Source organism: Pteropus medius, unplaced genomic scaffold (assembly GCF_902729225.1).
Source record: "Pteropus medius unplaced genomic scaffold, Ma_sr-lr_union100, whole genome shotgun sequence".
In the NCBI taxonomy this organism is placed as follows: Eukaryota; Metazoa; Chordata; class Mammalia; order Chiroptera; family Pteropodidae; genus Pteropus; species Pteropus medius.
Window position 1 is genome coordinate 21,393,500 of NW_024346667.1, and position 288,358 is coordinate 21,681,857.

Below are 288,358 nucleotides of genomic sequence, written 5' to 3' on the forward strand. Positions count from 1 at the left end.
CTTTTTGTCCTGTGCTTCAGTCCTACATTTCCAACTATTAGCTAATTGGAATTTTAAGCTGATTATGCCCCCGAATTATCTTCCATATTCCTCAGTATTCCGTCTTCTTTTAAGGGCACCGTAAGTCCATCCATCACACAGCTTGGAAAATTATGGGAACTCTTTGATTCCTCTCCTGTAACGTCTGTGTCTAGCAATTTGATAAATTTGCTTCAGAGCCCTTTTAAAAGGCTGGAAATGTAAGTAATGCTTCCACAGGTAATCCTTCATGTGACTGGGAGTGTAAATTCATCCTATTCCTCTAGAACAGCTATAACCTTGGGAGGAAATTAAAATGCCAGCCAATCTTCACCAACCATTTTTACAATATACATATGGAACTATAGTTGGCAATCAGGTGAAACTCTGGAAGCCAATAACATATTCTGTAGTGTACAAAAAACTGGCGATTTAAATGTTTAATCTAAACTTTAAACCATTTTAAATGCATCCCAAGAAGTTGGCTCAAAAATAGCACACACACAAAAATACCAACAAACTAATAAGCAAATAAAACTGAAGGGCACTCACAGAAAAAAACAGAAAATGTTTTGGAAAAAAATAATTACAACATTGATTCTGCCTTCTCCAGGGGCAAAGGATTATTATGTGGATCTGTTCATACCTATAATTTATTTGAATGAAAAACTGTTTGAATAGGAATCAAATTATTCACATTTCAGATCACTAAAATTTTCCTTTTAAATATTCTACACCATTTCTCCATCTCATAGTCACATTTTCATTAGCCCTTAGCCAAAATAGTCACACTACCCTTTTAACTATCAATGTGAGCATTTGGGATATTCTTGAGATTAGTTTTTTTTTTAATTTATTTTTCAATTATAGTTGACATACATTATATTAGTTTCAGGTGTACACCATAGTGATTAGACATTTACATACCTTCTGAAGTGATCAAACCAGTAAGTCTAGTACCCATTTGGTACCAGTTATTACAATATTATGGACTATTTTCTCTATACTGTACTTTACATCCCCTAACTATTTTTACAATTAGCAATTTGTACTTCTTAATCCCTTTTACCATTTTTATCCACCTCCCCAACCCCCTCACATCTAGTAACCATCGGATTGTTCTCTGTATTTATGAGTTTGTTTTTGATGTGTTTGTTTTAACTTGTTTTTTTGATTCCACATATAAGTGAAATCATATGGCATTTTTCTTTCTCTGTCTAATTTATATCATGTAGCATAATACCCTCTAGGTCTATCTATGTTCTTGCAAATGGCAAGACTTCGCTTTATGATTAAGTAAAATTCCATTGCATATATGTACCACATTTTCTTTATCCATTCGTCTGTCATTGGACACTTAGGTTGCTCCCATATCTTGGCTATTGTAAATAAAGCTGCAATGAACACAGTGGTACATATGTCTTTTCAAATTATTGTTTTGGATTTCATCTGTTAAATATCAAAAGTAGAATTGCTGGGTCATATGGTAGTTCAATTTGTAATTATTTGAGAAACCACCATACCATTTCCATACTGGCTGCACCAATTTGCAATCCCACCACGGGTTTCCTTTTCACTACATCCTTGCCAACACTTATTGTTTATTGATTCATTAATGATAGCTATTCTGTCATGTGTGAGGCAATACTTCACTGTGGTTTTAATTTGCATTTCTCTGACAATTAGTGATGTTGAGCATCTTTCATATGTCTATTGGCCATCTATACATCCTCTTTGGAGAAATGTCTATTCATACTTCATTTGATCTTAGCCAAAAGGCTAAAAAGTGATTGGACTAATGTCTATTTTTGCCCTCCGCCTATTTTTTAATCAAATCAGGTTTTTAAAATTTTTTTAACATTGAACTTATGAGTTCTTTACATATGACCTTTTTTATATAGAAATGATAGGCAGAAATGAGTTTATACTTTTACTTAGTATTAATTTATGAAATTTATAAAGTCAAGAGTGAAGTTCTTCTGGAAGTTTTAAATTCAGCTTGTAAATATTATTATATTTTACAGACTTTTAATCTTCAATCGATTAAATGCTCTAAGTTATTTCACCTTGTATTTCTAAAATTAATATATTCCATTTTCTTACAAATATTACAATTATCTGATATAATAAACATAACCTTTCCACACACTAAAAAGTATCATAAATCTAATAAATTTATAAATATGGTAATTCTTAAGTTCTCTTAAATGTTTTTAATTTTAGTTGTAAATTTATCTTTAACTTGAATCCACAAATATAAATTATTAATTGCATATTTTAAAACTAGATAAAAGACACCCAAATATACATACAATACTTATAATATTCAAAATACAAATTATTGCCAAAAAAACAAAAAATATGAATATTAGAGTGTTGCTTTATTATGTCTCTATTACTAATTCCAAATCTCTCCTGAGTTAAAAGAATCTAACAAAGGGAAAAAATATGTTTTTAATAGTTGGTGTTGCCTCCCCCGATGTTGGGGTAATCCGCTCATCGTTCATAAATTGTACCAGCCTGAAAGATAAGCTTTCAGACACCCTAGCTATTCTGTTGGACAGACCTATACTGATTCTGGAACAAACTCATTAACTATTCTTGTAGCTTTTTCCTTATAAAAAAAAAAAAGTTACTCTCTAATGGTCAATTTGGTCAAAAATTATATTGAAAACAGGAAATTAAGGACTCTGCAGTGTTCTCTGAGAAAGTTGGGCGGACTTTGAAGAGTTTTAAGCACAGAAGCAAGAAGCAGCAGTTCACCCTAGCTGCTACCATCCAAAAAATAAATGGAAACGGGCCAGGTGGGTATGTGAGAAGGAAGGACCTGGAGTATCCCATGAAATGCTCACATCTAGTCAGTGGGCAGTAAGGAAATATCAAAGGCAAAATATTTGTACAGGAGAGCCATTACTGTATCCAAATTTGTTAAAAGTGTTTTTGGACCAACATTTATTGAAAAGTATTGTAGTTTACTTAATTAACATTTTAGAAGTCCTGACATACATTAGTCAGAAAATAAAAATGTCATTTCTTCATAATCTCATTTGTATGACATTCTGAATGTATATATTTAATTAAACTAAGTAGAAATTTTTAAGTGTCTTTCTTTCAAAATTTTTGTGAAAGTAAATAAAAGTTTGCTTTGAAAGTATTTAAAATTTTTAAAAGGAAAAAATTCAAAAACAATTTTGTTAAGATAAATTTCAAAGAATTTGTGGATAATCAGAATAAGATTTTACATAGTTTCAGACATTTTTAAAATGTAACTTCATAATTTATAGAGATCTTATGCTTACCACATTTTCTACTTTAATAAAGGCTATAAATAATAATAGTTGGTAAATGCGGATTATTTTTAAATTGTTATCAGGTAGGTTCCTTTTCAAAAAGGATATAATTAAGGAAAAATAGATAAACACAACATACTCTTAACTCTCATAGGTTTTGAAATGCTTGCTCCAAGTGTCCATGAAAACCCCACATTTTAGGTTTTTTTAATTGGTTAATGCAGTTGAAAACACTAAGTAGTCATGATTTGTTTGGGCCAGATAAACAACCATGCACTCTATCAGCTCTGGAATTAGGAAATTTTCTTAACTTATTACATTAGATGAATTCAGTCATTTGTGCAATAACTCATTGTAGAAGTAAATAACAAACAATTATTGCTTTTTTTGCCATCTAAATATGTCATAGTTCTTCAAATCACAACATAAAATCTCAAAGATTTTATTATATTTAACTAATTTAGTCAATTATTCAAAATTTCTTAGCTGCTTTCAGGAAGCATACATTTGAAACCTAATCAGAAAATAAGAGGAAAAGCATCAATTTTGCTTAAAGGAAACTACTGATGCTTAATGGAAATTTAAAAAAATTAAAAACAGACAAAAAACAATAATTCCTCTTGAGATGACCTTGGGACAATTCACAAAAGAGAAGAGAACTTGTTGCAAAGCTAATGTGAATAGAACTAAAAAGAATTTTTCACCTGAGAAAAATACAAGCAAAAAGATCTATAGATTCACAGTACTTAAAAGTAGACATCATTCTATACAAGGTAATAGCATCATATGATAGTTTAAAATGTGAGAGCACTTCATGGTTCAAGACTCATACAGAAATGTAGCAACTGGAATGAGACAAACATCTTTTCCCCTGTGGTAGGGTCTCAGAAGCTCCCATGTGTACACAATGCTAGTTGGGAGCTACTAAAGAAATGCTTCAACATGTCCTTTTATTACTTTATTTTTAAAAAGTCTTCGTTAAGCCTATCAGAAGTAACCTCCCCAGTAAAACACATAACATTAATTTCAGTAATTTTATTTTAAATCTTTTTTAAGTAAGAATGATTAGAATTATATTAGTAATACCTATGGGAATAAAAACTCCCACTGCTGGTTGTTTCTAACTTCAAAACAAGTATAGTCAATGAAACATATCGAACATGACTGTGGCACGTAGTTTGTTTTAAAATAGGCGCATAGATCAAAATAAATGATAAGTGACTATGGCAGCTCTTGAAATACTAGCAAAAATGGCCATATAGTCATAATATATTTTTATATGGCACTTTAAATTTCTCATATATTATTTACATATACTTATGAAATTGTAAAATGTGAAATTAACATACATTGTCAAACTTTAAATCAATTATAGCCAAATTTGTCTTCCAGAGAAAATTCTAAACACAGTTACTATATAAATGCTATACAGCTGTCTTCTACAATATTCTCAAGTGCCTTAATGGAACTCTGTTGGAACCAGACAACAGTAGGGAACAAATGGAAATAAATGATTATATAGGCTACTGGTCAATTTCTTGGATCACTGTTTAAAACTGAGATGGAGTCAGAAGTTACGTGGCTGAAGTCATTTGTTAAGGCCTAAGTATTACTTATCTAATTGAAAATAACTAAGAGTTGTCCAACAAAAAAGAAGACCGCTAATTAATAGAGTTGTTAAGTGTTTGGAAAGTAGGAAAGCCCAATTCAGATGGGTTCCATCAATCACCCAGGCATGTGGAACATTAACATCTTAACTCCCATTAAAATATCAGTCTAAAAGGCCTGAGAATGTGAAAAATTTTAAAAATATACCACTGCTAGTGTTTCAGATAGTACCTTTTGAAATATATGCATATATCTCAGTATCAGTATATATACGTACATATTCATTACATGTTCATTACACAACGTTTAAATCAAATGTAGATACAAGGACAAGAGGAGATATAATTTGAAAATTTGAAAGTGTATATAGATAAAATTTCCACTAGAAAGGGTGCATTAATACCAGAATGGACACAGTAAATTATATATACCAAACCTACATGCATGCATACACACACACACGCACGCGCACATGCACAGAGCTGAAATGTCACTCCCAGAAGGGAGGCACCCATGGTGATGACCGATCTACTTGGACATAATTTCAAGAGAATGTGGTACACAGAGTAACCAAGCTCCAAGCCGACAGCAGCTTAAACCCTGCATCATGTTTATGAACACCTGCAACTTATATCACAGGCACTTTCATCTGAAACATTCTGCTTAATCTGTAAAATTATATAGTATGGTCCCATGTTTTGTCACACCGTGACGACACCTTTGATCTGGGTCCTTGGGGAGGGTTTTATTCATGTGGTCAGCAGCAACAGCTGTAAATTCAATGCTAATACTATCAAGGCATTGAATTTCCCTTGATTTTCCAGCTTAAATCGGGGTTTATCTGCTCTACATTTCCCATTTATTACACTTCGAAGTTTCTGAAGTTTCAAGGTAATCTACCAAAAGTAATTACTTAAAAACTGTGACCATCAGGTTCCATTAGAATAATAACAAAAACAGTTTTCCTGCTTCTCTTTGGTAAGGGGAATTGGCTGAGGCTGATAAATCCCAACCTTTATATTTTTGACCTTTTTGTCCTTGCCCCAGGAGCTACAATTCATAGTTGTTTATTATCCGTAATTATTAAAGCAAGAAGTAGAGAAAATAGTGAATTTGGCCCCAAGGACAGTATGTCCATACTCACTCGATAGAATAAAAAGATAAAGAGACAGGATAGTAAAATAGAAAATAAACAAATGTATCCATAGACTAGTATAAGGAGATATCCCACAAGACTCGTGTCTTATGGTTCCTTCTTACACTTCCTAATTAATTTCCCTTTTACACTCTAATTGTCCCTCCTCCACCATTTTCTATCATCAACATCAAACCTGATCAAATTCATCTTTTGCATTCCTACTGCCACACCTTCTGCTCAGGCTCTTAAGTCCTTGAAACCAGATTATATTAGTGTCATCTAACCAAATTACCTGCCTTCATTCTTTCCTTCCTCCAGGCCATGTCATGTTGTGAAGGATTCTTGTGCCATTCTACTCTTCAAAGAAGCTTTGACTTGTATTTATTTCTAATAGTCTTGTAAGCACACCACACTTCTTTCACTCTTCCATCTAGTCAGACACCATAAGCTTTTGGATAGCTTTTGCAATTCAAAGTGCAGTTCATAAACCAGCAGCAGCTGTGGCAGCATTACCCTGCACCTTCTTAGACAAGAAGAACCTGAAGGCCCCAACCCAGACCAGCTGAAGCAGGATCTCCATTTTTAACAAGATCCACCTATGCACATGAAAGTTTGAGAAGCACTTTGTTATGGGAAATATATCTAATTTCCTTACTGACCTTGGGCCAGTGCTCAACTGGCTTCTTTACTGTTTTGTAGTCATCTGACCTGATTGTCTGCATTCTGTAAATCAGTTCTCCTAAATCATCTACTGATGATCTTCGCCAAATTTACTTTCACTTGGATCTTTGGCCAGAAACCACCGATTTCGCATCTCACATGCAGTAGATAGAGAGTGAGAACCATTTACGTGAGGCACTTGATAACATATATGTTATTGTTTTGTTTTGTTTTCTTTTTAAACATAAAGTAAATGAAACTTGTTTAAGACAGAGAGTGTGAGAACATTGTGGATAGTGTTTGGAAAAACAAATAATCTTCAGTGGAATAGAGAAAAAGATAGATAGGTCATTGCCAATAGTATTATTAATCTCCCAAGGCAACATGGAGCCCAGTCCTCCATGTGACTCTATTATCATTATTTCTGCATTTACTTCCGCGCCCCACCCCCCGGCCCCCGGAAAGAAATGCCTAGAGGAAGGGGCTCGATTCAACTGTCATTGATCCAATGGTGTCGGGAGCCTTTCCTGATGTGTTACCTAAAGTGACATGCCAACAGAGTCCCATATTCCCGAGAGTAGATTTAGGCCCAAACTAATTGTGACCTTCAAGAGGCACTAAAATCAGGCCCCATCCTCTCTATTCTCTGACATAAATACCATCATATTCCCACTCCTATGCCCCTTGGTTATAACCGAAATTCCTTTTCTAAGCTTTTTATTTAAATCCTTCATATTGTTTAAGGACCAAAACCAGGAACTCTCTATAATCAACAATCAGAGAAAAATATTTTATTTTTAATTCCAGAATATCAGTTTTGTGTGATTTGGAAAATTTATCACATTATCCCTTGAACAGTAGGTAAATCCATTCCTATACCATAGGCTTTGTTTTTTGTTTGTTTGCTTGTTTGCATGGGAGTATGAGGTTTTGTTTGTGTGTCTGTTTGTTCATTTGTTTGTTTTTGCTTAGAGACCAGGTCTCATACCAATTTTGAATCCATCAGAGAAGATAGCACTGAGCCTTGACTTTAATCATTGCTTAAAAACTATTCAGTATATGAGTCAACCTGATCTCTGCAACATTCTAAACTCGAACCAAATCATTGTGTTCGAAAGACACTGCTCTCCCATTCCAGGAACACTGTTCATTAAATTTCTGAAAATCTACTGTAGGTACTGTATATTCCCTGTAGAGAAGATATACTCATGAATTTTCTTTTAATAAAAATTCCGACTTCAAATTTTAAGATCATAAACTTTGCATTAAATTTGTGAGGTGAGCAATATTCTACTAACTTTTAGTTTTGAATTTTAGTAATTTAACGAGTTCTACAAAACAATTTTATATTCTACTCCAACTAAATTATATGGCCAGAGTAAGTTTTTCAGCATCAGTGGACAGTCAAAATGTAAGTTAATGGCTCAGTGAAAATGTGCACCCAGTAGAGAAGTGTATTCTTCCTCTTCTCTCTCACCAAAGACGCTGGCTCCTAATGCAGTCTCATATGTCGTCAAGTTATGTCAAGTGTGCATTTCAAATTTAGGGCTTATTTTCATATGACAGTGTTAGACATTGTAATTGGCAGAGTGTCCTTTGTGGTAAGAATTATATCGACGGTTTCTATAGACTTTTCTTAAGTTTTCTATAAAAAGAAATCTTACCAAAATAATAATAATAAAAAACAGAAATCAACTGCATTAGCAAAATCTTAAAAGGGGGCATTCAATGTGTTATTTGTTTCTACAGTATCACACACACACAAAAAAGTGCACGTGTATTTGAAAGTTATACACATTGAGGTACACAGAAAGATTTCAGGTCCTATTATGAGAAAAATAAAATGAAATAAATATATGCTCATTTCATGAAAATCATATAAGGTAGAAAATGTAAAACATAAATTATAAAGCAAACATCCTTTATTTCTATGGCTACAGATAATTAATATTGAAGCTTAAGTAAGGTGGAAAATGACTGTATTCTATTTTCCCTCACAATCCTAAATCTGTTTAATGTTTACTCTTTCACTGACATAATTATCCTTTAATACTATGAAATTAATTTTTCCTATTTCAAAAACTTCTACGCATGACAAATTTTCTGAATGATAGTATATTTAGAAAGACAATGTCCTTATTAACTTGTTGAAGTTATCAAATTTTCATTTGTCAACAGGCTAGTAAAAATTATCATTACTCTTCTAAGAAAAAAGAAAAATCCCATTATAGACAACCCCAAGAAAGTATCTTAAAGGAAGTACTTAAATACAATATTGAAAACCAAAGTGGAATCTTCTAGGTAATCTCATCTATTATAAAATGAGTTATTTCTGAATAGAACATTATAGATGTCAGATTTTTGTAGAAGCAAAAGTGAAGGTAGATTTTGTTTTCAGTGCATTCTATTCTTAGGCAATACTCAGATCTAAGAAAAGAACACCAAGGCAAAGGTAGAAATATCCCTTAGCCCAAAGAATGCTCCATATTCTTCAATAAATTAGGAATAAATGACAAATTTAAATCTTCATGTTTTTAATAAAAATTTCTATTAAGTTTTTGTTTTTTTTTCCAAACAACCCATTATGTAAAGTTTAGAGAATAGAAAACAAAATATACTTACCACTTCAATTTCTTCTGTTCTAGGAAGGTGATGAGTTTCCAGATATGAGAGATTCAGATACTTTAATAAACTGAAAAGTTGAGCCTCCAAAGGTAAAACAGTTGATTTTCACCTCCCCAACCCCATAACTGCCAGCAAGCTTAGTTATTTATTTTTATAGCTTTTTTAAATTGCTATTGGGAAAGGTGTGTCCTTTGCCCTTTTTAAACTGTGTAGTTTAGACATGGAATTCAGTAAGGAGCCCCCAGGATCATCCTTTACTCATCAATAAGAAAATTATGAAACAGAGAAGTGAAATGATTTTGTTTAGATTATCCAGTTCAGTAGTAGAGAATGACAACTAAACTTTTATATTTGTTCTAAAAATTCCTAAGGGAAAAAAATTCTTGAAATCAAAATGCCAGTATGAATATGAGGATATATTTCTTGAGCAACTGATTAAAACTTAACCTACGTTGTAAGAGAAACCTATTTGTGAATGTGCTGCTTCACAAAATTAGGTGTTGGTGATATTTTCACTATTGTAATAAAATTCACATAGACATAATCTGGGAAACCCCAAACATTATAGCAAATTATTCATAGGGATATTTCATTTTGACAAAAAAATGAACAATATTCTCTGAGATGTCAGAGCCTTGGGTTTCTCACCAAAGTAAAATATTAACAGCTAGTTTGTGTCATTTACCTCTCCTTTTATTTCAATTGGGCTCAAATTTAGTGTAACTTAGAATCATTCTGAATTTTAGGGAAAAATTCATATGTCCAAGCCTTATGTCAATCCTATTGAATCAGAATCTCTACAACATGAATAATTTTTTAGGCTCTCCAAGTGATTCTGAAACTGTCCATGGTTTAAGAACCAGAGCAATAGTACAAACTATTAATTGAGATGGAACACCTCGCGCGTGTGTGTGTGCGCGCGCGCACGCATGCACAAAGGGCATGGGGAAGAATTATGTTTAGGATTTAATTTTTTAATTTCTTTCCAGAAAATAAGCAAAACTTCCTTTCAATTTTTTTCAGTAACACTTTGATATATAGTGGCTTGAAATTTGGATGTCAAACATCTTGGTGTTTTAAGACATAGAAAATGTTGGTCAATGTAAAAGAATGCCTTTTATTTCAATTTGTGTATGGTGTACTCAGAGTTTAAAACTAAGTCTTCCCTTTCACGATCAAATTTACTAAAAAAAAAAGAAAAAGAAAAAAGAAAAAAGAACAGTAAGATATGAAGTCAATTTAGTCAGACAAAACAGGAACTGTAGATGTTATGTGAGTAGCAAAGAGGATGTGGGCCTCACACACTAGTTCAGAATCTCCATGCAAAAGCACGTCTATAGCACATAATTATCATTACAGCACTGTATTACTTTGTGACACATATGATATTACCAGAAAGAATTTACTAAAATTCTGAGTCAGAAATTTAAGCCACAGTTATGTACTTGATAATAATATTTTGTTTTCGTGTGGAGGGCTGTTAAAAGAATGTATGGATTATGCGATACATTTTAGAGAAGTTGCATTAACATGAATTTGTGTCAAAAAAAAGTTTTACATTTTGGTTGAATAAGAACAAATATATCTAAAGGAGGAAGAAAATTCAAGCTTTAATTTTATATAAATTGAGTCGACGACAGCATATGATGCCAATTTCTAAGAACAGAGGAATTTAGAAAATGGAGAAAGCAGTTTTTAAAATTGCTAATATAAAATCTATATTTTAAATCACATTAATTCACTCTAGCGTAATACACAGATTATACCTTGTTCAAACATCCACAAACTTGTTAAAGAATAGGTGGAGAGAATTTTCTTTCCACTGTTCAAAATATGTGGTTCTTAATTTAATACTAAAAGCATTCCCCAAGTTATTATGGTTTATAAATGACCTGAATGTTATCTCCATCTGTCTTAGATTGGCTTTGGTGGAAACAGACTGTGAGATGAAGAGTGGCACGCAGAAATTTTACTAGGGAAAACTCTGTGAAACACCTATAAAAGTGAGGAAGGCAGTATTGGCACAGGGAAAAACTGAGTACTCAACCGTTTTAACTGAAAACTCTGATAATTCTACCAGGAGCTGTGGAGCTTTAATGGTCCTTCCAAGTTGACCCAAATTGAGACAAGGGGGGCCGGCTTTGTACGCCTACATCAGCCAGTTAGCCAGACATTGGTATGCACACCCACCCCGCCCCAGCGGTAGTGTAACTTGAAGTGAGGCAGTTCCTTTGGACTGAGAGAAGTTCTAGGGGGGAAGAAAAACCAAACTCAGTTCTGAGAAACCTGCAGCTGATATACGAATAGTACATTAGCCCTAAAGATAGGCCAATTACACCTCCATAAAGCTGGGGAAAGGTCTGGGCATAGCACTGTATTGTATTCCCTACAATCCACCCATGGACCCCCAGAGATCTACATGCTTCTTAGAGTAAGTGAGACTAAGTCTGGCCCGCCTCGAAAGAGTTTCCAGAGGCACTCAGAAGGAAAGGGTCAGTAGAACAAATTATAGCCCTGATACTGCAGTTAATTGAAGTTTATAACTGTTCCTCACCAGCCCTTTATTCCACCACACATTCTGAATCTCCCTCTTGCTGGGCTGGCAATGCAGGTTGTCTTGCCTGGAGGGATGACATGGATCCTCATTCCTAATGAATCTTAGTCACTTCTCAGGCCATGGTGGCTCTATTATCCATTTACCATCAAAGTGGATGTGAAATAGCAAAAGATACCTCAGTTGATCTCCTGACACCAAACATTCTCACATGCCCCATGGTATTACGATGACTTCATTTACACCTGATAGTCAAGTTCAATTATAATGTCAGTAAGATAATTCATTTCCTTGGAGAAGTTGCATCTGATGCCAAGAGACCAGCAGACAAGGAAAACATGTTTTGTTTCGCGTTCAGTGAGACTCTTACCATGTCTCCTGGTAGAAGTGTTCGTTCTCCTTTTGGGAACCAGGATCTCTATACCCACAGAGACTCAGGAATATGAGAGCCACAAATAGGGTCACTAAGAGTAGTGACACCATTCATACTTCTACTTTTGTTTTCCATATCTATGTATTCTACTTCTGTATCATCTCAGACCTGGTGACGGATGCATCTTCCACAGACGATTTCTATGTCAGCCAGTAGCTGACAGGTAGTGCAGTGTATAATAGGTTCATGTACCCATTGTTATACTTCCTTTGCTCTAAATTAGGTTTTTTGGTATAATACAATGTTATTTGGGATGTTCTGTGGGTGGATCAAAGAATTTACAAGCTCTCTAATACTGGCATTGGCTGAGGTCTTATGTGCAAAAAAGGAAAACTCGTACTCTGAATAGGAGCCAATCCCAATCCAGATGCTTACTGATCCCTCAAGATGAAGTGATCAATATAGTCAGTTTGCACAAGGTGGTTGGTTTGTCTCAGATTGTTCTTTATAGAGAGATACTGTATTGGTCTCTATTGCTGTCAAGTTTAATATGCAGCAGCAGCAATAGCTAGATCAGACTTGGTGTGTGGGTCCATGCTATGGAGCCCATTCATAGGCTCCATCTTTACCTCCATGACTACTCTCAGTTATGCCAGCACTGGGGTAGCCAACAACAGACGCTAACTGAGGTCTATGGGCCAAGTCATTCTGTCTGCTTGCTTAATGATTTTTCAGTGGTGGATGTTTTCAGGTGGATTTTTACATCTGATACCAGTACAAGTACCAGAACAAGAACTTCTTACTGCATGTGCATCCCTATAGATCCATTCTCAAGTCTCTTCCCCAGACATCCTCAGCCAGAATCTTTCCATCTTTCCCCTCTCAAACCTCTGTTTGATCAAGAACAACAACCATGAGTCCATGTATAGTCTTATTTCGTTTAATTTTTTGTTCACACAAAGCAGATGACTAAGTGTACCACCACGAACTCTGCCCCATGAGAGAATTTCCCCTCACCACTTTTTTTCAGAGCCAAACTGAATGCGATTGTAGGGAGCAACAGTTCATTTTCAGCTGTCAACTAATATAATGAGCAAAGACATTAATGAACCACGCTACCCTTTTCCTCCTCTGTCAGATGGTCTTAAGGGACCTTAGGCCCCACATGAGGCTAAAAGTCAGAGATGGTAGATGAGATAGCAAGGCGCTTTGCACCACCTGCTTGCATAGCTTACTTACATCTGGTTGGTCCTACTTATGCCTGGGACTTGTGAATCACTTCCATCTTTGCTGGATTACTGCTGGGCTTGCCTGATTGTATGACTTGGTGGGCCAGCAGGATCTTGTTCAAGATTGGCATCTCTGACCACATGAGGCTGGTCACTTGATGTTCCATGGACAGGTGTCAATAAAGGACCCATAAAATTCCAGTTGTTGCTTTCTGAATGATATTTAGTTTGTTGCTGCTGCTGCCTGGGTCTGCTGCGGGGCTCTTTCCTGCTTGGGGCCCCACTCAAAGCTGGCAGCCTTTCACATAAGCAGTATATGCCCCACACTAACAGGAGAATCATGGTGGCACTTCGGGTCCTTGACTAATGTTGTTAATTTAGAACCTTTGTCTAATAATTCTCTAAGGCTCTGGTTATTTCCCTCTTCCCAATGCACACTTACATGAGTTAATGTTTATAATTCGCTCTGGGAAAGGACTAGGGTGTCACTACTGAATACACTTGCTGCAATGGTGCAGGGTCTTTTTTCATAGGCTTCTCCTTCAGGTAATGGGTTCTAGGTGAGAATTGGCTCAGGTACAGGAACTGGGTAAAGAATCATGAACTTTTTATTGGGGCACTTGTCTTTAGTCTCCTGCTTATCTCTCCTTGATTTCTTTTTGATTGCATAAATTAAACAGTACCCTCATCAACTACCCTCCACCCATACCTCTAGGAATACCATCTCTATACCTCTCTGAAGGTTGAGCCTCTTTGCCTGCCACTCCAATCTTGCCACTAATTGTGATAATTGCACGTATCTTGCACCACCACCTGCCCTTTATTATTTTGGAAACCTATTATCAGCACTGCTGGAAGGGAGCCCCGTTCTGTGATAGAACATTCTACTATCAGCCCTGGCCTAGATAAGGACAGACATTACTAAACTTCTCAATGATGCTGATGTCACTGTGGCATATTTATTTGTTTTTAAAAAAAGTTATCCAAGAAAGACTGATCCCATTGAGATTTTTAGTTTAAAGCAGAAAAATACCATTTGGAGAAAAAATATATATATATTGCTCAACAACTGAGAGTGCACAGCCACACTGTCTTCCAGTCTTAATTATTTGAAATGCATTTTTGTTTTCCATTGCTGAAAGAGCTACAGAGTTTTATAGAGAATCGTTTTCTTCCACTGAACTTAAAAAAGTTCTCAGATGCACTGGGGGAATTAGTAAAAATCTGACAGAATCTGCATTAAAGTAAGAAATGATAGTTTATGGAAAGAGATAAGATATTCCTGAAATAAATACACATATGCAAAAGAATAGTAATGATATTAAGCACCACAGATTGTGGATAAAATAAAATGCGGCATTTTTCTTGGTCAATGCTATTGGGGCATCATGGAAATTAGAAACTAATGAGGTTATTTTGGTCTTTTTTTTTTTTTTTTAACCATGAAAACTACTATGAGATAATCCCAAGTGAGCTATAATCCCTAGTGTTTTCCCAAATTTCAAGTGTACACCACCAGCACTACAGTGGCTTGCATGATGAAGGCCACAGAGCTCTGAAGTTTCATCATGGAATGTAGCGGCCTGAAATTAATCAGGTAGGAACAAGCTATGTAGCTTCTACTACTGGGTTGCTTTACATTAATTCAACAATTTGTCTGGTGGAAATATGGGTAGAAAAATCATTAGAAGCATCTTTGATACACATTTTTTATTTGAATCATGTTTGCTTATTTTTCACTTAGAGGTTTTATGAAAATTACTAATATTAGAACTGAGTAAATAATCTAATGAACTTCATCTTACATATGAAAAAAATTGAGGCCCCAGAGTCTGCCTTAAATCATATGTATCTCTTGCAAAAGGTTCATTATTCCCAGTGAAATATGCAGTTTCAAGTTTTCTTTCTCGAAAAGATGTAAAATTGACATTTTGGCAAGCAAGAAGGTAAATGACTTCATTACATTAAATCATGTTTTTAATGAATCCTCAGACTCCTTAAGAAACCATATCACAATTTTTTGAAATTTTCAGAATTTCATTCAATGTCAGCCTACGTAAGAAGTACTTACTCCTAAGTGCAGAGTAAGAAAAATAGTGTCCTATTCCCTAGAAACTATATTTTTGCTAATGGTTCACTGACAAAACCATAAAATCAAATAATAAAGGACAAAATTTTAGAATCCATACCACTAAGCATACAGCCTTGATTTCATTTTAGTCTTCTATTCCCTTATAACTGTAATAACTTTAAACACTTAAAGAAGAAAAAGTAAAACAATTCCTTCTGGTTTTAGAAAAATTAATGTGTGATATTTCCCTATGTTCTGGAGTTTTCTTTTAAAATATATTTTGTGTCAATTAACCTTAAATTTTACTTCTCTAGAATATTTAAAAGCCTTGAATTAGCTTTTAAAGTTTGTCAATAATAAGAGCGTGAGATCACTAAACTAATTTCATGTACTCTCGACTTCAGTTTGGAATTATTCTGTAAGTTACATGACAAAAATTCAAAATACTTTTGTAAGTATTCTAAACCTGTATCAAATTAAATGACAAAAAATAGTCTTCATTTGTCATCTTCACAGGACTTAACTCCAGATTGATTTTATTTTATAGCTTGACCTAATTTAGATTCAAATTTTGACCAATGTTCTTTGATAAATCAGTAACTACAGAATTCAAGGACAAGAAACATAAGCTACTCATTGCCCTTCTTTCAGCCAGCAGTGTAAGGAGACCACGTTTGCCTATTCTCTTAAAAGTATCGTTCACAATGTCTGTTTTAGCTGGCCTCTCTATTAAAGTGGTTTCTGAAACCAGAGGCCTTAGGTGGTGACATGTTGATAAACAGAAACAATTATCCAAGTACTGATAACTCACTTTTTTTAATGTAAAAGTAAATATTCACTAAATGCCAACAAATTCATGCTGAAATCTAAATACTAAGGGCAAAAGCCATTTCTTTAAAACAAAGAAAAACTCTAAAACTGGTAGATCAGAAAATGGATTCATGACTTCAAAGCATTAGCAGCAATATGATTCATTAGAAGGACCAATCTGTGATAATGGAAACTGGAGAACATGATGAAAGACAGAAAACACAATACCATCTATGACATCAATTAAACTGAACACAAAGGAGACGTGAGTTCATGACAGAAAGCATTCCACAACTTTCTTTCTCAATGCTTATTTTTTTCTTTAATAATAATTTTTTTAAAGGTGATCTTCTGGGAATCATTATTTATAATTGCTCTTGTACTGTTTTCAAAGACTCCTTTCCCATAAAAAAGCTGAAAAAATAAACAATATAGATAAGTGAGTGGAGAGATTGGAGTGAGAGCTGGTAGATCGTGACAACATTCAAGAATTACTCCTAGGAGGAGCTCAGGCTTCTCCAAATGTGATGCTTCAGACTCTAGAGGAATCCGAAGAGCTTAGGGTCACACCTACTGTCAACAACTGCTAGTCCGAGTCACCAAAATGAAGATAAGGAAAGAAGATTGAGCATGACATTCAGTAAGATAAAAGCTACATGGAATAACCACAGCGAACATCTTGCAGGACTTACAATGGCACACACACTTTTATGTATGTTAAAAAATGTTAACACATTTGATTTTCCCAACAACTCTTAGAGATGAGGAAACTGCATCGCGGAGAAGTTAAATAACGTATCCTAAGTCACACAAATAGTATGAAGCAGAGTCAGGATTTAAACTCTGGGAGCCTGGCCCCAGCCCTGCACTCTCAACTACTGTGGCATCTTTAAAAAGTTAGCAATACGTTCTCGGAAAACATAGAGTTCTATAAACAAATGAACAAATAAATAAATAATCAATAAATCAGTCAAAGGTGTGTGTGTATGTACATTTGTGTGTGCATAAACATATGGATACATACATATATATAATAAATACATGTCCACTAGGATATTCTCCATTATATTTCACAGTTATTAACTCCTAGATGGACATATACACTGTTTGTGGAGAACATATATGACCAGTTCAAATTTTTCGTAGTTTTGCACTCTAGTTTGCAAGAATATTAAATTTAGTTTCTAAATTTAATTTAATATCTTCTCTAAATCCTTATTCTCTCTATTGCATAAAACTTTATTTAATCATCCCTCAGATAAACTCAGTGAAATGAGAAATGACTCCATAACTCCAGTCTAGAAATCCGTTAACTCTGCACTTGAATCTGGTGGGCGTTACATTTCGTGTTACCTGTGTGGAACTAACATTCCTTCTGTCTGGTCTCTGAACATGTCCCAGTACCCGCGGGAGGTCTGTGGTAGCAGGGCTTGTTCATGACGGCCAGGACCCTTTCAACTCTCTCACTCCTCTCTAGTTATGAGAAACTGTTGAGTTGCTTTTCTAGGATCCCAAGGGACCCCAGAGTCTCACAAAGCTCTTGCAGGTCCTCTCTGCCTCAGACCAGCCAGGCTGTCATTTCACCTCACAGCTAGATCACAGCTGGGAACAGCTTTGGTAGGGACTTCTTTGTGACACTTGTATCTCCTCAAGTTATAGCCCTAGGAGTGAGATTTGGGTCTTCTCTGTTTTTGGGGTCCCCCCAACAGCTACCTGCAAGATATTGCTCCTCTCCTTTATCAACCTCGCAGAGCTGACCAGTGTACGATCATTTTTTCTGAGACCGCACCAATATCTAGTCCTGGAGTGCTTAGCTTTCCTCTTGTTCCCCTTTCTTCTCCAAGACAATACAATTTTATCTCCTTTTGGGAGGAAATCTACCTTTTATATTATCATGAATTCTGCCTAAATTTATGGTTTATGGACAAACTATATGCTCCATTGTCTTCCGGCTCTTGAGGTTCAAAAGGTTCGTTTTTCTCTCAAATGACAGTCTCCTTCTGACATATCAAGCATACAGATGTCATATTATAAAGTTTTATACTTGAAATTTATGTAATGTTAATAACCAGTGTTACCCTCAATAAATTTAATTTAAAAAAAATACTGTTTTGGCAAATTTAATTCTGATGCTAAACTGCCTGGGTTCGAATTCCATCTCTGTCCTTCACTAGCTATAATATCTTAAACCAGTTATTTATATGCTCTGGTACTTAGTTTCCTCATCTTAAATAATAATAATATATCATGTGAGCAGCTTTGCAGAATCGATAATAGTTTTCGAATACTGGAAATATATATCTTCAATTTTTTGTGCTATTCACTTTCTAAAAACCACAAACATGTCATACTCTCAAATTTAATCCACATTATTGGCATTTTCTTCATTACTTTCTCAAGTCCAGAGACAAACAACAACGTGATAAGTCAAACTCTGATTTTTAGCATTTGCTGACTTCCAAGGTATAAATACTTCCACCGAGTCTAATTTTAAACTACCAAGTTACATGTCAGTGAAAATAGAGGTGGGGAGAGATTTGTAGTTGTGCAGCTTTATATTATAGACATAAGTAGCACAAGAACATAGAAAATAGTAAAATGTGCTAAAATAATTAGAAAGCAATATGTTCTGAGTGGTGTCTGCTTTTGTTTTTTTCTATAATGTATTTAATTGCAAGTTTATGTAATTCGATTTTTTTTTAAACAGCTGTCTTAACAGCTGTCTCATAAAATTCCTGAAAATTTACCACTCTGTTCCATAGCAGCTCCAGCACACTGCTGGATGTTATGTTTATAGATTATCTAAATGCTTGAATCTTTACCCTATTTATAGATGAGGAAAGAGAGGATCAGAAAAGTTAAGTAACTTGTCCAAGGTCATTCAAGTAGTAAGTGGTGGAGCTAAAATTTAATCCAGATCTGTCTGACTTCCAAGGATTTTTGGTGGTTTGAAAATTCATGGGGTTGTCTCCAAAGAGTTATTTTTTCCCTAGAATACTGGCCGCTGGAGGGTCATCCCAAAGATGTGCTCTTCTTACATCATGCTATGACCCAGTTTGTTACGATGTCTGTAATTCAAAGCACATCAGAAAAGAGTGATATAAATATGGGGCAGTTGGCTGTTCTAAGCAAGAACCCATGCTCCAGGGGTGTTCTGCCAGCATTGTGTCAGAAAGAGTACACTTCAGAGACAGCTACTACAAGTGTGTTGTTATTAATATCTCAAGTAATATTACATACACGTTTTGCTAAATAAAATAATAAATGTCAGAAAAGGGTTTGCATGGGGGGAATTAGCAGTGTGTTAGCATATGAATGTAAGAAGCCTGATCTCATAGCAGGGATTATGTGGATTAGCTAAATGCATGTACAGATATTTCCCACCCATGGGTGAACTGAGGATAAGAATACTCTGGCGTTTGGGGCTTGCTCTTTAATGGGAGTTTCATGAGGAAACCAATCGTGCAAGAGCCCAGAAGTCCATGAAGGCACCAGTGAACAAGCCTGCATGACTCAGGAGAGGCAGTGCCATTTTTGTGGAAGGAGGAGAACATGTCGTGGGAGATGAGGCCAGTAGAATGTTGGAGCATAATTCTCTCAGGCCATGCCAAGTCTAAATTCCGGCTTGCAACAAACCAGTTAATTCAGTTCTCTTCAATTTGTGAAAATATTTACTCGCTTTCTTGATGAACAGGGAATCCCTAAGCCTGTCTCTAAAACAATTATTTTTCCCTAGGATTCTGGCCATCTTTTTTTCCCTAATTCATCTGGTTATCATTTTGCCTCCCAAAGAATGTCCCTGTCAGAGCTCTGCTATCAACCATTTTAAGCAGCTGCTTTTTTCATCTACTCCACTGAGTTTTCAGATGTCAAAACAAAGTGACCTTTCCCTACATTTTAAACTTGGCATATCTTAAAGGACTCCTTTGTCTGGCACCCATTTTCACCAACATTCAGATACCAATCCCTTCCTTCTGCCCCCAAAACAGGTTACCACAGGGCAGCTTTAACCTTTCCCCTCCATTCAGACTTTTAAAAACTTTACATTTATCCCCAAATTTACTCCTAAATGCTCGAAGTCCCTTTTCTGAGACGTTGCTGAAGAAAAAAGTGGGTAGACTGTGACTGACTTTAAATGCTAAGGAGTTTGGGCTTGATCCTGTGGGACAACAAAAGGCTCTGCAGGGGGGTCATATGACCAAAGCTGCATTTTAGAGAGATAATAATGATGGCAACATGATGAACAGGCTGGAGAGATAAGAGAATTAGACACATAGTCAGGGTCAAGGGGCTATTTCAACATTCCAGAATTAAAACGATAAGGGCCTCAACCAGTATAATAACAGTAAATATGTGGGGAGAGAAAGGGCAACTATTTGAGATTCATTTTGAAGTAGACAGTCAAGGGCTCTATGAATGATCAGAAATAGAATGCAGCAGCAAAACTTGGTAAGTGGTGAAGCTAGAAGGTAAAAAGTATGAGCTGGCTTCCATAATACTGAGCGAAGAATGTGAGTGGTACGTGTATATGAAAATGGTTGGCAATATATTGACAATATAGGTAGTTAAAAACAGAAACTGAATATGTGAGAAGAAATTAATTATTTTCTCAGTGAAGTAGTACTATCATCTTTAGCTGAGAGTAAATTATTGGTGTTTTCAGGAAAACTCCTAAAGGTCATCTAATCCATCTTTAATATATGTTAAACTAAATGAAACATTTATAACTTCCAAAGGTGAGCCAGAGTATTAAGGAAAAAATCAGCCTGATTCTATCAGGTTTATTTATAGAGCAGGGAATTCAGTAATAATAATATTTTGGATCAAGAGATCTTTGTATCTAGTTAATGTTTTAGATACCAAAACTTTGAACAAAGTAAGCTTTATAATCATAGCTTTAATTGTCCTTAATGTAATTGTCCCTGATCGAAATTCCTTAACTGTGCTTCATCACACACAGAAGAAACCTAAACTCCTTAGCATTTCCTATAAGGCCTTTTATGATCCAGCCCCTCTCTACCAGTCTGATTTTTTTTGTCATAAATTCCTTTGAAGGGCTGCTAAATAAGCATGCACACATCTTCCCTCCAAAGAATTTGCTCATTAAGTTGGCTATTTTTGCTTTTTCCCACTCAATGATTTAGTTAGACCCAGGTATGTTGAGTGGAAAAGAATTTGAAGGAATGAGGAAGAGAAGAAAGGTGCATTTTGAAAAATGAGAGTCAGAAGGATAAATTTTATTGCCAATTCACAGAAACAGCAAGAAGTAAATGTCAGATCTAAAAAGAGAAAAAGAAAATTTGAGACTCTAATATCTAAAGACAAACCACCACTGCCTTCTTTCTTACTTGAAGTGGCACTATTTTCAGGACATCTCACCCCTCCTTGTTGAGGGGATGAATGATTAAAAATAGAATGTCGACAATCTTCTGAGATAAGTTTTAGTTTGGTTAATAATTTTGAAATATGTTAATTATAGTTTTGTGAAATCCTTGAGAATTTACATATTGTTAATTGGGACAGGTAAAACGTCAATGACCATGAAAAATGATCGATAAAGTAGCTTTCTAACCAACCATTTAGAATGTTGATGTTCCCGTGTGGTGCAAGTCAACAGTCCATGTGGAAGCATTAGTCGAACTTCCTACTCATAGACACCAATTTTTTCCTGGATACGTGTTTCAGCTTAAACCTGTTGTATTTGCAGAACCGCAGAAGCAGTCATAACTGGGGAGTCTAGCTATGGAAGCGAACCAAGCATGAGCTCATTCATCAAGTACACCATCATTACACGTTTTCGGGTAGTGACTGTGTTAAATCTTTTCTGTTTTCACTTGTCTTAATTGCAAAACACTACCCTAAGATTCAGAGGAGTGAGTTAATTTGTTTTTATGAAACATAATAATTCACAGAATTTTTCATATCCTAAGTTTAATTTCCACAAAAGAAACTAACCATAAAGATATGCAAATTCAATTTTTAAATTCTGATTCAATCTTTGGCAGAATTTTCACTATTTTCAGATTTGAGATCTTGAGATTATTTGAGATTTTTCAGTAATTGTCCTAAGAATTCACACTATAAGTATCACATCAGTAAGTAAACTCTTATAGGTTATTTGGATCCAAGAAGGGCCCACTTTTCACTTAATTTGATTTATTTTTTAAATCCAGAGTAACATTTTGAAATCCCAAAGTAAAAAATATATTTTATTCAGTATTTGTCATCTTAGCAGAAGTACATACACGATTATAATATAATCAGAGAATTAATGCTGTAAAAACCCTAAGTTCAAAAAAACCCTAATTACTCATTTTGGCAAATATTTCTTTCTCACAAATAATCTCTGGTGTTGTTTGTATTAATTCAAAACCAAGAAAGTACCAAGCAAATTAATAAATCATTCTCTGATTTAATCTTCCCTTTTAAAGTCTTCCAGAGAATTCTATTACAGTAACATAGGTGTATAGACAGGTCTAGGCTTCTGAGAGCCTGCACCTCAGAAATGCAAACCAGGGGTGACAAAGGGAGTCACAGATGCTCTGCACAGGAGCCCATGTTTAAATGAAATGCAACTCCACACACACTATGTGACTTTAAGAGAATTTAGAAATTATTTAATAAACATATTATTAAATATGCCTTTAACTAGGTGAGACTAACTAGAATTTTTTTTCAAAAATTCTATTATAAATGTGGTACAGAACAGTACTGATTTACACAAACACATAAAGTGTTCATTTATGTGATGTTATTTGAGGAGCAAAACAGCTCTTTTTTCCTCCTTTAGGCTTGAAGACTCTTATTAAAATGCAAATATTCTCTGGGTGGATTAACTTTCTCAGAAGAGCCTGAGGGCAAAGGAAAACAAGTTGGCTGAAGTCACTGAATTATCTATATTCTATTTCAAGCAGAAAATTTAATGAGCTCATCTTCAAAGTGAAATGTCTGAAATAATAATATTATTTATTAGACTGCAGTGTGCCAGATATTTTGCTAATACTTTGCATAATTTATCTTATTTATTCTTTACAATAATACAACTAGATAGGTAGTATTAATATCTACAGACTAGGGACACTCTGAAATTTAGAAAGGTATTTTGTCTGATGTCACAGAACTCGTAGGAAAGCAAATGAATTAAACTCCTAAATCTGTGACTCTGACCCTTACGCAAACTGCCTCTCATACATCTCCATACTGATATTTTCTTTGCTTTCTCCTATGTCAGAGGAAAAGAAGTTACTTTTTACCTTTCCAGTGACCATCTATGCTCTCCATCTTATCCATTCTACCTACACTAGGATATTGATCCTTTATCTCTTGATTTTCTTCTCCTCTCCACAATGTTTATTCATTATCTTCAATTAATCATATCAAACAATTTTTTTCTCTCTGCTTTATTTTACCCACTCCTCTTGACCAACATATATATTCACTGACCTCCACTAATTCTTACAACCATCTTCTTATTTCTCTACCTGTTCTCTTTGACAATTTTTGAGTAAGTGTTCTAAAAAGACAATCTCCATTTTATCATCAAACAATTTAAACAATTTACAAATTGGTTTCCGACAGTGGGGCTTATTGGTTATCAACACATGAGTCTTAAAGTCATTGATTATTCCTCACCCCTAGCCATTCCTTTACTATTTCCTCCTTTTCCACATGAATCATCCAGTCAGAAACTTGGCCATTTCTGTTTTATAATCAGCTTTTCCTTTTATTTCTACTGTGATCATTAGACTTGGGTTCAAAACCGATTTTGCCATCTTAAACTTTGAAGTGTGTCTACCACTAGTCTTTTACTTTCCCAATATGTAGAATAATACTTCTGCAGAATGTAACCTATTACAATAAAACCTTGATCACATATCTGCCTTTTTTCTGAACTTGTCAAGAATTCTTGTAGTCTCGGGATAATATAGGAAATCCTCTACCCAATTTCCAAAGCTATCAAAGTATGAAATCTTACTTCAAGTCACTTCTTCCCTCCTTCCACCTTCTTTCTTGATTTCCATTATCCGGTAGTATCTTTCACTCCTCTTGGTCTCATGTTCGGACCCATGAGTGCTTCACACTTGATCACTTCTTTGGCATTGCTCACACTGCTTCTGCTGCTTTCCAGTCCCTCTGTCACCCTCACCTCCCACTGAATTAAGCCTGCAGTAGATTTGCTAACGTTTGGCTATTACAATTCATTTGGCATTTAAAAAATTTCCTTTGTCATCATTGTCGTGGGTGTACATCATGTCTATAGAACCAGATTTATCATTTTATAGAGCAGTATAGGAAGTTTGGGTCATTTTATTTGTCTCAGCCCTTACCCACACAGTGTATAGTACAATGCTTTGCCTGTCATAGCCATCATTACATATTTGTTGAATAAATGGTAGGTAATATTTAGTTAGAATTTTATGCCAGTTCACTAAAGAATTGGCAATCATATTTTAATGAAGCTTATAAAAAGTAAAATAAATTTCTTATTAAAATATTTTTTAGAATACAAATTGTTGGATTCACTCCTACCTTCATCACCCCCCTACCAAATATAGTGAATTTCTTTCTTTTTCTATGTGCATACTTTATCAGATCTTCTGGGAGCTTAGTTTCTGTTAAACAGATTACTGTAACATTAATAAAAGGAAACAGATTCAAGTTGCTAGAAATTTAAAAGTCTAACTTACCTCAAAGACAACTCTACTCTGCTAGTAAAAATAAAATAAAATGTAAAAGTACAAAGTTGTTCCATGAAAGCGTCACGAATACTAAAATGGTCTGAAAATGAAGCATGAAGCCAGTTTCTCCAAAAACATTTAATACTATTACAAGTCTTTCCATTTGTTTCCTAAATAATCCTCCACCCTGTGACTCTGGTTGTCCAAGTGTTAGCATCACACTCATCATATCAGCGCCAGCTTACTCTTGGCATGGTTAGAGCTTAGTTTTTGAAAGACCACACTTTACATGCTCCATTTGTAAGGTTAATTTAGTCAGAATTAGGATACTAAATAAGCACAATAAATAGTAACAGAGGAGGAGGAGGAGGAGGAGGAGGAGGTAATAGTCTGTGCATTCAAAGAATTGCAATAGATCCATGAGCGTCACTTCTCAAAATGATTTAAACTGTACTGAAGGGTAGAATTCTGAATAGAGCACTAGATAAAAAATTAGGAGTCATTTTCTAGATCTTCAGTTCACTGTGAGATGGAATGAAGTTATATTCTTTGTAAATCACTTTTAGGAGAGTGCTGGGAGAACTTAAACAGTCAAACGTTGCCATAAATAGAGATGTGTCAAATGAGACCATCAATTTTTTTTCACTCAAATACATTAAAATTAAATATTACAGAGCAGTGGGATCATTGGTTTATTTGACTGAATGATATATATAATTACACGTATTATAACAAATATATTAGATATTATTCAGAATGTAAAAGTAAGTGGCATAAAATAAGAAAAAATGTTAAAATAATTATGATTAAATGGTTAAGGTAAATTATTATTGTTTTTATTTAAAAACTTTTTCTGAACGTCTGCTTCTGGAAAGATGGAATACATATAATTTCTCTATTCTTTCCAGTAAGTACAGGTAATAATTCTGGGTATTATACATAAAACAAATATAAGAATACTATGAAGGGTGGAGAGAAGAAGGCCATCTAGATAGGGACTTGGAATCTGAAGAATGACATAGTAGTGAGTGGACTGGTTTCCTTTGTTATTGTTGTTTGTTTATTTATTTGTTTGTTTTTGCCCATTTTGCCTACATTGAATACACGAAGTACTGGAGAAGCAGATAAAATGGAAATGACAATAGAATGAGATTGAAAAAAAAAAAAAAAAAAAAATGCTGTTCTTTCACCAAAGGAATGAGAATGAAGGGTCTTAGACATACAGAGAACTTATTTAGAATACAGCCACTCTGCTCTAGCCAATCACCCCAGAAAATATTGTGTCCCATCCCCATCCCTGCCAGCAAAGTCCAAGAAGAGACCTTAGACGTCCACCCTCGCCAGACTATAGTGAAACACTCTTCCCTCCTCGGGTGGTGTCAGACAAGACTGAGTGGGGAGCCTGGGTTTCCACCCTACTTCACAGTAATGACACACGCCTCCTCATCCTCACCAGAGCGGTGTCCAGGAGGCCTCGCAGAGAGTCAGGACCTTCACCAAAGCTCAGCAGTGATGGACCACCCTCCACAATGTCAAGGGAGACTGTGTAAAGAGCAGTCCTGAGGCGCCCTGTCCCTCCTAGCCAGGTGTTATAAATGGAAACTTGAATCCTTACCTCCTTCCAAAAGTAACAAGGAGCCCCTGCTTTCCCAGCTGTCAATGGAGGCAAAGTGAAGAACCTAGACTTTCACTCCCACCAGGCAGTAATGAAGCAGTATTCTATTACCTTGCCAAGAGGGGTCAAGAGAGACCTACTAAAACACATGATTTAAATAAGATCCAGAGTCTTAGAGCATAATACCAAAAATGTCCATGTTTCAATAAAAAATCACTTATCCTCCTAAGAACGGAGGAGATTCCAAGTTGAATGAGAAAAGACCATCACTAGACACCAATATTAAAAAGACACAGATGTGAGAATTATCTGACAAGGATTTTAAACAGCCATCAAAAAAAAAAAAGAAGTACTTCTATAAGCAATTATCAACATGGTTGAAACAAATATAAAGAAAAGAAAGTTTTAGAAAAGAAATAGAAGATGTAAAGAAGAACCAATCAAACTGAAATTTTAGAATTGAAAAATACAAAAACTGAAATAAAACCTTCAACGGAACAATAGAAATTACCTAATCTAAGCATCAGAGATCAAGTAGACAGAAATTTAAAAACGAACAGAGACATGTAGTACTATTACAAAAAGTTTAAAATTTATATCCCAAAAACAGAGGAGAAAGAAGGTAGGGCTAAAAAATATTTAATTGAATAATGGCTGAAATCTTTCTAAATTTGACAACATAAACTTACATATTCAAGAAGCTGAGCAGACACTAAACAAAATAAATTCAAAGAAATTTATGCCAAGACACAGCGTAGTCAACTTCTAAAAGCTAAAGACAAAGAAAAAATTTTAAATGTAGTAAGAGAGAAATGATACATTAATTATAGGGTAAAAGCAAATTGAATGACAGTAGATTTCTCATGTGAAAGCATGGAAACCAATAAGAAGTAGTACAGCATTTTTCAATTGCTGAAAGAACTGTTTGTATGCAATTCTATAGCCAGTGAAAATATCCTTCAAAAATCAAGACATTCTCAGGGGAAGGAAAAATAAGAACTAAAACTAAATCTCTTATCACCAGATCTACACTGAAAGAATATCTGGGGAAAGTTCTTTATTCCGAAATGAAATAATAAGAGAAATCTTGGAATAGCAAGAAGAAAGAACAACAAAAAAAGTAAAAATACAAGTAAATACCATAGATTTTTATTCTCTTGAATTTTCTAAATTATATTTGATGGATAAAGCAAAAATTGTAACCCTATCTAATGTGGTTTCCAATGTATGTAGAAAAAATGCTAAAGGCAAATATAAATGATGAATGTAAAGAGATATAAAGACAAGTACATTTCTATACTTCTCTGGAACTGGTAAATTGTTGATATCAATAGACTATGATAAGTTATGTATATATAATAACACTGAGGGAAAAAAAGAGCAACCATTAAAAAAGCTATACAAAGAAATGTATTAAAAAAACACAGACGTCAAAATGTCAAAATTATAGAGATGGAGAAGAAATTAGTTGTTGCCATGGGTTAGGGAGACGATGAAGGCGAGGTGGTGGGGTTACTATAAAAGGATAGCATGAGGGAGGTCTTGAAGTAATGGAATAGTTCTCTGTCTTGACTGCAATAGTAGTTACCTGAACGTCCACTTGTAACAAAATGACTTCAAACTATATATGTATATATATATATATATATAAAAAATATATATAGTATGTATGTATGTATGTATGTATATTATATATGTACACACACACACACACACACACACACACACACACACACCACACCACACACACACACACACACGGCATTACACACACACACACACGCCAGAGGGGAAAAAAAGATAAAAAGAAGGGAAAAGATCTATGGCCATGCTACCCTGAACAAGCCCGATCCCATCTGATCTTGGAAGCTAAGCAGGGTTGAGCCTGGTTAGTACTTGGATGGGAGACCACCTAAGAAGACTGGGTGCTATAGGCGAAAAAAATTAAAAAAATAAGAGATCGTAAGCTGACAAGGTCTTTGCAATCTGTGAGGTCAACCAAGGGCTGCCTTGCCTTACAAAATTTTTTTTTAAAAAAGGTAAATAATTGATATTGACTCATAATTGAATTTGATACATTTTCATTTTCATTTTTCCACTTTAAAAAATTTTTATGTCTAGTTTTATAAAACAAATATTAAAAGAATGTTGGTAGAAAACAAAAAATAACAAGAAATGTGATATGTTGAAAATATTAATCTGCAGTTAATCCACTAAAACATAAAAAATTTCAAGTTATGTAATATGTTTAAGGTAGCAATTATCAGGATACTATTTATCTGAGAAAAATGTGGACAAAATTAATAGAACAAAGCATCTGTTTACAGAAAGGAATACTTCAAAAGGGAATACTATTGCCCTTGACTTTTACATGCAACAATTGCTCTAATATAAATTTAATTAAAATAAGTATCATAGTTAATAATTCAAATACGCTTAAAAAAAATTTGGTAACACCACAGCACGTTAACTGCAGAGGAAAAGATGACAATAAGAGCAAGCAGAGAAGACAAGAACATGAATCTTTGGCCCTTGCAGAGGGCCAGGGAACAACCTAATGTCCTTTTTGATTCCTTTTTACTTAAGGTAGTCAGAAAGGGTTCTGTGATTTGCAAGTAAGAATCTCGGCTGACAGTGCCACTGTGAGATCTCAGAATAGATGGAGGGCTGGCCTCTCAACGTGCATGCAGACCACCTTGGATATGAATGTGAAAGTGTTTCATGTGCTTGTTTCTCTTCTTTTCCTCTTGAGCTGAGAGAATGAAGAAGTACATTGGATGTATACCTTCCCAGACATCAGTCAAGGGAATCCTTTTGTGTTTACAATCATTTAAACCGCAGCTACCACATTTAAGACAGGACCCAACCTTTGGCATGATGATTGAGTGTTGTTTTTATAGCCATGATTTGTTAATGCTAGTGCCATAGAGCAAAATATTTATACAATGAGTCTTGTTCATGGCTTTTGTACTAGAAGGAATGCTGCACTTACCTCCTTAAGTGCCATCTTAAAATGATGGTAAAGGGAATTAAAATGTACTTTAAACAAACATTTTTCTTTACATTCTCATAAGGCCAGGCATATGCATTAGTGTGTTTTAAAGGGGCAAGCACCAAAGGAACTATTTGAAATTAAAGATCCTTTTCATCTTGGATCAGTAAAGCATGCTATGACTTATGTGGATTTAACTCAAGTGTGCTATCACTGTATGATTGGTTTATAAGCTAACTTTGCACATCATTTCTGACTATTACCTTCATCCTCAAATTTGGCCAACTTCAGTTAAGGCTCACTCTGTTATATGCATATAATGACTCCTAAAGCATTTTACAAAAATACTTATTCTAAACTATTTTTTTCTGAATTTCCATCAGACCAGCACTAATTTTATTGGCCATAGTTTCTTTCTCTTCATTCAAAAAGATCTCTCTTAGACGTCTTTTAAGAGATCAGTCCTGTTCCCATGTCCTTCTCAGTATTCTAGCTTTCCACATGTGTGAGACACTTTAGTGGCCAAGAGCAAAGCTTTACATGTGGCAAGTCTTAGCATTTAGAAGCAAAATGGAAGCTGGAGAATGGGTGCAAAAAACTAGAGAAAGGAATCTGAGGTGTTCTGGGTGGGACATCAAGAGTGGAACTATTTTTCTATTGAAACAAAATACTAGATGGTATTCTCAGAATTGGAAAAACCACCATGTTGATTAAAAAAAACAAAACAAAACAAAACAACAACAACAACAAAAACACATGTCCACAATTCTTGCTATTCCTTCCTTCAAGAAGTGGAGCTTAATTTCTCTCTTGTGAGTATGAGCAGGAATTTGTGTCTCTATTCTAACAAATATATTAAGGTAAAGGTGATGGTTTGTGACTTGGGGACTAAGTCAGAAAAGGTAAAAAATAGCTTCTCTCTCTCTCTCTCTCTCTCTCTCTCTCTCTCTCTCTCTCTCTCTCCCGGCCAATAGCCCTAGGAATCAGCTTAGAAGTGACTCTTCTTAGCCCACTCAAGCCTTCAGATGATGCAGCTCCAGCCTGTATCCTGACTAAAATCTTAAGAAAGACCCTAAGCCAGAACCATCCAGCTAAGCCATTCCTGAATGCCTGACCTCCAGAAACGTTTTGGTATAAATAATGTCCATTGCTTTAAGTTACTAAGTTTTGAAGATAATTTGTTATATATAAATAGATGATCATTATACCCCCTCAGTCTCCTGTTGGTTATCCTGGCTTTCTTTTAGGTAGCAAGGCAATTGCTAGGTCTTTTATTTTCAAATAGAATGCAAGCAGAGGTAGAAGAATAAGCTGAATTCTCAAAAAATGCAAATAACTTTAACTCTCCTAGTAGCTTATAGTCAAGAACCAAATCTTCCTCAACCTAAAAAAACTTGAATTAGGTAATATCAGAATTAAGTACTTTCCAGGAAGAGGATAGAAAGTACAAGGCAACAGAGTTACCTCACAGGCATATGAAAATGAGAAGGAACAAGTAAGCTATAGATTGATAACTATTGGCCGGTATGGTGAAAAGAGAGCTGGACTAGAAGTTCAAATGTCTATGTTAGGTAGAGTCTTAATTTGCCACTCAATGACAATAGTTTATTAACTTTCTTCCTCATAATTTAATTGCCTCGTCTACAAAATGAGAGTAAGACAATGAGTTGACTGGGTGGGTTATGAGGATTAGATGGGTCAAGGTTCTGATGGGAGGCTGAGGGCATTTGGCAAATGTGCGGTGGCAGTTTTTGTTGTCCGAATGATTAGGAGAGGACTGCTGACATTTAGTGAATTAAGGATTCAAGTCGTGTGCAGGCTGCCATGATCCTGTGGGATGCAGAACTGCTCAAATTCCATGCAATTTCTAATATCCTGCCACTCATTCAAGGAGAGGGAAAGCTAACATATTTATCTCATCTTAGACTATTTAACATTTTACATACAACTGTGAAGTTTTTTAAAACTCATTTGTGAAATACTACATTTTTCAGGAAAACAACTATCATAAAAATAAAATATATATAGTTTATTTTTTAGGAATGTTATCAAGAGTTTTTTTAGCATTTTGGAAATTATGCCCTTGAGATAATAATTAGATATGAGCATAGCCGGTAAAACATATTTTGTCTACATTTGTAGCCGACACAATCAGTGATTCTAACCATAGTGCAAATATTGGGCTGCTTCATTACATTTTATAGTGGGGTGGAATCTGAATATTTACCTGTTGTTACATATATTAATTTATTAGATGTATTTTTTTATTTTTGCTTTATATGTTATGACTTTGCATTGATTTAAAAAATATTATTTCTATAGATTTATTTCTGCTTTATTTCAAGAGTACAAAGAGAATATTATAAATTAAATTAGAAAAAAAGGTACTGGCTCTATTATAATTGAGAAATACTGATTCCAGGGAAAAAAAAAGATTTTAAAACAAGAAAGAGCTCTGTCAAAACTATTATAAGTTCACAATCCCTTATCTTCAGTTCTTAAATACAAAAAAAATCTGATACCAAGAAGCTTTTTAAAAATCATTTGGCCACAAAACTTGACTTAAAGTTAGCTCTATGGGTAGAAACACATAATCTGAGCTAACATGAGGTTATTTATAGACTATATGTGTGTGTATATATATATTCATTCATTTTTGCAACAAAATTTTAAAGTGCTTGAGTATGTAGTTCTTTCTCAGATGCTAATGGAGATGTTATGCATTATCCAGCATATGTTTTACCATTTGCCTTCCCAAAATCTAAAACATTCTGAATTCCAAAACAATATGTTCCTAGTATTTCAGAAAAGAGATCGTAGACTTGCACCATTGTAAGTTGCTAAGATGCTGCTATTGGAGCCTCAGACTTATGTAGGTTTACTAAGAAGATGTGATTATAAACTTAATCCTAATTTTATGATTTTTTCAAAGAATATTTGGAATATCTAATATATTGAACATAGCTACTCAATAGTTTACAGGAATGGAATATATTCAAAAGATATAATAATAGATCAAGCCAAATCTTTGGATATGTTAAGACCATAAATTAAAAAGGGACACTTTTCATACTTTAATGACTAAATCTCAAAGTATGATTTGAGGATTTTTTTTTTCAATATTTACCAACTGTCTATTATATGCCAGTTCCTGGGGACCAGGCTTTGGGAATAAGCCCTAGAAATTCATCTCAAGAAACTCTTAATCTAATAAGGAATGCATGATGAAAACAAATGAGTGCCAAAGAATGTGCAAAAGGAAAAAAAAAATGGGGTCATGTAGATCATGTGTTGTTGTATCATTGAAGAATGAAAGATCAGGTAAGTTAAAACACATGATTCTCATGTAGAAAAATTTAGACTGCTTTTTTTCTATTTGAATCCTTATTTTTGGAAAAAAGCCTTTTTCACATTTTCTTCTATGTATCCTAGTTAAAGAAATTCTCTGTTCCAGAAACCATCTATGATTTCAATACTAGAAAAGTAATAAGATGTAATGTTAAAAGCAGTGATTTTTCAAATGTTCCCTGGGAAGCCAACCATTGTATGCCTGGTAATATTACCAATTCCTATATTTTGTAGCCTCTCACATTTCTCCCTCCACCTCTTTGAGCCCACAGCCAGACACCCTCTCCCTACTCAATTATCTTGAAACAACTCCCTCAAGTTCTTGGGGGTTCCTCTACCCTCTATCTTCTTCCCTCTCAACAAATATGTGTATACCCATAACTCATGAGCCACCAGACCTCATTTCTTCCTTCAAATCACTGCATTGGCTTGTCCTCCTCTGACATGACCAAACAACTCTACAGATACTTAGAACACAACTGATTATGAACCAAGGCCTCTAAAAACCCTATAATGAAAGTTCAGTTATGTTGAACTTACACCATTCTATCGAATGCTATAGATATGGGTAACGAGCCTATACTGGTAGCTCACCATTTGTGATCAGAAGAAATCCCTTCTAAGAATGCAGAGAATAGAGACACCAGGACTCTAAAACGCAATGAGAATATTCTGTAGGTCACAGTGAAGAGAGCAAGCAATTAGGCAATTAGTCATAAGACCCTAGAATTCTAAAGATAATACACTAAAGAAGTATAAAGTTAAATATCAGGATAAAATACTAATTTGAATCCAATTAATAATAAAAATAATAAATTGCTCATGTTTACTATGTGCATACAGTGTTCTAGGCACTAGACTATGTCTTTCTTGTGGATTTTCTCATTTAATCCTTAAAACAATTGAAAAGGAAGGTATCGTTATACTTCTCCTTTTTTTTTTTTTAAGTTGAGGACTCTGAAACTTAGTTTAAGAAAGTTTCCCAAGTAACATAGCTGATAATTGATGTCCCTGGGATTTAAATTATTTTATTTTTTACTCTAGAGCCCTTAACTTAATAAACCATAAACCATTATGCTTTATTGCCTTTCACAATGCCTCTAAATATTGTCACCAGAAATGTCTTCTCAGGGTACAGAAATTACAAGAAACATATTCTAAGAAGTATAAAAATGGGATATAGTAGTATAGACACATGCTAGAAGTCAATTTTATGCAGATCATTAGCCATCAGACAGAAGTAAGCAAGACAATGAGCTTAATTCATTCATGAGAGTCCATTAAAAAGGTAGCTAAATATATAATATACAGATTTCAGAGTTGAACTATTTAACAGAGGCTCTTTCTGGCTGCCAAACTTTTGTCAAGGGAAATGAAAAAATCCCACTTCTCATTTAGGTACAAAGAAGAGAAAGAAATTTTCTTAGAAATACAATATCTGTAATTTTACTCTCTATAGTAATGTGCAATAATGAACTGCTATAGTGGGGAAAAAAATCAGTTTTTCCCAATTACTGAGAAACAGGAATACATACATACATACATACATACATACATACATAAAAAATGGGTCTAAAACTTTTTAGAATAATTTTGGTAGGTCTTTGAATTAGAGTATGCTTACAGACTTCAATATAGGGCATAAACATGTTCAGAAAGAGTGTTCGGTATACTGGGAGACAACAACATAAAAAATACCAAATAGATAAATCTTGGGTACAAAGTATATCTTAAACACTTGATCTAATCTATGTTTGTACCAAGGCAAAATTTAGTTACTTAAGATAAAACCAAGTTCTGGAAAATTTTGTCAAGGAAACATTAAATGTGAATGTTTTAGAGCACTAAAGTTATTTACTTTGGATATTTAAATTTTTAATATTAAATTTAATATTAAATTTTTCCATTAACCATTTTTTGAGGTGTAATTGATATACAAAAACTGCACATATTTAATATATACACTTTGATGGGATTGAACATACACAAACCCTAGTGACACTGTCACTACAATTAAAGTAATAAATATATCTATCGGCTCAAGATGTCTCCTTGCCTCTCCTCTTTTTTAAAATGTAAATATTTCAGAGCATTTAATTTATTCACATTGGATATTTAAATTTTTAAATTCTTATAATATTTGCAGTTTATGTTAATATTTTATTTATTCAATTATTTATTCAACCAGTCAGCTACATATATTCCTTGAGTGTTCAGGTGTCTAATACAGTCCCCAAATGTAGTTACCACTTTTGGAAAACAATATTCTATATTAAATCTCTTCTTTCTATACTTCACACTATGCACATTTTGATATGGCGCTCATGTATATACATGCTGTGTGTATGTGTGAGTGTGTACATGTGTCATGTATGCATGCTCATGTATGTGTGTCTAGTCAGTTTCTATGAATGGCATTGCAGTAAATCCACAAAGTTAGAAAGCAGGTTTTATTCCTCACTGCTGCCTGTGCAAGATACTGAGATTTCTTTGGCATTAAAAACCCAACGACTTATGAATCCAAAATTGCCGAGATGTAAGAGAGAATTTTTCACAGCCAGTGTCTGTTTCTCATTGTAGCTTAAACCATGATCTTCCTCATTCCCTTTGAAGTTTTCCAATTCTTCTCTGTTAAGCTATGATAGCCCGTTTAAATGTTGAGTGTTTAGTATTACTGGCTAGGTTAGGTCTATTCATTGCTACAAAAGCCACACGGACACAGAATTCCTCACATGACATTAAATAAGAAGAAAACATCTTCAATAAACTTTAGGGAAAATATAGGTAGTCTATTCTTGTATAAGTGGTAAGTAAGTACAAGTAGAGTTGCCCCACTTTAACCATGGCTTTACTTGTCACAGTTTCAGTTACCCGCGGTCAATCATGGTCTGAAAATACTAAATGGGAAATTCCAGAAATAAACAATTCATAAGTTTTAAATTGCACACAATTCTGAGTGGCGTGATAAATCTTGCACTGTTCTGTTCCATCCTGCTTGGGACATGAATCATCCCTTCGTCCAGCATATCCACGCTGTATATGCTTTCATTTCCTTAGTCACTTAGTAGGCATCTCAGTTATCAGATTGACTGTAGGGATATCACAGTGCTTGTGTTCGTCTCCCTTATTTTACTTAATAATGCCACCTTCACATAACTTATTGCAGTATATTATTATTATCATTCTATTTTACTATTAGTTATTGTTGTTAATCTCTTACTGTACCTAATTTATAAATTAAACTTCATCATGTGTATGTATAGGAAAAAACATTGTATAATAGGTTTTAGTACTATCCACAGTTCAGGCATTCACTGGAGGTCTTGGAATTTATGTCCTCCAGATAAGGGGGGACTCCTGTACATGACATAAGTGATCTATATCACTAGATAATTTAACCTGCTTTTATTAAAATAATAATGAAAATGATCAAGTTAAACAATCTGAAAAATAAATCTGAAGCTTAATGGGCTCTGTACTTGAACTAAAACATTATTAAGAGACAAAAAAAGATAATCATTTATCTGGGCTAACATTCTGCATACAAGAAACATGTGGATTATGAAATTATCAGAAATTTATTTTAAAAAGTTAACTTCCTAAATAGATGGAATCTTTGTACAATAAAGACCCTTGAAGAGATCAAATTACTTTATTCTATTGCCTCCTTGACTTGTCCTGATATTGTGCACAAGTCAAGCTGTAGAAAAAGGGTTTCTGTCTATGAAGAACATAGCCTGGACTAAGAAAACACTAAGTGAAACAAGAAATTCTGTCTCCTTAAAAAAAACAAAAAACAAGAAAAACCACTACTTGCATTGTTTGTATCATATTATTACCACTAAATAACACTAACACACATGTTTTGCTATAATTTATTCATAATAGATTTAAAATATTAGCCAACCACCATCACATTTGTCATAGGAATCAATTTTCAATTGATTCAAAGATGTTCACTTCATAATAAAATTTTATAAATAAAGTTTTAACAGAAAATATAACTAAATTATATATCTATGTATTGGAATATGATGAAACCATTCAATTAAATTACAAAATTTTAATGACATAGGGAAAATGTTCATCATACAACATTAATAGCAAAAAGTAAGGAGAAAGTATTAACATTATGAGACTGAATTTATTAGAGGTATTGGAAATAATTATGTCATGAAAAATATTTTATTAATTAAAATTTAATCAAAACTTCTCTGAAATTTGCATTCCCTGATAGACTTCTTACTGTTGTCACATGTGCTTCATATGTGGAAAAATGAAATTCCACATGTAAATTTTGTGTTTGAATGGTTTGAAGGATGTGTGTGTACTTTTCGAGATAAGTATGAAACCAAATTCTACATTGAAAACATCAGTCATGTTTTTGTCCTATTTTATCCTATTCTAAATCTGGACTGTGTTGCTTGAGCCATATGGCGTTTCTCTGAGCACGGAGGGTTACTTTCTTAGGCTTTTGGTGGGCTGATAGGAAAGGGTTTCAGCACTTGAACATGTGAAAATCAGGTGGTCGCAATGTTGGAGGTGAGTCCAAAACTGACAAGAGGTTAATGTGCTTAAGCTTTTGTTGCACTCTGTCATTTCTTCCATAACTTGACCAAAGAAGTTTCTGTTTTCTTTCTCAGTAATTATCACTGACATACATCTGGCAGCTCAACCCATGAGAATCTAACTGTAGTTCTGTAAGTCAAATTCACCTTGCATTGAAGAATTCTTGTTCTTTAAAATGTAAATGTAGTAAGGCTGCTAGCCTGATTCCCAGGGGCTCTGGTTTGTAGGGACTGCTTTCATTGGAACTAAAAATACAAGCTAACAACTACAGTTCTGATAAAAAAGATGATTCTGAGTAAAACATCCCACTTCCCACTGTGTGGCCTTTTCCAACAAAGCAATCAATTGTAAACTTTAACCACAAATTCAGGCTTGTTCCTATACCACTCTTCAGAAATTTAGAATTTTAGAAATCGTTACCACATTGTTTGCTTTCTAGTCCCCTCTATAGTGTCACGAATTCACAACCTTTTTTTTGGATCAAGTTCTCTGACAGTTTTAGGAAAGTGGCAATATGTGTGTCTACATACAAAATCATAAAGTTCACAGACAATTTCAAATGCATCCATAGACCTCAGTCTAAGAGTTCTTGTTCTAAATACTAAAATACATAAGCAGATTTCTGTAGTAGGATTTTAGAATAGGATTACATTATAATTGAAAGCTATGCTGATTTTTAGAGAAAATTCTCTAATTGAATCCTGTTTTCCCATTGATTTACTTTGTAATTTCAGAGATGTATATCTAATTAACTTGTTTTTATGGAAAGATATAATAAAATGATACTTGGACATAAACATCACTGAAACAGTAACTTTCCAATATCACATTATCAATAAAAAATAAACCCTGACATTAAAAAGCCTGTTGAGATGCGGGATGGGAAATTTGTTTCAGTGAAGAAATTCTCCATAAATTAAAAAAAGAAAATGAGTTTGTTCATTCTTCACCTTTACCATTCCTAGCAAATCTACTTCACAATATATCTGGATATATATGCCTTTTACAAGCATTGGAAGGGATCTTTAGCACATGATTTGGCATTACTATTGAATACCTTTCAATGTGAGACAGGAGGAGATTAAATAGAATACTTTGAAAAGTATAGGTATCACTTAGAAAAAAACTTCAGTGGAGCAAGTGCCCCGGGAACACGGATAAGAGTATCTTTATGATTGAAATTTCTATTCATTAATACATAGAATATGACCAATAAACCAAATGAGGATTGAAATGGTGAAGGAGTGAGAAACAATTTTATAACCATGCAAAAATAAGTACAATGATACTGATGAGAGAAGTATGGAAATACAATGTATATCTTGTTTAAATAACCAAAACAGGAGAATGTTAATATAAAGAAAAGAGCAAAAGGAACATTCTGCTGGATGATGCTATAGATGACTGTGCTGTTCAAGGGATTTGAGAATGTTTTCCTTATGTAGATTCTAATCAGGGACTGAGGCAAAACATAACATTTGAGGAGGATCCGAATTTAACAAACATTTACTGAGTGCCTATGCTATGGTAGATGTCAAGTAAGACCAGTGTCTCCTGTTTGGTCACATCTGCTAAGGGGAGAATAAGTCTAATATAATAGTTGCAGGTGCCTATAAGAAGCAAATCATTACCAGTTGCTTACCAGCCACTTTGCTTAACACTTTACCTATGAAGTCCATTCTCAGGAGTTGTCCTCTGATCTGTGTTACACTTGAGCAAAGTGGGGAATAGAAATTATTAATAAATGGCCAAAGATCTGTAGCTAGTGCCGGAACTGAGAGGTGACTCCAAAGTCCTGAAAACACCACAACTATTGTATAAGGCCATGCACGAAGCATACATTTAATAGAAGCATTAAAAATCTATGAAGGCATTAGAGGAGAAGTGACATTTAAGTTAGGTCTGAAAGAATAAATAGGTTTTTGCAATAAAAGAGGAAAAGCCTTTAAGTCAGAATAAATGGTACCTATGAAGGAACTGAGTGAGGCAAAGCATGATGGAAGAAGCAACTGAGAGAATAGGTTCAGCAGAGTGTCAAGACCCGCACGCAATAATCAAGCATGACATGTGAAGTTTGGTATGAGCACTGGTAAGTTTTACTTGCAGAAGGCAACACACAGGAGGAATGTGTAAGTTGTCTTCCAGTATTTGAAGGAGATAACTTACACAGATCAGAACCCGGACTTATGAATGGAAGTTATAGAAAGGCGGATTTGTTTTTTGGACTGTTCAACAGAATCCTGACCCATTAAGTAGTGTCTTTTGAATATTTACAAAGTTTTAAATGTAAGTGCTGAGAGAATCTCAGAGATCATCTGCTTTAAACTACTCTACTGTAACAGATGAAGGAAAGAGGTAGAAGTTTATATGCAGAAATCACATTATACTGTAAAACTGGTCGTTGCACTGAAGACTTGATGACTACCATTTTTAATTCCAATTATCCTTTACATTCATAAACTGGAAAAGTTATATACAAATCTTAATTCTAAGGGTCAATTTTATAGTCAACTTGTTAAACAAACAGAAAGGAAATTTAGTGTTTTTTGTTTTGTTTTGCTTTCCCAATGGGGGTGTGTGAGACATCAGGAATTTGCATCTATAATATCAGGACACCATCCAATTTCTTAACCATGGGTTACACATGATTAAATAGATGTAAATCATATCATTGACTAATTGAAACCTTGAGAAGTCTTAGAAAAGTAATTTAAATATTGGTTTTTACATGTATTTATTCAAAATTCATTGAGCATTTACTAGATGTGAGAAATTAGGCTAGCTATTGATGAATTTACTTCTGTGGGATGACTGTCAGACTGAGGGCTACCTGAGAAACTTGGGGAAGAGAGAGACTCTGTTAAAAAGTTCAAGCCACTCTTACTCAGAGTATTTAAGCATCTTTGAACCTAAAGCTGTAACTGCAAGGTGACAAGTTGACACATTAGTGACTTTATACATCCCACATTATACCTGATTGAAATAACTAGTCTGGGAATGGAGGGTAGAGGGTTTCATGACCTATTTTTATTCCAAAAATTGGCTGGGCACCCATGGTCTAGGTCTTCCAAAATAGATATTGGGAAACAGCCTTGATACAGTCCAAATTGCCAAATGAAGCTTGCTTTATAGAAAGAAGAACACAGGCTTTGCTTATTCGCAGGCTAATCATAAAAGCAGATGCATGTGAATGCAAATTAGTTTGCTTTCTCCCGTGAATAGAAACCGAATATGAACCTCGTGATTTTCTTCAAATGTTTTTACATGTCTGTGTGTGATGTCAAGCAATTATTCAGTCATGTCACATTCCCACTTCCTGACTTAATCTCCAGCTGCAGAAATTAAGATGAAAAACTTTCCACAAAAGTAATCATTACAAAGTATTTAAGTATCTTTGGAAAAAAGACAGTTTAAAAACAAATCACTATGATTTATTACCATGCCAGTTAAAACTGCAACAAGACTTAAGTCTTGTTAACAATTTGTAGCCTTTATTCCACAATGATGACACATGACACCATATATTGTCAAAATAGATAAAAGCCTCATGTAATACAATAAGATTTTGACTTAGCAAATCATTCACGTTAAAATAAATTAAAATAAATGATGGTAATCAAAATTCGTTGGTTGAATTAATGTGTCTTCCAGAAGACTTCTAAAGATATTCAATATAGAATTAATCAATTTAAGCCTTTTCATTTTATACTTTTTGCTTAAGGTCAGTTTCTTCTTACAGTGATAAAATACAATAGCCCCTCAACCTCCAGGATTGTGATGAGCTAAGCTGGAAGAAGTAAACTCAGCTACCTCCCTTATGCTTCTGTTCAAATTTTGGCAAATCATGTTTTCAGATCACAACTTTGGGAGGCGGGGGCGAAGGGAAAGCAATTCATGTAATTCGTACTTTCTTCGGGGCGGCGGGGGGAATATATATATATATATATTAGCTGCTGCTCTGAATACTCATTTGAAATTAAGACTGCCAGTCTGGAAATTTGGAAGGTTATCATTACCACAGGTACTATCTTAAAAAATATTTGACATCTGTATGAGGAGATACTGATTTTATTCCTTGTTCAAGTTAAATATGGAACAATAGGAATATATCTTATATTCCATATTTTGGAGAGAATTGCTTCTCAAAATGTGTGTTGCTTATTATTATTAAATATATAGACATTTAGTTATTTCAGAAACTAGGTTATTTCATAAAAATATATTTTGTATATATCTCTCTGAGGATGTCACTGGAGCTGGTTGTCTATCAGTAAGTTCAGCAGGAACTTCTTTGGATAATTATATTAAACTGATAACTTATTTCTAGATTCTTTTGGGTCAACAAGAAACTCAAATAGTGTTGAGTGGGCTGTCATGAATTTGACTTATTAGTGGAGGTGCCATTTAAGGGAGTAATACTAAGCTCTTTAAACAGTTAAATTTTCTACTTCTTAGTAAAATATTTACTTATAAATGAGAGACCATCACGAAACTTATAATAATTTTATTTTTTCCAAAACAGGAGATAAAATAAAACACTCGTTCAGAGCTGTTTTAAATTTAGCTTAGAAAATTATTGTACTTCCTACCTGAGCTCTGTGAAAGACCCTATCTCACAGCAAATGAAGCAGGGAAGGAGCTAAGCTTCCTCTCGAATGGACAGAATATCCACAACCCACCTAGTACTGAACAGCATTAATAACTTTTGAAATTAAATCTGGAACAAGATTTAAATGCAGAATAGAAAAGCTTTCATAGGATCATATGATATTTAGTTTGTATGTATAAAAATGGAAATAGCAATTTCAGTAGCAAAACAATAAAGATTTAAGCAAAATTTAAATTATTGTTAGAATGATAATAATGATATTAAAACATTTTCTACTATCAAGGTAATAGCAGATCACAAAAACAATTCCAATGTAAAGTTCATTTGCCAATAATGTCTAATGAAAGGGACATATTTTATGCTATGAACTTCAGAGGATGAGAGGTTAGGAATGAAAGAGGAGCTTAGAGTGAGGCTTAGGATAATTCCCATTCCCGCTTCTCTTTCCAGATATAGTACTGAAATAAAATTCTAAGCATCCTCACTAATGTGGCTAACTTTGAAGAGAAGCAGTCAGAAGAGGTGTCATTATCTTTCCTCTGCTGTGAGTAGAAGGGCAAGAGAAAATGGTTTCTGGGGAAGATTCCGATGAAACACAGAAATTGAAAATTTGGGACCAATGTCTTCAGATTAAAGTATAGCCTCAAGGTCTTGACACTGAGTTTTGAGTCAGATCTAAAATCTATTGTATCTATCCTATTTTCCCCCTCCATGAAGAATGGTATGATAAATGCTTCTACCAGAGTGAATCCTAGCAAAAGATATTTTGCAAGAGAGCTGAGCAGAATTCTTTCATCAAAGGTTCCACATTCCTCCGAGGGCTCCCAGCCTCCTTCCTCAAAATAAACAAAATTAAACAGAACATAATATCTAATCCTCACACTATAGTTCTGTTTGGCAAATAGGTTTTAGAAAAGTAAAAAGAGAATTAAGAATTCACCTTTACCACATCAAAGTAAACAGTAACCTTGATACAAACTCTGCATTATGGAAATGATCAGAACAAAAAATTAAAGGCACAGAAATTATGCAAATAATCTTATGTTAAATAAAGATGAAGTGGGGAGAAAAGAACAGAGAAGAGGAAGAGGGGGAGAAGGAAAGGAGAGGGTGAGAGAGACAACAAAGTTTGGAGAGAAAAATAACCTAAGGAACAGAAGAAAATTAACCAAGTACTTCATGTTCAAAAAGAGTTTATTAAAATATAAACATAAAAATTTTTTTATTAAATGTTTTTAATGTTTTTGTATTAGCTAAGTGTTTATTAAAACACAAAATAAGTGATGAAATTAACAAAAATGAGGATGGTTGTTGAAGAGGTAGGCTAAATTATCAGAGAGCTTATTTCATCTTCTTTTTACAAGTAAATCAATAGATACTGACTGAAATAAAAGCAAGTGCTTAGCAAATGATTCCAAACTTTTAATGTTTTCAATAACATTTTTTGCAACTTTAGTGGGATTGTTTAGAAAGGTTATATCTTGTGTGGACGAAGCATTTTCCAAAGTACATTTTTTTCCGTTGCATTTCAATTTTTTGTCCTTAAGTTTCAAATGAGATGAAAAGTTTCACTAAAGAATAGCATGTATGATCTGACCTCATTTTAATTGAAATAATACATGTTAGTCAACCATTGCTAAATAATGTTATATAACAAACACCCACAATATCACAGCAGGTTACAAGTATCATTCATTTCTCACCCAAGCATCTGTGGTTTTCCTAGATTCAGTAGAACCTGACTCCATGGTAACAGTTGGGTTCAAATCTGTACCATGTATCTTCTGGGACCAGTGAGTACTCTGGAACATATCCTCATGGTGATGGCAGCAAAGAGAGCAAAACCCATTTGTGCAAGCACATTTGAGGCCTTAGCTCATTTTTCAATTGAGTTATTTTGTTGTTGTTGTTGAGTTGTAAGAGGTCTTTGTATGTTCTATATACAAGACCCTAATCAGATATGTGAATAGCAAATATTTTCTTTCATTATGTGGGTTATTTTCTCATTTTCTTATGGTGCCCTTGAAGCACAAAATTGTTTAATTCTGATGATGTCCAGTTTATCTATTTTTTCTTTTGTCGCCTGTGCTTTTAGTGTGTCTTATCTGAGAAACAGTTCCCTAAACTAAGTTCATCAGGATTTTCTCCTACATGTCTTTTTAAGAATTCATAGTTTTATCTTTTACATTTACATCTTGATTCATTTTGAGTTAATTTTTGTATATGGTGTGAGGAAAGGGTCCAAATTTATTCTTTTGCATGTGGATATCCAGTTGTCCTAGTATAATTTGTTGAACACTTTCGCCACTGAATTTTCTTGGTTCTCTTGTCAAAATCAGTTGAACATAAATGTAAGGGTTTATTTCTGGACTTTTAATTTTATTCCATTTCTCTGTATGTCTAATCTTATTAACTTCACCACACTATTTCCATAGCTTTGTAGTAAATGTTGACACTGGAAATTGTGAGTCTTCCAACTTCATAGTTCTTTTTCAAGATTTTTTTGGCTCTTTTGAGTCCCTTGCATTTCCATATGAATTTTAAAATCAGCTTTTAAATGTCTGCAAAAAAAAGCCAGCTGGAATGGCATGTATATATTTTTAAGGGATAAAAGTTATTAATCTTAAAAGACATGCTTCTTACAAAAATACTAAATTTCTTCCTTAAATTTTATACTGATTTATACTGAATAAGATTTGCTGTAATGGCTGAGCAGTTATGAAAGAAACTGGATTTGGCATCCGTGGCTGTGTAAATGCTGAGGAAGAGCACAAAAAGATATAATGAATAACTTAATAGACATGAGAGGAAATGATTAAATAGGTAAGGGCAAGAATAGTGCCTCAAAAAGAGCACATAACATGTGCGGTCACAGGGATGTGCGGGAATAGTGTGTTGATGTTTTCAGGAAACTGTGAGTATTCACTAGCACACTATGTTATGTCTGATGATGCAAAATGAATCAAGAGGTAAATGATGAAGAGATTATGAGTCATTACTGATATGTCTATATGTTCACATTTAAAGACTTTTAAATTTTGCCTCAAACATTTTAATTATCCTGATGTATTATTCTTATTTTGGATACTTATTTAATAATAAAGTCATCACACTTTAATAATAAGTATCCAAAATATGGATAATACACAAGTGGATTAGTAAATCTCTTTAACTTTAAAAATAACTGATACATGAGATAGGGTTGGTAGGGAAATCATTAACTGGAAAACCAAACATTCAGTTTCAAAACATTAGTAAAGAAAAAAATAATTGTATCACATCATAAGGAATAGATATTTTTGTCACATTGGCAGATGCCCAACATAACCAGTAGAGTGAACTGATTAGAACTAAGAAGTACCCAGCTCTCATCGACTAACACCTTCATTTTATAGATTAGGTAGCTGGAGTTCAGAGATATTTTGGAATTCCAGGGTTCCAGATGTCATATTCAGTGCTGTGTACATACACACACACACACACACACACACATTTATTAACTCATTAACTTCATTAGACTCGGAGTCTAATGAGAAATCAAAATGAAGGCCAATAATTATAATACAGTATGACCTATGACCATGTTTATAATTGAAATGTATTTCTGGGAGCATAGGAGAAATGGTACCTAAGACTTCTAGTGGGACAAGGAAGAAAAGCTTCAGTGAGGAGTGAGTGGCATTTGAGCTGAGATTTGAGAGAAAGTTACGGAGTAGGCAAGTGTAGGAACAGTGCTCCAAAGAGAACACAGCATGTGACAGCACAGAAATGTAAGGGAATATTGGTATTTTCGGGAAACCACAAGTATCACCAGAGCTGTATATTAGAATTGATGGTGCAAAATGAGCAGAAACAAGATTATAATCTTTGCATGGACTTTGAGTGCCATGCAAAGAATTAAAATTTAATCTCGTGGCATTCCATTGTAAAATTTCCACCCAACTGATAGAATTGGATTTGTTTGAAAAACCATTCTGTTAGTATTGTGGAGGATCAGAGCGTAGTGAGAATAGAGGCAGGAAGACTGGAAAAAGATTATTGCAGTATAATAGGAGTGAGACATGAGGGTCGAAATCAGGGCAGCTAGAGCTACAGAAATTGAGAGGTAGGCACAGGTCAAGTGAAATTGAAAAAGGCAAAGTCAGTGGGACTTGCTGGTTAAATACACATGAAGCATGAAATTTCCTTCAATTAAGGTATAAAGCAAGTGATCATATTTTCAATTTTCCTACTCCTTCTTATGAATGTAAAGGATAGTGATATATATAAGCTTTAAATGAATTTATAATAACTAACTAAAATAGATTAGAATATCACAATTCTTTTGGAGATAAGGGAATTAGATATTAAGTGTATTACATTAAGTGATAATTAGACTTGTATTTTCTACCTTTCCTTAAACCCAATCACAGGTATAAGTAAATGTACCTGGAGTGATGCTTTCGTATGCTTTGTTATTACTTTGTTATTTGAACATTTTCAAAGTGCACACTATGAAATTAGATGAGGAAGGGAATGAGATGTAGAAATGAAAACCTATCTTATGCCAATTAAGCTTGCTGTTCTATTTTAATAAAATCATTAGGCAAAACAGCCCATCTCTCAAGGAGAAAGGCACACATCACAGGTACAAAACAGTTTGTGGTCAATACATTCTATATTTTTCTGAATTCTGAGAAATTATAGCATCATGTGCCATTAATAAGTTTATTTATTTATTTATTTATTTATTTAGTAAAATGCAAGAGAGCTATAAGTGAGTTAGTATTATGCAGTTAGACCTCATAGCCTTCCCACTCCCTGACTGGCATCAGTGTGTAGGACTGCTGCCTTTATACAGGAATTTCTTTTGGCTTTCAACATTTTATAAGTAAACAAAAAAATAAATATAAAAAAATAAAAGGGGAAGAAGGTGTTCCAGTCAATGGTTGGAAATGCTGATTTAAACAGTTACACAGGTCACTTACTGTAAGATTTAATTGTCTTTATTATGCAAATGAGAGTTGCAAATTGCTAAGATGAAGATACATTGGGAACAGAGTTCAGCTGTACCTAGTAGGCCTTATATGGCTGGGACAAAACTATGAGAGGTAAGCCAATGACACAGAACATGGATGTTCATTTTATTTTTTTGTCATGTGATCTGACACAGGGTAGAACTGCCAGGTGGAAAAGTATGGGAAAAGGGTATAGCTTAGAAGAGGTGTCTAAAGACAGTGTGGCTCTGGGCCCTAGATGTCCCAGGCAAGTTGAAAGTCGGAGATAAGATACCAGCTCTGAATAGAAATCTGCATCTGAAATTGAGGATCCACACGTTGACATTATGTATAATACATTAATCTATATGCCAAACCAATTTATGCTCACTCCATTTAGTACTTGCCACTGAAAATGAAGACATGAGTGGAAAGTTACTGGATTTTTTTTCCCCCAGTTTTATACTACCATATGACGTATCATTAAGCATTTTATAACCCACATTACAACTTTCAAGTCATTTGCAATTTAATTTACCAGAAATCAGTATCAAGATCAGTGAAAAAAAAAAATTATTGAGAGGCAGGTAAGCTTCAACAGAAATTTTCACTTTTCTACCTATCTTTAAACTGACATCCGCTTTTGTATAATGAAGATTTATAATAACACGGAACTTTATCGGTTTCATTTTCTTGGCGCTCAAGAGACAAATCTTGCACAGACACTCACTTTCTCCCCAAAATAGCCACATTCTTTTATTTGGTGATTCAATACATTTTAAATTCAAATAGTCACCACATAACCTAGGCACAATATTAAGCATTTTACAAGCACAGTATTTTACTGGTTTTCTTTTCAATTGCCAAAGAGTACAATACGTGAATTGGTTAAAGGATATACTTCTGTACATAAAAATATCCATGTATTTATACAAGTGTGTGGAACAGAGTTTAAAGATAATAAAACCAGAACATCGCAATAAATAGGATGTGTTCCTACAGGACAGCAGAGCACACTTTGTCAGGAAGCTATCAAGTCTCTTTTTTCAAGGTGCTTCATGTTCTTCTGAGCTAGGCTCACATTTCCCAAAATAAGGATCAGGGGTTAGTAATGACTGGATCTGAATGCCTATTTTCACGTCACTTTTTATTTGCATCTCCAACAACAGGAGTAAAGAATATGATAATTTATTTCTTTTCAAAAAGTCTTTGCAACTTACCAAATCTATTGATTTCCCACGTCAGTATTTTAAAACGCAGATTAATCTAAGCTCTAGCACCATACAAGAATGAAATACATGTGTTTTTGTCAGAGCAACAATATTTTATATCATCTTTGTTCCTCTGGCTATAACAATTCTGTTTAGAAAAATTTACCAAGCTAAAAATAGTTGATCTAGGTTGTCATAAAAAAGAATATTAAATACCTTTGGTAAAAATAGATATATTTAACAAGATTAGAAAAGCAAACAGTTATAATGTCAAAAGGAGAATATAAAAATGTACACAATGAAACAAATAAATCAACTTATAGATAAAGTGAAGATAAGGCCACTCTTCTTTTCAGGTTTGTCTCTTCCAAACCATGAATGTAGTTCTCTTCTTCTAAATGGTAGAAATTTTAATAAGAAATATGGAAAATCCAGTCTTTCCTATCAGTGTGACACAAGTTTGATTTAGCAACATAGTTCCTTTTCAAAAACCAAGTTTGTAGAACATAGAACACTCTGGTTTACATATGCGAATATAAGGAAAAAATTCCAGATTTCTGTGATTTTAGGCCCAGAACATGGAGCTTGAGAGTTAAGTAAGGCAATAGAATCAGGTGCTCGCTCGCGCAGTTGTTTTCCTGAACTGAATTAACCTAAGTCATATCAAGACAGCTGAAATATAGAACACAGCTAGCTGAGTAAGTACATGGTAACTCTGTAACTAGCAAGTGATCTACAACATTTAATATTTTTTCCATGATCGGAGACCTTTCTCCTGTCATTTGGGCCTCCTCTCGAGAGAGCTGCTGCACAACTCCTAATTCCGGTTGGTGTCTCCTCTTTTAGAACACGCTGTAAATCCTGGAGGATGAAAGGTCCCTGAAGCAAACAACTGAGATTATGGATGGAGATAACGCGGAAGTGCTATCACAGAGCCAGCCGCTGAGCTCCGCTGTCTGGGAGAAGGCCGCGCTGGGCGATGTGGTTATCCTCCCGCGTTCCCTCTGCACACACAGTCACACTCCTCGTGGTGCTCGAGGGCCACATCAGTGAGAGATTTGTGCAACCCCCTCACACCAACCTTTGGTCTCAACTGAAGGACCTGGATGGGAACAATGTAAACCACCTTTAAAAACAACCGATGTCTATAACGTATGATTTCATAGACAAGTAGAATTTCTGATAACAAATTTGGGGCTCAACAAAGATTTATAATTTTTTTTTTTTCTAGTGAAGGCATTAGGAATACATCACCCCCACCCCTTAAAAAATCGTAAATGATCATCATTTCATGAAGGAAAGGATATTTTAATAACAATTTGGAAGGATGCTGCCTCAATAAAGAACAGACTTTAAATTGAAAGACTCACTATGCACTCTTTCTTTTACTCATCTAACGATTCTAGAGAGAATTCCACCTTGATTAAGTATTTTGGAACTGCTACTGCACTATTCATTTTGTTTGTTAGTTTCTTTCACTTGTTCACTTATTCACACATTTAACAAATATTTATACTTGAAGCAGTACACGCAAGTACTGAGATACTGTGAAAAGAAACATGATCACTCTGCAGCTGAGTTTGCTCAATTATGCCACTCATTAATTTTCTTGGCTACACTTCAAGTCCTCTATAAACTTGATGAGATGGATTAGATGTACTTCATAGACATCAGCCTCCGTCACAGCTAACTTTCTGCAGCTGGATCCTACTGTGCAGTATACGGCGGTTTGGCAATAAAAACAATAATGCCTCTATTTAATGAAGTTATTTGCAGTTTGGATTGCTGAGGTTTTTAATAAAATATAGAGTAAAATAGATCCTGATACTAAACACACTTCCTTTTTAACACTGTACAAAAGGATATAGCTATGTATTCTATAAAAGATTATCTGTTTACTGGATTAGAACTACCTATTCACTGTGTATTATATTTAATTACTTATAATAGAAATAATAAAGTTTTAGAAATTGTCTGTTTGGATTATAAACAAAGACTAGAGCATATAAAACATGAATCTGCCTAGTTTCTCTGCTCTCTGGGTATGACACAGATCACATCACAAAGCAACTTCTAAAAGTTCCTGAAAATTTTCATTAATCCAAAAAGGCACAAGTCTTATGACTGTTCTACTTGAAGATTTAAAAAAAAAAAAAAAAATAGAGCATGTATACCTCATTTGGAGAATGTGGTCATATCAAAGGTTAATTAGCTAAATTTTTTAAATGCTTATGGGTGCCAATCAATACAGTAACGTTTTTACATACTTTAATTCGCAAGAATTCTATGAAGTAATTTACAATTACTATTATATTTCATAATTCTATAATAAAAATTATTTTAAAATATATTATTTTAACGTGAAACAATTCAATGACTATTGAATATTATTTTTATGAGTCAGTACTGACTGAAAGTTTTAGCACAACTAAAGGTGACCTCAAATTAACTACTAAGATACTGGTGCTATATTTTTATATCACACTCTCGTTACAAATTGTTTCTGGAATGAGCATAAACGTACAGATAAATTGTAATACTGACATAGCCAATGTCTTAAATTCGCATCTCCACTTGTATACATTTTCCCAGTTGGCAGGGAAAAAAAAAAAAATACTGGAAAAGGTAGAGGTTAGAGAAGCCACCGTATGCAGTCCTAATAGTTGGTCATGCCAGACTACGATCCTACAATCCTTCATTCCTGTAGCAGTGCTTATGTCAAGATGCATAAACCAAATAAAAGCCCTCTTCTCATCCCCAGTCCTTGTCCACTGATGTTCATGGCAATTTACAAATAGCAGAAGAATCTCTTATGCTCTTGTGATGTTAAAGTCTCAGAAAAGAACTTCTATTGTGTGGTGGTGAAGGCATAATTACTGTTTTCCTTCTTAATTGTTTGAAAGTTTTAATTCTAGAAAAGAAATATAGATTTGGAAAATAACCAGCAGGTCCTGGATAATATTAAAGATGATAAATTGGCTTTCAGGACATAGTTTATGACACCAGAAAATAAATGAGGCAAAAATATATCTCACAAAATTTTGAGGGAGAGGTTTAAACTAAAATTACATACAAATCCATTAAAAAATAATCCAGGGAAAAGCTAAAACCAGACATTGTGGAAATAATAGATAAAGTACAGAAAGAATCATCAGGGAATAGATGCACATGGACCATTGGCCAAAGTGTGAAAAGTGCCCTTAAAATTTTGGGTGCCACAGAACCTTGGAGGATGAGACTCATTACTGCAATAAGTCAACTGAATGGTATTTTTTTCCTCTCAAAAAAAAAAACTGATCTATGTAAGAAAAATAAGACTATACTTTGTTATGAAAAAATGAAATTAAATATATGAAGACATAAACAAGGTGAAAATCATTAGGCTGATTAAGAATAAAAATATGATTCTGTTGTCAGCGTATTCTGTAGATCTTTTCGTCAGATAGAGAATACCCTTTCTACCTCTGGGCAGAATTCATTAAATCTTTATCAATCGTTTGCCATAATTGAAGAATAATGCTAGGCACAGCGGGGAAAATAAAGATAAGTGAGAGCATAGCTAGTAAGACCTTGTTCTAACTGTTTTATAAATATCATTCCTTGAATCCTCACTTTGGAAGCTCATTTTACAGGTGAAGAAATGGAGGCACGGGGGACCAAGTAATTTGCTTGTAGTCCCATAGCTAACAAATGTCAGATTCAAACACAGCATGTCTGGCTTTGGAGTTTGTTCTGAAGCACTGCACTCTCATGTGATCTTTGTTCTTCCTTAGTTCTTAATTTGGTAGAAATAAATAAAAATAAATGATAATTATGAAATAGTAAAAGTTCTCCAATAGAAACATCTGTAAGGTCCTACACATGCAGGACTAGTTATGCTGAGATCGGCAAAAAACTAAAAAGTGCTTCAGGAAGAGGTAATATCTAAGTTTATACATATGTAAAGTTCCTGTCTTGCTTCTCTGAAAACTCCTATTTGAGAGATAGCAAAATTTGTAAAGAAAGATGTTTATTTTTTGGCTAAGTGGCTTCTAATAAATAATATCTGGTGATTGTTACGAAAGCAGTAAGAATCTTAATAATATGATAATATTATATGAAAACATTATAACAACAATATCATTCTTATATTTTATGAGACTTTTCATTTTCTAAACTTATTTTTGATACAACAGTTGAACTAAACGCAGTAAAAATGCTAGAGGAAACCAAAAGAGAAAATAATTCAGTTATATTTGTAGTAACACAATGAATGGATAATTAGCTTACTATTTAGGAAGGCTGGTATAATAGAGATAGATGAAGGAGAGAAAAATTAGAACTAAGCTCTGTCTTTGCTTTTGCCTTCTCTGTGAGATGAAATAATCTTCAAACTGAAAATGAGCAAATTACTCATCAAAAAGAATCAAAACCCAAGATAGGCTTCATTTTAAATGAACTAAGTGTCTGCACCTCCAGATTAAAGGTATTCAATGACTTAATGCTTTATGTACTATTTCAAGTCATGTTTAAAAATAATTTAATTGATTTAAGAGTAGTACTAGACTAAGAACTTATTTTCAATTGATAGGACTGAGAAAAATTCAGTCCTCAGAAATTATGAATTATGCAAAAAAAACTTACTTTTTTTTTCATAACCTAATTTGATCACTAGCAAAAAAGATAATCACAGAAAAACTAATGATTCCCACATAGATTGCTTCTTGATTTATGAATGCTACATGATGCTCTTGGAAAGAAGCTAAGATAGAATTGGGGATATTCCAGCACTAACAAAAATGTGTAGTGTATAAGTTCTAAGGTTCCCAAGGCTCAGAAAAACAATAATTACTGACATGTAATATGCTATTTTCCTTAATTCCATAGAATAAAGGAAAAAAAAAGGGTGCAGAATCCATAAAGAGGTTTAAAATGCTATTTGGGGTGACATAAATAATAGGAATATTGGTATAATTATGAATATGTCTTCTTGAGATTTGTGTGCCCACATTGCCCCAAATGGAAAAATAAATATCAAAGATCTCTTTTCTCTAGAATATACAATAATTTATTTCCAAGTTTGTCTTTAAAATATTTTCTCTTCAGATTTTGAAAAGTTGAAAAGTTTCACCCTTTTTTTTACCCTACAAAGAAACACATTTTCTTTTTTTATGTGAGAGATAAATTCACTGACCACCCATGATGTACTATCAGAGTAGATAAGGTTTCAAAATCCTTAATGTCTGGAGTTTTTAGTTAAAGATCCTAATTTAAAAGACGAAAACATGAACTATTTGTAAACTTTTTTTTTTCATGAATGCTACATCTCTTTTCCAAACAAAAATGCATTTCAGATATACTGTTTTGTTATTTTTTAAGACCCAAAACACCCAAAGGAACCCCAAAAGAAATGATATACCTACCTCATGATATTTTTTAGTAACTTTGCTTGGGACACATTGACATTCATTGCAATTGTGGAGACAACAGGCACAGTTTCCACCACAGCGTTTAACCAGGAGACAACCTGGCCAGAAAATGGTGTCGGTTCTCTTTAGTTCTTCCCTTACGGACACCGAGAAGTTACGAGGTGTGCAGCTGTATAATCTTACCTCCTCTTTTAGAAGGTTCAGATCCACTACTATAAGGCATAAAAGAAAGCAAAGAGAAATAGATGTTCATGCTTTGAGCCTGAATGTATTTTATTAAATTCTTTTCATAAAGAAATCTATTTCATGAACAATAACCCTAACAATATCTCTTCTTATTTTAATCAGGGTTTGGGGCTATGCAGAGCGCAAGTTGGACTTTATTTTACAGTAAACAAAGCTCTATTATGACTTAGTGACCAATAGAGATGCCATTGTGCAATATTAAGAACAGAGCCAACAAACAGTTGAGAGCTATAAATAGGAAACTTTATAGAGGAAAAAGAGGGCTACACCTTTTAACCTTAGTAACAAAGTCAACAAGGAGAGCATTGGAGGGAAGAATAGAATGTAAAATGCTGAATTCTTTGATTAAAAAATAAATGTATTTTTTTAAAGGATTACGAGCTCATGCAATTAATGTAATAAGAAGAACTTACAGAAACTTGTCGACAGAACTTACTACAATCTTTCTGGCAATAAGAATCATAAAATGTAAAAAGGAAATGAAGAAAATTGATTTTTGAAGACAGCTGAGTGGACCATGAGGTGAAAAAACATGATACATTTTAAAAGAGCAGAAGTCGTTGGAAAGCACAGCTTCTGGTGCATTAAGTAATTTCTGGCCTTTGAAATTTGGTTTAACTCAGATTTCTATTCTTCCTCTAAAGGAAGGAAGAAATGTCTAACTTATAACCATTGTCTCTGTTCTTTTAACAACTTGGTTAACTAAGTTGTGCTTTATTCTTTAAAAGAATACCTACTTGTGAAGACCAAACAAAATATCCTTTCATCAGATAGTTGCAGTAAATTCTCAAAGAACCATTGTTTTTAACTACAAAATGATATCGTCTCAGTTAAATTATATCCAAATAACATGTAATGTTTAATATGAATTTATATATAACATATAAATAGTAGTTTATTATTATCAGGATAAATTCTCTAACACAATTTTAATTTCTGCTTTATAGCTTTGCCTTTTCCCCCCTAGAAATATTTAAATAAAAACAATTCCAATAAAATTGAGGAGTTTTGGATAATTCCAAAAAATCACAGATTTTTCTATCAAAAATAAAGCTTTTATTAAAATTTAGGAAAAGTTTCTAAAATATAATAGCACTAATTAAATAACTTTTCACTAATATTGGAAACATAAACAAGAATTGAAAGAAAATAAAAAATATTTTCTGGTTAAAGATTGTTTCAAATAATAATCATCACTATGTAATCCAGTTTTAAAAATTAAGGGCCATATTTTAAATAATTTTAAAATGACAAGGTAATTAAGAATAAAATATATTTTTTTTGTGGCTACATTATATTGTATATGTGATCGAATTTTTCCAAAATGTCAAAGAGAGCTAATGCATTTTAAAGAAATATATTATAAATTATGCATATGCAGTCATAAATTCTAAGCACATGTAAACTATATGGTTGACTAAAACCTTGGTCAAGTTTAGAAAAACACCAAAAAAATGCTAATTCTATATGTTCATTTCAACTTCTTTTTCAGCTAAAAAATTATTTTTCCAACTCGATAGAAAATCACTATTTTGAGTAAAGATTTTCTTTTCATCTGAAAACTGATCCTGTGAAAGTAAAGCTTTAAAATATTTAAGGAGAAATAAGTTCTTTTTTTTTTTTTGAGTACTCTAAAAGACCAATTTATCTCTAATAAAATTAATGAGATAAATAGGTTAAATAATGTCACATATTTTACCTGATTTCATTTTGCTGGACTAATAGGATATGTATGTGCTGCTCTTTCATTGTTAAAGCTATATATATGAGCTTATTTGAGTCTTTTTCCAGAAGATACTATCTGGGTAAGGAGAGAGAAAACCTAAAACATGCACACACATACAAAAGCCAGTTGCCAAAATTTGCAATGCTTATTTAAGATTGATACTCCCTTAGAATGTGAATAAAGCTCTTAACTTCTAAAGGATATTCATCTACTGCAAATAGTTTTAAACACACTATTTCATGAAACTAGAAAATCAGACTGTATATGTTCACTTTAAAATGTTTACTTAACCACAATAAAAGGTTAGATAGATTTCCCAAGTGGACTAAGTTATGATACCTGTTACAATGTGAAAATTTAAACACACTTTCAACTTAGCTTCCACTCATTTATCATGTTTGACACAAAAGTCAAAAGCCCTTTTTAAGTACTAGTTAAGCCTGACTTAGAAAATATGTATTGTTATTATTATTTTTTTTTCTGTTGTAGCAAGGTATGAATGAAAATCCAGAACCAGAGGAAAAAAGGGAAAAAAACAAAACAGAAAAGCTTTAATGCAGTCCACTGGGCTATAAAAATACAATAAAGATTTAATACTTGGCATATCTTATTTGAAAGGCATGCTTCTTACTTCAAACTCAACTAAGATTCATTAAAATAAATCCTGTGATTATAAATTGGGGTCACAAATGCTCTAATCATTGTGCAGAACTTTTAGGTAAAAAAGAAAAAAAAAGGGAGAAAGATTATGCTCCAAAGCATACATTTTTTAAAAACTGAACTATAATAATTTGAAAGTTTCCCTCTGCGGAATATTTGTAAAGTAAAACTGAGCCTTCAGATTCCATATTTCCTTTTTCATAACTACCTCCTAAGACAACACATACATTAATTTGTCTTTCTGAAGAATGAACATTTTGAGCATGTCACCAAAGTTATTATTTCTAATACAAATTTTCTTCTTTAGATTCATCAATATTGCAAATTTTACTAAAATGGATAATAGTGGAAAAAAATATGGTCACATTTTACTTAGTTGTTCATTCCTTTGAGATATTCAGCTCAAGAATATTCTGTTACTGTAGTGCAATCTGAGGGTGGTCTTTCCAAGATAAATGTGGTAACACTGTGATATGTTTATTCTGTGGGAAATCTATTTCAGTGTCTAATTAGAAGCATTTAAATGTTTTATTCCTCATTCCTTTGTAGAGAGACTCTTGGGAGGGAAGTTGGTTTTGTCTGTATAGATGATATCCCACACTTGCATTTTAGTTTATGTAAAGTTTAAAAAATATACACTGCTTTTCGCACACTTACTGTATGCTTAAAAAGTTAATAGTTTTGGCAAACTGCAAAGGGCTTCAATTTGGAAAGTGCTAAATGAATATTTGAAAGATTTGGTTCAGGGGTGGGTGCTTTTAAATATATACTAGCTGAGGGCCAAATCTTCATTGAGAACCATGTGGAGAGGTACAGGCATAAAGGCATGGCTAGGAGATAGATTTTTAGGCTCAAATCCTGGGTCTGACTGTCAAAAAACTAGAGCTGAGCTTAGAACCTAGTTTACTCCCTCTGCTTTTTACAGATCAACATGATAATTTACTTCGAATTTGCTAACAAAAGCTCTATTCATGTTGTTTCAGCTAGCTTTGCAGATCTTCATTTTCCTGTTCCTAAGTGGGAGGAAAGGGAAGTATTGTTCATAAGTTATTCATCAAGTTATTCATCAAGGTCAAATCTTATAAATATGTAACAGCTTTCAGCATCTGGACAATATTCGGCTGCCCATGTACTTGAACACAGCTTTCAGATACTGCTGAAAGGAAACCAGGTCTGTTGGCATAGCAAAACACCCGTGGCTGGGCAAGTCTGAGCACGACCTGCTGAGATTAAAGCTCCTCATCCAGAAGGGCTGCAGCCCTTAGCAGGAACGGGCAGGTATAGGGTTTTTTCCTGACAAGATTTAGAAGAACCAGTCTGGTGCGATCTGCCCTTGTGAATTGCTCAAATTAACTAAACCGTGTTCCATCTATATAAATTTTATGGACTGTCGTTCCATTCTCTAAAGTGATGCTGGGTAGACTTCAGTGTTTCCGGCAGACGGAAACAGATTTTTTTGAGTGCATTATACTTATCCAGTTATTTCTATTACATTTTCATTTGTATCTGAGATGGACAATTTCTAATTCTAAGGTTACTAGGAAATTCGCTAACCTTACAGGAAACCCAGTCAACATTATTTCCAATTTCTTGACCACGTGGAATTAAGTTTAGTTAGCAATATTTTCACTCTTGAAGGGAGGAATGCTCTTATGGTCAAAAGTGATCATTTAAGAAACAAATTAATATAGAGAAAAATTATCATGGTGTGGTTTCCATTGGGTCATTATTTTCTTGCCAAGAATCCTATCTTGGAATCTACTAGTTCTATTTCGTAGAGAGTCATTGACATTTTTCATATTATTTAGAAAAGTTTCTAGGCTTTGGAAATGGAATTGATATAATCCTGATCCTTGAGGACATAGTAGATAATGATTTTGATGAAGGTTCCCCTATTCTAGCTCCAAACTTGGTTTAGCAATTATGATAATTTCTCTTGAATCTCTATTTTGATACTTGGGGTATCAAAATACCCCAAGTATTAGGTTGAATAAGCAATGGTTCTTGAGAAATGTAATAAAGGACTTCATCAAAATGATATTTCTGAATTAAAGAAATGACAAGAATTTTCAGCAAAAGTATTCCTTTTAATCTTGCAAACACACCGAGTTATAACTAAGCGTCTCCTTATGTGTAGTTCTATTTAACATGTAAGTATGTTCAAATATTATTAAAATGGGTTAGCTAAATATATCTCTGAAGAATTTAAAACTCTACTCATTAGAATCTATGGCAGAATAATCTGAAACATTAGCTAAGAAAATTAAATGAGGTTCTAATGTGAAGAGAGAGCTTACCTCTAGATTTTCTTCCAAAAACAAAAGCCTTGCCAAGAAGTTGCCAAGTTGGCCTGTATAGATCTTCTAAGTCCAACTGCCACCTATCTGGTTCAAGATACCGAATAAGGTCTTCCAAGGTACTAAAGGCAGTGACAGCGTTATTAAGCAGGTCCAGTGGCAAAGCTGAGGGGGGTAACACTGAAGGACTCACAGCTTCTGTGAATTGCTGAAAGTAAAAGGAATCCTATGTTAACTGTTTTAAAAATGACAATGTATTCCTCCTGGACTCATGCATGAGGTTAGACTAAAGCTATAAACACATGAGAAGTGAAATTATATTCAACTCCAGTTAGAAGTAATTACTTTGCAAAGACTTCATATAGATGAACTCTGACAGATTTTCTGTGCAAGCAATGAGAAAGACATTAACTTTCATACCAGAAGCCAGAGTAGATGTGGACATCTGTTGCTTAAAAAACAAAAAACAAACAAAAAACTGTCTCCATGGTTCAATTTCAGACTTATAATGAAAACTATAGTATGGTTTAGCAAATTTTTGTTTCTTAGTTTTCCACTTTTCATTTTCCTCAATCTTGGAAATCACTAGGTAGTTATGCAATGTCAGATGAATTAAAATTTTAATAAAAAATAATTAGTTAACTCAAAGAATTATGACAAAATGTAGATAAAAAGCTTTTGACATTGGAGAACTTGTTAATCAAGATAGAAAACTCCTAAACAATAACACATAACTAATAAATTTGCCTACAATTGTATTTAATGAACAGGATTAAAAGACAACAGGATAACACTTTGGTAAACTACCTATCACAGGATTAGTACCTAGAGTATACAATAAAAAAAGGACAAACAATTCGATAAAAAATGGGCAAATTACAGACAAGAAGTGTGAATGGTCAAAAGACATATAAAAAACATGTAAAAATTCATTAGTAATGAGAGAAATGCAAAACAAAGTGAGGTATTTCACATACAAAAAAGGAGATACAATTTCACATACATAAGATTGGCAAGCATTTAAAAGAAAGGATTGCCAAGGATGTAGGTGAATTGGAATTTCTTGCTCTGCCTGTGGAAGTGAGTGTTAACTGATGCGACCACTTTAGTTTACACAGGATACTAGAGTTGAAGATTTTTATGTCGCATGTCTCTGTAATTCACTTTTGAGGTTTATTTGTGCGCATGGGAACATATGCAGTTACATTCATCGTAGTGTTGTTTGAAATAGAGAATTAGTGAAAACAACCTAAATGCCCATACACAGAGCAATGGATTAAAATACATCATTTTAAATGGCAAGCAACAACATGAGACAATAATTTCAATAAAAGTTCAATAAGAACCATCCCGATTTTTAAAGCAGACTAAGGGTAGGGAATGGTAGGTCAGAATTGAAATCAAAATAGGCAAAACAAATAAATGAACAAGTGCTCAACTGAGTTGTTTTATTATTATTATTATTATTATTATTATTATTATTATTATTTGCAGAGAAGGAGAGAGGGAGAATAATGAAATAAAGCATGCTGATTGATGTTCATTATCATTGTATTTTATAATAACAAACAATTGGGAAAGAATCTAAATTTACAGTAGTTGGAATAGTTAATTACACTGTACTCATAAACTGAAATAGCGTACAGCCTTTAGAAATGAGGTCCTCTAGGAATCTGTATTAACAAAAGAAATTCTTACTATGTAGTAAATGACTAAAAACAGCTATATAAATGTAGTGTAAACATACCATGATTTCAACATACATAAATTGAAACAAACAAAAAATCAACAGTGCGTAACATTTCAGGAGTGTTTATTTAAGGGAGAATGGATGATTTTAATTTTCTTCCTTATACATATCCATGTTTTCAACATTTTCTATTATAAATATGGATTCCTTTTGGAAGTGAGGTCAAAATAACAACATTTGTTATAATAATAAAAAAAAACTATTATATCAGCTCTTCCTTTTTTTCCTCATTGCATCCTGGGCTAGATACGGAAAACCATGTACTATATATAGCAGCCTCCAAGTTTGTCTCCTTGCCTTTAATCTTTCCTTATTCCTTTTATTCTATGCCGCATAACCCTGGGTTAATCTACCTAAAATAAGTTATCACGGATCATGTGATGAATTTGGACAAATGCCTATAGTGATTTCTCATCTGGAGGATGAAATCCAAATTCCTTACCCTGCACTCAGGAGCCTTACCACCTGACCTTTGCTGCCCTTTCCCATCTAATCCTCTACTCATCAAAGACATGCACATTTTGTTCCAATCAATCTAGTCTCTTCACTAACTACTGCACATGTCATATTCATCTCAGACCTTGTACTTCTACCCATGCTAAATGCTGCTCCCCTTCTCCCATATGCAAAACCCTCCCTCCTGTGATCCACATAATAAATCTCTACCATTTCTTGAAACTCAATTCATCCATGAAACCTTACTCAATAACAGGGCCATCATTGTCCCATATATCTCAATTGTGTCAATTTGAAAAAGAATCCCTCTCTGAGCTATTTTGTGGGCACAGGGCTTGAAAAGCAGAATCTGTTCTGTAAATTATAAAAAAGGACAACCATTCTCTGGGCAAGCACAACCCCTTCGTGGGCTCACTGCTTCACGGGTATAGAGTCTTTGCACACAAGGTGAGGAGTGTGGGGGTGGAAGGTAGGAAGGTAGGGGTGTGGGATGGATTTTTCTAAAGCATAATTGGCAGACATGAGTGTGGCAGTCTTGGGTCAACAATAATTTTATTCTTATTTTAAAGATCTAATTTTAATAATGTCGAGATTCTAGCTAAAATATTAGTACATGTTTATATCAAGTAAAAACTAAGGGTCAGTAATACTCAAAGAATAACTGAGTTATTACTCATGACTATGACAGTATAAAACAAATTGAATGTCATAATCTGTACACAGAGAGTAAATGTATAGAAAGCTAATACATAAAGTATATATTATTCATTAAAGCGTCAGAGCACAGATGTATATTTTATACATGGTATAAAATTGTTTTTTAAACTATTTTCAATTAGACCATAATCCAGGAATAAGTTGGCTTACTTTACTTCCATGTCCGTTGGAGACTCCGCGTACAGCATTCCTTTTAAAGCAATAAAAAGCTCCTACTGAAATCAATATTGCTGAGATAAAGTTTAAAGTATATATATATATATACTTTATATATATATACATATACATATTTTATATATAAATATATACATATATACATATATACACATATATACATATACGTGTGTGTGTGTATATATGTGTAATAATGTCATGTGTGTGTGTATGTGTATATATATATATATATATAACTCTATATATATATATAGAGAGAGAGAGAGAGAGAGGAGAGAGAAGGAACCAAAACAAAATAAGCCTGTAATATTGACAAACAAAATAGGCACACCTTGCGTTCAATGAAGTATCAGAATATCAATCCCTTCAAATGTCAAAGCTTGGGAGAAAAGGACTTGGCATATATTACTGCGTGTATATATATAGGTTGCTGTTACAAATCTTCAAGCTTTTAAATATTGAAATTAAAATAAGATAAAATTTTAAAAGATACACACACACACACACACAGAGCAGTACCCGCTTATTCAAAAAAACAGGATGGGAGAATCAACTCACTTCCCTTGGATTTAAAGAATCATCCCCTGGACAGAACAGAGGAAACAGTGTTTTTATTTAAGGGCTTTCTTGTGACTGTCACCCCACCCACTGCTTCAAGGAACAACCAAGTCCTTCACTTTCAAAGTTCTGCTTTTCTAAGTTGTCAAAAGGGATTTTCAGAGAAAAGGGGGAGCAATGTAAAAAAAAAAAGTTAGAGGGGGAAAAAAATGTCCTCTATATTTTTTTAAGTTTTAACTTTTCTTTCAACCAAAAACTCCTCTTTTCAGTACAGGTTCATAGCCTCTCCCTCCTGCCCCGTCCCCCACCATTTAGTGTCTAGAAAATTCTAACAATATCTCTGTTACTTAAAAATACTTATGATTGGGTTAAGTGCCTCAAATTGAATTGTATTTTCACATTCTCCATCCCCTATCTCTTTTAGTCACCATAGAAATAGATATTTATTACAAAGTTATGAATTGTTCTAAGACTCTTTAGTGGATGACAATGATCAGGAAGAAAAAGCAAAGTTTTTTGGTGTTCCGTAACGCAAACAACTTGCACAGTTTTTCTTTTTTCTTTTTTTTTGGTGTTCTGTAAATCAACACCACTACTTTAGTAAGCCAGAAGAAAGCTTTTTTTTTTTTTTTTGCTATAACATACAGGGTAGCAGTGATAACAGGAGTGGATAACCTAGTCGTAGGCTACATCCTTTCAGGTACATTACTCTAAAAAGATAGATTGTGAAAGAGCAGAAAAGGACTATGAAATCTCTATGCAATGAAGTGCCCTGTCAAACCATGCAGTTCTAAAGTGTCTGTACCATGTGTTAAGGTACAGACACTTAAAATGAGGTCTTTTAAATTCCCCGGTGAAAGTCATTCTGAATGATAGTATGAGATGAGAGAAGAACTCTGTTCAGAAGTCAAGGAGCCTGGCCAGTAATCTTGGAGCTGCCCCCAGAATTTGGGCAAATACTGTGACCCTCTGAGCTTCATTTTCCTTCTCTGTAAAGCATGGCTGCTAAACTCAGTGACTTTTAAGTTTCTTTCCAGCTTTTAAATTTCAGAATTTTATGTAATCCTATATAATTGCTAGAGGGTCCATTTCCTCCACATCCTCGCCAACACTCACTATCTCTTGTATTTTTGATGATAACCATTCCAACAGGTGTAAGGTAGTATCTCATTGTGGTTTTGATTTGCATTTCTCTGATAATTAGTGATGTCGAGCATCTTTTCATGTACTGTTGGCCACCTGGATGTCTTTTTTGGAAACATTTCTTCTATTCAGTTCCTCTGCTCATTTTTCAATTAGGTTTTTTTTTCTTCTTGTTGTTATTGAGTTGTATGAGTTCTTTATATATTTGGAGTATTAACCTCTTATCCAATATATGGTCAGCAAATATTTTGTCCTGTTCCACAGGTTGCCTTTCATGTTGTTCATGGCTTCTTTTAACCTACAGAAGCTTTGTAGTTTGATGTAGCTCAACTTTTTAACTTCTGGTTTTATTGCTATGCTTTTAGTGTCATTTCCAAAACATCCTTATGCACTGCAAGTGGGAATGTAAATTTATTCAGCCACTATGAAAAACAATATGGAAGTTCAACAAAAAATTAAAATTAGAACTACTGTATGATTTGGCAATCTCACTTCTGGATATATATCCAAAAGAAAGAGGATACTGAAAAGTTATCTGTACTCTCATGTTTATTGTTCCATTTTTAACAATAGCCAAAATATGAAAACAACCTAAGAATTCATCAACAGATGAATGAATAAAGAAGATGCGGTGTACTGTATATTACTCAGCCATGAGAAAGAAGGTAATCCTGAATCTGTGACAACATGAATGAACCTTGAGGGCATTATGCTAAGTGAGATAACTCAAACAGAGAAAGACAAATACTGTATGTTATCACTTATTTGTGGAATTTAAAATAGTTAAACTCATAGGAACAGAGAGTAGAATGGTGGTACACGGGCTGGGGAGCGGAGGACCTGGGGCAATCAATGTTGGTTAAAGAGTATAAACTTTCAGTTAAAAGATAATAAGTACATACACAGTATCGTGATAACAGTCAACAATACTGTATTATATACTTCAAAGTTGCAAAGAGGCTAGTTCTTAAATGTTCTCACCACAAAACAGAATTGATAATTATGTGACTTGATAGAGGTGTTAGCTATGGTGACAATAATACTGTAATATATAAATGTATCAAATCAACATGTCTACACCTTAAACTTACACATGTTCTATGTCGATTATATCTCAATTAGGGGGAAAAAAAAAAGACAGAAATAGGTCCATCAGACCTTCAGCAAAATGATCTGGAAAGTTTCTAAACAAACATACTATTTAATAAATCTGCGGTGGGACTGAGGTCTCTATTTTTTTTCTTTAAATATTCCTTGTTGCTTTAGATTATCAGTGAATTTTGAGGAAAACGGCCCTATAGTACAACTAATATAAGTCAACATTGATTTTTTTTCTGTCCTGAGAGCACATACAAGTTTACCCTGCCTTTTAAAAATACAAATATCCCTAGAAAGGCATATCTAGCTAATGAATGGGAGCTGTGTGGATCTAAAAATCAGAAGAAAACAGGTTCATGTTTAGAGAATTGATATCAATATTTTTCAAATACATAGAGACACATGCTATGTTATGGGCTGAATTATGTCCCACTAAAATTCTAACGTTGAAATCCTATCCCCCCAGTATCACAGAATGAGATTGTGTTTGGAGACAGGCCCTTTAAAGAGGTAATTCAGTTTAAACAATGTCATTAGGGTGATCTCTAGTCCAATAGGTCTGGTCCTTGTGAGAAGAGGAAATCTGGACACAGATACACACAGAGGAAGGACTGCTTAAAGACACAGAGAGAAGACGGCCACCCATAAAGCAAGCTGAAAAGTCTCAGAAGAAACCAATCTTGCTGACACCTTGACTTCGAACTTCTAGCCTCTGGATCTGTGAGAAAATAAATTTCTGTTATTTAAGCTATGCAGTCTGTGGTATGTCTTTGTAAAGGCAGCACTAACAAATTAATACATACTGTCATCAACTTCTCAACCTAAAATCTATTACAGCAGCAAAGAAAGGTTAATATTATACTATGTCTGTTAAATTATTTAACAAACATTTATTAAAAGTCCTATGAGATGGCCACTGAGAACAAGGCAGACCAAAATAATCACCCTTGGGAAGCTTAGCCTTAATAAATCAAGTATTCTGTATCATAGGAGAGATTTTTTCCCTGGCCAAAACAAAGCCAAACTGAGAATCTGCTGTTAGGAATCACATAAGTAACCCAACAAGTATCACAGAAATCCTGGTGAGTGTGGACCACAAAAAGTAAACTTCATATGAAAGAATAACTGAAAAACAAATATACTTCTACTTTTATTAAAAAAACAAAAACAAAAACAAAACAAAACAAAAAAACCTGGCAGCCCAGATGTTCAGACAAAGTCTGAATATTCAGTGGCCATATGCATCTATGTTACAAGCTCAAGACGGCAAGTTTGGCTCTAGAGTAGGTTCCCTTACTGTCTTCTCTAGCATTACTTTTGAAAAATCAACATCTTAGTGTTTTTGTATTTTATTATGGCTACCATAAATATTTTATGCACTTATTATCACATTTTCCTTTTTTAGAAAAAGAAAAGCTGACTTCCTGTTTGGAATAGTGCTATATGAACTGCTTAAAATTTCACAATAAGTAGCCACTTACTTCTAAAAAACTATAGCTTGTCTTTTTTATTAGGATTTTTGTGGTGAGTGCAATTTTTAAAACACAACATTTACAATGAATCTTCCCTGGACAAATACACACATACCAATGTTTACCTTGAGTAGCATAGCAACTGTTGCAAAACTTTTAGGGCCTACAAAGATTTATGTTGCAGCTTTCTAAGCCAACTGCATACAGTACATTTCAAACTGATAATGAGCCTTTCACTTCATTCATACCTAACAGAAGGGTTAGGAATGCAGATTAGGTTTTATTGTTGTAGTTAATAAAAACAAAAGAACAACAAAATAATAATCCAGGTGTTGTAAGAGAAGAAAAAACAAAATTCGGTCTCGTGTTACATCACTTCTTAAAGGTGCCTCCAATCTCATTTATACAATGTCAAGCTGATATATTGTACATAGGTCTGACTTTTAAAGAGCTTAAGAAGCAGACAGGGCATGCAGACAAAAATGCGTGCCAGGAACAACTGACGGGAGGTTCTGTAAAGACACAAGAATGCCCCGGAACAATTCATTTAAACATGCTCCTTTGTCCTTTCCCCCTGTTCTTATCTGGATTCATCCAAAAAGTTATCTGGGTTATGTTTTTAAATTATTTTTAAGCCAGCAAAGAAAAGCAAATGCTTGCATTCTTACTGAAGAACAGATGTTTTAATACTGTGCGGGTAATGCAGATTATATATTTAAGTGAGAAATCCTAGGGAAGGTGGCCAGTCATATTCAAATCCAGCCTTAATATTGAGAGGTTCTTAATGAAAGAGTATGATAATTGAATAAAACTTGACGTAACTATCCAGCCAATCACAGTGACACTTAAGTATGAAAAGCAAACAATGTTTATCATCCCACACCTAAAAGCAATTTCAAGACTCAAATTGATCTTCCAAAGCTATGAGTTTCATGGTTTTAGGCAAACCCTGAGTAGCAGCAGTATTCCACCTGGGCCCAAACATGGAAAAAGAAATGACTGGCTTCGCAGAAAATGTTATCTTTTTTAAAAAGTATTATTTATGTTCATAAGCACAGCTTCTTGCTAAATTAGTGGATGAAACAACTGCCTCTGGCTCAATTTTCCTATCAGCAGGAAACTTGAGAACTACCGAAATCTGATTACATTTACAAATTACGACATTGCTACCCTCAAATCCTCCACATCTAAAACGTTTGTGGTCTGCAGTCACCCCAGTTTGAGAATTTCACCCTAATACCAGCGTCTTAAGTTGGAAGGTGTCAGGTTGGAAGGTCTCAGGCTGGTAAAGCCAAGGCTTTACCAGGGAGCAGGCTGACTGCAGACTTGTGAATCAGTCAACACAGTGTTCCACATCCTAGATAAAACTGTGGATTAGACATAACAACCTATATTGAAAATTGGAATTATGTGAGCTGACTAAAGAACATAGTACCAAGCACATTTTCCACAATGGCTGTATGGGAAGTCAAAATCAAGGGCTTTATCCTACCAAGATTTTAAAAATTATTCCTTTGAATCAAAAAAATGTGACAGGCCATTAAAAAAAAAAAAATTGAAACAGCATGTAGCAGCTGCAAGCATTTGAGAAATAAAGCATCACATGATTTTTTTCCTAAGCTCATTATATCGAATACTGGTGGATTTGCTTTGTTACAGTGATCAAGAAATGATCAATGTGAGGGACTTCAAGTGAAAGAGAATGTAAAGTAAGGACTGTTAGAAGAAAAACACACCTTCATGAAATACTTAATGTGTGCCTCAACCAGAGTCCCTAAAGACTCTTATAGACATTTCTCTTATAGTTCAATATTTATTTAATTATTCAGCAGCTGTATTATTCAAAAGCTATTAAGGACAATCTGTGGAATGTTTTGTGGGGTTCTAGCAGAGACAGGGTGCCTATATTGGTAGATATTTTCAATGCTGCGTCCAATAAATTTAATAGTCAGATAAGACCCTTAACTGAATTCCAATTTTGAATGTGTGAAATAATTTACTTTGGGTGAGAAACAATGGTATAGAGTTATTTATTTTAAAGTGGCTTGACAGTATAAAAAGAGTGTGAGCAAGTAGCTGATATAGTAATAAAAAATAGTAATTTTTAATAGTAATAAAAAATAATATAGTAATTACTGGATATAGTAATAAAAAATCCTTCAGGAGATGGGAAAAATAAGATAGTCTAATGGAAGTAATTAGCATTTATATAAAGTATAAAGGTCACCGATGACCACCCCACCTCATGGTTGAGTCTAATGGTCCAGTTTCTCAGTCTTCATCCTAACTGACAAGTGGTCCTTCCTTGATAGATGCTTCTTAGCTCTGTTTGCTGGTTCCTCTTGATCGCCCTACTTCTATATGCTGGAGTGGTCCAAGGCTCATTGCTTGGATCTCTACTATTATGTGTCTACCTTCTTTCCTTTACTGATCTCATATAGTTTCAAAACATTACATGTGACGTACATACTGACTACCACCAAATTCCTATTTATAACCTGAACCTTTTGCTATCTCAGTAAATGACAACTCCATCAGTTGGAGTCATCCTTTGCTTATACCCCACATCCTACATCAAATTATCTTGATTTTACCTTCAGACTAGGGTTAGAATCTGTGATATTGTAATTTATAATAAGAAATATGTATTTGGTTTTCATCCTGTTTCTGGCACAGAGCTCCCCAAACCCTTGAAATTCCTAAGTGACAAGAGCAATGAAGGTGTCTTTTGTTATGCTGATAAAGCAACTTTCAGACCATGCCCAAAGATGGTCATTGCGGGAGAACCAAGCATGTGATTAAGGGTTTGCACTTTCAGTGTCCCCCAAGCTCCAGGGAGGGGAAAGGAGCTGGAGGGTGAATCGACTACCAACAGCCAATGATTAAGCCGATCATGCCTATGTAATGAAGACTTCATAAAAACCCAAAAGGACTGGGTTCAGAGACTTTTGGGTTGGTGAACACACAGATTTGGGGAGATAGGGATGTCTGAAGAAGGCATGGATCTCTGCGCCCTTTCCCCATATCTTCCATCAGGCTGTTCCTCAGTTACAGTCTCTTATAATAAATGAGGAATCTAGTAAGTAAACTAAAATGTTTTTCTGAGTTCTGTGAGCCGCTCTTGAAAATTAATCAAACTTGAGATTATGGGAACCTCTGATTTATAACCAGTCGGTCGGAAGTGAAGCTAACAAACCGGACTTTTGAGTGACATTCTGAGTTGGAGGGGGTCATTGGAACCTCCGATTTGTAACTGGGTAGTCAGAAGCCCAGTTAAAAAGCCTAGGCTTTCAACTGGTGTCTAAAGTGTGGGTGGAGGGTCTGTCTTATAGGACTGAACCCTTAACCTGTGAAATCCAATGCTATCTTCAAGTAGATAGTGTCAGAATTGAGTTGAATCATAGGACACCCAACTGAAGTCCAGAGAATTGTTTATTGTCGATATGGTAAACCGACCCCACCCTCGAACATTAAAACCAAAAGAGAATCAGATCACTTTTCAGCACCTCCACTGCTACTTACTGTCTTATTATCCAAGCCATCTTCTAACTGGTCTCTCTGTTTTTCGCCTTTGCCCAACCAGCCAAAGAAAATTAAGCATTTTTGTAAATTACATGATGAACACTTCATTTGTGTGTGTGTCTGTAAGAATATGTTTAAAGCAGGAATGACAGTTCCTACCTTAGAAAATCATTTAAGGATTAAGTAAAATAGTATAATTAAATATTTTAATAAATAAGTAAGCATTATACACACTTAGGAATTATCATACACATTTTTTGTTATGCTTCATTATCCCCATTACATCAATCTTAGTCAAGATAAACAATTATTTTAAAAATTTTAGTTCATGATTTATGTTGGTTTGTGCTGTATTTAGTGACATCACCTACTTAGTCAGTGCTCCTTGATAGCCCCACCCAACATTCTTATAACCCTGACATGGCAAATCACAGCTTGTCCTTCCCCACAGGGAAAATCCTTGTTCAAACTTCTTTCTCTGCTGAAACATTTACATTCAGGAGCTTTTCTGAGGGAGAGAAATGAGCATTTCACAGCAAGAAGTTCAGTGAACGCAAGTCTAGGTATGTGTACAGCCATGAACACTCTATGCTGAGGAACTTTACAAAAAGTATAACATCCTTAGCGTGCATCTCTAGTTTCAGTGTTCTAAATTCTTACTCCTGGCTTATAAAGTCATTGTATGAAATGAAACAAACAAAAAACCCATCAAAAATGCAGGATTGCACTAATCAGGCTCACTGTGTACCTGTTATTTTAATACAATGTATGGGATTGTGTTAAAACAAAAACAAAACTTCTATAAAGTTACTAGTCAACATGCAGTGTTCATTTCAGCAATAGAAGAAAATATGAATGACAATTATTTTATCAAGTGCTTGTTCATTTCCTTTTCTGTTTCTAATCACTCTGATACTCCTATTATGCTATAAAGTCTTCAATGGCCATTCACAAATATGAACACCTCCAAAAACTAAAAATGTAAACAAGTTATGTTCTTTTACCACATTTTCACATGTTGATCACCGTACTAAAACAAAATTGTGTCAAATGATCAGAATTGTGGGCAGGTTAACAAAATCGCTCAAAGCAATAAAAAACGTGGAATATTTTTGTGAGAAAAAGCTGCCATCATCCCCAAACACATCTGAGAAATAATTCTCCTTTTGGCTGATATAAGAGAGATATAGCTCTGAAAATATGGGCAGATAAAAGTAAAATTATTCCATAAACTGTATTATACTCCTATCATGTGCTTGCACTGAGGTGGTGACGAGGAATCACATAACCATGTGGAATTCTTATCTCTTGATGGACAAATCTTTGTTCCTTGGGTAAGGACTACAACAGTGGTTAAAACTAAGTGCTGTGAGAGCAAGTAATTATTCCTGGAAGAATTAATGGGGACAACAAAGAACTAGTCAAAGGTAATCTAGAATTTAGAAAATAAGAAATTACTTATTTCACAGATTAGAAGTAAGAAGGATTTCAGCTATTTACAAAGAACCTAAACTGGGAAAGAGAATAGTGTTAAGAAGAAGAGGAAGAGTATGACTAAAGCATTACCATTGGTGGGATAGCAGATGACGGGAGGTGAGGCTGAGCAGACAAAGTGGGGTCTGACTAGGAAAGCTTTATGTGTGCCAAACTGTGGAATTCGGATGTAATCACAAAGCAGTGGGAGAGTGAAAAGAGATTTTAAGAAAGGTGGGATAGAATCAAGTTTTATTTATTTTTTTGGCTTTCTACTTCTAGTTTATACGAGGTATTCTAGATTAGGGAAAAGCGTGTCTAAACTCTAGTGGGAGCCATAAATAAGACTTTGGAATTTGAACGTTTGCCCATGCCGTTCCCTTTGTCAGCAATTACCTATCTCCCTTCCTCATTTGGCCAATCACTATTCTTCCGTGAAGATTCAACTCTTCCAGAAGACTCCCACTGACAACTGCGCTCGCTCTCGCTCTCGCTCTCGCTCTTGCTCTCTCTCTCTCTCTCGCTCTCAATCTCTCTCTCTCCCCCCAACCCCATCCATACGACTATCATTAAGCTTGTTGTCCCACTCTGATTCTATATCATCCTGTTTAATATCTCTAGCACTCCACTGAATTGAAATTATTGCACCTCTCTCTCCCACTTGCCCATAAACTCTTCCAGTGCAGAGGACGAGTCTCACATCTCCTGGATCATTTTGATCTCTAATGGTTTTTAAGAACTGGCAGAAAAAGATTGATAAAATGCCAAAATAAAGAGTATGCTTTATGAACTGAGCACCATGATTGAGAAGAAGAAATGAAGAGAAGGGTGTCAAAGCACGTAGAATCAACAGGAGTTGGTAGCTGATGGAATAGGGAAGAAGGCAGAGAAGAATCCGACATGACATTAAATATCTCTAGCTTGAGAGAATTGGTTGACAGTGACATAACTCCCCAGCACAGGCAAAACAGATAAGGACAGATGAAGGAAAAAGTTCAAGTTGGGTCATGTAAGTAGAGGAGTTGGGGGTGGGGGGCATTGACGTGAATATATCCAATGAACAACTATAAATAGCTCCCTGGCATTAAATACTGATGATTTGCTAGGGAGAGAGGTTAATAGTCATTAATATATACATGCCACTTGGAGCCATGGACTGAGTACAAATAAAATCAGAAAATGCTTTAGGAGAGGAAATTCAGATTCCCAGTATTTGGATGCTCAGCTGAGGCACAGAAGCCAGCCCTGGTGCCTGAAAACAGATGGCTAAAGAACCTGCAGCCCTCGGAGGCATTAGTGATTTTTCAGCCAAAGGAAATCCAAGTTTTGAGAAGTAGAGATGGATGCCAACATAAAAGTGATGGAAAGGTTGGGCGGGAAGAGGGATACAAATAGGCCACTGTAGTTATTAAAGTAGTGATTTTCTGTGTCCTTCCTTAGAAATACCGAAGTTTCATTGAAGTAGATAAGGAAGAAAGAAGGCCTTTAAGAAAAGAAGCATAAATTAAGAACGTGAGTACAGCTTATTTCATTAAGTTTGACAGGGATAAAAAAAGAGGAAAAAAATAATGGGTTCATGAGACGGAAGATTAGAAGAAGGCTTAATAAAATAAGGGGAGGAATCTGTGTATATTTTTAATAAGAAAAAAGAGGCTTAATGAAGAAAAATAATTTTAAGATGAGCACTATAGGCAAAGATAGGGCAAGAATATCCTTTTCATAAACTGAATGGAAAAGAAAAATGTCACAGCATTTCTGCAGGATGATTCGACAATATTTTCCACAAGCCTTAAATATGCCCATTTTCTAAGATCTCATAATTTCATATTCAGAATTTTATCCTAAGAAAATAATCAGAGGTGCAATTCAAGAATATTCATTGTAGCAATATTAATAGAGAAAATAAAATTAAAATTAAAACAAATGTTAATAAAAGGAAGATTGTTAAATAAATGATTATACTGTATGTATTTACAATGGTTCATTATACTGTCAATAATTTTCTGTGTACTTGAGAACAATGCAGAAATAAGCCTTAACAGCCTAAGGATATTATTGCCCTTGTGAACTAAACTATAAAGCAAACAATACATTTACACTGTGCATAGGGAAAGAGACTAAAGAACAATCAGCCTAAGATCTTGTTCATTGCTCCTAATTTAAGGTTAATAAACATCTAAAAATAGACCCTCCAGTCCTTAGTCTGATATACAGGGTACCTACTGGATCCATAACGGTCTTGAAAGGGAGCAGCTAGTATTAAGTCAAGGGATTGCTGGACGGTTTTCTCAGAACAAGAAAGAGGACCTGCGAGTAATTCTAAAAAGTGTTAACACTTATGTATTTACAGAAGGTAAAATTCTCCCAACCAGAATCAACTAATTGGATTATTAAACCAACTAGTATTTTCTGCATGTAAACTCTAACACATGAATCATGGAAGGCTAAGATACTCATTAAATGCAAAGTCACAGTTAAGTTTAATAAAGTTCAAGGTCAGTTTATAGGTACTTCCCCATATTTTTTTCTTTGCTTTGCTCTTTACTCTGCCCTTCTACTCTGTCACCCTTTGTCCTAATGTCCAATGCTCTTGAATCAGGTTTATTCCTCACCCCTACCTCGCTCCCTAAAAATCCTCATTGCTTCAGCTGGTTTCAGAGAGGGTACTGAGGGGAGAAAAATCAGAAACTTATCAGATAGATAAGTAAGTACATCCATAACTAATAGAATCTTAGTTATCTAAGGGTCATTTACATGATACATACTCATTCAGTTATTCAACATACTGAGAATCCAATACGGGCTAGGCACAGTAGTGAACAAAATAAATACATATCTCTGCCTTTATAGAGTATACATTCTACTGGGGAGAATTAGACCATAAAGTAAATACAAAAAACATACACAATGTATAATAGAAAAAAAAGAAAAGAAAAGCAGGGAGAGGATAAGAGAGACAGAGATAGCCTCAGTGAGTAGGTGATTTCAAGCAAAACTTAAAAATGTGAGAATGTAAATCAGGTGGCTATCTGAGGAAGATTATCCTATATATAGGAAAGAGCAGGACAACTAAGCAGAGGCAGAAAAGTATGTCTGGTATATTCAAGAAAGAGCAAGGAGAGAACATTGTGGCAGGATTGGAGGTCAGAGGTAGCAGGAGGCCAGATAACATGGGACCTTTTAGGATCATTATAAGGATTAAAAACTTACTCTGGGTGAGTTGGGAGTAGGGTTGCCAGATAAAATACAAGATGCCCAGTTACATTTGAATTCCAGATAAATGACAAATGATTTTTAGCATAAGTATGCACCGAAAGATATAAATCATTGCTTGTCTGAAATTAAAATGTAACTAGGCATCCCATATTTTTATTGGTTAACTCTGGCATTGGAGAGTTTTAAGGAAAGGAGTGATACTATTTCATTAATGTTTGAAAAGGGTCATACTAACTGCCATACTGGAAACCGACTGCAGGAAGGCAAAAGTTAAAACAGGGAGACAGTTGGGTGGTAGTGTCAACAATCCAAAAGGAAAAGTTGAGCTGGCAGTGGATTGTCAAGAGGGGATTTTAGGTTAGATGTAAGAGCTGGATATATAAATTTGGGATAGTACTAAAAGCCACGAAATTAGATGAGATTACCAAAAGAGCATTATGGTTTCCAAGTCTGAATAAAGTGGTTCTGATAAAAAAAAAAAAGGAATAACCCTAGGGATACTCTTCTCAGATCAGAGGAAGGAAGAGAGACCAGTAAAGGGGTCTGAGAAGGGGCAGTCAGTGAGGTAGGAGTCTAATAGAGAGAATGTGATGATCTGGAAATCAGGGGGGAAAAGCGTTCATTGGGAGAAAATGAAGGATCAGGTGTGTCAAACACTGATGACAGGTCTGATTGGAGGACGGAGCATTTTCCACTGGATTTCACAATAAGGTCTCGTTGGAGGACCGTAACAGGTATGATTTGGGTGAAGCCGTAGGGGCTAAAACTTGATGAGTGTTAGGAGAGAATAAAAGGAGGGCAATTAGAAGCTACGAACATCAAGAACTGTTCTGAAAAGGAGAGCACAGAGCAGGATTGGTATTGGGATGGGGATGTAGGTTCAAGAGAAAGACATATTTTTCTTAAGATGAGAAAAATATTTGGATGCTGAGGAGTCTGGACCAATAAATAGAAAGTAAGAAAAAAAAAGTATATATTAAGATGGTGCAGGAAGGAGAGAAGAGTGTGGGAACACCCCTTGGATAGAAGTAGACAAGAGAAGATGGAAGAGATGAAATTAGGCAGGCACTCTAATTCCCCAAGGTGCACCCAAGGTCTCAGAAAGGAAGAGCAGGTATTCAGGTACAGATGAGGTAGGTGGGTAAAGAGCACGGTGAGAGCTTATGGAAGTCCTCTGATTGCTTCTATTCTTGAGAAACAGGAAGCATAACTATTATCTGAGTGCGGATAGGAGAAATGACACTAAAGGTTTGCAAGGAGAGATGAAATTATAAAATGGTAGTCTCGGAGGATCAGAGAGAAGATGAACAAAGAAACTATAGAACGAACTGTTCGGCAGCAATATAGAACACTTGAATCTAAAATAAATGCAATTTCAGTTAGAATGACAACAGAATTTCATTCGTGGACACCGTACATGATGTAGGGGTGTAATTTTCTGGTTGGGTATTTCCAGAACTTTCTTAATTCAGGTATGCTTGTTGATAAACTCAGGTGAGGAGTCCCAAAAATAAGGGCTCAGAGTAGGCAAATGTGGTAGTGATGGGGACAAAGAAAAGCCCAGAGACAATGCTGAGCACAAGGGAAGACAAAGAAATGGTGAGCTCAGAGAAGAATGTCACGGTGTCCATAAAGTGTCGCCAGAACCTCCTAAGAGTTCTGATATCAGTGGAACTTTCAGAATGTGGCTGAGGACCTTTAAGGACTGCACTATAAGAAGTTCAACAAGCATCTACATGAATCTATTTTAGAGATTTTCAAAGACAAACTGATACAAAAAGTTTGTTATAAAAAGAGTTAAATTTCAGTGTCAGAAATTCAGTCAGGCCAAAAATCCGTACTTGAATTGAGTATTAGTCTTCACAATGAATTCGGTATGCTACTTCTTATTCAATGTAAAAAAAATGCTGAACTTAAAATTTCTCATTTTAATCATTTTCTAACTAATTAGCCTCACAGAAGACAAAAGTATTAACTTCCTGAGGAATTTGAAACTTTCAGCATAAGCAGCATGGTTTCAGACAAATCATAGTTTTAAGGAAGATTATTTAAGCCTGATAATGTGAATATTCATGCAATAAATATGATGCTACCTTTTAAAAAACGCTATCAGAAATGGTTACTTTTAAATTAATTTACCTTTCTAAATGTCTTTCCTATTCACTGCCATGGAAATACTTTCTAGTTTCTGATGATTTTATGCAGAATATATGGAAATAATTACCAGCAAAACTGTGGTTTTAGATGCTCTGATCAACTGTGGTTTCAGCTTGTGTTACTGCTGTTCACAGTCTAGGAAGTGGTTAGTTTTGTTTTCAGGCTAAAGTACAAAATTATATAATTGTTGATACTGGGCTAACCTCTTTCTTTGATATTCAGAGCATGGTATAATCCTGTATCAACTGGGTTTCTCAGTGAACTTGGAAATTTCTTAGGTTTTATTGAGTCCCTTGTTACAACCTGAAAACATTTATTTCCTGTGCTTGCCAGACTGGATGAAGTCGGCAAGATGTGAGGTTTTCCCTTTAACCAAATATGGAATACAGACAGAAAAACTTACGAATCTTAAACAGCTGTCTAGAAAAAAAGTTTTTCTGATTTCATTAAACAGCAATGTACAAAATAAGGATAAGGACCAGAGTTCTTCACTTGGAAAATATGTACTCTGAAATGGTAAATGATACACATAAGTTTTTGAAAATAGGTAAATTTTTACATAAGATGAAGTGCAGAAAAACCAAAAGTGTTTATTGCAAAGACTGACTATTATTACAAAATACTTTATGAATGTAGCCATCAGAGGCTATGAGTATTTTCTAAGTTGTGCACGGGCATATATGAACATGTACGTGCGTGTACACACACACACACACACACACACACACACACACACAGAGCTAGCACCACAAAGTTTCTCTGACTGAAAACTAGGTCACTTGGGGAATGGCTGACAAACAGAAATTGAAGAAACTGAGGGTATATAGTCTGAAATAGTGAAGAATTTATGGAATATCACTTAAAATGGGAAAGGACATTTTGAGTCAACATGGTATCATGGAAAGAACATAGAATTTTGAATCAGAAGACCTAGGCTTGGACTCCGGATCCACCATTTATTATTTGTGGATATGCTCATTGGTAAATCGCTTATTTTCTCTGTGTTTTAGAGTATGTATCTACAAGACAAAGATAATAATACATAAGCTATTTAATTTACAGATTGTTTTGAAATTCAAACAAGACAATGTATACAAATACATTTGGTAAGGTAATAAGTGATTATGCATTGTTAGTAATGGAGAAAGTCATAAAATTATTGCATGCAGTTTCAGAGGAAAGATTAACACCAGTAAGAGAAGATTTTTGTTTAATACAAGAAAGACATTTCTAAAAAATAATATTGGTTAAATATGAAGTGGCCCAAATAGTTAAAAGACAATGAATTCATAAATTTTGTGAAAAAATCACAGTCATTTCGTTTAAAAAACAAAGTGATTGTGAATCAGATAGAAGATATGCAAAACTAATTCAAAGGTTTCTTCCAATTTTGAAACTCTATGAATTTGAATAGAGTAAAAACATTCAATTAGTAACACAAAGAGAATCTTTGTCCTAAATTGACCACCAGAATCCACTGTTTTGTGTAGTGCAAATTCTACCCACCCCAAGTTTTCTAAATAAAAATATTAACTTCGAGAAATAAACACAGGTATTTGTACCAATTATTCATTGAGGTTTTTTTAAAATCATAATTACCTATTAAAATAAACACGTTAATGCATGTGAAAGTATGTGTAACTTGAAAGGCATGATATAAACTTAGGTATAGATATTATGGTATGATACTAAGACATGGGTAATTAAATTAATTAACAGGGTGGGAACTTTGACATTTTTTATTACTTCAAATGACCTGAATTTTTTTTTTTCTCCACTTAATTTTAGTTTCTAGGTAAGCATCAACTTTACATCATGAAGGTGGCAATGATTTATCTAGCAAACCACCAAGGGTTTCCCAGGATCAACATTTACACAGGCACAGGCTGCTGCTCTCTGGCTTAAGGCTTTAGAAGTTCAGTTTACCATATAGAATGGAGAAGCTGGCGTTTTTCCAGCCAGTGCTACTTCTGACTGTGGTATATTGGACATCACGGGAATATTTGTCTGCCACCAGAGCATCCACGAAAGTTGTTATTTAGCACTCTTTTATTCACTTAAAATTTTGGAGTGTTTACTATGTGCTAGGAAGTGAGACTACAATAGCAAATGAGACAGTCTTGCAGAGCAAGGCATTTAGATGAAGTGCAGTCATCTCTGCGAAAAATATAATTGTCATTGTTTATGTTCAAGTTCATAAAGAAAAGTTATTTAAAATAAGGCTTAAATTCTGAAGAATTGATTCACATGTTAACTGGGAAAAATCTGCTAAATACAAAGCAAGACAAACAAAAATTTTCTATTAGTTATATGTCTTTAAAACTAAGTTCTACATAATTATTTAGCATTAAATGTACCCTAACAAGATTATTATAAAAGTAATAGAATATGTTAGAGATGGTAACCTTACAAAGATGCAATGAAACATATTAAAAACTTGTACTTGTGCTTAATACCTAGGGCTGTGGTCACAACGATGAAACACTCTGCCTATGATGGGCCTGAAAGCCTAATCTCCATTTGGCCATCGACTTTGTCAAATCTATTTGGAGAAGGCTTGGACACTTTGAAAGTCTCCATTTATTATTCATAGAGATTAAAAGGGATATGTCAAAAGTGGTTTCACCATGGTTAACACCTGTACATATTTTCTCCCAATACCAAGGATGAAGAAGAAAGCTTAACGTCTTTCTATGCTTAAAACAAATGTGATAACAAACTGAATTTCTTAATCCTCACAAAAGCAGAGCATTGGGATGGGCGAGTGGGTAGGAAATGATTAAATAAATATATCTGTATGTTTTACAATTGGATAAAAGATTTAAAAATACAGATTTCACTGGAGTCACATTCAAATATATGAAGGAAAATACAATTGTATTACTATAATTTATTCATAATATGAATGAAATGGCAGCATATTTGTGGGACTCTTGAGCAAATCTGGAATTAAATTAAAATCTAAAAGTCACACTCTGTGAAAAATAGCAAGCTTTAATTATTTAGCATTATGTATACCTCCATGAAAGCATTCTGAAAGTAATAAAACATATTCATAGCAGTAACCTTACACAAATGCAATACAAAAATGACAATCACAGAGCAGATTTTTAAAAACAAAAACAAACATGTTAAGATTAGCAAACATAAGAAGTACAGGGAAATAGGTGAGCATGCATGAGCGGAGAAATGTTTTGAAACTGCAGCGTCTCTCAAGCCAAAAGTCTTAACTGAGTGACAAGTTATTTTTACCAAAAATGCTTTCTCTTCAGGCAGAAATGCCATTAATACACAGAGAGTAAATACCACGAAGGTCCCACTTCATGTAGTGTGTGTAGTTCACGAAGCCTAGAGACCTGTCCAAATAATGAAACACTGTGCTTTCCAAAAACCTTTAATCTGTGTTTCCAATTATACCATGGGAATCACAGAGAACAAATTTCACCATGAGACAGCTATCCATAAACTGTAGCTCTAGCCTCTTTTTTGGTTTCACTAAAAACGTAAAAATAGAAGGAGGGCAGGTACAAAGCGATCTCCTTCACTTTTGCTTATGGCCATTGGCACCAATTATGGGGGCAAGTGGACTCTGTTGATTCAAAAACCACTAATTTCACCCTAAATTCCTGCACTAAAACATTGATGAGTTCTTCAAAGATCAGTGGGAAAGGGAAACAACCAATAGTGTATCATTGCAAAAGTTGTCCATTTTAACATCATATAGTATACGTAGGCATTCGATAAACTGTTCCCATCATCTTTAAAGCATCAATACTATTCTAAAAAGTGATCATCGAGGACAAGTTTCTAGAACGAATAAGTTTTAAATCGGCCAATGTTCATGGAAGACCTTGAAACTAGATTTTCTAAATTCATTTCAGGTTTTGCAGGTTATAATGGAAAGTGTTTTTAACTATCAATTTGGGGGATTGTTAAGAATGAATTTTTACATATTTCAATATAATATGCTATTTTACCAGAAAGGCAAGTGTAATGGCCAAAAGGTGTACTCTTTCATTTACAAATTATATGTCTTTTACAATCTAGTTCAGATTTTTAAAACTCAAGTTATAACATATTTGGTAGATTGTGAAATCGATTTAGTACTGTGTGATTAGCTTTCTTTTTTTTGTGGCTATTATTCTTTTAAAAAAAGAAATAGAAAATATAACACTGATTTCATATATTAAGTATTATTTCATAATACATACATATACATATATATTGTATTATAAAATGTGATGGTTGTGTGCGTATGTGTGTATGAATAATCACATTTAAAATTTTTTTCTTATGGTAAGGTCTTGCTTGGAATCAGACATGCCAGTAATCTGACCCTAAAATAAAGGTAACATTTTTTCACTACTGCCTGCCAAACACTGAGCTAAGCATTTGGTATTTAATCCTCACAACAACGCTGTAAGGCAGAAACTTTTGTCATTCACATTCTGTGGGTAGGAAAACTTGCCCAGGGTTAAATAGGTAGATTAGTGGAAGAGTGAGAATTCCAGCCAGATTTGTAGCACTCAAGACTGCAAGAGCACAACCCTTTGCAGTGAGACCTCGGGAAAGAATCTTGGTCAAGGTCACTTCTGTAGAGACCAAGAACTTAGAGGAGTAAACACGATTGCCAACATAAAAAATATAATTGGTACCATAAAACACTGTTATACTCAAGCATATGTGTGGGTTATAATAACTTGTAAGGAAAATAACTAGAGCTCGCTTTAAACTGTTTCTTGAACTTGACCAGTTCACAGTCATGGGGTGGCTGATACAGTGGGGAAGCTGAAGCAGTTTAGCTGCTTGTAGCTTATAAACTCAACCATTTTTCTTCCTTAGTGCAAGGGGATGGTCAAATCAGAGCACAGCCTACATTAGAAGAGGATACTCTACATTAGAAAGTAAAACAACTGATTTGAACTAAGAAGTCATTTTAACTTAGAGAACTCTTAAAACAAACAAACAAAAAACATAGCATTTTCCTAAGTATAGACTGGTAAAGTAATGACAAAATTCTGAAATATTAGCGTTGAAAATAATACAAGTCAAGAAGTAGTTTAGGATAAGGGAGTATTTAGAAAATAAAAATAAAAAGAAAGGGACAGAGGGAAAAATGGAAGGAAGGAAGGAAGGAAGGAAGGAAGGGAAGGGAAGGGAAGGAGGGAGGGAGGGAGGGAGGGAGGGGGAGAGGGAAAAGGAAACCCTGCTCCTCCATGACTGGTGAACATTTAATGTTTTTCAAAGCCATTTTGCTTTTTCAATAAGATAAAAATATTTCTTCATCCATTTTCATCCAGAGTTCTATATAAAGGACATCCAACTCATAGAAAACTCACTCTTTCCAACTCCCAGTGACTTTCAAGTATCTATGCTATTCTCTACAGCTTGAAAAATAATGAAGCTAAATCATAAGAAAAATTATAGAAGAGAATAAAAATATATTAAATGGTGCACTGTCAAGCATATTGTTAGCTACTTTGAAATACATACCAAGGCACAGTTATCAATTATCTTTCTATTGGCCACGTAGACTTAATTTACAATTTTCCATTGACAGACCACGAGGCAATATCAATATCAGCCTTGAACAAAGGAAAACAGCCAGTATCTTAACCGACTTTCACTTAACTGACCTCCTGGATTAGCGGTTTAGCTAACTTTCCTACACATGCAAAGCACAGTGATTGACAATACCCAATACTCAGTGAATGCTATTGGCATCCTTCCTGCTTCCACCAGTTGAATTTTACACTTATACCAAGGACAGTTTTTCAAACTATTTATATCAGTAGTACTTGTCATCGCAATTTTTTGGTTTTAAATATTATGTAACCCAATTAAATGAGTTGTTGTCTCTTTGAAAACTGAGATAAATGCTTTGGAAGGACTCCATACAGATGAGTGACTATAAAAAACAAAAACAAAAAAACTGTTCAATTAGGTATGAGAGATAACTATAAAATACCGAAGGGGAAACCTCACAAAAATCCCAGAGGAATTCTGCACTGAGATTGCTTAAAAGATATCTTTGAGTACTCATTTTTACTTAAAGAAATCCAAACCGAAAGTCATAATTAAGGCATTATGGCTATGATTTTTGGAAGAAGTACAACAGAACTCCAATCAATATATCCTTACTTAGAGAAGAGGTCTTGGCCCTCACCGAAGAGCACTGAAGTTAATTAAATGCTTACAGAATATGTGTATCATTTTCTGACTTTCCATTTGAACTACTCTAGTCAACTAACAAATCAGCTGTTAGCCCCCATGTTTTCATGAGCTGGCTGCCATTGAATTCTAAAAGTAAAATATATCTTGAAAATGTCACACATACTACTGTCTTTTGCTTTTTTTTGTGACTATCATTCTTTTAAAAAAGAAATAGAAAATATAACACTGATTTCATATATGTAATATATAAGAAGTTAAACACTTTTAGATATTACACAGTTACACTTAATATGTAAATACTCCCACATACCATACCTGTTGGAACCAAATTATATACATTTTGTATGAGAAGAGATTTAGTAGCACTAAAGTCATCAATCCATTCTGGAGAAATGAAGGGCTTTTTAAGCAATCACTTCAGAATCTTGACATAGGTTTAAAACTATAGATTACATCTTGCACTCTTAGCATCCTAAAACTTCATTAATCTCTGTCTCAGAGGCTGCAAAGCCTTATTCATGGATTTATTTATAGTGACTATTTATGTTTCACACACTCACTGTGAATCCCACATCAAGAGGAATGATTTGTGGCATTATTTTTGATTATTACAATCTTTAATCTATGATAAATGTTCCACTCTAAGCTGCAAAAATGGTTCTGTACCACACTACAGAATATTAGATGAAGATTATGAGATCACCAAGTTCAGAATAAAAATTTCCCCTCCTAACCTAAATTGATATTCTGAAGCCATTTCTTGATATAAAAAATGTATGCTCTCCCTTGTTATTCTTGGTTGAGTCATTTTTAAAACTATGTATGAATTAAACATCCTTTCAACTTTTATTTATAAAAGTCTTTTAATGTAACACTTTTCATCTAATACCTTCTATGGTGTTGTATATTTTTACTTTTTTTAAAAAATTTTTTTGAAGTTGGTAGATTGTGTCAATGTCATTTTCTAGGCTGTGATATCGTACTATACATAGTTATGTAAGATGTTACAACAGGAAAAAATTAGATGAGGGGTATACTGGATTTTCTTTATGAGTGAATGTCAATTTGCACTTACCTCAAAATAGAATGTTAAAGAAGTTCTTACAGAGCAAAAGTTATTAGGAAATATTACATACTATGCTTGAAATACATGATTTGACTATAATTTTTCTTATTTGTTCTGAACCATAGGCAAGTTGCATCATTTCTCCAAGAATACCTCCTCCTAGGTAAAATGGGGATAATTTCTCATAGAGCTATTGTAAAAACTAAATGAGATGACATAAATCAAGAACGCAATACAGTAGTAGGTGTTCAAGAAATTGTGTGTTCTATTATTATTTATGTAAGTAGGCTGATTATGGGTTTGGTTTTTTTTGCCAGCTTAATACAAACTTAGTTAAAACACAAAATTACATATGTCTTCAAATCAAATGACTCAATACCTACTTAAGCTAAATTGCATCTTGCCAGTCTTGCAATATAAACTAAAAAGTAAAAACCAGATGCAACAGAAGATCCAAGATCATATCGAAAGACTATATGTCTCTTTAAAGATTTAAGATCCTTAAATTCCTCAGTAACGTGGAATTACGCCAGGCCATTCATGCCAAATAAAGACTGTGGCAGCCAGAGGAAACAGCCTAGCCCTTTCCTACAATTAGGGATTCTATTGGAAGAGAAAATATAACTTGAGGATAAATGAAAAACATAATCTTAAGATTTGAGAAAACCAATTTAAATATGCAGTACAAATACACACCTTTGAATTAGTCAAATGCACTCCACTTGACATCTAGTCATAAAATACTACACTTTTTTGAAGTTCCAAAAGGTGACTAAGAAGCATGTAAACATTTAATTCAGATAGAAGTCAGTACTCTGCTGAAAACCCAGTCAGAAAGGATCCTGAGTTTAAAACAAAACACTGTATGCCTGGGTAGACATGGGACTTATTTTTATTACTTTTATCAGTAATGGGATTAGAATACCACAAAGCATCACTCATCATATTCCAAACAGAAAGGAAAATATTTGTGTCAGAATGTTTGAGATGACTTCTAAAGATTCTCATCCAAAGGATGTGTCATATATTTTAAAACTGCTTCACTCAGGTATTAGAAGTCAAGTTTTGGCATGCAGTGTGTCTCTGCCTCTCTAATAATTCAGTGTCTTTCACATGTCTTTTCCTAAAACAACTAATTACACTTAATGCTATTTCATTAACTTATACCCAGCAGGAAAGTGCCTTTATTTTACTTTTTTTTTTTAACCCTAAGAAATGTTATTCTTCTGGAAAAAGGCATTTTCTGTTTAGCAGTGCTGTAAAAGTCAAAAGCACAATTTCAGAGGAGGTATTAGAAACTGCTTAGGCTGACTTGGAGCTATCCACACTTATTTCCAATTCCTATTTAAGATTTTATTTTAGAGTCTTAGATAATTGCCACTTCGATGCCTTTCCTATTATTCTTCCAAAGCGGGGAAAAGATTTAACATAAACCTTGGCTTTCTTAAGCAAACCTGCTTTGGAAGTACTTAAGATAATTCATATAGTCTTCTAAGGCAAAGATGACAGCCTTAACCCCTCTTCTGAATAACTGCTTGCAGTGAAGAAAGGCAAGAAAAGGTACTAAGCAGGTATTTCCATAATTGCTTTTATTCATTTTTAAACAAAAGCTGAATTTACTTAGCTAGAGTGGAAACACCTAAGCAGATACAAGACCTTTGCCCTGGAGACATGAAACAGGGACAAGGTGGTACAGGAATTTCCTCCCTCAGTTCACTGGGGCCTTTTGTGGCCTACAGGCAGTCACCCTGCCAACACCTGCGAAATGGCACTTCCCCTGTATTCCTTAGATTGTGTTTCCTCTTTTGTTCGTTTTAAATATTATCAATTGCCTATTATATTTCAGACACTATGAGCAACTGCATAATTTCAAACTAAAAATACTATGAGTCTTTTGTATTTCAGAGTGATACATTAAGTAGGTGCTTAATAGGAGACTTCCAATTAAGTCCCATTTTTCAATTTATTTTTCTATTTCTTTGTATAAATTTTTTTCAGTTTCCTTAATGACACAATTTTGAAAAATTCTTTGGAGCTGAAAAGATTGCTAGGATACTTACAAGTAAATGTGTAATTTTTCAATAGTGATGGAATTAGGACTGCTAAGTAAAACATGATCAGTGAAATATTGACTACAAATCAATTTTTACTTTTTTGAACATTCTGTTTACTTTGAAAGTGGCTTTTAGTGGAGCTTATGTCTCGTTTGCATTTTAAAGGTAATTGTGTGGAGAAAGTACAATTTAACCCTCAAGATTTATTACCACTATCACTTACTAAAGAAAAAAATGGTAAATTCTAATTCAGTTCACCAACTTCTCAGTTTCTCAAGTACTCATGTCATCATAATCAACAGAAAAAAAATTCTTGAAGTGTTTTTTAAAAAAAAAAACAAAGATTGTGAGAGAAATCTTATGTTTGCTTTTCTTCCTCCTTCAATGATCTTTCTAGTATAGTATATACGCCAAACCAGTCCAGAGGCAGCTGGCTTTAAATAGAATTAGAAAAACCCTAATTAATAGCCTCACTTTTAAGTGTGTGACCTTTTCTGAGTTTTAATTTGTAAAATGGTGATAATATTACATCATGGGGAATTAAATGATATAAAAGCACCCATCAAGTTCAGCACATCTTTCAATTTATGTGCGTTCTATACTGCCTGATTCAACTATTTCCAAGTTATCATTAACCTTTCTCAAATACATTTAGAATGTATCATTTCCTTTCTCAAATACATTTAGAATGTACTTGACTTTTAAAAATTAACCTCTTCAGAGTATATAACACTAACTGCACTTATGATTTAGTTATAAAACTATCAGAGGATATAAATGTTGACCATTATATTATATATAAAATCAAGTTCATGTGATTGATGTCGAAGCAATCTTAAATAAATAAAAGTACAAGTATGTCAACTCAGTTAAGAGATAAGTAAAATTTTGAAAGCTCTTGTTTTAATGTTAAAAGCATTCAAATACACTAATAGCATTACTCGAATGAATATCTGAAGACTATGAGGATAGTGTTTTCTCAAATGTATGGATCACATGATGATCTTACACACATACATAATGATGAATTATGGTTGGTGTCTTGGTAGATACTCTTAGATATGATACTAAAACAGTGTTTAGGATAATTTAAACAGCTAATCAATATCTACTCCTATCTATGCATTGCTAACATTAGAAAAGTAATATTAACATAATCATGCAAAGCAACTTCTCTTGGGGCTTATTTTATGACCTGGGAAGATAATGGAGAGTTGTTCCTGAAAGCCAATCACAGAGCATGATACCTGGTACCTATAGTAGCCCTCACTCATTGGGGATTTTGCTTTTATCTGAGATCCATCACAGTCCGGAACCATTAAACAAGAAATTCCAGAAATAAACAATTCAGTAGTTTTACACTGTACATCATTCTGAGTAGCCTGATGAAATCTCTCACCATTCTGCCTGGGATGTGAATCATCCCTTTGTCCAGTAGCTAGGCTGTACATACAATATAATAAGATATTTTGAGAGAGGAAGAGACCACATTCACATAACTTTTATTACAATAATTGTTACAACTGTTCTGTTTTATTATTAGTTATTGTTGCCAATCTCTTACTGTGCCCAATTTATAAATTAAACTTTATCATAGGTATGTATGTACAGTAAAAATCTAGCATATATAGGGTTGGGTACTACCTACAATTCCAAGTATCCACTGGGGGTCTTGGAAATTAGCCCACGTGGATAAGGAGGGACTACTGTACTATGTCCTCAATATATTATACAGTGTTTCTGAATATTTTGAAATCAAATATAAACTTAGCCTTTAATAAGAACATTACTAGATGAATAAAATAAAAAAAAAATGAAAAGATTGTGATTTTAGCTCTGTTCTCTCCCCAAATGATTGATTCTAAAGATATTTTTTTAAATGCTTAGTCCTCTAAGGCCAAAGAAAATTGGAAAGGAGACAACAGCGATAACATTTTGGAAAATGAAAAGCAGGTGGATATGCATTCATTGAATCGGTGGACCTGACGAAGTTCAGCAGGGGCAAAGCCAAGAAGGAACTCGATTTACATAGAAGAACAACCAAAAAGCTCTGGGATCTGGTGGCTTCAGGTCCCTACAGAAACGAGAATGGCAAATGGGCTAAAAATAGGAGGACAGATTGAAAACTATGAAGCTGTCAGACACCCCAAATCTATTTCTCCACTTTGGCAGAAGACTGACTTATTCCTTATTCAGATTTTTTCCCTGAACAGAATAAAACTGAATATTGAAGGACTGGAGAACCCAAGTGAGTTGGGAACTGTGATATTATTCTGAATATGGAGCTATGGAGCTGTTAGAGTACTAAATACTGGAGGGATTGGTTTTAATCCACTCAGCTCTCATTTTAGAGAACTGGCAGGCAGGATTATAGCCTTAAAAAGACATTAAAAATATGAGGGAGTTTTCAAGAAATTGACCTGGCCAGCTCACAATGATCAGCGAGGCCATGCACATGCACAGAATGTCCAGTCAGCTTCTAAGTGGCCAGCTCGAATTCTAAACTTAGTCAAGTATTCATTAAAGTTTCAGGGTTAAATAAAGGTATTTTAAGTTAGACATGGTCATGAAATTTTTATCTGTGACGCTCCTTTTTCTCAGTGAGTTTATGGGGGCTTTTACTCCCTTCTTCATCAAGAAAGTAAACAGAGAGAGAGGAAGATAAAAAAAAAAAAATCCTGCAAACAAGACTTCTAATGTAAGAAAAGGGCAAAGCATACACACCACAGAAATAACAACTCTAGGAAAACAAAACAAAAAGAGGGCAGGGAATAAAATGTAGTTATAGAGTATACTTCAATGCTCACCTGTGAAAAATGATACCCGGCCACCATGATGTACACGGAAAATTTGGATCTTGATATAATTAGGAGCTAACAGAAGATGGGGTGATGGGAAGTGTCTACATGTGTGATAAAGGCAGGAGGAGGAAAGAAAGCAAAAGCCTCATCTTCTAGAGTGTGAAGTCGGTGAAGTCCACAGATAATTCTTAAGACCAAAAAATCAAGAAGTATCAACAAAAGCATGTTATATAAAGTTATAGAGGTCGATTTTGCAAGAATCAATTAAAAGAACAGGAAGACCTTGCCTCCAAGGAGCAAGAAAATAGTTTGGGCAGAGGAAAGTGGAGGCAACTGCTATTTTTATAACAAGCCTAAGAGAAATATTTGCCTTTTAAAACTATGTGCAAGTATAACTCTGACAAAAATTAAAATTATATGTAAAAAAAAAGAATATGAGAATAAAAGAATATTTCTTGATGGTTGGAACTGTCTTGTTTTATCAACGGTGTCTTATCACACTGTAGAATGAATATCTAGTCTAGAACAGTGCCTCAGTGATGGAACTATGACATCTGTGAATTATCAGACAAGCTTAGTGTTGAACTAGAAAAGGCGGCAGATTGTCATTTATCCTGGTTCAATGGATAACAGATACTGACAGTTGACAAAATTGATAGGCTTTAATATATAGCTTAGAAAAGTCAGTACAATAAATCCAAGAACTAAAAATTGAAATCTATCCATCTAATTCTATGAGAAAGTCCCACTTCTTTTGCAGTCCTGAAAAATAAGGAACACATGGGTATGTTAGCTGTTATATGCACGCAGAGTTTCCAATCTGCTCCATAAAATATTCATGTTTGTTTGAATATGAAAAATATTTCCCCAACATCTTGTAGTAAAACTCTCTGCATCCTGCTCAGTTTATAGTTTAGAGCAATTTCTCCCCCAAATTCATTGTCAGAATGTTTTGCATCACAACCTCCAAGCACGTTTGATGAAATGCAGATAACTGGGCACTACTCCAGACCAAGAGATTCAGAATCTCTGACATCTGATAATACGCATTTTTCATAAGTTCTTGAGAGATTTTTATAATATATTTGATATCAAATTTATACCCTAGGTAACTCCCAGGGTTTTTGTTTGATTGTTTATTTGTTTTTTTTTCTTTAATCAAAGAGTTATAACATCCCTCTGCTCTTGACAATTGCCTGTCTTCATCATCAAAATCTTTCCAAATCACGTATGCGACACTTATTCACAGACTGTGTTTATATAGGTATGTACGTTTTTTCTCTCAAACAAGGTAAATTCTCAGAGACACAGGGCAATACCAATATGTCTTTGAATTTTCTCACAACATACCGTCTCATCAAATATTCATTCTTTAATAAATGTTGAAAAGAATTAAAAGGAAAATGAATGGGGATGTTGAAGAAAAAGTATTATCATTTTAAATCACGACAAACTTATTTCTAGAGAACAATTCTCTTCAATGGTTGCCACATAAACTCTAAGCTTTTAAAACGTTGTGGTTTTAGATATAAAATATGAATCAATCAAACTTCAAGCTTTCAATTAGTATACATTTTTATTTATAAACTCTTTGTATATCAACTAAAATGGTCTGTCTGCCTTTTATCATTCCTGCATAGTACCAACTGTCATTTTTGTTCTAACTACAAATCATACCACCTCTGAAATTCTTTCTTAGATTGCTAGGAATTAATGAAAAAAAATTTTTTTAAATGAAAAAGAGACCATGATCTTCACGGAAAGAGAGCAATGTGTCCATGGGTAGAAATTAGGTGGAAAAATATATTAAATGGCTCTTAGCCAAGTAAGAATTTAGTCGCAGCAGCAATTTTTTAATTTCTTTGATATAATAAAATAATGTCATCTAAAAACTCCCTGCATAAATATACAAGCACATTGCATATTTTAATAAAAATCTAATGGTTCGAAGTGTTTCAGACTATAGTATTGACATATAGTACTTGAAATACTTTTTCCAGTGTCTATGTGATACAAAAACTTCTAAAAACTAATTTTTCTCTTAATTCTATCTTAAGGTAAATAAAAATTTATTTGAAAGGTTTCAACCTAAATTTTCACTTGCTCAATTTAGCATAATAGAGCAATGCAGTGCATTTGTTATGAAATTTCACAATTTTAAAAACTTTGAGTACATTCTGACTGATATTTTTTTTCTATGGGATTAGTGTTATGATAGTTCTCTAAATATTTTTATTCCAGACATGCTACTTTTTTTTCTTCCCTAAGAAAGCGAACCAATGAACTTAATGCTTTGCATGAGTTAGTTGGAATTTTTCTTAACCTGAACATAAAAGCAAATTTGGCCTTCAGTTAAGACTTTTCTTTACATGTTATTAACAGTGAAATAACCTACTGGCAAACATCAGAAAGGATGGAAAAAATATCCCCCCTCCTCCTTTCTCCCCCTGACTTCAATATTCACTGAGCTGCTTTGTTCTCTGTATCCTGCATAATTAATAACTACTTTGGCAATCAGTCATGCATTCCTTAATGGCACCTCAGGCATCAAGTGTCCTTTTAAGCCTTCCCCACAGAAACCATACACCCTTCTACAGTGTGCACTGTCTGGGCACTGACTTAACTCCGGACAAGTCATGTACAAATTACTATTAAGGAAAACACATAGTTGGGCTTATAAAGTGGCTATAATACTTACTATTTAGTTAATATCACTTAATCACTTTATAGATTACATATATAAATAATTTTACTAATGAGAATAAAAAAATATGTGATGTCCAAACAAGTGTCACTGATTATATATATTAAAAAAGAAAACATAAAATTATACAAATAATAGAACAAATTTGGAAGCAATTAAGAAAAAAAAAAAGATGAGTTTCACTGGTCACCTCATGCTCTCCTTTTTAGGCAATAAAGAAAAGATAAAAATATATGTAGTCAATGGTACGTGGTAACTTTTTTTCAATCTAAACTGATTCATTTACTAAATGGAAAATGAGAGTGAATAAATTGTCGAAAATATTCTATTCCTTCTGATCGGAAACCTTAGATTAAAACTCTTTAAAAAAAATATTACTATATTCAATAAACTACTTGGAAATAAATCAGTAGTATTTTAATCATCCTTCAAAATGTTAACCAGATTGGAGGGAGAAAGAAAAATCTTCAGATCTTATAAACATTTTAAAAGATATGTATTAGGAATAATAATGTACTCAAGAAGAACAGTTCTAGATATATGAAGAATAAAACCACTAAAAATATTCAGGTTTGGATTTGTACATTTTATTTCAAAAATAGGTATTTTTTCAAGTAATTGTCTGACAAAAATATGCAATATTTTTTACATTAAGGCTCAGATTTTTTTAAAATAAAATGTTTAATAAGGTCTTTTGATAGTTGAAGAAAATATATTATTTTTTTCAGTCTTCGGAGGTTTTTTAACATTCTTAAATAATGGTGCTTATGCTACAGTACACAGAGTAAAACATACATAATCTATTATAAATTACTCCAAAATTAAACAAGAAATTTTCTTTTCTTTCTAAGAGATCTGAAATGTGTGCTGGGCTCTCAATGTGTGTGGCCTCCAAACAGAAACAAGCTTGCACTGTTTTATTTCAGTTTTGCTTCATTTCTTCCCAAACAATCTCTCATTGCTAATCTACCAGTCCCTTTTTTCACCCTCTTTTAGCATGAAAAAAAAAAAAAAAACAAAGACATTATTAACTCCTTATGCACAATCTAAAAGCTGCATATATATCATTTGGCATTAATTTGCATGATTTATTTTTCATTATTTATTAATGGGCCATAACTGGGGAATATAGTTTTTCCAAAATAATTTTGAAAATAGCATTAAAATGCTAAAAATTTAAATTTATGTAAATCTAGTATTATTTTTTAAGCTACGAACTAGCTATAATTTCATGTAAATATCTTATGCTAAAATTTTTTCTAAACCAAAACAGCCTATAATCTCAATTTAAAATAGGAAAATTGAAAGACAAATTTTATGTTTTATTTTAATGTACCTGCAAATGATACTGAAATCATAGCATTACAGAGGAAAGTATATCTATATATAAAATATATATAATATTTCAATATTAGATCAGTATCACTTTATTTAAGATAGCAAGTATTTCCTTGTTTAACTATATACTCTCATTCATTAGTTGAGGGAAAAAGAATGAGTAAATCATATTATGAAGGTGAACATAATTTTTATTGGCAACATGTGTGGCAAAGACCAAGAATTTTACCTTATGTATTAAAACTCCATCACTAAGATACACAGTAATCAGAACCTTGGAGCATTAAATCAAATATCCATTCATGCTCCCCCAAAAAGCTACAAAATTATCTTTCTTATATTAAAGATATATTTAATAAATATTAAAATATTAAAATAAACTTTCTCCATAATTGTACCAGAAAAAGATGTGATTAAACTCAGTTTTTTTCTGCACATGAATAGATGCAAAATATTCATTAAGTTAGCTACAAAAAGCAGGTAAAGATGATTATATACATTAATGGTTATAATGTCATAAGTAGCACTAATTTCTTTAAGATTCCTAGACAGCTGGATGTTCTACTCCTCAATAAAAATAAAATAAAATAATAAAATAAAATTAAAAGAAAGAAACAAACAAAAAACCCAAAACAGTTCAATTATTTAAGTAGGGCAAAAACATGTTTTTAGTAAAATAGCTTGATATATCAGGACCAGGAAAATATGTGATTCTTCAGTTTTCTACTTTATGAATCATCACTATTATGCAACAGCAGCAAAGGTAACATAGTAAATGAAAAGTTAGTGCAATTCCATATGGGTTTAGCTAACTCTAAGGAGAAATGGCTAAATGTCTATGAGATATTAATGAGCAGCTGCAATGTGTCTGGCATTAGATTAGGCGGTTGGTAACAAACCTCAAAGTAGGAAGTTAATAGTCCGCTAAGGACTTGTGGTTAATATCATTTTTATCATTACAAAGTTGAGAAACCATCATGGCCAGTGGCCTCTAAGGTCTTATTTTACAGGTGGATTTGCAGTCACTGAGACCATTGCCTCTAGGGAACTGGGTGTGCTAATGACGAAGTCCATTCTTGGCAAAAAAAAAAAAATATCAGAGATGTTGGTGAGAGGGAAGTTTGGAGGGGCACTTGCCCCTGAGCAAATGACACAAGAACTTTTAAGTCTCTTCTCCAAAGGGCAAACTTTCTTCCCTTAGGCTTTCATTCATTGATACACAGATAAGATTGATGGATGGCTGCCCTGCTTGGGGGAAGTAGGTAAGGGAGGGATGTCATTTAGCAAAACACAATGATAATTCAAAACATTCTGTAAGACATAAAAGCAAAATCCCTTGTCAAATTTTCACTCATCAAATTTTGCCCTTCTGGGGGCAGGTACTGCATTTAGCATGAGTGGCTGTAAGGGAGGAGAGATGGATATATGGAAACAAGACAAAGCACAAGTGAAGAGATGGCAGATAAATTGTCAAAATAAATTTAAACCCAAAAGAATCAAGGCTTGCGAGATTGTAAATTCATACATCAATAATCACTCCAGAAAGCAATCTAGCAAATTAAAATCACCAAGTCATTCTTATTAGGCAATGAAGGGCCCAACTGTCATGTTCTCTTATTTCTTCCAGCCCAAAGCTTACTGTTTTCCTAAGCATAAAGCTCATTAATATAAGGTCTCCTATGCTATTTCTCTGCATATCTCCATTTTTCTCAGTCCATCACAAGGCACCTTAGTTGCCAGGGGAACATCAATTCTCAACCCACAAAAGTTCATATTTACAACTTATCAAACTATTTCAATAACTATTTACAAATATACTAAATTTAATTTTTGTTATGCAGTCAGTGATACATAGTTCACCTAAAGTCTCAGATGCAGTTTCTGGTCTTTGTCACAGTAAATCTCAGATAACAGGTCAAACTCAGGCGGTAGGGCCTTTCTTACTGAAGAGGATGGGTGGTACTTACAGTAGGTCCTTATAGTTCTTTAATTCATCTCAAGGCTTATGAATCTGACATACACTTACAGATAAAACTACAAATGTCAGTGAATCCCTTGAGAATTAACCTGGAGTGAATAAGTTGTATGATCAATTCAGCATTTAAGCATTTATTAATAACCTATATGGTACCCAGAACTGAGCTAGGCCCCATAAATTCCCTGTGTTTTTATCTTTATATATTTTATTTAATCCACACAACTCCTTGTGTTACACACAGATAATCCATGTGGCCATAGAATCAGAAAAGGACAACTCTTGCTGTTGGTATATATGCATTTTAGCATTTGTCTTATTCTGTAACATGCGAATAGACTGCTATTTATACAAATTTAACTTCATATAATAGGAAGAGAGTAGTTCATCTAAAATACAAAAATCTCAGTTTCAAGTTTATTTGTGTCACAAGTTTGGGATAAATAAAACCTTTGCTGTGACATAAGACCTACCATTATGTGTTTTATAATAAATTTAATTGTTTTGTATTTAAATATTTAAGGACATAGTGCTATAACCCAAACTGAAAATGTAGACTCTACGACTTTGTGAAAATGTAGCCATGGCTCCCAAGGCCATCTTAGACTTAAAACAAAGAAACAAACAACAAAAAAACCAAATTCTGTGAAGCAGGATTCTGTAAAAGTGGATTAAACAGATTCTTAGTGGCTTTATGCAAATAAATAATCACAGTGTCACTGTATTACCTATAAGTAGCATTTTTTAAATCCTTGCCTATTATCATATTTCATTTCTAGTTGAAATTATTAAATTTTATTAACTTTAAACACAAAATTGTTATTAAATTTAGAAACATTTTTTTTTTTTGGAAATTAACAAAGGAAATAGAAAATCTATATGTACTGACAAAAAGTATTTCATAATAAAATAGAGATATGGATATCTTAAATAATCTACATAAGGAAATTGATCAAGGTTCACAAGATAAAGTTATAGCATATATTTTAGAGCTATCTCCCTTAACTTCAGTTTTACATAATAAATGATTGTTACTAAATGAATAAATTGTCATTTTCGAACTTCAGTTTGCGCTGTTTTTTAGCTGTAACTTAAATAACTAAATTTCAAAATTTAAACATCAATTCCATATTTTTAAATTTGACACATGAATTGCTAGATTGCTATGTGCATTGTTTTTACATCCAATAAGAGTTTACATGTTAATGCATATAGCCCGCAGCATGTGGTGTGTTCTGGTGTGCCTACTACTCATTTGCTACTCACCCTGTCAAAATCATTAAAGATATCAATTTTTATATTATTTTAAATAGTGAAAAAATTGGTCATATTTAAAAAGTATACTAGATGACATCATCCTATTTGTATGAGTACTTCCGAATTACTATTACAAGCAGAATGTGATAAAAATTCAAAAGGGTTTTCAATATTCTGTTGTAGTGCAACAAATAGATACAAATATTTGAAATAATATATAAAATAAAGGGTAAAAGCAATCATGATTCGACTAAAAATACAATAACAATTATAATGAAAAAAAAATAGATTTCTTAAATTCTAGTGAGAATTTTAAAACTCTTTCGAGGCACGAAAGGTCATAAATATTATACGAGCAGGATAAATATTAAGTAGAAAAACAAATTAGTTTCAAAAATATATTTACTAAAACATTGATTTGAAAAGAATTAATATTTAATGTTTACCTTTCTCCAGAAAAAAATAAGAAAAATATGTTATATATTTATTTGTATACAACAGATCTAGAAAATAAATTTTTGGTGAGTTCAGAAAAGTATGACTCCACTTTAATGGGAAGGAAGAAAAGTAAAATATCACATAAAAGTGTGGACTTTTAAGGCAATACAGACATGAATTTAATTAAAATTTTATTAATGCCAAATAGTGTTGGCTTTCAAGCTCTGCAATATATTCATTCCAAAAAAATGTATATGAATTTAAAAATAAGAACTATCAGAGTCCTATGTGAGCTTCAAAATTTACATCTTTAAAGTCAGAGTAACATTTAGCAAAAGGCAAGAGTATCATATAAGAAGAGTCACCAAAATCATACTTTATTATTTAGTATGACTCATAGTTGAAATTAATTTGGTAAGATATTATATAGCCCAGATTTTGATGGTGATCCCTAAATGCTAAAACTAATAAATACACAAATTTCCTTATTTTTCTCAAGAGAAAATTCTATGTCTATCCTATGTAATTTCCCATCAACACTGACATACCAGACAGTGAGTTGGACGGGGACACATATGATACAACTTTCTAAATGTTGTACAAAACATATTTCATTTCATTACGTTAAAAGGTATTTAATATGGCTAATGATCTACATTGATGAAATTCAAGTTGTGATAATTAAAGTGACATTTATAAAAAATATCAAGCTAGAGAAAAGGTTTTTGTTTTGGTTTCCCTGATTCTCCTGTTTAAAACAAGAAGGGTGAGTAAACAAGTAACTGACCTAATTATATAAAAGGAACTGTAAGTGGTACTTACGGGCATGACGATGTTGTAGTGGATGCAGAACCCTGGTTCAGAAGGAAAATATTCATCAGATACAAATCTTATCCTGATTTGATTTCCTTTAGAAATCTGTTTTCCTGGCACAGTCCCAGAGCCACACCAGCGCCCTAAAACAGTTCCATCACTGGGGTCCTCAACTTCTACAAAATCATACCTGCAGAAAGGAAAAAAGAAGAGAGACACAAAATCACGTTCTGCTATTTTGGCAATTCAAGTTCCATGCAATGAACCCATGGACCACATTTAACTGGAAAAATATAATCAAATATTCCAAAAAAGAGATACACTGAAAATGCACCCCAACTAAAGAAATATGAGTCTTTTATTCTAAGCCCTCCTATTTTACTGTTAATGGACGCCAAATTCACTAAATAGCCATCTCAAAACTTAAACAGTTTGTATGAAGCAACTATATCTGACATTGAACTCATGAATTATTCAATTTAATCTCCATTTGGACATCATAGCCTTACTTCAATCTTCATTCTTATTATTACTGCCCATTACTTTCTGACAGTAACTCTTGCACCCTAGTCAGGCTCCTTGGCTTCCTCTCCTCATGTGTGATGCAAGCTTCTCTGGAGCCACTTTGTCATATAGACATCCTTCAAATCTCACTTTGTACTGTACCGCTACATAGTGTTCTCAGCTCACCGTCACCTTTCTCGTTTTTGATAAACACATTTTTTTTATATTAACTATACATACGTAAGTGATCCATCTTCATACTTAGGCTCTTAAATTCTTGAAGAAAGGGATCAGTTCTTACATAGTTTTATTTCGCACTATACTACACACAGAATCTTAAACACAAGGAATAAAGGATTAAATGTTTTAACAAATGCTAACTATGGTTTGGAAGAACAGAGCAGTGGATTTAGGCAGTATTGCCCTTTTAGAGAATGTTTCAGAAATCTGCAGAGGCATTTTAGGTTGTCTCAATGGTTGGGGGTGAGGAGGACACTGTGAGATGTGGTGATCCATGAATGTTGGACAATGGAAAGTCCCAAAATGAGTATTTGTCCCATGCCCTCCATGCCTTTCAAGTAGTTCCCTGGACATTCATGTACGTGATATGTCTGCTATTGTTCATCTAAGTCTGGAACCTAATATTGTCTCACATATAAACACAAATATGTTTTGCAGTTTTAGTTTCAGACCAATTTTCCAGAAATTCAATTATCAAATAAGTAGAAGTTTTAATACTTTGGAACTTTACCAAGAATTACTCCCTATTTTGAAAAAGAAAATCATATTTGTAACGGGAACACTGCTTATAATATTTTTATCACAATTAAAATAATTAAACCTATTCATATTATTCTAAATTAATTAATAGCTGTCATTATCATGATTCCACTTAAAAGATGCAAATATCTATTTCCTTTTATTTTTCTAGTGTATATTTTTATTTATATATTTAAATATGTGATTTTAATGCCAATTACTTTGTTATTATATCAGCTCCATATATCATGCAGATCAGTATGTTTATTTTTTAAATGATTGCACACACAGATGATTGCTTATATGAATTTTACTTCAAATACTAAGGGACATTGCAAAACTTCTGTTAAAAGGGAAGTTGAAAATCATTGGTAGATTTTTTTAAAAAGTCTAAATTCAGTAAGTACTAGATAACTAAAAATAATATATTTTGTGTAGTATTGAATTTATAGATAAAAAAAATTGTTGAATAAGGACTACGTATATAATGAACCAATTATACTTATAAATCTTTGTCTTAAAGAAGTATCCAGAACTCTCTTCTGTAACTTCACCTGTTTCAGCCTCATTTTCCTCTTCCTTAAATTGAAGATAATGCTACCTAACTTACACGGATGTTTTAAGAAAGGAAAAAGAGACAGCACATGTGTATTGCCTAAAATGTAATTGCCACTTAATAAACTTTGTCCCTCACCTCTATCTCACATCCCTACCCCTATCCCCACACCTACCTTTTAATATAACCTTGGGAGTTTGAAAGATATAAATTAGAAAACTCAAATACAAAGGGGAGAGACTATTTCTGCTATATTATGTGACAAGTCCAGGGTTTAAATTACAAATGCATAAGCTAGCCAATAAAACCATCCCAGGAATTTTGGTGTATGTATGTGGTGGAACCAGGAAATGGTGGGGCTGGGGTAAGAAGAGTTGAGTAGAACAGACCTGCGTAGTTATTTCAGATATATCTGGTACAGAAGTTGATAACTACCATTTTAAATCAAGGGGTGATTTTTATATTAAGATTGTTTACTTGTGAAACAAAGCTACTATTCATAGTTTGTTCTGTGCCTGATGTAGGTCACCACCACTGCTAGTTTGCAAAGAGCAAGATTTCAGGCTTGGTCAATCACTCTACAAGTATTTATGAAGCACTGACTTGGTGCAAAGTGCTATGCTTTCTCAGGATACAAAGATGAAACTATAGCTTCTTTGGGCTCAGGGTCCATAAAACACTTTGGTGAGTGCTCTAATGAGAGGATGTAGGAAATAGTGTAGAATCCTGGCAGAGTAAGAGTAATTCTATACAGTGAGATTAGGGTCAGCTTACAAGGAAACATTTGGGCTGTCAATGAGTACTGACTGACCCGGGGTGAAGCGGGGGGAAATGGAAATGCATTCTAGCAAGAAGTGCAATCCATAAGATATAAAAGAAGAAAGAAAGGGCCAGGCATGGTCGATTGTGAATGGAGGATGGGAAACAAAGAAGTAGATGGAGATCAAACTGGAAAAATCGGTGTAGGTGAAAAAGACTTGATATTTCAGTCAGAGGATCTAATATTATTTTGTAGGCCAATGTTGAAAACAGGTAAGCACAATTTTAAAAGGAAGTAAGTTTCTTTAAAATTTTAGTCGCCATTTTAAAAAGTGGAATTTCACAGAAAAATCTGGATTTCTGGACTTTTTTTTTTAAGCTTGAAGTTCTGGTAATACCAAAAATCATTGACTCCATGAGGGCTCAGATCTCCAGAATTGTCAGTTCCAAGAGAAGATATATCTTTGTTTAATTTGCTGCCTTATCTGTAGCACCTACGTGCCAGGCACATGGTAAACTCTATATTAATGTTTGATGAATGAAGGAATGAACACTGGGCCTTCATTTCTTTCTACTAAATGAGGCTGGGACCAAGTGGAATGGGACAAAGAGATATACTCTCTACAGTTTTTAAAAATCCCTATCACCTTTCTATGCTGTTTTTTTGTTGTTGTTGTTGTTTTTAATACTATGATATTCATTTATTACATTGCTTGCCCATGTAGGCATCTGAGTTTGTCAGCCTTGCAGCATATGAGGCACAGCCACAAAGGTTGCAATGAGGGAGTAACAAAGACAGAATCATCACATATTTGAGGAAAGCCAGGAAAAAATCTTATTTCAAATGTGGGCAGAAAGAAAGGACCCTTTAACAAAAACATCCTGAAGAGTAGAGGCAAGGAAACAAGAAGAAAACCACTGTGAGTGATGGCACAGAACTCAAGGAAGAGACAATATCCACCAGAAGCTGAGCTGGTCAGTGATGCCAAATTCCAAGAAAGATCAAAGAAGATGAAAATCAAAAAGTATCCACTGGATTTGGCAATTATAGAGTCATTTTCAATAAACTGGTTGGGGAAAACACGTAGTGGCCAAAATTTTCTTCACACCATTTTCAAAATAACTATTATAGTTTTTTTTAATAGAACCATTTTAAGGGAAAAGACTATCACATGGAACAAACCTAAAACTAACAACTCATGTAACTGTTTTACTGGAGTAAATTTAAAAGGAGTTTTTTACTACACATGGAAATATCTGGAGTATAAATGCTAAGAATTTATTAAGAAACAAATAAGTATTAAACTTAGCCTTATCTAATTTATATCTTGATATAAAAATCACTGTCCTGCAAATAAAAGGAAGAGTGACAAGTACATTATTGCTTTTTTCATGAAGATTTTTCTACTGAATTTGATGCCATTAAAAAAAAACTCACTGATCTTTATAACAATTTCTGGATTTACAGGTGGACTTCTGGCAATTAATTTTTACATGCTCATACAAGTCCAGCACATACATTTATCATAGTGCTTTAAAAATCTACAGTTTTACATTCCATGAAGGTTAAAATGAAATGAACATCTAAAAAAGTACTATGTTCTTTGCTTATAAAACAGTAAACTTAACATATGCTACTAATTGTTTCATACTAAATTAGGCATTTTTAAGATTTTGTTCAGAAGTGGTAACATATAACAATTATTCTACAATTAATTTTTATGGTCACACCTGACAACTGTTTAGATATCTATGGAACTGAAAATTATTAATAATATCATTATTTACTAAGACTTAGTTTTTCTTCTTTATCAAAACAATAAATCCCAATGCTAAAAGATACACTTATAAAAATAGTATTTTTTAACTTAAATCATATTCAAGATCATGTTAAATGGACCAAGTCAAGGTCTACCATTGCCACTTGATACTGTATTTCTTTTTAGCTTGTTTGAAAATTTGGAGTGTGGTTGGAGAAAGATTAATGCATTAAATCATGTCATCTTCCCCATTTTTTGAAGTTTTATTTTTTTTCCTGATAGAATGCCATTTGCAGAATGTCAGATTCAGTGCAGAAGTTACTTGGTTGATATACTATAACATAGTTCAAAACATCAAGAAGAAAATGAAGAGAGAAATCAATGGCAAAAGATATCTGTAGGCCTTAGTCAAATGAAAGGGAAATGATAAAACCATTTGACACGGAAAAGTAAAATCACAAAACATAACCATTCTTAAACATAGAAATCTGCACATGCCCAGGTGACTATTCTGGAGACACAGTAATCTTATAATACGCTCTCAGGTATTTATTTCCAACATGCACAATTGCTCACATCAGTATTTAAAGGATTTACTAAACCTATTTTATGAGCCAATCAAACATCACTTTCTCACGGCAACATGATACAGAGCACACAGTGCTAAGTGGTTTATAATGATCACTCCCTTTCTCTAACATACCCCTGGGGACCCAGGAGGATTTATGTTCTTTTATGTTTAACAAACAAGTCTGGTATTGTAGACAAAATTTTCGTTCTCATGTGGGAATTTAAAAACTGTGAGGGCATGAGGATCGCTTTCTTACTCCTAAGAGTCATAAGGAGTATCCCAAAGAAATAAATTCACTGGTAAACATAATTGTCAGACACCCAGCTTCCTTCAACAAAAATAAACCAACCCTGCAAAACAGACTGTTTCCAGTTCATACTAACTAAACCTTGCCAATTAAATCTACTCCATGAATTACAGAACCTGATGGTAGTGTGAAAGCCTGCCAACAAATAGATGCGGATCTTAAAAAGGCTGAGCTCAGCAAGTGTCAGCTGGAGTCTGAGCTTGTTGGGAAAGGTAATGAAACTAATAAGATGACGGTTATTGTACAGTGCTTATGGTCTTACACTTCAGTTTAGCAAAATACGACTCGTTTACAGACTATAAGTTTTAGATCCCTCTTTGGACATCAAAATGTTTATCCATGCTCTAATTTATACTGAAAATAATTTAAAAAAATAATTATATTTATTAATTGCTTTTTATGCATTAACTTAATTCCAGAGCCTATGCTCTTATGTGCCAAGTGATGCTGTGTACTATGTTTAAAATATGCCTACATGATTATATTTGCTTTATTTTGAGTCCTAACTGCAAGAATTTATGTGTCTTTGTTCAAATTGGCCAAATGGTCTTGTTCAATGGCTAGAGAAACTTTAAGGGTCATTCAAATAAAACTGATCAGTCAACTTGGTAATCTGGGCATATAAATTTTATAGATACTTATTTTAATTCATTTGGTAATATTTATTTTTTTAGGGACTATACATTCTTTATAAAAGGTTTAAAATATATGTAGGAAATGTCTGAATCAAACCGATAAACACGCTACAGAAGACTGAATGATGACACATGATTGAGAAATTCTCATAAAAATAGGAGAGTTCTATTTGTGAGATACAGTTAAGTTTTACGTGGTAGGAAATTAATAGATTAAAATTACCTAATCACTAAAAAAAAAAATACTTCAAATATATAACAAATAATTCAATCTATAAAGCTAGAAAAATTAAGCAAGACAAAGAAAAGTATAAGGTAAAAACTATTAAAGACAAAAACTATGACTTATATTCGAAAAAAAATTAGAATTTAGAACTAAAATCAAAAGGTGGTTCTCAGAAAGAAGAGAGAATGTGAGAGAGAGAGAATATGAATCACTAATTTACATTGTGAGGGGTGAGGAAGAAGATATAATCATAGATAAAAATGCATTTAAAATGTGTATGTTTTATATAACTTTATGCTAATTAAATCTGAAAAACTACATGAAATGGATGACTCACTAAAAAAGTAAATTAACAAAGTTGAGTGAAAAAGTAGAAATTAGTTATTAGTTCACTTACTAAGAACTCCAGAAGAAATGAAAAAAATTGTCAAACATTTATCAGTAAAAAAGATGCTATGGTATAGGGTTTATAGAAGAGTTATATTTGACTTTAAAGGAATATTTAATTCCAATTTTATATATGCAATTGTAAAAAAATTAAAATGACAGATATCCCCCTAATAAATACTAAAATGCCTAGCCTAAATCTTGTGAATATAGTTAACAATACTGTATTATATACTTCAAAGTTGCTAAGAGACATCTTAAACGTTTTCACCACAAAAAAGAAATGGAATCGTGTATCAAATCAACATATACACCTTAACTTACTCAATGTTTTATGTCAATTATATCTCAAAAAAATTAGAAAAATGAAATCTTTAGTAGATGAAAAAATCTTGTGTCAAAGTTCTTTCAAATAGTAATATCAAACATTACTAGTTAAGACAAATTCTACTCATAAATCAAGGGAAATACAAAAATCCCAAGTAAAATTTAATCAAAATCCATCAGTGGATTAAAAGATATAATACTTCATGGTAGAGTACAGATATAGTTCATGAACATAAAGATGAATATAAGAATGACCTTTTAGAATATTAAAAGGAGAAAAACCATATGATCATATTAATAAATGATGAACCAATATGATAAAACCAACTACTTAGATAAAAATTGAATAAACTGTGAATAGCAGGAAACTTTCAAATCATGATAAAAACATATTTAACAGACACTAACTGCAAGTTTTATATTAAATAAATATATTTTTATTAATTTATATTAAGTAAATATTTTCACTAACATTAGGATCAAGACAGGTTGGGCATTCTTGCCACTCTTTTCAGTGTTTTATGGGGAGGCTTTAGTATTTTAGTAAGACATGAAAGAAAACAAATGTTGTAATAGTTACAGAAGGAAAAATAAATGACCCTTAGTTGATAATATATTCCCTTGAGAACAGACTTAGTAGGGTAAGCACAGAGACTGGAAAAGCTTGGAAATAATCAGGTGTGGGATGGGTGGCTAGGAGTTTGGTTAGGTTAGCGGAGGTAGAGGTAAAGAATGGTTACATGCTGTATGTATGTATTTTGAAGGTAGATCTGATAAGAAGAATTGGTGTGGGATATGAAAGAAAAACTATTCCAGTTTTTGCTTTAAACACCATCTGGAACTAGAAGTTAATAAAGTGACTAAATATAGAATCTATATACAAATATCAATAGTTTTTTCTTTATGACAGCAAAATACCAGAAACTGAATAGGGAAAAAATGTCTTCACAGAATTATAAAAATGCATAGTAATACACTTAACCAACGAACTAAAGATTATATGAGGAAATGCATACAATATTACTAAATGACAAAAAAGCATGAATTTATTATAATTTTTATGAAAAGCCCAACAAAACTTCTAAAACATTTGTACAAAATAATAATCATAGTAATAAAGTAAACATTATGTGTATATACTATGTGTCAGATACTTTATAAATATTAACTCATTCAGTCTTCAAATACAACCTTATCCATAGCTACTGTTACTATGCCATATTAAAAATGGGAATACTGAGATTCAAAGAGGTAAAGTAACAAGGACAAAAGTCATTTTGGCAAAGAGTAATAGAGCCGGGGCAGGAAAATTGTTGTAGGCCTCAGAGCCCATATTCTTAATCCTTACATAATACTGTATCTAGTTAAACAGAACAGAACAAAGACATCTGGCTCAATATGCCACTATTCAAAACCCACCTTTGAGAATTCTGATTTAAACTCTTCAGATCCTCTCCTTTAAAATCGGGAAACCATTAACTCTCAGCGTTGTTGTAAGGATTAAATGAGAGAATGTATAGAAAGTCTTTAGAATAGTACTAAACAAATATGTTGCTCAGTATGTGGTTGTTTTTGCTTGTTTGTTTGTTTTTAAATAATTGTTATAATTGCAATCATGTATGCAACCCATGGAAAACTCCTCTCCACGGAACAGTGGACTCCAGAGCTCCTTACACAGTGATGAGTCACACGGATCACTACTTTTGGTTTATGGCAGACCCCAACCTCCTTGGCCATTATTCCCTGTGGGAATAACTGTCCTAAATCTAACCTGCCTAGAACAATATAAGCACATATACATTTGCTATTATTATTAACAGTTGTTCCTTTCATTGTAGTAGAAGATTCATCAATAAATTGCAAAAATAATAAATAGTTAATTTTCGTGTCAGTGTTTTATACCTTATAAAAATAAGCACGAAAATGTATTAACTTATTATTATTGTGGGGATTAAATGAATTAATATATAAAAACTCACCAATTTGCTTGGCATTTTTTCCCAAGACTGATCACATGTTGAAATGTATAATTTCTATCCTCAGTCAGTTACTACCTGTGTATAGGTATGCGTTTTTATAGAAACATCACATTGTACCATTTACAATGACACAATGAAATAATGCCAAGATTTAGGCAGCTAATCTATGTCAGTTCATTGATCAGAGGAATGTGTTCCTCTCTACTCTAAGCATCACTTCTAGTACTCTTCATTACTACTTTGTAATTAGTTTTACAAAAAATTCTCATTAACATTTATTTAGGGCTACTTAAGAACAGATCCATACATTGCAACTTTAAAAAATACAAACAGATAAGCAGAACATTTCAATCTTGATTGATGAACTGATTATTTTAAGGAAATAGGTGTTCAATATAAAATGACTCAAGTCTTCAGCTTCCTCTTTGGCAAAATAAAAGAATAAACTAGTTAGAATAGAAAGTATGTTTTAAATCTTAGCTTTTTTTTTTCTGGTTTGAGAACCAAATCATATTACCTTTGGTGTGTTTAGTTATGTCAGTAAAAATGCAGCTTATACATAGAACATGCTACTAGAACATTATCCACTACAATATTTTCTAGAAATTTTTATTATTTTCCATTAGCACTGTTATCACTAAATAGCATAACTGTCTATAGGCAATATCCATGGAAATCAACTTACAAATGCCAGTGTAATATGAAATGGGAGAAAAACATACACTAATGGCAGTGTTGAAAAGCCAAGCAAATGCAGTGTATACAAAGGAGCGCCATACTGTGCAAGGCCTGCCCTCTGACCTTGCAGTCCAAGTCCAAGACCTGGAGAAACTTTAATCCCATCAAGGGAAGGGACTCCACTCCCGCTGGAAATGTCATAAGACCTCCTCCGAACTATGTCACTTTCAGAAAATCCTGTTCCAAAGCGCCTACTGGTAAATGGGGGAGACCTACAGCTACCCTAGACTGTAAATCCTATTTTGCAGGACAAAACTCTTGTTATTTACTGTGTAGCACAATACACCTTTAAAAAGGCATCCTTAGGACACAAAAGCACATTTGGGAATTCATTTGACATATATTCCATCTGACTCTTCTGATAAGAAATATATCCTGTATCCCTTATCAGATATAATATCAAAAGGAGTGGTTTCAAGAAGCAGTAATAGAATGGGATCTAGCATAAAGAAGATGCTTAGTAAATGGAAGAAGTTTTTAACATCTAAGGAAATTCCTTAGTTTTCTAGACTTTCTAGGTTTTCATTCACTTGTACTGTCTAATTTAAGTTATAAGAATGTTTCAAACAACTAACAGGAATTTTCCTGCTATTTTGTAAGCTTTTCTATCTCTTCAGTGATCACCATATAGAATATGTGTATATATATTTGTATATACATGGAGTTCATACACACATGTGTGTACATATATACATATGTATGTGCGTATGTGTGTATTAGGGTATACATATTAAGAGTATAGGTAGAATAGGTAAAATTCTACTGATACCACTTTTATTTTTATATTACCCTTAGGTAAGCATATATTTACTTTAAGGATGTTCATTTTTAATCTATGCAATTAATCTCTTAGACCACTTTAAAAGCATTAAAACAATATGCAGACTCCAGAAACAGAGTTAGGTAAAGCTGGTATAAAATCTTTTTGAAAAGCATTTGTATAGCAATTTTGAAACAATCAATCTTCACTAGAGAACCAGATTCTGTGGAGACTAAAATAAACAATTTAATGGAAATTTAGTGAAGTATAGACATTAACGTTTCTGAGATTTCAAATCTTGACAAAAGAAAAATAATTTAACCCCTTTCGTGGGAAATTCAGGATTTCAGAAATTAGAGAAACAAGTTATTCTATTCGTGCCACATGTTAAAAGTATAAAAACAACCTTTTGGCTCTTGTGTTCGCTTTTATTTGCAATGACAAAAGTTTATGGGATATGTGGGATTATATTTTCCACAGATCCTGATTATAGAATGAGTAAGTAAAAAAGATCAGCTTTCTCAAGAAACAAAGCAAAAATCTTCAGATGAAAGGAAACATTTCAGATTGTTAGGTGATTTGATCACAGTAATAAGTCCTGCTAAGACGATTACTTCATATTTTGCGGCATGAAAAGGGAAATAAGAAATACTAGGCTTGGTGCCCACTTGGCTAAATCCACCATTCTGGGCAATGTCCCTAGGCAGAGTTCTTTTGGCCTTAGGTTTGTTTTATTTTCCTCTTCTCACTTTTAAAATTTTCCTCTTGCTCCGTATTTATTTCTTTCCTTATCCTGTTAAAATTAGCCCTTCGAGGTGCTTTAATATCCAGCATTCATTCCTACCATAGCCTTTAATAGGTTCCTGTGCTACTAGAAAATTTAGCAGTTTTTAACAGTTGCAAATGTATCCTCACTTCCTCTTTTGCTCCAGATAATTTCTCTTAGATTTTTCTTAAATTTCTCTTGACAGAAGAAATAGAATAGCTTTTTTTTTTTGTATTGCCTGATGACTTCTATTCAAATATTCAAAAATTTTTATCTACTTACTTGTTACACTGAGCCTCCATTTCCCTCTCTGAAAATGCCAAGACGCAATCATGTGTTTCAGGTATTAATTTAATTATTCTCACAGATAAACAAGAAAATAATAAAAATAAAGACAAGAGTAGCAAATCATTTGGGAGCATGAGAAAACTCCCATTAATTTAACAGAACCAAACACAAACCAAACCTCATTAGTTAAGAAAAGCTATGTTAATTAGCACACATATAGGCAAAATTGAGGTCCAATAAGTTAGCCACTTGTAGTGATTTATATATTTTGGTTTCGATTACTGTGTACATTTTCATTTAAACTAGAGTTTAAAATATGAAAATACACATTTAAATATCTTTAATATATTGTATAGTTTAGGGCAATTCTAAAAATAAACTTAGAATATAAGCTCTTTGAAGGCAGAAACAGCTTTTTGTTTTTAAATCTTCATGTCCCCAGACTTTATCTACTATCTAACACTATGGCATGAATATTTAACCATTCTTTTTTGGTTAACTGAAGTACTTCGAACTATGAAGAAAAATAAAAGACAAAGCAATAGGACCACTCACCGTGTCCCTCACCCCAAACTTCAGTTCAGGGATCTGATGAAACAGACAACTTTCCATCCTACTTGTGGGCCTTTGGGCAACTGAGTAATTGTGGGCTACTTAGGGCTTTAGTCATTTGTGAACCTCAACCTGGGCGAGACAGCATGTTTCACCAGATGGCAAATATGATCACATTTTTCAGTACAGCAACTCCAGCAATAATATTCCTGTCATAGGTCAAGAACGTACTTTATATCACCAAGTTATGACTAATGGGTTCCAAGCACTTAACAGCGGTCCATTGCATCGGATATACTTAGAAATGGCATAATGACAACTTTTGTTGTAAAGGATTCCATGCTCAATATTTAAAACGTTGATTGATTTAAATCTCTTACTGTCAAAAATATGACTTCCACCACTCCACTTGGCACATTTTCATGTATCCTTCTGATTTCAGCTAAGCATGACCTCCTCAGAGAAGCTGTCTGTGACTCTCACAGGCAAAGGTTGCAACGTTTCAAAGCATGGCCCACACCACACCCATTACAATTTTGAATCATATTTTTTACATGCCTGTCCACTTACAAGTCAATGCTTTTTGGTGGCCAGGGGCTAATTTAATAATCTTTTTTATTTCCCAAACTGAACGCATTATTTGGTCCACATATAGCCGGGACTAAATGACTGTTCCGTGATGATGGATGGATGAGTGAGTTTACACATATATAATATGCTAACATACATATTTATATACACATATTAGACAGAGGAGGCCAAATAGTTATTATTACACATGTGGCATTAAAATATTCCTATATAACTAATAATTACACTCCAACATTTTTTTTTCTTTTTCTCTCTAATTTTGGCTATTCACAAACAAGCATGACTAAATTTTCCAAAAATAATTGCAAGTCATTTTTTTTAAAAAGGAGGACGACTAGACTTTATTCGAAGTAATATACCAGACATTATTTTTTTAGAAATTTATTATAATGTTAATCATCCTTCATTTTCTCACATAATAATTGTTTCTATGGTGAGCACTCCGATTTTCTGTGTACACTTCGCACAATAGCTTAATATTGGTTATGCGACTTGCTATATTTTAATTCTGCGGTTGAAGTATCTTACTGTTTTTCAAATCTGTCTCTAACTTGGGATATTTTCAGATCTCACAGGAAGCTCAGCTAACTGAGGACACATACGCATCCTCAATATCAGTCACTGTACTGAATAAAGAACTGGAAAACCAGTTTTAATTACATATTCTCTAGAAAACACAAACTTTATTTTTATTACCAATCATTCTCTTTGACTAAACATTTCACCTTTTCCAAGGAAATAACAAGGAAGACTGAAGAGGTTTTCTCTCTCATTCTTCTCAATAGCTTTCTTAAACAGGCGATTAATGAATTCTGAAGTGTTCTGTGATTAATCCTTCTCCCTTACCACACACAGCCCATCCCACAAATGGTTAGTTCATATACTTTTGTCTATTTCAAAATATTTTTGTTTCTTTCCTCCCTTCATTTGAAAATCCTATTATTTCAGGCTCCTATTAATCCAGATTTTTCCAATAGCTTCCCCTAAATCCTCTTTAACCCACACTCTTTCCTTTTCCTCTTCCTTCCACGCACCATTTCTCTAGACCACCGTGAGGTTTATCTACCTTAAAAACAAGCCTTATTTCATCATGCCGCTTTCATAAAACATACACTGACCCACACGCCACCTACAAACCCATCAATGGTTATTTCTTCTTTGTCAAATCAGAACTTTGGATGTTCTATTTTTCATTTAAAGTTAATATATTTAATGGCAATTTATAGGTTGGTGTTTTAAGAGTTTGGTTTGTATAAGCCCGTTATTGAGAAACAGATCAGTGTTCATTGTGTTTATTCATATCAGATTTTGAGTCATCTCAGCTAAAGGCCACATTCTAGTGGTGAATTCATAAAGGTAAATATCAACTTTTGATGTCTCTTGGCAGCTATCCTGCTGGTGACCTCATACCCGGGCTGTTCATTTCTTTCAGATTTCTATACTTTGCTAATGTATTCTATTCTTCACTATTTAGCATTTAATTTCATATTATGTTTTTTCTTTCGAGCATAGGTATCTCTGGCTAGTTTAGATGTTCACTGAGGGCTTCTGCTCAGTCACTCAGGCCTCCTTACCCTTGGTCAGTAAGCACACATTAAATTTCTCATTATAGGAGAGTAAACTCACATCACCTAACCACAGCATGGTAAACTCGAGCAGAATTAAATTTGAACTTTGAACTAATTTAAAAAGATTTAATGACCACAAATTTCTATGATTAGCAAACAGTTTTGGGACAGAATTACGTGCTGTAAATCAGGGGCTACTTTATTATCAAAATCATCAAATAGAATTAAAACGTTCAAGTGATCATGACTTTACACTCTTTTACAAGGTGTTATTTTTACTTAGTTTTATGATGAACAGGAAAGACGGATATGATGTTTTGCTTGCCTAGTAAATAATCTAACAGCTAATAGAGATAGTGAGAATTTTATTCTTATATAATACTATGCTTTAGAACAAAGGCGTGAATACTGCCTCTCCCATGTCTATTTAAACATTTATATCCTCCTACAGCCTCTATCTTCCTTTGTAAAACAAGGATAACACCTACTGTGAAGGCCTGCTGAAAGATTAGAGTTCATGTGAGCTAACTTAGCTCAGGGCTTGGTAAATAGAACGCACTCAATAAATGGTGGCTTTTATCACAGGGCACCTGTTCTGCCAGGCCCCGAGTAATGAGAATATCAGAAAAGGAAAGCAGCCTGCAAATAGCTTGCAATATTTGGAGGTCATCTTTTTCTCTTGGTTCTTTCTTTCTTCTTCCCTTACTCCCTCTGTTCATTCTTTCTTCCCTTCTAGTTTTCTTTCTTTCCTTTCTTTGCATGCTACGTGAAAAACATTCAATGGATTTTGCACCTTCATTTTTATCTTCTCTGAAATTCCTCATATTAAAGTTATTGAGATATAGAAACAAGAATCTGAATTTTGCTAAGCTTAAAAGAGGAGTGTCACAATTTGTAGCATGATGTCATATTATCATAGTCACTTATATGTTAGTTCTTAACCTAGATAAATAGTAGGTAAACTGATCAGAGGGATTTTTTTTCCCCTCAAAATACCCTAGGATAACATATAGCGCAAGCCTCATTTCCACTGAGATTAACCCCCATGCCTCAGCAAAAATAGTGCCTACCACAATCACATGAAATAATTTTAGAAATAATAAATTATGACTGGTTCCATTTACACAAATATTTTGATATCATGAACTAGCTCGCTTGTTCAAACCAAGGGACTGAGATGGAGAGCTACAGATAGAAAGGTCAAGAAGAAGATGATGTTTTTGAAGTTAGTATATGGGGTTTCTGGTGAGAAGGAGTAGGGGGTTAAATCAGCTGCCATATGAGGGAAACAGTCTGTGTCTCTCAGCAGACGGGGAGCGTAGTAATGTACTTAAGATTTAAAATTAATTCAAACATTTTTCCAAGTGCTTGAAACAGCTATGAGGAATAACTTTTCTATGGAAATACTCTTGGCGCAATGACATTTCAAAGTGTATTGTATGTAGTGGATAAGTCCTTCGGGACTTCATAACTCTCAGCAACATTCTGAGTCAAAAAAAAAAAAAATGCTTGTTCCATTACATTTAGAATGTGTCATGATCTTGCATCATATAGTTGAGTTTGAAAATGACAAAATAAACAACTGAGTACCTAATGGATTTGCAAGCAGTAAAAATGTTGTAAAATTTTGTAAAAATTTTGTCATATTAAACTTAATTTAAAGGAAGAAGATTCTTAAAGATCAAAATGGGGAGGAATGGGGCTAGGTAAAACACAGGGAATCTGTTACATTATTCATTTAGAAGAGATGTAAGATGATGAGAGAATGGACAGGACTATGTTATAACAGTGGTGTATCCAGAAAACTGCTTTTACTGAATGATTACAATATAGAGTTTATCAGAATTTTAAGAATTTACCATTTAAAACGGATGTCAAATTAAAAATGGATTTTAATCCAAAGGCTCATGTAAAAACCAAGAGTTTAAGAAATTGGAAGTGATTTTTTTTTCATAGAAACAAAAAAATTAGATTATCCAAAACGTTAATATTTTCGAAGGACTTTTACAAAAATATTACCTGTTTAGATGAGGCAAAACCAATGTTAGTGTCTCCTTATACTTGTAGGTATTCTAGCGGAACACAGATCTTTCAGTGTTGGAAGAGACTTAAATCTTCATTTGGAATCTAACCCCCTTTTTCTAAATTATATTTTAAGAATATAATTATAAAACAGGCTAAGTAATTTAACCAAGCCATATAGCTAGTAGTAAATGACAGAACTGAATTTGAAACATGTTAGGCATCCCAAGCCAGTATTCTTTAAACTCTCTCACGTAAGCAAGTTGTCAATTCATCCCGCCAAGATATCTGAGTGATCAATATGGTACCTGGAGCACAGCACAACTGGAAACTCTCGCTTCCCAAATTAGCATTGGTTTTCTCACTATCCAAAAGCAATTACCTTTATGAAACCTTATGTAAGCCAAAATGCATAGAGTAAAGAAGCAATTACCATTAATTTATAAGGAAAAATTTTTGAACATTCTCAAACCCCAAATTCATGCACACACAATGTCTTTATTTTGTTTGCCGCTATGGAAATGCTTAATTAGTCTGAACACCCTTATCAGCTCTCTTATGCTTTTCTGATGCCTTAGGACACATCTTGCTAGTGGAAACACAATATGAATTTAGATAAGGCACAGATGTTCACAGACACAGTTCAAAACTATAGCAACTGGATGCTGAGATGATGAGTGTGGTTCCCAGGGAAGGATCTTGGCGGGGCCATAGGTGCTCGGGGCCCGTGCTGCCTCTATGATACTTGTTGCAAAGTAGACACTGAACACAATTTTTGCTTTTCACTTTTTTTTTTCCATAAAAACAAAAATCTTCTTCAGATTTCTTTCAGTTAGCAAAAACAGGTACTAATATAGGTCTTTCGTAAAAGGAAATTAGCATAACACAAACTTTCTTAAAGATGAAATACCTGTAGTCCCAATACTGTGTGTACTAGAACATGTATTCACGATACAACCATGATGCATGAAGAAGAAATCTCTTTTCCTCATGGTCTCCTCTGAGATTTTAATAATGAAACAGAAACACACATCTCTGTGTACCACTAACTTGAATATTCTCATTGAGAGAAATTAAAGAAGGTATACCTTACTCTGGTAGATTTCTCTATATCTATGTCTAAAGGAGCATCTCACTAGATTTCCCACTATCCTATTGCTCTGAATTGGTGTTCACAAATGGTAGGTCGCTTCACGGGGACAGGAACCTTTGACCTCCTCCCTCCTTTTACCCACCTTTGAATGAATACCTATGAAAACACAGAGGTCTTGTCAATCATTCTTAAGCCAGCGAATGGCTTATACAAGCATCCACCCATACTCCATTTCAACAACTCTGTAGGCAATTCACAGCCACCACAAACCCTTAGGGCACTAAAATAAATTAAGATAAGTTTCCCTTGATTCGACTTAATGAAATGTTAAGATGAATGGAGGCCTTTTCATAGCATTTTTCTTTAAATATTTTAATCCAATAAAAGAACTTGACTTCTATGAGATTGTATATATACCAATGGAAAATTCTTTTTTTTTTTTCTATAAGTTTTGGTGAATGATAATTGCTGCTTCTGCTTTCACAGAATCAGTCTACAGGGACTCCCAGTTATGCTACTTTACCTGCAGTAAACATGGAAGAGGATATAATATTCGTATCATTACTTCTGCTGAAAATGAAGGGATAAGTATGACCAACATTGCCAAGGAAGTGGGCAAAGTGGTCCTTAACTTCTACTCTGTACCTTCACATGTGAATCAGGTGCAATAAAATCTTTTAAGTTGAACTTGGAAGAGTTTAGTTAAATATATTAATTTATCCTTTTAATTCCATAGGAAAACAAGAATACTTTTGTACAAGTTAGATTTTTTGAGTCACTCTGGCAAAAACTAGAGAGAAAATTAAATAATTAGAAATTTCATCAATCGTTTAGAAATAAATTTTAAGTCAGCAAACGCCTGTATGACAAACGGTACAGGAGGTAGCCTATTTAAAGATCAGCTTCTTTAGAAAGGTAGGCTGTTTCTTAGAAAGAGCTGGGATCTGTACAGTCTAGCTCTCCAAGAGTCAGTGCCAGATGAATTGAAAAAAGTGTATTATTTGATAGCTCAGATAGCAAAATATTATTAACTTAATGTTAGATATATAACTGCATAAAACATTGAAAAGCTGATAAAAAACAACAATAAGGAATTATAACAATGTACTAAAAATTTGTACATTCATAAGTCCTTTATTATTAATGATTACTGCTCTATTGCTCTTGCTTGGTTTTTCTTGTTTGGTAAAATGCTATAAATAGATAACTAGTAGCTAGCTAGTAGTATTTCTTTGGTCCTAGATTCTATCCATGTTTCAGCCATTGTGCCGAATGGACCCCTTAAAGAAGAGATGTCATCATTACCCCAGTGAGAGCAAGGCAGCAACTGAAAGCAAAGGCATAGCACGAGAATGGCATTGCAATATTCCCCAGATCCTCGTAGAGTGCAAACTGTAAAACTCTTTCTGAATCAATGTGGGAAAGTGATCTCTAGGCAATAACCAAACAGGGAAGGTGAAAAAAGAAAGGCAAGAAGAGAGAGCAATATTGGGGGTAGAAGAGGAGAGAATAAGAGGCAAGAAGAAAAGGTAGAGTCTTCGTGAGAGACAAACATTGGATGAACCAGACATGAATTTTGGGAGTTACAGGACGCATTCTTTCTCTACTTAGAATGTTGATTTCAAACATTTCAAAACACAAAATCAAAACATCTCATTAACCAAGGGCAGAGTCCCTTGATCTCAGACTTGGTCAGATCCCCACCCTTCATTTTAAGCCCTCTTGGGAAGATATATATATTTTTTTAAATTACAAAAGTAATTGCTACAGAGGTCAAAGGATAACAAAACTATAAATTATGCCATTGAGCTAACTACACTCAAGAGTTGCTGAAAAGGGCACTGGCTAAATCTTGACTCTAAAGAGAACCTTATTCTGCGGCCAAAAGTGTAGGTAGAAAAAACAGTAAGTGTAAATTTGAAAGCTGCACTTTAAGTCCCTTTGGTCCTTATCACCAAGAGTGGAGACTGTTATTTTTCCACCACCAGCACCACTTCCTCTTTCCAATGGAAAAAGAAACAATTTTGCTTTCAGGCACCATTTCTCTACCAATCATAGTCCATTACTTGGCTGTGGGATGGACACATACCCCAAATTTTGCCAAGTACAGTAACACATGATCCTAGTCCTCACCCCAATGGTAACTGATCCAGGAATGGATGCTTGGTTTAAAATAAGTCAATCAAAACTCTTCTGAGTTTTGTAGGAAAAGGTGCCATCTCCTTCAAAGATTGCAAGTGCTAAACTCTTGGCACTTGTGACTTTCTCTGCCACTTTATGAAGAAAGATTGAGAACAAAGCCAACCACAGGGGAGGCCAGACTACATAGCAGCAGAAGAAGAGACATAGAGTTGATGGCATCATTCAAAACCTGGAGAAAGCCTACTCCTGAAATTTTTAGTAACATAATCCAAGCTAATTACAGTCACTGGCTAATTACTTGTGATCACTTGAAATTAAATATGTGCCCTCCTAAGACACTAGATATCATTACCATCAGAAACCTTAGAGAAGACACAATCAGTAAATAATAATTAAAATATAACTGTGTAAAACAGAGGACTAGACCACTAAAACTACATTCATGCTTGACTTTTTCTACATTTATTTGCCTATTAACACACACACACACAAAAGATAAAAAAAAATACATCAATTTCTCAGCTCTTCTACCAGAGACCAGAGACTTTCATAACACACACAATGCAGACACACACACACAAACACACACACACAACATTCATCCTTCTCCTCCTTTTTGCACTCCAATATTTTCCGCCATATTGCCTGCATATTCTATCAAACCTAATTTGCATCTGACTTGTTTTGTTCTTTGTAATAACAGAAATCTTCAATAGGGTAAACACAACTCATTTTATCTTTTTCTTTATAAAAGACAATTTGAGAAAGGCAGTAGGGTCTACTATTAAAGGTACAACTAAAATACCTGCATAAATGATTTTATATATATGGATAAATGATTTTATATAGTATATATATATCGATCATATGTACTATATATATCATATATATATACTATGTATATATATCATATATATATAGAATATAAATAGTATATATCATATGTATAGTATATACATAGTATATATCACATATATACTATGTATATATATCACATATATCCTATGTATATACTATACACACTATGTGTATATAGTACATATGATTGATATATATATACATATATATACACACATATATATATAACATATATATTGTTTTTAATGCAATTAAGTTGTTAAGAAAATAAGAATTCTTTGGAGAACAAACAAGCACTCAAGATTTCAGTGGGGTGAATATGCTCTGGAGTCCTGGGGAGATCTGCTGAACCCTGCTGTACAAGAGGGAGGTAAAATGGGCCACAAGTGGTACAGGAGAAGCCTAGAAGCCTAGGACTTGATGTCACCTTGTTCCTTCCCTCTCATCCCTGCTACCCACATGTCTCTCTCTGTGAAATGTACCACTCATTGAGAGACTGCATAGCTATGTCAGCAACTAATTTCATGACTGACTTCTCACTAGCAGTAGGATAGTGAGATGGTATCTTTCTGGTATTGAGAAAAAAATAAAAACATAACCTAAAATTCTATATTCAGCCTGACTAACTTCTTTCTGCAAATGAAGGTAAAATAAAGAAACTTTCAAATAAATAAGAAATGAGTATTTACTAACAACAAGCTTTCTCTTAAAAGACTTTTTAAAGATTGTACTTCAGGTAGAAATGGTTAATATAAAAAGTAAACACAACGGTATAGCTAAAGAAACATTGATTATACAAAATAATAAAAACAATGTCTGGCTTGCGAAGTTAAAAAACACAAAACTAAAATCCTCAGTAACTACCACATATCAATCAGAAGTGGGGCTGTGAGAACCAATGAAGCTTGGACAATAAGGACTAAACCACCGACCGCACCCAGGGAACTGCTTACAGTAACAGGACATTGCTATTTTATTGTCTTCATTATTGCCCAGGCAAATAACTATACTATTCATGACAGGAACTTCCCAAAAGAACAATTAATTCCTTCAACTGAAAGCGTCAACAGTTCACCGTCTAACACAGCTGAAGCCCTTGCCTGTTTCCACCAGTTCTAAACAATTAAATCCTGATGCTTTTCCATTCTTAATCAAGTCTCCACACTGCAAGATCCATTTTAAACCAAACATCAAATTCTCAACAAAATCTGATTTTGCTTTTCCTCCCCAGACACTACTAAAGCTGTCAAGGTGAGCTTCCCTGTCGCCATGGTAAGCAATAAACTCAGCTGTCTTATCAACATAGTGTGGCGATATCTGAAGAGTTAGCATTCTACAATAGTTAAAACGTTCTCAGGTAATTCTGTATTTTGCAAATGTGGTAAACATTCATTAGCTTTAGATATTAAGTTAAATATACATTTCTAACATGGCCATTAAAAACAGAAATTGATTTATACTTTCTAGTTAGTAGAAAATAAAAGTAAAACAAGAAAAATAATAAATGCAAGAAAGAAAACCAAAGAAACAGAAAAATAAGTATAAATGGGATGGACAAAATAAACAGTAGCACTGAATCCCAAATATGTATGACAAAAATCAAGGTATTAGATTAAGTTCTTAAGTGAAAATATAAAGATTTTTTTTGTACTAAATCTTTCTTTTTAATACTACTTATGTTCCTTTCACAAGAGACAACAAAAACACCCATAGACACACTTATTAACATGCACACACAGACACAAAAAGGGACACAGGAGAGTTAAAAGTAAAATAATAGAAAGAACTTCAAGCAAGTAATAACCAAAATTACCTGATGTAACATTATTAATATTAGGTGTAATATACTTTGAAGCAAAAACAAAACTTTAATGCAGATTAAACAAGGTCGTCGCATCTCTGAGCTTGTCTGAATAATTTAAAAACAAAGAAAGCAAAAATTGACAGACTTATAAGATGAAACTGATAAATCTATTCATCCTCTATTAGTAGAATTTAATACATCTGTCTAAATGACATATGACGAAGAAAAAAATCAGGAATGATAGAGGCATGTATGATCAGCACAGTTGCACATATTGATGTAATGGACACATAGAGAGTGTTGCACCCCATAAATGAAGACTGCACCATTTCTCCAAGCACATTAGAAAAATGTAAAGATCTGAAGCAAATGAAGCCAAATCTTAAATTTCAAACAATCACAGACAGGCCATATTCTTTATACAACATACGATTAATTTAGAAATCTATAATAAAAATGCATTTAAAAACCTTATACTTTGTACAGAAAGTAAACAATATGCTTCTCTATGAATTATGGTTTAAAAGAAAAAAATAATAAATATCATAAAAATCTTCAAATGGACAGAAATAAAAATATCTCATTATCAAAACTGGCAGGATGCTAAAACAGTATTGAGAAATCAAACTCATGTCACTGGTAATGCAATAAACTGACATTATGAGCAATCATTAAGTGCCCATCACCTACAGAACATTCTGGCCAAAATTTTGAAGCAGGACCTAATTATGAATACATATTGATACTAAGAGACATTCTGCAGAACAAATGATCTGAACTATTCAAAAAATACTAATGTCATGGAAGCTAAGAAAAGACAAGAGTCACAATAATCAAATGTTATATATAATGAATAATTTATTACAAAATCAAAACACAATAAGAAAAAAAGAAAAAAGTGATCACATTTTGGGATCATTTGAAACATTGTAAAGTCAGTTATATATTAGGTAATACTTTCATATTACTGTTAAATTTCTTATATATGAAAATGGTATTGAAATTACAAAAGGAATATCCTTGTTCTTTGATGACACATGGTGAGGTATAAAGTGTCATTATGTCTATAACTTATTTTTAAATGTAAAAATTTTAAGAATCAAAAATTTTTCCCAAAGTGGAAAAATATCTCCTAGCAAAGTAAAAAAGGACATATTTCAAATAATAAAGAAAAAAATTCTTCATTAATCATTACATTCAATATTGATTTATAACCATTTACTACCAGTGGCCAAAGATAGAACAATTTCAACAACAAAGTAAATAATGATAGCATTGGATTATAACACAAAGAATAAAATAAATATCCATGAGTCTATACTGATATAATGATGGAAGGAAGGAAAGAAGGATGGAGGGAAGGATGGAGGAGGGAGGAGGGAGGGAGGGAGGAGGGAAGGAAGGGAAGGGAAGTAAAGGAAGGAAGGGAAGGAAGGAAGGAAGGAAGGAAGGAAGGAAAGAAAAGAAAAGGCCACAAATTTTCTTTACTAAAGAATTCCAAATCATGTATATATATGTTTCCTCCTCTAGAAGATGGAAGTTAATCATTATCTACTTGTATGTGGGCTGGGCTGAGTTACATGCCTCCAAATAATAGCACATGGAGCAAAATGTATTACTACATTAGAAGAGAAACTCACCCTAAGTGATCGAGGTTAACAACATCAATGATAATTGAGGTTGATAGCATGTACATTCTGATATGTTACGAGTAGAAGGGCATATCACTATTTGGAATCTTTTCCTCAAACTCATAACTTCAATGTAATCATGAGAAAACATCTAAAAAGCCTACACTGAGGGAAAGTCTACAAAATATCTGACCAATATCTCCTTAGTTTTTTCAAAACTGTCAAGGGCATGAAATCCAAGGAAAGAAACTGTCATAGACTGGAAGAGACTAAGGAGATATGAGTTAGTGCAATATGCTTATCCTGAAAAGTATCCTGAAACAGAAAAAGGACAAAAAGTGAAAAAGCTGCTGATATCTGGATAAAGTCTGTAGTTTAGTTAATAGTATTGTATAAATGTTAATTTCTTGGTTATGTACATGTGCTGTGGTCCTATAAGATGCTAACATTATAGGAACTTGGGTTAAGGGCATATGGAACTTCTCTGTACTATCTTTGGAAAATCCTTTAACTCCAAAGTTACTCCATATTTTAAAGTTAATTTTCTTTAAAAAAGGAAATTCTAAAATCAGCAAGAGGACAGAGAGACCTACTAGTACAATCAACAGCTTAATAAGAGATGAAAAAGAGTTAAAGAACTAAACAGAAGAAAAAAGGTTTTTTTCACAAACATGATTTTTTTTTTGCTTAAACCAAAATAATTTCCAGGACTAGTATTAAAATAACTAAAATAGCATAGCCAGTCTGCCAGATATAAGATCAATACTAAAAATTGATTGCATTGCTATTTACCAGCAATATACAATTAGGAATATAATTTTTAAAACAGGATTTTAGGAACAGTCTATAGAATATAAAAATAAATCTAAATAATGATGCATAACATTTTTATAAAGAAGATTTTAAAACTGTATAGACAATAAAGAAGATCCCTCCCAATAAATGGAGAAACATAAAGTTCTCAAAGACAAGAAAAGTCATTAGTATAAGGATGTCAATTCTCTTTAAAATGATCTATACATTCAATGCTATTATAATAAAAATCACAACAGGAGTTTTCAAGGAACTTGACAACTTATTTCTAAAAAATATATTAAAAAGTAAAATAGTGAGGATGCTACAAAAGGAGAAAATGAAGACTTCCATATTATAGACCTTCTCTAATGCTTCAGTAATAAAGACAATGTCATTTTGCTACACAGATTGACACAACTGACCAAAGGAACAGAAGAGAGAGCCCAGAAGCAGACTAGATCATGCACAGAAATCTGATCTGCAAGTTAGCTGGCTTTGCACATAACTGTGGAAAGAATGATGATTTAATAAAGGATGTGGGGACTCTATTAGATACTTATTAAGAAAACATCGCATCATAGATAAAAATAAACTATAGCTGGACCAAGGACTTAAATATGAAAAGTAAAATTTAAATAGTCAAACAGTCCAATAAAAACTGGGCAAAAGACATGAGCAGGCATTTCACAAAAAAGGAAATAAGAATAGGCAATAATAATATAAAAATATCAACCTCATTAGTAATTAGAGAAAAATAAATGAAAATTAATACTGAGGTACAATTTTATACTTACCATACTACCAAACATTTAAAAAATGACAAATCAAAAGGCTAATGGAAATAAAATATTTGTATAGTGTTGGTAGAAGTGTAAATTGTTCACTTTTAAAATCAATTTAATTCTACCTAGTGAAGTTGAAAATATAAATATCTTGAGACAGCAAAGTCGTTCTCAGATATAGACTTAAAAAAAAGTTTTCTTGCATTTTTGGACAAAGAGAACTGGAAATAAGCCAAACATTCATCAAAGTAGGACAGACAAAAAAGGTTGACTATTTATACAACGGAATACTATACCTCAGGGAAAACAAATGATCTAAGCTATCTGCATCAACATGAGCCAACTTTAAAAACATCATATTGTTTAGTTTTGCTTGTTTTGAAATGCATATTAAATCATAAGAGTAAACACATAGTATTATCCCATTGATATATATTTCAAAATAGGCAAAAAAATAATTTACTTTTTACAAGACTGTACACAGGGAAATATGTGCATGTGGTAAAATTATAGAGAAATCAGAAGATAGAGTGAAAAAAACTTAAGGCGATGATTAAATTTGCAGGGACAAGTAGAGGGTGTAATCAGGGACAAAAAAAGGAAAGGATTTCAGAACTATTGCAAGAGTCACTTTTCTTAAACTGAGTCTCAAATTGAGTAAAGTTGAGTCACAACCTAGGTGAGGCATGCTGGATGATAGTTTAATTTTTATCATTTAACAATCACTCATCATTTAATATGAACATATATTACATATATACACACATAACTATGCACATACACACACATATGATACTATTCTCCTATAACATAACTCACTAGGTATGTAGGTGTCCTGTGGCCCTCTTGGCATTGATCTGTGGGCATTGGAACTAAGGGAAGAGACACAAGAAAGTGCTAATACTCTGGCTGCTGCTATTGAGTTAATATAGTCTTTTGTTTCTGTCTTCCATTAACATCCATAAAATTATGGTAGGCCTACTTGTTATAGTGCAAGTAGGATAAATCATAAACTTTTCACAATTTTTGACAAGATCATGAAATCCTACATATGGAAAGAAGACAAGAAGTACAGTATATAGCACGGTAGAAAACTACCTATATGGGTATTAGGAAAAATAGATTTTAGCATTTGTTTAGGTATAAAATACAAATGAGACATAGGGTAGCAACTTTACTTCTCTGTGTCTCTATAGATAGCTAGGATAGCTTCTATTCTCAAGGTCTAAGATTAAAGATATAAGGGAAAAAATAACAAGAAATGCATAGTTGCAGAAAGAAGAAATGTGAAAAAAATATATAACCATATAAGTGTTAAAGATCCAAACTGTGATGACAGCCAGTACAAAGTTTATTTCATCTGTACTGAAATATTTATCTGTAATATACCGTAGAATGAAAATTCTCCTTCAACTTGTATATCAAAGAAAAAATAAAGAACTCCACAAAGAAGCTCAAGTAAAATATTTTTATGATATACAAATGCCATTGAAGTGAAAAATCTTCAATAAGACCACCCAACCTTGAAAAGTGTATTCACATAGGATTTAAAGAGTAATATTTATATGACATACAGTAGGTGGTCTTTTGCATGGGTGAAATACTCCAGCTGACTTTGGTTCATGAATGCTTCCAGGAAAATTATGATATATTTCTACCTGGCAAACCATAATGTTAGCCTAAATTTCTAATTCTGCTTTCAGAACTGTATTTTTTTCATTGCAATGAAATATTCAAACTTCTTAGTCTTATGTGTGTATATGTATCTATATGTGCACTTATGAATACTGGAGACTATGAATAATATGTACCTGTAGATACCACTTTTTCTTTTAATAGCTTATTGATGTGGCTACCAGGAGGCTCAAATGTATAATTTTTAGCACTAATGGTAACTTAGGTTTTTCTGGCACAACTGCATTCCTTTACTTGGTTTTTTATTCTCTATTACTTAATTTAATTTGTTTTACTCTATATGTATTTGTTACCATAAATTACCTCAAATTATTTTCAGAAGTAGATAGAAACTGACTGTATATGTACATGTATGTGTCTTCTAATTTTAAATGAAGATTTTAAATGAAACATGGCTTAAATTATAAAGCTATAAATTTCTTGGATCACCAGAAAAACATAGAACAAAAGATGCTATTTAAAATCACATCATCAAAATGAAGCAACTTGAAAGACTATAACAGTTGTTACACTCTGTTGTAATTTCAGGCATGATAACTTACTTGCATATGTCATCTTCTGGGTCTTCAAGCCCAAATCTTTCATCAAACGTAAGTTGTATCCATACATTTTCCTCTGCCGCTACTAATCTCCACACCAAGACCATATTTCTTGGATAAGTATGAGGAAACTTCGGGCTGTGAATACTTCCATTAGTAGACACAGTAATAATTCTCTCATGCTGGGGATCTTGTACCCCTAAAACAAAAACATAGCCATAGACATACATTTAGAACAGACATTTCAAAATGTATAGCTTTCAAAATAAATGTTTGTTTTTTTTTAAATTTATTCACATTGTACCTCAAACAAGTGTTAGGTATGCTTTACACAATATAATCCAAGTACTAATTTTTTTCAGAATTTATCCAGAAAAAATAACATTATTTTAACACTATTGAATAAAAAAACCTGTGTATATTTACACTTGAAAGAACACAACCAATTCATCTTTTTAAATTACTGAAATGTCAACCAACTCTTTTGGATTCCTAAAATCACAATAAATTTGAGTTAAGACCTTAATCACCAAGACCTTATCAAATATGAGTCATATTAGAAAAAGACACTTGATATAACTCTAGTTTTAAAAATACAAATAATAATTAAAGTCCTCTAATTATGATTAGGTTTAGTAATTAGTTCATTAAAAAGTAGATTATCTGCCTAGGCCTAACCTAATAAGGTTAGCCCTTAAAAGAAACCGAGTGCTTCTTAAACTCAGAAAATCAAAGTGTGAGAGAGATTCAACAAGAGAGAAATTCTTTGTTGCTAGCTTTGAAAATGGAGGGTGCAATGTGCCAGAAGCTGAAGGCAGTCTAAGACTAACAAATTGCAAGGAAATAGGTACCTCAGTCCTAAAACCTCAAGGAACATGAACAGGTGTGGAAGCAGCCTCTTCTGGACATTCTCCAGAAAGGAATTGAGTCTGGCTGACACCTTGATTTTAGTCTTGCAAAAACTCAGCCAGAACCAGTCACACAGTGCCCTGACTTCTGACCTATAGAGCTGAGAGTCAATAAAGAATGTTTTAAACTGCTAAGTTTGTGGTCTTACATAATATTAGAAAACAAATATGTCTTCTACTCTTCACAAAGCTGTTTGGATTGCAAGTATTGTTTTTGCCTTCATTCTTCAGCAGCAATTACAGTAATTGTAGCAACTTTTCATTTAGGATTTATGTTAGTCAAAACACATCATTTCACCTTGATAAAATACAATCTAAGAATATTTCTTTAAGAAACTTCTTGAATTTAAAAGGCGATGTCAAGGGTCAGGTATTAATTAAAATATTATTAAGGTTAAAAAAATAACCTGTTTTATTAGTAAAATACTCAAAATTATTTTAACAATTTGTATTTATGAGTCTTTAAACAAATTTTTCATTCTCTTAAACTTGGCTGTTTCAATAATCAGTAAACTAAGTATTATTTTATATTGTCTAACTTATAATTAGGAAGACAAGGTAAGGATGCATAATGTTCTGTGAATATACACAGTTCACATTATGAGGAATAACATATTAGTAAAATAGGCTTTAAGTACTATAAGATTTTTAAATTAAATAAATAATTTCATGCTACCATTCTTCCCAGTGCCTAAACTTATCCTCAGCAGTAAGCAACCTACACAGAAACATCTTCCCTCATACTGGATGCTAATATTTGATACTGGTATTGGCTATGTTAACATACATGAAATGATCAATAATTCTTCTATGCACATAATTTAGCACCAGTATATCTTCTAAAAAGACAAAAAGATCTATCAAGAAAGATGAATTCTCCTCTATACTCTCAAATGATAACTTACTATTAAAATTAAATTGTTTTCAAAGATTTCTTATAAAAATGAGATATTTCCCCACTCTCTAAATTTTCTTCCAATAATCTAAGTATTTCAGGAGGTGTTTATGGAACTAGTTTATATCAAAAGTACTCCTATAATAATTAATATTATTTATTAATTTTTCTAATCAGATTAATAAAATGTAACATGTGCCCCATTCTGTATCAAAACACATGCCTTATATCATCCGAGGTACTCTTTTCAAATAAAAAAAGGTACTCTCATATACAGTCTAGAAAACTACATGGCTACTAAAAGATCTGAATTCCATTTTTATATCTTCAGTCAAAAAAGTTCATGAACAAAAGGTATGTATTTAAATTGTTTACTTCTTTTTTTCTTTATAATTTATAATTCCATTAAACTGTAATTAAACTAAATATAATTAATAGACTGAAAATCTAGGCCTTATTTGTGGTAAAATGTAAATTTCCTAAGTCAGACTGGAGCTCTTGAAAATTAATCTCAAAATGCAATGAGGTTTGCCACCACATGCATGTGGTTTGCATGACTGTCAAAGTTTTATGTAAATCTCAAACAACTAGGCCTATAATCAAAAAGAAAAAAAAAACAACAAACATTAAGTTCTATCAAATTACAACACTGCATTGATAGCTCTGTTCTTTAAAAAACTCATCTTTCCAAATATATAACTTTAACTGGTATTTCAGGTATAAGACAAGTATATATTTTTTTGACTATTTTATTGAACATCTGCTTTTCCTATATCCAATGACTAGTACACACACAGAAAGTACCAATGAAATAAAACAAATGTTTGTAGTCAAATCACTAAAATATTTACAACATGCTTCTTTCAATGTATTCTAAGCAAGAATAAATCTTGTTCATTGTAGATGAGCTTACATGAAAAGTGAAAATGTATATAAACACAATTTTTATTATTTATATAAATATACATTATTTCACATTATCTTGCACAACCCCTCTTAAGAAGTATTGAAAACTAAAATAAAACAAAAATAGAAAATGAAAAGAAGAGAGATTAATAGTGTAAATACTATAAAATTGTTCACTATGTATGTACACATACAATTCAATTATACAGAATCATTGTATATTTGTATGTATTCAATAAATTTAGCATTAAAATCAAAATAATTTCTTATGTTTACCATGAATTATATACCATTATTCCCTTTGAAGCTATATTTATTACAGATAAAAGAGGGTAGGAATAAGATCATAAAATGCAATAAAAAATATGATAATTGAAAATGCTATGTTATTAATAAGGGTAACATTAAAAAAAAGGTTTCTGGATAACATATAACTCCTAAAGAAAGATAAATCATCCATTTCCTTACCAATGCCAATGTTTAAGTTGACTATGGTATGAAAGAAGAACCGTAAGATTAAGAATTAGGTAAAAAGAAATGAATCTCCTTGCTTTAGTTTTAGAGTTCTAAAAAATACTAGTTCTTGTTTCACACAGGCAAGACTGTGTGACATGTTACTGTAAGCTAGTAGACTTCACAGATGTCTTCTGAGATTTGTTGTTTACCTTTAAATATATGTTAATTTTGAATTGTGTATAAAAAAGGTATTTCTGTAATTGCTGTCGCATCTATTTTCCAATCCTTACTTGATAAATACACATATTCACTGGTGTGTATTATCTGTGTTTTGCTCTTCTCGCTGTTTTTTTCCCATGTGATAATACTTCTTTATCCTAATCATGCTAGTTTCTTTATAAAAGCTATTTCTGCTTCTACCTCATTAACTCTCAGTTAACGTAGTTCACTTTTAACAATACTAGTTAAAAATCAAATGAGATATATATATGTCAAAACCTCATGGATAAAATGCATATACTTAAACGTGAAAAATATATCTATCTCTTATATCTATCTATCTATCTATCTATCTATCTATCTATCTATCTATCTATCTATCTACCTACCTACCTACCTACCTACCTACCTATCATCCATCTATCTATCTATCATTTATCTATCTATTATCTATCATGTTTCTATATGGCTAGTTTTACCTACTCCATGACTGGCACATTTTTGCCTAGAAAATCCAGAGTAATCTCATCCTAATCTTAATTTCTATAGAGAGAAGATGTACTTGAGCTCCACACAGCAAACAAATATCTCTCATAAATTCCGAACAATATAGAAATACCACATTTTCAAGTTTAATTTTTTAAATTTCGACTATTAATACAAAAGTATAATATACCATACAGAAAACTCAGACTCATTTCTGTTTTATCACCAGCTCAAATCTACCATTTCCTATACCTTTAAAACAACAGCAAAATAAGGCAAAGATAATCAAGTTAGTGTTGTTTACCTCAAAATGTTTACAAATTACAAAGATAAATGTTCACGACAGAAAAATAAAATAAGGGATTGTTATATTAAGTAAATCATAAAACAATATATTTAAGACATGCTCACTTGAGGTTCTTGAATTTATCCGAGAAGATAATCATTTTATTCCTCAAGGGAATGAAATGGTCAAAAACCATATTGAGAACCTATTATGTTTCATGCATTCCTCCAGGTGCTTTGGATCAGAAACAAAACAAAGCCTTGGCCTCTTGATGAGACACCTTCTAGGACTGCAATTTAGTATCAGTACTGGACTAGGTATATCAGGAAAGTAATATTAGACTATCAAAACCCACTTCAGAAGTTATCTCTTTTAGAAAGCCATACTTGATTCCTGTGTACATTCCTTTAGGACTGCATGTTTCAGTCATAATATATGGGTTGACCTTTCTTACTTTTCTACCATACTGTGGGTTCTTAGAAGGCAAAATTGTTTTTATTGAAGTCCATACCAGTATCTAGCTTTGTGTCCAGCACATGGCACTACCTCATATATATTAATATCATAAAAAGACTCGCTATCTCAGAACACGGCAGAAGACAATTTTATCTATTATTCAAAATTTCATCCTTAATTCCTAAGCTTCCAGAGATTGTACATGTGAGGATCAAAAGATTTTACAATTTATGCTCCTCCCCAATAAAGTCCCTCAATTTGTATTCGATATCTTACTCATAATTCATCTATTAAAACCTACATATATTTTTCAGCTGAAGGTGATAGGTCTTAGAGTACTCATTTTTGAGATGTTATTTTCATAATACGCTTGCTTATTTTTAAAAAATAAAACATTTTTCTATAATTTTACCACATTCTGAGAATGTCACAGTTATAGTCATCATTTTATCTTGACTCCGAAATATAAATCTATTGATGATAAAATTTGTTATTTTAGGCAAGACACTTGATACCAATTTATTTTTTATGAACTAGAGGTAATTGCAGGCTATTTTAAAGTTCAGTGAAATGATAATTGTATAAATTAACCATCTCAAAAATTATAAATCAGTATGTACATGAAAAAGAAACTTAGGCCATTATATTTTAATTCAAATACAATGAGAGAGAAAAGTTATCAGATATCAAGGTTTTCTGATGTCAGTGACTATGTGATTGCTAAGTAAGGTAATACAAAATTGGTCATATGTATAATGATTCCAATTTCACAGAGATCAAATAGGTTAAGCAAAAAGCAGTGCTTTTTAGGTAGTGATTTTAAGTTTCTGATTCCCCTCTACAGGTTGATTAAAGAGGGATGAAAAAGGGCAACTTTGTAGAAATGTTGCCATTTCCTTATCTTTAAAAAAAGGTTTGAATTTTTTTTTTTTTGGTATCTAATGAGAAGTATCAGAATTCAGCCATTAGCCTCCTATCTATGAGCAATGGTAGGAAAGGAAACTTGTGTTCCAGAAGTTCACAACAAATCTTCCATATGCGATGAAAGAAAGTTAATACAGTGAGCATCTTCCCAACATCCCCTATCACCATTGTGAAGCAGCCATTGAATAAAGCAAGCTAGGATCAACCCTACCCAGAAGTATGTCTGGAAAATCCACATAAGTCCATTTCCCTCACTGCATAAATGTTTCTAATGAGCAAATCAGAATGAATCCAGTGGCTTCCCCCCTCCCTCCAATAGTTGGAGATAGGACCATTTTGGGTGCAGAAGTATAATCCAAAACTACGATAGCTATTAAGCTATCATAATAGAATACAGTCTGATGAAAAAGTCAATGCACAGAAGTAGGCAGATGCATAGCAATATAGAAAAAAAGGAGCTAGATCCCAGCTCAAACTACATAATAAATTCACCCCATCTTAGGGCTTCTCAGGTACATAACTAAAGAAATCATTTTTACTATTTAAGCCAATTAAAATTAAGATTTTTTTTACGTATAACACCAAATTATTATATAGAGAACATGTTTGGGTTTGCCTGGGGTGGCCTTGATTTAGACTGTTATTCTGATGTGACTATTATTACTGTTCCCTTTTCATACTCTAAAATATGTGAATTGGCATCAAAAAGGATACAGCAAATAAGAATTATAAAATTATTTTGGTATTGAGGCATGAGATATAGAAATAGTAAAGATTTGACAGTATGGTATTTTAGTCTTAAAATAATGGTAAAAATAACTTTTTTGGTTTGATACAATGAGATATAATATTTTAAAATGAAGTCTCCATTATGGACGTCAAATTGGCAATAATCTTCTTACCTATTATGCCACAGGGTAAATAGCCAAGTATATAAACACAGAATCTTCTTAAAGCCTTTATCACACACCAATTAGTAATGAATATAATTGTATACATACGCAATTACATACACCACTATAGTGAAACATGCTTAGGTAATGCTATTATTTTTTATTCTGTGTTAAGTCATGCATTACTTTAGATACCACAGAGGCCAAAATGAGAATGTAGAATGGAGATAAACTTTGAGTAATTCACATTACAAAAGAAACATTCATTTTAAAGATTCGCTATTGATTCCATTTGTTCAATATTTAATCTTGTTGAATTAAAACTATTATTTAATGTAGAAAGTTTACATAAAGTTTTAGGAGCTCTGAAATTTTTTAAGTAGCAAAATTTCTATGAAATATGATGACCAAAACTGGCTAACGTGATTAAGCACAAATTCATATTACATAACCTTTAAGCAAACAAATAAGCTTGTTTAAGAGAAAATATGTCCAGTAAAGAACCTCATCTGTTTTAGAGACTTAACATATATCAATTTTCTATCTGCAATGGACAGTTAACTTACAACATTCACGTTGGAATTTACCATCATTTCAAGAATGGAAAGTAGTTACCTGTTTCTTTGTGATCACACAATATCCAGATACAGTACTAACATTTTGATTAGAAGACGTTTAAAATTCATTGAAGAAAATAATAATGAAAAGGTAATTGATACAAACTTACTCTTTCAGAGAAAAGTACAAATAGACCATTAATTTTTGCTTTTAATAAATATTTAAAATATTTTAAATTCTTATTTTAAGGTAAGCTCTGAATTAGGCAAAATAAATAATTCTTAAGAAACAATAAACTAAGAATATATTTATTTCATTTTTAACATGTTTAGCAATCATAACTGCTGAAAAATGAGACTTTACTGTTTCCTACTTGTACTTAGCATTTTATGTTCTAAGGTGAATGCATGCAATGTATACTTAATGAGTCTATGACTTTCTTATGAATAACATCAAAAGATAGGAAAAATAATAAATTTGATCACTTCTATACAAATCATGTCCTCTTATTTTACATTTTAAAAGTTTTAAATGCTGTAAATAAGTGATAAACTATTTGCATGTCCATAAACAATATCCGAGATTTATGTTTTATTTGTAGCAACAGTTTTGGTTTCGGTACTAATTTCATAACGATATCAGGAATAAGTAAAGAGCAATTATACTAGGACATGACTGCCCCACATAGGCTTGATTAAATATTAAATATGCTCATGAATGTTCTAACCATTCTGCCCTGTTGGAAAACATCACCTTCCCACCCCACACGCTGGCCTCAACAACACTTGTCAATTTTAAAGTAGTGTTAAAATATAAGTAAAATACAAATGTGAGGATTTTAAGAGAAATGAAAGCCATAAAGTACTAATAAAACACAATTTTGGTGGGAAAATAGGTTGCTTAAATTTTATTTCTCAAAGCAAAAATATTTTTAATAATGATCATGAGACAACCTAATTATGCCAAGCTATTTTTTCTCAGCTTATATTATTTTATCATCTCGATGGTCTATTATAAAAGAGTGAGTAGCATAAACATGAAGATGTTAAGTATACTTTATTCTGGAATTGTCTTAATATGTCCATTAGCAGAATTATTCAGCAACAGCTAGCATTCAGACAATAGTTTCAAAATCAAACCAAAGATCCAGAGACAAGAGGTCTAAAAAGAGACAGATGGGACAGATTCAAGAAGATAATGTAATTTTATTTAAAATAGGGACTGAATTGGACTTTACAAAGTCCCCAGAAGTTTCATTTGTGAGAAGAGATTATTTTCTGACATCTCATTGTCACTAGTTCCTTCAAAATTATTCAAAAATATCTATCGCCCCATCTTCTGATCTCAGGGAAGACTTTGAGGATATGTCTATCAGATTGGACACTGTCAGAAGTCACAAGAAGATTCAAGAATTCTTCTTTATGGTATTTGCACTGTTTATCTGAGTGTAATCCCCCAGCTGCATTTGCGACCTCCCAGCAAGTGAACAGACCTGTTTGAACAGAGCATTTCCTGAAAATTCTTGTTCATGAAATCCCATTTTGATGTTGAAAACTCTCCACCCATGTTCCCTACAAATTCATCCATTTCTCTTCTGAAAGAAATAGAATATTGCCCCCCCCCCCAAATGGAAGAAAGATATGGAAATAAATGCCCAATGGGTGAGGAGGAGCAGGAAATAACCAGAAAAAAACTACAAATTAGGTTTATAAATTAAACTTAATTGCTGCAAATGTAACTACCAACTATCTTGAGAAATGGTTACTAGTCTTATTCTCAAGTAGAGGAAGGGCTTTTTAAGGCAAGATATGCATAACATAAGCCTTAAGAACAACTATGCTAACCATTTAAACTACCTGATTTATATTTAGAGATCTATTTTTCTAAAACCACACAAACCATCAAAATATTTATTTTATAGCAGTTATCATATTTCAAAATTTGCTTGCCATTGTGCATTCTTGTTAAAAGTCAACCAAAACAAAAGATTTCCGATAGGAAGGCAAAATACTAACTTAATTAATTAATTAGTTAACTAAAATAAATATGCATTAAGACATTACACATTAATCAACAAGAAACTTTTATTCAACTTTTTGTGCCAAAAGAAAATACTTATAAGTGAAAGATGGACAAAAAGGCTAAGAAACACCAGAATAATCAATTACACTTTGAGAAACATACTTCTACTATCTCTGTGTCATAACGGTCAAAATAACATGCCAGGGGAAATTATCATTAACATATCAGAGAATACAGAAATGAGAATAGAGATATTTCAGTAAGCACACTGCAGTCTGAAGATTATTAGGGATAATGAAAACAGCGCTGGAGTACTGGAATAACTAGATAGAAATTTAGAAATACAAGAATAGAAAAGACTCCCATTATGAAAGCAAGGCATTTGAGTCTATACTTATTCATGTTGAAGAATCAGATAAGAATATCGTACCTCCTAAACAAATTTCTCTTCCTTAATATGGTTCATTACATCAACCTTAATTATGTGAGAGTACATTAGAGTGTATGATAAGAAAAGTTTAAATATTCAGAGTAAATAAAAATATATGTTTTGCTTACCTTTTAAATGTTCTTTCTCCTCTTTTCTATGCCAGTCCAGATGCTTGGGTATAGTTCCTCCCTGCCAGTAGATGGAGATAGTAAAATTGAGTCTTTTGGTGACCTCAAATCCTAATCTAGGTGGTTCAGAATCTTCAATTTCAGATTTTGGAAGTAAAAATTTTTTGAATGATCAAAAAGACACATAAAGCTTGTAAAAATGATTATCTGAGTCAAATAAACTTTTATTCATGGTCATTGATATCAATCTTTAAGGGAGAGGGTCTTGGCTGGCATAGAAAAAAATAAAAGAAAGAGCATTATTTTGTAGGATATATTCCCTTGACTCTTCATTCTTCCCAGATCTCAACAAATATCTATTAAGAACCTACTCAAAATTGCAGGTTACTGGCCAGATGCTTTCATATACATTACCTATTTAATGTTTTTAACCACCCTGTGAAGTATAATTATCCCCAAACATCTTGTCCCAGAAACAAGATTTTTAAAAATTCCATATGGTGAACTCACACTCTCTAGCCAAGTTTTTGTAGTCTTCCTGGCATTTAGTTAATGGCTTCCCTAACCAGGGAGAATTCGTTTCTTCTTCCTACAGATAAAGGGACCTTGAAGTTGTTAGAAACTCATTTGCTATCAGTAAAAACTGTTTTTGTTTTATTTTATTTCAAATTAATACAAATCTTCCCAGGAAAATATTCAAAAGGTTAAGGGGCAGCCACTGTACAGTGATTAAATAATTCATCTGAAATAAAACAGGGCCCAGGAATAGTGCTGTATGAATTTTTTTTGCTTTGAGAAATTGATCAAATTCATAGGGATAAGCATTAAAATTTGTGATTACTAATAATGGCTTATAAAAATAATAAAATTATAATCATTTTCCAAAGATAATAGGGCATGTAAGTACCTCTTGAAAATGATAAAGAAGCAAATGTTAAGAATATTCAAAACTAAATTGAATGTTAATGAATTACAAATTAATTGGTTCCATTCTTCTCAGTTTAGGAAACCCATTAAAATTTTTAATTAAATGGAATGTATTTCTTATCCTTATCACAAATAATAAAGTCCAAGTTTCAATATTCCTTATAGTCATGGTCAATGACTTGATTTCAACAGAGCATACTTTAGGGAAAAAGGGCATATACAACTATTCAAACAAAAGTAATAATGATTTGTTCAAGAATGACTGATTAAAATAAACTACTCTCTTTCATTCAGTCACCTTAAACACTCTGCCCAAGTGAATACGCTAATATTTAAATACTTCATTACAGTTCTTGTAATGATTTTCAGATTACAAAATACTTTCTTATACATGTTTTTTTCCGGCTATCACAACAATCTTAAAAACTGACGTACCATGCAAACTTTATTATTGTGAGTCGACTGTCACAGTAACTAAGTGGACCATTAATTTCTTGTCCCAATCAATATACATTTAAGAATGAAAGTGGTATTACTGTGTCAGGGCAACAGACATAAACCATGATGGTCCCCAGACAGTTTGAACATATGGTTAACCTAATGACAAATGACAAAATTAACCTTCGATCTAGATCTTCTAAGTCTATTCTCTCTACTACATCACATGACTCCAGGAAATCTTTCGACCTGGGCATCTGTGTGATTAATTCTTAAGTGTATATTTTCCTGTTTGAATCCTTATTCAACTTAGTCCACTGAGTAGAACTTTTTCTTTGTTTTTAAAAATTTAGTAACATCTATTAAATTTAAAGTACTTTATTTCAAGATAGGTTAAAACAATAGCCGGTTTGTCGGTTTTATAAGTACTACAAAAACAAAACAAAACAAAACAAAACAAAACAAAAAACCCGAAAAACTTTCTCTGTTTAACTGCTTTTTAATGAGCTATTTGTGAGCTGGTTCTAATACTACCACTAAAGCAGCAGACATTTTTACTGATTCCGACTTATTTACTGGATTCTGGCTCCATTTCGCTGCTTGAAACAATAGTGTTGACATTAATTCTACTTCTAGTTATAAACATTCTTCCAAAATTTGGTACTCCTTAAAAAATGACAAATTCTATATTAATTTAAAGAAGAAAGATCATTTCAAATACATTCAATAATTAGGGTTAACAGGTGTGGAAAAATAAAACTGTATTAAAAGTAAAAGCTACTTATCCTTTACAATGAATGCAAGTCTCATATATATTCATCTACTTACTTGATTATTTAGTTTTTAAAATATCTATGTAATTTAATTAACAAAGTCTAAAAGATCACTTGTTCTGTCTAGGCTTTGTTTTGCTTTGTTTTCATAGTTTGCTTTTTACTACTGTAAAAAGTATAGTTTGCTTTTTGCTTAGTAGATAAAAAGGATGACATGAGTTCATTCCTGGCCTGTTGCTTTCTGAATATCACTAGTTTAAGAATAATTAACCCAAATCCCTCATATTATATGCAAAGATACCAGCAACCTATTGCCATGTCATCAATATCTTTCTATGGAATTTAGTTATATTAAATTCATGCTTGAAATTACTTCACCACAATCTTTGAGAAATCAAAAGTAAAGTAGAGCAGGTTCTCAAATAAAGTCATTTGTTCAATGTCATGTTGTTATAACCAATTGAAAAAAAAAAATCGATTCCTGGTCAACGCCACCATCTGTGTGGAGTTTGCAAATGTATTCTAGTTAGCCTTATGCTTTAATTTTTCTAGATGACAAGTATAAAGGAAATGTTTAGAACTGATTGTAAGTATTATGGATAGAGGAATAACATAGTAGCACCATTATGGTAAAATGTCAGTAGGATAATTTGGACTGAAGAACATAATGTAGAAAGTTTCTGAGACAAAAAAAAAAAAAAGAAAAAAAACCTTGACATGACTTGCTAAATAATGTCTATAATTCTCTGATACTTTATAATTGCTCCAATTATAAAACTAGGTTTCAGAATTCCTCAAGTATGTTAAACTACTGGACTAAGAATTTAAAAGCAAGAGCTGTTTTTTGATCCTCTTAAACCAATGGCTTGAGAAAGGTTTGAGGATCTGATGAAAGGTATAGATGCTCAAACAAGAAAATTATATATCTAAATAGATACTCTCATAATTTTCACACAATAGCATACAACTTCAGAGTATTCATCCAGCCCCTAGAAACTATCTACAAACCCTTATATCTATGAAGTCAAGGTTAAGAACATTTTCTCCAAAAATAACTTGTTCATTAATAAAGCAAAACAATTAGTTCTTCACTCCATGGTCTACAGTGCCATTTTGGTAAAACAGCATCAATATAAAAGAGTAACCAATTTAGCAATCAAGGGTTAAAAAAGAAGGGCATTCCAAAAAGATAACTTGAGTTTTTGAGTTGAAAAAATACATACTTGAATTACATATACATAATAGATATATATAGCCAAATATATGTATAGTAGATATAGTATATTATATATAGAAGGCATAGAATGATTTTTTGCCTAAGACAATGATAATATTTCACATATTTCCAATACAACCGAGTGAAAGTGTTTAAATATTTTCTGGAAAAATGTATCTAAAATGTATAATTTAGAACAATCTAAGAATTCTCTTTACATTTGCTGAAAAAAATAATATCTTCTCGAGGAATTTTAAAGATTTGTTATCAAGAAATGTACATATAAAAGAATACAGCACAATTGCACTCTCATATTTCCACAAGAAGTATTTATTTCACATAATAGTTTTGAAATACGAATGACAAAAGCAGTTACCAACTTTTGAGCACCAGTAATGGGCTAGTAACTATTAGACACTCACATGAACTATCTTAACAGTGATACTGTGAGGAAGACTTAATCATCGCCACTCTACTAAAGAGAAAACTTCTAATTAGATTAAGACATTATGAATAGAGAAAACAAAAAAAGTAATAACGCACATGATCCTCACCAGACTGCACACATAGATTGATAACTAAGCTGCTTCCTTCTGTGGCACCTGTAAATGGTACCCTCAGGGTGAGAAGTAGCAGCAGTTCATGTATTTGTAAACAGGCAGTGGTTCTCCTGAACCATGTAGGTGGGTCAGACAGCATGAAATACATCTAATTTGATCCTAGTTCTTTTGTGACTGGATTGATAGTGATTTATTTTTAGAAGATAATTAAGACAACTTTAAATTTTTTCCTCTATTTTTTTTTTCACAGCCAAAAAAAAAGAAAGCCTTTTCGGTTAGATAAAAAAGAAGTAATACAAGGATTACATATGTTGTTATATCTTAGTTCTTAAAGAACGGTTATAACAATATAATCAAAATCTTTCACCAGACTTTGTATTTCATAAAGGAAATAATAAATGTTTAAAAATATAACAGTACTGTATATATTTAACTTCTATTTAGGTAATTAAATTTTTTATTCAATAATATTAATTAAAACATTTTTTTAATTGTACAGTGAGTAGGTTCTCTCCTTTAGTCCTTTAGTGAGTATAGTATAGAACATTTATAGTAAAACAGTACAATGAGTACATTTTTAGCATCTTTGGATTCAAGTTCATAGAATGCTCTGGAATCATCATCACTTCTCTACTTGTTATTGAAGAGTATAAGTGGAATGGAGAAGACAGTCAATAGCTGTGATCTCATTATTTTTTTATTTAAGAAGTCCAGTATAACAGTAATATATAAAAAGTCCAATATAATAAAAGTTCTATAAAGGAGTTAAACTATCATTTTTAAAAAATATTTCTTTATCCTCAAAGTTCATCTTTCAGTGAAAGATAAAATATTTTAGTATGCATATTAAGCTGAAATTTTTAGTAAATCATGTATGGAACATATTCTAAGTAGAATTAGATTTCAGAACTTAGCCAACAAATACTCATCCACCGCCTACTGAGTTAAGGACTTGGAACGTGGAGTTAGGCTGCTGTGCTGGAGCCCAGGCTCACTGCTACATACTCAAGCAGTATATTAACTACAAATTTCATCAAATATGCCTATTCATGTCTGTTTTTTTGATGACAAGTAAATTTTTCAGTGAACAAAATTGAGAAGAACGCTAATTCTCATTTATATCTTATTTCTAAAACTTTAGTATGTTTTTGGTCACGCACACACACGCACACACACACACACACACACACATAAGTTCAATTTTAATAGTCGAATTGTGAGTCTTCAGTGTCTTACTTAAGAAGCTATATCTTATAATGTCAAAAGGATATTCTTTTATATTTCATGCCTGAATGTTTAAAACGTGTTTATGTATGAGTCATGTTTAATTTTATCTATTGTCTCATATGGATGGCCAATATTCTAAACATCATTTATTACATAGTTTAGACTTTCTCCATTCTCTGTCATATATCAAATTGCTATATATATGGGAATTGTTTCTGGCCTTTTTGTTCTTTTTCATTGTACTATATACTTATTTTTATATAAAACACCATTTCATTGCTATGTCTTTATAATAAGCTTAAATACCTTGGCTACTCATAATAAACTTTAATGCCTGGCCCTTTATTTTCTATATCAATTTTCAGATTAGCTTACCAAGTTCCATGAAATTCTATAAAAATTCCATTGAGATTATGTTATTTATAAAATTATTTGAAGATATATTATATAACTATAACATTAAATTATCCCACCAGTAAACATTTTATTTCTCTGTCCAGTTATTTATATTTTATGTACTTTTTCTTTTTAAGTATTTGAACAAACCAAAGATACCCACTGAAAATAAAAGGAACTAGCATAAAATTGCCCATAACATCAATGAGCAATATCAATCCCATTGGGTCCTGTCAACTGGGAAAAGCCAATATCAGATTTGTGATAGCATCCCAAAGCCAAAATCAAGGATAAGAAATAAAAACAGATGCATAGTGAAAACAAAACAAAACAAAACAAAACACCGCTATATTCCTCAAAAATATCAAATGTTAACCTTTTCTAAATCTTAGTTTCTGTCCCCATCACCAAAAAAATATTTTTTGACAATACCTTACTTTAAGTCACATTTATAGTCTTTAACAGTTTTCCAGCTACTTTTTCAATATGTTTTAATTATCTTTGCAAAGGTCTTGCATGTCTTTCTTTTAGATGAATTAAAAGGTATCAATTTTGTAGTTGTTACAATTAGGGTAGTTTTTCATTATATTTACCATGGGTTCTTTATCAAATCATTTAACATTTTTCCTTAGTACAGCTGACATGGGTTTGAAGTGTACAAGTGTACTTACATGAGTATATTTATTATTCCAATAAATATACTGTTGGCTCTCCATATCCCCAGGTTTTGCACCTGCAGATTCAAAAAACTCTGGGTGGAAAAATCTGCAGATGTGGAAGGCCGATTGTACGCTTTGTTCTACGCCATTTTATACAAGAGACTTAAGCACCCATGGATTTGGGTTTCCAAGGAGGTGGGTCCTAGAACCAATCCCTTGGGATGACAGAAGTTAAGATATGAGGGAGTCAAAAGTTATATCCGGATGTTTGATCGTGCATGGGGTTGGTGCCCCCAACCCCCCTATTTATCTAATAATATGCTTTAAATATAATTATGTAATGGTCATACCTTTTGTCTTAACTGCTTTATATATTGTATACTTGTTATCCTTGAAGAATATACCAGAACTGGATCATGGCCAGAGCCATAATAAATTAAGAGAGTTTACTAAGCAAAAATGATTCACTTACTTCCTCATTTCATGTTTCTGCCTATTTCTTCTTCCCTTTACTTTTTTTCTATGCATGAATTACACTTTAACAAGTCTATTTTTTTCCTATTTTACCTTAATAGGATTCCACTTTCCCTTTCCTCCCAAGTCCTATCCATTTATCTCACCAAAAGAATTTTATTAGAATTAAAGTTTGAAGTGTTTCTAGACAAACAATATTTCACAGTTTTATAAAACCTCAAAGCTGAGGTGAACTTAAAGAAATGTTTTTAAGTCTTGAAAGAAAAGATGAGCATGTCATATTCTTATCTTCTAAGATAGTTTCGAGTATGCTGTCTCTGTGAAATTAACTCTTCTCCATATCTTCCTGAAGAAGTTATTCCTGTTGTAGTTAAATGGCTTTTCTACTCTTCATCTACAAATCCATCAATATTACAAAGTTGTTTTCATGAGGTTTATTAATTCAAACTTATTAAAAAAAAGAAATGTGGAATGAATGCTTCAAAAGATTGTTCAATCCCTATGCAGTTGATATGTAAACACCATGAAAATGAAGAATTCCTTTTAATATAGAGCCATTTCCTAAGGGTAACTAAATGACTTTCTTACCAATACATGTTCACGCAGTATTCCAAAGTTTAACCCAATTTTAATGCAATTTATTTGTATAATGTGTCTTGCTATCGTTATATGACCAAAAAAGCTATGCTGTGTAAAAAAACTGTTAGAAATTTTCATTAAAAAAACTGTACAAAGGAAAAGATAAAGGCAAAAAGATAAAGCATTGAATGCTGAGTGACTCAAAATACTATAAGTAAATGTGAAGAGAAAATCCTATAGGTAAATAGAATGATGATTCACAAGCAAGAGCTTTTTTATGCATAGTGTATGGTGCAAAGAATACCAATGTGGGAAGGAAAAGGCCACAACCCTTGGTATTCCTTCCTATTGATTGCTCAGTTTGTAGTAGCAGCTGGAACTTCTCTTAAGTAGATGCCAACATAGGGATTTTAATCAGCTTACGATGGCAAGTGTGCAGGAAACTCCTTGCAAGTATTAGCACTAAAAAAAGAGACAAATGACAGGAACTAGAGCAAATCTAGGCAATTTATGGATGAACATGATTTAAAAGGATTAGATTTTAAAACATTTTTCTGGCAAAGACTGGAAATCAAGAAAACAAACAAGCAATCACAAGGACCCAGTGAGTCTAACCAAAAAGTTACTGTATCATTCCAAGATTTTGGTTTATAAATTTGGAGATAAGAAATGATGCAGGTATAATCAAAATATTAAAATGAATAAAGAAATTTACTCTCTAATGGGCCATAAATAAGAGCCCTCAGCTGTTACTATTCTCAGTTATTTTAAAGCTTTCAATCAATTTGCTCAATATGTACAAATTTATGTTTTTGTATATGGAATAAATGTAAAATGTGCTTAAAATATTAAATTTAAATGTAAATGAGTTCAGATAGACTCCAGGAAAGTAATTTATTAAGGAGAATATACTGTTTAGAATATACTTCTTAAGTACTTCAGACATGAGTTTAAATAACAGCTTTACTTTTAAAAATAACTATTTTTAAAATATTATTTCAAATTTAATGGATACTGTGGATAATTTATAAAAGTTATAGGTTAGCCTGTTACATTTAAATGTTATTATGAATAAATATTAGAAACCTGATCATGTGTTTATCACAGAAAGATAAATGTGTCACGTACAATGTATTGATTTTATTCATAATGTTGTACTACTGTCCATTATATAACTGAAGGCTATTTCTCAAATCGTTTTTCTAATAAATCTACACATTTTTTGGTTTTCAAAAATTCAGTGTCACATTTTAAAGGAAAAGGCTAATAAATTAAATAACAAACAACAAGAAACTAACCTAAGATTATAAAAATAAACCTCTTAAGAAAAAACACACTTAAGATCTCTAAAACTTCAATTTACCACCATAGATTAAAAATAATAGTTTTGCCCCCTCTAATTATAACTGGACCACTTTAACATAACTCACAGCTACTGTCATTTACTGTGCTTATTTTATATGTGACAATATGATAATATACTGAAATTTATGTACATATATACATTAACACACATAAATGTATATGAATACACACACATCACTAAACTCAAGTGTAACAGTATGGTACAGGTATGGATTTCTGGGTAGCCAGAGCAATGAGTCTACGGCCTGAAAAAAATGCAAACATGACTAGATCTTCAAATCTAAAAACTGATTAAGGATTTGTTTTTTCTAACACATACATTAGCAAACATTGGTGGTGTCGCTTTGATGCAGTCCAATTGGAGTACCCTGTTGACTCAAGGCTTCAAAGGACCAGCTAGAGTCTAACATCTTGCACAAAGACCCTGGACCTATTGCACACAATGATCTCATCTCATCTGAATGCCTGGGAGACATCTGTCAGACTCACACATTTTGCAATTTAAGCTGATAGGCCTTCACTATTTTAAATTGAAGGGTATGTTTAAGTTATATCTCTTGAACTAGACCAAAAATTATTTAAGGGCACAAAACATTATGTCTTCTTTGTAACATTCCATATTAATGTTACTGAATATAGAATTTCAAATGGTTTGATCTTTGATAAGAAGTGCTCTGTACACAATAAACATTTAATACATATATACATTTTAATGCATTAAAAATTCATTATATTCAATCTTTTACAAAATATTACACAGAAAATGTATGTACATACATATATATGTATATACATAATATATTTAAAATACTAAATGCATAATGAGATTTTCAAAGTACACAAAACATTTCCCTTCCAAGACTAGTTTTTTTCAACTACTTTTTACCCATCAATATTAGCAGCTCAGTAGGGTGAGAATGTGGAAGAACAGTTTGACCTTTGCACTTGTCCCCTCATCACCAGCTCTAAAAGTGATTATACAGTGAGCCTCCTTTCTAGTTATCCAGTTCAGAATAGTTGTTCTGGACCACTGTTTCTGAATATACGGTATTTTTACCACTAATGTTTCTTAATATAATTTTAGAGGAAAAAAGACATTCTTTATTTTTACAGTTCATAATTCATTTTAAATACTAAATATATATAAATTAATTGTTTTCATGACTAGTTACTACAAATTATTTAAAAATCTATTTGTTTAAGAAAAACGATCCTCGGTAGAAGGAAAAATAATTAGTCAATAACAGCACAGGAGAATATAATTTGGTAAAAACTGCAAACATATGCAATGCAATTTCAAAGATGGGATAAAGGTTATAAAGTTATAAAGATGGAACCAAGGCAGATGTAGACATTGTTTTATCCCAAAGGCCCAGCACATCCTTCGGACTCATGCTCTTAATAAACATTTGTTGAAAGCATAAAATGGATAGGTCTTCCTTAGTTTAAAAAATGAAAAATATCAGCTGTTAGCAAAAGACTGTCCTCTATGCAAAGTAATTCAAAAAATACTAGAGTCCCAGTGCTCCAAAAATCTTTTGCTACTTACTAAATTATCTGAAACTCTCACAAGTCATTTCTGGTGAAAACACTGAAGGCCCAGGCATACATATGATTATATGTAATCATCCAGTTGAGTTAAAACTATCTGACAAATTTGGTATTTATTTTATATATGCATATATCATCATTTGCAGTAGTAGTTCTCAAGAGAGAACTAACTGTAAGACTGATGAGACTGTGGCATAAGCAAATACTAGACAGAGAGATTTAGCACAGAAACTTGAAGAAATAATTTAAAAACTGTCTTACAGTATCAATAAAATGCTGAGGAACCACTAACCTTGAGATGCAGGGGAAGTAAATAGATAGGAAACACAAAGGAAGGAGGGTCAATTTAAGAATGATAGCTGCTCCTGAAGGAGAAAATATAAAAGTTGGAACAGAAACAGAATCAAACACAAATACTTTGTTGTGCTGAAAAATCAATGACCTGAATAGGCACATAAAAAGTTTACACATGTCCTTTACAAATTTAATGAAAGAAGATCTATTCCTAATCATTTCCTCACACTATTTTAAACTACACAATTAGGGAAAAAATCCTGATGTAAATTTCAGATTACTTAATCGGTCTACTCGTCCCAAAATATCTTTAAAATAAGTATGATTTAATCTCTCATTTTATAGATAATAAAATTGAATCATAGAGAAATACACATAACCCTGGAGGCAGGGTTTATACATGCTGTGTTAAGAGAAAAATATAGAGGAAGCCTATACAAACTTTAGTCACTTTCACATAGCTAAGGATCTTGGTTACTAGGATTTCTTCCTATTTCCTCTGCTTAACTCTTCTTTAAATATGAGATTATAACATCAGTTAATTCTTCATAATATAGGATTACAAGTAAGAACTTTGTAATACTAAAGGCTTAAAATATGCAAATATGTAATATTTTATATGATGTTTTGATGTGTTTTCTTAACTTTCTTCTTGATAAAGGACATCTTTGATAATCTGGGACTTCTTTTTCTCCCTCCCAGTATCTTAAAGAAAATTCATGTAGCTACCAACCAATACTATTATTTTCTAAACTGTTATTTTAATTAATTGAAAATTTAATTAACAATATTATCATATCTGAGGGGGTCCCTTTAGGGATTCTGTGCTACTTCTCAATTTTGGCTAAGAAGCTCAAAGCTGAATCCAAGCACGTCCACAATAAGGGTCTCCTTTGGCAAATACCACTCACACTTCCATCTTTATGGGGGAGGGAAGGGGAGTTAAGGACCTTCATCTCGATTGGCCATTTAGAATTAATCCACCCTGCTAAAGCAAAATAAAGAAAGCCATGAATTCTATCCTGGATCCCTTAAGGATCCCTTTCCTTCTTTAAGGTCACATCTGTCTGGAGATTGCTCTCAGGAAGAAAAGTCAAACAAGAACAGAAGAAAATCTATGAGAAGGCAAAGATCATGGATAGCTTGAGCCTTTTCTGTTCATTTTGAAAGGACAGTTCCTACCATCTTACTTGACTTCCTTCTTTCTCAGCTAGTGTGAGAAAGACCAAACCCAGGGCTGATTCCAAGATAAAAGAGACAAGAAACAGACCCCATACATAGGCACTAGTCTAGACTTGTGCAAAAGGCTTTCTGTGGTTTCCAAGGTCATCATGGGCTGCTAAGGCAGAATGTTCCTTTGTCCTGGAGTGTCCTACTGCTAACAGATCACCAGAACTTAACCTGAGAGGCAGTTACACTTTACCGAAGTAGAGAAAAATATGACACAGATGTGAGCTTCCGACTGTGTCTCTTTCCAACATGTATTACCTTAAATACTCAATAATAAGGCTAATTTTAACTAGTTAAGGGAGTACCTGGATTTGAAGAAGTAAAATAACTACTAGCTAGTGCTTGGTTCATATTTCCTTCTTTAAAGATACAAAAGTAATAGTAATGAGAAATTTTAACTTTTTTATACTTTCATGTGTCTACATAAGTATCTTATAAATGTTTTAATCTAAATATTTAAGTACTGATTGTTAATTATTTACAAAAATTAAAAGTGAAAATTTTAATATTTAATTTAAAACACATTATGGAATTCAAACTGTTAATATCCAAATATAGATATATTTGGATACCATATAATATTAGGAAGCCATTTCAATGCAAAATATTTAATAGATTAACCAATAAATTAAAAACAAATAAATTAATAAAGTCAATGATAACAACACTAAATTCTCCACTTTGGCCCTATACTCTCTTTTTCTTATTTTTATTTTATCAAATAAGGTATGCAATAAATATAACAGTTATTACTTGCATAAGTAGTTGTGTGATTTGGGGGTTTATTTGTTTGTTTTTCATTTTTAGTCCCATTCTTTCGACTTCTAAGTTCTTGACTCCAGTCAAAATTCCGTCTTGGCAACCATGAAGGAATACAGATCAAAATTCTTTATCTATATATACAATTGTAAATGAATTAATTTCAGAGTTTAGTGAATGCTCCTTAGTTCTTATGTAGATTTGACATTCAAATATATTTAGATTCCACAACAATGTCACATTTATCATTTTATATTAGATAAAATCAGCTGAAATAATGTATATTTGACATTTGTGAAATTTAAAGAATACTTCATCCTTATTTTTCCCCTTTCCCCTTTGATAAAAATAGGTCATGAAACCAGATTATAATAATTATTTAAAATGCATATACATTTAGGAATCTATAAATATACTACAGTATATTTTATTAGGCTTAAATATTGTTTTTATAGCTGATTTAAATATATACATATATCTTTATGCATATAATTTTTAATATCAGAGGTCTGTCATCTACAGAAAGTCTGTATTTGTATTTAGAAAACAACTATCACAGATGGCTTCATTGTCTGTACAGCTGTGTTAGCTACATATTGTCTACTTCGGATTAATTTAAAATTACCAGTTCTCTCAAAAATGAAAGAAAAAAACCCATGGACTGAACTCTAAAAAAGTTGTGCTGAGTTTGACAAGCACTTGCATGGAGAGGCTAAAGAGATGCTTATCTGATCCAAACCTCTGATATAGGCATGCCAAGGCTTGGCCAACAGGGAATCTAAATTCTCTACAGCAAATATTTTATGTGAAAGTGATTTTACATATGTACTTGTATAAAATTATTACCTAGCTGTAATAAAACACACAAAATCACATAATGGAATCTACTAAAATAGAATCTTATCAACGTTTTCTTATAAAAGAATGATGGGATCTGTAGGCCTCAACTTGCTGGGAGTTCAAGCTTGGCTCAGGCAAACTTCTCATAAAAAGAATCTTTCCAGTCTAGATATGTGTATTATAAACTTTTAAATGAAAGACATTCTCAAAATATTACTGGCACTGTTGCTTTACATGTTGCACATTTGGAGAGACCATAATGATAATATTTCTTGAGGTAGACATATCAGAACGAATGTCCTAACTTAAGCAGAAATAGAATATGAGGAGAAAAATGGAATCATGCATGAACGTTTATGTGTGTGCATGCATACACTCACAGAGAGAACTTATGTAAATATTTAATATCTAAGTGTTTTATCATCAGTTCTGCTCTGTAAATAGAAAATATATGTGTGCTTATTTTATCTTGTCTCTTAAATTTTAATAGCATCCAATGAAATCTTGTATTATATATATGTCCCTAAAGCAAATGACTGGGATTATGTTTAATAAACAGACCAATGAAAATGTCATTTCAACATCTTTTAGACTATAAAAATTATTTAAAATTAATTTAATGAGGCTTAGAATATTTGCACACTCTTTGAAAGCAGCAGGTGTCTTTATAACTTTAAATTTCTAACACTTTAAATATGAATATCATATAAAAACATAAATTTCATCCTTTATTGTCAAATTGCCACCATTTTATTTTGTGTAATAAGATTCAGGTCTCTATATTCTTTATTTTCAGCTTCCAAAATAAAAAAATAATTTTGGAAATTCTTCGTAGGTACCTTAGCACACTTAGACTAATATTTAATCTGACATTACAGTTTGCAACTCCTGGGTTGATAATTATCACCTGGAATGCTTGCTAAATTATTCAAATTATTAAAAATTTGCATTGCAAAAGTTAAGCTATAGCAGGTTGAGCTGGAAATGGCTAGAAATAGAATAGGCACTTAGATGAGAATAAGGTGGGGGAGGCTATATAAGAACAAAAGAATAACTTACTGCAAAGTCTCATATAAAATCATAACTCTTGATTTAAGAATATTTTGGGTGGCAATTTTTTAGATTTCACTTGTCTGTCAGTAAAATGCCAAATTATCTTGCAAAGAGTAGAGCATTCATAAAAGACCAAAAGATTAACTGTTATTTCATCTTTAGTAATTGTTTCTGCAGACATGTAGTTTAGTTGAGATGTGTTCTTTGAAATTTTGTGTTAAAAAAAGTTTTTATTATTTAGCAGATTATATAAAATATTGTGAATCGATACTTGGCAGACACAACTTTGTTAATAACCCATCATCCTACATTTGCTATACTCTATTAACAGAATCTTGATTTTATGCTTTCTCCTCAAAGTGACTAGGTCCTTCAGAAGAAGCTGAATACCTCCCTAGCCCATCAGTGAATTTCAAATGAACTAATAAAATTAATGATGGTTTCTTTGCCCTTTGGCTAGTGTCTGTTCTAGATAGGGTCACGAGACCCAATTCTGGCAAATGAAGAGAAAGTTGTGCTTAAACAGAGATACTTGCCTGGGCACAGCTCTGTGAGGTCATGCTGGAACAAGCTTAAGATCTAACTAAAGTCTACAGGTTGAGGATGATAGACAAAAATGGTTTAAAGAACCTAGTGATGATGTCACCGAGCACTTGCTAAGATTAAAATTACCCTAACTCGAGACTTTTTGTTAGATGAGACAACTTTAATATTTAAGCCATGAGTTGAGTCTTCTATTATCCACAGCTAGAAGTATACTAAGTGATGACACTATATTAGAATTTTTGTAGGTATATACACATAACATGAATTCAAAAACAAAGCCGTATGACTTACCATTAAAAACTTATTTCTATATTCAAATATTCATTAGATAATATATTCTTTAAGTGTGTAGGTGTAAAAATCTTATTTAAAAATGCATATATACCAATAATTTATTTACAAGTCTAACTATTAACTTGATAGGAAGACTTCCTTTAGCTCTGCAACTTAATAATAAGTAAGGCAGAGAACATATTGAATTATTCATTTCAAATCTACTGTGCCATTCTCCATTTGTAATCTTATTTCTTTTCAGGAATAAAAATAGATTATGTGTGTTATCATTAAATATGAGCATTAATATTTTGCCTGAGGTCACATATTTTATTTTAAGTCTTTCTTAGTAATGTCACAAAAGTAATACAATTCTTTAAAAAACAAAAAGAAGTGAATCAATTGTTAAAGAAATTTAGGAGTCCATATTGATGACAGGACAAGAACAGACAAATGTGTGTTGAAGATTAAACTAATAGAGGAAAAGCAGAAAACCAACAATCCATTCCTGTAATAATTCCAAAAGCTATCTAGTAGAAATCTCTCTTCTAAATAATACCCTTTTGAAATCTCTTCTTGATAAATATCAACAGGAAATTTAAACGTAGTTATCACGTGTATGTGTACTATAGATCAAACAGTCCTACAAGGTTACAAAAGTTTAAGTTAATGTCAAGCTACGCAGGGACCATGGAGAGGTCCTTGCGTTAGTCAACAGCAGTATTTGTTTTCTCCACTGGAGAAGTAAGTAACGAAAATGCAGCCCTGTCCCCATTCTCCCAAATGTATATTGTTTCATTCATTACGGATTTATCAGAATCGTTGCACTCATCCTGGTATTTAGAGAATAATATTAGAAAAAACTTAGTATTGTGATACGTCATTTAGAGTTGCAATTAGTTAGTTGGTCACTACATAAACATTGTTTTAGATATTAACTTTGTGAACATATTTATACCATCTACATGTTTAAAATTTAATTTAGTTTGAGAGCACCTTTAAGAAAACAATCTTTTCTGATTATAAATCCTGACATAAAATTAGGCTTGAGATCAAAATATTCCCGACCCATCACATGATGTTTTTCCTTCTTCTTAGTCTGTCACCCAGAATCCATCCTCAGAAGTCCCCTTCCTGCATAATCTGCCTTTTTTATTGATTTATCTGTTGCTTCGATTTCTTCCCATAACACTCAATCTTGCTTCATCATTTTTTTTTTTTTTGCAGTTCACATCATTCTTCTCCAATACCTCTCCAACACGCCAACACACACGTGATATTATATAGTTTTTATTGGTCAGTTTGGCATTCTTTACCAACTAGTGTGTGAACTTTTGGTAGCTACCTACATTAAGTATTCACAATATGTTGGAAAAAAAAAGGGCACACACAGCTCTCACATAATTAGAGGGGGGACCATTCATCCACAAACTATATGCTTTAGAAAAAATAAGTTTTTTCAAAGTCGATCTGTTAAACTCCTTGAGTCACTCATTCTGCTGGGGTAGTCTAATGTTAAACTACATGATATGTGATGATTCCATTGTCAACTGTCCTCAGAACTTTGAGAGAACACATTGTCTACTACTGCATGATGAAGGATTCAGACACTCATTATTCTGGATGATTACAAACCTCTCATTTTTTTACTCAAAGCTATTATCTTCAGAAATACAGTTTTCTTGCCCAGAGGCTTATCCTCTGATTACTTAACTCTATTCACAGTTATAATGTTTTTCTTTTCATTTTTTTCATTTACTCAGAGACCCAGTTATGACACTAACACCTCACATACAGATCTAGTAGTTTCCCTAAACACCATACCTTCATATTATACATCCAATCTAATTTATATTGCATTTTATACTTTCTAAGACACACACAATGGCATCTGATCCTTATAGCGACCTGGGGTTACTGAGAAAAAAACAGGTATTATTGCCACTGTACATGAAAGAATACTTAAGCTTAGTAGAGTTAAGTAATTTCCCCATGTTAAAACTGGATTAAAACTGGTATAAATTTTAAGGCCAATATTTTTAATTACCATACTGCCGATAACTTTCATCGTCACCTGTCCAGAAGTCTACAATGCCAATATTGTAACTTGGAGTTCACATCTCAAACATGAGCCTTTTGTTCACTGGTGTGAGCACTCAGGCCAACAGGGCTCCAGTTCACACAACTCCATAGAATGTGATGAATCAGGTTAATATGGCAAAGTTCAAAACTAAAAGGAGACCTGAAGCTTACAGATATTGTTTAGCTTAGTTTTGTTTATAAACTTGGAGTATACCCAACTTTCAACAGCAGCCAACTGGCTTTCTCTATGAATAGAATCAAGTTCATCTTTATATCTAAATAGTAACCTTCCAAGCTTTATTTAATAAAGCCATATGCAAACAGCTATTTTTTTTAATGTTGAATGGTCCAAGTACTGGTTTACCAGAGGGAAAGGTATATGGTACCTGGAAGTAGGCATACAGGTTTTCTTGGGAATTTGATTGATTAAATGATTATTATTATTTATTTATGTATTTATTTTTACCCCAACAGGTAGCCTGAGTTAATATATGATTAGTGCTGTACATTTTGTTAGCTTCTGGGATTACAAGGAGGTCGGCACTGGTCTGGAAGCTATATGGGTCAAATGACTGAAGCTTAAAGGAAGAGGGGTGTCAATTAGAAGTAGTGACCCACAGGATGCACAAACACAAGGAACTTGATCGAAAAGGAGAGGAGGAGCAGGCAGGGAGTTTGACCACTGCAAGGAATGGCGTGTTTCTCCTGGAAGTTTGAGGTTATGCTAGTCAACGATCCGCCTCCTGCACTCATCCCACCAACCCAGCTGACTTACTGCACCTCCTAATCTCAGGGTACACTGCGTCAGCATTTGCACATGCTGCTGCCTCTGTCTGGAATGTTCTTTTCTACCTAACTCATTCCTCTTCACCTCCCAGATCTGGGTAAAGTCCCAGCTTTTCTATAAAGTCCTGCCTAAGTGGTCCCCTCGCCCCAGCACCATGCATTTGTAACTTACTGAGAGTTAAAGCTTCTCACTTCCTATGCTACGGAGGCCCATTCACCCTCTTTTGTCTTTGTCACTAAAACGAGATCTCCTTAAAGCAGGAGCAAAATCTCTCAGCTCTCTTTACTCAGTTCATGACACAGAGTAAATAGATGCTCTGAAAATGTATTGACTAAAAGGCTAAAGTAAAAAAAAAATAAAAAAGCACCCTTAATAAACTGTATAATGGTGCATATAAATATTGCTAAGGCAACATAAGAGCAAATGTATGTTTCAAAAAAAAAATAAGTACTTACACATATATATTACATTTTTCACTGAGAATTGGCAAAGCTGGGGACATTACCCTCAAAGTCTTATAACATTATCTCTCAGAGTCACCATTCCATTAGGATAGTGATTTTTACCTGGCCAATAACCAAAGACAAATTGAAATGACCTCAGATTAACCTTTCAGCAAACTTTTCAGTTATTCAGTTATATAAGTTAGTATTCAGTATTCAGTTATATAAGTTAAGTGCAGATTCAGAGAAACAATATGAACCTTTCTCCTTTCTTGAGCATGTGGCCTAAGACATGATGATGACTAAAGGTAGCTAGCTTAATCGCTAAATAATTCACCATTCATTTATATCAAAGGAAAGGCTTTAATTAAAAGTTTGATCATTCCCACTACAAAGAATTTTTCATCAGCATCAATGTACATTAAATATGTTAATAATTAAAAAACTTGAGACATAATTAACAAAAGTGATATATGTTTCTCAACTCAGCTTCAAAGTCCTGCTAGCAACTAAAATGCAACACATTTAAAGCGGAATGACTGGTCTCCTCCCCAAAAGTAATTCTTAGACAGGGTTTATTTTTAATTTTTGTTGTTTTTTTTTTATTACTATTTAATTTCTCTGATGGCACCATCATTTCTCTTACCACAACTCTCAAACAAAAATAAGACATAATCATAACAGAATACTGTCCACATCTTTGATGAATAGTAAACTGGAGGTCCTAAAAAGGATATAAAAATCCCAAGAGATTATTATGGTAAGAGAAGTTGGAGGAAACTATAAATAAATAACAAACTGAAATATGGATGGAAACATAAACATACTTTTATTACAGGAATTCTGTAAATGAACTATTCAACCAAAGGGTTTCAAATGAATTTATAATTTCTCAGCAGACAATGACACTGATGACATAAACTGAACTGCAGACACAAGCTGGACAACAGTATTGTTTGCTAACAGTTGGAGCACTCCATTGCTAACACTCGAGCTGTTTACTTACTGTGTCATCCTCCAGGGCAGGGCTCTGGGCCCTCACAGCTATGTACATGGACTCGTTAGTATCTTTAGTAGACTTGACCTTCCTACTAAGGGTGTAGGAGTAAAACAATATAGGTATCCGGCACGTGCCTGACCAAGACCTTACTACCCACTCCACCACACAGATTTATTAGGTAACATCTGGCGCCTTGAAACGACCTTATAACATTATTTCTCAATATTTTGTATTGCAATACTGTCCATCTGGAAAGTGAATAATAGTATTTGTCAAAATTCTTTTAAAATATCTGACGAGTCAACAAAAGAATTATAATGGAAAAAAGGTTATGGTAAGGAGAGTCTAATTTTTGTCTGTGAAAAGAGCTATTCTGTTTATTACATAAAGCAGTAGCAATACATGTTTTAAACTTCAGTCTTCTGATTTACAGTGAGAAGGTCCCTATGGATACAAGAAATAAGAAAAGCTCTACTATATCTATTTATGAAGTCATTTATCACCACTAAAAATAAAAAATCTCAGTGAAACAACGGGACAACTACAGTTCTCAATGGTCTTTTTCTATGCTTCGTTATCCAGCAATGAAGTAGCTAAGAAATTCGAGGGGCAAGCTAAACAAGTATAATTTAGAAACCTGAAGTGTTTTAACATTGTAGATGAAAAATATAAATATAAATAAAAATATATAAATATTATATTTTAAAGGCATCCATATAAAGATTACATAGTTTTTTCTCTTTAATGATTTTTGCTCTCACACAACTAGACCCTCAGATGGTGCATTTCTGGAAGTTCACAAGTATGTGTTATTCACCTTTCATTCCTAACCTCTTCGAAGATGTCAGATATATAAGTGGCACTCAAAAACAATTGTTGAACTAATTAATCATTTATTCGCATCTATTATTCCATGGCTTAAGAGCCATTCATGCCCAAATTTCTTACTTTATTGCCATAAATATATTAACCACAATTTTGGTGTTGTAACTTCCTCTTTCCAATTTTAATGAACTATATTTTACTTTAATAATCTTGACTTTTTTTTATTAAAGCCTGTTTTAAAATCTTTTGAAAAACAGTCTAAATATATAATGTAAAATCTCACAAATTAGATTATCATTCTAATTTATTAGCTGGGCAACTTAATTATCTAGTTCTCTCCCAAATTTATGCTAAAGCCTAGGATTTAAGTCTCTCCATAAAGATGTCATAGACCATTTCAACAGTATGTTATAGTTCTGCCCATTATGAATAATCTGCCCCAGCAGGCTGATTGCATCATTACTGTAATGTACACAGTAGGTATTTAAATGTAACATTTTTTAAAAAGTCAGCAAGGAATCAATTAACTGAAAAATATATAAAAATAATTCAACCTCCATAATCTTGTATTCAAAACTGGTTAATTCTCTAATCCAGAGACAATCTGTTAAACAGAAGATAAAATTGATAGCATGAGGCCGCAGAATAATTGCGATTTCACCAGAAAGGAAATTAAAAGGGCTCTGTGGTTAATAAACCAGGAGAAAGAAATTTTGTCTGAAAAGTTAACAGAAGAATGACCAAAAAAAATCCAAAAAAACAAGCGATCGGGTTTTCACTCATTTTAGTCCCATTTTCTAGATTTTTATCCATTCTCATATACTTTAATCAACCTTGTCTGGTTATTGCCCACCCTCAGGGATTTTCATAGACCCTGGAAATGTATTTTACTAATTCTGCATGCAAACTAATATAAAATTACATCCAATTATGAATTGTCTACTTTATATTTGTTACTCTTGCTCTGCAAGGAAAGCAGAAATCTTTGAGTTCAGATAACATATTACATTTTTTTCTATACCACTCATAGAAACTTACTATTATGTGCACCATATAGGGGGCACCCTACAGGGTGACCACATAAGTTATTGTCCAAACAGAGATCTTTTGCTAGTAAGTGGGAGTCCTGCTTTAATAAGGTGAGATAACAGACACAACCAGCAGGAAGGGCCCACTTAGTTTTCAAAATCTTCTATTTCTAAAAAATTAAATAAATGAAAATAACACAAAAGCACTATAAAATATACAAATCAAAATGCTTTTATATCTAATTTGGGATAACAAATCAATAGAAAAACCGTGTCATAAAAGTGATAAATTCCTCTTTTATTCCACAAGGAGATATAAAATCTATGTATATGTGTATATGTCTGTGTATATAGTACAATATACAGTATACATAAAATGCCTAAGTGGTTTTAAATAAAACAATGAGACTAAAACAAGTCACATAGAAAGGCAGAAGAAAGTAAACAGGGAAAACGAAATATTGAAACAGAAGAGTTAGTAAAGAAACAGAAGAGCAGAGCATGTTGATTTACTAGGAAAACAGACATGACTAATACATTAAACACTAATGTTGCTCTGATAATAATTAATCCACTTTCACTGAGTGAATCAAAAGAAGGTAACTTAGTTAAATCTCCACAAAAATTATGTAAGATTAGAAATGATTATAACATTTCAATTACAGATTACAAGGAAAATAAATAATAATGAAAATCTGATATCAGGATTAAGGAATTCTAGTTCAAAATATTAATGAAAGCAGTTAATACTTCAAACATAAGGTACTTTTTTTATTTTTTACCAAATACAGAATTAGAAATGTATAGGGCATAATTTCATAATTGAAGTTAATTTTTATTAGCATAATTCAAAAACACTTAATAAACTCATAGCATCTAAAGATTAGTTAGATATGAAATCATTATTATCTCAAAGTTTTTGAAGATCAACAACTTTCAACCAATGTTTATGAGTACCTAATCTTTCAGCAGAAAGTGTTAGATGCTTTCATATATTCTTATTTATTCCCTTAACAACCTTGAGAGGTAAGTGATACTTTCATTTTACAGTTTAGAAACCTAAGGATCAAGGAGTTTTACATTCTCCCAGTCACAGAGGTCTATAGATTGGACTATAAATTCACCTAACATAAATTCCTTCAGCCCTATGTCATAGCTACTACTTTCAACGTAACTAGATAATCTTTTATCACAATTTTAAATTGGTGGATTTTAATTAATAGATTGATACAACATTGAACATGAATAAATCAAAATGACAGTTATATGTTTGGAAAAGTGATACATATAACATTAAATGTACATTCAGAAGTGAAAATACAGAGAAAATTATGCAGATTCCACTGTGTGATGTGAACAGCAAGTTACTATAGCAACCAAACTAATTAGAAGGCAGACAGGTACATAAAATTCACTAAAACAAGGGCAGCAACTGCAAGACATTTCATGAGAAAACTGGGCAAGTGTTAAGTACCACCAAGTATCATATCTGAAATAGATTTTTTATGATACTCTATTAAAAATTGAAATCGAGCCAAGGTAACAATGTGCCTATCGACCATCTGTTAAAATGATGGCATTACTTCTGGCAGAGATGATCTTACTCACATTATGAGAAGTATAATTTAATATCTGCAATAAAGAAACCCAGTCAATACTCCATTTGCAGTAATAAAGAAATCTTTAAATGTACAGACCTCTGTGTGAAATAACAGTAGGAGAGAAACTTATTTGGAAATTTAGAGGCAGTGAAGTTAATTTTTAAGTTTTATTGTGGTAAACAGAAAGGTATTTGATTAAAAAATAAAGTGAATGCGGAAATTGTTTAAATTAACTATGGTACAGTCAAAATCATTCCTTAAATTAACTATGGTACAGTCAAAATCATTCCTCAACACATTTCACATTAGTCTTCTACTTTATATTCTGCCCTCACTCCCCCTGCACATACACACTTTCAGGCCCTATTATTACATGATTCTTTGCCCATATTAAACTGACTGAATAAGCTCTGCCTTATCTATCAGAAGACAGCCTAGCAAGGATGCGAAATTACACAGCTTTTTTTCCTACATTAAATGTCAGTTGAAAATATGAGAAAAATATGAGTCAATTACAGCTTAATGATTTATATAGATTTCCAAAAAGCTCATAATCAATATCCATATTAATGAGCATTAATACTTTTGGAGATACATATTAATCATAATTAAAGTTATTTCCATTTTTAGAGATTCCTATGAGCAAACTCATCATGAAGCAGAAGAGATTGTCTATGCATAGGACATAAAAATTGCATTCTGAAGAGATTTACTTTAACCCTTCACCATGATTGGGACTTCAAGTAATTCATGTTGGTTTGTGTCTTTATGACAAAATAAAATTATGAGCTTCACACCCAAAAGCTTTTACTCTGCCTAATGGGTGAGAAGAAGCTCATGGTATCTTAACAAACAAGTTAAACACACTATTGAAAGTTTTCAGAACCTAAAGTTGAAGGTAAGGTAAATGAGTTTGATATGAACAAATCTCCACTTTATACTCCTTGCTCTCTCTCTTTCGCTTCTTCATAAGTGTGTCTCTAACATCAACTTGTGCTTTCTCTTTACTTTTCATTCCAGAGGAAGAACCAGTTGTCCCCTACTCAAGTTGAAGTTCCTCTGCCTACGCTCAGGATAAAGTACTCTGCCATTCTTCTTAATATCAATAATATCCAATTCCTCTTGGTTCTTAAGAAACTTTTCTTTTTCCAGGAATTTCATCTCCTTGGCATTTTCACATGCATAAGTTAGACTATCACAATTACAAACAAAACAAAAGCAGTAAAATACAGTATTACCTTACTGTTCTGTGTATGTATACATTTAAATCTTAACGGGGAACACACACACACACTCAGTGAAAACAACAATTAGAAGACCACATTAAAAAAAAAAAAAAAAAGACCACATCGAACTAAGCAAAAGTGATAAAAGAGCTTATCATAAAAATTCACGAAGTTCCCAGATAGAAAAATTAAGTACTTCTTCTACATCTATACTATCACGAATAATACTCACTAGCAAGTAAACATAACAGAAGTTTTCACTTATGAACAGTAGAAAAATGCATCCAATTTCAAAACTAAAATATAACACGTAGCAAGTTCAAAAACAGATATTATGAATGAAAGTGACTCAAATTAAAAAAACGAATTTTGACTGATAAACCTAATTGGATAGACATGGCAATTAAAGACAATATACTTGTCAAATTATCAGAAATAGAAATAAATCCAAGTGTGCAAAATAATGTGCTTTACCAAAACCAGCAAATGGACTAGATAATTCATTTTTGGAATACAAAGAACTCAGTAGGATCTATTAACATAGTTTCAAGATTAATTTAAAAATTTAGTGAAGTATAGGTAGAGGAAATAAACAATTAAGTAGGTTTAGTAAGAAGAGGAAGGAAAATAAGACTCTAGACTCCAAGATAATATTGTTTTTACTTTTTTAATTCAATTTTAATCTCATCAGTGTGATTTAATGTCCAAAGTGATACCTGTCTTTAAGAACTATGACTTAATCACAACTTGTTGGTAATCTAAAACCAGTTAACCTAATAAACTTAAAATAACTACCAAAAAGGTAATAATCAATTTCGTAAATGAAAGTGAACTTAACTGTCATACTGTTGCAAGGAGATTACAACATACAATTTCCAAGTAAAACTGGATTAAATAGGGTTTAAAATGAGGTGGTAAAGCTAGAGGAGGATCATTATTCTTTATCTGAATACAGAGCAGAGCTCCTTATCGAATGATATGTTTTCACTCCTGCTGTGCTCCTAATTTGTCATGTGAAGTCATACATGAAAACTCATCTAAAGGATCATGATTAAATTCCTTTTCCATCAGTCATTAATAGTGACTTTAGGGAGATTACTTAATTTTACTGAGCTTCTGTCACCTTTAAAACAAGGCTAACTATATCGTCTTAAACCACCATAAACATTAAATAACGCACTGAAAGTGTCCAGCACTGATTAGTTTCCTTGCCCATAAGAACTCATCATTTACTTAGTAAAAACAGCCACCATTTATCCACCTACTGAAACAATAGTCCTCTCATTTATAAGATCCAAATAAGAATTAGTTCTTTCTTAAAATTGTTGTGTGGTATAAACTTTAGGAGATACGAACGAGCTTTAAGAAAATTCCATCTGTGCGTGCATGTGTTTTATATTAATTCCAACTAGCTACTCTAACCTGAAGTTCAAGTGCACCTCCTCGAGAAGACATTTTTGGCTACTAAAATAGCACCTGTGCGCCAGCATATTTATTTGGTATATATCTATATTTATATCGATCTATAATTTCTCTCTAATCTGTCACCCTTGTTTTATTTTCCTTAGCACTCCTCACGACCTGACATATCTATACTTATATGTTTATTGGTTGATTACCCCCACTGGAATGAGCTCAATGAGACCATGTGCCTGTGTTTTTTACTGCAGAATTGCTACTATAACAGATGCCCAATAAATATTTGCTGAATAACAGCATGAGTAAAAAAAGGTAATTACCTAGAGACCATTTCTTTAAAAAGAAATTACCTTTAAAGCAAATTGAACACTGAAAGAGGAAAATAATCCTGGCTGAAATTCCTATAATTTAGCAGCAGCATCTGCGCACGGTGATGCTGGCAGAACTAGATTCTGTGCTTCCTTTACACATAAGTGAAATATAAAAGGATAGAGATGCTGGAGCTAGTAAAGCCTAAGAATAGGCTTAGAATCAGAAATAAACACTGATTTCAAACATTATCGAATGAATTAATCATAATTTCTTAGAGAATAAAAGCATAACAATCTGAGAGCACGTGCTGAATAATGAAGACCCTATGTTTAGTGTCTACCATACACCAACAATTTAAAACAATGTTAGATATTTTATAGTTATGATTTCATTGAATCTTCATTAAAACCTTGAATGGCTTCTGTATCATTCTTGAATTCTGACTATGTGCCAGATACCTTGCTAAGGTATTTCAACCCTCATTTATATTTACTTTGTTTCTCAAAGATACAATAATTGCCCATAATTTGCTGATGTGTAAATTGAAATGTGACTCAAAGAGATTAGTAAAATTTACCCAAATAACCCAGAGGTTTAGTTCCCAGAGCCAGAATTCATACCAAAGTCTAAGACTTCAAAGCTTCTTGTTCTGTCTAAAATAGTACACTTCAACTCCAACTTTGTATAAAACAGATCTTCTAAATTAACATGTGGTTCAAGTTGGAGCAAAAAATATATATCTAGCTCCTCCCCCTCCATTAACTATTTAGAAAAATGTGCATTCAATTTCTGATTCATTCCCAAAGAAATACTATTTGCCCAGATACCAAAGTAAATCAATTTAGAGCTGAAAGAGTTCAATGTTATTTTAATTAAATTAGAAAAAGCTTTCTGTATTACCCAAGGGGCATTCAAATCATACATTTCATCTCTGAAATGGACTAAAGAAACATAATTGTCCTATACTCTCACATTTAATATATTTTAGATATACTCCTTCAAACACACATCTTAGGTCATCTGATATATCCATATGCAAATGTGTCAGTGATGAAAGATAACACACAAAATCCAGTATTACTGGGAGAAAGATACTCCCTCTTTTGTTTGCTCGAGTTGTGTGTGTGTGTGTGTGTGTGTGTGTCTGTATAAGTGTATATAAAGACATACATTTATAATCTACACATATTCATGTATGTTTATGTCTATATGCATACATGTAATATAACCATAAAATACATTTTACATGCTGGCACTTCCGGAGTTATAAGGTTGGAAGTTTTAAAAATGAACAAAAGTGTATTTCATAAGCTCACTGTACCCAAACAATACAAACATTTAAGGATATTGCTTGTTTAGATTTCTTAATGTTCTAAATTTTGGAAATGGTAAATTTAAGCTTTTTCTGCTCTTTTCATTAAAAGTACATCCATTGTTAAAGATTATAATTCAAATTCCATTTCTATTTCCATGCTTAAAGTTCTAGAATGTTTATGGCTCATGGTGAGGGGTGGTTTGGCCTATTCTTTTGTGTAACGTAAAGTAGTACTAATCACTTTCTCCCTAGTATTTACTGTATTTTTATAATCACTTGTAAAACACGTGATACAATGGAATGTAAAACTATAATCTTAAGAGGAGACAGATGAGTAATGGGAGTTGACTTCCTGGTTTTTCACTGAGTTGTAATTAAGAATTCTTGGAAGGTAGCTTAGGGGGACAGTTTAAAAAAAAAAAGATTTATGATGTACTTTTAAAAACTTCTGAGCATGGACAAAGGTTTATCTTTGAAGTCTGGGGATATAATTAAAGTGGAAATAAACTTCTGATTCATAATGCTCTTATAATTTCCTCTTTGCAGACAGGTTTCTGGCTCTCCCTTGGCGCTGCTCTGAGGAAGTCTCAAGGTGAAGAAAAGAGAATACACAATGGGCTCTACTCATAGCTCAATTAAATTTGGCAACTGGAATTTTTTTCCTCAATTACACATATTTACATGTGCTTTTTAAGTCAATCTTTTAGTTCAGAAAGTTTTAGATTTACAGAAAAATTGTGAAGATAATACAGAGTACCCATAAACCCTAATCCTTGCTTCCCTTATCATTAATATTTTAACATTCTTATGGTATATTTGTCACAATTGATGCACCGCTATTAACACATTATTATTAACTAATGTCAGTACTGTATTCAGATTTTCTTAGTTTTTACCTAAAGTCCTTTTTCCATTCCAGGATATCACATTTACGTTTAGTCATTATATTACCTTAGACAATTTCTCAGACATTCCTTTATTTTTTCTGATGACTTTGACAATTTTAAGCTTCTTTGTCGAATGTCCCCCAAAAGAGATTTGCCTGATGTTTTTCTCATGATTAGAGTGGGGTTAAGAATTTTTAGGAGCAAGATCACAGAAGAAAATGCCGTTCTTATCACATCATATCAAGAATACAGAATACATATTATCAACATGACTTATCACTGTTGATGTTAACTTTGATCACCTGGCTAAGACAGTATGTGTCAAGTTTCTCTATTGAAAGAGTAGAAAGAGGAGAAAGAAACTACTCTTTCTCCCCTTTTTACTACATTCTTTGGAAGGAATTTATGACAGATAGCTCACGCTTAAGGAGTTATACTCTACCTCTTTGAGTGCAAAGCCTCTGCATAATTCTCTTTCACACAAGAAATTTGTCTATTCTCCTCATTTATTTATTTATTCAATCGCTTATTTATATCAGTATAGACTCATGGATATTAGTTTAAACATTGGGTTTGCTATGTATTTTTAATTACTTCTACTTCAGGCAATTTTAATCTAACAAAGACCATAATTTTCATTTAAAAACCCTATGAATATCAAAAGTTTTCAATGTCCACTACTTAATTTATATACGAAATCTGGTAGAAAATTTCATTCTAAAAGGAAAAAAACTTGCATTAAACACTTATCTTAAGAAATGGTCAATCTTACTTCATTCACATAAATTCCTAAATTATTCTATAAAAAGATAATAATAACATAAATAACTATGTAGAAACTGGTTCAAAATTCTAGCATCAATAACTTTTACTTCAATTAGTGATGATGTTATTTACCAAATGAGAAATCAAATATTAAAATAGATTCAAATATATTTCCATAAGAATATTGATAGTCTATAAAATTAAAGTTTTCATCAAATGCACACTCTAAAAAGAAAAAAATAGAAAAACAATGCTTCATATGCTAACAGAAGGATAAAAACCTTAATTCCCCGAAAAGACTAAAATAAATAACAAAATTTGTTAGCAGTCATAATTATATAACTGCTCCATGATTACTTCTGCATGTATACATAATATGTCCACATTACTTACAGTAGCTTTTTGAAGATACATATTAGCAATTCAGTCTAATTCAATAATTTCAAAGTTGAAGCATTAAAGGGCACTTTATTGAAATTTGAGTAATGAATTATTATTGTGTGTTTCCATTTATATGACGTTCAAGAACAGCAAAAATAATCAATAGTGATAAGTGTCAAAATGGTGGCTACAGCAGGGATAAGTATTCACTGATTGGGTGTATATATATAAAAATTCACCAAGCTGTAGACTTAGGTGCACATTCACACTTTATTTTATGAATTTATTCTCTTCACTGAAAACAAAGAGTGGTATTGCATCCCCAAATTTATCAGTATACCTATACCATGACACATATGAACCCTACGAAAGGCATGTGAACTGTAAATATTAAGGGCATTCATTGTCTTTGCTATTTATCATAAATTGGCTCAATTTTGTGGGGCTATCTGTTCAGAAATCTATCCTCTTCGACCAAGTGTAATTATGAGGGCCTAGGTTACATGGTAAGTTTCCCATATGCCCAGTTTGCTTCTGGCATCTCTGCCAATAATCTTATCAGGTTGACCAAAATATACCATATTAGAAACTATATTTGATTCAAGGCAGATAGCATTTTCAGGTAAACCAGTGAGGGGAAAGTAAATGTTCCAACAAAGAAACACAATTAAATGTGTCCAGTTTTCCATGAAAACTGTAAAAAGATTATCATCTTACTTCTAGGCACTTCATTATCTATATTTTTTTCATGTTAAAAAAAAGAAAAGACATTGCCCCAAATCTATTTTCCTGAGTTATAAGAACATTCCTGAATTTATATGTCAATATAATTTAATAATATTTATTTTAGATAGTGGATATATTATTAGAGTTTAATGCAAAATGAGACTTTCAAAAGTGAATCGTGCTTTTCTGTTAATTTCTAGGGTAATTTCTAACATTCTTTAATTTTATATTCACTTCGAAAGAATAATAGGAAGGTAACAGGAGCCTGTTTTAGCAGGTGCTGTGAACTAAATTGTGTTCCCTCCAAAATGCATGTTGAAGGCCTAACTCCCAGTGTGATGGTACTTGGAGGTAGGACCTTTACAAAGTAATTAGGTCAGATGAGGTCATAAGGGTGGGGACCGCATGATGAGATTAGTGTCCTTGTAAGAGAAAGAGATCAGAGCTCTTTCTTTCTGGGTCATGTGAGAACACAGTGAGAGGGCAGCAGTCTGCAAGCCGGGTAAAGGGCTCTCAAAATGGTACCAGATTTTCTTAAACTAGCACCTAATGCTAATCATACACTACACATTTGCTTGTATACAATACAAGATGCAAGCCAAAAACGCAAACAAAAGGAAGTCCATGTATGTCTAAAACTTACCTTAAGAATCTGCACCTAGAGAAATGGAACATAAAGATTTAGGGGTTTTGTATTCTAAAATGGATGAAATGAAATTTTTTTTCTTCTTACTTTGCATCTTAATTAATCTCAACATCTGAAGATTTCATTCCCTTATATCTTATTTCACAAAATAAAGCTTAGCTTTAAGGCAGTAATAAAAGATGAATAGAAATAATAAAATATTAAGAGATTTATAGTATAGTGTCATCACAACATTATCTTAATTACTAGAATAGTTGCAAAATATATACTATTTTATTAAAGACAATTTACTAAAAATAACTCTCTTAATTCTCTTCATTCAAGTAAATGTAATTCTTTATTTCAACCTAGATATGCCAATTTTGAATAAAGATATTTATATGATGATGCCAACCAAACAGCATGACAGAAAAATTTTTAATTAGAAGTGCAAGAGGTATGCATTTTTCCTTATTTTAAGTAATAAAAAGCACAAAAATCAATTGGCATGGGAAACTGTCATCACGAGAACATTAAACAAAGTGACAAATTTTAGTTGTACTATGATGATATCCTATTTGTGTTTTGGCTCCCTAGGACATGTCTTTAGCCCTTCTGTGAATCATGTCACAGAGAAAGCACCTGCACATGATGCAAATTACAGTCAGCTGTGACTTTCTGTAGTCACATGAATAGTGACCAGACAGGATTAATTTGGACAGAGTTATTTGTATCAAGCTTAATTGGAATTTCAAACTATTTTAGCTCTCTAAAAACAGTACTGTGCTAACTGTTATTCACATAGAAGCTTATGGTCAACATCCCTGTTTTGAATTTTTAATACATCTAAGAAATATATTACATACAAAGTAGGCCACTGCATAAACACTGTCCCATTCAGTCCCTTGAACGATTTTGTGAGATGGGTATTACCACTATTTCTACAGATGGAAACCAGTGAGGCTATAGATCAAATAACTAAAAATAGGAGACAGGGGCTTGAATACAGAAGAGTTTGGCTCCAAATTCTACATTCTCTCCAAACTTCTGCATTACCCCAAGAATACTGTCTTTAGTTTCAAGATAATTTTTAAATTAGCTCAAATCAGCAGACTTTCCCACTTGAAAGAAAAATCAGATATTTTGAGAAAGTATCTGTATTTTGCAAGTACATAAATTCTGCTTCACAAAATTGTAAAAGAAAGAGAACAAACACCTGTAATTTGTCATGTGGATGAGGAACAGTTCTGCCTAAGAATTTGCTCTGGCTAACTAAAATGAAAACTATAATTGCAAACCATTTCCTATTTTTTCGCTGAGTCTAAAAGTATACAATTCGATAGATACTTAAGTGTATCTTTTGTTTGGGAAAATATAATGAACCTCGTTGAATATGCCAAGGTATGTTAGAGCTTAGTGGCTGCAGACCGAAAGTTATATTTCTCTGCATAACAAAATAAATGTGTTACTTTGGGGAGATGGAAGTCGAGATGGAAGATGAACTGCAATAGAAAATGGACCCCTAAAACAGTAAGAACAGGACTGGAAGCTGGGCCTAAGAAATAACACAATCATGAGACAGGCAGGTGAGAACTTTTAGATTCCTAAGAAATTTTAAGTTGTTTTCTTTTCATACCACGGTGAGTCTGCCTCATCTATTAACCCCAAGACTAGCATTAAAGTTTGTAACGTGCAAGTACTTCGTGCTAGTAAAGAAGAAAGGAATTGCCCTGTAAGTGGAGTTAAAACTACAGAATGCAGGATGGCAATGAGAGAAGTGGTGATCAAGAATCTACGTATTCAGAGCAATAGATAATCAGAGAATACCCTGGCCTCAAAGGAATGAGAGTGGTGACGAATTTCCCCATAATAAATGGGATGGAGTATGTTTGGATATTAAGGGAACGTGATCTTAGGAGTCTGGAGAATTAGGTTGGTAGGTGTGAATTTTCAAAAAGATGAGGGGAGAGGGTGGGCGAAGGGATGGAGGGATGGAAGGGAGAGAGGGAAGGAGGAAGGAAGCCAGGAAAGGAGGAAGGCAGGCAGGCAGGCAGGCAAACCCTAAACTAGAAGTTGTTTTTTTCCCTCGGTGATCAAACCAAAGGACAGAAAGGTGTTTCCAATGTGATGCCTGAAGTTTTAAATTTACAATGATGATCTAAACTAATTTTACCTCTATGATCAAAGATCAGGGAATACTAGAACAGGAATAGTCTTTGCAGGTCATCTAGGTCAACCCTCCCATTTTATAAAGGAGGAAAGTAATTTCCAGAGACGTGAAGTACCTGCCAGTGTCTTAGAGCTCTGTCCTAACAATTCTCCCTGTTCCTATTCCAATGCTCTTTTCTCTCTACTACTCATTTGTGAAAGCCGATCATAAAAGAAACAAAATTCACTTAGAGAAAACACTCTCAATTTACTGCTTACACGCCTGTTAGGGAGCTCTGCTATGAAAAGAAACAAAGAGAGCTATTTCTACTGATTTTAGTTTCCTTGGTTGATATTTATAATTTTTCTCTGACACATAAGCTACCCTCCCCAATTTCTTTCCTCTCCACCAGCAACTCTTCATACCTCTCATGCATACACATACATACACACACACACACACACATTTATATTCCCAGCACACGATTATCACAATTGCCAATTGATACAATAAACTGTTAATTGTACTAACAATAGGTATGGAGACGATTGTGATGAACATGGCCCAGCCCCAGCCATCACGGGGCTTCAGCCCAGTGGAGAACCAAAAACATGAAAATCAGTGTAATGACGGCTATTTAAAAAATATATTGTCAGGGGCCCTGAGGAGAGGCACCCATAAGATTGCACCTATTTCACAAGAATTTATCTTTCTGTGAGGTAGGGTGTGTGTGTGTGTGTGTGTGTGTGTTTCCAGTTCCCAGTTCAGTTCCTGTACAAAGTATAAATTCAGTTAAATATAGTTCACTGATTCTGAATTTTTAGGGACAGAATCTTTTGTTTCACTTCTACCTCCAATCTGGAAAAATCATTCATTCATTCATTCATTCAGTGCCTAACTTATCCAACTAATAGAGTAGGCACTGAGAACTCAACATTGAACAAAATGAACCTAGATCCACTCTCCTAGAAATTTCAATATACTAGAAGTATTAAAAGTAGCATATAATTACCACATGGTATGATTGATACTATGAGAGCAAAAGGAAGGGCGGGGGCCAGCAGGATGAAATAGCATGAACCTCAAAAGACAAATGGTTTTCAATAAGGTAGGAATTGTCCTTGGACACGGATAACTATGACTCTTTGTTTACATGCAGAGGTGTGGCAGAATGAGCTGCAATAGAGGTAAACCAGTTAATGCAAGTAGGTGGCGGGAACACTGAAGGGGAAAGGGCTTGAATCCTGGTGAAATGGTATTGGGGAGGGAGTGTTCCACATGGACCAGTAAAAAGATTTGGGAGGAAGGGGAGCATCAAAAAGTTGGGTTAAGAGAAAGGAAGAACAAGGAAGAATGGATGAGAGTCTGAAGAATACATCACAGTCATTCTGGAAGTGAGAAAAATGCCAAGCAATTCTATTCACCCTGACTACTATGTACAATCCATCCAACACCTTTCTTACGTAAATTACGCAGTCGCTTAACTGCTCACTCTGTGATCTGTTTTTACTCTTGCTCATCCAATTGTCTACTCTCTAAATAGAAGCCAGATGATTTTTTAAAACATAAATCAGATCATTTTATTTCTCTGTAAAACCCTCTAGAGGTTTATCACTCTCAGCATATAATCTAAAATTCTTATCATTACCTGCAAAGCTTTACTACATGCATGGCCCCTTGCTGACCTTCCAAATGGAGGTTGGCCCCTGCCTCAAACTCTGGCAGCCACATAGGCCAACTTGCTGTTCCTTTAACTGGTCAAGTTGGTCCTCACTCAGGGCCTTTATACTTCATGTTCTCTCTGCTCAGAAACTACTGTTTTTGTTTTTGGTAAAGCTATTTCCTTTTCATCATTCATGTTTCCAACTTTAAAGGTGATTGATAACAGATATCACTCCATTGTAGCTTTTATTAGAACTTTCTGGGATGATAGGAATATCTGTATTCTCCAATACCACCAGCCAGCCGTATGTGACTATCAACTTCAAAGTCACTACAACAAATAAGGAAATTAATTTTTAATTCTTAAATTTTATTTAAATTCATTTAAGCTTACATAGTCACATGTGGCTAGTGGTTACTGTGGTGGAGAGCACAGTTAGGCCACAGTGCTAGTCCAGGCACGCACGCATGGAAGCTGGTATTTGTGAAATGACATTGCTGCTTTCTCTCTCACCAACACTGAAATGAGATTTTCCTCCAATCCAGAATGACAGTTAAAATAGTATATTATTTCTAAAGGGTTAGATAATTAATATTATTACTAAACTTCCCTTATTCTTCTTATAATTGTATTATCTGTTTCAATGATTCTTTTAATTTCTCTGAACCTCAGCTTCCTTGTCAGTAAAATAAATAATTGTGCACTAGTCAGCCATTTGCTTTACGGTCTTTTCCATCAAATATACACATAATTTAAATCATTATACTTCACACTTTAAAAAAGGTTATCTTCATATATAATTTCTGTGCTCAAGATGTCAACTTTAAGATGCATCATTGATTTAATAACATCTTTAAAGGAAAAAAGGCATTAAATGTATTCCAACTCTAAGGCATAACACAACTTTGGTAATGAGAAACTAAAAAATGTTCATCCTAGGGTCAAGGACCAACAACTGTGCAATAGAGACATAATAAATTATTATAATACCATCAACTAGTTTTATTTCTATTAAACAGATGGTACTTTTATAATAAAATGGGTATAGAAATATTATGTTAACCCCATACCAAAAATGTCCAGCAAAAGTAACAAATAATGTACCCAGTAAATGTACAGAAGGGGTAGTTGGTAATGTGTCCCATAGTAAGGCCTACCCATTTTATTTTTCTTACTAACAGTTTAAGTTAAAGTTAGTCCATAAGACTGGCATTTGTTAATGATAAAGTCTCAAATAGAGCTCTGAATTTTCTAGCTTTTTACATACACAAGTCCCTAAGGGTAATATTGTACATCAGACATGAAATTCTAGGCTATTACTATTTGTTTTGACTTTGCAAAACCTTTGTTTAAAATATCCCAAACTATGTTTATTCTGTTGTTTTTTGAAATAATTCATGTGGCCAAAAGAACTACAGTCATTGATTTCCTCCTTATATAAAATTTAAGTTGATGGGGGAAATTAAGATATTCATAAACAGATATAATTATTAATTTATTATGTCTACATTCACATTATTTTACAATTATAATATATTGTTTAAAAGGTTAGACCTAGTTCTATACCAGCTAGACCTAAATAAAGATTATTTTGAATCTATAAATCAAATTCAATGCTCTGTGAGCCTTAAAAAAATAGCTAAGAAAACTAATTCAAAAACAATAAAGAGAAAATAACCTCACTATTCAATTTCATTCAGTGAATAGACCTAGAAAATCAGGATTGGATGTGGTTACTAATTGTTTTTAAATCCTTTTCATTACTAGCACTAAAGAGAAATGCTGCAGAAAGCAATTAATTTGTAAATAAACAAAGAAATAGTTTCAAAGAAAACTCAAAAGCCATTTTCTTCAAGCCATCTTTTTAAATGAAATATAAAAGCAAAGAATCTTTTTCTGAATTCCATTCAATGTCATTAGAATTACCAACAATTGCTACTAGTTTCTTTAAAATAACCTACATAATTCTCGAAAAAGGACCATGCAACGCATAAACCCACACTCTACCAGATATAACATCCAATCAGTCAGCAAATATTTATTCATCATTTACTGATACGTGCAAGAAACGGGACAAAATGATTTAAAAAAAAATCAGTTTCCACATTCGACAGCTCGCACGGTCTAGAGAAAGATACAGAATAGAAAAGCAGCAAACATGATTGTGGGAAGTGGAGTCAGACAAACCAACAGGAAGACAGATTGCTGCACGGTGGGGAGGGAAAATTAAAGAAAAAATGTGCAGTTGGGAATCGCTAATGTCTATTCATAAAAAAGTCATACCTCCATGTCTAGCTACATCAGTTGAAATATTCTTTCAAGGACCTGCTTAATATGCCACCCAGCCAAGCGGCCTAGTCTAAAATGCACAGAAGAGCCACTCGATAAATGTTGGCTAAATGAATAGCCATTTTTTTTGTCTCTGCAAAGCTGGTTCATATTAAAGTTTGAAACTTCATTAGTGTTCAGTCAAGTGCCTATTCATGAGCAGCTGAACAGTCTTAACCTACAATTTGCATTCTTGAAATTAGACCTTTTTTTTTTTCCGTGTAAAATCATTACCCATGTCTTCATCAATCATTTATTGAGTACCTGCGATAACATAAGACATTCCTTTAGTTGCTGAGAATACTGACATGAGAAAAATACTCTGTTTTCCCAGTTCTTAAATTTCTCATGGAAGAAAAAGTTAATAAATTTTACTTAATAAGAAAAATATCAGATAGTGATATGCGCTATGTGAAGAATGATACAATGTGTCAGAGACAGGGTGGATCCTTTGGTGATCACAGAAGGTGTCTTAGTTTTGATTTCCCCAGTGGTAGACTTTGGGACAAGTATTCAAGGGCAAACATTTTGCCTGGGAGGTGGAAGAAACATCAGTAGAAGGGTAAGGAACTAAGACAAGGAATCAAGAACCCAATAAAAAGTTCCTTATCAGGACAGCTGCCACTGCGAGCAAGGTCGGTTAACCCCACTGGGTAAACTCTGGGACCCAATGAACATCCACATGCTTCTAGGTTTCCCATCTGAGGGGAGGAACTGGGGTATATATACCAGATTCTATCAGCCATTGGTTGAGAGTTGACGGGAGAGAGAGAATCAATTCCCTGGGACAGTCCTCCCTCAGCGTCCACAGAGGATTGATTCCAGGGCCCTCTGGATACCAAAATCCACGGATGCTCAAGTCTCTTATATAAAATGGTGTAGTATTCATATATAACCTATGCAATCCTTTAAATCATCTCCAGTTTACTTAAAATACCTAAATGCTGTGTAAATGCTGTGTAAATAGTCATTTTACTGTCTTGTTTAAGAATTAATGACAAGAAAAAAGTCTATATATGTTCAGTGCAGACACAACCATTGTAGGCCTAGGTACACAGTACACGTCAGCAACAACATGACATTTTTTTTGACAAATATTTTGCATCCGTGGTTGGTTTATACTGCAGATGTGGAAGCTGCAGATACAGAGGGCTGATTGCACTTATGTCTTTCTGGGCAGCAAAGGGAGGCTCACAGCACAATGAGATGTAGGCACTTCAGCTGTGCATCAGAGTAGGCCATGCAGAGTACATGGGTGGACTGGCAGAATAACTCTCGGAGGAGGAGATATTTATGCTGGAATCTAAATATAGAGCAAGATTCAAGGTAAAATATTTCCAGACAGAAGGAATAAGAATCATGCTTGGTATGTTCATCTAAGTTCATCTGGACAGAATGTATGGAGCAAAGGGAAGACGCATATCACAGAAAATCGGATCACAAAGGGCTCTGGAATCTAGAATGAAATGCCTGGAGTTTATGCTAGAAAGACATGGGTGGGAAGCACAGGCTTGACAAGATCTTATTGGCATTTCTAAATGCTTACTCTGGTGCAAATGAATAGTAGGGTCTTGAGAGTAAGCAAGAAATTCAGGATGCTGCCGCAGGGGAATGGTGGTGCTGGTGACGGAGATGAAAAAAGCTGACCTGCTATTGAGCCAGATGTGCATAAAGGGGTGGGGAAGAGGTAGGATCAAGAATCCATATTTTCTTCATTAGCAACTCTGTATATGGTAGTGGTAATGTTACACCTTTTACTAAGAAGGAAGACAGCAAAGGGAGAAGTCTATTTGTGAGAAAAAAAGAGTCAAAGTTAAGATGCCTATTAGATATCTGCAGATAGATATACGAGCTTAGAAACAAAGAAGCATCAGAACTGGGAATAGATATAAAGGAGTCATCTAATATGATAGCATTTGAAAGCAAGAGGTTAGGTAACATCACCTAGGGGCAAAGAAGAAGCAGGCTCCAACAACAGACTTTCATATTACAAATAATAAATTTATGTCGACAATCTTTTACTGTGGTACAGTACAATGTACCCCACTAATCACGGCCAAAGCATTCTTTCATTCTTTCAATATTTTTGAATACAAAATAGACTTACAGCATTATACTGAGATTTGCAGGAAATTGAAGATATAAATTAATCCTCATTTTGAAGAGCTCAGGGTCTACAAACTGTTAAAGATTAAATATTGACCATGGTAACTGCCCTATGAGAGATACAGCAAAAGGATCATGGAAACTCAGGAGAAAGAGATTATTTCCACCTAGAAAACTCAAAAGATTTTGAGTGGAAAATAGCATTTAAGCTGAGGCTTAAAGTCTTTTCAATTATGTAGACTTTGCCCTGTAAATACTTAGGAAGTAGATGCATTTCAAGAGTGAGAGACTTAAAGAACAAAACCACAGAGATAAGATATTGGAGGGAATATAATTCAGGAGTTCATTCAATAATTCACTTGGCTAGATGACAAAATATATGAATGTGATAGGTGGTGCATACATCTAGAATGCCAGATCCATTAAATACAGCTCGAAAGTATTCCATGTTAGGAAATAATTTATTTTCTGTGGTGCCAAATATATATTTGGTTGGATTTAAAAAAAATTTTTAAAGCCATAATTTCTTTTCACCTTCATTTTATAGAATATTATTTTCCATTATATTAATGTATCAAGGACAGTCATTATCCACTTAGAAATTCACTTCTCATTTATATCGTCTATTTTGGTTATTTTTTTCCGTACTGTAGGTCATTTCACAGCAACTCTTCCATCTATCTATCTTATTTTATCTTTAAAGACTGAAAACTCATGCATTACAATTGGATCTGTGAAGTGGGAGCTAATTACTGGTCAGTATAAGGGAAAAGGAAAAGACCTAGGCTGGGCAGGAAGATGAAACACAGGCTCAGAACACTAAAGTACCAGGGGTCACCCTTGTGGGAAGAATGACTGGGGCCCGAAGACCAATGAAGGGACTAGGAGGCTACATGGACCACAAAGAGGTATTTCGACCCTGTTCCATGCTCTACACTAATCTCTTCATTTTAGATAGTCTTAATTTTAAACCACAGGTTCAGTTTCTTTTTGCCATTCTTTAAGAGACCATGAGAAACGTCCTTTTATGGTAACTTTAAAGACTTTTTAGTACACAGCTCCTAAAGAACAGAATTTACCCATGAAGAACTTTCTGAAAACCAGTGCATACAAGAGATTCCACTTTTTCTCATATTGCTTGTCATATGAATAAAGTTTATAATTACTGAAGGACCAAGTGTTTATCTCTATGGTGGTTCTCAAAAGCACTGTTATGCTAATAATACATGATTACACATACAAGAAAGCCAAACTGAATAACAAAAAGAAAACACAACAGGCAAATGATAAACCCAAAGAATGTGCATGAACTCTTTCAAAAAGAAAAAATGAGTAGAAATAATTGCAACATATGAATCCAAGGGGGCAATTTCGGAGGGTCAGTTTGAAGCAGTAGACAACGAAGCAATGACACTCCTGTTTAAACTGAGCATTATAGACGCTCAACAACCTGGAAACCCTTAGTTTTAAAAAAATAAAAAACGTGCAAAAGGACAACCAGCAAGAAAATACAACATACAAATCAGTTAATCCTTTGGAAAATGACTAAAGAATAATAAAAATGCTATGTAAATTATATGTTAATCCAATATTTAAATACTTCTGCTTCCAAAGAAAATTCATTGCCATCTGTTCAAAATTTAGAAATTATGAAAATATCATACATTCCATGTCCTGAGCTCTCTAGGTGAGATTCCAGTTAGGAGAGGAAAGGGAAGAAAAAGGAAATAAAGGGGGGAAAAAGTATCATATTCTATAAAAATAATTTTTATAGTTCATCAAATCCACTTGTCATAGCAAAAAAAAGATAAAAAAAAAACAAAAAAATTATAGAACTATTATTCGCCAGTTAACAACAACAACAAAAAACAGATTTTGCCCCATGGCATCTACACATGTAATTTCTCTTTTCCCAGCCTTCCGGAAAGCATCAAAACACAAAAGAATTATCCGATGAGACAAAAATCCTCTTCTCCTTTCTCAGAGAATAATTTACTGTTCAATAAGGGTTAACTCAAGTCAGCACAAAAAAAAAAAAAAAGAGGGAGAGAGAGAGAGCGCTCTAGTGTTCAACCTTTATGCAGAGTAGAGCAGACTGGAAATATTCCCTAGTTATTTATCCTTCACTGACATGGATATTAGGAATAGTTGATAACACTTTTAAATACTTGGTTTCACATCAAGTTACCTCTCCTACTTTCAAATGGCTCTTTCAAGATTTCTGTGTTGACAGGCCAGAGCTTATATTGTCCTGAGAAGTACACAGCCCTGCTCAGGAGGCCCACACAAGTAGAAATGTTGAAAAAAATCTCCAGTTCACAGATGGTAATATACCAGATGCTAGAACATCAAATAGGTTGCCATTTGATTTTGGATTTAAACTAAATGAACTGGATTATGAACTGGATTCATTTGTCATTACACTCACATTTCTAACTCCCAAAAGCCCACTTTAATTTTTACCTCACTGGGTAACTTACATCTATTTTATGCAATTATTTCTTAGAATTGCATTTAAAATTGCATTTTCAGAAATAATTTTGTTCAGAAGCAGATTAAAAACATTCTAGATAGTTCATCCTTATTACTGGATGACTTTTCCAAGTAGAAACGTGGAAAAAGAATTTCAGGCGAAGGGAAGAGCATGTAGAAAATTATGCAAAAATCGGATTTGGGGCACTGAAAAGGTTTCAGAACACCTGAGACATCTGAGGTGAATGGATAAGGCAATAAGACATTTGAGCTTGATTAATGAAGGATTTGTAGGATAGAAATAGTTTCCGGGGGGTGGGGGAAGCAATGTATAGAATGAATTATTTATATTATCTTAAAAGACATCTTATTTTCAATAAGGTATTACCACAAGTCATATAATTATAAACAAAAATGAAATACCATTATACAATTGAGACTCCTTATAATACAAAGCACAATGAAGAATCTAGATTTACATTTTTATTGTATATGAAAATCAGCCTCACTTCTTTTCCCTTATCCCCTTATTATTGGTTCTAATTTCCCTGTTCAGTAATCCCATAGCCTATTTTAACTTTCTTCCCCTGCTACCTATGGAAGGAAGATGGGGAGCCGGCAAAGTGTGGAATGCAGCAAAGTCATTCTGAATAGACAAAAATCACAAGAATTGTAAAAGCAAAGGATGTGACAGCCTCAGAATCCTGACCTTTCGAACTTGAAACCAGATGTATGACTCAGCTCCCCAATACACATGAATTCTTTTGTATTATGGGTAAAATGGCAAACATTTCCTGTTATTAAAAGATATTTGGATTACCTTCCCAAGAGTAATGCAAAGCTTCTGAAAAGATAACTGCACAGTGACAATAAGAAGATTGTTAAGAGTGCCTCTAAGCTAGGGAGCAAAGAGTATTATATTTCCACTGAGAAGAACACTTAAATTATAGACAAAGATCCATCAAGGCTTAAGTCGCCCAGAATCACATTAACCTCTTTAGTTAGTGGCATATGCTTCAGGACACATGACAATCACGGGGCTGGCTTGCTATGGGAGAGGAAGGTCAGTAGCGATTCTTTTTTATTACTATCTAGGAAAAAATGGCCCAAAGTAATCTTGAAGCATATGACACCTTAACTGTTTAATGTATCTGGGACAACGAGGCCAAGACAATGGACAAATGCAAGGCTGTTAATATTAGAAATGATGCTGCTGGCCTTTACTTCTAGAAAGCTCCAGTCCATGAAAACTTGGACCACCCAGACATTTGCTATGTTAACTATCCTCTTAAACTGAAGTAGAGATATTTATTCAGAATTATGGTTTATACTTACAGTGCTACATATCTTTGTATGAATTTTAAACATTACACTTACAGGATTTTTTTAAACTACATCTGTTGAACAGGAAATTCTCAGGTAGTAGAGTTTTCTTTAATTTTATTTTAGAATCTTCTTTCCCTTGACAATTGTTCCATGCAGTCTTCATAAAAAGTACATTATAGTGACATTTAAAAAGTACTTATGATACCTGGTCATGACATTTATAATATATGACTTGGCTTAAAAATAGCTCAGTTTTTGAAAATGTATAAATAAAAGAAGTGAAGTGGGTATTTACTTAACAGATGTAACGTTAATTTAATCTATTACTGGGAATTTTTAATTTGCCAAAATGCCTGTTTTTGTCAGTAGTCTGACTGTGTTAAATTCCTCCTCACATTTCCTACCATTTATATTTATAAGGGTAACATTTAAAACAAAATTATAATTGAATGCACTTAGGTTTAGCTTCAGATATTCAGGCAGGCATAATATTTACTTTATCTAGTTAAAGGAAGTAAATCCAGAAATGGCACACTTTGTGCTCAAAGAGTAAAGAAAAAAGTGTGAAATGAGAGTTAATATTTAATCATAATCATCACTTGGTAGAGTCAGACAGGCCTGTTGAGAATCTCACCTCTGCCACTTCACACCCAACTGTAAGACCTTGGAAAAGTTCCATAAGTTCTGTGAGTCTGAGTTGTCTCACCTGAACAGAAACGTCAGCTAACTCACAGGTTTGCTTAAAGACCTATATGAAAGAGAATAAGAAATGCTGGCCCACAGTAAATGTCACTAGATATTAGCTGAATAGCCTTCTCATAAAATGAAATGTTGCTCATGTATTTAATAAAATATTCAAACCAACCACAGTAGATTCTCATTATTTGTGGATTCTATATTTGCTCTCCCTATTGGCTAAAATTTATTTGCAACCCCAAAATTAATATGTAGAGCTTTTGTGGACGTGTAGAGTGGCAAAACCTTTGAGTCATCCAAAGCACACATTCCTAGCTGATGTGGAACAAGGTGACACTTTGCCTTCTTGTTTCAGCTCTCATACCGTAAACAGTTGTCCTTTTTGCAGTGTATTTAGTGACACTGTTTCACATTTTTGTGCTTTCTGTTGGGGATTTCACTGTTTTAAATAGCCCGAGCATAGTGCTGAAGGGCTGTCCATTATTCCTAAGCACTAGGAGTCTGTGATGTGCCTTATGGAGAAAATTCATGTGTTAGATCACTTCCTTTAGGCATAAGTTATAGTGTCGTTCACCATGAGCTCAATGCTAATGACTCAACTATATATATTAAATAAAGTGTCTTTAAACAGAAACCAGGTTATGCATTGATCGATTGATGATAATGTTGTGATCAGGGGCTCCCAGAACCTGATCCTATATTTTCCCTAAGAGCAATGTTCAATATTTGCTAATTCAGTGTTTGCATTGACTTTATAGAACATAACTACCATGAATAATGAAAATTGACTGTATATGCTATTTGTTACATTAAACAACAGTAATACACAATTTAAAAACCCAGATCATTGCTTTCAAGGAAATTAAGATGTCAAGTACACAATGTGTAAAACATTAAAATACAAACAGATAATCTGTATCTTTCCTTTTTGGTTATATAAAATGCATAAACGTCAAGTCATAATATTAAAATATTATATTACATTATGAATGTAATATTATAATTATTATATTATCTATATAATATTGTGATTATTATATTATATTATATTATAAATTATTATGTTATAATATTAAAATATAAATTACCATTCTCTTTGGCTGGACTCAGATAAAATGCTCAGCTTATTTGCTAGCTTTATGACTTCCTATCACAGGCTGATGTGTCTATTAGTTAAATCCATATATGCCCATCAACTCCATAGGCTGTTGTTTGTCTGGGATGTGAATTGTTTTCCTTGAGAGTAAACTTTAAGCCTTAACTGTATCTTAAGAATAATTCAGAATTACGGGAAGTAGAACGACCATACCTCAGGTCTTTCTCCTCCCCACAACCTCCACCCGAAGCCTCAACTATTAAATAGACAACAAAACCAATACAGCATACACTGCCTTAGGATCTGGGATTTATGATTCAGCATTCCTCATGAATTTACCCAAATCATAAACTGGATTCTTTTGGATAAATAAAGTCTAGGCCTGCATTATTAATTACTTAAAGATCCTTTGATATTTAATTTACATATATTATCCTTTTGTTTTAAAAATATGCCAATCCAAACACCCTACTCCAACCTCTACCGCAGTTATCACATCACCACTTTAAAGTTATATTTTTTTTCCGGTTCCAAATATTATCTCAAATTATATTATACAACAACATGTGTGTAAACTTGTAATGTTGACATCATGAACAGTGTGAATTCACTAGAAAAATAACTCAATGAGTCAGATGTAGAAACAAGAAATAACAAGCAAGTTCGACCTTACATGAAAGAAAATTCTACAGGCAGCAAGGCCTTCTCATTTACTGGATTTTCTCTCACCAACCTAAAAAATAAAATTAGGCTCATAAAAGAGGTCTTCAAAAGACAAGTTTATACAAATCTCTTATATAAGAAAATCCATTTTCCATTTAAATGGCAACGAAGAATCCACTTCAGAATTGTATTATGAGCCAAATGAAATAAATGAAGAAAATGTTTTATCATTGTATATTTAAATCTTAGTTTAAATAAAATAGCTTACGAAAACATGTTATTTCATCAATGTGTCTTCAGAAGAAATCAAATTAACACATCCTTCTAAGAAATATTAATTCCAAGCACTTATATAGTAATTTTGATTCCTAACTCTGATCCTTCTGCAAACTTCATAGAATTATCCATATGATACAAAACTGTCAACATTAATAGCAATTTCATGTTGATGGAAAGCAGAATAAAGATGGAACTGTACCCACTAGAGTTCACAATATACAAAGCTGTTAGTGGCTTATTGGAAAGAAAGTCATGGAAATTGGTAAACAATTGCAGTTTGTCTACAACACTACTTTCTAAAACAACTGTTCTCTATTTACAATCCTATGCAAAGAATAAAGAACTGCTTTTCTCATTTCTTCATGATATCTGAAACAATTAACAGTAATTCAGAGAGATTCCTCACATATAAAAGGCCTTTATAATGTTGAACAATGTGAATTACTTAAAATACATATTTAAAGAATCAAACCACTGATTTACAAGGAAGTATAAAGAAAACCATCTTACTACTACAAATTAATTATATTCCAATTTGATGATATCATTTACATTCTAAGTACCTGAGTTTATATTTCCAAGTATCCCAAAAAAGTTCAAAAAGTATAGCACTTAATCCAGAGAGATTTAGACCAGTCTTCTCTAAAATTTCGGAATTATGTCTACACTAGTAGAGTGGATGCCTTAACCATAGAATTGGAACATATATATTGAACACTATAAACAGTTGATTTTATTTATTCACTCAATAAATGCTTAATAATGTAAGCCAGAAAAATAAACCAATGGGTGAGACCCAAAAACAAAGAATCTTTTCCTTTTTGGAGACTTTACTGTAATGGGGCAGTTAAAAGTGTTAATTCAGAAAGAAAATTACACAATATTATAAGAATAAATGCCACATCCACAAAGGCCTGGGACTGGTGTCTCTTGAGCACTTGTCTATACCCATGACCTGGCACTGGGGTTCTCAAAGTATGCTTTGGAGACCTTTTATGGGTCTGTAAGATCAAAGCTATTTTTCCACAAGCATGCAATCAAGTTTTCCTGAGGTTACCTCATAATGTATGACATCACAGTACAGACACAAATATGAGAATTCACCTGTCTCCCAGTAAGCCAGACACTAAAGAAATTTTCAAAAAATGTAAAACAATGCCAATCTTCTTAACGTTTTTGCTCTGGAAAATATTTTTTTTTCCCATAAAATATGTTACTGTTATGTTTATCCCTGCTATTTTTAAATGAATTAATAAATATGTTTAAACTTCAGTTTTAATTTCTAATATGATAAATATCAATACATAAAATCCACACAAACAAAAGTTTTTTGGCATTTTAATAATCTTCGTAAGAATAAAATGATCTTGAGACCAAGACCAATGGTCTAGCACATAATTGATGCTCGATAAGTACTGAATCATGAATTAAAAGGAAGGTATACTAATGCCATGATTACTGAGCTAATCTGAAGACATGGGTAGAGATCTATGAAGTGAATGAAAGATGGGGAGAAGAGAGAGAGAAGAACTTTTCTTTAACAATGTACACAGTTTATGAATAGTGCTATTTAAAATATTTTCCAAGCAGTTGAGCAATTTGTAGAAAATGATTAAAAATTAAGTGTTCCTTTACAAATGAGAAACTGAACAGGATAAGGGGCCAACGGCCATGGAAAGATAATGCCTCTCGACAGACTCTATTCTGTAGTACTGGAGAATATCCTGGATTCAAAGCTAGACATCCAACCATCTTTCACAGAAATATTGTGCCGAGATAAAAAGGGTGGTTTATTATTAGCTTTCTCATTTTCTAGAATGCATCAGTTTAAAATAATGTCATATTGATCAATATTGATATTTGCTTTTAAAAATAATGTCAAATCAAAAGAAAATATCAAATATGTGTTTGTCAATGATATTTCCTAAAATTACACACCTATTATTCTTCTTTCAACTTTCATGTTGGTTAATAATTTCTTGGAATATATGAATACACGAGACTCTTCAACAAGGACAAATTTTGAAGTTACTTCAGTAATATAATAAAATACCATATATTCCTTGAAGGAACACTAGCATTCTACACATGATATAATCAAAATAATAAGGTGGCATTGACCATTTTGCAAGCAGAACCTATAACAAAACTAAAATTGAACTGGAACAAAGGTAGCTTTGAAAAAAAAAAAAACTTTGACTTTTTACAAAACCTTTCATAAGTTCCTGGACAACCTATTATAAATAAAGAAAGGTAAGTATAACAAAACCACTTCTAAAATTTTATAAAAGGGAACCAGCTAGTGAAACGTTCTTTTGGACCGTATCAAAAATATACTCTTGAGCACCTAGCCCTGTGGTCTGCCTAAAGGCCAGAGGGAAAACCCCTTGTTGACCATAAAAGGGCTGCCTGCATGTTCTCAGTGGAAATTATACAGGATCTTATTTACACAAGTATAAATACATGCCATTCCTTTGTGCTCACAGGCGCTCCTGAAGGCTGGCCAAAAGAGGACAGTCCACGGGCCCGATGCAAACAGGATTCACAACGTCTATCACATTTTTCCAACATCTAGTGTACTTTCTTTCTCTAGCTTATCTTCTTTCATGATAAAAATATCTACAAAGCATAAGAGCACGATAATTTAACAGGTGGTAGCTCTAGAAATACTTGAAAATAAGCCTTTAAGTTTCAGCAGAAGGAGAGAAAGCACATTTCCCATAAATAGGCACTTTTTTCCTAGTAACATTACAGCTGTGTGAAAACAAGGATAAAGAATGTATTTGTGGTCAATAACAATGCCTTTTCTATTTACATTTCTTAGTAGCTTAGAAAAGTAAACTTTAAAAACTCCTGAGAAACAATAACACACAAATTACCGTGACCTAAAATAGACAAGGAAAAAAAAGGTAACGATGAATTAAAGGAACAGCATAATGCAGGTACAAGATATTTGGATTGTGTGTGTATGAATAATTACAATACGTTGATCAGAAAATGAACAAGTAGATATGACTATAGATACAGTGAATAGTTTCTCTTTAAAACTCAGGAAATTCTGAGATTTGAGCTTGGTAATATATGTTCAAGAGGCACTGCATAGATCTCAGATTATCGTTCTCAGCTAGAGTTCATGGGTGACTTAAAGACTGATCATAATGCTAAAATGAACATTAGCAGTCATCTAATATGATTATCTTTTCACTGAGTGAACTGCCTATAAAACATTATGCTTAGTGGTCTCACAGTCCAGAGAGACTCAAACTCTTTTCTCCAGAAACTTATCTACCCAATAATGCTTAAATGCTGCCACTTCTATTTAAGGTTAACTCGTACTAGTGGGTAAGATAAAATGCAAGTCTGGCTCAACCTCCAGAGCATCAGATGTTATCAGGAGTGCAGAGATAATCAGTGACTGAAGTCAACAGCCTTGAAAGGGGAACAAACACCTATGAAGCTGCTCACTTCATGTCAGTGAAGCTCTGGTAAAATGTTTTACTGATAATGACCGAGTCATTAGTTAGTCATTCTAGCATCCCACAGTACTTGATAAATCTACTCTAATGAGTCTTTGCTAGTCAAAGTGTGGTCCACAGACCAGCAGCATCAGCATCACATCAACTTGTAAGAAATACAAAATCTCAGGCTCCACACCAAGCCTACTAAAGCAGAATCTGTATTTTAACAAGATCCCAAAGGGCTTAAATAAACATTCAAGTTTGACAAGCCCTGATCTAAGTAATTGCATGCAGATTATTTCTTTAATGTTCTCCTGCGAAGCTACACTGTACTGTTTTTTTAGCATCCTTGTGTCAAGTCTTTTCTTTTTCATTCTATCCAATTTGTTTTTAGAATCCCCTGTTCATTTTCAGCCCATTGAGCCAGGAAGATGGGCAGAAAAGTCAAATATATTAAGCAGACCAGACATTTTCCAAGAGTTTTCATTAATGCTACTCTGTGAGGTAGGTTTTTTTTTATTTTAAAATTTTACAAATTAGAGACTTAGGCATACAGAAAGGGTTAAGTGACTAAGTTAAGATCACATAAATAATAAGTGGGTAAACTAGGATATAACTCAGTTCCAGGCTCGCTAAGTCATATTTTCACATTCTGCATTTTCTTCCTTTATGGATTCTTATCCCAAATGTCCAGACTTTTCCTTAAAAAAAAAAATATGTGGTGTTGATGAGAAAAAGTTCCCAGGTATTTAGAGCTCTCCTCGGCTTCTCTACATTTAAGAAGAAATCATCCAAACCAAATGAGAGCTTTAGTTCTAACAAATTAAAGTGACTACTAGAGGCAGGGCAGTGTCAAGATTAAGGACACACACCCTGGAACCAGACTGCCTGTGTTGGAATCTCTTCTCAGCTACCTGACCTTGATTTACATTCCCCTTTAATTGGGAATAATACTAGTAACTGTCCTCATAGGTTTTTTTTTTAAGGAGTAAAGGAATTAATGTATGTAAAGCATACCTTAATGCATGTCTGGTGTATAGTAAGCACTCCATATGTGTTACTATTTGAAATTAAATAGAATTTCTGATTTTAGTACAATGTGCCTCTGTTTGAAAAAAAGAAATTTTTTAAAGCCAGTCTTCCACTTAGCTAAGCAGTAAGTCTTCCAAATCAATACATTTGTTTCTTTCTTTTATTGATCTTAAATTCACATACACTGATCACTTATCATTATTAAAAATGAACAAAATCCGTCACAATGTCACAATCAATTCATGTGTCTACAAGTTCCTAGTTAGAGCATCAAAGTCCTGAAGACTTTTACAACAAACAGCAGGCCGAAGACCAAGACACATGTCCAGACCAATAGGTGAAAGCCTCAGGCCCGCTCCTTACAATCTGTTCACAACTCCCAATTTCCAGTCTTCCAGAAAATCCTAACGGCTCTAAATTCAGAATATCCAAAATCTAACCACTTTCCTCCTTCATTCTGATCTAACCCTCAATTAAGACATTCCTTCCCTTCCTCCACTATAGTCTAGTCACAACCCAGCAGCAATAATAATCTCTATAAAATGCATCACTCAACTGCTCAAACCACTGCAACAATCCCCCTGGCTGTTCCAACCGTGTCAGGCATAGTCCTCTCTAAAGGCCTTGCCTTTCCTACCGGCCCCGTCCATGAGGTCTTCTCCCCCCATCCCCTTAGATGTACACACCAAGTCACCTAGCGAAGCCCCCATGACCTCCTGTAAACTACAACAACATCCTCTGACCCCACACACGCCCTCTCTCTCAGTACACAGCACTAATCATGTTCTATCGTTCCAAGTTACTCACATGTTTTATTTATCATCTTTCACTCCTCACTAGAATTTAAACTCCATGAGGTCAGAGGTTTTGCACATTCTGTTCACTGCCTGTAGCATCGCCTGCCTCTAGTATCTTGCTGCATATGTAATAAATGCTCATTGAATATTTATTGAAGAATAAAGGAATAGGGAGCATTTTTTCATTCCTAGACTAACGAACGGATAGTCTAAACATCTCCTAGTATATCAAGATAGAAATAAATATAAACATAGACATAAACATAAACATAAAATCCCAGTAGGAAAAACTTAAGACAGCAATATGCTTTCTCCTACACAAAAATCTAAATCAAAAGCCGAAGATTTAGAAAAAAAGGGGGAAAAAATACCCTTCCAATTTATAGAAGCTAAACAACTACTGCCTCTTTTTCCATAGCAAGGGAGGAGAAAAAAAAAAAGCATTCAATTTGTGAGTTTGTGAATTAAAGAGATCACCTCTCTCAGTTAAAGAGGTCACTCTCCCTTAATGTGACAGATTAGCTCAGGGAATGAATGCAATGACCTTGTACAAATGAAATTGCAGGGGCCGACTGACAGAGCAATTACTCATTTGGCCAGCACACTGCCTAACAACTCATAATCTTGCAAAAAAGCACCCTGGAAATTTTAATGACGACACAGACTCAGCAGTTTAGTTTCAATTCTAATCTGAAAAATATCCAATAGTGTACCACACTCTCTATGATGAGATCTGCTCATGAGTTCATAGGACTCCTGAATTACCTGGCCCATTATCAGGAGGGTTCCAGCCCTTTGGTGCGACAAGCTAATCACATTTCGTCCAAATCAACTGCAGAGAACTAAGAAATTAGAGTTCATATTCTTTTCTCCTCTCATATTTACTCGAGTAATACTTATCATTCCAACAATGGGATGCTTTAGCCTTGATATTTCCTATTGTAAACTATAAAGCATTTATTATAGTCGTAAAAAAATGAGTAAAAGTACGTTATGTCCAACCTATTAAAACATCCTACAGAATATGCAGAAAAGTGCTGTGAGTCCAGCAGAAAGTACTAGTTAGTATTATTCACATCTGACAGAGAAGACATAGAGAAAATAATTTTAAAAATCAAGAAAGTAAGGTAAAATTCTAAAATGTCTCTGTATCTACCACCTAGAATATGAATATGTACTCAAATTGAGGTGAAATAGTTCTTGTTTAACAGACTATGTTAAACAAGCTAATCAGAAATACAAAATGTACAAACCAGAAAACGAAACTAACCCATTTAAAAATATACCATACAATATTTCACCCAAAATTATTCCATTTATTTGCTAATGAAAATTATAAACAAATATGTTAGAGCAGGGTTTTTACCTGTTTTGAAAAATGGCCTTAGTAGTATTTCTTCATTTAATGAGCATGGTTTTTTTGTTTTTTTGTTTTTTTTTCAACGAAACAAATCTCTTTTCCAAGGCAACAGAGCTTAGTTTCATTAAGGTCACTGAGGGAAGAGCTTCTGCCTTTTCTCGAGAATTCACTATTTATCAAGATGACCTGAACTGAAAGGCTTGTCATGATGAGGTCGACAGAGCCAGACCCCAGGGCGAGACTTGTGTTCTAGTCCTGCTGCCAAGAGCTCCATGACTAAGAAAATGGCTTTGCCTCTTAGAAAACAAGATGAGGGCTGACAAGACCTGCCTACATCACTCCCAGCACATGTTCTCAGATTTTTAGAGGCTGTCAGACCTGACAATTTCCAGAATAAAAGCATTAAAAAGCATCTTCAAGTTTGTATCAGAATGTTTGAAATCATTTGTAATGTTACTTTGGTGAAGAAGGTAAAGGACCAGAATCTCAGTTTCGATGCTGAGAAGGATGGAAGCAGAGTGTGCATTACTCTGCGCAGACATCCTGGTGGCGCAGTGGTCATGAGTCACCATTGCCAATGTTAAACTACGTAAAGGAAGGAGGTCAGCAGAATATACAAAAGGAATCCCCCTCTGACCTTTTACAATTCGCGCCACTAGGAAGTAAACAGGATAGAAGACCAAAGGGGAAAAAAATAGTTGGAACATAAACAAGCCACTGACTAGGAATCTTCAGAATATGTATAAATACACAGCTTTTGGCCCCCCAAAAGCCTCTGCCATGGATGGACCCCACCCTCCACGACATACACAGAGGGTGGCTTTGGAACTTGCTCCCCTATAAAAAAACTCCAAATTTACTTCCCTTCTCAATATTCTCTTTCAGTTTAGGGTTCTCCCCAAGATGGCTTAGTCAGTGTACTTTGAGGAATTCCAGACTTTGCAGACAGAAGTCTTCGTTTGAAACAAAGAACCATAATTATTCAAAATAAAGGCATTGACAATGAACGATAAAAGATGCATGGTAAAATGAGATTCAGGAAACAAAACGTTTGTGTAGTTTTTTTGTTATTTTGGGATTTTTTGTTTGTCTGTTTTAAATATATTACTTATTTCATTACTCACATGTTAGTAAACTGATGAAATATGATACCCCAAAATAAGTGCCTTCGTCGAGGTATAATTTCAATCCCGGGCATAAAAACAAAATTATCACTATAAGTCTTCTTTTTCCATTCCCTTCATTGAAACTTGAGTGTCATAAATACAAACTATGGTGTTTCTTCCAAAAAAAAAATAATAATAATAATATTCTTTGTAAAAGAATTTTCTACATGTTTTATACCTGGAGTTTGAAATAATTTATATTCTTGACTTTCAAAAAGGTAGTCACAGAACAGATGAGCTTCTATACTGCAGAATGAGGAAGGAAGCAGCCCCAGGGGCAGTGAGGGACTGGCACGAGCTGCCTGATTTCAATAAGGGACTGGGTGCTGGCATGTCTGAAGGAGAGACCGTACTTAGAAAGACAGTAACGTTCGGTTTCTCAATCTGCTCACCTCAATAAATGTGACCAGCAAGAGTCTACGTGGTCAATACATATCTTGGGTCACCATGTGCTAGAAAACGAAGCTGCAAAGGAAGCCAATAATTTTTTGTTTGGGTTTTTTTTTTCATAGTTTATATCACACACACTTGTCTGTAAACGAAGTCCACGGTTTGCAACCTAATGGCAGGTTCCAGATGTTTCCAACAAGTGTACCAAAAAGACCCACGATATTTTCTTGATCTTTAAGGCTTAAGAGCAGGATGTGCAGACTACACACTAAGCTTTGAAAAAAAAGGAAAAAGAAGAAAACTCCATATGGTGCCAAATGTTGGCAGCTATCTTCTTTCTTCCCAGACAAAACTCTTAGGTCTTGTGAAAACATTTCTTATAAAATGCCAAAAACAACAGAGATAATGGTTGTGATGGTTCTCCCTTGCTGACTGCCCGCAGCAGCCTTATTGCTTTGACTATATCCACATCAAACCTCTAAGAGCCAACTTTAAATCTTAACCCCAAAGGGCAATCTTTAGGAATGCTATCTCCTAGACTTCTAAAAACAAGTCTTGCATTTTAGGTGTTTTCCTTTAGAATAGAAGAAAATGCTATTGTTTGCATTTGCCCCCTCCCCCACTGTTTAAATTAAGTTTAAAAAATCAGCAAGCTTCGTTTCTACTATAGTAGTAATATAAGATCATCATAGAACATGTAGAAAATACAAAATGTATTTCAGGAAGTGAAATATCGGCAGTCTTACTGCTTCTTTCTAGCTGTAAATACTAACAATATTTTAGTATGTTTCATTCTAGTCCTTCTACATACTTGGAAAAATGTATGTGGGCATACATAAAAATATTTTAACTCCTGTTTTTGCCATGCTTTTTCACTTAACATTATAGTGTGAGCATTTTCCCATAGGGAGACATCATTTTGATCACTACCCCATATCCCATGTGTAATGACAGCTTTGTATAATTCACAGCATTTCTCATAGGAGGTTTATTGCTCTACTGGCCACCATGGGACCAGTGTTAAATTCATTGATGGCATGTACAGCTGAAATCTGAGAAAGGTGAGAACGAATTACAGTGTAGAAGAGTGGAAACCCAAATGCCCATCTCTAAACATATTCAGTTCCTTGATTTCTTCAGAATGAGAGAGAGAGACAGAGAAAGAGTGAGAGAGAGAGAGAGACAGACAGACAGACAGACAGACAGACAGAGAGAGCACGCGAGCCTCTTTTGTTAGAAACCTAACAGAGACAAATTTATTCTCTGGTATTCTAATATTAAGAAGCCTTTGAAAGATTCATGATTTTTCCTTTAAATACTCAAGCCATTTAAATATGTGTATAGAAAATGAGCCATTTAATTTGAATAATGGAGAGAAGTTAAAAAGCATTCATTACCTTCTGCCTAAAGGTATAATCTCCTTGATTAACATGCAAACTAATGGGGAAGGAATCTAATGCTCACTTGTTTTTTCCTTGAGCATTAAGACTATTTGAGTTGGTCATTAAGAAGTAATCACACGCACTCTCACACACACACACACACACACACACACACACACACACACACACACTCGCTCACATGCTGTCTGTGCGGCAATGTTTCTTTATAACAAACCAGCCTCAGGAAATTATTAATGAGGGGTTAGGAGGTTACACAGCAGCTAAGCCCAGAAGAATGTCTGTGCAAAGAGAGAACTACCTATTCAGAAGGGAGGAGAATTGTTCTGGGAGGACTGGCAGTTTGAAAAGGAATTCCTTCCTAGCCAAGAAATTCTCTATATGGTGCAAAGCCAAAATAAAATGAGTCAGAATTCTTCACATTTCCTAACTGTGTATTACTAGAGTGACCTCTGATTTTCTACAGAAATCAAGAATGGCACAGACGAGGTGCAGAAGGGCTTCCCCTTGCCCCTCCCCACAAAGTATTTGAGGAAAATATGAGATAGTATAGATTCAGTCCTGATTAAAGCGATTAAAATCTGGATGACATTATATTTGTAACTTTCAACTTTACCTACACAGCAGTACACAAGCACCAGCATCCCCAAACACCACCAGCATCACCTCCGACCCTTTTTCTAGGCTATATATACTATTAGAAACTGTCAGATGTTGTACCCAGTGTTTATAGAGGGGTCCAGAATATGCCATCCTAAAATATGCCATATGCTACTTTGGCATAAAGATTATTTTGAGTTGAAGGCAGCTGAGAATTAAGAGATGCAGGAAAAGTTCTCTGCCCTCCCCTTATCTACCTCAAAGCAACACATAAATTTCCATTTGTGAAGGTGGCATAAATATCTTCCCCTTTTTAGTTCCAGGATGAGGAGAAATACCTTTATCACCAAAGACAGAGAGCAAGCACTGAGATGAGCCTGCTTAAACAGACCTTACTAAAATAACCCTTATCTTCTATTAGTTTCCCCCACATATTTCCTAGTTACTTTCCCACAATTTATAGCCCTTTGTTAAAACAGTATATAAGCCACCTAGCCTAACTACTTCTTTGGGTTTTTTCATTCTTTTCTGTGAAGTCCCTATGCACCTAAAATTAAAAATATTAACAAAATTTCTATTCCTTTTCCTTGTTAATCTGTCTTTTGTAAATTTAATTTACACACAGCGGTAAATGAACTTAAAAGGGTAGAGGAAAAGTTTTTCCCCCTACTCTACAGTTCAATAGGAAATCTGAAAAGTAGCATTGAGTTGGAAAATCCTATTTATGGTCAAAAATCATAAATATCTGAAAGGTTTATAATGACCAAATGATTTATAAATTTGTGAAATGAAAAAAATTTGACAAAAATTAGCAAAAATGTCAAAATAAAAATGTCAATTGATATCTCATAATAAATAAAATCAGCATTTCACATCTTATAATTTAAAAAAGTCATTTAATTAGCTCTTTCAATTTATGAGCGCCTGCCACAATCAATATAGGAAAATAGTTAAAAAGAGAAGTGCATTATACATGTTTCTGTATTTATGTGGTTGCTTGTAAATATGTCAGCATTTTATTATTAGTTTAATTTTAAAGTCACTATTAACTATGCAAATTATAATTAATGGATGTGGAGTTCTTAATGTTTTCTTACTAAACAATCTGTTGAAAGGGCAGTTTTCTTCTGTGAGACTGCCTCAGGGGCAGAAATTAACCAGGATTCAGGGTCAAGATACAAATCTACCAAATACAATTCAAATGGTACACTACAATGACAACAAGACAGCCCCGACCTCTATTTCCGAGCCCGCCTTAGTTTTGTGACACTAATCTAGAAAGAGAAAGGTCTTTCTGAATTTAGCCAAAATCTGAGTCTGGAGAGCTACATTCTATCTGGTTTAGAAAGATATCAAATCCTTGCTTTTTAATGCAGATTCACTGCACAACAGGTCAAAGTAAGTTGTTCCTACATCCACAAATGTACTCAGGCTCCCAAAATGTTCCACAAATGAAAACTCTCGGCAATTTCTAGGATAAATTTTAGGAGCAAAGAGACTGCCAGAGAAGTGTCTAAACTAATAGAGAAAAACACAAATCTTTCCCCCAGTAATATTCTTCTGCTTCAGACTTCCTTCCCAAAAAATTGTGAGATGGCAAGCGATGGTCACATCTTGCAGCATAACCTGTTTTAATATGTACACCGAAATGAAACCAAAAAAGCCCTGTTTATAATATAAGACACATATATTTAAGAAAAAAGATGGGTCTATCAGATTCTAAAATACTGGGTGTTTCAAATAAGTAAAACTTTTTTCTAGAGACTTTACTTAATATCTGATTTCACCAACATCCTCTTTACACTTAAATAAATATGGTATTTTCTATAAAATATAAGAGGAGTCATTAAACAGTCAGAAACAAAGAATTTCATGTCATAAAATAATGATGAAGTTAGCCTAAATTATAGATTAGTTATTACACACATATGATGATACTGCCAAGTTTGTTCAGAAATGTAATATATATTTGTCAATTTTCACTGAGGTAGATATCAATATTTATTACTATGTAGAAAATCAAATAGGAATCTTCAAGAACATTTAAATAAAAGTGTATTTTTGGTCATTCATTAAAATTATTGACAGCATTGAAATTTCATCCATTAATGTTTTAAAATACAAACTATTCTTTAACCTGGCATCTATTCTATTACAAAGATCTAAGTCACATACAAAGTGGGAAAATCAATTTTGGCAGCTAGATGAGAATATAAATAGCATAGGCCAATTCTCCCCAATGCCTAAGATGTGGTCTGATAAATGAGATAGCTACCACTAAACATTCAGTAAACTGACCTACTAATAAACTGTAAAAGCCAGTGATCTTCCTCAGTCCTCTAATACTTAACCAAGGATATTTCCTTGGTATTTTTTATTAACCTGCACAGAATTAAAACACCCAGAGCAATCTGCCCAGTTTTATTAGCACCAAAATAAGATAAAAAGATGAGTGAAAAATCTGATCATTTGTAAATTCTTGGGCATAAAAATAATCCAATAATAAGTCTGAAATTAAAAGGTAAATAAAAGTTTATTTTCTGTTTTGTCTATATTTAAGAGAAGTATTTACAAAAAAGAAAAAAAACATGCTGAATTTTGGCTTTTTAAGGAGACACCAAAGGAAATCTTAATAATAAAAGTTTGGAGTATCAAAAAAGACACTAAGCACAGTGTTTAAGTTACTTACTATATTCAAACTCAAAAAGTAAAATAAATTCTTAAATACCTTAGATTCTATCCCACTGTAAAAAAAAAAAAAAAGATTTATTTCATCAAGCTTCATTTGCTCACATGGGAGTTACTCTTAAAAATTTTCTTTTATCTTATACATAAAAAAACCTTCCCCCTTGTACAAAAGATTGCATCATCGATTTTTGTGAAAAATTTTCACTTGATACTAAGTTATATGACCATCTCTCAAAGAGCCAACTCACCAATCTATTAGAGATACAGTGCTATCTGGTTGGTTCCTGTCCAGGTTATTTTCTAGACAAGAGAGTCTCAGCTAATGTAGAATCCAAAAGAATCTGGGAAGAATCCAGGATTCTCAAGAGGATTCTTCGAATGTCATATCCACAAGCAAATGTGATGTGCTATTTTCTACAGAACCTATTTCCAATAATACCACCGTAGTTTTTGTATTATCTTTGTCATTTGTGTTGCTGTACAAGTACATAGTAGTACTATCTATTATAGTTTAAATTACTAGATTTCTTCATCTTATCAACGTAGCAAAATAAGATGCATTCCCACAATGCTTCTGAAATTTTTTCATTCTTAAAAATTTACCAGAGAGTAATACTTTAAAAGTTTCCAGAAAAAAGACATAAAATGTGTCTTCTTACCCAAAATATATTTTGTTTTGTTTTTCAAAACAGGTTCTCCAATAGCATGAGTAAGACACTAGATATGAAAGATTGAGAATTACCCATATAAGAAGCAGTCAAGTTTATATTCATTCACAATGCAGGCACTGCTTATGGAAGCACAAATCGAGTCTTGGCCACTACTAAATGCCATCTCTTCAAATTACGGCTGACTTCAAAATGAATATGTGAAGACATTTCACTCTCTCTCAAAAAGATAAATAAAATGAATGTGAAAATAAATGTTAGGTCTCTAAGAGTCCTGAACATTTGTATTGCCTTAAATCTAGTGAGAAACATGGGCATAAACTTATGTAGTTTGGGTACTGTACTTATGTAAATAGCAGAGGGTATGGTTTTAATTTGGTCGTGACACCATAAATATTGGCATGCAGAACATGTGCTTACTGCCATGAGTTTTGAACTCTGTTTCTCCAGGGTCTGCTTCTGTTTTGTCCACATGCCAGAACTAGGACTACTTGCCCATAATCTCAAATGATCAGAGCTGAGAAAATTGACTTTATTTCCAAGAAAAAAATACATTCTTTGAGTGATCTTTGAAATGACTTTTTCAAGATTTTTGCTTTCCAGGGGATAAATCACAGTTGTCAATCTTAAAATCCCAAAGCAAAAAAAAAAAAAAAAAAAAAAAAAAAAAAAAACAAACTAAAATAAGATTTTACCTTATGTTAACTAGAAAAAAAGGGGGAATAATTAAAAACCAATGAAAATAAATTTTTGATAGCCATGTTCTTATAATACATTGATTTCAATAAATGTTATCGCAAAGTTCCCTGTTTAAAAATAATTTTCCTGGAAATGATACATTTCATTTTCTTGGTGAGGAAATAACATTCTAAACAGTCATCATTATAATTTTGCCAATAAGGTTCTTTGTACATTCATTTTACTCAGTCTAAGCAGAAAGAGTAAGAGGCCCTCCTGTGTGCCTCCTTTTAGTTCCTCAAAATGAAGCCAGACATTAGTTGCATCCCTCAGTTGTGAAATAAGGCATGTGACTTCTTCAGAGTCCATCGGTGATAACCTATGAGGCCAGATGCCAACACTACAACAGAACTGGCTGTGTTAGGTCTAAGTGGGCTGTTTTCACTTCACTTAAAAGATCTACCACCCAAAAGGACACTAAGCTAAAGATTATTCAACATTTTACTCTCTGACACTTGAAAATTGTGGGAGATAAGACACATATGTAATTAGAATGTAAGGCAGAAAGTGGTAAATTCTGCACAATGGTGGGAGTGTAGACAAGGTAGACATCCCAGACTGAGAGAAACGGGAAGGATTTATGGAGGGGCTCTAGCCAGGCTGGGCCTTAAACACATGTAGGCTTTGCACATGTGGAGTAAAGGAGATGATGTTCACCCTTCCTCCAGTATTCCCACAGGGCAGTAACTGGTCCATTTTGTCATCATCTGTTACACAGGCCTTCGAACCGGTATCCCTGCCTTTAACTTCTCCATTTTTTATAATCATCCTGATGTACCTTTTTTTAGGAAAGCAAAAAACAAGTTTTAAAAAATCCAATTGAATCGTTCAATGGATAGTTACTGCTCTATTATAGGCATAAGAATATAAAAATGGAGGAACATATCCTTACCATTAGCCTTCAGCATTAGGAACTAATGGAGAAGGCACACAGCCTTCTTCTGAGGACGTATATAATACCTAAACACAGACCTTAGTATATCAGATAGTTTTTCATTATTAATGAATAATCGTTCCAATCTTATTTCCCACCAGAGCTGATTTTTAATAGACTTGGTGCTCTCTCACAAGTCTTCACCTTCTGCTTAGAATCTTCTTTTCCAGTAAATTCTCTTTATCCTTCAAGACCCGACTTAAATAATGGCCGCAGGAGAAGCCTTTCATGACCAGAAAATAGGACACCTTCGGGTTCTTTTAGCATTCTAAGTATATCTCCAGTGTATCACGAGATACACTGATTGTCAACATTAAGTGCTCAAAGAATTGCATTTTGTTCATCTGTTTTTAGGATGTGAAATGATAACTAGAACACAAGGTACTTGATGTGTATTGGATTGAAGTGACTTCTTATTTAAAAGAGTTGAAGAGCAAAGGCATGGAGTCATCTCTGTGGTGAGCAGAGATCAGCTTTGTGCAGCCTTTTTATTAGAAAGACTGATGTGAGATCACAGCAGACCTGCAAACACTAGAGTTGTCCCTTTCTGTTCAGAGCTACTCCATGAATGCTGAATCCCTCCGACACCTCAAGGCTCCTTCACCTCCTTTCTCAGATGAACTCCTGCTCCGAAGCAGTCCTGGGCAGGGGGTGAAGAGATCGCAAACCGCGACCGCTAGAGTTTTAATTATTCCAGAGGACCGGGCGATCATTTTTAAATCGTAAGGGTGTCTACATTTGAAGTTACTCTAGAACTCTGTGTCTCTTGAGTGAGCTAAAGAACCATGTTCTTGCAGAAGTATTCATCCTGGCATAGGGGAAGATTTCCCCTGCTCAATCAAATTCCAGAACAAGGAAAGTAAAAATTGTATTTCGATTGAGAACCAAGGGTTATTCAACACACCAGTTCCACGTACATGTTGCCAATGATTACAGGAACATGCAGGATTTCCCTCTTATAGGCACACCGAACCCCACTCTGCAAACGTGGAGAGTCTGGAATATGCATACCAAGGAGCATCCTTTTCTCCAGCAAACAATTGCTATAAACTGAACTCATCCCAACAAGTTTCTATGTGGCTTTAACGCTACTAAAAGAAACAAACAAAACAGTAACAGCAAAAGAAAAACAAACCAAAAAGCATTGTATAGTGCTTGTAACAAATGCTAGAGCTCCATAGCAGAGAACCCAGAGGCCTGCGGTGCTTTTCCCCACTTTTCCTGATTTCTGAAGGCCTACTTTTTAGGACAGAAAGATAAAGTAAGGGACATTAAAGCGGTCATTTAACTTTAATTTCCTTGGTTCTTTTTTAAATCCATGGCTTTTTAATAGGTTAAAAGTTCTTGCTAATTCTGGTTTAGTTGTGCCTTTTTACCATACATTTTCCACAAGTCACTCCCTTCCCAATAACAATTCCTCACTACCTATGATTCCAACTTTTGCCACTTCAGGCATGAATATTCTTTGCCTACCAACACCACTCTTTCCTCCTTCGCCATAGGCCCAAAGTTATCAGCTTGATATCCCTCTAGAAGGACTGACCAAGCAAAAACATTGATTTTTGTTGTCTTTTCTCTCATATTATTTATACTTCTACATAAGGTACTAGGCTGGACGAAAACATCCAACTCCATTGCAAGGAAATCGTTGCTAAAATTTCCCCTGCGTGCGTCTTCTCTCACGTTGTCAAGATTTGTCTCAAGTCTCGCTTCATCCAAAATTTAATTCCTATTTCTCAACCAGGTATGCTTCATTATTACTGTATTAATTTGATATGTTGCCTAATGCTCTTGCAGTCATTTCACCTGTGTCCCATCAACAACTCTCCAGAACTTTCCAGGCCACAAGTCTTACCTCATGTTACATATCTAACCTTTTCTTATCCCCTGGATCATTCCCAAACTTACCAAACAAGTAAACAAAGAAACAAAACATGTTTATTTCCTCTTTCTTTTCTCGATTCTATAACCGCTTTGATATCTCCTTCCTTTGATCACTAAAACTTGCCCAAGAGTTTTAAAAAACACTTTGTCTAACTTCACTTTACTCCGTAACCATTCTTCCTCCATTTCTATACCCTTCATTACACCAAAGGGGTTTTTTGTTTTGTTTTTGTTTTCTGTCACCATTAAAATATCATAGACTATTTATTAATTGACTCTCATTTTCTTGAATCTCCGTTGTATTTTATACTGTAGGCCAATTCCCTTGATTTTTCTCTCTCTCCTTCCTTGGGAGCTTCTCCACCTACCTTAAAGTTTATTTCTCCTCTTCTGTTCATTTCTCTCTCTTTCCACTTTCTCTTTTTTCTTTTCTTTCCTTCACTACCTCCTTTTCATGGTTTTGCACCACAAATGTAGGATTTCCTTTTCCTTCTAACTTCATTCTTCGCTTTTCAGCACCTTTCATTCTGTATATGCTACACATTATGAGGAATCAGATTTAATGCATAATTTGGATGCCTGAGTAGCTGGGTGAGAGGGCCAATAATACAGTTCGCACGAAGCATGAAGAATCACTCTCGTAATTATTCAAGTCTCAGTGATGCATTGGCGTTCCTCCTTTTGTGCCTCTTATTTCTAACGACTTACCCACTTAATCTATTTCTGAGGTCCCAGTCAAAACGAATGGCACATTGGACTGTGTGAGTTTCCCATACATTTTTTTTCTGCATATTTACTCACCAGTTCCCATCTCCTCATATCCACTCTACCCTACCCTTGACTCTGTATGTACACGTTGCTTATCTTTCTAGGCTCCTCAAAATACAACTCTCCCATAATAACTTTACTAAGCCTTTTCTAATGGCTCTGCTGTCAATAGTCTTGCCTTTCTTTGAATCACACCAAACGATGTATGCTATTTTGTATTGTGGCTAGCTGCATGTCTCACCTCTCCTTTTCACTATAAACTACTAGAAAACGACTAAGTTGAATTCAACTTTGCCTCTTCCACAATGCCTCAAAGATACAGGCAAATAGTAGCGTCACTTGGTGTATACACCTCAGCCTTGAGAGTTTTTACGTAGATAGCATACGACCATGCAGAACTTTGTACTATATAGAAGAGGTGCTATATAAAAGAGGTGAACTAACGCAAAATGGTGTGAGTTGTTTTCAAGATCATAGAAAATCCAATTTAAAGGCCAATCTTAGGGTTTTTTTCATAGACTTAAGGTCACCTGCTTGAAGTTGCTCATTAAAGAAAAAAAAGGAAATAGCAAGTCACACATTACATAGAAACTATAATATTCACCATTGTATGTTGTTTTTAGGCCTGTGGAGTTAGAGCAGTTATCCGCTGCCAAACTTCCAGTGGTAACACTTAAAAGTTGCCAGTATGGTATGATGCCATCAGTTTTTAAAACTTAGAAAGGCTCATTGATTTTTACTGAGTTTTCTTACACAATCCACTTCCTTTTACACCAAGTGAGCCAACCCTGATTTAGAGAAGTTACAGAATGAATAAATGTTATGGTATCAACATAGAAATTATTTAGTTTCCTTTCTTCACTTCAATTTCCAAATTTATTTTTGGCTTCCATTGCCACTAGTCATCACCACCAATACTCAGGGCTGCGCATTCTTATAGTCCCACCCGCCATCCTTCCCTTCATTAGAACACTCTGATACACCCTCATACCAATTCCAGAGGAGGTAAATTAACATCCTAATGCAATAAAGCGGCCCTCTAAGGCAATACAACCTGGAATAAGACTTTTTACCTACATCTCAAGTCAGACAAACAAATGTCACAATAGATTGGTTATAATAGTGGTTTTATTACAAGACTGGCAGAGTTACAGTAACTGTAAACCATAACTGTTGTTGGATTTCTACTTTACATAGTTGTAGTTATGAGTCTACTCTTGTAAGCCAGAACAATTATTTTACAATTAGTTTAGACATGTCTGAGCCCAGAAGGAAAATTTCAATTTCAACCATTTTATTTTCCTTGAACAGAACCCAGTGCTACCAAAATTCAGGTCAATTCAACAATTCACACATGGGTTTCTAACCATTGTCCAAAGCTGACCAAGCATAAATGTAATTGCTCAAAATTTTAAGTATGGTTTCAAACCGTAGTATAAAATAGCAATAATGGGTTTTCATGCACTAAAGAGAAACAAACTAATAAGCAAACAAAAAATAAGCTGATAACCTCATTTTCAAGGTAGAATATGGTCACGATCCTATTAAACATAATACACACCCCTGGATTTAGACTGCAAATCTATCACTTAAACATCTAGTAAATGATCCAATTTGTTTACATGGCCCTGTACCTTTTTATAGCCTTTCTATAAAGAAGTTATTACATCCATTCCCTTTATTTTGTTTAAGAGTGTTTGAATGAGCCCCAGAACCACAAGCCAGTTAAACAAGCTCTCCTTAGATGGACGTGGTCTCATATAACTCACCACTGCCAGGGAAATTTTCAAAACAATGTTTGTAGTTTGGAAACACCACACATTCCCACACACCAAAAGTATTTCCTGTGCTTGATGCAGTCCTAAATGTTCGGCACATATATTAAATAAGTCCTATTTTTTCGTTTTTCCATGTAAAAGTGTGGCATTTGCACTTCTTCCAGAGATTTGCACCTCTAAGTGTTTTGCTACGGTAGGTTGACCATTCAGAAATGACTGCAAACGAAGATTGCAAAGAAATGTGAAATCTAGACACCCTAATTGATTTCCTAGGATGTAAATGTTAGTTCTAAAAGGAAACCATTTTAAAGCAGTTAGTTTAATGGGGTGCCCAACTGATGCCTATTAAAAGTTATCGGTACAGATTAAAGATAAATTTTCTACCATGAAGAAAAACTGTTTTTTTTTAAATAAACATACATAATATTTAATTCCTAATTTTACATTCTTAATCATGCCTATAAACTTCAAGCCTGTTAATAGTCTCAAGAAAACAGAGATTACAACCACTTTTTCAAGAGTTAACTAGCATTTATCAGTTAAGTATCTACACCCTCTCAACACCCAATGTCGTGGCCAGATTTTGACCTGGGAAACACCTGCTATTTTTAGATGCCTGATTTTTCTAGAAACAGTCAGACAGCTTTGTGACTACTACAAACCAAAAATACAGTTGAGCTCATGTGCATCTCTTTGACATTTAAAACTGCATCTGAAACTGTATAAACACGAGTGTACTATAAGGCCTAGTCTCTTGTATTATAGAGGCAATTCATTTTTTGTAGACCTCCAAAAATAGAGAGTATTTTTGTTTATAAATAAAAGTAAAGCCAGTAACAAAATGATAGTTATTTAATAGGAAGCATCCTCCAATGCCTTTTATTACCTACACCATAAACATATTTCCAGCAGAAACGATTTGTATCCCATACAGCCTACCTCTGACTCTGGATGTGCAGATCTATGCTTTCCATACAAGCACTGGCCAACTTTTTTTCCTGTTGTTATAGTGTTCACATATCTGTTCTTTGAATGGATGATGAGACAGCAAATCACACTCTATTAAGGAGTTTTAGTATATTTCCATAGAGCGAATTGAAAACTCTACAAGTTATTTGTTGTGTTCTTAAACAATTTGCACCCACCTGTCATCATGTCTCAGGTCGAAAGTACGATAAATAAGAAATGAATGCTGAAGGTTCCCCTTTTTCCAAACACCATTAGAAATTTCTAGTAAGAAATTAAATATTTCTTTCTTTCCATTTGTTCACATCTTAATCACATTTTAAAGCAAATGTTCCTTCTTAGTACACTGATTTTAAAGATTACCTGCTGCCATAGAAAAAGAAATTATAATGCTTTAATGATTCCCAATTTGCATTTCTAATCATCTCAGATGATGAATGTCTGTGGCAGTATGGGAAACAAGCTGTGATTTATTCCTCGGTGGAAAAAAAAAAGATAAATATATGACTCTTTAAAAGACAGATGTCCTTATAAATACCCAGCAAAAATAACTGCCAGGAACAACATGAGATAGATGCCGCATGAGTCCATCTTCTCATGTTCAGGATCTCTGATCTCTGTAGTGACCCAAAAGGCAGGTGCATTGGCCAGCTGGCTATATATAAACAGAGAATCATACCTCCATCTTGCAAACAATGAAAAGCTTAAAATAGCATCCACTCATGAATAAGGCTTTCCTAGAATGCAAAGAGTATAGCTTCCAAAAAAAAAAAAAAAAAACCAGCATGACATCTAAATAACACATCCAACAGCATTCATTCATTCACATCCTTAAATACCATAAAATATTTCTAGCGCTGTATACAAGGAACCAGAACGAACCTCACTAGGAAAATGATGCAGTTACTCAAAGTAGAGGAATTAATTTTCCACAAAACTTGAAATTCTTTCCCTCAAAAGTGTTAAGGCTATTTCCTTTGCTTCTCCCAACGTAATAGCTTCATTACACCAATTCAGCGCTCTGGAAGCTGCCGCCCTTTTATCATAAGCTCCTGACCCCTCACCCAAGCTCATTCTGCATGCCATCCATTTTGTGAATGAAGTGTGAAAATAGCTCTTTGTTTACATAAAGAAGGCCATAGAGAGTAGTGCGGACACAGACTTAGCTTATTTGAGTGTAGCTGAGGCTGTGCAGCCTGCCCTTCTAACCAGTCCAGAACTTCCAAACGTGCCTAATGACTGGGAGAAAATTCCAACGGTAAGCAGTTAACTACACACCCTAAAGCAGAAGTCAGCTACTACACGCCTGCTTAGAAAAATAACTGAAAATAAAGAGTTCTGACTGAATCTGAATCATGTATACAAAATTTTCTTTTATTCTTGTTTTTTAACTGGAAATTCTATAGGAAGCACCCACTGCAAACAACGTCAGACCTTTGGATACATACACCCAGGACCCCTTTTCACCTTTTTCCTGCTCTACCCATACTCAACACTAGACTCTCCTTGTCTCTCACACATGGCAGGCATTTGTATGCCTCTTTTCTTTTGTGCAGGCTGTTCCCTGTGCCTAGAATGCTTCTCTATTTTTCCCTCTCAGACCTGCTTCAAAAATAAGTCATCTTTTTTGTGAGAACTTTTCTTCATATACTTCTTTTCCAGGCATAATCAACCATTTAGTCAACCAACAGAGGACTTTTGAAGCAAACGAAGCACTCACTGTTCCCACCACACTTGGAGCGCAGAACTAATAGATCATGAGATCAAAGAAGAACCTGCCACCCCTCTTGGGCAGAGCTTCTCAAAGGCAGGGACTGCATCTCATTCTTGGTGGACTCAGCACCTAGTGCAGAGCTTAGCAAAGAGCAGATGCTCGTAAATATTTGCTAAGTAAAAAACAATGTTCTAATAAAACATTAGACCATTTAACTCACGAAGGAAGAGGCACGTGGCTCTGAGTCTTGGCTTGGAGTCAGACCTAGGTCCAAACGTTTACCAGCTGTGGGACCTTGGCTAAGCTACTGAGCCAGGAAAGCCTTAGTGTTTTTCCTAATACCTCATGGGGCAGTTATAAAGATAAACTATACTGTCTGCAAACACTGAGCATAGGGTGGCACCTAGCAGGCACTCCTGGGGAGTCATGACTGAGCATTACAAAACCAGAGGCTCACTAACAGCTCTTTAGACCCATTTGACTCTCCCCAAAGAATGCATCCAAATCTTGCCCTTCCTGTGTCCTTCCTGGGAGCTCTTACTGGTTTCTTATCAGTACACAGTGTACACAGCAGTGAGGCAAATCTATCTCTTTACCACTTACCATTAACGTGCCTTGTATTGTTTGGGGATGTTGGTTTCACTCAGAGAATCAGAGGTCTGCTCTGCTTCTGCGCCCCCAACCCTAGCAACAACCCAACATTCACTTTATTTGATGGCAAAATGGCTCAGCTACTATTCAATAGGGGAAAAGTCAAGTACAAAATAAAAATCATACTTTGAAAATAAAAGCGGAATTAAGCCTAACACCAAGAAAGCAAAATTACTGGAGCCAGCCTGGCAAAGACAGTTTGGTTTAGAAACCAGGCAAACGTCCAGGGAGGAAGCTGCTCAGTCATCAGGGCGTGGAAGTAACTGCTTGAAGATGGCACAAGAAGGCTCATGTGAACTCAGATAACTAATAAAATTGGCTAAACTCAATTTAAAATGTATTCTCATGAAGTAAGAGACAAAATGAGCTAATGCTACTGAAAAATATCACTCTTAATAACTTGGCTTTAATGGTCAACATACTAGTATAACTCCTCTTTATAATTTTTAGCTCCTTTTGATCTATTTAAGAACTTTACAAACAAAACTTTTAAAAAGGTAAATTAATCCTTTTTGTGCAATCTATTCAAGTCCACAGCTATGAATTTCTTTCTTGATGCTTTTGACTTCAAAGAGAAATCCGAACTTCTGAATAGAATATCCTATATAATATAATGTAAATAAAAATTAAGGTCGCTCATTAAATCCACTCAGAAGACTGACAGGCTGTTCTTCGCTGACTGACTTACTCCTCTGGTCCCTTTATCACTAAGGCATCCTGCTAAACAAAATGCTCAAAATTACTTTATTTTTAAATCCTCCTTTATGGAGCCATTCATTCCAATGTCGACCATCCTCTTCATCATCATCAATTAATAAGCCAAAATATTAAAACAGGAATCATTCATCTATGGACCTGGCACACTTGCTTACAATAAGGTCCCAACATATAATAGTAAAAATTCTAAAGGTAGCATTTCGAGTCATTTGCTATATTGTCAGATTGCTACCCCAACAGAAATATAATACACACTAGCCATATTGTCTGTTCTATTTAATTAATGTGATTATTCTGAGACTGTTTTCTTTAGCGTTCTTGTAAAGAATGCTTCAGAATGAAGGGAGTCTCACCTCCTTTCACAACCTGAAAAGCATGCAACCCTCTAAAATAATAAAGAAATGCTTTTATATGAAGCAATGGAATTTTAAAACTAGAATTCCATTTGCCTAATTTGTTCTCACATAATGAAAAATATATCACCACATTAACAGTTTACAATTTTGTACTCAACAGTGACCTTGACAAAGTCACTTCAGCCCTCTAGGCCTCACTTTACACATCGGTGAGGATAGTCTCTTGGGATCCTTCCAAGAAACTAACATTCCACACACCATATTTATTGCTGATTTCTAGCCTGTGCAGTTATCCATGATCCACAAGCGAAAGATTAAAAAGTACACTGATATTGGAGGCACATCACCCATTCAAAATTCACCATTCTTAAGAGTCCTTGGTCTATATCACAACACCCCACCTTCAAAAAATATAGAGGTACACACAGCAATGGCACTTTTACACTAGTTCTAAGAAACCTATCCTTTTTCTTGGTATGTACTCACCTGGTAACAGAGTATATAACGTAGGGGGCGGAAGGCGAGTTAGGGGTGCCGACACCCACACATTTGAAAATCTGCGCATAACTTTTGACTCCCCAAAAACTTAACTACAGTTGGCTCATCGCATCTACGGATTCAACAGTATTTTCAATCGTGGTTGAGAATCCTCTGCTGGGAATGTGAAAACACTGTTTGTGGTGGTTCAATCCACAGATGTCGAAATCTGGACTAGCAAGGGCCTATTGTATTTACTTGGGGCGGCGGGGGGTGGGAGTTTATAAGTGGACCTGTGCAGCTCAAACTCATGGTGTTCAAAGTCAACTGTATTTAACAAGATGATAAAATGGTACTCTAATTGGCATATCTTATCACACCAATAAATAAGTAAGTTTATCTTCCTGTGAAAAAGGTAAAACAATGTAGAAGTTCCAAGACCAAAAAGAGATCTTCAAAGATGGCCTGCTATTCCAGTCAATGCCACAGTCATCCTCTAATAAGGCACTACATCTAGAACCATTCAACACATTTATTGGGTACGTACTATATACAACTGCTGTTCCAGGTGCTAGAGCTCCCGCGTGAGCAAGTTGTACAAGGTCCATGCTCTTAGGGAATTTCCGTTCTGTGGGGGGTGGGGGTTGGGATAGGGCCACAATTAATTAATTAACAACAAGAAAAATATCAAGCAATGGTAAGTGCTATGTAGTTAATTAATCTTCACATGATAGTGAGGGTTGGCTAATTTAGATTATGTAGTCAGAAAAAAGACCTCACTGAAAAGGTGATCCATCTTATCTAGATGACTAGAAGGTGCCACCCACACAATAGCAGCTGATCAGTGTTGCCCGGGGAAGCAGAAACAACCAACCGCAATCTTACTCCACGTGTGTCATCTCACATCCCAGGCTCTAACCCTTGAGTAGCTAGAACCAAAGAAGCTACAAGAAAGAGGCTTGAGAGTGGCCATACCCTTCCTTACTCCAGGTCCTTCAAGCCACAGGCTAGGACTGAGCTGCCAAGTGGGGAAGAGAAGAGATAGGAGTTTGAAGTCCAATATGAACTAAATTGTCCATAGCAAAAAGTGTCCAAATGTTTAACAACCTGGCAGGCACACTGATCAATCAGGAAAAAGGTCAGCAGGTTTGGATTAACATCCTACATCCTACATCTTGAGCTGTGCCAGGCATTAACCCCCTAGTCTCCAGTTCATAGATGGACCATTTGTCCTGGGAGAGTAGCACTGGCTCCTTCCCAACCCACTGGGAGTATTTCAATATTTTAATGATCTATAAAATAGTACTGGTGCATATCAACTGAAAGTCAACCACTAGAGGTGTCCTTAGGCGACAGGAAAGGGAAGTTTGGAAAATAGCAGTTGGAGGCAGTGGTGGAAAAATAATACACAGAGACTCTTTAATAAATGAGTTATAAAGAAATTATATAGAGTTATTAGAGATATTCTGGCTATGTATACTGTTTCCAAATAAAAGAATCAGAAACACCAATATTAGACTTAGAAAATGAAGCAACTTCTATTATGATTTCCACCACTTTGATTGATATAAATAGAAACCTACGGAGAAAATTTTACCAATCTTGGAAACATTTGTGGGAGTGGGGTGGGGTGTGGATGTTATGAATGCACTGATTCAATTATAACTTATTTAACACATCACATTATCATCAGAATTTGGTTTCTACAAAATCTGTGCAAGTTTGTAGATAAAGCAGTGCAAATGTTGAAAAAGCATGAAGTGGAAGAGAATATAAAACAGATATGTAAGAAATAAGTTTCAGCAAGGATGACTTAAGAATAAACAAAGCAAAGACTTTGGTGCCTAAGACAGAGCTCTACAAAATAGCATCTTTGGGAAAAGTTTAGTGTGAGACCCTATATCCAGTTATAAGTAACAAATGATATTCTAAAGCTTCTTCCAGACCTTAGTACTTTCTGATCATCTTTTGGAGGTAAATACAAAGTATATCAGATTAAATGTAAAAGATAACAGCTGGTAGCAGAGAAAAAGGTACCATAGTATAGAATGGGGCTTTTCTGTAACCTATTGTGAAAAACAATATTCATCATTACATAATGGCATGCTACTTCTTCAACTTCCTCAACTATTTCAGACAGAGCAGAGAACCAGGAGGAAGTTTTGTTGTTTTTTTAAACCTCTAACGAAAATAAATGTCACAAAGGTCACGCACTACAACTTATAGACTAACTGACAGGAAAGTCCCTTTAGTCCTCAGTCAGAGCCTATTTACTCTTGGATGCTATTCTAGGAATTGTGATCATCTGATTATCTGTTTTTCGGTAAAATGGTGCTTTGGAGCTGCTACCTAAAAAGAGTTAGGGAGTGGGCACAACTTTGTTAGATACAGACACAGAGGCAGCCCGAGGAGAAAGCTGGCCCTGAAAATGAGACAGAAAAGCCATAAACACAAGATATGCATTCTCAGGAAAATATTACTAGAGGACCATATATCTCCAAAGTAAATGGCCTCACAGGCCACAAAAGTCTTTAAGGAAAAGAGCATATACAGTAATTGATGTTTAGAAGGATAACCCTTATTAACAGAGGCACATTACAAATCTTCACCCAAAATGGTTAAAGAAAATAAGAACACCAAGAAGCATGTTTCAGGTCAATAGGTAAATTAAAATCACTCACCCATAATGCAAGGTAGATGAGGCCTCGCTCCATCAACGGCTTTGGGATGAATGTCTATGTGGACTATATGTAACAGATAAAGTAAGCCTTGTTTCATTTTGTTTGTTGGTGTATGTGATTCCTTCTGCTACAACTCAGAATGCCATCCCAGAACTTACTTGCTTCATTGTAGGCATTCCCCTCTAAAATGAATGTACACAGATAATAGTAATTGTTTTTTCCCATAGTCATACAGGAAGTATAGGCCAGAAACCCTACAGAAGTCATTGTTCTTATCTTTTATCTCTTTTAAGCTAAATCTGGAGACCCTTGGTTTCTATGTGAGACTTCAGAGTTAGAAGTAAGGTTAAGAATGAAGAACACAAAGACAACTTATAGTATTGGAGAATATAGCTATTTTGACAATAAAGTGGCAGGAATTATAATACAGTATTAAGTTAAATACCAGGTAACAGAATAAATGACACTGATCTTTCAAAACTAATTTTGACACTTCCACATGTTCCATTCTAAATCCAAATATCTAGCATTGGCTGTAGCAATCAATTTCCATTTATAACACATCTTGAGATACCAGTTAATATTGAAACTGAGCAGGCCTGGGGGTTTGACTGAGTGACCATCATTTGAGACTGTAGAATGCTCGAGGAAAGAGAGTATCTATCATTGGGGAGGAATCCTTGAAAGCAGGAATGAACTATAGTCACAACTGATCAATGTGGACATTTCACATTTATCACTTAAAGACCTTTCGCAAGATGACGCAATGCATAAACTGGGCTAATGGCATTTTCTATGTGGCATCTTCAGGTGGGTTTGTATTTACAGACTTATACAATCATCAAAATTAAGAAAGTTAATAGTCAATCAAAAATCAATCATAATTCAATATGAGAGCAAAAACAAATATCCCCATGAGGGATATTGAAAAATTTGAAAGCCACGAAAAAAGAAGAAGAGGTTCTAGCAAATTTATTCACATTCCAGAGGGATCCTCTTTAGCACCTGCCTGTTGTCCTCAAATCTTGGACTCTTGAAGGATAAAAATCAACCTGAGCATGTGCAGGAAAATAGCTCTATATTGCCCCCTAGTGCTGGCCTGTCCCACTTCTTAGGCTAAAAACTACTAGGTGAGTAGTAGTTCCTCTACCTCTAGTTACTTCCTGCTGCCTGCCTTCCAAGAGCTAAACATAGCCCAATCTTCTGCCCAAAGATTAGGAAACAACCAGGCTATTTTTAGCCTCATACATCTTAGGAATGGCAATGACCCAGCCTCTGATGGTAACAGAATGTGTGTGGCCTGGCTTAATGAACTCACCTCTCCTAAGGGTGTGAACCTACACAGTAAAGTGGCCAATGACTGCATGAGAGCTCTGGGGCCCATTACAAAGTGATCACGGTATGTGGATCTCAGGAAGAATGATGTAGAAAGGACAATGAGAGGCACAAGTAGCAAAGGAAATCAGGAAGATGACAGATGCCAGGACAGGATTGATAAGTCAGAGCAGAAGGAGAAATGATATGAGACAGAAACAATAAAAAATAGAAGTCAGAAGCCAGGAATGTTGGGCATTGTCATTCTGGAGACGCTTGTCTAGTAAGAAGCAATATTTTTACTGGACATTTATTTTACATGAGGAAGAACAAAGGTTGGTCTGATCTGTTTCCTGCCAGGGTACAGATGGTGCTATGGCTCCTTTGATCACTTTTCCCCAGTCCTCTGCAGCTCCTGTGATTAGACATAGATTCCTTGGCTGCCCTTTGATCAGCAGCTCAAGCAGCCTGCAGGTGCCATGTGCCATCATATTAGCGAGTTGTAAGAAGCAACCACATTAACACTGGCTGATAAATGTGATAGATTGCTGTATATACAACAAATACAAATAATGTCTACAAAGGTCCCAGGAGTCCTTATTTAATCTATTTTTGAACTTTAGAACTTTCTGTGCTTTCTTAAAGATGAACACTTTAGAGAGTTTAAATTCGAAGCTGAAGCTTGCAAGCACCCCAATACATAAAGAAAAAGTTGCTATGACCTAAAAATACAGTACACATCATTCTGATTTTTCTAGGTGTGCTGTTTGTATTCATTTCTCCTGGTAATGAAGTGACAGCATTCTTGCATTCTGCATAGATGACATACAAAGCACAAAAACATGTACGTTTCTTTTCAAATAGCGTTAAAAGCCACCACTTGTAAACAGGGTATTTAATATTCTAATTTTAGACAGCCCGCATTAACATTGTGGTTTCATACGCAGTATAAAATTTCTATTTACAAAGTATTCTCAAAAATGACTTCATAATGGGAGATCAAGAGAAAAAGAGTTTAGAAACTGTATGATGTAAATCATATGGGGTTCAGAGGCTAAGCAAATTACACACCCTGAAGCTGCTCTGGCTTTATGAAAGGAGCCTTTCTCCAGCTCTATGCAATCCCAGCCCAGGGGAACTGCATCTGAGAGTTTTCTAAACATTTCAGGTACACTTAAAAGCTGAAAGTAATTCTCATTTCCTATGCAGGATTAAGTCGTTTCCCCGCACGCACAAAATAGCAGTCATTCACCAACACATATAAAAACACACCGCCAGAAAGGTAAGAACTTCAGAGTACACACAAAGGCACATTAAAAAAAAAAAAAAAATAGAGCACAAGAGAAATACCTTTGTAAATTCCTCCTAAAAACATCCACACGGCCTCTTGACCTCTATATTTCCTATCTACTTACTGATTAATTGATGCCTTTCCACTTAAGAGTACTTCAATTAATGTGGCTGGTACATTTCCTGAAACACCCCCCAACCCAATAAAAAAAAAAAAGTCTGAGTAAAGTCAAACATGCCAAGACTCATTCATTTTGGATTCATTTTTAGAGGCAGTTCTTGAACTTATAACTAACTGGCAATGAGAGGTCCTGCAATGTGCGTTTGAACTGACTGACGTTCACCACCGCTCGCAGAAGGTCCTCTCTCTAGCTGGGACTGCAGTGGCACTCCTGTTGCCCTGTTAGCGCTCTGTGGCAGCTCCCTAAGTTGCAAACTGCGCCGTAACCTCCAAAAGCCCATGCCAATGAACGCAGCGCGCCATTTGCATGGGTAGAGAGACGATTATACACCCTCGCAGGCTGGTGTACATCACACATCAACGCACAATGCCAACATAACACACACAGCGAGACACAAGAAGGGGGAGAGTGGCGGGGGAAGACTCACCGTTCTGTTCCTTGTTGCTGGAGAACTGGAATTTACTACTCAGGTTGGACTCAGCCTGAGTCCCTTGTCTCTGGCCGGCCAGGGCAGATGTCAGCAGGAAAAGCCCGAAGAGGAGCATTTGGCTGACTGGGGCGAGAGCTCACTCACGGCGGGCACTTTGCAAGCAGCGACTCCCGAGTCTCTTTCACCACCGCCAGGGGAAGGCTGCACTGGGGTGGAAGCGCCGAGCCTGCTCTGGCAGCAGAGAATCGCAGGGTAGTTTCCACATAATCCCATCCAAAACTTTTTCCTAGAGCCCTCTTCTGTGTCTCCAGTTTTTGAAAAGGATCAAAGCAAAACCTGGACCTGAACCAGTTTCCCAAGGTTTAAACAAATCCTGAGCTGTGCCGAAGTGGTGGGGGTGGGGGTGAAGGCGAGGGAGGAAAGAGGGGGTGGGGACATGAGCTGGGGCGCGAGAAGTCACCAGCAAGTTGCTGGGAGCACCTGTCAGTTTGGGGGACAGGACAGAGGCGAAAACTCAAGGGTCGCGCGAAGCCAGCCTCGAAGCCAAGTTGGCGGCGAGCACTTTCTGATCAATCACAAAGCTGCCAATAGATGCGGCTCTCCTGGCGCCCCTCTCCCCCGCCCTACCCCCACCCCCGAAGGGGGAGGGGGAAGAAACAAGGCGAGGGCTCCGCGGCGGGTCCCCTGGGCCGCTGAGCCGGAGCGGGGTCGGGGGTCTCCCGGCCGAGGCCGCCCCGGGCGCGGGCGGAGGGAGGCCGCGGGGCTCCGGCTCCCCAGCCCGGCGCGCAGCCTGCGCTCTGTCCCGACAGCCGCAGCGCAGATCTCGGCACCTGGCTTGAGTTTTCCGCGATCAAAGTTCACCTTGTTTGCGGTGCGTGCCCTGCTCCTCGAAGCCCAGGAAAATTCGGCAGCTCAGGGTCACGGCGGGGCCCGGGTCGTTCCCCGTGCTCTCCCCCCACGCCACGGGCTCCGCGCAAGGCTCGGGGCACAAGCGCGGCGTCTCGGCACCGGGGAGAGAGAGAAGGCCAGGCGGACCAAGGCTCCTGCTTGTCCCCTCCCCTTCTCTACCTTCCCCCGCCGGCTGCAGTCGGGAGGAGGGGGCCGTGGGCCAAGCCCGGGCGGAGCGCGCGACCGGCTCGCGGGAGGCTGAGCCGCTGTCCCGCAGGCGGCCGGAGGGGGCGGGCGGGGGTCAGCGCCTCCGGCAGGGGCACCCCCGGGTCGCGCCCGCTAGCACTGACTGGGGCCGCCAAGTGGCGGTCCAACAGGTGCTGGCACAGCCAGGGGGTGCTGCTGGGCTCCTACAGACAGGACCCAAAGGACCCCAGCGAGGAAAGCAGCCAAGGTGGCCCCTGGTTTCCTTTCCCCAGGCCGCCCCTACAGTAAAGAGCAAGATGGGTGGCAAAGGGTGCTGCAAAAGCAAAAAAAAAAAAAGTGAGAAAGAACTTCTTGCAACTCTCCCTGCTGTGGCGGTGACTCGTCATTAATTTCCGAGGGGATCCCCATTCCCAAAGGACTTGGCCAAAACCTTTGGCCAGAGTTTCTGGGCCGAAAGAGGAATTCAAATTGGAATTCAAATATTTCCCTCCAGTTCCCAGCTCTCTGAAGCAGAGTAGATAAAGAAAAAAACAAATGGCCAAAATAATAACATTCATTCATTTAATAAATACTGTATTTATTGAATACCTTCTGTGTCAGGCAGTGTTCGAGGAACTGCGACTACGGTAGTGAAAACACGAAGTTTCTGTTCTCTGAAGCTTGTATACCAGTTGGGCCGCATTGAATTAACATCAAGCAAATTAGAAATATCACCCAACTTCTTGTTCAGTCAATGCAAACAATTCTACCAGGAACGGTGCTCCACAAGAGAATGGAAGGAGGGCCATAGCTTTAAGATGTATGCTGAAACAGGGGTGGAATCTGAAACGCCTCTATTTAAGGAGCTGCCCTTCCTGGCCTTGCAAGGCCATCTGCTGAGCATTGAGGAAAGCTACCCTGAAAAAGAATCCAGAGACACTTGGGTAGGGACATAGTCCTGGACCAAAGAGGAGCTGACCCTTCCTCCGTCATGCTGAAAATGACAAGCCCTCTTCCTGCATTTGGACTCTGCCTGAGTATAATATCCTAGTCCTCTTCTTTTTTCCTCTCAGAATTCTAGCTCAGTTCCTCTTTGAAACTTTTACTCACCTAACCCATTCATTCTTATTCTTTCACTACTTCTATCTTCAGAGTGCAGGCTATCAAGGCAAATTAATAAGGCCCAGTCTTTAATTTTAAGGAACTTAAGAGTTTAGACGTCACAGCCTTATTTAATTCACCTTTGCAGCTCTTCAACATCAATGTAAATCTATATTTGCACAATAAACATGTTCCAAAAATGTTTTGTAGATTTGGGAGGGAGTGTTCCCAATTTTAATAAGAATAACCAGACTTGTTATATAAAAGACATGCTTCCTGAATTCATTTTAATCTACACTCATGTGCTACTTAACAACAGGAATATGTAGTGGTAAATGCATCATTAGGTGATTTTGTCATTGCATGAACATTACAGAGTGCACTTACAGAGACTTAGATGCTAGAGCCTACTACACACCTACACTGTATGGTATAGCCTACTGATCCTAGGCTACAAGCCCATATAGCATGTTATGGTACAAAACAACACAAAATTAAATCAAGCACAAGAGAAAATGATGTGAGCAAAAGAGCCTGTAAACAGATGTATGAAGGTTGCTGCCTGCGTTAACAAGGCATACTGTTTGTTTATTTTTTTGTAAATGGAATGAGTTTGCTCTAAAACACTGATAGAAGTATAGTATGGTAAATACATAAACCAGTAACATAGTCATTTATTATCATCATCAAGTATTATATATAGTACATAACTATATGTACTATATACTCTTATAAGACTGGCAGTACAGTAGGTTTGTTTATACTAGCATCATCACGAACACATGAGTAATGCATTTTGCTACGATATTACAACAGCTACGATGTCAGAAGGCAACAGGAATTTTTTAGCTGCATTTTATTCAGTCTCTCATTGACGCAAACATCTTTATACAGTGCACGACTGTATTTGTAAAAAAAACTAATTACTCCCCAGATTTTCCAATTTTATAAAATTTAATTTTCTAATCATAATTTTTCTAAATGAGACTGTTATACGTCCATATACTTGAGTTTCTTGACCACCCACATAGAGGGTGTGTGTGCGTGTGCGTGTGTGTATGCACGTGCACGTGTGTGCATGTGTCTGAAGATTAAATCCATTTGCTCTCATGAGATTGTAAGGGTGATGACTACTTTTTATTTTGTATCATTTCATATTGGCTAGAACAGTGCCTGGCCCAGGGGGGATAATAAATAAACACTCTTGACTGACTGACAGTTTTCTTTATTGGCGTCACCTAACATTCTCCCTGGAATTTCGGCATGTAGGTTGTATTTGAAAAGTTACAGATGATCTAAAATAATACTCTAGCTCTGCATTTCACCTCATCCATATTCTACAGATTGATTTGACAATCGCCTTATAAATAAAGCCAGCCATGACCCCCAGATGAAATCACATTCACATTGCCCAGTTTCCTTTCAATGTACTTGCATTGTTGTTTCTTGAACTGGTCTTGCCCTTGGCATAGCTGATTTCTTTTAACACTTTATACTCTGCCTGTCTTCTTGCTCTATTTTGTTTATAAACCTTTCCTAGGATAATAGGGTCCTTGCACTAAAAGTAAATGTTATATAATCTGTAATCTGCACAATTACTAAATAATATATTTTTGATGAATATGGCTTTGTTTTGGCCTAAAGCATTTTCCTTAAGGAAAGGCATCTGTTCCGCCAACCAAGAGAAAATAGTAATGAACATTCTTTGTGGTTTTCATGTTTTCTTAAACCTTAGGAAGGAGTGCCCACTACGGCTGAATGCATGACGAGTATTACCTATAAATTCCTGTCAACGAATATAGTAGAATGTACTTTGTTCTAACAACAATAATTTTGGGGAGGGAGAATAGATGTCACTGATAAATTTTTCTAAGTGAAATAAGATTTAAAGCAAACTACCCATTTAGTTAGTTATTTAACACCCAGGAAGCCAGGAACAACCAGGATGTATTTTATCTCAGAAAATCAAATATATAGGTTTTCTGGCTCTCTCTTATTCTGATTCAATCCCAACACACACACACACGCGCGCGCGCACGCACACAAAATCATATTGACTTTCCCCAGAACTTTTCGGTAATTTAGAGGCAGATAATTGACCATGAGTTTCTGAAGTTCAGAAAGTTTTGATCTACCCAATATCTGCTATGTCTTCAGAATGGCTAATTAACTCCTCTTCTACATACATTTAAATGACCCCAGAGTTATGGTTATCATTAATAAGCCAAGTACATGTCCACTGATCACAGCAGAAATAATGCTATTCTAGGAAAAAAAAAATGAAGAAAGTGTTCTCTCTTAGAGTCACCCTTTTCTCTCTCCACTTTTTCCAACTACCCCATCTTGAGAAACATCACCTTGCTATCTCTAGATATCTAGGGCATATTAATACTAAGTTTTCCAATCTAATAATAATAAAACACTCCTTTTCTTTATTCTTCTAGATCAACCACCCTTTAACTCCCAGTGTAACAGCTGCTAATCTGAGTAAGGCTTACTTGTAACAAATGATAGAGGGCTGTGCTAAGGCCCTGCTGGCTCTCAAAGAAGCAGATGTACTTTTTAATTTTGACTTTTTGGGGAAGGGAGTTGAGAGGTGGGAAGTTAGAGGTATGTGGCCAGGAAAAATGGGTGGCAAGGACCAATCTATGTGTGACTCTCTGTGGTGTTCCCCACTGAAGCAAAGCTTCTGTTTCATTTTTGAAATCATGGTTGAGTATGCAATTTTTTTTTCCCCAAAATCTCAGAAACGCTTCTCTGACTCATAACTCAGGGAGAGTAAGTAGTTTGAAGGAACCCCAAAGAAAGAGGTGTCCAGGTAAACTCTGAACAACTACAACCAAAGATTATTTCACTAGGAGATGTCAGACCAGGGATTTTATCTGACTTTACCACTAACAACCAGTATAACCTTGATCTACTAATACACTCTACCCCTTTTTCTTTACATGAGAAAGGTACACTGGATTTGGTCTCAGTCCTCTTATTACTTTAGAATTCTTTGATTCTCTAAGCTATTATAGATAGTGATGGCAATACTTTCTTAACTTAATTATGTTTCTTTGATAATACATGACTAGAACAATGGTTTCCCAGCCTAATTCAAAGTTATCGTAGTTGCTGGCAAGAGATGATGGAACAGATGCTTCTGCCTAAACTTGTCTAACCAAGGTCATCCTCTTTTATCTGTTGTTGTTATAGTTTGGAAAGACAAGTTCTACTAATAACCAAAAAGAAAAGGAAAGAACAAAAAACAAGTTTGGAAATCACTGATTAGGGCAAGTATCAGGAACTGTATAGAATTTAAGGAAACTAAATAAATTATGTGTGGGTATCCACATTTTAATTCCTTAATATTTGTTTTGTATTACAGTAACAATATCAAAAGAGGCAAAGTGTGGTCCAAAGGTAAGGAAAAATAGCTATAAGGAAGTTGTAAATAATAGAGTGTTGTTATTCGCCAAGAACAGATGGCAAATTTCCTACTGTTCTATAGAGTCACAGTGGAGGAATGTGAAACAATCCAAAGAACAAGGATTACCCCTAAAACTGTGGACAGCAACCAGACACTGTTTGGTCATATCCTCCAGTCAATAAGATGTCATTTTTCTCTCCCTTGAAATCATGTATAGGATATGAAAGCTGTTGTCCATATTGTGACAAATCACAGCAAGGTCAAGACACAACTACAGATGCTCCTTTCTCAGATAGTGACCCACTTATTTCAAAGGTCATGGGAGAAGGATCTTTTCACTTTGTCATCATTGTTTCAAATGCAGTCCTTTCCTTGGCTACTAGCCTTTGTAAAAGAGATGGATAGTCCCAGTACGCTACTTAGCGAACATTTAAAAAGTGTCGTTGGTTATCAGAAAGGAAAACATAGTTTCACTAATCTAACATTAAAAGTATCCCCGAACGCTTTTGAAGTTCCAGATAGTTCAAGACATTTTCGTGGCCCTTTTTATGTTGATTATTACTATTTGCTGTCTTCATCATCTTTACAGGAAACAAGGTGCTTGCTCTCTTCTGTTCTAACACAGCCTTGTAACATTTTAAGGCATCATTTTATTTTCCCAAGTTTTATTTTTATCATCTCAATTTGCTCTGATGTCTTCCTCATCTTCCTGTACTATATCCTCTCCTTTCTCATCATCTGAATCTTCTTTTACTGTCCTCCATGAAATTAGGAGGATAAAAACCATGTTTTTCTCTTGCAGGCAGCTCAAAAAGATTTATAGTTAAACAAAAGCCAAACAAGGAAAATTAAAATCAGGAAAAAGTTATTCATGTTCAAATGTCCTTTTCTTTAGAGAGGGAATTTTTATAAGAGTTTACTTGAGCCAAAACTGAAGATATATGCTGTGAAGCAAGATCTCTAATGCTCTAAAATTTACTTTTTGAAACACCTATCATGTTGCATGACTGTTAGATATCGTAAGATACATTTTCTTATTTAATCTTTCTACCAATCTTTCAAGGAAGGTCAGAATCTCCCACATTTTCTGCAGAGAAACTGAAGCTCAAAGAGGAGCATGCATTTTCCCCAAGTGACATTGCTAAAGAAACACAGGTACAATTAATGTGTGACTCTAGGTCTTTCCCTTCTACTCCATGCTTTTCATTTGACACTTTCAGATTTTGGACAAAAAAAAAAAAACAGTTTTTATTTGAAGCTTTCTTATATTTCTCTTCTAAATTTTCTTCAGAATGACTATCTTTCACTTTGCTTAATTTGAGGGAAACTATGATATGTAGATGAACTTTTCCACATGTTCAAGAACATAATATAACACCAGACAGCTATCTTCCTGGAACAGCTTAAATAAAATACTTGAGCCAGAGTGAATATGGGTTACTTGAGACAGTGGTGGTGACTAAGGCATTGGAAAGCTGTCTATGAGGTTGAAGCCCACCCAAAGTGTGGGCTATCATGAGTATTCTGTTTATGCTGGCCAGGATTAGTCATCCAGCTGATGCCTTAGCCTAGACCATCTGTGGGCAGTTATTTCAAAGATTCTATCTTCTTGTCTTTGGGGATGAAGGGAATGAATTATCATTCCTCCTTTCCTACTCATGATTGCTACTGAATTAATGCATCAGGTCTGGGAAGAAATACACTGGTTTCCCAGTTGCTCCCTTTGAAGAATCAATTTATGATTAACTATAGATGTCAGAGTCTTGGTCTCTCTTATTTATACAATTATGTATCACTCCACATGTTTCTAATTTAACATTCCTGGTCTATGGGTTAAAATTTGCATCTTCATTGATAATTTTATGAAGATATTTTTAGATTGGTTAGAGTTATTGAAAGCACAAAGACTGCTTGCTACATGAACTAACCAGTGATTTGTTAAGCCCTCAGGCAATCAAGAGTCTTCAATTGAAATTCTAACTCCTTAGAAAAATTCCATTCGTATCTGAAGGGATCTACTACATAAAAAGACTCCAGTGGTGTAATTTTTATCCCACTGGACAGTAAGTAGAAAAAATTATTTACTTTTTTCGTCCCATGAATGGCTTTTTAAAACACATAAAACTAAATTGAAACATGTGAGAAGCAGCTAATTATTATAGCTCCTATTATTCATATTTATTGAGGCAAATGATTACACTATGCATCTGTAAAAAAAAAAACGTATCTTAAGAATTCAAAGCACTTCCTAATATCTTTTTCTTTCTGCCTATCTAGATTTCTATTTGAAGATTATTGTCACTGTATACACCCACATTCAGAATTCTAAGCCCTTCTTGAGAAAAATGTCTCATTCCTCAGACTCTATGTAGTCTGGTATACAAGTCAACTGTTCTCTATTCTGTAAACTCTAGTTGCCTGCCTACTTCTATTTTATATTTTGTGGAGCTGGAGTCACATTACTTTTTATTGAAATAGTCACAATGAAATATCCTACAATAGCAGAACCTCTACTGCTATTAGACAATTGTTAAATTAACTACAAGCACTCTATGAGTAAATATTAATAGAATCCTCATTTTAAAGATGAGAAACTGAACCCCAGAAAGGTTTTATAACTTGTTCAATGTCACACTGGTTATAAGTATTGAGGCTAGAATTTGAATGCAGGTTGTTGGTTCCAGAGCTGGCACTTTTTAACATTGTTTTCTTTTTTCCAAATCATCTAGCACAGTGCTAAGTATCTAGTGACTCAAGAAATATATTTCAAACCTTTAAAATATACATTTATATTAAGCGTTTGGTGTTTATTTTATAACCCTGCACAATTCTAGTCATAAATATGTAACTTAAAATTCTATTGCCAACAACAAAGAGTAAATCATTCTGATTCTGTCTGACATCAAAGGATGGTGCCCCAAGCATACAGGAACTAGGCATTTAGTCAATGAAAATGTCACTGTGTCTTAGATTGAATGCCCTATTCAGTGGCTATAGAAATGAGAAATGAATCTTCTGAAACCATCTAAAGGAAAAAGGATCTGTTGCCCTTATTCTTAGCAATAAAGCCTTGTCATAAAATCATCATTATCATGTTGCTGGTTCTGACAACCTATGATGAAGGAAACACATAATGTGTATTCAAATAAGTTTCTGAAGGACAATAGTAGGAAAAAGCAAAGTCAGTGAGATGATTTACTATCCTTTTGATGAAGGAGAAAATTGTAAGTGGGAGACAGAGTTTCTGTTACCACCAACCTTGAGATTATCACGGACCTTACCAAAATGGCAATCTGTTGGGAACATTACCGCGTGCTTCTTAGGCCCACGAAGTTATAAGTTCAGTAAAAATACATGATTGCTGCCCTCCACAAGTTCTCCCTTATTTTGCACATCCAATCAATCTTCAATTGCATTTGTTTCCATGTCAAATATAACCAGTCTTCTTTTATTATCTATTTACACAAAGGCCTTCTGATTGCTCTCTATTCATGTTTCGCCAAACTGTCCTCAGATTCTCAACTTAATCTATTTAACACATAAATCTGATCATGATCCCGTGCCCTACTCTAAAACTTTCAGCCTCCCTGTGCCTGCAAGATAAAATCTATGCTCCTATAGGCGTGATCTGTTCTCCCTTACATGCCCAGGTCTCACACTGTGTTTCCTGACACCACAATTTATACAGTCATACCTACCACCTTTGCTTCTTGTCTTATGCTCCCTCCACAATGACACATAATATAGAACTTATTCTATTCTATTTTACTTTTCTTTTCATCTTTTTCACAGCACTTAACATATTGTACTTAACAATAATAATAGGTAACTCTTACTATGTATCAGACACTATTTTAAAGACTATACGCATATTCATTCCTTCATTCTCACAACAAACTTATGAGATAGTTATAGTTAATAGATTTTCTAAAGAAGCAAAGCAAGATACTGAAAAGCTGAGTGATTTACCTAAGACCAGGTAAGTGAAGAGCTGGCTTTTGAAGTCAGTTTATCTCTAGAGTCCATATACTTGACCATCACTCAGCTTCTAATAAGGGATGTTCAACCAATATTTGGAGTCAGTGTAATCTCCCAGTCATGATCCAAGCACTGAAGTCAGAGATACAAACTAACGTCTCACTCACTTACCAGCTGAGGAAATGTATACCAGCTACCTAATATCCATACATTAGATTCATCATCTCTATAAACAGATAATAATAGAATCTACCTCAGAAATCTGTGGGCATTAAATGAGACAAAGTGTTTAAAACCTTTGACATAATGCCCTGCATGTTTTAAACATGCGGGACACGTGATTGAGTGTAATTGAATTTTCTGGATTATGAGATAAACTTTTTTTTCTGTTTAACATTTCTGAAATGTCTCACATTCAATGTCAAAACTATTTTTTTTTCTCTCTAAAAAGTTGTTATTATTTCAATGGGGAGATTTTATAATCAATGGTGTCTTAAAATAAACATAATACTAAAATTTTTGATTAACTAAAAAAGACTTTCCCTGTTGTATTTTCTTTTTTCTTCATCACTAACTACAAGAATAAGGCTCTTATTACTCTGAAAACTTTCCACAATGAATCCTCAACCTCATTAATGGTTTTATTTCCTAGTTTTATCGATATATCCTCCCTGCAATAGATTATGAACTCTTTGATGGCAAAAATTTCATGTTCTTCTTTTTTTTAAGTCTGCTAATCATCCCTGCCCCATCTCCCCTCTATAGTATCTGACATCGTATGTGTGCAGTTCCCTGTTTAACACACTTTTTAATAAATGTTGAGTGAAATTAACAGAATGTGAAGTAGCCAAATGCAGATCTAACCATGATAAATCTCCAGAGAAGAAAAATATAAGGAAGAGCAACTACTTCTGACATAATTAGGGTGACTAGAGCCATGTGGAGTTCATTTTCTTGCTTGGCTGTCAGTCAAAGTTGGGAATCTTGTAAAAGGAAGCACTAAATTATGAAAACCAGAAGTCAAGCTGTACTAATCCCCAAGCTCACACCTAAGTGAAAATTATTCATATAACTTTTTTATTTGATGAGCTGAAAAGAAGGCCAGGTAGGCACTTTCCAAAAAAGGGAAGAAATGCAAAATTACTCTTTTTACAAATTCTGCAATAACATTCATTCCAATGTTACAAGGTTATGTCTAAGGCCTGGCAAACAGCCCATACTCATATTGCCTGACTGGTTTAAATAAAGTTAATTATTTTTGATATAGAAATCTTACATAGCAGATGGTTCACAAGTCTCTGTCTATTTAATAGTCAATCTGTTATATCCAAGATGTCATCATTTTGGAAAATAACTTCTACAAAAGTATCTTCTCCATATTTTGAAAATATGATGTCAAATGCAAATCTTTTTCTCTTTTTTAATTTCAAAGTTTGTATGTTACAGTTTAAAATATGTATGTGTGTGAAAGCATGTGGTTTTGAAATAATAATTGCTGGCTGCTGCTATCTGAGTAGAAGAAATTTTAAAAGCCGCCATGCTAAAATGGGATATATTGCTGTTTTATGAATACTCACATATAAAGTAAATTAATAAAATGACAATTGATTTTGTCAATAAAATGACAAATTGATTTCGTGTGCTTTGTGCAATTAATTTCACTATAAAATCTTAAACTTCAGCTGTCAATTACTATCTTAAAAAACAAAGAAACTGACATGAAATGAACCAAACATGCCGCTTTATTGTTTTTTTCTCCTGTCCAGCGCCAACGCGTTACTTGAAAAGCAGCTGAAATTTTATTCTAGCAAATAAATTATTTCATAGCATAGTAGTAATAAACTTCCTTAGTGAGCCCAGATAAATTAAAATTAGTGCTTTAATGATTTTTCAGCTCATAAAAATTGATTCTATTTACTGTAATATGAAAATGCTGTCTATGATATCTTCTTTTTCCCTCAGTAGGTTTCATCTGATACATTTCATGTACTAAAATGCAGATGACATGGTCAGGAGTTTCCCTCCATTGCTCCATTTAAATGTCCCTCATGAAACTGATCAGGTAGAGTTTCCTGGGAGAAAGGTAGCACATATATTTGAAACTAGAAGTGAGTCTTCATTACTATTTAATTTTGAAGGTTTAAAAATGTTTTAAAATATACCAATTGTTGGTCCAAGATATAAATTTATTGTAGGACATCATGTAAGAGCTCTCAATCAGAAATTCTAAATTTTACCACAATTAGATGTGTGACTTTAACAGTCAACTTTTCTCATCCTCAGTTTCCATAACTGGAAAAATGAAAGTTTATTTAGTTGATTTCAAGTTTTTTTCCAGTTTGACATTTTCTGATTCAATATACAATTCTTTTATTTTCTACTAGAAAAAAATATGTATATTTTCCTACTCTTTCTAGTGGGAACAGAATTGCTTTTTTAATTAATTAATTAATTAATTAATTAATTTTTAATTTTTTATATCTACAGCATCTGGTCTTCCTAGGTGGTCACCCATCCAAGTACTAACCAGGCCTGACCTTGCTTAGCTTCTGAGATCAGCTAGGCAGAATTGCTTCTTAGAGAATATTTTTTCTTTAGGTGAAAAGTGCTTTAGTCCCGAGGGCTTCATTTAGCTGGATATACCATGAAAGCAGTCATTATTTCTTAAAGGCATTCCTACCTGGGTCTCAAAGACATTTCTGGCCAGAGGCAGAGTATAGATGATGTAAAAAAGATTTACAAATGTTTAAATCAAAGAAACAACAACAGCAACAACGTAGGAGGGAGAAAAAAGTGTGGAATTTAAGAAAGGAAGAAAGGAAGCTCCCTAGGGAAGAAAACAAAGATCTTATAATCAACATTTTTATTCGTTTAGAAAAATCTATTATCCAAATGATTCCCTAAGTATGTAACAATTTAGGATTTTTATATTGCCTTTGTTCATTATCTTATATAAATATGAGTTACAAAACAACAGTGGCCAATTTCTGTTTTGGCCTGTGCTGGTCATTCAGCAGGAGCAAAAATATGTTGTTTGAACTCCACAGAGCACTGTAAAAGGATAGTGATTTATGGTCCTGTCTATTCTTCTATTCATATGCAAATTGTGTTTACATTAATATTAATATTTTCTAGATATAAAAGAAAATATTTCCTTTATCATTATATAGTAATATAATAATGAATATTAATATATTCTATATTTAAATGTAAATTGAAAACATTATAATTAAAACTTATGATGTTTTGCTATGGATTTGTTCTTTGCCTTTCTGACACTTGTTATTCACATTGGTAACACCAGGAGGCACATAGAGGAGAAGCTGCCATCTGTTACTATGGTAACCATTACACATATTTTAAAAGGAGAGCTACCATCATGTATACATGAATTTAAAATATTACTGTCCACTTTTTTTAGAATTGTTGTTGGGAATTAGACATCAAATTTTAAAAATTGTTTAAAGTCATATGCCTCCTATTTTTCTTCTCAAGAAAAATATAGCTAGTTTGAACAATACAGACAAACAAGTTGGGTTTTTAAGAATAATAAACCACAACTTCTGTTTTCCTCTAAAAATAATATGTCATTAGTAAGTACATAGGCTCTGAAAATAGCCTAATATGGCTCAAAAATATCTCTGTCATTTATTTGATATTTATTGTCATCTTAACACAAAAGGAATCATAAAACAGAATTACAATATAATGGATATATTTGTTTTGAGTATGCTGGCCAAAATCATTTTTAGAATGAGGGAACAGAGAAATTGATTTGAAGTAGTTACTTGATTTAAAGTGCCATTGTTAACATCTAAGAAAGATATTCCTTTCCAGACTGTGAATTATAATCATGATACAGTTGTATTCTGAGCTTGTATTTTCAGTATTCTTTTTTTTCCAACAAATATTAACTATGAGTATCAGGCATGGTACTAGGTCCTGGGGAACAACAGCAGATCGGGAAAAGAAAAGAACCCAAGATGAGGCCTTGAGAATCTCTACTATGGTGACTTTGATGAAAGCAGTTTTAGTGGTAAGGTAATGACAGAAGCTAGAATGGAATGAGTTGAAGATTGAGTTCATTGCAGATTGCTTTCTAATTTAAAAAGTTCATTGAAGTATAATTACATACAATTAATTCATTCATTTTAAGCATACAATTTGGTGAGGTTTGCCAAATGTATACACTGATGATACAAGACATTTCAATTATCTCCAAAGGTGCCATTTTCTTTGTGCCGTTTTGTGGTCCATACCTCCCTTTACCCATCCCCAGGTAATCACTGACCTGCTTTTTGTCACATGGATTAGTTTGCATTTCCTAGAATTTTATATAAGTAAAATAATATAATATATACTCTTTTGTTCATGACTTTAGTCACTCTTCTTGATGTTTCTATCATTCTTTCATAGTGTTATGAGTAGCAGTAACATCACTTTTTGTTACTGATAGGCATACTGTTGTATCGCTAGACCATTCTTGTTTATGTATTCACCAATCGATGGACATTTTGAAAGTGCCTAGTTGTTTTTTGGTTTTTTGTTTTGTTTTGTTTTGTTTTGTTGGCATTATAAAACTGCCATGGAACATTCTTGTAAAATTCTCATGAGGGCATGCATGTTCATTTCTATTGGGTAAACACGTTCAAGTGGAATTGCTAGGTTCCAAGACAGATGTAAATTTTAACTTTTTAAGATATCACCAGTTTTTCTGAGTGGTTGTACCATTTTATAATTTTATCATCAGTGTATGAGAGTTCCAATCACTGTATAATTGGTATTGTCAATATTTTTAATTTTAGGCATTTTAGTGAGTGTGTAGTGATATCTTATTGTGGTTTTAATATGCATTTCTCTAATGACTGATGTTGGTCATCTTTCACATTCTTATTGGCCATTTATAACTCTTTCTTTCTGAAATGTTATGGGCTGAATTGTTCCCTACCCCCAAGAATTCACACTCTAGTACCTCGGAATGTAACTATATTTGGGGATATGATCTTTAAAGGGGCGATTAAGTTAAAAGAAGATTTTTAGTGGGGGGCCCTAATCCAACATGACTGGTGTCCTTATAAGAAGAGGAACTTTGGACACACTTAAAGATACCAGAAACATGCACAAGGGGATTCCATATGAAGACAGTAAGAAGGTGGCCATCTGCAAGCCAAGGAGAGAGACCTAAGGAACCTGCCCACACGTCAATATTGGACTTCTAAAATGCAGAACTGTGAGAAAAGAAAATAAACATCTGTTATTTAAATCACCCAGAGCTTTTTTTTTTTTTTTTTTTTTTTAGCTATTTGCTAGGGTTCTAGCAGCAATAGCAAAACTAATACAACAAATTTGTGATTTCTAATCCCCGTGGGCTGTTTGTTCTATTAAATTATGAGCTCACTATGCACTCTAGATATGTCTTTTGTTAGAAATATTGAGAACAATTTCTCCCATTGTGCGATTAGCTTTTCAATTGCTCAATGGTATCTTTCAAAGAGAACATGTTTTAATTTTAATGAAGTCTGATTGATCATGTTTAATTTCAGGGTTTGTGAAATTTTACTTCTTATCTTAATAAATTATATTTGGAGAAATTGATACCTTAATAATATAAATCTTCCAATTCATGAGTATATAATGTCTCTCCATCTATTTAGGTCTTTAGTTATTCTCAGCAATGTTTGGTAGTTTTCAGTCTACAGGTTTTATCCATATTTTATAAAATTTGCCACTAAATATTTCCTGGTTTTGAATGCTATTATAAGTGAAATTATATATTTTTACTTCTTTATCCAGTTGCATGTTTCCAGTAAATAAAAATAATACAAATTATTGTTATTGATCTTGTTGATCTAGCTAAATTCACTAACTCTAGTTTCATATTAATCTCATTCTTTTTAAGCCCATTTGAAATGGGTTTTCTGATTCTTGTACAATAATTGCAGCTGGTTTATCACCCAAGCTAGAGTCTAGTCATTCTCAATTTCTCCTTTCTCTCTCATAGCTCAGATTCTGCCAAGTTGATCTTTTTAAGTATTTTTCCAATTCATCCTCTCTCATCTGGCCCTACTATTATTGTTCTATTTAAGGCCTTCATTATCTTTGCCTAAGCTATTTTAGCTGCCTCTTAATTGGTCTTGCTCTTTCTGGCCTTATCTTTCTCAAATTCACACTTCATCTTTCCAAATCTGACCATGTCATTCCCTTCTTAAAATTCTTCAGCTTTTCTCCATCACTACAAAATAATGTGGCATCATCTCCATGATCAGATTGTCTACCATTTCTCCTTCACCTCTCAACATTGCTATTTTGGCATTAGGTTCTAGCGATATCAATCTGCAAGTATTTTTTCCCATATATCAGGTTCCTTCTCGCCTTCATTCTTTTATTTATATTTTTTTCTCCCTGGCTCATGTCCATTTATATGTTAAGTCATAGCTTAGACACCATCTGCCTCTGGAAACTTTCTGTAAACTCCCGTGTTGAGTAGATGCCTCTCCTCTGAGAGCCAATGAGAGTTTGGGAACGTCTCCATCACTTCAATTACCACATTGTGTTGCATTTATCTATTTATATGTCTTTACCACCTACCCTAATCCTTAGATTCTTGAGACAGGAGTTGTGTCACAAAGTCATCTGTATGGAAGATGTTCATTAAACGTTTGCTAAAAAAACGCATATACATGTGAAGTAATATCCAAACATATGTTTTAATACATACATAATAGGCTTTGAAAAGTAAGTTTTGAGCAATGTCAGCCCTGTTGGTAAACATGACAGATATCCCAAAGACTCTTTTGAGTATAACAAAATACTTTTGGATAGACATTTGTTAAAAGCAAAATTAGCCATATTAATTTATGGATATAGTTGTATTAGAAGCGAAAATTAAAATATACACAATTATATGATGAAACTACTAGGAAATACTCCTTGAAAGTACATATAACAAGTATGTAGATAGAAGTCTCTCACATTTTATTATTTCCTCCATTTCCGTATAAAAACTACCAAGAATAGTTTTGCTCAAATAACAATAATTTTTCAACAACTGACAGGCTCCACTCACTGAATAAGAGAAAATTTAAAATACGTCTCTTTTGAAACTCATGGCATCAAATTAAATGTTAACAGACCAAATCCTATGAATGCATCCAAAATCTAATAGATTCTAAATAGAAAATGTATATCATCAAGCCATAATGTTCCCTGTTACCAGATGCATGGTAACGTAGGAAAACAATAATATTGTTTAAATTTTTGATGTTAAACTTATTTTATTTAAAATATATACTAATAAACCCATACAAATTTAACAATTCTTTTTTACGTGCTAATAAAAGTATTATTGCTCATTAGACATATATTAAGAGAGCAAAAATATTTTAAGTGTTATTAATAATTTTTCACATCTTTTCTTTCTCATTAATAAGAAGGTATACAAAAGACAAGGTATTGCTAATATTATATAATAAGATTGATAGACTAAAATTTAATTCTCACTTTATATATTTTGTTGAGCTGGTTCATAAGAGTTTTATCAAAATAAAAATATGTTCTGATAGAAGTTAGAGGGACCAGTTTTCTGAAAGGATTCTTTTATGTAGGAGGTTCCGTTTAATACTAGCAAGCACTTATTGAACATCTACTATGTGACTATCCCAATACCAAAATGAAAATACGTGTTGTAGCTTATGTTTGACAGTCTGGTGATGGGAGACTCATAACTAAATTTTTATAATAAAACATAGAAGTCTGTAAGAGAGAAATATAAGCAACTGCAGGAACACAGATGAAGGTCCTTGTATTTGATCAAATGGAAACTGAGACCCAGGATTGCAGAAGAATTGTTGGAAAACTGACACTAATTCTATTTCAGAAGACAAGAATCATGAATCTTGATTTTAGTTTCAACAATCAAATTTCAACATTGATTTGGTCTTCAACCACAGTTCCTGGCTCATAGCTACCAAAAACTCTTCAGATTTTCTGAGTGTTGAGAGAAATAAATGTGCTTTTTATTATATTAATGAGGTGAATGTGGGGAGCACCTAAAGATGAAAGCTGGTTGCTAAGAGACCCAAACATTTAATAGAGGTTTGAAACTTTCAGTCCCACCCCTGGATCTCCAAGGACAGGAGAAGGGCTGGAGGTTAAACCAACAGACGATAGTCAATGATTTAATCAATCATGCCTATGTACGAAGCCTTTATAAAAACCCAAGAGGACAGGGTTTGAAGAGCTTCTGGGTTGGTGAGCACATGGAGAAACAGGGAGTGTGGCACACCTGGCACACACTGTGCCCCTTCCCACATACCTTGCCCACGCATCTCTTCCATCTGGCTGTTCCTGAGTTATATCCTTTTGCAATAAATTGGTAATCTAATTAAGCCACATGTTTCTCTGAGTTTTGTAATCTGCGCTAGGAAATTAATTGAACCCAAAGAGGGGGTCAAAGGAACCTCTGATTTATAGCCAGTCGGGCAGAACTTAGACTTTCGAATGAAGTTCAAGGACAGGGTCTTCGGAACCTCCAATCTGCATTCAGTCAGTCAGCAGCACAGTTAATAGCCTGAGGGTAAGACTGGCATCTGAAGGGTGTGTGTGGGGGGTGGAAAGGGTTGTAGTCTTGAATGATAACCCCTTAGCCTGTAGAATAGGTTTCTATCTGCAGGTAGATAGTTTCAGAATTGAGTCGTATTCTCTGACACCCCGCTGGTGTCCGAGAATTGTTTGTTGGTGTGGAGAAAATCCTCTCTCCACTGGAATTGGATCCCAACTTACAAATTCTGTTTCTTTTAGTAAACTCTAATATTCAAGCATTCTTGATGGTATATTGAGTACCTAGTAAGTGCCAGGTATATGCTAAGTACTATAGGAATTCAGAACAAGTCATCCCAAGATGTCCCTCTGCCGTGTGCAGATTGTTTTGAGCTAAAGGCAACTTTAGCTGCAGGCTCAAGAGAAACCTCTGCCCCTCCCTTAAGTAGCTAGAAGGCCTTGCCTATAATAAGCAATTATCAGAGATAACCTCTTTTGACCCATCTATGGGATAGGGCAAGCTTCTATTGACTAAGCATCTGCTCTTATCACCCTGCAATGACACTTTGAAGCTCCCCAAAAGCAACTTACCTCATTCCTAGCTCAGAATGCCTTATGTACCCATGTTCTTTTTCTATCTGTGAACCTCTTGTGCACATGGGGTCTCTGACTCTCTCATGTTTACAGTGTTCCCATATATATGTTTGTATTAAATTTGGTTATTTTTTCTCACTAATCTGTCTCATGTCTATTTGATTATTAGACTAGCCAGAAGAGTCTTGAGGGTAGAGGAAAGTTTGTTCCTCCCCCACAGTACTAAGGAATAATTAGTGACAAAATGTTCTCTGCTCTTATAGAGTCTGAGGGTAGGTAGAAGACTCAGACATATGCACAAGTCCCTTTAGCATAATGTACCAAATTCTATTAGAGAAAAAGAACAGGCATCTGTAGAACACAGAAATGAAACTTAACCTAGATTGGGGCCAGGGAAGGCTTTCTTAGAGGGAGATACTTCTAAGCAGCGATATCAAAAATTTACAGGAGATAATCAAATATATGAGAAGATAGAAAATTCTAATCAGAAAAAAAAAAATAAATAGAGTATGTGTTAAGACCTGGAGGCAAGAGGGAGTATGGCTTATTGAAGTTATTGAGACAAAGGCATTCTTTGTTCCTATACAAGAGGAGGTGTCAACATTAAAGATAGAGAAGGAAACAAGGTTTTTATACCTCCTGTAGTATTTGAACCTTGTTCTAAGGGAAAGAAGAAGTAGAAAGAATGACTTAATTTCAACGGCATTTTAAGAAGATATTGCAGTGTGGAGATTGAATTAGAGATGGGTCCAGGAGGACAGCAGGTAGATATTTCAACCCATACAAAGTCCAAAGGGGCAGAGATTTTTTTGAGCGCTCTGGTTTCTTTCCACATTGTTCCTAGTTCAGTTTCCAGACATGGAATCTCTATTCTAAAGGTGCAAGTTATAATAAGTACTCCCCTGACTCTCTCTTTCTATTTCTTTTCTCACCCGTTCTCCAATTCTCCCAATCTCTTTATAAGCAGCACTCCCAGCCTTTAGCCATCCCTTCCCCTCTTTTTGCTCTAACCTCCCAGGGTGGAGGAGGAGGAAGAGGAGAATTTAGAACCGAGATTATCAAAATCATCTATCATCTAGATGGACTATTTTTTAAAAAATCAGATTTTAAATGTAAAATTTAACCTCTGGCTAAAACACCTTCTGCCACGTGTGGTACCAGTATTATGCTAACCAAGTGTTTTTTTCTTCCTCCACCTTCATTTATTTTTTAAAATATTCTTTCCGTAATATTCACTTTGTCTTCTCAACCCCTTGTTTGTGTCCCAAGATGGAAGTGACTAGAGAGTGGGGTGTCACTGGTGAAAGATGTGGTCAAGGAGGAGAAAAAATCCTCCAGACACACATTGATGTATCAGATAAATGATAAACTAATATTCTCGAATAGCTGATAGCCAAAATCTATTACATTTTCCATTTCAAAACGCAAAGACAGAAAAGAGGAAAAACTTTCCTATCTTACTAGGCCACGAAAAGAATTTCTTCAGCAATTTAAATCAGTGATCTCTTGGTTAACTGAATAATATAAAATCTCAATCACAGAATGGGCCATTTTATCACCAGATCTACTCAAAATTGTGAAGAGTGACCAGGAATGAGTAACATGTTTAGAAGGAAAGTTTACTGTGACAGCTGAAGCAGGTTCATAAAGTTAGCTGCATTTGTACATGGGAAACTTACCGAATTTCATAATTTTTTTCAAAAAAAAATTAAAATTCTAGAAAATGCTCACTAAAAAAAAAAAATTAGCTGCACTTGATGGGGTGCAAGCCGAAAACACTTTTTCTACCCCCTCTCACCTCTAGAGCCCAGCCTTTTGAAGTCTTCTCTCCTGCTTCTGCACAATATATTGGTGTGAAGGCCTCAGACTTCCAGGGCCTTTTAGATATTAGTACAATCTCATTTTTAGTTATTATAATGTCACTCCAACCTAATGTCATAATTTCAGTTTCTGAAAGCTTCTTTCTGTCCCAGCTCAGACTCAGCCCATGAATTCTGCAGTTTAACATAGGGGAGAGTAGACTGCCTCCCTCTTTCCCCTTCTTGCTCCCCCATTATTCTTTCCCCTCTCACCATACTGCCGATGGCTCCCTAGGCTGAGGGAAGAGAGAGGAATGAGAGTGAAAGGACATGTTCTTAAGGGACGGATGCTCTTGCAATATGGAATCTGGGCCTTCTGTCATGGCAAATGCCCAACTAATGTTTCTCTTCTATTGGATTTGGAAACTCTCTTTTTCCCTCTCCACCTCCCTTCTCTAACACTGTACTGTTTCCTAACTCAAGAAGTGAATTTTTTGGCTCACATTTTCTTTACAATTGCCACTCAACTCTTGCCCCAACCGTATTCACAGAGGAGCAGTCGCTGGTGTAACGTTCTCTCCCCATGACTCATACCTGGCTCCCTTCCAAGCTATTGCCTCTGGCTTTGGGAAATATTACACTTCTTTGCCCACCAAATTCTTTAAGGACTGGCCATTCCCCTGAAAGCTGTAATCTTTGCTCTGATTTTCAAGTAACACCAATCCTAGACTTTGACTCTCCCAGGGAAAAATCAATCACCACTGTCACAACCAACCACCCACCCCAAAGCCCCAGGGATCACAAACTCCCAAGTCCTTTGCCGCTGTGTTTAGAGAAAAGGACTGAGTTTCTGTAGCTTCATGAGCACCCAGCTGCATGCAGAGATATATTTCTATGTTTCTGGCAAGCGGACAAGTACTCCATACTTTACAAGCGACAACCTTAAATTGTCCACATCGAGGGTTCGTATGCCTTGTTTTTAGCTTTGGGGCCGGAGCCAATACTCCCAGACAATAAGAAGAGCCTCATTTTAACATCTTGTTACAGAAAGAAGAATACAGTAACTTTCGGAGAGCACATTTAGGACGGTGCCAGTGTTCTAGGAGCACCAATCCACATACACAACCAGAATCGAATTGCATTATGAAATTAGTAACGCTGGGATGAAATCCTCCACAGGCGTCTAGTCCAATTATATAACCAATAATTTAATCAAAAGTAAAAGAATCCTAATAAGATTTTGTCCAAACTCTACGTGAACATCCTGGGAGAGAAGGAAATCTCGAAGGAAAATCTCAAAAGGAAACCCCTACATCTCAAAGCTGACTAAGCCATTTCTATATAGTTCTAATTATTGGCAAGTTTGGATTTATGAGTCAAAACTGACCTCTCAGTAAATTTTATCCAATTTTTCAGATTTGTCCACTGAAAACATAAAACCTAATCAATCACTTTTACACATGGTAGCTCTTTAGGTTTTTTGAGAACAACGATCATTTTTCTTTCAGATTTCTCTTCCTCAACCTAAATTTTCCCAGTTTTTCAAACATTCATTGTATGGAAGGTTTTGAAGTTTTCTTCCTATTTTCGTGACTCTTTTCTTGTTATTTCCAGTTTTTCCAATGCCCTACTAACAGTATGGGAGCCAGAATTCATAACACCACCAAGAAGAATGAAACAAAAACCCATTTCTGTTAAAAGTTAATTTTCAAACAAGGGTAAAATCACAAGTCTCATACAAATATAAAAATAAGTACATGTTAAAGATTTTATTAAACTCATAATCAATGAGGAAATCAGGCAGCTATTATAACTGGTTCAAAAGAAAATCCAAAGAACGGACACATTTATAGATCAGGAATACTGAAATGTTTGTGCAAATGGAGGCAAATTTGTTTTTTTCCTAAGATAGTGGAGGACTGTCAATTGAACCTCTATTGGACAGGACAGAATTTGCATGTATATAGACAAAAATTATTTCACATTGCAATCAGTTATCTACAATTTATGGAGTTGTAAAATAGTTTTCATAGTTTTTGTAGAATCAGATAACCTGAAGGGCGTCCTCCAGACTCTCCACAATGTAGTTTTCTACTGAAGCACAGATTTTTCCACACACTTCTCTTGCTCTAGATACTATTTTTCTTTGAATTCAACAAAATAATGATATGGAACCCAACAGCTACATAGTCGTAAAACTGACATAATATTTTTTAAAATGTTACTTCATATCTATAAGAATTAATAGGTTATGCAAGTAAAAATGAGGTCATCTTAGCTTACTTAAGAAAAAAAAAGTAAGCATTGAAAACATGTTCGCTCTCTCATGTGTGTGCCTTAAATGAGATTGACTGACCTTAGTGGTTTGCTAATCATGCTACCTCCCCTCACTCCTTCTCTGCTCCTCCCTCACCAGGTGTTCAGTCTTATATAGTCTTTGTATTTATCAGTTCTGAATCAGTTAACAAATTCAAGTTAATTCAACAAATGTCAACTTAATTCACAAATAAGGGTAAATAAAAATATAGAATTGTTTGCAGAGAAATTATAATATACTTGAACAGGACAAGGGGAACACATATAAATATATTACAAGGCAAAATATAACTAATTTAAAGGTTAATAAGCTACTTGATTTTTTTAATGAGCTGATATTGTAGGTTGGAAAAACCAGAAATAAATTAATGTGGATATTATATTTCCACAAATTGTAGTAGAGTGTAGAATACTCGTGGAAAAGGAAACAAACAAACAAAAAAATGGATCTTAGATTAGAATAGTTAGAAATATTGCTGGGTCATTCAAAGATCTTGAATATCAAGCTAAATAATTTTTATTTAACTCATAAGCAGAGGAGAACCACGGGAAGTTTTTGAAATTTTTACTTATGGTAAAATGGTAAGAGGAATACTATGATTTAATCCAACAGAGCTATGAAGAATGTAGTAAAAGGCAGAGCCTAAGAAAAGGATACCACTAAGAAGTAAAATTTATACAATGTGGCAGCAATTTGTTTGCCCTGAAGTAAGTAGGGATGGGAATGGACAAAGAAGAGAAAGAAATGAAAGATGATTCCATGTTTTCTAGTTTAGGTAAAGAGCTTCATTAGTTTCTCAGGGCTGCCCAAGTCAATTACCACAAAGTTGGTGGGCTAAAACAATGACAATTTATTCTCTCACTGTTCCGGAGATCAGAAGTCTCAAATCAAGGGGTCAGCAGGTCCATGAAACTTCTTAAGGCTCTAGGGGAAAAAATTATTAGCCTCTTCCTAGCTTTGGGTGGCTCTGGGCAATCCTTGTTCCATGGCTTATCGATGCATCCCTCCAATCTCTGCCTTTGTCTTCACATCACCTTCTTTGTTTTTCCTCTGTGTCTCTGTGTGTCTTCCTCTCTTTTTGTAATCACATCAGTCACTGGATTTTAAGACCTATCCTAATCCAGTTTGATCTCCTCTTAATCATTAACTATCTTCAAAAAATTTATTTCCAAATAAAGTGGCAGTCTGAGGTTCCAGGTAGAGATGAGTTTTGGGGAGACACTATTCAACCCACTACAGGTAACTTGGAGAAATGTGAGATTATTAATGCAAATAAATGGTCTGTCCTGTCCTCTTGGAAAAGCAGTTATAGAGGAACGTAGGTTTGAGTTCTGAGAGCTAGATTTTTGAACGATAGAGGTTGAAATAGACTGATTCTTGGCTACAAAGCGTAGAGCCAAAAACGGTGATGAAGATGATAAAACTAATAATAATAATAGATGGAATTAGCAGTGAAATTAAAGTTATTTTAACAATTTTTAAACAAAGATTCAATCTAAATCAATGAGGCAAAAAGACAGAAACCAGATAAGAAATACATAGTTTCCTGGCTCCCCAAATATTACCAACATGATCTACTGATAAAGCAAAGCTGTGTTTATTGCTTACTATGTAAAGAAGAGCTCACCTTCACAGAGCTTTGGGAGCATCTAGAAGCAGGAGAAGGTGAGTTCAGAATTTATTGACAATGAGAAATTTTGTTTAAGGTATATCTTTCAACGCAGGGTCTTGATTAGGACTGGGTAAGAATCAATACAATATTACAGGACTGCTGGAAACAATTTTGAGGAGAGGGATTCAAAGAATCTTAGGGCTCAAAATATTTATGCTTTCCATTGTAAAGTTGATGGATCTTTCAGGAGGTTCTTGTAATAAACAAGTAAATTATGTGCCTGGGTAAGAGTCTCCAGAGAAAGTAAAGTAATGCTAATAAAGAGAGTAAACTAGCAAATTGCTGTTAATATAGTGAAGTGTGGTTTCTATTCTCATTGTCCCTTCTGATTATGAGGGTAGATAGCCTCAGTTCTCCACAGCAGCTAGAGACACCAAATCAGAGTCAGTAGGTTTAGAAAGAATGACAAGTCAGAAAAGGAATTGAGATGAATTCCATGAGAGGCAGGCCACAGAAGCCAAGGTAACTTTCTGTTTTATTTTATTTTGTTTTGTTTTGTTTTGTTTTTAAAGATGCCTGCAACCTTGGCCAAGGGTTAAAAAGGAGTTCTGAGGGTGTCCAAAATTTGAAACAGAAATAATGCAAGAAGAAAACGCTAATAAAATTAGTAAATATAAAGCATCAGGAAAGTATTGTTATATTTAAAAATAAACGGGGTGATTTCAATGAAGTGGTATGGCAAACATTACTAAAACTTCCCTATACCTGATTTTTTTTTTTCTGAATTTGTAGAACACTGTACTTACCAAACCTCTTGGAGAAAGGCAAAGCCATGTAGTTAGTTATGACCAATGCACTCTAAGCAGAAATAACTTCAATGTATCACTTCTGGGTTCAGGCAATGAAAATGTGCTGCACAGTCCTCTAGCTTGCTCTTTCCCAACCACTGTGGGTGTGGTGGCTGTATATTGAGATTCTGGGGCCACTACATGGAACCAGTTCTCAGTCTCATTTAAAGAGAATCACTCTGCAGAGCCACTGGACTTGCAGCAGATTTTCTGCAGGCAAGAAATACATTGTACGTGTGTGTTTGTGTGCACGCGCGCATGTAGATGGGGAAGAGAGAGAGAGAAAGAGAGAATCCATTACAGTTTAGGAATTTATTTATTCCTGCAGCAAAGCTTATTCTACTCTAGCAAATACTTGTAGTAATACTATATGCCAAATTGTAATAGTGACAAAAATAAACAAGTCATAACAAAATGGGTGGGAAAGTATAGATTATTGTTTGAATAACTTTGATGATGAAGAAAAGGAGGGAAATAAGGGAGCTTTCAAGTTCTTAAGAGAAAAAAGCACATTTTTGATATTCTATTTAATTTTCTAAAATTTGGATAACAGAACAGGATTAAGAAATTCCAAGTGAACATTGAAAAATTTTAGATCATAAAATTAAATCCCTTTTAACAGGTAATGTCTCTTACCCTTTATCTTCTGATCCCCCTGTTTGGTTGCAAACTCATATCAGAATTTACACATTTGGTAATTTACTAAGGATTTGACTTCATTGAAACTAAAGATCTACATTAAGTCACTTTATTCTTTCTAAAAATATTCTCTGCCACTGTATCCTCTAGATTATCGAAATATATTTAGATAGCATTTGATATAAGGAACATTAAATTGTTTTAAACTTATCATATATTATTTTCTTAGAAGATTGTTTTGATACTTCTTCCACCAATTGCCAGTTAAGAACAATGTGTTCTCATAATTCCAGGAAGTAGTGTTATGGCTGTCAAAAATGATGTGTTACATAATCAGTAACAGTAAATAGGCTAATTCTTTGAAGCTATTCCTGCTGGAAGGTGTATAAGACTATCCACTGGAAAGTGCCAAAATATACCTGCCAACAGCTGAAACCCAGGAGTTGAAAGCATTAGGGAGATAAATAAGGAAATGTGTTATAACTGTCTTGAAATATTGAAATATTAGACTGAGAAGCATTGTGAAAGTACACAGTGATCCCTTGTTTTATGTGGCAAAGTGTTCTAGTGGGGAAAAAAGTTATCTAGTATTAATCAACTTTTGCTGCTGCATCCTAAAAGTATGTTTTGTGAAAATATAGCATCATAGACCAAAAAGAATCCTTTGCTATTCAGTGCCCAGCACATTAGAGGTACTCAATAAAATTTTGGTATTAGTCACTGAGCAATTGGTCGAAAAAAAGAAAATCTATTGTTGTGTTGAATTTAGAAAAAGCTTGGAAAATTAGGATTCCAGTTTACAAATTAAAAGCTTAGACTATTAGTGGATAATCCCTCCTTCTGAAAAGAAGGGAGCCAGAGTATTAGGTTCAGGCTTGAGTAGTAATTGAGTTAGACTTGGAGATGGAGGACAGGACCACTTGCCTGTAGGCTTCAGTATCTGAGCAAGGACAAAGCTGTGATTTGAGAGGCATTCCTGGAAAGAAGCTAAATCAGAAGTGAGGCAGATGTCCAAAGAATCACCAGAAATTCTCTTTTGAAACAAACAAACAAACAAACAAAAAATCAGGGTAAGAGAATGAGTCAGAAATCAGAAAGAAATTGGAGGGCTGGGACCTAAATCAATTTTTGGAAATAAAAGGTAATAATTGCAATAACTCCTTAGAAGATAAGGTAAATGTTCTGTTGCAGAAACTACTGGCAGTATACAAATATCTCCTTTACTTTCTTAGGTATAACACACTTGAGGCTTAATGGACACATTGCAGTCCAGGAAAAAATCAGGACATTCTCCATCCTTCCTTGCAGCTAGTTATGGCCAAGTGACTACACTTTCGCCAGCGATTTGTAACAAAAATGATGAAATGATGGGATTTTTTTTTTTTTTAAGGAAATCTACTTTAAAAGATCTGGATATATCCTGCCTGGATTTTCCCCCGTTCTGCTATATGAAATGCAAATATGATGACTAGAGCTTTAGCAGCCAATTTGGACCATTTGGATATGATTGCAATTTTGTAATTAAATCTGCTATAGAGAGAATAGAAAAATGGTTTGACATTGACAATGTCAATGTCATTCATTGTGGTGTCAATGCCCTAATTGTAGTGGCATAATAAGAATTGTGTATAGATAGATAGATAGATAGATAGATAGATAGATAGATAGATATGTTGAAATATATATATACATATATATATAATTGACGTTATTGTTTCATGTTAAAGTAGCAAGAAATTAATAAAATCTGGAAAAGACATGACACGGGCAAACCCATTTCAGATCAAGGGAAGCATATGAACAAAATTATGGTTTAGCAATAGTAAGGCACCCAGTTAGAATAGTAGGTAGTATAGAGTAGGGCATCATTAAGTGATTGGATTAGAAAAGTGCATTAAAGTCAGGTAGGAAGGTGGAACAGTATCAACTGTTCAGAAGTCATTTGTGAATAGACCGTACTGCTAGTAAGTTAAGTAATTAAAGGCCTGTTAACAGATCACGAAGACAGCATAAGATAATAGTAGGCACTATTAAGATTATGAGAAAGTGGAAAATGGCTCTGCTGGCAGCCAGTCCACAATGTTCCTAACTCACATAAACAATGTTCTGACAAGAAAAGTTGACTCTGCAATCATAAAAGGAACAAAACATCCCCCTTTCCTGACTAACATGGGAGATTGCTATTCTTTATCAAAACAGTTCTACCCCGCTTTCATTCTCTTGCCTCCTAGATAAAAAGAATTAGGATGCTTGTGGCATCCATGATGGTACACCGCTCAGATATCCCCATTGCAAGAAGTTGATGGCCTCCAGCTACCCCATCTTTGGGATACATTCATGTGAAATTTGGAATGTGACTATGCAGTGGAAGCCTTTTTTTTTTTTTTTTGCTACTAATGTAAACTAGCAAATAAAGCTACAGAGATGTTAAAGTTTAAAGATAGCTGTAGCAGCTAGACTTAATATTTTAGTGTCTAGTGGATCTAAAGACAGAGTAATTGTAGGAGCCAGATCAGCATACCTGGGTTCAGTTATCAGCATCAAGTGTGCCTTTGAACTCACCAGTCCAGTAGTAGCCAATGACTCCTCCTCTTCCAGCCTGTCCATCATTTGGTAAGCATTTGATTTCCTGTGTTAAATCTCTTTCTGCTTAAAATATCTGTTTACTACACTAAACTCTGGCTGATATACCATGGTCAAAGACAAGGAGATCGGAAAAAAAATCTTGTGGTCAGGGAATGACTGGCTGCTAGCTTTGTTGGAGACAAAAATAGATAATGGTAGAAAATACAGATGGAAGAGTAAGTTTTGCAAAAGTTGCGAAGAGATTTTAAGTTTTGTTTCTCTCAAATACATGACATTTAGTAGATTTTCATTAAATTTTTGTTGTATGAGATTGCATTTAAAATCTTTAGAGTTTGATCTTATAGGTAGTGGAGCCAGTAGAATTGAAAGCTTTTACTTAAAGGAATAACATGATGAGATTTATGCTTCTCATTTATAATTCTCTGTGGATAACATGAGGAAGGAGTTGGAAGTAGCTAAGAATAGAACAGTTATCACAGGGTAGTCTATACTTAAGAAGCTATTGAAAAATGGTTTATAAAATTGGTCACATTTATGCAGTTTATTATGTAATTTTAAATAGTTAAAATATTAATAATGTCACTGCAACATTGAGAATCTTAAAAAATTAAAGAATATTTATCAAGATCACATACTTTTAAAGTTGTCAGGTAGAGGAGATTGTAAACTGTGTTAACATTACTGCCACATGGTGGCACCAATTTGGCTGATAAACAGATATGCCTTCCATCTATATTTAATCAGTATTGCGTGAATTTTTTATGGGCCTCAGACTGCCCATGGATGATTTTGGGATATGGAGCTATATTTTATCACACAATATTATTATGTAGGATATTTTTATATCCATTAATGGTGTCACCTGGAGGTCATTTGTAGTGGTGGCATTGTTGCATTTGCTGAGTAACACGTCTCCAAACTTTGGAATGGAAGTTAAATGTGAGAAAATGCCAAGAAGGTTAAACACAGCACGACATACCTTCCTAATTCATTTAAAAGGGGAAATTTTACAATATTGGACTTAGGTTGAGAAAATGAAAGGGATGTTTCAGGCAAAAAGGTGCAAAAATTGTTGGAAAGTTACAAGATCCAAGAACACACCTCCTCTAACTTACACTTATTTTTATGGGAAACTTGGTTGAATTATGCGCATTTTAATTCAAAGTCTTTAGAAACTCCCCTATTGAATAAAATGTGAGTGCTCACACATATCCTTGCTGTATCAACCACCACGTCGTATTATAAATATTTTCTTTTATCTCCATGTGACAGAGAAACTCTACATTCTTTACATCCCATTCTATTTCTTCCTGACAAAATAGAAATATTCCATTTTCCAACCTCTTTTATAGCTAGGTTGGGATCATATGATTGATATACATAACTAGTAGTCTTGACTATAAAATTCCCTACTTAGTCTTCCACATTCTATCTTTCTTTTTCCCTTCTGTCAATCTTTAAGACCACATACTGAAGCTGATGGAGCCACTAAATAGAAAGAATTTGAATTTCTGAGTCACTGCATGGAGCTCTGTCCCCTTCAACAACTTTTATCTCCTGCCACACACATATCAATCTATACTAGGTTGTGATATAAACTGGCAATTAAACTTTGTTGTGTTCAGCTGTTTAAATTTCAACCCACTTTGAATTAAACCCACTTTGTCTCATCAGATCGTTTGTACTCCCTGAGCTCAGAGGTCTTGCTTCATTTATCTACGTCTCTTGTTTTACTAAAATATCTGAGACAATGCCTAGTATATAGTAAGTACTAAATATACATTGAACAAATAAGTGAATGAGTATTCTAGGCAAAAGATAATCAGTACCTTTATGGCAATGGAAGAATGTAGTATGAGCAACAATTTAAAGACATCATCGATTTCAAATATTTTCAAAGAGAATAGTTACTTTTAAAAATATATGATTCTTTAGAGAACAATCTTAAAAATATACAGCTTTTAAACACAGCAAATATTGTGTCAGTATTCATACTTTTAAACTTTTTTTCTGAATATATCTAGGATTGATATGAAATAAATATTAATGTGTAATAAAATTTATTGTCATGTGTAATGTGGAATAAGTTCAATTAATTCTAATGTACAATGCCATATGTTAAAACCTAGTTAATTCTCTGCACACTTCTATCTTCTTAAATTCTTTTTCTTAAGTTAATAGACTAATTTTTTGAGCAGTTTTAAGTTTACAGTGAAGTTGAGCATGAAGTACAGAGTTTTTATGTACTAAGATGCAAAAAGTGTGTAATCATTTGTTATGATTGATGAGTCAATATTGATACATTATTACCAACTAAACCCAGTTTACATTAAGCTTCAGTGTGTTGTACAGTAGAATTTGCTCTTTGTGCTGTGCTGTAAATGTATAACAACAAGTACCCACCATTACAGTATTGTACAAAACAATTTCACTGACTGACCTAAAAATTCATCCCTCCCTCCCTCCTTCTTTTTTTCTGAAGCCCTGGTAACCATTGATCTTTTTACCGTCTCCATAGTTTTGTCTTTTCCAGTCTGTTATGTAGTTAGAATCATACAGTATGTAGTCTTTTCAAATTGGCTTCTTTCACTTAGCAAAATGCATGTAAGTTTCCCCCTATATCTTTTCATGGCTTGCTGAACATTATTCCATTGTCTGGATGTACTCCAGTTTATTTATCCATTCACCTACTAAAGGACATCTTGGTTATTGCATGTTTGGATAATTATAAATAAGGCTGCTTTAAAGGTTTACATACAGATTTTTGTGTAAACATGGGTTATCAATTCATTTAGGTAAATACCAACAAGGAGCAAGATCACTGGATCATATGGTATGAGTTTAGTTTTGCAAGAAATTGCCAAACTGTCCTCCAAAGTGGTTGTACTACTTTGCATTCCCACCACTAATGAATGAGAGTTCTTGTTATGCTACATCCTTGTCAACATTTGGTGTCAGTGCTTTGGATTTTAGCCATTCTAATAGGTGTGGTTCTTAATTTTTTATTTCATGGTACTTAATTCTGTCATTTGTTTTTAGGTGAAAGCTCTCCTTATTATATACGAAAAGTGGAAGAAAACAGAGAACTGAGGTTTACATCTGACAATCCAGGCTTACTTTATTTGGGTCTCATACTTAACTTCAATTTATGAATAAGAGGAAACTTCAGGTGAAGAACATGATTCTAAGAATTAAAATTCTATGCAATTTACTTCATTCTTTACTTACTCCACTATTTTCTGGCTCACATTCAAGTGCAGGCCCAACTGCTGTGATGAGTGAATGAAATGACACTATATCCCTGAAGAACAGAGGAGACAGTCCTGACTCTGGAACTAATGGTTCCACGCTTTGCCTTGAAAGTAGTTGCACATACCTTTCCTTATAAATTTGAGCTTGTTATAAAACGAACAGGTGGAAAATGACATCAGCAGCTGGTACGAAATTCCTTTAGAAGCACTGAATCCTTTACTCTTATCCCTGCAGTTATGAGATCTGACAGATGGATAACATCACGGTCATAGAATGGCTGGCTATTAGGATACATGTACAAGGCTAATGGCACAGATACAGTTGCTTATTGCAGAGTGCCAGAGACCTGTTAACATTCTGAAATGACTATCAGGTGCTGAGTGAAATTTTTAAAGGTGCTGAGAATGGATAAGCTAAATTCCTCTCGTCAGAGAAGCACATTCTGCTGCAATTCACACTTCCTTTTGGCAGTAAGCTTCAGGATGACTGTTCTAAGTTTGACCCTTGTATGTAAATATTATTCAAAGGATAGAGCCTAAAAATTTATATAATTGAAAAGAATTCCAAACTCCCACTACCGATGCTGGAAAGAGGATGGAGGCTAGGTAATGAAAGAAGTTTTACTTTATGCCTGGTCATGATATAGAAAAATTTATTTTTCTTAGTTTTCAAATGGAAAGTCAGGGTACACCTGGTTGACAGGCAGACTGACAATATCATGGTGATACTAAAAGCCACCGTATTTGTTAAATATACTTCAGTGCAACACTCCAGTGATTTAATGGTATTGAAATTTGTCCAAAAGGGTGATAAATTCACTTTTGTATGTTTTGATATTGTAGATCAAGAAAGTACTGTCACTTCTCAATGATATTCTAATTATGACTTACACATAACTTGTGTGGTACCAGATTTAAATGTCATTACTGCATGCTCACTTACTTCAGGATATATAGAGCAGAAAAGTTAGTGTGCTATTTTAATAAAGGCCTTTATAGAGAGAACAAGGAGTAAATATCTTTTAGCTTGATTTCAACAATAACTAGTATATTAAAGCTATTCAGTAAATACCAGAAACAGAAGATATTTTAGCATCTACTCATTAGTTACACAATATAGATGCTTATATGTCATCCTTTCCTTTCACTGATTTACATTTTAGTAAGGCCAATAAAATTTTGTAACTGTGGTAAATTTTTTTCATTTTATTTTTTTGTATTGGATGTGAATATACTTAAAGCTAAGAAATGAAGATATTGATACATAGAAGTGAAGTGTTTTCACAACAACAGCAAAGAAATTGATAGTTCTGGCATTGGCTTGGGGCTGTTTAGGGTGTGGCAAAGAAACTGACAGGAGTCTGGAAAAATGGCAACCCATGTTATGCAATATGGAAATATTTGGCTGAACTTTTGAATGAAAATACTTGGGAGGCTAAGGTGTTTGAAGTTGGTTGTCATTTGACATATTTATAAAGCTAATACAAGAAATAACAAGCTCAGAAAAGATCTATACCATACCGTTTGCAAAGGAACATGAAGAATCTAAGAAAACCAGGAGGACTAGAAAATAAAATGATTTCTCATTTCTAATTAGTCAAAGATAAAACTGAGAAATCCCTTGAACCAGAAATGCTAATTAATACTCATGGCATCGCCTCATAGCAACAAAAAAAAAAAATCCAAGTTGCAACAATCACAGATTTCTTTAAGATTTCTGATTGGATTCATGTAGTCACCAATAATTCCTTTCAGTTGGATAAAATGGCTGAAGAACAATGACAAAGGACTTAGTCTCAAAGAGAGGAGCTGATATGCCTAAAGTACTTGTAACTAAGTCTAGGGAGAGAGACACGGCTCAAAAGGAATTTTGACAATGCTACAGCTCTATAAAAACAAATCAGCAAAGTTTCTGAAAGGTTGTATTACTAATGGTATAAGACTATTGAAATGTGTAGTCAGTGACAGAGGCTACTTCTCAAACAGAAGAGTGGAAAAGAATTTTCATTTGCAGCTATCTTTACTCGATCACGCCCCCTCTACAACACATACTGTCACTTATCCACATCAATACTCACATTAAAATTTACTTACACATTAAAATTTTTGCAATCAGCAGTTCTACCTAATCATAATTGGATATCTGTACTAGTGCCTTTTTCTGAGATTTGGTCCACTGTGTACACTCAGTAGTAACTGTTGAATAATTTCACAAATGATACATATACATCTGTGAATTTTTCCCAAGGTCCTCCACAGTGCCTAGATTTTAGATTCTTAATAAATGTATTTTTGAATAAAGGAGACATATATGTCCTATATAAAAAGTCATACTTAAAAGCTTACCAAATTAATGTAGAACATAAATGCATAAGTAAATTTTTTATTACGTGAGTAAAAGACTTTCAAATGAGATGCAGTGAAGAAAATAGTTGGAATCCCCAGTGATTATCTTTCAGTTTTCATCTAACTATATTCATATAACTATAAAGAGTAAGAAATATACACTTTTGGCCAAAATGTATATTAACTTGAGTCAATAGTGTTTCTGACAAAGGGTAGAAAGTACCCAACATTTCAACACTTAGGAAAAATGCCTTAAAGTAAAGATGTTCTACTAATATTTTTTTTTCTAGTACAGCCAGAAGTACAGAAAAAGAAAAGATCTCCTAAGAATTCTTGAGAAAAGTATTATGATTAGTATTAGTGAGAGTTTAAGAATTAGAATTTTTCCCCAAGTTTACTTGGTTTGTGAGTATATTGCCTTATTTTTCTGAGTTCGCATCAATTTAAAACTCAGAAGACTTAAAATTGCCAATATTATGTCTACATATTCATGCAAACCAAATGAAATGAGTCTTGTAATTTGTAACAGGACTAAAGGAAAACCGAATTTGCTCCCCCACCCCCATCGCCATGACAGAAGCAGTTACAGAATGAGCAGAAAGAACTTAGGCCTTGTAAACTAAAGCCTTGAGTCATTTTACGAATCCCTTCCTTTTCATATTAATTACATATTTTAGTTTGATGTTATATTTTAACTGTAGTTTCATGCACTAGCCTGAAGACATTAAAATTCAAAGTAGTCTTTAGAATTTTATCCAGAAGAGACAAATTTTTTACAAATGTGCATTATAGCAAAATATAGCAAAATTTTGTTTTAAATTTAAAATAATGGAAAAAATTTAAAAATACTGTTTATGAGACTAGAAGCTTAAAGTGTGTCTTTTCAACACATACTTCAGCATCTCTTTCATTGTTATTCATGAATTTCATTATAAAATACCTTGGCTTCATATGCACTTAGTCTTACAAATTTTTCCCTGGACCTGTGTGAAAAATTAAGTATTTCTATTATTTTACTGATTGTAATTTATTATTACAGAGTTTTATCCCCCTCTTGTGTATTTACTTGCATAATTCCATTTAAATTTAAGTCATAAAGATCAAAATCTTCTTAATTTACAAGAAAATTAACCACTTACTTATAAAATATCTAAGATATTTAAATTTCTTAGAATTCAAGGGAGTTCAACATCCTTTTTGAATGACTCAGTGAAAATAGACTTTCAAAATTAGAGTACAGTCTTAATTGAAATTCCTAAGACTTTTCTGCCAGTGGTTTAAATAATTAATGAATTGAAATATTTTCCTCTGGAAATTAGAAATTAGAAAACCACATCTAACATTATAAAATACCAATCAATTTCTAAAACTGTTAATATGTCATATTTAAAAATGTCTTAAAAGATCTGATTGTAAAGATGATAACTATCCTCAAATGTTTTTAATTAGAAAAAGAATAAATCACATTTATCAACTAATAACTATATAATGAAAATAATAAGACTGATTTTTATCACCATGATGAGGAAGAACAATGACAAGAAAGGACAAGAAAGAACAAGAAAAGAAACATACATAAGATTGCAGAAGGCATTTTATGTGCCCTGTGGGGTATGGGCTTATGTAAGTGGAAGAGTAACAGAGGTGGGAAGGAAGTAAAGGGGAATAATTCTCTGGTATTTTCCAGAAAGCCTAAGCAGAGTCTTCTGGTGTCTAACACATTTATACTTTTAAGTGCTTATTGCAGATGCCATTCTACAGTTTCTATCCTCTTTATTTCCAGAACAAAAATATCTAGAGTCTTGATACAGTTAGCTAAAGTTGAATAATAAATAGAACGGAACAATTCCACCTAGCCAAAAGGTGAACCACATACAAAGGCCAGGGATTTTTCATAATTATAAAGTTTTTCTCCTTTTATGTTACCTTGTTAACACTTCCTCTTCCATATTCATGTTATCATCTTTAGGCACCAAATCTCATAATATTGTATGTGTTAAAATATTGGTACCCTTCTGAATAAACTTACTCAAGAGAGGTCTTTAAGTGGTGGACTAACTACTAACTGATCTGTAGAGATTTGTTTTGTAGTAAATATTTGCCATACTTTGTGGCACCCAGCATTTACTGATGATCTTCTTTTATTTTGGGATGTGGTCCCATGGCAGAATGTGAGAACTTCCCAGCTGCATTGCCTTCAAGTGCAATCCCCTGTGTATTCCATTATTGCAATCAAGAATACCCTTTTTCGTCTCTCTCTCTCTATCTCTAACACACACACACACACACACACACACACACACACACACACACACACACACCCTACAATGAGAGAAAAATACATGATCAGATGATGATTTCTTAAAATACATAATTTTTATGTATTTTTCTAAAATATTCCCAAAAACATAATAAAAATGTTGTGAGCAGAAAAAGATTTTTACAAATGAAAAATATTTTACCCTTCCTCAAACTTACTTCATTTTTTTCTTCATGTGCTAGGCATTGACACTTAATATTGAGGATAAAATGAATTATTTCAATGGTGAGGCCATACTTTTTTCTCATGATGCTTCATATACTTTTTTCTCATAATGCTTCATATACTCACAAATATGAAACCATACTAATTAAATATGCAATGTGTTTCCTTTAACACAGCCACTCATTCTAGAATAATTCCTGACATTAAGGAGAGCAGCAGCTGTGCTGAAAATGAGTCGCATGCATTCTGCGACAAGGCTGGTCAACGTGCAGTATTTGCAGAGTGGTCTGTGCACTATTTACAACTGAACCACCCAGTGTGCACTTCTCAGCCCTAGTAAGTCAGAATCCTTAGGGAGTGGAGCTCAGGGATTTTCATTTTTAATATTTACTCTCTGGATGATTGCAAGGCACACTAGTGAAATTTTGAGGGCAAAGTGTATATTTCCTCTCATGTAAAACTTAACTCTCAAATGAAAACAGAGAAGTTAATACATTCAAATGATTTACATCATTATTAGCATATTGAAAATTTCAGGTCACAATTGTTACATTTTTAATGTATCATTTCATGTGCTAAATTTAGAACGACAACATTCTCTACATCCAATAGAGAAAAAAAAGAGAAATGTAAATTGTTTCAAATGCTTTCAAAATAGTAGGAGTCTTGACTAAAATCAGAATACAAAGCTCCTGAAATTCTAGTTGCGTGTACCGTTTAATTCCATGCTATTTAGATTCCTTAGGCTTCTTTTTTCTGCAACACCATTATGTCAAGCTTCCACAGTGAGGCACCGAACTGGGGCAAGTATTCATAAGACCAATTTACTATAACCCCAAAGTGTCTCAATGCTCTATTGAATTTGACTATGACAACTAACCCAGTTATAGAATTTCAGCAGGATGTGAATACTCACCAGAACAACATTTTAGAGTATCTCAACTCAATTGTAGCCTGAACTCAGTACTCAAAAGCATACTTTCTTTTACCTATTTTTGGTAGATCATGCATATACATAAGTCAGAACTTTCTCACAGGTCTTTTACTATACTGTTTGTCCTGGCTGGGGAATACTCGTTTTCCAGTCTTGAGTTCTACTTTATCTCATTAAGAAGTACTCATATTTTTCATTGCTTAATTCGTTATAGAGCATAATCGATATTAGAGGTATAGTCCAATAAAATAGACCAAGGTACATTTTTAATATATATTTTCAACATTTTCTTTTTGGCTAATGCTACTTAGAACTATTGTGTACTTTGCATTCAGAATCACAACTAGTATAAATGAATTAGTTAAATAGGCATTAGGAGGCTCTGAAGATTCAATAGAACAGCTTTGAGTTTAAAGTGTTAGAGATTAGGGGAACCTTCCATTCTGGCTTGGTAATATATTCACTGGGATCATGTCCAAACCTCTCCTCGGAAGGGAAGATTATAGTACCAACTCAACCTATGTTTTGTTTATTTGAAAGGTTGATAGGTGACATCCTTTAGAATAGTCATGCAATGCACTGACAGCATTAAACATATTCATTCTTTTGCTTATTTTTTCCTACTACATCTAGTCTTTGAGGTTGATCATTTTTGTTGGCTCATTAATTCAATTTTCCTTTGTTCAATAAAATCCCCAAATGCTGATGTTGATTTGCCAGGAATAAGAATACTGATGATAGAAATGGCACCAGAGAAATCACTGCTATTCTTGGCCACAGACATTTCCAGTCTGAACAATAGCTGTTTTCTTCATAGCTTTCACCAGTGTCATATTTTAAGCAGAGATTTTGTGAGCTCAACACATGAATAGAAAAGGCTGAAAATATGTTGCAGAAATCTCTAGCAGGTAGGCAGGAAATTTGGAATAGATTATCAGAACAGGAAAGTTATAAAGAGATGTCCAGGTCAAAGGACAAAGTAAAACTGCTGAAGTACACTTTAAAGTGCAGTGTGATTCAGTCAGCAGCTTAGCCACTATTTTCCGAGCTGACATTGAATGCAGTGCTATATGGAGAATAAAAGGGAGGTCAGAAGATGGGGCTATTTTAAGATTTAAAAATATTAAGAATGCAAGTTTCATAAGAATAGAGTGATCTTAAGATATTTTATTTTATAATTCAATAACGTTATTCTTTTTAATGAAAATTACTTAAATCAAATTTTTTCACAGATTACAAATATCTAAATAGAGGGTCAATTCCAGAGTTTGATGACTATAAATAACAGAGAATTAGAGAGGAAAGAGGTAACATGCTCGTATTGTAGCTATTTGCCTTTGTTGGCTTTTCCATCAGAGCATGATGGGAGCTAACATATGCAAAGAAAACTATATCTAATTGTAAAAATAAAAGTGCAGAGTAATAAGTTTTACTGAAAAATACCTAAGACCTACCTAAACTTTAAATTTTATTCAAATCTTCTTTATCGTTCTTTTATCTCTCCAAAGACCCATTATTTTATATCTCCAAAAACCTTTCTCTTCTTTTTCTATACTGTTTTTTCTCTTAATCTTTAATAATTTATTTTGTATGTGAATCAAAATAATCCTTCCTAGACTTTTTTTCCCTTTAGATCATCATCATTACTCCTAGCAATCAGAAGGTACAAATAAAAATCCTCATTATTGGATGAAAATAGTAGTAGTGGTTGGTGGGGGGGAAGTGGGAAAAGGGAGTTTGGGGGGGTAGTGGTGTAGAAAGACAGACTACACTTACTTTTTTGTCTCAATATATAAGTAAAAATTTCCTGGCCTAACATTTCTAGTTCCCAAGGCTCTTAAAAATAGACCAAATTGAAATATGTTCCTTGTTTTCCTACTTACATGAAATGACAAAATAATTAGTGTTCTTCCTTTTTAATTTAATATGACACATTTCCTTACAGATGATAAACGTTGAATAAACATGCACTAAAATAAATTTAACATTATAAGACAAAACTAAGTCTGAACATAAGATTTTTGTTTAAATTAAAATTTATCTGAATGAACTATTTGCAGTATTCCAATGAGTTATATACTTAATAAATCATAAAATGTGATATAAAAATCATGTAGTATCATGATTTGATGCCTTTTTTCCATGTGTTATACAAATCAAATCTTCTATTTTATGATACTATTTCTAGTAATAGATTTAATGTTATAGAAAAAATTGGAGTCATTTTTCTATAAAAAAAAATTTGAGGACGAAAGAAAAATATAGAATGCAAATAAGCTAAGGTTATATGATAGACAAATAGAACCTAACAGCTCATTTTTCCTCTGCTGGAATAAATAAAACATTAAGGAAACTGGGTCATGTTTATAAAGCCAATCTAAATAAATATATTGATTAGTAAAGCCACTAATCTATGAATGTCATATATGGCCTTTTCCATTAGAAAAACAAAGTCCTAAAGACATGTAGCTCCTACAGATATTACAGTATAAATCTATCCTCAGCTCATTGTCTCTCAGTGCTGTCATATGCAATGGTCTCCTGAGATCAGGCTACCTGACCACAAGAGCCAATTATTAAACATTGTTAGATATTTTGGGAGCCAGTTGTTAGAGTTATTAGCGAAAACTAATTTATATAAACTTACAATTAAGTAAGTTACATTAAAATCAATGTAATAAATAATTAAAACTCATCACTTTTTAAATTATTTCACTGCATGGCACTATTATCTATTCTTTTAAGGCGATTTATGTCAATTGTATATCTATGGTGGAAATATAATAGAATTTGGCAATATCATACATCTCTTCCCAATCCCATAATCGAGGGTGTCATGTCAGACATATATAGGACTATTTTATGCAAATTGGCAAATGCCATAAATCTGGAAATTTTCCCCCCTTACAGAGCTGGTCGTCACACATTTACTAGCACACCGCTAACTGTAGGTCACCCCTTCTATCAGATGTGCATAAGAACATGATGACAGTGATCTGCATAGAATAAGTCACATCCTCACCCATTCCAGAAATTATTATTCCTTAAGACTACACTCAGGAAAATATTATTCAACGGGCTATCCAATTACAGTGAAGGAATGAAGATTTCAATTTCCCTTTTCATAGTCTGTGAGAGCTTTTAACCTTGTCATGGCACTGTGCTGACTTCAAATTCTAGGTCATCAATATTTCCAGTTTAGGTTTCTGCTGCATGAGAATCTTATTAAGTGTGCTTTAGCTTACACAAGCAGAGCATGTGGGCTTCCTTACACAACTGTATGAAGTCCAAGTCTCAAGCAAGGAGGTGAGCATCCTGATGGTTTAGTACTGATCTTAATGTTTCTCAAGTACATTTACGAGTCAAAAAAATATAACTGGTTTTTAATTTTACTGCTAAAATTTTTTGTGATATTTTTCATAAGTCCACACTAATTCAATATGCTTCTTGTCCCCTTTATCTTTTGTTTCTTCAAATGCAAAATGAGAAATGCTCTGTAAGTTTTATTAAAGAAATTAAGACCCACTTAGAGAAGGTAGCCCTCTAAAAGTGTCATTTATGACACTTTCTAACAAAGGGTGAAATTATATCACTTGGTGAGTGGTCTGGAGACCCATTAAATAAATTAATTGATTCAAATTCAGGTACAGTTTACGTTGATACTTACTTTAGATTTATTTCTTAATCTTTTTTACATATTGCCTCTCTAAAAAGAAAAATTAAAATATAAATTCTTCCTAACAAGAGAAACTGAATACCAGGAGTAAGATTTTTTCAGGTAAGTTTGAGCTTTGGGGGCCACAAACCATTAGTCATATTGAAATGTCATCTTTGCTTCACCCTTTCAAAAATGAATTTTCATCCTATTGAGGGCAGTATTATCCCTGTTGAGAATGCACATGTGAGAGTTTACCTCAAAACGTCAATTTGTTTCCTTAGTTTAGAAGATATGTTTCGTAACAGAGAAAATTGATTATACAGAGACTTCACATATCCCTGATGAATTAGCTTCTTTCAGTTTTCAGACACTAAGTTAGATGTCTAGTGCTATTATTTTTAATACTAACTCTTAGGCAATCGAGAGCAGCAGTGTTCAATTAGATGTATATGGTGATTTATATTTAAAATAATTTAAATTAACTAAAATTAAAAATTTAGTCTCACTTGTCACATTTCGTAAGCTTACTAGTCAACCATGTCTTTGGGTCTGTCATAATGGAAAGCACAGATATAAAACATTTTCATCACCGCAGAAAGTTCTTTTGGTAACACTATTCTAGAGCCTCCTACTCATAGAGTGAATTCCATGGACTAGCCGTGTCAGCCTCATATGGGGAGTTTATTAGAAAAGTAGATTCCTGGGCTCCACCCCAGACCTAGTGAATCATAATTTGCCATTTTCACAAGATACCTGGGGTTTCAAATGAGGACACATCAGGGCTGCAAAGAGGTCATTTTTGAGTCTGCCTTTCAATGTTAACTTCCTTGCGGATACATCATATTGATAAAATGTGCCTAACTTTTGAGATGTAGAGGTCAGCACTCTATCTGAGCTTTTTCTTTTCATTTAATGCCAGAACATTTAAGTCACTATAAGTTTATGTTAAGGATAAGGATAAGTATGATATGTTTATAATTTTCCAACATGTCTTGTTTAATCATTTTCTATAATTGTTTGAACATACACATCTTTTAAACTCTGAAACCATGCTTATTTTATTGGGAGCCTCAGGGGGAAGAACGCAGCAAAAGGAAATTGAGCTCTGGGGGCCACTTTGGGGGCAAAGTGCTGGGCCACTTTGGGTCACTTTTTGAATCACGAAAATCCTTTGGTCAACATGAGGTGACCAACAGCTAACAAAGGCAGCTGTCTGGGAATAAACTAGATAGCCACACTTGTAACTGCAAAATGTAATGCTGTTAAACCAATTTTAAAAGCAAAGATATTAATTAATCTGTATCCACCATTACATATACTCACTCACTTGAAGGTATTTAATATTTTTGTCAAGTCCTACAAATTTAGTTCTCAAAGTTTCAATCTCTCTCACTATGGCCACTTTTAAAACTGAGAAAATCTTGCTTCATATATATTGTACAATATCTCATCATTTTTTACATTAATAGTAAATTATTTTATGACAATGAAAATTATTAACACATCAGATATCAGAATTATCACTATGAGTCTTCTTAGGTAGATTATTGAATATAATTATGTTCTATATATTTGTGCTTGAAGATAAACATCTATTTCTTTACAAAAAGCCAAGATTCTAAGATAAGCAGTTCTCGTAAAGATATATAGGGCTTAGTTCAGGCTCTGAAGATAATTAGAAAGTTTCACAAATGGGCTGGCCCTGAATTCCAACTCTTGAGATAACCAGGGATCCAAATAAAATAAGCTAATCTGGCTCAAGTTTTATAAAATCATGCCAAAATTCCATCTTTAACTGGTTAAAAATACAATATAGTTTGTGGTGGCCAAACAAAAAATAATCACATTATTTTATGGTGAAGACTATGGTCCATGTCTTTCTTTGAAGTGAGATTAAATTTATTTTTCTTCTGGCTCAGCTTCCTCAGTTCAAAGATGACAATTTGTATACCTGAATTATTGAAGAAATTGTTCAAAGTGAGATAAAAAATCTCAAACTCTAAGCTCATAGACCCTCACAGAGATCTTTTCTCTCACTCACACTCTCTCTGAGATCTTTCCCCTCCTGCTACATTTAATACTATTTTTCAAAGCTGAAAGGCAGGATATTAAAAAAGCATATGTATGTTTGATAAAAACTCAACTCCCCCTTTCTCCTCGCCAATTGGTTCCCAACTGGCATGCTGTACTAACTAAAATTTCACCATTAAGAATTTATGACTTTGTCCCAAATCATATCATTTCCAAACATCGGTTTTTATGTTGCAAAGTCCTGGGGTAGTTTTCATTTACATTTTACTGTATGAATTCTTTTATCAGATTACTTACCTCCAGCTGTGACAGGCCAACTGAGTTTTAAGGAATGCAACTGGGAATAAACAGGACAGAGAGACAATTCTAGAGCCTAGAGCACTATCTACAGGACAAAATACTAAGATGACAGTCAGCAGCCTGGTGCTCTGGGATGCCCTGATGAAAAGCAAGGTAATAGGGAAGGTGAAGGAACAGGCTCAAACTTTATGTATGTCTCATTTTGCTCAGGATTATAATATTGGGATACTATTAGTTACATTAGTAATTCAATCAAGGATTCTGTATTTAAAGTCTGAAGCTTAGTAAAATTTAAGGACTAAACTTATTAATTAAGCACATGAAGTTTTAACTCAAAGATTGTGCTAAGTGGAGTACATAAAGCAACAAAGACTTTTCATATACCAATAAAAATAATTCCAATAACAATCTTTTCTTTTTTTTTCTATTTTGGATATTTGTGAGAAAAGAATTTTTGGTCTGAATTACTTGCTGATAATTCTCTCAAATATCCATTCTACTGTCACAAAGCGTATGGCCCAGGACACTAGTTGAATTATAATTCATATGCTTCTGAGACATAACAGAATAGTCATCACTGTCTCACCAGTGAAATTATCACAGTAAACAACTTTAATAAAAAAACTAAATCAAGGAAAGGAATCTATTTTAGTAACTGAAAATTGTAAATTTATGCTGTTATAATATGTTTATAATTTTCTAAGTTGTTTTGTATAAATAAGTTAACCATTTGTCATAATTGTTTACACTGTGAAAATCGTTTTTCTAAAATCTTAAAGAATAACATGCATAAATAAATGCATAGAGAATAACAATCAAATAAACATATGGAAAACAGAACTGATAGTGATATAAATTATAAGAGAATATTTTCTATAAAAATTATTAATAAAAATGACATTCGTGGGAGTCACAAAAATTTACTTGGATAAAATTTAACTTTATGTATAGTTATATATAACTATATATATGAGGACCAATTTTCATACCTAAGGCTATATAGAAAGATTCCAGTCCATTTAAAAAATCCAACTCTCTTTTTGTTTCTTTATGATATAATACATCAATATGATGAGAACTACCTTCTGCAAAGTTAATAACAACAGCTTTGAAAATACAAAGGTTTTTATAGGTATTTCCAGAGTAATATATTATACTGTTTGTAAATTAGTAAAAAATTATAAGCATTTATTTTATTTGCTCTAGTTATTAAATCTTCCTGGGAATTCTTACAAAATACTTGCGCTGTAGGATGTACACCAATTATTTCTAATTAGCACAAGAACTTACATGCTCATATAAACATTTTTAAAGTGTCACATTTCTAGACAACTAAAACTTGGCTAGCTAACATTATGCTTCTTGGATTCCAAAACTATTTCCTAGGAAACATAATAACATCTTAATTTTTACATTCTTTCCCAATTCTATAAATATTTTAATGCTCAAAAACAAAAAAAAATATATTTAAGTTATATTTTGCATGGATATTATTAAAAATATACTGTGCATTTTATACACATTTTGTATAAATATTTTAAGTGCATTACTTTATACAAAACTACACATGATATACTGATGAACTATTAAGAGATTTTCAGGGATAATTGATTGAACCTTATTTCTGTTTTGCACTCTGACCTAAGTATTCTAATTCTGGCATAAGATATGTTATTTCCCAAGATTAATTTTTTGCATTGAGGTTTATTCCAAGGAAAGTAGAAATTTAGACAGTAAGTCTTCTAATCATCTCTGTCTCACTAATGACAGAGAATTCTGAATGTAAAAGTATAAAATTCTGAATAATTAAGAAAAACAAATGTCAAGTCCTTCTCTTGATGTGAGAAGCCTTATCTGTCAGGAGACAGAGCTTTAAATGGGGGGAATTTAATACAGGAAACTTGCTACCCAGGTGTCGGAGGGTTTCAGAGCAAAAGAAATCACAAAGGCAAACTGCATGAGTAAGAGCAGGAAGTAGCCACCGCCCTAGAGCTGAGGAGCAAAGGGAAGAGATTTGGGTAACCAGAATCTGGGGCAGACCTCTGCGGAGAGGGCACTGCCTGGTGACTGCTGATATCTCTGAGCAGGATCAGAAGTGGAAAAGGCTGAACGCTGAACCCAACCACCACTGCTGGGTGATGGTGACAGATTCAGCAAGCAAATAGTAATAAAGATGACTTTCCTCCCTGTTCTCATTTCCTCATCTTCCTCTGGTCCCTCTTCATCACCGAAACTAATGGGAAGTTTCTGGTAAAGAAAGCTGGTAACGTGTAATCTTCAGAGCTCCAGCTATAGCTTTCCAGAGTTCACCGTAGAAAGATAGATTTGAGAATGAGATCAAAAACCAGAACTACTATCAAGCAATAATTGACAACGTTTATTTATTATACTCTTTAAATATGCCTATCAATGTTCATTTAGTTCTAATTACAAATAATATTTACAAACTAACCAATACTGATAACATATTTTTTCTGCTAAAAAGCTATATCTTGTTGGTACTTCAGTTACACTCAAATTCATACACTAAAACCTTTCATATATTATTCATATTTAATTCTACATTTCATTAAAAGTTATTGAAGTAGAAAATTTAGAAGATGGAGTTATGTAGAAGAAAATACCTTAGATTTTGCATCAGAAAAACTGGTTTTCAATTCAGTTTCAATGACTAATCGATTTTGGATAAATCTCTTAAGTTGCCTGGACCTCATAATCCTCATTGTGGGGCATTATTTGGTGATTTCTAATGCCATTTCAAGATTCACAGGCTGGAGAATATTTGATCCAATGAGTTACAAACGAACAATACAATACATTTTGTTGTATTCTAAATAGTGTATTGGTATGCTCCAGAATTTACATATGAGACCTTACATAATAAAAGAGCTATAAGTTTATGAAGAATTTGTTTGAACTACCTATTTTTCCAGCTGCCTTGGCATATAACACTGAAAGAAAAGATTCTCTTTAGAAATAGCACTTTGTTGAAAGGAGTGTAATAGATCTGGGTTTTTGTTTTGCACAAAATTGTTGCATTGTTACTAAGGTTGGGAGAAATTCAATCAAATTTTCCCAGAATCAAGACATTATTAATTATTGTCTAAATTGTGACTTTCTTCATAAATGCTATAATAATGAGAGGAATACAACGTAGCTATTTTAAAAGTCAATAAATAGAAACTACTGAATAATCAATCCAGTACATATAAATGGGTTGAGATGTGGAATAACTTAACATCAGGAAATCTTGCCATTTTTCTGGAATGTTAAAACAAGAATCAAAGTGACGTTAACAAAAATATTGGTTCCTAAAGCAGGATAAAATTCAGTAGAAATTAAAGGACTGATTAGATGAAAATATAAAAGAAAAATCTGGAGTCTTGATGCTGAACCCAAGCCATTGTGATTCTGGAATTTATTAAAAGGAATAATTCATGGGACATTTGGAAGTAATCTTTCTGCTATGTTATGCATTCGTGAGCTCCTTATTAGGATATTGTGGCTACTCTTGGTCACTACACTTTTTAAAAGATGTGGACAAACTGGAAAAAAATCAGGGAAGAAGGAGGAAATGAATAAAAGGATAGAAAATAGTAACCTGAGGAAAGGTTTAAAGAATCGTGTTGCTTATAATAGAGAAGAAAAACCACAGTGCAGACTGATTGTTGTAATTAGATATGTGAGGTATTTTCACAAGATTATAACTAATTATTATTTTTTTTCTCCACACGAATGTTAGCTAGAACAAAAGAAAGGTGTGTGATTAAAGAGCATTTTATTATATATATAATCCCTCAAATTAAACTTGTTTGTTTTTCCATTTCTTTGATCTACTGAGAGAAGTGCTAGAAAGCTACCTCAGTAATCCTTAGCAAGATAAATTTCCTTTGAGATCTGAAAATAGATCCTTCTTTCTTTCTAAGCAAACAGAACAGCTTCTTAGGTCTAAGACAGGGGCTATGTAGGTATCTTTTGTGTTTTCAATGGTGTTGCCCCAGGACTTTTAGTCTGACAGTGGTTGTAAGAGTAGGAAGGTGAACTGGAAAGCAGGGAGGCCTCTGAGCTTTGAGAGTTATAAAGGGAAGGCTCTGGGCATGTTCAGAACTGCAAAGATAGTCACCGAAAAAAATTTGAAAAGGTCCTCCTGGAGTCTGAATAATGACTGAATACGGTTGAGAGAGATGAGTACAAGCCTGAATTATGCCAGTCAAAGCAGTGGAGACCCTTGTTTCATGGAATTCTCAGAAAGAAGAATCCTTTGGAGATTCATGGACTCCATTACCTAGCTGACTGTGGAGGACCAGTTGTCAACAGAGACACCATGTGGCCGGGAGAAGCAATGGCAGTAAGAAAATAATGAGAACCTCAGCTTTCCCACTTTAGTTGAGAGAGATGGAACCCCCTAAGGAGAAATGGGCTTTCCTGCTAATATGGGTATTTTGGATGGTAATAGAGATATAACTGCATTTATAGCCCACCTTAGAGAAGTAGCTATGTAGAGGAGAAGTTACGTTAAGAGAATATTGTTAAAGATGAAAGGAAGAATTAAAAGGTATAAAGATAAGTTAAAAACATTTATGAATATTATTCACTCATAAAAGTTGTTTCTAATATGCTCAGATAAGATCAAATCTTTCCATAACCAACTGTTGTGGAACCTCTACTTAGAAATTATCAAAATTGAAGTTTTATATTTATTTCTATGTTATTAACAAAAGTCTGTCTCCCCCTCTAGAATATATATTTCTCAAGAGCAGGCTCACACATCTTACCTTTAGGCTCACAGGAGTTTCACTGTATTGTCAACCTCAATCACAATGGTACATAGCATATGTTTGATACATAAGTTGATATAGATAACACACGCTCCACAAATAGGGATTAAATATAATTCTTCAATAGTCTAAAAGTTAAAGCTGAATACATTTTTACAAAAACCCTTCTCACAGTAAAACTCCCAGGCCCAGAAAGTTTCATTAGTGTATCTTTCCAAACATTTAAAGAAATGTAAATAAGAAATGAGCCCAGTCAGATGAAAATTCTTTCAGGAAATAGAATAAAGGAAATTGTCCTTAGGACTTTTTATAAGAATAGCATCTAACCCTTATTTCAAAATCCTGGCAAGGAAATTTCAAGAAAGGGATATTACAGGCATATTGTGAACATTGATGTGAAGGTCCTTAATAAAATATTAGCAATTGAAATTCAGTATCTGTATCTATATCTATATATCTATATATCTGTACACATATAGATATATACACCAATACTAGTTGGGGTTTTTCCATATGTAAAGTTACTTTAACATTTAAAAAAATCAATCAATGTAATTTACCACACTAGGAAAATAATAATAAAGTGGGGAAGGGGAGAGAAAATATGATTATTCTGATAAATTTAGAAAAATAATTTGACAAAATTCAACAGTTACCCCTGATTAAAAAAAAAACAAAAAACCTGAGAATACCAGGAATAGAAGGGAAATACCTTAATTTATAAGTAATCTATAAAAATATTTTAAAAATTAGCACAAAAATCTTACACGGTAGTGAAATACTGAAAAGATTTCCCTTGAAATTAAGAATAAAACAAAGATGTTTACTATCAACATTTCATTTACCATTACACTGGAAGGTTAGCCAGTAAATAGAGCAAGGAAAAAAGAGCATACTAAAAAAAGACATAAAAGAAAAATTAAAAATTATCATTCAGAGACATAATAATTATTTTCCTAGAAAATATAAAAAGCTTACAAAAAATTAGAATTAGTAAGTAAATTTAACAAGGTTATCAAATGTGACTAATTTACTAAAATTGTTTGCATTCCAGCAACAAATCAATGAAAAAATGCAACGATAATACCATTACAAAAACATCAACAAACACCAAATGTCTAGGAATAAACTTATCAAAAGATGTTCAAAGCCTCTACACTAGAAACTAAAATTCTCATTAAGTTTAAAGAAGACGAACTAAATGAAAAGATAATTTGTGTTTATTGGAGGGTACAGTATTAGAAGACATGGTATTGTAAACATATCAATGTATAGATTCAACACAATGACAAGCAAAATCCCAGCTGGTTTTTCTCTTTAAATCAAAATTGACAGACTTGTTCTAGAACGTATATGGAAAGGATCAAGAATAGAAATACTGAAGAAAAAAATACTAGACACTACCAAATATCAATACCTATTATAAGGCTACAGTAATTAAAACAACGTGATATTTGTGCAAGGATAGAGAAGTTGAGTAATAGCACAGACTAGAAAGCCCAGAAATGGCTCTGATATACTGTCATCTGACTGTGGTGGATGTTCTGATGTGCGGCTCATATTTCCCTTAATAAATGAAGGACACATTCTCTCAGCTGCTGGGAATGGTTCTCAACTGCCAGCCTTTTATAGGAATTGCTTTGACTGAAGAAAATTGGCTCACTCAAGGTCACACCTACTTCTGAGGTTAGCCTGCATCCAATGACTGATTAGCACATGGGCGGTAAGACCCAGCCCCCTCTCCCTAACTCAGAACAACTCGGAAAGTTCATCCCAGCTCCAGACCTCTCCATGGAATCCACAGAGGCTTTTGCTGGAACAGCATTCCAACTTTACTTCTCTCTCTGTCCAATCCTGTTTCCTTTCTATCTCTTCTATAGTTTTGGGTTCCCAAGAACACTCTTTCACAAATGTCTGGCAAGCTAATTTTTAACTGTGAGTCGGCTTCATGAGGAAGCCAAATCGCAGCTGTTAGTGCCAGGAATGTTCCAAAAAGCAGATGTTAACATGCAAGTTCAGAGCTGGATCATCTGCCTAACTGGAGGATGACAGTGGACGGCTGCAAAGTCAACCGAGTTATAGTCCAAGTTGCAGCTGCTGGGCCAGATGTGATTATCTTTGCTAGAGTAGAATAACAGGTGCATGGTATATAGCCATTATTGATGTAATAAATGTGTTCTTTTCTATTCTTATCAGAAAAGAGGACCATTAGCAGTTAAAATTTACTTAGAATGGATAAGACATTTAGAGTTGTGTCCTAGGGCTAAGTTAATTCTCTTTTGCTGAGCCATGACATGGTCTAAAGAGATCTGTATCCTCTGATATCCTATAGGACATCACATTGGTCCACTATGCTGATGTCATTATGTTAATTGGACTGGATTAGCCAGAAGTGGCTGGTAGATTGGAGGCCTTGATAAGACCCATGTGTTCCAAAGGGTGGGAAATAAAACCCATAAGGATTTAGGAACCCATGACATCACTAAAATTATTAGGGATCCAGTGGTCCTTTACTCTTCAAAGTAAAGGATAGGTCATTGCATTCGTACCACTAAGAAGGGAGGACAATGTTAGGCAGGCCTATTTGTGTTGTGGAGGGACCAGGTGGCATATCTGGAAATACTGCTCTGACTTTTGTACCAAGTAACACAAGAGTCAGCCACTTTTAAGTTGGTATCGTTAGGTTTGCCCCCTGAAATGCCAGTATGCTTTTTGCCCCAGTTTTAAATAAATAAAGAAAATAAAGGAATGGGAAATGGAGGCCAAAATAGAAATGCCTAAGCTAGAGGATGCAATTTGAAAGAGCCAGAAGGGCTTGCTAACTAAATCCCCAAATTTGGCCAACAATCCGCCCAGACACAGGTGCTGACAGACTGCCTGTGATTTACTCCGAACAATGATGGCTTTGTCCGAGGCTTCCAGTGTTTATATCTCATATGAGTTTCTCTCCTTGGTAGACTAACTCAGAACTACACTGGTAAGTGGATTCTGGAAAATGTTACAGGCTTTTCTGAAATATAGAGGGGACCTTAGAAAAGAGAGACAATAATCTGAGTTGACATTAGACAGGGGCTCTAGGGCCAATTCTATCCTGCCACCTGCTTTTTTTTTTTTAAACACAGCCACGCCCAGAAATTGTCTATAACTGCTTTCATGCTTCAATGGCAGAGTCGAGTATTTACAACAGAGATAATATTGCTGGCAAACATTCATTATCTGGTCCTTTACAGGAAAAAGCTTGTCAATCTCTGCAATAGAAAATCAAGTATACTTTTCAATGTATTCTATGAGTATTGGTCATTTTGTGTTTTCTATCTCCTTGAGTTAATTTTGGTCACATATATCTCCTCGTATGTCATCTATTGCATCTAAAATTATTCCTTATCTTTTGTCTTTTGTGGCTCCTCTCATTACTAATAATACATGAATATGTTTCTAATACCTTTTGTTTTGATACAAAAAAAGACACTGCCAAAAGTTATTTTAATTAATTGGTATCATTTATTTGTTATTTATTTTAATTTTGCTTTGGATTTTATTGTTTCCTTCTATATTTAAAATGAAATAACCTCCCCAATAAACTTTAAAAAAAATAAAATGAAATAGCCTTGTTCTTTTTACGTAACTTCTTGGATTGAATGTTTAAGCTATTTATTTAAAATATTCTCATGTTCTTTAAATGCATGTATACTTATACATTTTCTTCTCAATATCACTTTGGTCAAAATCCATTACTTTTTAAATACATAGATTCACAATTAATTTCTAAAGCTTATATTTTTAGTTTTGATTTTCCTTTTAACCCATGTTTTCTTTAGAAATGTGTCTTTAATTTTGGAAATGGAAGGCTTTATGTGTGTGTATGTTTCCAGTCATTTAAAGCTAATTTCTAGTTTTTTTAATTTTAGCTTGAAAATGAAGCTGCTATAGATCCATTTATTTTTGGAATTAGTTAAGTTATTCCTTGCAGCCTTATGAATAGCCATATCTACTACTGCAGGAGCAAAGAATTTGGGTTTTAGATAAGATCAGATGTGGATTTAATATTTTTCTTTCATTAATTTTAAACTTATTTCTATATTAGATCAGTCATGTTAATTGTGTCATTCAAATTCTATCCTCAGCATCATGTGGTTCAAACCAGAGATGAAAAAGGGGAAGGGAGGAGAAAGAACAGGAGACAAAATTGAGAGTGGTTTCAGTTACTCTATATCTCAGTCACCACAAACCAACTCAGGTGCAAAGAGAACCATGTATTTTGTTAGCAAAAGAAAACGAAGCAGCAGAAAATAAACGAGCAAACAAATTCTATATTTTTAATTTTTTTCATCCACTTACTCTCATAATTTTTGAAAGAGGCATGTTAAAAACTTCTCACCATGATAGAATTGTATACCTCTTTTTCATTGACATAATTTTTTGCTATATATGTCTTAACTCTATCATGTGATACATGAGCATTTATGATTCTGACATTTGATTTTCCCAATCTATGATTTGTTTTTAGTAATTTATTTTTAAATTTTGTCTGTTAACATTTTTAATATATAAAAATCACATTGTTGTGTTTAAATTTTTTAAACCTCTTTTTGGTTCTCTGCTAATTTCTTTACAATGTCTGCTTGCATCATCTTAAGAATTCATTTTTATTTCCTTACTCATGTCTGGAAAATATGTTTCCCAGGTGGTGAGAGGTTAAACACAAATTCTGTCACCAGTTGGCCAGGAGCCAATGGACTGGCAAACTGTCATCCTGTTTGGAATCCTCCAGGTTGGTAAGCTCTTATGGAGTGAACAGTCAGATGCATTCTTCTTCTGGCTTACCATTCCCCTGGCACAGTAATGTTATTTTTTTAAAAAAAGGATTTATGTGTAACATAAAAAGCCATTCTTATAGAATTTCATGTTATTAACTTTTTCCATCTTCTTGAATAACAAAAATTGACAAAGTAACTCTTCTATATTGAAGTCTGTTTAAATACAGAAATGTATTCCTGAAGAAGATTGAAGACTTTTTATATTTTGTTCTTTATAAGTGAAAGAGATCCTCACATTTGAATTAGCTAAATTAAAGAAATATATTTATATCTATGTATTAAACTCTTTGATTATTATTTTGTATCTGGCCAAGCTAAATCCCTCAAATCAATAATCCCCTATTTATTCACGAAATTATATTATCCTGATATATTATGAAACTGAAGAGCCCTGTTTCTTGAACTGTATTTTTGTCTACTTGTTGATATAGAGATAATAAAATATATTGTTTCAAAACCAATGGAAATAATATTAAATTTACTGAGCATTATTCACATGTTAACATTCCAACTTCTTTTGACCTTAAATTTTGGCATGCTTCCTCTTTCTTGGCTTTTTTCATCTTCCACATCAATTCCCACTTGGATCTACAAATTTGTTAAAACTGCATTTAAGTGTTCATAATGAAACCAGTGGAACACCACTAAGTGCTATCTATTGTAAAATTTAAAATATATTCTAGGGACAGAATATATGAGTTCTAGAAATTCCTATATTTCTTTTGACAACACACTGAAACACAAATACAACAAACAGCAACAAAAACCACTATAATTTTTTAAGAGGCATAAACTCAAGTTTGTATTTACTTCTCTTTATATGTTTGTTTTCCTAAATATCATTATATTCAATATTAGGAGAAAATTAATATTTTGTCCTTATCAAATTCGAATATGTGATTCATCTGGATATTGTCACAAATCCATGGACAAAGATTTATATCAAATAGCTAGGAATTCTGACTTATTTGGTTATAAATTTCTTCAAAAATTAAGTAGATGAAATCTTGAATTCATAAATCTAATGTAAAAAATTCCCTAGGAATTCTCCAAATCCCAAGCCTAAGGTCTAAATGACTCTTTTTCTCCTTTTTAAATATTCGCAATATATTCCTGTCTACTGCATGCAAATATGTAAACTGCCTCCTGTTCTGGCATCGAGCTTCTAAAGACCCAGGAATCAAGGTTACTATCACAGCAGTAGAGGTGCAAGTTCCTTGAATAACATTGATTTGTGTTAGAGCAACCATTCTTCCTACTACCATTTTTATTTTTATTTTTTAGGTACAAAATTATTTAACCAACACCACTTAGATAGATCCAGTTATCAATTGAGGATATAGATTGATTGACATTCAAGTTGTACAGAATTCACTAATGAAGAGATTTAAATTTTTTAAAAATCCCATAAAGAGCCCTTTAAATCAGTTTTTCAGCTATTTAATACAAATGGCAAAAAGAAATTAATATTGCACAAAATCAAAATAACAAAGGTCTGTTATTATTGGGAAATCACGATATGTTACTTTGAAGAGATTTACTCTCAAGGCAAATTCATTACATTGTTTGCTTAATCTCTTTTAATAAAATTCTTTAATTTGTGGAAACAATTTAAAATCAACATGTCCTTTTGCTAATCACACATCTTAAATGTAAATCTAGTCATATTTTATCTCCTACTTATAAATTTTTTAATAGTTCACATAGTCTTCTAAATAAAGTATTACTAAACTCATTAGCATGATAGTCAATGTTCTTCATTCACTAATCTTTCTTACCTCTCTGGTTTTATCTTTCACTTTCCTACAGCTTTTCAGCCATACTGCAGTTCTGAATACCTTTTTGGCTCACACTCACTTCAAATGCCCATATACATCCAGCCTGTTTAGAAAAAGTCTCTGCACCAGAAGGACTTTCATCCAGCTAATTCCTGATTATCTTACAAGATTCATCCCAGTCATTTCCTTTGGGAAAACATCATGATTCCTCCAGTCTAGGCTATGTGCTCTCAGAGTATTCTGTACTTCTCTGTGTGACAACTCTAACCACACTGTTTTATAAGCATCTATCTATTTCTCTAACTTTGGATAACTTAGCATAGATAGCATTTCTTACTTGTTTTTATATTTCAGTTGCCTACACAATGTTTGACCCATAGTAGATACTCAAACATGTTTTTATTCAAAGAAAACTAAAATAAAAATGAACTATGTTGTATTCCTTCTATCTTAATGAATAATTTTCTTACTTAAAAAAAAGTACTGTCTAAGTTATTGCTCTATCCCTCTATTATTTCCACATTCACCAGATCTTAGGTTTCATTAATTAACAAAGTATAAAAAACTGAGTTGAATTAATTACAATGAAAAATTTAAAAAATTAAACACAATAAGAGATGGATCTTTATCAAAAGCGCAATTAATTTTGTCTTGGGATAAAATCTTTTCACTTGGGACTATCAATTTTGACTAATGACAAATTCCATAAATGCTATGGACGTCTCCTGTGGGCACTTGATGGCCTACATATGGTGTTGAAAAATGTCAGATTTTGCTTTCCATTAATTTTTTAGAGACTTTATTTTTACCAATTTAATTTTTTCTTCAGTACTGTTCTTTGACTTTCCATATGTTTCTGTTAAAGTTCTATATATTTCTATTTTATATAAAACAGGATATGAAAATAAAAAGTCTAGGTTTAAATCCTGGCTTTAATACACAGAATAAAAATGAGATATGATACCTACCTGTAGTGTTAGAGTTATTATACATAAAGCTTCTGGTATAGGGTAACTGAGTTATACTTGTTTTTGGTTATCTCATCCCCGCCCCATGTTTCCTGTGTACCTCATCCTACCCACTGAAGATGACAGACTGTAGCCTTTGGCTCTGTCAATTATTCTTTTTTTCAAATTCTCTCTTTTCTTCACTTCTCTCAATTTTATAACCTTATCTATTTTAACAACTCTTTCATCTTTCTCCAAGTGTAAGCATCTCCAAAGATATAACTGGACTTCTTTTTCTGTATTTTCCTTAGTGTATCAGTTGGTATTGCACCTTATATTACATCTGTGTCCTTAACTTTCTTTTAAGTATAGGTTTTTCATTTCTTACAGCCTGCTGCACATCACTATTTGGTGCCTCAATCTCAATGCACCTGAAATAGAATATTTCACTTTTCTTCCTACAATTGCACATCTTCTGTTCAATACTTCTCTAAATATCCCATTAGTCACCGACTTATAGAAGTTTAAAAACTATGACTGGTGTTTGAGTATTTTTCCCTATCTTCCACATTCAGTCAATTTGTAAGTAGCATAGATTCTTCTTTTGAAATCTCGGTAGCATACATTCTTGTCCTTATTTCACCTGTTTTGCAAAGTCCTGTCACACATCTCTCTCTCTCATCCATTCCAGGTGCTATGTCCAAAGTCCAGATATCATAGTAGGTCTGAAACTTTCCCCTCAGAATAAGAGAATAAATTAATAAATAATATCTAAGTAGTCAATAAAGTTGTAAGAGCCTTCACTACGCTCTTTTTTTGATCTCTGCTTATAGTGTTTGTCACGGGCTGAATTATGTTTCCCTAAGATGTATATGTTGAAGTCCCAACACCTAGTACCTCAAACTGTAGCCATATTTGGAGATAAGGTCTTTACAGAGGTAATTATGTTAAAATGAAGTTGTCAGGGAGAAGCTCTAATCCAATATGACTAGTGTCCTTATGAGAAAAGAAAGGAACAGCAGGGACACACATGCACAACAGGGATTACCATGTGAAGAGAGAGCAAGAGGGAAGCCATCTGCACGCCAAGGAGAGAGGGTTCAGAGGAAACCAACCCTGTTGGCACTTTGATCTTGGACTTCCAGCCTCCAGAGCTGTGAGAAAATAAATTTCTGTTGTTTAAGCACCCAGTCTGTGGTAATTTGTTATGGCAGCTCTAGCAAACTGATACAATATTGAACTAGGGTCAAGTACTTTCCAATCCATAAGCATCCTAACATTGTTCCTCTTATACATAGTAAAGTTAATTATGTAAGGAGAGAGAAAAAATGCCGGCAAAGGGAACAAGCAAAAATGTAGATGTAAAGCTTCAGAGTCAGAATGCTTTTTACCCACTATTTTATTTTTCTTTAACATTAAAGTTTATTGTAGATTACTTAGCTTTTCAGTAGAAGACTTTTATTTTTAAATGTTAGGAAGCCTTGGTATGTTTAATGATGAATTCAACAGAGTAAAGAGGAAAGCAAAGGAGAGAGAATTGATGTGTTCTAGTTCTTGAGTATGTGAGAGGTAATAAGTTTCAAAGCACAGCTGAAGGAATTAATCCTGGACAGGAGAAGAAACATAGGAGAAGAAATGTTTTATTTTAACCGAATAGCAAGAGAAAAGAAAAGTCCTTATCATAAGTAGATTTGTTGAACAAACCTTGAAGAATCTTCATTCTGATAACCCATTTTCTCATCTGTTGACAGCGACTAGGAAGTGGAATGTTTGGAGGTTGGAAGAGAGTGAAGAATGTATAAAATGATTATGGAAAACCAGAGCAAACGTAATAAGATTGTTGAGCATATAAATGGCTCATCTATTTTGTAAATGCCATTTAAGCTATTCTGTTAAGTAATTCATCTGTTCAGTGTTAGAGAAGGTAGGTAGTTGGCTTCCCCCGGGACTGAAGTTCGGTTAAGGGAATGTAGCAGAAGGACAATGAGGTAGTGTAGTCCAGGATATTAATAAGAAAGTTATTCCCTGAAACTGCCTAACCACAATTTATATTCCATTTTCATCCACTGAACTAAAATAAAACAAATGAAATGCACAAGCCAAATATAACTACCCTATTGTTCCTATGTGTTTGGCCATCCACATACCTGGTTCTGCCATCCTCATCTATCATGTGCCATTATGCATTCCTCAACATCCAATCACCATCAATCCTGCAACTTTGCTTCACTGATATCTCTTGTATTCTCTGGCATCTTTTTATTTCCCAAAACCCTACCTATGTTCAGGCCCACATTATTTTGTGTGGACTTTTACAACTTCCTCAGTGCTCTCATTATTCCTTATTTTGCCTCTCCCATCATTGTCCCCAAACGATTGTTCAAGTAATCATTCTACAGAACAAATGTGGTCACGTAATTCTCCTTTCTTGAGACCTTCACTGTCTCATTACAGCCTATAAAATATACATCATTGTAAATGAGGCTCTTCATAATCTGGTCAATTCCTACTCTTCCAGCTTTGTTTTCTGTCGCTCTTTTTTTTCTTTATGTCATTAATTCTTTATGTTCCAGCAAAATAAAACTCCACAGAAATATGAACATACCATATATTCTATATCTATGTTGAAAAATATAGTTTTTCCACTTTTAAGGAATTCTTTTTTCCTTTTGGTCAATCTGGCATTTTTTAAAAAAAACTCAACTCAGATATCTTAATAAAAAATGGTAATTCTTCCCTTATCTCTGCTCCAAGCCAGTTAATAACTCACACCTCAGGAAGCCGCGAATACCTTGTTACATGAGTTTTTGTTGTAATAAAAATGCTTTAGTGTTACCCTATAAGGAAGCCTTATACCTAAAAGTGGGAATAGTATTGTGTTTAACTCATTCTAGGATTAACAGATGGTTATCGCATTCATCGACAAGGCCTCTATGGACCAGCATCCCCTCATGCTCATTGTTAGTGAAAACATGAATTCTTTTTTTAGGGCTTAAGTGTTGGATCACTGGGGAATTTTTCTTCCCTTCTATCTCTCACCAAGTCCTCATTCTTCTCTTTGTTAGAAACACTGTCCTCTATTCTGGAAGTTATAGAATAACTTCGTAGGAGTTATTTAAGTCACAAAACATATTGTAACCTGGCTGAAACTTTTCTTGCTAATTTTTGTTAATTATCCACTCGGTTTACCATAAGTACTCTTAAGATTTGATGGCAAATGTTGAACCCTCTCATGTTGTTTGCAGTTTTTCATATCTACTATTTGCTATTGCTCCATCAGAACTTCAAGCTCATTACTTTCTTGTACTATCTGCAGAAACCATTTCTGATTAAACAGTTGTTAATTACCTCTCTAGATTGTCTCTAATATCTGATCATTTCTATTTATTTCCATGACTTCATTTAATCTAGACCTTCACCTTATGCCCTAATTACTGTAAGATCCTTTCACCCAGGCTCTGTGTCACTAGTCTCTTATATTAGCTAATATTCCATTCTTAAATACAATACAAAAAGATTATTCTCACCAGGAGTCTATTCTCATATTATTTTTGCATAGAGCAGCATTTTCTGAATACTATTTCTTAGAATCCTAGGTCTATGGAATATTTGTAGATCTAGCTTAATCAAAATTTCAATGGTCAAACATATTTTGGAAATACTAGGCTAAATAATGTTAAAATTTTTATGACAGAATGAAACATTTAACATACTAAAATACTTTATAAATCTTAGAAGAAATGATAGATAAAATTTCCCAAGTTTAGTTACTGACTCCCCCTGCCCACCCCATGAAGCATACTGAGGGCTAATGTTGTCTAGGACAAGTTTTAGGAAATGCTAATCTAGAAAATTGTATCAAAACATTTCATTCTGGTCCCATTTTTTTTCCTTAACCCTACCCAACACTTTATTGACTTCCCTCTTGGCTTCCCTTTCCCAGCCAAGCCAGCCTCAGAATTGGATCTTTATCTGCTGATGTTACTGCTCTAGAACAATAATCTTCTGCACCAGTAATATAATTTTTATTGCTGAAGTAAGTTTTATAAAATTAGGTTAGAGAGATATAATCTTTAAAATCCATGGCAAGCTTAAGTAGCTATTTACTGATGTTCGGTGAGCCTGATTTTAAAGTCTTATTTTAAATCCATAATAGTTTGATTTTAAAAAAGTAAAAATAACTTACTTTTAATATTTGTTGGACCATTATTTATTCACTTTCTTATTCTAAAAAAAAAATGCTAAAGTAGAATGCTGGTTCTTATTATTTCTCATTCTGTATAAATAAATTATAAATGGAGTTTATTGGTATGATAAATGTGAAACATTTTCCACAAAGACAGATTTAGAATCTATAATCTACATGATTGGAACTTTTAGTTGATCTAGCTTGATATTAGAAAACCTAATAGAACAAATTCTTAATAGTGTTCATTAATACGTTTCCAATATTCATTGTTCCTTTTAAGATTGAGATAACAAAAAAATTACCGTTGGTATTGTTCATAAGTTTCCAAAAGAACAATTTTTGGATTATTTTAAAACTGATATTACATATCTGCTTTGAACACCAGAGGAAGAGAACATGTTATGAACATTTAAGACTTGATATCCTGGCTGCTGGAGGATAATATGATCCATTCCCATATCTGCAGCAGAGCCAATGGGCAGAGTCAAAAAAAATTACTATAACTTTGCTAAGACTTGGTAAAAACTGCAAATATTTTTGGAAGAGATTTCGTTTGACTGGAAAATTTGTGGCCCTAAATTACCAGTCATTGGCTTCTACCACAATAACTGCTATTATTGCTTCAGAGCAATGTTTGGCTTTGAGCAGTCCTGAATAAGCTATCACATGCTAATTATAAAATAAAAGAATAAGTAACTGACACAAACAGATCTGTGGATGACATTTGCTTCATAATATCTATCTAGATGTGAAGAGTTTTGGCTAAAATCGGTGATTTTGATATAATTGATATTAGACTAGCTTCGTGTCATTTATATAAAGGTAATTTTCTCTTTTTTCCCCCTAGGGATATATATATATATATATATATATATATATATAAATATATATATATATATATATATATATTATCTAAAAGCTGTATCATATCTTGTAAGTGCTTTTGCAGTGATTGCTCTGAATAAAACATTAAAATCTTGATACCTATTTTGAGTCCACAGGCCTCTAATCACAGTAGTTCCTCCCCACGGCATGAGGGCTGATGGTGGATTGGCAGATGTTACAGTGAGCCTTTGATTGTTCTGAACTGTTTCCTCAATTAGATGAAACAGTACAATGCTCAAATTCATAAACGGAGAAATCTTCCATATATTTCTTCTTTTATCTCCTCACAGTATTATCAGAATTAATGTGGTGTTTTGGTTGTATATTAATGTTATTCTGGGTGTCATGAGATATTATTGAATAAATAATATACTGTCACACAAAAAATATTTTAAGGGCACAGTTTCCAGAAGCATAAATATACTTAGGTGCATAGCTCTCTGTCATTTGTTAGCAAAGTGACTTTGGAAAAGTTATATGATGCCTTTGAATTTTTATCTATAAATTATAATAAGAATTGTATTGACCCCACGAAGTTGTTAAAGAGATTAATTTTTTTTCCAATTTGAACTTCACCATTTATTAAAAATAGTGTTGCATCAAAGAATATTCTTATAACTGTTGGCCAAAATAGAAGCTTGATATAATGTTATCATAAGAATAATAATAACACTCATTTTAAACATGTAGCAATGAATGAACTGAACATCTGCTATTATGTTACATGGATGCTATTTCTACTCTCTTAAATCTTAGGCCTCTCCTTTCTCTGTTCACCTATCTGTTTTATGTACATTCTCTTTAATTATAGGTCTTTTTTAAAATTAAATTTTTGGGGGTGACATTGGTTCATAAAATTATATACGTTTCAAGTGTACAATTCAATAATATGCCATATGTATATTGTCTTGTGTGTTCACCAATTAAAGTCAAATTTCTCTCCATCATCATATATTTAACCCCCTTTTAAGGAACAGAAATATATTAAGCCAGAATAGAAAGAAAAGATGGGCATATTATTATAATTATAAACATGGTGATTTTTGAGACATTTAGCAATAGAAACCAAAGTACCATTAGCTCTAACTGGGACAAGAAAGTTAAGAATTAAAATGACTCCCTTTTTCCCAGATAAGAGTTTCTATCTATCACATACATATATTGAGGAACCTCTATGTGCCAGGCACTGTCTAAGCAGCAGAAATAAGAAAATTTCTCTGTCCTCTTGGCACTTAAGGTTTAGTGGGGGTACACATTAACCAATTATTTAAAATATTTTAAAAATAGCAAAATTGTACAAAATAGAAATATTAGATGCAGAGCCCAACTAATTTTGAGAGGATAGTGAAGCCTTCTTGAAAGTGAAGTTGAGGTTGAAATCTTAAGAAAAAATAGAAAGTAATCAGCCAAGTGGTGCTATGAACTTCCAATTTGTATAATTGTGTGTCTAAACCCTTTTTTTGTCTGCTTCATTCTTCTGCCTTTAGTTTCTTTTGCCTATTTGTGTTTTGCACAGACCCAAAAATAGATGGCATAAAATCTAGAAATCGCACAACTATTAGACTGTTACAGGAAGATTATGGTCTTTATTGTTAATATAGAGAATCTGTTAAAATGGAGAATCTGATTGACTTAGCCTGATCTGTGCAGGGTTTGGCTAATATTAGGTGCTGCCACTGGTTCAATAAGCCTCTGGAGGGAGAATGAAGCAGGGAGGGTCATAAAGTAAATGGCTGTGGTTGTGGACAAGAAGGATATGCAAGAAGGAAAGGTGCGTTGTAGCAGACGAGCTGACTGACATGTCTAGAATACAAATGTTTTGTGCATGCGCGCGCATGTGCGCGCGCGCGCACACACACACACACACACACACACACACACACACACAGAGTGCCTCATGGGTAATTCTCTGTGGTGTTTCTCATTGGTGGGAGCAGTTGTGCACAGCTTCCTATGTGCTTACTGGGCAGTTTGTGGTAGGAGCTGAAGAATGGCCAGAGGCCATTCCAGGTGCTTGAGCGACATCAATGGACAAAAACAGGCAGACATCTCTGCCTTGATTGAGCTCACATTTCGATGAGGAAAGATAGGTAACAAGTATATCAATAAGTTCTATAATATATTAGATGGTGATAAGTACCACAAAAAAGAAATAAAAAGCAGATAAAGGGGGATCAGAAATTTTTGGCAAGGGGCAGTTTGCACTTTTAAATAATATTCAATAAATCTCCTTGAGGGAGTGGCATCTGAGAAAAAACTTGAAGGAGTTAGGGAGTTTGGCATATGGATCTCTGGGCAAAGAGAATTTTAGGCAGAGAGAACATCTGGAACTAATAACCTAAAGTGGACCCCTACCTGCCACAGGCATGTTCCAGAAGCAGCAAGATCAGTGTGACTAGAGTAGAGGAAGCAAAGGGAAGAGTGAAGGAGAGAAGAGGTCAGAGTTATCGGGAGGGGACATAGCCATAGGGACCTTGGAGACCATGGCAAGCACTTTGATTGATTCAGAATCTGAGTGAAACAAGGAGTCATGCTGAGTGCTGGGCTGAAGAGTGACATAATCTGACACATGACATATTTGAAACATATATGGCTGCTGTGTTGAGAATATTGGGGGATGAGAAGGGAAATGGCACAGGCAGGGAGAGCAGCCAGGAAACTATTGCAATAATCCAATTTAGAGATGATGGTGGCTCAGTCCAGGTTGGTTGCAGACAAAATAGCGAGACGTGGTGGGATTCTGGATATAATTTGAGAATGACCAGGTTTTTCTCACAGATTGGATGTGGAGAGAGAGAAAAAGAGAGAAATCAAAAACAAATTCTAGAGTTTTGGCCTGAGCAACAAGAAGGAAGGATTTGCCATCAACTGAGAAGAAGGCTGAGCATGGAGCAAATTTTGGGAAGAACATCTATTTCATTTTGGACATGTTGGGTTCGAAATGTTTATTAAGTGTACAAATTGAGATGTTCAGATATACGAGCCTAGAGTTCTGGATATACGAGCCTAGAGTTCTGGAGAGAGGTCTATTCCGGAGAAATAAATTTGGGAGTCATCAACATGGTATTTAATGCCATATGACTGGACGAAATTACCAAGGGAGTGAGTGGAGATAAATAAAAAATAGAGAATGTGGATCAACACTTGACAGGATTGGGGAAAGGAGATTATTTCATGACATTATTTGGAAGCTTCTTCTTTGACAATATAATATAAAACAGCTATATAAAACAGCTATATAACAGTTATATAAAACAGTTCATAAAATTCAAAATTCTGACTTCACAGTGCCACAGGCCCCGGAGAGGTCATTTTAGGTCATCAAATGTATTTTCTAATCTTTGGGCAAAAACTAAAACCAAACCAAACTCAAATCCATCCAGACAGCTGGACATGCTTTTCTAATGATTAACCTAATTCTCCAATAGAGTATCTATAGGTGGCATAGGTTGAAATAATACTATGGAAGATTTATAAGTAAATTTTAGATATTTTCAGCATAGTAGTTCTTCTAAATGTGTTCCTAAGATTTTGTAAGTAAAAGATAAGTCAATTTCATTATACAAATCAGAGAATTCTATTATTTCAAACTCTTAAAAATTCCTTGATTATATGAAAACTGTTTAAGGTTTTTTCAACTTCTAAACTCCCTTAGTTACATGAAATTTATTATTTTATCCTTCCTTATATGACCTATTCTCCAAAACTTATATCATTTAAAACTTATATAATCAATACAGTTCTCCTTTGTATACTTTTAAAATCCAAAGTCACATCCTGATTCAATTTGGAGTCTCTAAAAGAGACAGCTTTTTAAATAAAGCAATGATCAAATGTTAATCTTAACAGAGTATCTGGTAAAGATTATAGAACATGGTTATAACGACAGACCTCAAATTATGATGGTTTGACATAACTTTTTTACTTTAGAATGGTGCAAAAGCAATACGCATTCAGTAGCAACAGTACATAAAGTTTTGAATTTTGATCTTTGAAAGCGATAAGTCACACCATACTCTTGTGATGCTGGGCAGTGACAGTGAGCGGCAGGTCCCAGTCAGACATGCAATCATGAGGATAAACAACCTATACTCAACAGTGAGTGCACTGTGTTGCCAGCATTTTTTTGGATGTTGTGTTTTGTATTTCCAGATTCCATCATGTCTATAAAACATCCATCTGTGTCTTCTGTTTCTGGTGAGAAGAGGCAGGCAATTACTGTATACTGGGAATGCTCCCTTCTCCCCATTTGATATGTTGAAAATTTATTGGTGGATACCTATCACACTAATATTGCAGGTCCATAATGCAATGCTAAGCGATGCTTACCTGAGTCAGTGCTTTCTTAAATTAAAAAAAAAAAAATCAATTAGGCCTACAGTCAAGAGATAATAGGAAAGCTTTGTCTGTTATCCAAGAGATCCATAGCCAAATGAAACACTATTTCGTAAACAACATAGACAATAAACACTTCGCTAGAGAAAGCCAAAATCGTATCAGGCTCGGAAGTCTCCTGTAAAAATCAGACTCTGAGTCTCCTGTAAATTCCACTGAAGCTATGTAACACCAAGATCTCTTAATATATCGGGGCTTCATTTTCCTCATCCGCAAAATGGGATGAAGGTACAAAACTTGCCCTAGGTGAACGTTGTGAGGGCCAACTGAGTAATGTAGTGAAAGGTGTTGAAACTGTAAAGTTCTGTACACATGTTAATTATGTAACCAATGTTAAAACAGCATTACCTGCATGATTACATGGTCTTAGTCATTTTGACCAATTTAAGGTTACTTAGAAAGGTCGGCTTTTTAGAAATTTCCAATTTTATTTCCAATTTTAGAAATTGGAAATAAAACTCAGAGATTATGCTACTGATGCCAAGAGTCTAGGCAAGTGCTGAAATCACAGAAACAGTAGGTTGTACACTTTAGTTCAAAAAGGTCTTTTGTTGTTCTACTGTTTTTCACTAGTGGTCAAAGGTGACTCAACGATTCTGGCTTCTGGAAAGTTTATCTCTTCTGTACCAACACTGTCCTTTCCACCCCCACCCCTCTTTCCCCCGTCCCCCGGTCGTCTTTAGTCCCCTAAAGGGAGACTACATTTCTTCTGCTCCGAAACCCCTCCAATGCCTGGAGGGGAAGGTGCTGTGACGTCTTTCCCCTATGTGTGGGACACCTCTTCCCGCCCCCGATCCCCTGTCCCACCGTTCCCGGTCCCCAGAGACACGCGGCCAGCGGTCCCCGCGGCGGCCCCGACCGTGGCCGTGGGCGCGGGGTAGCGGCGCGCCACAGCGCAGGCTCCGCGACCGGAGCAGGCGCGTCAGCCGAGCTCGGCGGTGGCGCGGGCGGCGGGGACGCAGCTGCCCCCGCTCTGCGCCCGCCGCACCCCCAGCAGCCACCGCCGTCTGGGCCCCGAGCCGCCTAGTCCTGGCCTGGCGGCGGCGGGCGGCGGCGCCTGGGGTACGTGTCCGGGGTTCCACTGAGGAGGGGAGGGGGCTGGGGAGGAGCTGGCTAGGGAGGAGGAGCAGGGGAGGAGGCAAGAGAGGAGCAGTGTGAGGAGGTAGTCTGGGGACGGGAATAAATGCCTCTGCAGAAAGACCGGGTCGAGCCTGGGGTGGCGGAGTAACGAGGAGCACTGCGGCGTGCAGGGGGAGGAGGCGAGCGCTGCCCTGCGCGGGGACTGGGGCGCCGGGTGCTGGGCAGCTGCAGCCGGGTCACCGATGCGGTGGCGCCCGCGGACACGCTCGGGATGGAGGAATGGAGAGGCCCGGGATACTTAGAGAGCGCGAGATTGGCGGGGAGGGCTCCTGGCGTTGTTTGTTTATGAAGATCCTTCAGTCATTGCAGCTGTCCCCCTTGAAAGGTTGGAGGTGAAGATAGAGGGCATAGTGTTAAATTTCTATAAGGCCCCTACAAACCGTCAGGATGGCCCTTCTGTTTTCTTGGAGAAGGATGTGAAGGTGAGAGAAGTTCCTGCTGCTGTGGGCAAAGGTATCTGGAAGCAGATGCCACCGTAGGATGGGGGAAGGGAGCGTCCAGTGCTGTAAATTGACAGAGAAGAGCGTTCTGTCGTTGCTCTTGGCCTGATAAGCATCCTCTGTTGTCTTCATTATAAAGGACCCAGCTTGCTTTAGGGTGTGTGAAAGATAAATGTGAGAAAATAATTCCTGGAAAAAAGGGAGATGAAAAACATGACATAGGAAAAGCAAATTTATAAGGGTGAGATGGGAATTAAGTTAATGTCGAGGGCTATGACAAGTCTCTCCCTCTGCAGAAAACAACGAAGGAAAAACAATTTGTAGTTTGGATTGAAGGACACAGAAGAGGTTGAAATATTCCGGGGTTAGTAGGGGCTTAAAGTGTGTGTGTGTGTGTGTGTGTGTGTGTGTGTGTGTGTGTGTGTGTGTGTGTGTTTAATACATCAGATTCTGGCAAGAATATAATTCTCATTTGAGCATGGAAAATGTTATTAAAATATGGCTAAGAAGATTATTTGGAAAAGTCTGACCATACTTAGTATTTTATATAATGTTACCTAGAATTTCTGGAGTTAGAAATCACATGTTTTTTTGTTTTTTTGGTTTTTTTTGTTTTTTAATAATAATCGTTGGTATCATGCAGGTTGGAAAGCCAAAAAGCTAATGTAAATCAATATATGCTCTTTTAAGAGTAAAAGGTAGCTTCCAATTTTAGTGTGTGTAAATAAAAACAATGAATTTAGAGTGTGACACTCTTTTATACTGATTAATTTCTTTTATCTCTATCGATTCTTTAATACTTAGAATTGTCTTCTCTTTAAAATAGTTTGTATTGTTTATGAAAAATTATACATGCAATATTCAAACACTATAGAAAGTAAAAAAGGAAGCAAAAATGAATTCAAACGTATGAGCATGAGATAACCATTTTAACACTGTTAAATATCCTTCAAGATACTGTTCTAAACATAGATTGATATACTGTGCAATTCATTATCATTTTATAATACTACATAATCATAGGATCAGAAATATTGCATAGTTATTTCTTTATACCAGATTGGGGTCTTATTTGCTATCATTATCTTTTAAACTAACAATTTACCGCTAAATCATCAAAAAGTATGTAATGACTTATAACCACATAGGATTGAGCAATGAGAATCGAAGTACAAATTGAGTAGTAATGGTCACACCCCTTAAAGTGTCATGTAGTTAATTATTTGCTTAAAAAATGTAATTGTTTTCTTGTTCTTTCTTGTAGATCCATCTCCTGAAATTTAACTTTTCAAGATGAAGTTTTTATTGGCGATTGCCTTTTTTATTTTAATTTCCTTGTGGGTTGAAGAAGCCTATTCTAAAGAGAAGTCTTCAAAGAAGGGGAAGGGGAAAAAGAAGCAGTATCTATGCCCATCGTATGTTCTGCATGTCTTATATTCTTATATGGAGAAATGTTATTGCATTTTTTTAATCAAAGTAAGGTGATTTATTGAAACATGTATCAACAGAACTTTTCATATCAGAATATATACCCATTTGTTTCATAGGTAGAAAATGATAGGCTGAAGAGAGGTTTAGAACCTGAACGCTAATTCCCAGTGTTAAAGATAAAGTTTTACAAAGTTTTGTTTATGCCCTGGGCTTATACATTTTTATATATCTTTTATAAAAGTGGAAAAAGTTACTATTCTTTCTTACCCTAAATGTGCACCTTTAACTGGATACTGAGATTCCATGTTTTGACCAAATACAAGTTCAAAAGTTGATTTAAAAAATACTCCTGAAATGAATATTCATTTAAAAACTCAGCTAAACTCTGATTTTAAAGTCTAGTTAGTTTATATTGACGCATGGCACAAGAAAATTCACTTGGTGGATCACTTTTTCTATTTATATATATATATTTTTCTATTTATATATATATATATTTTTTTTTTGGTAAAGGACTTTTATATTAGGAACTTAGGCTAGTTCTCAAACAATAGGTCATTAAATTTGAAGTTACATGTAAAACCAAAACCTAAATCCTAATCACCTACTTCCTTCTACAAAAAACCCCAGACTTTTGTGTTTTGTACTCTCTTTAAAAAATAGGAAAATATTATTACTGAATAATAGCAAATAATATCCAATAGAGCAGTTGAACAGTATATACATAAATAACTTTGACAAAATATAATGTACTTTTAGGTAATTAATACATACAGTGATCTGGAAGAAAAATTAAATTTGCTGTTACAGGTCATTTTTAAATTAAGAATTTTTAAATGCCATGTTGATCACAGGTAATATTATTCCACATCATCATTATTTGAATGTGGATTATTATAGTTTTATAGATGTTCTGTTAGAGATATTAAGATACATCTTGGGAAGTATATTTCATAAAGAAGGGATATTAGGTTTGGTATTTTGGAATGGATATATGTATGGCTATGTGAGACTAAAAGTCTGGAGACAGTATTAATCTACATAAAGTCTAGCATTAAATGAGGCTCCCTATTAAGAAATACCTCCTGGTTTTCAGCTTTAATAGTCCTGTTTATTCCAGTGCTACACAATCTGATGTCTGGACCAGATTTCTGGGTATGTGATGAAACAGCTCTGAGTTATATTCATGTGTCCCTCCATAGACATCTGCCCAATTGGGTATGAAGTGCCTAAAGGGGGAAGGTTCCGGAGTGACCATCATCTGCAACTATTACTACTTTTCACTGCTGGAGTTTTTGTGCCACACCAGATTAGCATTTTAGGGAACCGGAGACTGTCAGGCTTTACTCTTCCCAAATGAAAGGACACATTCTCATGTTTTAGGTGTTCTTTACGTTAACCTTTTATCTGATAAATGTTGACGTATTGACACAAATTGTTGTATATGTTTTGTACTCATGGTGATTCTATGAGTGGTGTCAAGCCATCTTTGGTGAGGCAGATTTCTCTATTATAGGAAGCTGATAGGGCTCTTGTCTTCTTCCCCCCACTAAATATTATGAATCAAAGAGTTCCGAAGATAGTATCAGCAAGACTTATAACTGCCATATGTTGTACAAGAGGCTTTTTTAGAGGATGTTCTATCTCTTTTCAGAACTGCACTATTAAAATTGCATTATATATAAAGCAATGGTATGTACTTATGGTGTCTATAGTTACTTAAGACAGATTTTTAAAGTTAAATCTCATAAAGAGTGAAACAATAAAGGTTCTCTTTTGATGAATATGGAAATCATCAAGTGGAAAACTCAACATATACCTACCTGGTAAGCCTTATCACAGTATTTTAGATATGCTGAGTGATTAATTGAAATTTTATCTTTGAAATGTTTTACTATCATATAAAATTCTATTTTATTTATTTTTTTTAATTATGAGACTAGATAAACCTTTACTAATAGTTACCATTGGTGATACTGTCAAAAATCGGACTTAATAAAAAGTAGATGTACCTTGGAGAATTAGATTCGTATTTTGGAGGGTTCGAACATTTTATTAAGAATTTTGATTTTAGTATCACAGAAGACTAGAGTTTTCTCTAGCTAGGATTGGAATGATTATATTATATTAAATTTCTTCAAACATCTAGATTAAAATCTCAGCTCTAATTATGTGCTATGAAAGGACATGCAAAGTATTTGTATCTCAGAGGATGACACAGTTTGCCCATTTTGTGTAGTTTAAGTATAAAACATCCTAAGAGAAAAATTTAAGGTTACAAAACTCAGAAATTAGGTACAGACTATCACAGTACTCCTCAATATGGTGAAATCCTTGCCCAGTGACAATCTGATTTATTTTAAAAAAGTTTTAAGTAGTTGATCAAACAATGGTGTTATGTAGACATATGCATTCATGTGTTGTATAAGTGTAGCAGACATGAGTGAAAATGTCCCATTTTTCTGGTATAACAATATTTTCCCCCAAAGACTGTACATAAAGGAAAAAAAATGTTTTAAAATATAGAAGAAATAGAGGACTTGGGGTCCTTAATATTCTAGGGTATAATTTTGATGTTGAGCTTGAATCACATCATAAACTTTTCCTGGTCTTTACTATATTTAAAAAAAATTGTTTCGAGATGCTATAAAATCATAAATATATACTATTATTCTTTGTTCTTTGATGTGTAAATGAAATAGCAGTATAACACTGACAAACTACCTGATACATTTGCTTTCTAATTTTTATTAAAAATTTTAATATATATTAATAAATAAGAAATAAACTTTAAATTAGAAAAAAATATTAGATTAAGTACTTGAGCACAGCTTTCTAATTTACAGATTGAATTGACATTGACCCTAATCTATTGGTCTTTCCTCTGATTTTCTATACCTTCTGTCTGAGTGATTTTTGTCCAAATCGGTGGCTGTAACTACCACGTAGTCACTGTTAACTCCTAAGTCTCTATGTCCAGCCATAGTATACATCCAACATTTCTACCTGGCCATCCCATCTTGACCTCAAAGTCAATTTAAAATGGGAAAATCTGAGTTCAAAAATTCTCCCCACCACTCCCAATACAGTGTTTCATTTCACAGCAAATTGTAGCATCACCACCTTTCCCATCCAAACAGAAATCCTGGAGATCATCTTAGACTTCCTCTTTCTACCTTACTGTCTCAAATTCAGCAGTCACCAAGACTTCTCACTCCAGAGTCTTTACCATCTCTGGAATATGTCCTTCATTTTCATTCCGCTGTGGACACTTCTGTATCACTCTTCCCCACCCCTTATTCATGAACTCTCTGTCTCCCTGCTTCTGGTCCTTCATCAATTCATATTCTGCACTGAACTGAGAGTGAACTTTCTAAATCTTCAGTAGAGTCAAGTCATCATAATGCTTAGAGTCCCTTATGAGATTCCATAGATTTCTGAATAAGGTCCTGATTTCTTGGCTGAACCCAACGCTTTTGTTGAACTGGCCTCTGACACCTCCAGCAATATCTTTCCATCCCAGCCCCTGCTCCAGCCCAACTCACATGAGTCAAGTCTCATATACACTTGCTCTTTCACACCTCTGAAAGTGTTCTTCCCTTTACCTAAAATGCCAGTGTTCTCCTTCTATCTTTAACTCCTGCCTCAGTGGTCTTGTTCAAATCTATAGCTATAAATACCATTTCTTCACTGTTGACTCCAAAATCTCCATGTCTGGCCCAGACCTTTCAGAAGAGCATCACACCCACACATACAACATTTTAATTTAACTGTCCCTGAATGACCTCAAACCCTAATATCTCCTTTAGCAAACTTTTCCTACTCCTGATAATCTGATTTAGATAAAACACTCTGTGCCTTCATAGTACCCTAACTGCCTATTGTGTTTATAATACTATATGGCAATCATCAGTTCTTAATTGTCTGCTTTCCTCATTAGATTGTAAGCTCCTTAAGAGCAGTATCTTATAGATTTAATCACTAGAGATCAACATGGGGCTTGGCACATGCACATGTGCTCTCTCTTTACATATATACAGATATATATATATATATATAGATCTCTCTGTACATATATACATCTGTATATATGTAGAGAGAGAGAGCACATGTGCATGAGAGAGCACATTTATATATCTGTGTATATATATATATCTGTATATATATATATATATACACATACAGAAATACATATATACACATATACAGATATATATACATATATACAGAAATATGCATATACACATAAATACACATGTATACTTATACACACACACACACGCAATGAAAATTTGTTTAAAGAGTGAATAAAAGCCTGAAGATCTTCAGCTCTTATAGGTCATATCTGGATCGGTTAAGGTACTTGAAAATAACTAATATGATCCCTATGGACTCTATTTAGAAATGTGGTCTCAATATTAAAACTAGATGAGTTAACAACTGTATAATTAGTGGAATGTCTTCAACCTGGATGATGTTTCCTGGTGAAATTTTGGCCTTATCATCTTCAACATTTTATCAATGACCGAAGACCATACATACAGAAACACTCATCTAAACTGAAGATAATATTTATACTCATGTATTCAGAAATGAAATTTCTGAATCATAGAGTATAAGTATATTGAACTTTAGAAGGCAAGGGCAGTTCTCCAATTCTATTTCCATCACCTATGCGTGAGTTCCAGTTGCTTTTACATCCTTATCAAAACTTGATATTATCAGTAGTCATTTTAATTTTAGCTATCTGGTATGGGTATAAAATATCACATTGTGATTTTCATTTTAATTTTCCTGATGATTAATGCTGCTGAACACCTTTATATACACATATTGAACTTTTAGTTATCCACTTTTGTAGGTGCCTTTTCAAATTTGCTCACTTAAAAAAAAACTTGTTCATTTTTTTTCTTATTGATATGTAGACATTCCTTACATATTCTATATAGAATTCTTTGTCAGATATATGTACTGCGAATCTCTTCACCAATGTTTTGTCATACATTTTTTACTTTCTTAAGTGTCTTCTGAACTAAAGTATTTACTTTTAATGAAGTCTGAGTTATTAATCTTTTTAAATGTGTTTGTGTTTTATTTAAGAAATCTTTCTCTACTCCAAAGTCATGAAGATAGTTTATTATTTTTTCTAGAATCTTCATTGTTTTATGTTTCACATTGAGTTCTGTAATCCACTTCAATTTGTTTTTAGTGTATGATGTGGGATAAGGTCAAGACTTAAAATAGGCACTTAATACAGCACATTTATTGAAAAGGCCATACTTTCTAAACTGCAGATATACCACTGAGTCTCTTACTGCTCACCTGTGCCAGTCATATGCTTTCTTATTACTGTAGTGGAATCCTTACATGTCCTCTAGCTTTGTTCTTCTTCAGTATTACCTTGGCTATTCTAGGTCCTTTGTCTCTCTATTTGAATTTTAGAATCAGCTTCTCTATTTTCATACATATAGACACAAAATGCTGGGATTTTCATTGATGTAGTATTGTTAATCTAAAAATAAAAAGCCAAAACAAGAGGCACCACCGTTTATTTGAGATCACAGAATTGTAATTTGAGGGCACAGATTTAAGCAGAAACCAAAATTGCATTCTGATTACAGAATGAAGACAAAGGCTTTTTATGTGAAAAGGAAGGGAAATGGTTACATGAATAAAGGAAAGGAATTTCTGTTAATGTTAACAAACTGAGTTATTCTTTAGCTGCCCCATAATTAACAGTTCTTTCAGGCGGGATGTCTGCTTTCCTGTTAGTTTTACAGATGACTGTTTGAAAGACAGTGTTGCTTTTGCCCAGTCCAGAGGTTGTTTTGCCCAGTTCAGACATTCCAAGTGTTCAAGGAGCAAGACTTGTAAGCAGTTTCTCCGGAATGGCTGCTCTGGCTCTATTTTAAAATGGCTCCACTTATGTCAGCTTTTTCTAGTACAGCTTCAATTTTGTTTCTAATTTGTATTCAAAGATTAAATAAAAAAGTAAACAAGAAAACAAATCACACATAGGGAAAAAGGAAAAGCAAGCAAACTAATTAAATTAGAAATGAAGATATTTACCATGACATTGGAATAACCATTACCTTTTCATAAATGTGACTAGACCTGGGATAATGGTTATTGGGAACCATATCAAAACAAACCATAGCACTGAATAATATTCTTTAAGGAATGGGAAATGGGTACTTTTTCATGCCTATTTTGTAGCCAACACTCATGAATCAGGGGTTGAGTTTCATGAGCAGGTGTTATTGTATGTTTTGTTTGCTAGTATTTTCCCAGGGCCTAGGAAATGCCTGGCTGTGGTAGGCACACACTAAATATTAGTTGAATGACTCACTAAATATTTGTTGAATGACTTACTAAGTATTTGTGGAATACTACAAGTGTAGTATATTCACAATGCATACTTCTATCTAAGTATGAGTTTTGTGAGGGAGAAGTAGTTTCAACTCTTAAAAATTTACATTCGAGGAACATTCCTCCCCCCAAAAAATGTTAACAAAATATGGGTGACTGATGACATTAATCATGTCATTAATCATTTGTAACAATACTGGATATGGTATCATAATACCTTTAAAAATAAATTTCTAAATCAGTCACATTAATGTGTTATTGATTACCTTTAAGGTTCTGAACTGTTTTAAAATACAGTGCAGTATATTTCTTTTTTTTATCTTCTAGATGCTCGTGTAAGTATTCTTACATTATGGCAGATAAAGAAAATTGTTCTGGATTGTTGGCTCGAAGCTCTCAAAGAGGACATTAAATCCTTCTGACTCAGTTTTCCGCTACCAGGAATACAATCCTGCCCATATTGCCTCTCCTATTCCCTTCCCTCCTTATAGCGAAAGAGTCTTCCCATCTAAGGATTATTTTTTCACCCATCATTTACAACTCACTGACTCCTATTGGGGGTGGGGAGGGGATCTGAAATTGGGATTAACTTTTTCAGATTTTCCCACTCAACTTGAGTTTTGCATTACAGACTAATGCAAAGGAAAATGCAACGTGTCTCTGAAACTCACATCTATCTCGAGTCACTCTTTCTCTTTTTCTAGAGGCCATATACTCAGACTTTTATTTTTCTTGGGGAGAGAGTGGAGAAAGTAGATTTATTAATTTTCAAAGTTGAAGTATTTAGGAGCTGTATCCAATGACATTTCGTCCCACTGGCGTTTACTTTTTATCTCTCCATATACCAGATTCTCCTTAGAAGAAAGCCAAGAAATTAAATTTTGTTTCCAAACAATAGCTATGCAAATAGTTCGAGGAATCAGCCATTTGATTCAGCCAAAAAAATAAAAAGCAAACTAATTCAACTGTTTTTCATTTTAGGGGGTTGTCACTAGAAGTTGTTTTAAAATTATTGCGGTGCGGACACTTAACATGAGATCTACCCTTTTAACAGATTTTTTTAGTGTGCAATACAGTACTGTTATTCGTAGACACAATGTTGTGTAGCTGATCTCTAGAACTTACTCATCTTCTATAACTGAAAATTTACCTGTTGATTAACAACTCCCCATTTCCCCCTCACTCCAGCCAATCACCATCGTGTTCTTTGCTTCTATGAGTTTGACTATCGTAGATGCCTCATATAAGTAGGATCATGCAGTATTTGTGCAACTGTGACTGACTTATTACACTTAGCATAATGCCCTCGAGGTTCATCCATGTTGTTGCATATAGCAAGATTTCCTTTTTTAAGGGTGAATACTATTTCATTGTATGTATATACCATATATTTTTTTAAAAAAATCTATTCATCTGTCAATGGACATTTAGGTTGTTTCCACATGTGGCTATTGTGAATACAATGACCATAGGTGTGCAGATACAGGGCGGAACTGGGGTTTATGGCCCAAATGCTGTTCATTGAAGGGGCGAGCTTGGAGCTATGGTGAGCTTCACTTGTCCCAACTACTGCTTGGTTCTCTGTTGTCCCCAGGGGACTGGCATATACTGGTCCCTGCCATTGCTCCAAAACAAGTGAGATAGAAGCTGGTCCTTAAGGTAGCATCTAGAAAAGCTGGAATGTTAGATGTGAGGTCAATTCTCTTTCCCTCCTCAGGGAGAAGCTGGGAGCCGAGGGTTCCCTCTAGGTGGAAGCCTGCTGTGCTGTCTGGTAGTGGGGATTATGGAGAGAGGGTGTCTCTACTTTCCCTATTGGTTTCATTGCAGCTAGTTGGGTATAGAAGCCTCTCAAGTAGTTTCTGGACTTCTGACAAAGGGAATTGATCTGTGCATTGCTGTTGAGTCAGTTTGTCCATGGGGGAAACGAAGGTCCAGAGCTTCCTATTTCATTTCCTAGTCACTCCTAGTCAAACTTTTCAATAGATGGACTCCCTCATTCCAATTCCTTTCCTCCTACTCACTATTTGATCTACTCCAGTCTGGCTTCTGTCTCTTTCTCATCTGAAGAACCCCCTCATCCTTTTGCTATATCCCATAGAGAGTTTTCAGTCCTTATCTGAACCTCTCTCCCTGACCTTTGGTCTTGTTAATCAACTCTTCCATAAAATATTATTTTTCCTTGAGTTCTGTTGACACCACACACTTCTGGATTTCCTCCTCCCTCTTGAGCAGTTTATTCTTTGCCTTAATTGTTGGCTTAGTTTCCTCCATCTGCTCATAAAATCTTGGAGTGCCTCATGTTTCAATTCTATGTCCTCACTCACTGTAAACTCTCTTTTCTTATAAGTGACTCATCTGACCGCTAGAATCATCTGAAGAGCTTTTCAAATCCTGATGCTGGACCTCACCCAAGCTAATTAAATCTGGAAGTGGGGGTGGGGCTAGGCATCAGTAGTTTGCAGAGTTTCTTACATGAATTCAATGCATGGCCAAAGCTGAGAATCAATAGATAAATTCATCTGAACCCACAGTTTTAAATACCACTTTAATATGAGAATAATCAAAAATAATGTTTGATTCTTAAATGCATAACCAGCGTATGGCACCATGCATGGCATATAATAAATGCTCAAGAACTTGGTTAAATGAATTCAAGAATGACTAAAACAAAAGAGAAATGTAGCATATTGATAGTTGCATGATGGTTAAGCTTTTGTTCTTTAAGGAATCTTATTATTTAGTTGATCTTATAGCCTGAATTGTCTCAGAGAAAGACTGAGACGACAATTTACATGCAGAGAGCAATCGCTTTTGGAACAACACCTCTTGTGGGTGAGGAAAGCAAGTTCAAACACAGGAAAAATGCAGCTGCACCTTACGCATCAGTTGATGCCACTGGGAGCCTGAAGCTGGGATGGCCTTTCAGAGTTGTTTCCAATAGTAAAAGGAGACTTAGATCCCTTTGTATCCCCATATCAAAGTCTTTGGATGTGAGTTGCCTCTGGGGCAAGACGCCTTCCCTCAACTGAAGACTGTTCCAGAAGGGACTCAGCTCAGAACCCTATGCAGCTAACATTCCTGGCAGCAGCCTCAGTTCTCAAGGGGCCAACTGGGAAATGCAGCACCATAGTATCTACTACAGGTAGAGCTGGGTTATCGCCTGAATGGGATTTTAGAAATCACCCCATTTAAACCTTTGATTAAAAGGTGAGGAGACTGCCCCATATCATACGAGAATCTTTTAGCCTGTCTGGGACTAGAACACCAGTCTCTTGATTCTCAGATAAGTGTTTCTTCAATTATACCCACACTTAACTCAGCTTTATTATGTGTGTGAGTATGGGTTTATCTTATTGCCATTTCTATTAAGCCAGAGGAGAAACATTTTATATTTATGCCAGCCATGCACGGAATATTGAGGAAAGATAAGTACTGTTCCAGCTGTAGTTAGTATCAGACTTAGGAGCGTTACTGTAGATTTTTATTGGCTAGGCCAGGATGTAATACTATTTTTGCATAGTATGGAAAGTAACTGCATGATAAACTTTTTGTTTGGGTTGAGACTTCAGTTAAATTCCCTGTGTCATGAGGTTTGTATCAAATTAACAAACTAATGAGAAGTAGTAAGAATGTATAGTGCTTTGCACTGTTTGAGAAACATACCATATAAATAGAGGATACTTATAGTATTCATAGGACTAGTGATCTCACATGTGATACGAAGTTAAAAAAGACCATAGGCTTTGATGAGATTCGAAAATCGCTAGTATCTGAAATCCAGCATCTCTCCAAATAGATGTTTCTACTTTGTGAAAAACATTTTTCTTTGAGCCACGGATGATGTAATTGAATAATT

The 288,358-nt window shown here is 34.1% G+C and overlaps 2 protein-coding genes and 1 pseudogene across 11 annotated transcripts in view; 2 read left to right on the top strand and 1 right to left on the bottom strand.

Moving 5' to 3' along the window:
* The first annotated feature begins 28,487 nt into the window (after positions 1-28,487).
* On the top strand, positions 28,488-28,606 carry LOC120613527 (uncharacterized; annotated as a pseudogene).
* A 19,287-nt stretch (positions 28,607-47,893) lies between these two features.
* On the bottom strand, positions 47,894-210,846 carry PDGFC (platelet derived growth factor C). 3 transcript variants are annotated; one of them, XM_039876224.1, is made up of 7 exons: positions 209,825-210,846; positions 134,029-134,089; positions 124,465-124,660; positions 97,077-97,257; positions 58,712-58,919; positions 53,777-53,994; positions 47,894-49,476 (listed from the first exon to the last, which is right to left on the bottom strand). In XM_039876224.1, exons 3-7 carry the CDS (start codon positions 124,566-124,568, stop codon positions 49,360-49,362), a joined length of 828 nt encoding a protein of 275 aa, XP_039732158.1. In that variant the 5' UTR covers positions 124,569-124,660; positions 134,029-134,089; positions 209,825-210,846; the 3' UTR covers positions 47,894-49,359. The 3 variants fall into 3 exon arrangements, with proteins under 3 accessions (XP_039732158.1, XP_039732157.1, XP_039732156.1); XM_039876223.1 differs by lacking the exon at positions 209,825-210,846 and adding an exon at positions 206,612-206,659; XM_039876222.1 differs by lacking the exon at positions 134,029-134,089 and having other exon boundaries at positions 209,825-210,440.
* A 65,106-nt stretch (positions 210,847-275,952) lies between these two features.
* The window catches only part of GLRB (glycine receptor beta), a 49,771-nt gene continuing 37,365 nt past the window's right edge, over positions 275,953-288,358 (top strand). The window contains exons 1-3 of one of the 8 annotated variants that reach the window (XM_039876229.1): positions 275,953-276,184; positions 276,999-277,066; positions 277,967-278,117. In XM_039876229.1, coding sequence (XP_039732163.1) covers positions 277,996-278,117 — 122 coding nt within the window. In that variant the 5' untranslated portion in view covers positions 275,953-276,184; positions 276,999-277,066; positions 277,967-277,995. Of the gene's footprint in view, positions 276,185-276,321; positions 276,685-276,998; positions 277,067-277,966; positions 278,118-288,358 lie in introns of those variants that run through there. The other 7 variants (XM_039876226.1, XM_039876227.1, XM_039876228.1 and 4 more) reach the window with 7 other exon arrangements.

Excerpts from the sequence above, each read along its gene's own strand:
- PDGFC (XM_039876222.1), bottom strand. The coding sequence starts at position 209,942 with ATGCTCCTCTTCGGGCTTTTCCTGCTGACATCTGCCCTGGCCGGCCAG. Across the intron at positions 53,995-58,711 it reads TTTTGGAAGAAAATCTAGAG|TAGTGGATCTGAACCTTCTA; the intron begins GTAAGCTCTCTC and ends TATGCCTTATAG. Across the intron at positions 49,477-53,776 it reads TTACTAAAAAATATCATGAG|GTCCTTCAGTTGAGACCAAA; the intron begins GTAGGTATATCA and ends GTTCCCATCCAG.